The sequence below is a fragment of the Pimephales promelas genome, chromosome 7 (genome assembly GCF_988280905.1).
Source record: "Pimephales promelas chromosome 7, fPimPro1.hap1.1, whole genome shotgun sequence".
Taxonomy (NCBI): Eukaryota; Metazoa; Chordata; class Actinopteri; order Cypriniformes; family Leuciscidae; genus Pimephales; species Pimephales promelas.
In genome coordinates, this window is record NC_142775.1 from 29,433,517 (window position 1) to 29,652,818 (window position 219,302).

Consider the following 219,302-nt stretch of genomic DNA (forward strand, 5'->3'; position numbering starts at 1 on the left):
TTTTTGTTCCGTCCATGCCATCCTTGAATATATATATTTTTTAATGAGAGCCTATTCTATGACCCTCCGTAAAACTTTATAGAAAATAACGGTGACTGTTATACCACGCAATGAACGCGTTATTTCAACATTAATCACGCAACCAGCCATTAAGGGACATAGGGTCCTGAAGAGAGCTCAAGCATGGGCTGCTCTAAAATGTGTAATCAACATAGTCAGTAAAAACGAGAGCTATACGAATGGAAGGGGCGCAATCCAGTTAAACGCGGTAAACTGCACGTGTCTGCGAAGGAAAACTGTGAGCTCGATCTAATGACGGCACAACGTCTCTTCGCGCATGTCGATTACTGACCGAAATCAACGATTCACGATTAATCGTGACGGATTCGCTGCATCCAAAAAGGGGGAAAAGGAAGAGGGAATCGTTATACACCCCATGACAGAGCTAATGCCACTCGATTCATTTCGTCGTCGATGGTGTTACCAGAGAAATGCATAACCCGAGTCGTCTATGGGTGGCTATAGAACCATGAAGTTAGACGGGTAAAACCACGGGTTGCCATAAACGGACCGAAAACAATGATTGGACAAACAATTTTTGGTCCTGTGACTTCGACAGATCATGTAGCCTACGTTATTTTAGACCATTTCTATTGCTATCATCATGATGTGATGAGAAGAGAACTTGAAATGAACATGAAAATGCCTAACTTTAAGTTAGTCCAACATAAGAAATGACCACATTATTTTAAATTTTAATCGTGTTTAATAGACTTTAAATGGTGTAAACCGATGGGCCTAGAGTTTATTTACTTTCCCCTTAGGCCTACTTGCAAACTAACTTTTCCACAGTGCATTTTGTGACGGTATGTAGCCTATGCTTTTATTCGGGCAGCAGCTTCCTACAGAGGGTTCATGTACTCTCAACCGGAAGTGATTCATTCTCCGTCTCAGTGTTGTCGTTGCGTGGCCAATCAATGGCGGACGGAGCCTGTGCGTTTGTCTGGTAAACGTAGCATACGTTTTGCACAAAATACAGGCCTACTCGAATACAAATTAGGCAATCAAATATTTTTTTGTTGCTTTTTCGACCCAGCTCAGATCTGCGCCCGTCAGCATGGATGTGAATTTGACCATCTCTCTGATGCGGGGCCAAATGGGCGCTGTCATAGAGAAAGCCGTGAACGTCGCGGTGGAGACTGTGTTAGGAGAGATGATCCGGGTGGTCGGGCTCAAATTTGAGGAGATTAAACGGGAGATGACTGCTAAAGAGAAGGAGAATGAGAACATCCGGAGAATGTTGGAGACGTCCCGCTGTCAGATGAAAACAATGCGCAAGTACATTAGCGTCCTGGCTGCTAAAGACGCTAACCATAGACTGTATCAGGGAGATGGTGACATGGTGTTTTCCACAGGGATGCACTGCAGAAGAGTCCAGACGAGCACTGTGTCAGTGTGTACCAAAGCCCCAAACCCCTTTCCAAGACCGAGAGTCACTGAACCTGCCCCTGTAGCTGGTCCCTCATGGGTGAGACATCAGATGAACATGCCCAAAGAAACCTTAAGAAATGAGAATAACATTACTGATTTCCACATTGAAGAGATCCATGGATCATCAGTTAATAAAGGTATGCAACATCAGCTGATAAACATGTATTGGTGATGCAGTAACCTTTTCATATTCTCATCATGTATTAGTTAAAAATAACAAAGATGAGAGAGATGTTTTTTTTTTTATTTAATTACTTTGGTTTGAGGGAGTATTGTATTTTTTGCCGCTAAAATAAAACAGGCAATTTATCAAGAAATATTCCAGATGTTTTTTTTTTTTCTCTGAATGTTTTCTTGGCAATATCACTTTTAATTGGAACAGTTCCATGACATTTTTTTTTTTTCTGGAAACATTTCTAGCTAGGTATTAGAAATTCATTAGAATACATTTGTGATGTTTTGTTGAATTATTTTGTTTGTCTTGCGCTTTAAACATTCTATTATGTTTAAATAAATTACAGAAATGGGTGGGGTTGGTTGTCCAAATTTCAGGTGTCAATCCCTTATTTAGCAACTCTAGCTCTTTATTTCCATCCTGTTGGGTTACATCTTTTTCATTTTCTTGCCATTGTGTAAATACTAACCACAAATATCACCACAAAACAACAAACGTCCACATGAATATGCAAGAAAAGCACTAAGGGGTTGTTTACATGAAGGAAACACTTCTGTACACTACACTTTTATAGTAATACCTCCATAAAATATAAATACCCAAACATATTCCTTTTTAAGAAGTCACAGATCAAAAGGTTCTGCATAACAGGAATGAACAATACTATTCCATGATTTGTAATAGGTGGATACATGCAAAGGTACTTTGTTGAAAATTGATGGATTGCAGCCAGACACGCACTCAACACTAAATACACCACTACTCCACAATAAAGTATTATATATATATTAGATTAGTTCACTTTAAAAAAAAACTTTTGCTGATAATTTGCTCACCCCCGTCATCCAAGATGTCCATGTCTTTCTTTATTCAGTCGAAAAGAAATTAATTAAATCATTCAAAAACCTTAATTTCTTTTCGACTGAAGAAAGAAAGACGTGGACATCTTGTATGACATGGGGGTCAGTAAATTATCAGTTTAGGAATTTTGTAATATGCCAATTATTTCCAATCAGGCAGTGTGTATTATACTTTCCTAATGTTTTCTCTCAACTCAACAGAAAGTGACTTTTGTTGTTTCCATAGTTGGTAACTCAAGCCCTCACCTGGTGGACAGTCAGGGGCTTCTGTCAGAGACCAGTGATCCAATATGGGGTCAAACCCCTCTGGCCCCTGCAGAGACTGGGCACACAGACATGCCCGACAACAGCGTCCTCTCTGCACCCATGATGGCAGACCCAAGCATGACATCCCAGACCACAAGCACAAGTACAGTGACCTTTGGAGCACCATCGCTGAAGATCAAACAGGAGGAGGCAGAGGTTGAAATTGTCTGTGTGAAGGATGAACCTGCAGAGGCTGGCAACATGTCTAGGCTTGAATATTCCAACCCTGAACTGCAACATCAAGTGGGGGAACCAGAGCTTGGGCTCTCACTAGATCTACCTGCATCGTTTCAAGCTCTTCAGAGTCCAGGCACTTCAGCAGACCTTGCAATCCCAGCATTCAACATGGACCCAACCACCTGTAAGTATAAAATTTAAATTTTTTTTTACACCGGTTTATTTGGGGTATTATGAACATGTATTCTTTTCTCAGGCTTTTAAATCCCAGATATCACAAGTATGTCGCCAAGACATGTTTTTTAAGTATGGTTGACAAAAAATGATTGCTTAAAAGCTTAATTCCATTTTTAGGGCCCGAGCACTAACAGTGCGAGGACCCTATTGAAACTGTTAGGATTATTTTTTTTTTTTTTTATTTTTTTTTCTTTTTTTTTTTTTCTGCAAAGTAAGTGCCATTTTCGGGGCCGCAACATGCTCAAAAACTCACCAAATTTTGCACGCATGTCAGGACTGGTGAAAAATTTCGTATTTTGTGGGTTTCGCAGATGGGCGGGGCAAAATGGCACGCTAGCGCCACCTAGAAAATTGGAAAAAATTAGCCCCTCGTCCACGTTCAACCTACATGCACGAAATTTGGTGGGGACGTGTATCATATCAAGTCGCACAAAAAAGCCTCAAGAACCCATACCCTAAACTCGACAGGAGGTCCGCCATTTTGAATTTGGCGGCCATTTTTGGACGATTTACAGACTCCGTACTTTAACGAACTCCTCCTAGGGATTTAGTCGGATCAACTTCAAATTTCTGCTGTACCTTCTAAAGGCATTGACGATGTAAAGTTGTGCTATCTGCGCGTTTTCGTCGATGGGCGTGTCCGTGGCGTCGATGATTCGCCATGAAACAGGAAGTTGTAGTAACTTGCCTGTAAATGCCCAGATCTACACGAAATTTTACACATTTGACAAGAGTCCCGCCCTGAACAAATCTACATGCCGACATTCACCCACATTCATAGCGCCACCTAGTGGCAAGAGGAAGTGACATTTAACGAAGCAGCCCCCGTCGCATGTTTGACCGACATGTACGAAATTTCTGTGGTACATCTACCATGTCCAGACGCACAGAAAAGTCTCTTGGAGCGATGCCCTAAACTCAACAGGAAGTCAGCCATTTCTAATTTTACCGCCATTTTTGGATGATTTACTCATTATGTACTTTAACTAACTCCTCCTAGGGCTTTAGTCGGATCGCCTTCAAATTTCTGCTGTGCCTTCTAAAGGCATTGACGATGAAAAGTTGTGCTATCTGCGCGTTTTCGTCGACGGGCGTGTCCGTGGCGTCGATGATTCGCCATGAAACAGGAAGTTGTAGTAACTTGGCTGTAAATGCCCAGATCTGCACGAAATTTAACACATTTGACAAGAGTCCCGCCCTGATCAAATCTACATGCTGACATTCACCCACAGTCATAGCGCCACCTGCTGGCAACAGGAAGTGGCCTTTAACGAAGCAGCGTGGCAAATGCACAGCCGCACTGGCTGAGCTGCAGAAAATGAAACGCGGCCGCCTCAGACCCCGACGTGCTACAGGTGCGAGGGCCCGCCCATCGCTGCTTGCAGCTTTAATTATTTATAGTTTTTATTTTATATACTGGACAAGGGAATAATAATGAAAGTATGATGTTTTTATAAAGCTGATTTTTTATACAGCTTGTAATGAAATGAAAAAAAAAACAAAACAAGAAATTCCCTGACTTCCATGAAAGCAAGATTTTTGTGTGAAGGACTGGAAAATCTATAGGATGTGACATTTATGCGCACTCTCAAGATCCACTTTTCTGTTCAATGACACATGAAATGAATGCAAATACAACATTCAGGATCATGCTGAAAGAGCTATTGTATACCGTAATGTGAACTTGTCATTCAAAGAAAAGGGATTAAAGGGTTCAGTCAGCCAAAAATTAAAATTCTGTCAGTATTTTTTCACCCTCATGTTGTCCCAAACCACCCCATCACCGGGGGTGATGTTTTATCCTCTTTGTCGTCATAGTTCCCCACTTTGAAAAACAAGTCTTTGCTGAGCCTGGTGTCAATAAAAGCTTTTATTTGACTAACAAGGACGTTTTCAGTTCTAAAACTTACAGGATATTCTTATAATATGATGACCTAGATGTCAAAAGCTCAAGGAAAATTTGAGTTCTCAGTTCATCACCCCTTTAAATTACATCTATTCATTATATAAAGCGATCATGACTCTTTAGAGAACTTTAGTTAAACAGTTTGATACATATGGATTTCGTTTATGATCCATTTATGAACATTTTAAAGCGTCAGAGTTTTGGGTGAATAGTCTTTCAATGGAGGAACAGAAGTCAATCAGATTTCATTAAAAAGTATCTTCATTTGTATTCTGAAGATGAATTTGAGGCATTATGGGTTTGGAATGACATGCGTTTGAGTAAATGATGAAAGCCTTCTAAACTTGTTTTTTTCAAAATTCTTATTAAATTGCAAGAAATTTAAAGTTCTGATCTGTGGTCAGACTGATTTTACTGAAGTGAAAGTGCACCAAAAAACGATTATGAAAATGACAAAGTGCTTTATTTTACGTCAGTCAAGACAAAGCTTTTATAATTACGTAAAAACTAATATAACCATTTAGAATTAACCAATGAAACCAATACAATACAAAATCTCACTTACTTTTCATTAAAAGTAAACTCTATGACTTTGTGACTGTATGACAAATATCCTAAAACAACATCTAAGGGGAAATATTTCTGATAAATTATCTGATCCTGTGGTTAGAGGTATATTTTTGTTTTGACACTTGCTTTTGATTTTGTGGTCCAAACCTGTCGGCCACAGACCTCTTTTCACATTGTTTGACTCGGATGTTTACCTCCGTATCGTAGTAAGAAGACAATGCACTAACAATGGAAATCATGATTATCTTCACAAGTACCAATGGTTTATCACTGGTTTTACAATCAAAACTTACAAACACCTGCCTTGGATATGTTGTGAAAGAGATGCAAAGAGTGAAAGTTGCTTTTGCCAATTTCTACAGAAGAGCAGCAGTGAGAAATTCATGAGCTGTTCATAATCACAACTTTGGCTGTATTGCTTTAATACCAGTTGCAAACGTGTCCTGCAATCCACATGAACTGTACCTTACCTGTTGTTTAGTAGGTTAGCTCAATACTCAATACTCAGTTTTGCGGTCTGAGGACTTTGGTTTATGACAGTGACGCTGATGCTGTTATAAGCCATTTTTAGTCGTACACTAACTTCAACCCTGTAACGCAGAATTAAGGTTTGAAAATTACTTGAAATGGTCACAATATCAATATTAACAGTACTCACGAAAGGCTCATTGTACATATGATGAATTCATACATATCAAGTCATGCTGAGTTTAAAGAATCTATTCATTTGGAATATGGAGAAGCTGAGCAAGTCTTCATATTGAAATCCTTTTTTCAGACTCTGTAATGGCAAAAACAGCTGCTGAAAAACAGAGAGCATACAGGGCGAGAAGGGATGCTGATCCTGACCGCAGGGAAAGGTACCTCCGAACTGAGCGAGAGAGGTGGAGAAGAGATGTTGAGACAGGGAAAAAGAAGAAAATTGGTGACCTGTGTGAGAAGGCTCAGAGATGGAGGCGTAAGCAGTGGAGAGAAGCCAAAGAACGACAGAAGAGGAAACCATTTTTCAAAATAATTCCCTCCCCTCCAGTCAGCCCCGAACCTAGTCTGATGGTATTACTGCAACCCCGAAGAGGACCTCAGACAGACTGACAAGTCAGGGTCAGGACGTCCCATGTGCAACTCTTCATGGCCTTACCTAATCCAGCATAGCCTTAAAAGTGAGGTGATCATAAAAGCACTTGAGTCCATCAACATTGAGGCTCCATCGGGTGCTCATTCAGGCACCAAGTAAAATGACTTGTGACTAAGTCAATGAGCTGCACAATATTTCAGATGGAACTGGAAGAGAGATAGGAGAGAGACTGAGATTCTGGGTAATCCATTGTTTATGATGGATCTTCACCTCCACTGACTGAACCTTGTGACAGCTTGGGCCATGCTAAATGAATATGTTACTCTTTATATTACATTTGTTCTGCTTTGAGGTACTTTGTAATGAGTGGTCAAAATAAATGAATTCATGTACGATTGAATCGATTAATGTATATTTCATTAACAGAAGGCACTTCAACCCTGTTATCATTTTCAACTCTGTTGAATTGAATTCAGCCCATTGGATAATATTCTGCGTCATCTGAAGTAACCAGTAAATAGCATTACTGAATATCTTTAGAATACTCAATCATGTTTAAACTGTAACAGGAATATATTTAATGTTTTTTTTTTTCCAATGAATAACATTAGATAACTTGGTAATTTGGGCCTGAGGTTCTTCTTGAGACCAGCAATAATATTTTCATGCAATAATGAAGGTTGATTATTTCATGAAAATGGTATTTAAATGTTTTATTTAATGTTTTATTTGAAAAGGCCAGGTACACAGCGCATCCGTTTCTGAGAGTTTGTTTACTACCGTACTGTGACCTTGAAGTTACATCATTACATTTTTTTCATAGCACAGGCCAGATCATGGAATACTTTGCTCAAAAAAAAAAAAAAAATTAAAGGAGCTTTCTGTGAATGAGACTGATAATCATTTACTAATGCATGTTCATGTTAAAATTGTCAGAATTAAAAAAACAAAAAACAAATTCAAGCTGTTCATGTTTTAATACACATCGCAAGTCATTCAATGAAGGGGAATCACAAGAGAAATGCATCAACATGAACAGGTGAGTCTAACTGCTTTACTTGAACTTTAAAACTTTAAAAGGTCACCGTGTTTATCATATATTAAGACTTCTAATTACTGAACCAACATTCATGGTTTTAAGACCATTTGTTTTATTTCTGTACATTTAACATTTCAGAATAGTTTTTAAATTTATATCATTTCAAGGTATGTTAATATAGGTTTGGATAAGATGACTTACTTTAAAGGTAACAGGGCTGATGGTAACAGAGTTCAGCTAGACAAGAAAAGGTCATGACACAATATGCTTATTGAGAGAATTGAATGTAAAAACTCAATCATTTTCAATAGTCAGACCAGCGATTACTGTACAAAATGGTAACAGGGTTGAAAGAAGCATAAAAAGGAAACATGTCCTTGCCGAGTTTATGTTGCCATTTAGACCAAATCCTATAATCTATGACACAATTTAAATAAGAGTTAGGAGAGCGTTATGATGGCAACAGGGTTGAAATGTAACCTGAGGACTAACTTTTAACCTAAATCGACAAATATATTAAGAATAAAGGCTAGCTTTTACTTGTTTATATTTGTTTTAAATCTAATGTGTGTGTTTGCTAAGCAGAAGTTAAAAAGAAAGCTGGGGACCAACAGACAGACAAAGAAAATTCAAACTATTGTCTGTTCTCCGTTTACAAAAATGGCTGTAATTATGCATAGTGAAAGTATCCCTTGTTAAAGTCACTGTAGTTTTTGAAGAAGTTTGGGTCAGTTTTATTTTTTATTTGATTAAATTGTTTAATTTAAGCTGCTTTTCAACACAAATTTAACAACGGCCAAATCAATTTCTTTGTTTTTCTGTAATGGATTACTGTTAGACAATTCGAAGGTTTTCATGTTTGTAAATTTGTTTTACAGCCATGTCAGATGCGAGCCCGGAGAGTTTTGAAAATAATAAATGTACAGGTAAGTTTAATCCCTTCATTTACAATGTCGAGTCAAGCTCATACATTTATACAGGTTTACTGTTCAGTGTCAGTCCCAGCTAAATCACCTGTGGTTTTGCAGCTGAAGAGAGGGCTATTCTTGAGTGGCAGGGAGAAATGGACTGGAAAATCAACCACCTGACTGCTTTAGTTCAGTGTCTTGTTGGGAACCAGCACTTTGAACCCCAACTGCAGACGGAGGACGAAGATGAGGATTGTGTCTTGCCTCTGATGTCAATGGAGGATCTTGACCGGTTGGAGCAAACGCTTCTAGACAGAGGGAAAATGCAGAAATTGGTAAGATTCGTTGGAATTATCTAAATAAAGCAGTTTTTGGTGATTTTTTTAATTTACATGCTACATTCAATCTCTGCTTTAGTTGAACAGATTGTCTGTTAGTGGAGGTCAAACTATGAAAAAGACCGTGGGGAGAATTTGCAACAAGGTCTTTTCCTCAAACGTGGCCAAACAGCTCAACTGGTGCGGACGTGGAGACAAGCGAGGCTTGAGAAAAACAAATATTGGAGTACTGATAATAGGTATGACTACTCTATGATAACATGATCTGTTATCATAGTAACAGATCTCAGTCAATTCACATATGAATTAATTTTAATTTTACCATTTGCAATGAATTGCTCTATAATTTGTTCCACTTGTGCTGACTGAAATTTTACAATTGCATACATAAACACATTCAGACTTGTCTGTTCAGGTAAAGTCAAGTAATAAATGAACTTTGTTTCTTTGTAAACTAATAATTTTACATATTTAACATACAGCTGCAGCTATGAGGAACAGTGCCCTCCTGACTCCCACAGAAGCAGAGGCAGAGAAATGCATCAAAGACTACCTGCGTTTGGCCCCAGGAAGGACATCCTCCTAATCTATTGTAAAAATGTTGGTTTTGATTGATACATTGCTTGTACAAATAATTACTGTATTGCATACTGTTAAATAAATATTCTAATAACTACTTGATCTATTGTTCAGTAGTAGTAAATTAGGGTTATAAAAGTGTCCATTTTTTTAAATCAATATTTTGAAAACAGCAGGGCCCGTATTCATAAAGATACTAAGAATCCTCTCAGAAAACTCTTAATTTAGCTTAAAAATATTTTACGTAGGAGTCTTAGCTTAAGAGCGATTCAGGACCAATCTGAGAGCAACTCTGAAAAAGACAAAAACGTTCCAATTGGATTTTTCTTTTCATTTCTCATCAACATAACATTCTCAGAATCTCACATACAAATATGTCTTAGAAAAATTCTATAATAGTTTACTGATGCCTCTTGTTAAATTGTTTTCATACAATTTTGTTCTTGGCAGCAAAATGTCTTGCAGGTCAAGGGGGTTTAATTATTTTGATTGCAACTGTAAATGTCCTAATTGAACTTAAGGTCTAGTCCTGGCTGAATCTAAGCCTTGTCTAGGAAAACTGGGCTTGAGTTTAAACTTTTCCCATGGTGTGAAAATGGCAAATATTCCATATAATCTTTCAAGTAATATCATATATATATATTAAAAAAACTATGAAACTACGTCAGGTTATATTGTAAAACCAAATGCATTTTGAAAACGTAGATATCTTTGCTTTTGTGAATCTGAAACTTGCTTAGCAAACATTGATGATAAGATACTCGGTTACCAGTTATCAGGAAACTGACAGGATGTGATGTTGCAGTCAGCAGCCAAAACAGTGTTCAGGAGAGGAAAAAGCTGACGTGTAACATTAAAACCATTGCTTTCAATACTCGTGTCGGAGCTGCGTTTGCACGGAATCACAACAGATCTGGCGGTTCGTCAATTTCATGTGAATTGTGATTCATTTTGTGCCACCCCGTGACTCGGCACATGTGGCACTGTCTTAAAGTGAACACTGCCTGTTTAATAATGCGTTATAATAAGTTTCAGAGGGCTTCTGTGACATTTCACTGTGCATCTTTTAGGTTTGAGGGTGTTTGTGTATATTTTACTTTTTAGTTACTTGATCATAAAGTAGTTTTGAGATGGGCTTCAGTTGGCCCAAGTCAATATTGAGTACTTATGAGCGTAATTGTAAATTATATTAACATCATATAAAACAATAACATGCTGCTATTACTTGAAATAGTGGCTCAAAATTTGATGAGGTTTAAATATTTGTATAAATATTTAATCTCTCACCTCTCTGCCCATATTTAGATGATGACTCTCAGCTGTGTGTGGGAGGGGTCCAAAAGCAGGTGCGTCCGAGACGTAAGGACCTTAACCTGTATGAAGAGTACAAACGCAGCAGAACTCTGAGTCTAAGAGGCCGGAACACAAACCGAGGGATTGGTACAAACCGACGGCGTGAGCTGGAGCAGACTCTACCCCAGGCTCTGCTTGCAGACCTGGTAAGAGAAAGAAGAGAAAAGACTCGTCTTCGAGTGGCCCGCTGGCGTGCCAAACGCAAACTACAAGCCTGTTTGATGGCCTCCCAGGCTGCGCAGTTTAACGGCGTTCCAGTGCAGAGTTCACCTGCCCAGCGGGGCGGCCTGATCTCCTCCCGCAGGCGAGGCGGGGTGACTGCGCAGCGAGGTGGTTTTGGATTGAGAAGGGGACTGTCCGATGCTGGGACATATAACCTGCTGCTGCAGTTCGGGCCCAGTCCTACCCAATCAGCACCAGCACATGGCATCAATGAGGGTATGATGCCCTCAGCGCTATCACAGAACAGACCAACTTACCAATGATTCAGGGTTTACCTGCTGGCTGAAACTCACACTAAGTAATGGTGGAACTTGAGAAAAAGTTGTCAAATGGTTAATGAAGTTCCTAAAAAACTTGCAAACCGTTACCCCGTACTGATCTGAGCAAACAAACCTCAAAATAGTTCAACTTTTGGGTTTGCAAACTCAACCAACAATTCTACCTAATTCGATTACATTAAGCATATAACAACAGTGGCTGTAAAATAAAATATATTCTACAATAAAAAAAAAATTTACAGAGAGGAAAATAAGTATTTGAACACCCTGCTATTTCTCACAGTGGACATGCACCTACGATGACAATTTCAGACCCCTCCATGATTTCTAAGTGGGAGAACTTGCAAAATAGCAGGGTGTTCAAATACTTATTTTCCTCACTGTAAATGGGAAACGTACAAAACATATTGTCCTAGGATATTGTGATCATCAGTGAAGAAATTTCACCCTGCGCTCAATGTTAACATGAATGTCCTAGTTATGTTGCCCCATGTAGCTTGTTGAACTGTTTTTGACCATAGTGTTCAGGGTGTTTTTAAATAATAATTTGGTCCATTCGTTAAAATATGCCCATGTTCATCATTGTGGCCTAAATCATTCCAGCAAATGGCACCGTTGGCTAGAACTATCACAGTTGTTGATCAGATTGTTTTGTATGACAGTGTTTTCTAAACTAGCACACAGTGCAAATGTGCTGTACAAGCAGATTAGTGTGTTTGATTTTGAGCAGACTAACGTGGTTTAACAGACACTTGTGTAAAAAAAGTGATGAGTGCTGTTTATAGTGTCGGGAAACGAGTCTGTTTTGGTGGCTGATGTAATGGTATGTTTTGGTGTGAAAAGGTTTTACTGATAAAATGCTCACACATATAGTTATCTAGGTAATGGGGAAAACTGTAAACCAAGAGCTGGATCAGGTTTGGTATCGATTCATTTACAGCGCTCTTATTTTATTTATTTTTTTTTAACCACAGTGTCTTACTAAGAAATGTGCAATAAGGCATTGTGACAGTTGCTTCCATAATTCAGCAGCTCAGGACCAAAAGCCACAATACTACGTTAACATTTCACACTTATTATTGTCTTTGAATAAGAACTTTATAAAGGTTTGTTTTTTTTTATTAAAGATTACATTTAATTCATAGTATTCTGAGAAGTGACTTTAAAATTTAGTCAGCTGAGGGAAAACACACTGATATCAATATAAGGCAATACACAATGAGTTTCACAAAAACTAAGAAAATTTATTATAACCCTCACAACTTTACATAGACTCATTTGGGTTATTCTCGCTTGTTTTATGTAATTGTATTTACACAAATGAAAATTGAGTTATTACTGTCATTTTTAATGTCACTATATAATCATGTCTCAAGTTTTGAAGCTCTACAGTAGGATAGTTCAAACGTTTACACTAGGATGTGATTCAAGGTTAATAAACATGTTTTCTACAGGTTTCATGTGCTATGTTCAGTGTTACGCTGTTTAAAGATTATTAAGTGTTTAATGTTGTGTATGTTACAATTGTTGGTGCATAATTAAATAAAATATAAGATTTTAAAATAATATAAGATTGTTCCTAAAATCAACCAAGTCATGCTCCTGAGTAATCATCTACCAGCAGAGCAAATGTTTAAATGTGTGCTTCAAAGCAAATTACATTTGTGCTGCTCCATTGTGCCCAATGACTTTATATGGGTGTTTAATTACCCATTGACAATCTTACTACTGATCGCCCCTGGTAGGGTGTAGAAGATGAGAACCAGGAACAAAGTCACGATCAACAGCACCAGTCCAGCAATGATGTATTTCTTGTAGTTCCCCCAGATCAGGTGAAAGAAGCACTTGAAAGGATTCATAAACCAGGAGAAGGATGTGTCTGGGCGACTAGAGAAAAGAGAGATAATACAATAATTAACATATAATACACAGTGCATACAGTAGAACTACCCACACAACCCAAAAACAAATCATTTCATTTTTTTTATATTTGTATAATTATATTTTGTTCTTATTATATAGGCCTATATACTAACTGATTGGCAATCCTCTAATAATAATGGGAACGAAGTGATAGAGGCTAAGTTCACCCAAAAATGTAAATTTTAAAATTCGTGTTTGGAATGACATGAGGATGAGTAATTAATGCCATGATTTTAATTTTTGGGTTAATTGTCCCTGTATTAGTGTATTAGTCACATTACTTTGGTTTCTCTAGAGGCTCTGGCTCTTTGCGTGCACGCCCCACTGGATTTTTCTCTGCCTCTTCAGCTGTCACCAGGTGGAATTCCGCTTCTACCTTTCCCTATGGAAAGAAAACAGTGTAAATAATATCATAGTTTTACTAGGTCACATCATATTTGTGTAAATGCACAGTACAATATATCCTATTGTTTTGTACAGAACAAAATTCTTCTCATGTAATTGCATTAAAAATACATTAGTCAAAGTTTCGATTGTCCATATGCTTGCAAACATGGAGTAATTGAGGTTCAGATTAAGAATTTACTTCATATTTTTTTCACTGAAATAATTCAATTCACACACTGTGAGTTCGCCAGCTTTAATGAAGGGCCACCAGCCTTTGGAGCGTTTCTGCTGAAAGATAGAGATGTTCTCTGTGGTTACGGTCAGCATTTCCATCTTACAAGCTTTAGCTGATTTGGCTCCATGTGGAAACCCATGCAGGTCCAACTCCACTGAGCCTGAGAAAAACACAAATGTTTTTCGTCAAGTATAAACAGCAAATACGTTGAGCCAAGGTTTCTGCTATTGTAAGCTAGCAGGGCACTTCTAGGGAGGACGTGATGCAATGCATATAATAAGATGATAAGCGAGAGAGATTTCTTACCCAGGAAGTCATCAGAAGAAAGCCTCTCAAAGTCCCACACCTGCATAACAAGAACTGCAGGGATCTTCTGTTCAGTTTTGTCCAGAGAGTAGATGCTTTCTCGCTTTTGTACCACCACCACTTTCTCAGCTGGCAGGTAGTTAAAGGGGAACACAAAGCGCCAGTTGAAGTTGCCTTCTCCAGTCAGAGAGTTGTAATGGACATCAGTTTCCTGGCCGTCATCTTCAAGACCCTTTAACCACCTGAAGGAAAACAATTTGAGTCTTTTATGCTCACCATGGCTGCATTTATTTGATCAGAGATACAGTAAAAGTAATATTGTGAAATTTTATTACAATTTAAAATAGCTGTTTTCTATTTTTTTTTAATGTAATTTATTCCTGTGATGTGATTCTCTTCAGTGCCACATGATTCATAAATAATTCTAATATTTTGATTTGCTGTTTAAGAAAGATTTGTCATTATTATCTATATTGAAAACAGTTGTGATGTTTATTATGTGATGATATTTTACAGCAATTGTGATATTTTTAGCATTCTTTGGTGAATAGAAAGTTCAAAAGAACACCATTTAAATCTTTTGTAACATTGTAAATGTCTTCACTGACACTTTAGATCTATTTATTGAGTCACTGGAGAATAATTTCTTTCAAAAAAAAATCTGACTGACCCCAAACTCTTGCAGACGTTTTCAATATATAAAAAAACTAAACATTTTCCGTTGATTGTGATCTACTAATGTTACCCTTTGACGTAAATGTCACTTGACTGTTGTCCTGTTATGAAGTTGGTGTCCTCTAGTATTACATCTTCAGTGTTCCAGATAATGATTCTCAGTTCATACCTTTATAAAAAAAATTAAACAAATTATTGGATAAACCAGTACTAACTTTACTGCACAACCAAGGTACGATGGTTTTGTGGATCTTCAGCTTACCCTTTGGGTTTGCGAGGGGAAATGTCCACAGGAGGGCCAGGATGAGGCATATCCATTGGAAAAATGTCCACCCACATCTGTAGATGGCCCTGAGGAACATGCAAATGGACAATTATTATGTCACCTTATGCATTCTATAAAGTACATTAAGGTTACATAAACCTCTAACAAACACACATTACCTGGTCTATTCCTGGTTTGTCTTTAAGGTAGAGTGCACGAGTTTCAATATGCTCTGGGACAAGTTTACAGGCCCCACTGGTCATCTCAGACCACCTGTGTAGCACCTTTAGAGCCAAATGCTCATACGACTCCACCATCTGATCTGTGAAGCAGCAGCAAACCCATTGCTCCTTTGGTCATTAATCAACAATCAACATCATGACATTAACCAAACGAGTGACATACCTTCATCAGCAAATACCGTTTTCCCTGTGAAGACTTTGTTTCCTATGGTAATGTGTCCTGGAGAAAAGTGAGGGTTGTCCAGTCTGTTTTCTTTGCAAAGCTTAATCAACAGGTCTGTTGGCTTGATGCAGTCCCTCCATGCATTATAACCCTCACTAGATGACATGAGATCATCAATTGACACGCCAAGAGGGGGCATCAAACTAACTTGATGAGAAGAACTGGATGTTACAATACCAATACTCACATGGCATATTCGGAAGGCAGACCGCAGGTAGCTCGATGCCTGCTGTAAAAACGGTTCTCCAAATCGATCTGTGTTTCTCCAATCAAATCATCCCCACCGACAGTGTCATAGTCATAGATGAGAATAGTTAGCAGGGATTCCTTGGGGAAAGTGGCTTGAAATTCAAAGGATCTGGGCAGGAGAGGTAGATTGAGAGAGAATGAGCCTCAATGAAACAGGTGGTTGATACAATGAGAAATTCACTTTGAAATTTTGATTGTTCACCTTCCAAACACTGGGTTGAGCTGCTTTGGGATGTAATTGACTCTGTCTTTGATCTCAGTTTTCCCAAGTTTTAGCACTATATAAGGGTCTGCTTTGCCATCTGGATCCGCTGGGTGCAGGTTGAAGGCCTTAACATGCATAAAAGTGACAAGTGACTGTAATAATATCTGGTGGTCACTCCTGTTGAACACCTTTAAGACCAGCAAAGCTGCTCAGCAACATTTGCCGATGCTCATAAATCAAACACAAACCAACAGTTTGGGGTTGGTAAGATTTTTTAATGTTTTTGAAAGAACTCCTTTGTGCTTGCTAAGGCTGCATTTTTTTTATTAAAAATATAGTAAAAACATGTGAAATACTAATGCATTCCTTTGATGGTAAAGATGAATTTTCAGTAGTCAATACTGCAGTCTTTAATGTCACACGATCATTCAGAAAAATCTTCCTAACATGCTAATTTGCTGCTCAATAAGCATTTCTTCTTATCAATGTTGAAAACAAATGAATAGAAAGTTTATTTATTTGCAATAGAAATATGTTTTAACATTATAAATGTCTTTAAGTCACTTTTGTTCAATTTAATGCATCCTTCCAAAAAAAAAAATGAATTAAAAAAAAAGTTGTTCTGGTCAATTAACCAAACCAGTAACAGACCAGAAATAACCAAAATCGTCTGTGAACCAGTATGGAAAATTTTCCAGTGACACTAAATCCATTGAAATGCATGAACAAACAATGAGTAACGATTACCAAAAATCAACCAATGACTATGTCAGTTTGCATCAATATTCCTGTATTAAAAAAAATATGAAAAACACTTACTGCAACTATGTACACGCGGATCAAGACCTCTACTGCAGTGTTGGCAGGAATACCCTGGTTTATTTTAAACTGCCCAGAATCCAAATATCCATCCTCCTCCTCGTCATCCGTTTCTGGCAGTTTGCACAGACAGAACCTGCCCTGATGGCACAATCAATGATGGGAAATCTGTGTCCTGGGCCCGTATGTATAAAACCTCTAAAAAAGGCTCTTAGGAATAGTCTTAAGCTTTGACTTTAGTGTCAAAATTATCAGTAAAAAGTAGGACTTTTTCTTTTTTTATTCTAGAGTTAGTTCTAAAACTAACCTTTCCTGTAAGCAATATAAATCTGCTTTGAAACAATCTGTATTGAAAAAAAGGTGACTTGACTTGAAATAAATTTGTGAGATAAATACCTTCACAAGCTTAGTGTCTTGTTCTTCCTCATATTTAAATATATACAATTTTCCTCATAAATTGATGGTTCAAGCAAACATGTAGGGTCATTATTTATTTATTTATTTTTTAAACTCTGTACATCACTTTTGGCCACTACTGTATGTTTGGTGTGGTCAGTGTCACAATAGTGATATTTCAGACCCTGCTTACTGTTGAATGAGCTGAAGTCATTACCAGTGCACTGCTGCGCTTTTCTCAGTCGCCAAAAATGTAATTATTACTTTCATTTCATTGCCATAAATACTTCTTAAAAGTTAGTTACAAAAAGAATACCTTGATGATCAACTCCAATATATCATATTTTTGTTGAAAAGTGCATGGCCTCCTCCTCTCTGCTGCCACTTGTTACTCCTAACTAGGTTAGGATACCTCTCCAGCACCCAAATAATTTAGGAGCTGGGACCAATTCTTGACACTTAGGAACCTTTATGAACCACACTTAATCTTAAATGTAGGAGGAATATGAATAAAATTGTGTAATTCTAAGAATTGTGACAGACTTAAGACTAAAATTTTACTCTGAGTGGCTAGTTTATACATACAGGCCCTGGATCTTAAAAACCCTCCATGTATGTTATGTTGTATGCTCTACATGCAAAACCAGTTTACCTTGAACTTCCCGACAAATCTCTCATCAGCAGAGCCGTCCTCCTCATTGGCCTTTCCTCGATAGAGTTCAAAGGTTTTTACCCAGTCGTCAAAAGGCCCAAACTCCGCCTCCAGCTCTTTGTCATACACCTAGAGTGATTAAAAGGTGAGGCTGCATGTCTGTTTGATGAATACAAATGTAATGTATAGACAGTTTTACAGGGAAACAAATCGGTTACTTAACGTAACCTCGGTTCTCTCTCGATGATGGAACGAGTATTGCGTAAGCTAGCTTGCGCTACGGGAAAGATTAATCTTTTCTGAGAAGTTGAAGCCAAAAAAATCTCCTTTAATTTTGTATCCATTGTCAACGCAGTTTAACTGCAGCAGACCATGAGCGGGCTAGCTAGCAGCTCATTGGTTCGCTCGGGGAGAACTGCTACAGCCTATGAGGGAACTCGGTTGAAGTCGCGGCCGCCAAAACGGCGTTGCCCGAGTCTTTAAATAGTTTTAAAGGCAACTCGCGGCCGCCAAAACGGCGTTGCCCGAGTCTTTAAATAGTTTTAAAGGCAACTCGGGCAACGCCGTTTTGGCGGCCGCGAGTTCAACCGAGTTCCCTCATAGGCTGTAGCAGTTCTCCCCGAGCGAACCGAGTTTCCCGCTGTTTTCCGGTTTTCATTGACTGAAGGGCTCTTATGAGTGGGAAATATGAATGCACTTGTGATAAAAAAAAAGACCAGCAGAGCGGGCCGGAGATTATGTAGTACATAAGCATGTATAGACCATTTCAAAAGATGTAAACAACACTGGTCCAGAAACACTTACTGTTTCAGTTTGTAACTGTTTTCTTTATTTCACATGTAAAGAAAACATCTTAAAGATGTTTGTTTAACTTTTTGATTCAATTTTAAATGTTCTGTTGGTTGTATTTTATCCCAGCTTTTATGTAGTGTTAAAAAACTGAAACAGGAAGTGCTTCTGGACCAGTGTTGTTTACATCTTTTGAAATGGTCTATAGGGAAGAACAAAGCGGCAAGGCCGGTTTGTGTGTGTGTCTCTCCCAACAGTGCAGCTCAACCAGGAGAGCTGAAGTACTAGACTGCTAGTAGTTTAGCCTGCAGGGCGGGTACTTCCAGATTGTAAAATCAGACAAAGGTGGAGGGGGAAGCCCATCCCTCTGCAACATATATCATGAATGGAAATGCCGCTGGACGAGGCCATGCCTCTAGTGGAATGAGGCCTGATGCCCAAAGGGCACGGCAGGTTTTTAGACGCATGCGGTTGCAATAGCATCAACTATCCATCTGGACAGTGTCTGTTTCGAGGCGGCCAGACCCTTAGTGCGCCCAACAAAAGAAACGAAAAGCTGCTCAGAGCGTCTGAACGGGGCAGCGCGTGTAGTGTACAAACTCAAAAGCCCGAACCGGGCAGAAGAGATTGGCGTCACATTCGCTATCGGATGCGGGCAGAGCCGATAGGGAAATAACCTGAGCTCTGAACGGGGTACCAATCGCTTTGGGGACATAGCCATGTCTAGGTTTGAGAACGACTATTGAATCATTAGGTCCAAACTCAAGACGCAGCGCTAGCAGAGAGTGCGTGAAGGTCTCCCACACGTTTTTACTGATGATAGGGCAATCAGAAAGACGGTTTTGAGCGAGAGGTATTTTAGGTCTCTATTTTAGGTTTTTATTTATTGGCTCGTCTTTGCCCAGTGACTGACCTTGCCGGGTTCAACGAACGCCGCGGCAGCTGCTACGTAAACCTTGAGAGTGGATTGGGACCTGCCCTCTTTGAGAAAACGAGCAAAGACGAAACATCGCACAACCGTGGGTCCAAGTTTTTGTCGGTGCACCATTTAGAGGACACAGAGCATTTTTGACGCATAGAGCTTTCAAGTAGAAGCCGCTCTGGCGTGCGTGATCGTGTTTAACACTCCTTCTGGCAAAGCAACGGGTAATCGTTGATCACCCACGCGGATGGGGATGCCAGATCGTGCCGCGAGCTTGAGCGAGGAGATCTGCTCTGACTGGAATGGGCCACGGGGCTAGTCAGTGACAGCTGTGAGCTCCGGGAACCAAGTCTGACTCTCCCATCGCGGGGCTATGAGGAGCACCGAGTGGCATGTGTCCCTGATCCTCTGAATTACCTGTGGTAATAGTGAGACCGGAGGGAAAGCATAAAGCGGGCGGCTGGCACAGTCCTGGCGCACATGCGCGAGGAGGAGTTTCTTGACTGTTTAAGCATTTTGAACGGTCTCCTCATGAGCGCTTTGTTCAAAAATCTGAGATCGGTCTGCGGTCGCCGTCTTTTCTTGGGAACAAGAAAATAACGGCCGTAAAACCCCGACTCACTCATAGAAGGCGGAACTCTCTCTATAGCCCTTTTGTACAAAAGCTTTGCTATCTCTGAACAAAGCAGGCTGGCTGCTTCTGTATTCACAGTAGTTTCGAGCCGCGCACGGAAGCGTGGAGGGTGGCGACTGAACTGTAACAGATAGCCGAACTTTATTGTGTTTAACACCCACGGGGAGCTTCCTGGAATAGCTTCCCATGCTTTGAAGCGTAACGCTAGCGTGTGAATGACTATATCGCCCTTATTGCTGCACATAGCGGGCTGAACAGAGTGTGTGAGCGCGCTTAAAGTGTTTGTGGCAACGGGACTTGCACTCAGAGAGGAGTTTATGGGCCGTGTAACAGAGCGGACAGAGGGTGGAAGCGCACACGGGCTCGTGGACAATCGAGCGGGCTGTGTCCCCTTTATGGGAGTGGGCTCTGAGAGAGACACGGGACATGTGGTACTTTTGTGTATGGGTGAACACAGGATTGTGGGCACATTTTTCTACACAAGAAGCTTTTATGCAGAGGGGGGACGCGCGCATGGGCTCGTTGGCGCGCTTATGAACTCTAAAACTCGAGCGGGCTGTGTCCACTTTATGTGAGTGGGCTCTGACAGAGACACGGGGAGTGTGATGTGTGGTGCTTTTGTGAATGGGCGAACACTGGATTGTGGGCACATATTCTCCACAAAAGGCGTGTGTATACATACACATATGTGTGTGATGAGCGAGCGTGGTCGCAGGCACGGTGTTTGTGTGTAGGGGTGAAGAACACTGAACTGTGGGAACATACAGTATACTACACTTAGGCTATAGCGCGATTGGCGAAAGCCAGACGTTATGCACTTATGCCTGATTGCATTTTAGCCCGATAAAGGCTGCACTAGTGACGCAAGTGCGTATGAAAGTAGCGAAGACGGCCGGCTTCCTCGGACTCTGTCCACGCTCGCTAAAAGATTCCTTCCCGACGGCGACGCGGTATCACCTCGGAGCAGGTGCATAGAGCCTCGCTAGTGGTGGAAATTTTGATTCTTTTCAGAGACTCGTTCATTTTTAGTTCGTTCACCAAAATGATTCGTTCAGACTCGTTCACTGATTCGTTCAGTTTTTTTTTCCATATACATCAGCAGCAGGTGCGGCAAAATGTGTTAACAACGTATTTACTTGTTACAAAATAAAAACTGATTTGACTTTATTAAAAATTGTGCCCTAGGCTACTCATTAAATTGATAAAATAAGTCTAAATAAGCGATCAAAGTCTCAACACTCTTTTTATCTTTTAAATTACACTCTTTTCGGATGACCAAATCACAAGTGTTTTTTAATCTGTTTGCATACTAGGCAGGCTAGTTAACATTTTATTTGTTTGGTCATAACGAGTTAAACGAGGAGTTATTTTCTGTATGTAAGTTATGAATTGCGCGTTCACAGTACGGGTACCTGCGCTTTCCATTCACTTTCTGCTGATTGATGAACTAGATTGACAGAATGGCCGACCTGGTACACGAACTGGGTATAGCAACCAGTTCGTTCAATTCGTTCACGAACGGGAGATCTCTCTCTCGTTCAGACTCATTCAGCAGAGTAGATCCAACCAATTACAGGCGCCTTCTAAGCCCAAGCTGAAATGCTATTAGCTGACGTGAGTCACGTGACGCAAATGAGCTGGAATGACGTGACGCAAATAATCAATACTCTATTTTTTTTTTGTTTTATGTTTTACAGTTTTTAAACAAACAAAAGTGCATGACATGACATATATATTTATTTTTTAAAGTATAAAACCGTTGAAACATAAAACAACAATAATAAAAATAAATAATACAAAATGCACACAAAACAACACCAGTGCTAGTGGTGCCACTCATATTGAAGTTAGCAGATTACCTGATGTAGTTTGTAGATTTTAGTAAAAACGAAAATTTTAAGCTGTCTTTTATTAAATTAAACCATCAGCTTGCACTGTTAACTTCGTCGTCATTATTATCTTGACGTTCAAACAACTGGTTCTTTCATTCACGAACGAGATGTATGTAACAGTTCATTGGACACGTTCAAACTCAAAGCAACATAATAAAGGGCGTATTCGTTCACTAGATTCAACAAATCACATGCTCCGTCCCGTATCATACTCGAAGGCTATTGGCTCGAGGTTTAGTCACTCTTTGTCTTTGACAGATGAAACGGGCCACAGAGCTACACGGTTCATTGAGCTGCGCATGCGCGCAACAGCGGCGCGCAGTGGTAGAAGGGGGAATTTCAGTGAACGAGAAATATGAGTCAATGGATAACGAGAACGAGAATGATTCGTTCACCTAAAAGATTCGTTCAAAAAGAACGATTCGTTCACGAACGTAACATCACTAAGCCTCGCTGAAGTGATGTAAATCACAAATACACACCTGGAGACTCAGTTATTTATACACTCGAGCCACGCCCTTTTTGGCGGGCTTTGACACAATGAGAGTGTGACGGCTTCTCATTGGCCGCGAGTTCAGCCGAGTTCTCCCATAGGCTGTAGCAGTTCTCCCTGAGCGAACCAATGAGCTGCTAGCTAGCCCGCTCATTTACTGTCTATGCTCATGGTCTGCTGCACTTGAACTGCGTAGACAATGGAAACAAATTTGAAGGATAATTTTTGGCTTCAACTTCTTAGAAAAGAAAAATCTTTCCCGTAGCGTAAGTTAACTTAACGCAATACGACAGAACCTCTCGTAAGAGAACCAAACATTGTAATGACACATTTTACCTGTAACGTTGCAAGCCTGGGCTGTTCTATCACACTCTTGTAATTCACCTCCCTTTTCTTTTCCTTAAGACCTGATGCTAAACAAACCGTAGAAAATAACTTGTAAAGTGTCTTACACAACCAAAACAAACCAACCGACTGACAACTTCCCAATGTACCGTCAAAAACATAAAATATTGTTGTTTTTTTATATTCTAACCCTCACCAGGCACTACACATTTGATGTATTTATACACTGCAAAATTAGTAAGCTGTTATACACTACTGTTCAAACGTTTGGGCTCAGCAAGATTTTTTTTAAAAGAAGAGAAATTAATACTTTTATTCAGCAAGAAACCATTAAATTGATCAAAAGTGACAGTAAAGACATCTATAATGTTACAAAAAATATTTCTCAAATAAATGCTGTTCTTTTGAACTTTCTATTCATAAAAGAATCCTGAATTAAATGTATCATGGTTAAGCAGCATAACTGTTGTTAATATTCATAACAATACAAAATCGACATATTAGATTGATTTCTGAAGGATCATGTGACACTGAAGACAGGAGTAATAATGCTGAAAATTCAGCTTTGCCATCATAGGAATAAATTACATTTTTAAATATATGAAGAGAGAAAACTGTTATTTTAAATGATAATATTTCACAATGTTTACTGTATTGTTAACTTGTGAGCAGAACAGCCTTCTTTCCTATTTAAAAAATTAAAATAAAAAATAATTTGCAACGAACCGGGCCCAAACTTTTGAACGGTAGTGTCTATGCACAAAATCCCTAAAGAGAGGTGCAGATCTGGGCACAGTGAGATTGCAAAATGTCTCTTGTAAGCAGAATTAACTGAAGTTTTAAATGTGGAAAATTTAATTCCATTCACATTTTTATGCTAATGCACAATTTGCAATGGGAACAAAACACTCTGCAATCCTGTTGACCACAGAAGGGGAGGAGGGCTCCCAGTCATTCTTACCCAGATTGATCAATCCTTCGGAAATAATGTTCTCCAGAGGAATTACTGAAATACATCATAATGTGGCCATGTTTGACTGTCATGTAGACATATCATGCTCCAGCTTTAGACAAGACTGATTCTGGAATAAACTCAGATATCACTTACCATTTTCAAAGAGCAGTGGAAATGGATTGTTTTCTTTTTGCTTTGCCTATGAAAGAAGTTGCGGTACAAAACAACTAGTTAGCAAAAAACAAAAGCAAGACAAATAAAACCATCTGCTGCTTACAAACATGATTAGAAGCTTACCTGTTGGATCTTCTGCATAGATGCATAGTATTTTGACCACCAATCAATTACGTTATCAGCAGACTCATCAGCCGTGGTACGTTTCTTCCTTTTAGTAGACCTTCGTTTGCTCTTCTTCGACACCTGGCATTGACAAAGAGTTTTATAGAACATTAGTAGTGTGTGCATGTGCTTATAAGGTTCTACTTTCACTTACGTATTTTCAGAAATTAGGGGCATAGATTAAACTGGAGGGAAAAGCTGGACGTGTGTGATGCATATTTGACAAAATACACTCACCTACAGGATTATTAGGACACCATACTAATACTGTGTTTGACCCCGTTTCACCTTCAGAACTGCCTTAATTCTATGTGGCATTGATTCAACAAGGTGCTGAAAGCATTTTTTAGAAATGTTGGCCCATATTGTTAGGATAGCATCTTGCAGTTGATGGAGATTTGTGGGATGCACATCCGGGGCACGAAGCTCCCGTTCCACCACATCCCAAAGACGCTCTATTGGGTTGAGATCTGGTGACTGTGGGGGCCATTTTAGTACAATGAACTCATTGTCATGTTCAAGAACCCATTTTGAAATGATTCAAGCTTTGTGACATGGTGCATTATCCTACTGAAAGTAGCCATCAGAAGATGGGTACATGGTGGCCATAAAGGGATGGACATGGTCAGAAACAATGCTCAAGTAGGCCATGGCATTGAAACGATGCCCAATTGGCACTAAGGGGCCTAACGTGTGCCAAGAAAACATCCCCCACATCATTACACTACCACTACCAGCCTGCACAGTGATTTAACAAGACATGATGTTCTCATTCTGTTTACGCCAAATTATGACTGTACCATCTGAATGTCTCAACAGAAATCAAGACTCATTAGACCAGGCAACATTTTTCCAGTCTTCAACTGTCCAATTTTGGTGAGCTCTAGCAAATTGTAGCCTCTTTTTCCTATTTGTAGTGGAGATGAGTGGTACCCGGTGGGGTCTTCTGCTGTTGTAGCCCATCCGCCTCAAGGTTGTGCGTGTTGTGGCTTCACAAATGCTCTGCTGCATACCTCGGTTGTAACGAGTGGTTATTTCAGTCAAAGTTGTTCTTCTATCAGCTTGAGTCAGTCGGCCCATTCTCCTCTGACCTCTAGCATCAACAAGGCATTTTCGCCCACAGGACTGCCGCATACTGGATGTTTTTCCCTTTTCACACCATTCTTTGTAAACCCTAGAAATGGTTGTGCGTGAAAATCCCAGTAACTGAGCAGATTGTGAAATTCCCAGACCAGCCCGCCTGGTGCCAACAACCATGGCATGCTTAAGATTGCTTATATCACCTTTCTTTCCCCTTCTGACATTCAGTTTGGAGTTAAGGTTGTCTTGACCAGGACCACACCCCTAACTGCATTGAAGCAACTGCCATGTTGGTTGATTAGATTATTGCATTAATGAGAAATTGAACAGGTGTTCCTAAAAATCCTTTAGGTGTGTGTAGATGATAAACTCAACTTTTTGAGAGAACCTCAGAGATTTTAAATATTATCAAACTAAAAACAAACCTTCTTGTCCTCGAAGTCTGGCTCATTTTGGGGGGTAGGGGTGATTATCTGCTCATGCTCTATTTCTATGGCGATCTCAACATTTGGCGGTGGCACAACACTTTGCTGCAGAGACAGCTGAGCCACTACAGGTGAAAAAAAAAACATACTTTTAATTAGATTTAGGCAATCACTATTATTCATTTCTTAGATTCACTGAGATTCATTTTATCATCAAGGGGTTTAGGGATTTAATAAAACTACAGACAGATGTGTTTGAGCAGAGTTGGAACTAAATTCTCCAGGCTTGAACTAAAGCCTAATCCTGGGTTAATCTAATCCCTGTGTGTAAAACAGGCCTATATGTTATTGTGGGTTCTGAATCACAATATTTTCCCAAGACATTAAGCATTTGGTACTAGTTGCAGGCTATAGGTTAGACCGTGTTATATTTTTTTGTTCAATAAATTTGATGTTGAAAAAAAATCATGTAGAGTTGTGGTCTTTGTTTATTTTTCATTTATTAGGACTGTTATTGTGACTGTAACTGGGACGTGCGTTACCTGCTATATTTCTGGCCTCCTGTTGGGGCTGTTGGATTGGTAAAGGGATGTGTTTGAATAATGCCAAGTTGTTGATCACATGACTACCCACAAGTGTGCTCCGTCCAAAGGCCCTCCAGTCCACCACGGTGATGGTAAGAGGAGGGAGGAGGTGTTCATCTTCCGGAAGCTCCTACAGACAAACAACAGAGGCCAGAGACAGGCTGAGATCAGCAGAACATCAAGCGATGGATCACATGAGCAAAGCGATAAGGGATGACAGCATACGTGACAACATTAAACGCAGAACTTGTTGTTGTAGCAGTCGACTTACCACATCAAAGGCATCCACGAGTATTGAGAAGTTCGGGTTTTTCTTGTAACTCTGTATCACTGAGGAGTTGAGGCCTGCCCCGGCACACTTGATAAAAACTTGGGGTCGATCGACAGATAAGAGCTGAACTTTTTTCAGTTCTCTGAGGCCCCAGAACAAAACCTGCAGTGCACATACATAGAAACTCAACAACACTTGTATTCAAAGTACAAACAAAACACTTAATTGTGCACACTGAAAAAGCTACATTAATTTACTTGAAATGGTAGATCCATGTTACACTTGCGAAAATACACATTACAAATTAAAATTTCAAAAACAAGTGTGACACCCAAAAAAAGTGAGACCTGGTATATAGACAACAGGAATATTTCCAACTATTACCATGCAGTTTTGCCTATGGGTGAAAAAAAAAACAGTTCGGATGAGAGGCTTTTAAAAGGTGCCTATAAAGCTAAAACGAATTCACAACACTTTTGGGAAATGGTAGTTGAGTCGAGATATAGCGGTTAGACACCAGCAGAAAAAGCTCTGACTGAAAGGTTTCAGATGTAGAAGTCACACGTTGACGCATGAAAGATGTTTAGACTTATCCAGTGCAATGTACTGGTGGAGTTAAACCTGAGTTATTTAAATCTGTATGGTATTTTCCGTTACAGTTAAACTAAATAAATATATAAAATTAATAGTTTGTTAACCTTTGTGCGTGTTAACCTGTGTTAACCTTAATCCTTATGGACATTTTTGACCTTTTCAGTTTTTTTTACTTTGCCTGTGTTAATGCTAACCGCATAAAATTTGGCACAGGCGTGTATTTTTATTGGAATTGTATTATTTCACCACCATTTTCCTAAAAAAAAAAAAGTGCTTTTTTGCACTAGCTACACAAAATACTCACTCTCAGCACCTTTTGGACAAAAATGGCCCCATTGAAACCCATTAAAACCGCAATTTTTAATCCCAGGGCCATTTAATTATAAAATGATGCAATCTTTGTTAAAAGGTTTTAATTCTGTTGGCAAGGCTTCAAAATGATTTTTTTTTTTTTTTTTTTTTTTTTTACCAGGTGGTGCCATTTTTCCAGGTTTGGCCTATAAAACAAATATCATTTTATTCCCGTTTTCTGCTTCGTGAAATGATCCAATTGGATAAACTTTAGAGTTCAACTATAACTATAAAATAATTTTCAGAAACTTGTACCTATATAACTTTTTGGGGGATTTACTTATTAGTTTTTTTTTTTTTTTTTTTTTACTTCAGCAATAATCTGCCAAGGGTCTTTAAAATGATACCAAACTTAAGTCTCTGTGCTCCCAAGCTTCACATTTTTATGACAGTTTTTTTTTTTTTTGACAGACATTTTTGTCCTCTATGTGTAACTTTTTTTAATTGATGCACAAGGGTTAATGATTTTTAAGAATAACGATGGGCTTAGAATTTAAATGACAAACAACCACCAATCTCTCTAAAAAAAAACCAAAGCATTTACGATCAATGTATGGCTCCAAAAATACAAATCACACTATGAAAAGCAGTAATATGTTTCAAGTAACTAACTTCTATGAAATCTATGCATTTCTACTACGGTCAGCTAAACTTAAGAACAATGCAATGTGCTTTCATTAGAATGGTCATGAAGTGTTTTGCTTTTTTTTAACTTTACATCAAGTTATAGATTGTGCACCTCAATTCTGTACTTGCAGAGAACAGGCCGAATGTATGAAGGTACAGGGATAACCCCTCCGTCTGGCTCATCTAAATCAGGGAGAGTGTGTTCTCCTGACTCTGAGATCTACAGCATCATGGGTAAGACAAACAGCAGACACAAAAGTTTCAGCATTAGTTGAAAATACATAACTCATTATAAATATTAGTAGTAATAATAGTCCTAAATAACTGATTCAACCTGTAATCTGGAATTTAATCTGTAAATGCATATATCTGTCATGTGTTGCGGTTTTAAGACTGGACCTGAATGAGTTCAAAGGCTCCCAGTATGTCTCCTCCTGACAGGCCACCACAGAACAATGGACTGTACTGCAGCTGAGGAGGGACGTATCCCTCCTCGGCGAGTTTGACTACAGGAACAGCCACTGTCGACCCCAGGTACTCTATACCCTAGAAAGAAGAAACCATTGTGCCTCAGGTCACAGCATTTAAGAGATTGAGAAATAATGCTACATAACTAGCTGCATAAAAATCTTAATTCAAAGTACTATATTTGTGGTCCGTTTACTTAGGTGATTGTGCGTTCCTTACCACTGCATCATCATCATACACTTCAATCACAACTAGCGGTGGCTCCTGGACTATTTCGTGAAGACCTCCATACAAAGACACGTTATTTATCAGGATCAGCTGATTCCACGTCGGAGTCAATGTTTGCTTGATGATCTGAAAAATTGCAATTTAAACAAATATGAATAACTTTTTCAAATTATAAGGTTATTTGCATTGTGGCAGTTATTCGCAGTATTTGTAAAATAGGTGCTCTCACGTTTCTATACATTTTCAACAAAATAAATAATAATATATTTATATACATATATTTATACATATTTATACTTTTTGTGTATTGAAGTTTTTTTTTCTGTTTGCCTGTAAAGTGCTTTGAGAAAGCAACTTTTAAAGGCACTATATAAAATAAATGTATTATTATTATTAAAGAATCTCATGCTCATCAAGCCTTCATTTATTTGATCAAAATACAGAAAAAAAGGTAGTAATATTTCATAGAATTATAATAATATTTATTTAAAAAAAATGTTTTTCTATTTAAAAATACTTTAAAAAAAACAATGTGATCCTTAGGAAATAATTTTTTAATATGCTGATTTTTTCTATCTATATTACTATAGTGGTGCATCATTATAAATGTTGTGTCTGGAATGTCATCACATAAACTCATGCTTACACCAGTGCTTTGACTATTGGACAGAAAAGACACCCAAGCAAAGGGGTCTGAGAGGCCAGTGTTGTCTGCTGCGATGAGACCACGAGCCTGGTACATATGAGCCCTCATCTGGAACATATGCTTCTCTGTATACCAACAACAAACAGGGCCAAACAGCAAGACAACATGTCAATCAGTGTCTTACAGAGAAAAATAACTCTTTCTAGCAACATTAGAGTGCTGAGCAATCTTGCCTGTGTACAGTAAATGCTCAGGAGGATGGCCTGTACTCTCCTCAGATGAGATGCCTCCCAGCTCAAAGCCTGATGGGAGATTGTTCAACATGTGGGACGATTCTCTGCAAGTTCCCAGCCATAAGTACACATCAAGTTTAGCTTGGACGGTCCACCCCGGTCCACGCTTCCCTGGAGGCTAAACAACACATTTTTATGATGTAAAGAATGTTTCATTTTTAAAGTTAGAAGTTAAAGCCAGAGCTTTAATATCAGAGTATATCAGAGTTCAGACCTTGAGGAACAGGGTCTTAATCTTCCCACAGCTTCGACCTCTCTGATCTGGGCTTTCTGAGAAGAGCAGGTGACGAGCAGGGATTCTGGCATACGCCAGACGCTTGTTATTACTGACCAGACACACAAACACATCTGGTAAAGTGTGTTGAGGCTGAGACAGGCGTGAGATGAAGAGGAATATTAGTAATGATATAGACTTACATTAGGTAACACTTATTTTAAGGTGACGAAGTTATAGGTTTCTACATGTAATTATCCATAATTTACTGGTATTACTATAGTAAGTACAAGTAATTAAATTAAACCAAACCCTAACTGTAACTCTACAGTAAGTACATGAAGTTAATTAATATTACTCAGTTAATTATACTTTCTTAAGTACTATGTCACCTTAAAATTAAGTGTAACCTTAAATTATACATATGAGAATTGAATGACTTGTATATAACAATGAGAGTTCAATGATTTGTATATAACAAAGACAAAATAACAACCTCTTCCACCAGAAATCTCAGTTTCTTTTTAATTTTCTGGACTTCCAGCAGCATCTCTTTTACACTCAAAGATCTCCTCTTTGGCTCAAGCAGTCCTCCTGCTACTTCAGTCATACTCTCCTGAAGAGGAGAAAATAAAACCAAAGATTAGTCAAATATACATAAACTACCAGCCAAACATTTATATACACTTGACAGAATTTATGCTCTAATGATCTTAAAAATCTTTTTAATTTTAATCTACCTAAATGTTGGACTTGATTTTGTAGACAAATTTAAATTTCATTAACAAATACATTTCAATTCACATGTTTTTATTACATTTTGGTGTTGAAATAAATGAGTTATGAAGACTAAATAAGGACTAGATAGATTCAGATTATTTTATTTCATGCCATGTCAGCAGTCAGAGCTATTTTCATGGCAAAAAATTCATTTACAAAAATACAAACATCATATAAATACAACAAAAACAAAACAAATATAAACAAGAAGTCATATTATACAATACATTTTTTTTAAATTAACATATGATAAAAAATCCAGAACCTTTTCAGGCATAATCTCATTAAATATGTCCTTCAAAGAAGTAACTTCATAAAAGAGCCTTCTGCTAGCGTTAAGTCCAGGACAATAATACAAATGTTTGACAGATAAAGTAATTTTACAAAACATTCATAAAGTTGGGTGTTCACCTTTAAGCAAAAAAGCATGGGTCAAACTTGTATGACCCATACAGCATCTGGTGTAGACCACTTGATCAAATCTAGTTTTAAAATTGGTAGAAAGTCTGTTTGTTATTTCTGGATGAGTTTCATAGCCTACAACTTATTATTATTGCACATATTCTACTCTTCTTGCCACTTATATAAAATATAGCGGTTAATAATCGATGAAGGAATTTAGGACTAGATAGAGGAAAAGCACAATAATTCAAAGTCATAAAGAAATAATAAAAGACAGAGAGCGCTTCTGAAGTTTTTACAAACAGAGGTCTTTTAGAAACAGTTTATGAGAGCATGCATAAAAGACACCCACCAGCTCCTGTTTGCACAGGGTGAGCCTCTTTTTATCCAGTAAGGTCAAGTTGCTTCCCTTCACCTTCTTTTCAGCAAATGCAATAAACTCCCTGTAATAAACATACCATTACATCCAGCATAAACATAACTGGGATACAGTTGTGGAATTTTATTAATGAGCGCACATTAGGAAGGAAGAAACAAAGCATTTATGAAGGGATAGTTCACCCAAAAATTAATCTACTCAACCTAATGTTTTTCCAAACCTGAATGACCTTTTCTTCTCACACATACACAAAAAAAAGAATATATATATATATATATATATGTTTCCAACTGTTTTTGTCCATTCAATGAAAGTCAATGCGGTTTAATGTTGTTTTGGGCCCCATGACTTTCATTTACATTGTATGGATCAAATAAGAAAAGAATTGGACCACAGAATAAAAAGTTATAAAGGTTTGGAACAACTTGAGAGTGAGTAAATGATAATGGCAGAATTAGCATTTTTGGGTGAACTATCATTTTTATAAGTCTCACAAACAATATAGTTTGTCATCTTGTAAAAAACACTCTGTTGTACTATGATATTATTGTAACTTTCTGAACGCAGAACTTCCGAAATTGATACAACAGTGACACCTATTGGGTGTTGAGAAACTTGGCTAACCCAAACTGGAACACTTGATTTGGCCTATTTTAAGGGCACCTCAGGGGAAAATACTTATAATAATAGCCTACTAAATATAAACCCCTATAGTAATTGCAAAGAGTTCTGCTTTTGTTCAATCTTTAGACCTACCTGGCATCACTTCTAAATTCCCGAAGAACATGGTGCATGAGAGTCCACGCCTCCGGAGACAACATTTTATCCAATTCTGCCACCTTAGAGATTCCCTCCTCCTGACAAACATTAAAGGGATAGTTAACCCAAAAAACAAACAAACATGAATAACCTTTTAGTCATTGATAAGTCGTTCTAAACCCGTATTAGTTCATTTTTTTTCTGTTGAATATGAAAGAAGATATTTTGAAGAATGTTGGCAATCAAAATGTCAATTTTTCACTGAACTATCCCTTTAATTAAAAATAACCAACTACAAAATAAAAACAGGCAATGTAATAAGGGCTCACATACAAACATCAAGGCAATAGTGTCCAGCATGTTGGAATGATGGAGTCGGTAAGCTCGATCCTCCCAGCTGCTATAAACATACACACAGGGCTTTTGTGCTGTGATGGGCAAGTGCATGTAGTGCCTGCACAAAACAAGATTATGGGTCCAGTTTTGCTCATGAACAAAGTATTTCCCATTATTTAATGAAGGTATAAATTTGTTAGTGTTGTTTGATCTGAGCACCTCTGAATATCTCCGAAATGAGGTTTCTCTGGTGTTGTAGTGGATTTGCATGCCATTGTTGCTGTGGTGTCTAGAAGAGGAGTGGTAACTGACCCATCTTCAAGCCTTTTCTTTGAAGGATGAGGTGTAGCGCCGTCAATTAAGTTCCCAAAGTTACCTGAATAAACAAGTACACATTTAAAGGGGTCATATTATACCATCATATTGTTGTTAGTTCTTCAGGTGTTATGTAATAATGACATCTATCATGCATTCTTAAAATTGTAAATGTTTTGGTTGCACTTTATTTTACAATATGTGTACTTGCATGTACTTATCTTGGAAAACACTGGTAATTTAAGGTAACTACACAGGTTAAGGTTAGGTTTAAGCAGGGTTAGTACATACCCCCACTCCTAAAATCATATAACAATATCATAATTCTGACAATCTATTATTCAAATGTCAGTTAGTATGTTCAGTGTTGGGTGTAATGTATTACCAAGTAATTAATTGCTGTAATTTAATTACTTTTCCCTTGAAAATTAAAGTAAGGGATTACTAACTTTTCTGCAATTTATCGAGTTCCTTCTGTAATTGCATTAAATATTGTATAGGCTATTCTTTATAAAGCAGTTTATATATGTCTAATGTTAAAATGTGTTTTCATGTAACCTTCTCCCTTTAAAAAGTTTGGTCAGTTCAAGAATTTGTTTTTGCATTTTAATATACTTTTTTAAAATAATTAAAACAGTTTCATGTCTATCACTGTATTGTTCAAGTGGTCGAGGTGTGATTTAGAAAGTAATTAGTGATTAGCAATGTAATACTTTTTAGAGAGAGTAATTAGTACAGTAATATAATTTCACAGTTGATGTTGTAATTACTTGCTAGTAATTAATTAATTTTTTAAGAGTAACTTACCAAACACTGAGTACATTCGGGGTTTTTTTAAAGTAATTTATAAACAAGTACCCCACATATTGTGTGCAACTATGTTACGACATGACTTACAAATGACACTTAAGAAGGGATGTATCCAACAAGCTCAACTGTTTAACCCTGTTACCAAAGTTATTTAATGAAAAACCGAATGAACGAAAAAGATTCTGAATATTAAGCAAACTACCATGACCAGAAAAAAAATTAAACAGTTAAAGAGTTTCAGACCCTATTTTGAACCGATTTGTGGAAGGTGCCATTTATTTTGTTGAATGTAAAAATCCTGTTGTGTTTACCAATGGTGAACTCAAGGGCGATAGGTCTATCACCGATTCTTCTGTCAATCATGGAAGCCTCGAACACACAGCCAAACAGCAGGAAGGTTTCCATGTCTTCATCATTTATCTAAATGCAAGGTAAACAATGACTTGGGTAGCTTCAATACAATAGAAATGTATGTACAAAGGATGGAATAAAAAGGACAGATTAAAGAATGGAGTAAAAGGAGAGTGACCATTGTAAACACCTTCTGTATGGGCTCCACTGGCATCACCTCAGGTCCCATAGTTTTGGACTTCTCCTCATCACCTCCAGGTCCTGTCCCAGTTTTGGGATCTTTCGCCACTGCTTTCCCTCCCTTGGTATCTTTCAGACTGATCCTTGAAAGCATGGATTTAGATTCTGCACCTCCAGACAGGATCTCCACACCGAGTTCAATGTAAACCCTGCCTCTGTAGGACACCCCCTCTCCAACACCCTCGTTCAGCTCCTGGCTGTCGTCCACCAGCGTGGAATTACGAAGTGAGCCGTAAAGGTTGATCCATGCCGGTCCGAATGTGGGAAGGAAACCTTGAGAGCAATGAATGATGAAAGAATATCATTTGGGTTCATTTGATACCCATTTGATCCATCATTCAAGATATTTTGTATACTGTTTTTCTAATACAATAATATTCAGACATTTTTAAATATGACCAAGGTGTCCAAACATTTCAATTCAAAATCATTCAAAACTACTACTTTTTTAACAGTGTAATGAAATGGCGAACCATTGTCTCCATCATTGTCGTTTGAGATGGTGTGCAGATCGATGTAATGAGTCCCAATAGCCACATCGTTCATGCTTCCCTCATCCAGAACCCGGATTTTCAGTCTCTGACACAGTGGAGGAAACATCTCCTTAAACACCACTTGCTCGTTCCATACTGGTTCTGCTGTGCTCTTCTGAGTAGACGTCCGGCCCTTTCAATCATGAAAGAAATCATGAAAGAGTTTCAGAAAGATATTTTGGAAGTCACAGCTCTTGTTATAGACTTAATGCGCAGCAATCTTTATTGCATCTTTAATTAGCCGGTGAAGTGGATTTACTTATATTAGAGTTAACGAAAGTTGTCATGAGAATTGTAATGTTAGAAGCGGATGTCATAACAAATGTCAGAAGACCGGGAATATTTTAAAACGAGCAGTTCATTCATTAATCCATAATTTTACCTTCATGCAGTGGAAATATAAACTGGAAGACAGATGTTTTGACCTGCTCAAAATGAACTGTTGTTTGTATGGAAAGATTCAATATGAGGGTGATTCAAAAGATTCAATACAATAATTTTTGTTAGCTATTTAGATTGAATTTCAAAAATAATGAAATAAAGCTGAAATAAAACAAAAATCCTATTAATAATAATGACAAAAAAAAAAAAAATAACGAAAACAAATGAGAGTTAGAAATTTCATCTTGGCAAATAACTAAAATAAATATGTTTAAATTAAAGGACTAAAATTACAACAAAAAAGTACAAAATTAAGCTACATAGAAATTTTAAAAATGAATAAAACTAATAAACTAATAAAAATTACAATAACACATACAATTATAATTTTTTTTGGTGAACTACCCCTTTAAGTGTGTGTGTTTTGTAGTAAGCAATGGATTGTGAGCTTACAACTTGACCGAAGAATGACACCTCTACGTAAGGATCTATGAGGGCTGTCGTGTCTCCAACAAAGGCTTTGGTCACATTGGCCATAATACTGGAGTTTATTCTGGGAAGACCTTCAGCTCGGTACACTATCACGTAAAACCGAGCCCATGGCCGTTCAGGGCTTAAGCCTTCAGGAATCAAGAGGTGTCTGGGAGAGGACAAACGTTTTCAACATCATGAGATACATTCAACATCCAGTCTTTATTATGCCACCAAAAAAACTGAGATCTTACTTGTCTATCTGTTCTTCTGCATCACTGAACTTCTGGGAGGGTAGCGAAACATCTCCCTTTCCTGACACGCTGATATCACACTTCAAGTGCCCTTTCACCCCTCTGCGGATGTCAGCGGGGTCTGTGAGCGTGGCCCACTTATTGATGAACTGATGGCCTGGCACAGCAAGGGCAAGATTCATTGTTTTACAAAGCAGAATAAGAGACCAGATTCACAACATTTTTCACTATCTCTAGTTAAAGAAAAGGTGCGACAAACTGCAAACCAAGCATTTACCAGGTTGGGAGTAAACCGTGCCGACATCAATCTTGAACATTCCCACACAGTAGCTCTTCATGATCTTTGAGTGCATAACCTTTGGGAGAAGAACACACACATGTGAGCTCTGCCAGGTCGTGTCAAGAAATCATTTTGTTGACATTATGTACTTACTGATAGTTTGATGACTTTGTCAAAAAAGATGTCTTGATTGCAAAAGAAGTCAAACACAAAATACTGTTGGGCATGAGATGAACATAGTTGTTAAATTCTTGCCATTAATATTTTAGAAAGTGTCCAACAGTTGAAGACCGAATGTTCACCTCATTGTAAAAGGGAGCATTGGTTCCTTCTTTCACAGATGATTGCTTTTTCTCATCTCCAATTTCAATCACAACACTAGGATCTATATTATCCCCGATCAGCTGCCTAGCCTCTGTTATATTGATGGAGATCTTAGGAAGAACACAACAGATTTTTGCCAATCTTTCATTAAAGTAACAGTTTTAGCGTCTCAAAAACAAATCAAGTGAGATTGTGTTCAAATGGCAACTTTTACTTTTAAGTTATATTGAATTCTACCTGGAAATGTTGTGGTTTGCTTTCAGCTTCCAAGATCCTGACCACAGGTTTACACCTTTTAAGGACAAAAAAAAGTGAAATGATGAAGATGTGGTACAGAAACTACAAGAAAGAACACATTACGTTGAGGAAAACAAGAATTGCCTCTTAGTATTAGCATTCTGTCTGAAGGAAGCGTGTGTCGAGATGGACGCTTCAGGGAGTTCAGGCTGTGGTACGTCTATCACCTCTTGATCGCCAGGATTAGTTTCAGACTCTGCCTCTAAAATATAAAGATTAAACCAGCTCAGTTAGTATTGGTTTACAAGCATTTTAAACCTTCTGTAGCGCTCATGATCAGCTGTCATATGTCTGAATTAATGGATTTAAATTCTGTGTCAACAAAACCATGCAGTTAATCCTCACGAAATGTTCTACATCTTTACTCGTGGTACGTCGTGTTTGCTTTCATGGCCTTACCTAGAGCACTCTTGTTTGCAATCACAACACCCTTGTGTCCTTTCCTGTGTTTCTTCTTCCCTTTCATTGGAAACTTTCTGCTGCAAAAACACAAGAGAATATCAGATAATTGTTAAAAAAAGCATCTCAGTCTCCACACACTGTATATATCCCTTGACCATATTTTGCCTCTCTTTCACACATTTTCCTTCTAATAATGAGCCCAAGAAGTTAAGAATTGGGACTATAGAAAGGTTGGAAAGGTTTCAGTTGAAACTAGAACGTCACCATTGGGCCTACTTCTAAATTTTAAGTATTTTTTATGTTGTTTTGGATAGAAGCATTTTGCTGAATTATTAGACATCAAGGTTATTTTTCATATGCAGCAATATTACTGGTTTAACTGCTCTATCACTGTCAGATAGAATAAAATAGACAGAATAAAACCTCCACCGAAATGAGCTGAATAATGAAACTATTGTCTTCTGCTTTATATAGGCTAGTTTAGGGTCCAATTCTCACTATTAGCTAACTATTAACTCAAAACTCATAATTACTGCATACTTAGTAAGGTAGTTGTTAACTTTTGGTATTGGGTAGGATTAAAGGATGTAGAATATAGTCATCCAGAATAAGGCATTAATATGTGCTTTATAAGTATTAATAAACACCCAATATCCCAGTAATATCCATAATAACTAGTTAATAGTGAGAATTGGACCCTAAATTGTTACCCATTTCCCTCCACACTGTAAAAAAATACAAATCAAATCTTTTGTCAAATCAACTTAAATTATTTATGTGATTCAGATAACATAATATTTTGAGTATGATGATTAAATCAATCTCCTTCATTATATTAACTCAATTTTTCCATTTCAATTAACTAAAAATTAAGGCAGCCATGTTAATTCCTTTTTAAGTTAAACCAACAATATTTTTTTACAGTGCAAAACGAATTAATTTTGCAACATTGACACTAATATTTAACTAATCTGAATCAACACTGAACTGACTCACGCTAAAAACAGCACTATTATCTTCAGTAGAGCTGCATTATTCAAAGTTGTTGAACTTAACAGAATCATCACTGAAACAAATAACCAAATTAAAATGATTTTGCTGTACAGCTGATTTACAGCAGACTTTGGACTTGTCTCATATTTGATGAAGTTTACATTAATTCTATCACTTTCCTGTTTATTATTGTGAATCTGCTTTGAAAATTAAATTAGTATTATTGTGAACCAATAAACAAGTAAAACACCTTTTTGAAGAAAAGTGCTGCAGGAGAGCTTACCCATGAGGCGCAGCGCGGTCTCTGTCTCGGTCCATTCTTTCAGGAGGAATTCATTCATTCATTCATTCAAGGAAAAAATCCAGCTCAGAAACTGTGACTGTAACCCACTCCATCCAGCGAGACAGTGAGTGCATTTCCTCCTTCCCCCTCTGTTTGACTTTCTGTTGATGAACTATTGCATTACAAACAAGGGTGGAAGACTGTGGCATGTGTGTTTTTAGGAAACTCAATAGAGGCCATATACAGAATTTTAAATTTCATAATAAAATGATTGTCAAATACACCAAACACTTCGCAAATAAAGATATAAATGTTCTTTTGCAGTGTTTTACATTTTAACTCTATAGCATTAGAGCTAAAAATTGTGCACACAAACATTCTCCCTTATCAGAATGAAAATATCACTGAAGCCATAAAACAACATTTGGCACATAGCAGTCAAGCTTCTTTTGTACTTTGGTGGTGCCACTTTACAGTGAGCTTCTACACATCAGTTAATGCATATCATGAGCTAATGGAAATCAGACAAATTTAAAGCATTTATCAATCTTTAGTTAATGTTGAATATATTAACATAAAATTTGTGCATTGTTACTACTTGAAAAGGATAGTTCATCCAAAAATAAAGATTCTGTCATCATTTACTTTATAACCCTCGAGTTATTTGATATATATATATATATATATATATATATTAATCCATGTTTTCCATATGCATCTCTGTGTTCAACAGAAGAAAAACAAATTATACAGGTTTGGAACAACTTGGGGGTGAAAAAATTTAATCCTAATGTTATACATGTATAACCACAAGTTGTTACTGTCAGTTTCATGTTAAATATTTATTTAGTTTAATTTTGTTTGAACAGCATTCACTTACAGTGCCAATGTCTTAAGACATTAGTCATTGAAGTAGTTCAAATAATTCAAGTGATTAAAACTATTAGTAGCAATTAAGATATTTCATCACAAAAATGTTAGCTACATACTGAAATACATATAAGTGTTCATCCTGGTCTGAAACACAATTGATGCAAATAAGGTTGAAGTTCTAAACACTGTTTGCTGACAATGAAAAGCAGGATGTGAATGGATCCACCTCTGGTAAATATATGCACCAACAACTCAAACATTTGCCATCACAAGGTTGGATTATTTATTTTCTTATATCAAAATATTATGAAAATAAAATACAACAAATTTATTTCAAAAATATATAAATTATACAGATTATATTTATATATTATAAGCCTTTTGATGCAGTTCAGATTTGTAGTCTAAAGAATATAATTTTGTAATAGTTATATTCTGTAAGGCGGTTTTAATCATTTTGACTTGTTTCCATGCTGTAGAGCAGTGGTTTTCTAAAAGCGTGAAGCCTGAACTTGCCTAAATGTGCTCTTATTGATTAGTGGGTCAAACTTCATAGTAAGTGTCCTTAAGACACTTAAGATTTAAATTAATAATTTGATACAATGCCCTTATTGTGTACATGCATTTTATTCTGGTGCCCTTTCCCTTACACCTTAACCCACCCTTCCTAATCATACCACCAAAAACCTAACTTGTATCCCATCTTAATAGCTGCAAAATGTATAATATTATCACATTAAACTTGAATTATTATCACAAAAAATGTCTATATCCAAAAGGAGGAAAATATCATACTTTAGCTATCTTACTATATCTGGAATCATAGACTCAATGTAGTCAAAGCCATTTTGAGAAAATCTTTTACCAGGACAACTTTGCCTTTTTGACAAAATAATATCACAGTATAATCACTGCATTAAACATGCAATTATGAAATATAACACTGTAAATTCACAAATCCAAGAAAGTCTGCACGAACACCACAGTGAATTTTGGATTTAATGTGACTAAATGACATAATCTGTTTATATACAAAGTGAGGATCAGGGGTCAAGAAGTTTTATAACAAAAATGTTCTTTGTACCAGAAAATTGTCAATATTACATGGCATGCTTATTGTCTGTAGTTTTATCTGACATAGAACTAGCACAGTTCAGATGATTATGTGATTATAATTCTTTAATAAATTACACAAATATAAAAGTAAAATTAGACATGTTTAAAGTGAAACATCAAAACCCAAAGTGCTCGCAACATTAAAAATATTTACACTTTCTGTCTTCGAGCATTCATCTTCAAGGCTCATGGTTTTTTGTGACAAAATTCTGGAAAACAAAGTTATAAAGGAACAAGCATTATTGCAGTATTCTTCATTAACAAATGTGCCTACACTTAAAGTAACACATGATCTACGCTAATGTCCATGCATGTTTTGGTCACAGTAATAGGAAGATTATTTCCCTTTAAAATATTTGCAGGTTATATGAAATATATGTCAGTGAAAGAGCTAAATAGTCCATGCACTCCAGAGCAAACATTTAACATAACACAACAGATACACTATTAGAAAAAAAATGACACACAAGCAATCACTACAATACCCTTTGAAAAGGTACTACACAAATAAAGATTCTTTATAGGCCTCTATGGTTTCATAAATAAATTTCAATTGCACAAAAGTTTCTTTATAGTGGAAAAGTTTTCAGATGATTTAAAAATGTTCAATACACTACATTTTGGAGCACAGACTTCAGTCTCATTTTAAAGTAGACCCTTGGCAGATTGTTATTGAAGTGAAAAAATTTGATTGCAGTTGAAAATTATTTATCATTTTACTTTATATGAAACATTTTTTTGTATGTTGAACTCAAAAACTGCTAGAATATCAAAGCCATAAATCTAAACAAGTTGTGTTCCAAATTTGAGGTTTATTCAAATTACACGCTCAAAACAAATTACTCTCAAATACACACACACACAATTAATGAAGAGTATTTGCTTTATAAGCCAAATCTGAGAAAATGGTACCATCTAGTAAAAAAACAAAAACTAGTAAACATTTTCATTTTGAAGCCTTGCCAATAGAATGAAAGCCTATTAATAAAGACTGCATCATTTTTATAGTTAAATGACCCTGGGATTAAAAATGGCTGTTTCGAAGAGGGACATTTTTGTCCTTAGAGTAACTATTTTGTGTACCTGAATAGATTTGAGAAAGGAAATGAGGGTGAAACTATAAAATTCCAATAAAAATAACGTCCAAAATGTATGCAGTTGGCATTCACACAGGCAAAATTATATGCTTTGTCCTAACGGATGCACAAGGGTTAAAGACCAGTTGGACTGAAATACAAAAAATAGTTCTTGTATGACATCACTGAGAAAACCCCCTTTTGGGAACTAGAGTGTAATAAATATAAGGTACAAATGTGTACCATTAGACCCAGGGACAGATGTTAATCAGGGATAAAGAAAGAGAGCAAAAAGGGAAATAAAGACAGCCTGCCTACCAGGTAAGAGGGGATAGGAAGTGAGGATGATGGTGGAGAGGAAGCTCCCCACTGGTGTTAACAGAAAAGTGCTTCAACGCCTGCAGGAGTCAAAACCAGTGCCTGAAGCAAATCAGAGAGCGAGACGATTCCCTTCACCACATCCTCTGTGTCCACCAGCACTAGACGGTGAACCTGAAAGAGCATATGTACCTTAGTCAGTGTACAGTAGACACCAACACCATGTTTCTCTTGATGCGATTAAAAACAAGCCATCGTTTCTTGAATACTCTAGTATAGACCTTATGTAGCCCCGCCCCTTTCCAGCGCTGTGCTCATTGTGTTCTGTCTTCCGGTTTGTATTTTCACAGTTAAGATCTTACGGATTTAAGAATGAACCATTTGTTTAAAATCTTCCTAGCCAACTGACATTTTTTATAACATCTGCTTCAAACATTACATTTCTCATGATAACTTTGGTTAACTCTACAATAAATAACTGGATAACTCTTCAACAGCAATGCCATAGAAATATAGATTTACCGCAAAAACGGAAGTTCAAAGACAAAATTCTAAAGATGGCTGAGCTCAATGTCATGTAACATGGCAACTATTTGTTCTAATACCTCTGCCTCAGCAATGCGATCAATGATGGTTTCGAGGGTCTCGTGAGGGTAACACTTCAGCACCCCCTCAATGCAGCACCAGCGGCCCTGAATGGCTTCCTGCATAGTCATGTTTAGGTTGTTGTAGCTTTGCTGTGCAGCCAAATTCTGTTGAAGAATCAGGAAAACATGTACATGCTGATAAAACTGACAATACCAACTTAAAGCTTTGTTTAGTACATCTGAAAGCCATTTGCTGAAACATTCATTAAATAAGAGGTGTGGATGTGAGTCTACGTACAATGACATCAAATCTGGAGTAAAGAGCCACCACTTTCCCTAAAGAAAATGCAAAAATATCAGAAAAAGATAAATTAAATATACTTTTGGTTTGAAGAAAAACAAACAGCCTTACTCCGTACCTTGCTCGTTGATGACGGGCAGGGCTGAGACCCGTCGCTCTACAAATATTGATAAAGCGTCATAAACTGTTTCTGTCTCCCTGATAGTCGCGATGCTCTTGAATGTTCCGATTTCCACTTCCTCAATCCGCTTCTGTAGAAATCGTGGCTTGGGGATCATAGTGCCCTGAGATTCATAAAGCAAATATTCAACATTCAATACAGAATAAACATTATGAAAGATATTAAAAGCACCAGCACACTCTCATGGCATATTCATAATTATTTTTCGTTTTGGCGAACTGGTGGCTAATCTGTACGAATTGTTTCAGTCTCATTTGTACGTTTTTGTAAGATCTGCATTCGCCTCACTTAAAAAAAATACAGATAAAAATGCGCTACTTTTATCTCAAAATTCAAACTTTTCTTTATTACATTTGTGAATTTACATCTTTGAGACCTTTTTTCCTAGAATTGTGATATATAGTTTATAAACTAGCAATTGTGAGATATAAAGTCATAACTGCAGAAAAAACTCGCAATTGCAAAGAATATGGAATAATTGCAAGTTTTAGTTTATAACTCACATCTAGTAATTTCAAGTTAGAAAGGTAATTCTGAGGGAAAAAAGAGAACAATGCTGACTTTATAACTCTCAATTGCTAATTTATGCAAGATTTAAACTCAAATTTGCAATTGCAAGTTATAAAGTCAGAAATGCAGGATATAAGCACACAATTACAAAAGAATATAGTCAGAATTGAGTCTCTAGCAATACTGACTTATCGTTATCGCAATTCATATTTTTTTCTTGCAATTCTGACTTCTTTTTTTACAATTCTAACTTTTTTTCAAAAAATTGTAAGTTTATGTTATGGTAAGGATGGCGGATGAACCCAGAAGCAGACGGTGTGCAATCACAGATAGTTTATTGTAGACAAAAAGGAGAAAACAAAGCCCACGAGGGGGCAAAACAAGACTCTGACAAGGTGACTGACTAGACAAGGTACTGACAAAATTCTACTAAATAAACGACTGACACGAGCAATAGATAAACAGGACAAATACTCTTGACAGGTACTCACAAACTTGGCACGGATAACATATGGCAATGAACCGACACAGGACAGCAAACACAAGGGGATTAAATAGAGAACACTAATGACGAGGACAGGTGAGACTGACTAGACAATAATGATGAGACGAGGATAACAAGGGGGCGGAGTAGAGAAACGAGACAACAAACACATGGCCCAAACAGGCCATGCGCTTGCACACAAAACATGATTCTGTCATGATCCGGCCACACGACTAGAGAAAATTAAAGACAAGAAGGCAGAATCATGACAGTTTATATCTCACAATCCTGACTTTTTTCCCCTCAAAATTCTGACTTTTTTTACTCACAATTGCGATATCTCCCAGTTTTTATCTCGCAATTCTGAATTCTTTTCCTCAAATTGTGAGATATATATGCGCAATTGCGAGTTATAAAGTTAATTCGGAAATAGGAAAAAAGAAAACAATTCTGACTTTATAACATGCAAATTGCTAGTTTATACGAGATGTAAACTCGCAATTGTAAAAAAAAAAATGTCAGAATTGTGAGAAAAAAAGTTGCAATTACATTTTTTTACTCAGTGGTGGAAAAAATCTTGGTAACGCTTCCTTTTACAGTACAGTACTTACAGTGTACTTACCTAGAAAGTACTGGCTAATATAAGTTAAGTACATGGAACAGGGGTAGGTTTAGGGGTAGGTTCAGGGTAAATAGTATTTACATGGGTAACTGGACTGTAAAAGGAAGCGTTACCAAAATCTTCTTACTGATGGTTAGGTTTAGAGGTGGGGTTAGGGGTGGACCGGCAGTGGGGTAAGTTGGACTGTCACAGCCTTTTTTTAAATCAATCAAGCATTTTGTTAGTCAACGTGGATTTTTTAAACCTCAGTAAAAGGTGTTTTATTTATAAATGAGTGCACATTTAATGCAAAGTTATATAAAGAGAACAACATAAAAGCTCTTACAAAGATGTGTAAGAACTTGAGGATACGTTTATGGGTGAGTATGTGGAGGACGTTCCCTGATTCTGGATCTATGACGGGTAGCCGGTGAATCTTGTTCTTCAGTAAAGAATAAATGGCTTTGAAGAGGCTGGCAACAGAAAAAAACAACTCTCTGTGACCAGAAAGATTACAGAAAAGAAAAAAAAGCATGCAAAGTGCAGTAGAAGTCCTGGTTTACCTGGATTCAGGTGTGATGCTGATCAGGGTGTTGAGAGAATACTGTAGATAGATCTCTGGAAGAGGGCAAACATTAGTACTTGTAATTTAAAACATTACAATAATACATATACATATTTGTCCTTAAAACTATACACAATCACCTCTCCATGTTTCAATCTTGTGTTCCTCCAGCTCATAAATCTGAACCTAAAACAGAAAAAGAACATGATCTTATCTTTATCAATGTTGAAAAAAAAAAAAAGAGTTGTGCTGAGTTCATAAGATTCAAAACATTATATCTAATGTTTTATCATGCAATAATAGTTGAAATGTTTTGGATATATACATAGATATCATGAGGATAATTCAGTAACAATTTTCACAACTAGCAAGCTTTTAATACTGTTTATATGTCTATGTGGTGTTGTACATGTGCTTTAAGACAAACTGTGCAAATTCATAAGATAGTCTCAAAAACAAGGTTTTAAAATCGCTGGTGTTTCTAACATCACAAACTACCTTGTAACCAATCACGTCAATGTGTGATCGTCAATGAGTGGATCAATGAGCTGGTGTGGAGGCGGGGCCAATTAGCATATTCATAACCACGTATACTAAATGTAGAGTTACATTCAAACTAATTTAAGAGATTATTCAATAATACAATTATTGACTACAGGGGGGCTTTAAATTTGGAAAAAAAAGGTGTTAGATAGCGTCTTTGGTTACCAAGGGTGATTTGTAGTAACGATGGAGAATGTTGATAAAATCTGTAATGGTGAGCATCCCTGTAAAGAAAAAGCACAACATAAACAGGAGCACTCAGGTAGAAATTTAAATGTTAATTCACACAAGCCGCTTTGAAACTATGACCAGACAATACTGTACTTAAAGTTCTTGAACAAATTACAGCTTGAAATTAAAGTACCAAGAGGCTAACATTACCATAAACAAACCAACTCTCACTATGCACTGAAACTGGAATACGTTCCTGCACCAGAGTTTCTTTTCAGTAGGAGGATATGCTTTCTCATTAGCATGGCTATTATTACTCCCAGAGAAGGTTCAGGGGATTAGAGCTCTACCCTGCCATTTCCCACCAGACACCATCGCCCAGAAGCCACGCTAAACTTAGACGCTGGCACGGACGGAGAGAGGACGGGGTGCTGAGTATGATCAATCAAAGCTGTGTCAGCACACACATGTACAGTATGTATGATGAATCTTCACTCGAGAACTGCAATTTCAAAATGGCCAGGGTTTTTATTTTATGTTTTTTGAAAGTAGTCTCTTATGCCCACCAAGGTTGCGTTTATTTGATCAAAAATAAAAACTGTAAAATTAATAAATTAGTAAATCTTAATTTAATAGATTTCAAAGTGATATTTATTCTTGTGATAGCAAAGCTGAATTTTCTTCAACATTACTCTAGTCTTCAGTGTTACATGATCCTTCAGAAATCATTGCAATATGCTGATTTGCTGCTCGAGAAACATTTCTTATTATTATCAATGTTGAAAGCAGTTATGCTGCTTAATATTTTTATATTGAAATGTGATACATTTTTCCAAGATTCTCTGATGAACAGAAAGTTGAAAAGAAAAGCCTTTGTCTTCACGGTGCCTTTTGATAAATGATGATTGATTACTGCAGAGGAATTACTGAATGCAATCAAATATGTGTCATCTGAGGATCTGGTGAAGAAGCTGTCCGCTATCATAATATTGATTTTGAAGATATTGAAAATTATAGTTTTGACAATATGTTTGAGATATTATGAATAAGAGCCAGATGCTGACTGTACTGAGAAATGAGCACTGACGAGGACAGTGATGATGGTATAAAACATCTGCTAAGACTGAAGCCTCTCAAGCTCCAAAAGGTAACGAAATGTGCTTTATTTGATTTTTCTTTAATTGCTACAGTAATATCAGGAGAGTTTTATATTATCACATGAGTTTTATATTATTATGTTAGATATGAAATATGTAAAAATGATTGGAGAAACATTCATGCATTTAAGGGTTAATGCTGCGATTTAGTCAAAAGCAGCTGATCACCTGTAGAAGATGAATTGTGTTATTACTGTGAGCAACTATTGGGAAAACCAGTGCATTCCAGAAAATCCCTTAAGGTGCAGAAACTTCGTCGAATGTCATCCACAATCTACGCATTTTCTATTACATATATAAGATCCACAATCAAATGGAGGGTAGAGCTTGGACATAGCGGTTTAATGGGATTCCTGAGTGTTTTAGCATATGTGAAACATGGGTTAGGTTAGTATGTTGCAGTGACATTATAAGATTTCAGTAATCTGATGCAGGCTCACAGCTGACCACCCACACTTTGACAGGCTCAGCAGAACCCGAACGTTTGCTTACCTACGAAACACTGCAGCTTGTTGTCCCATAAAGGTGCCGCTCTGACCCCGTTTGCAACCATTGCAAAGAATGCTTTCTTCACCTGAACAAATTACTCGCATATTTCACTGTTTATGCTCTCTGAACATTTCAATATGAATCCATAATTTGAATGTAAATCAATCAAAAACACTGTAGTGAGGGATGTGAATTCAGCTCATAAGCACACCTGCAGTGTTGTGTCAAAGATGACCAGTTTGGAGCTTGTTGGAATGGCATCGTAGCAGCAGTGACTCATGAAGAACTTGGCGTACACGTCTGAGTCAGGGTATTGGAGAGGCTCTTTAGAGGGAGACAAAGAGAGAGACCCCTGCTGCAGGTCGGTCAGTCTGCAGATGTGACTGTCCTGATACACTCATATATCCATATTTCCAATTAATCGATTTAAAAAAACTAGCATACTTGTTTCATTTAGAAATCAATCAGATTTATCAAGGGATAAGATCTCCCCAGTAAGAATTTTGTCACTTTACAGAAGATTCATAGACCAACACTATTTGTGGAAAAATAAATGGGGGAGGAAAGTTGTTGGTTACACTTTATTTCGATAGTCACTTTAGACGTTCTACTAATTATAAGTAACTTTTCAACTACATATCAACTAACTCTCACTACAGTATTGGTATATTATAGTAGACTGTTAGGTTATGGTTAGGTGTTAGGCTTTGGGTTAGGAGAATAAGTTTACTTGTAGTCGCCAAGTTACTTATAGTCAGTTGAATGTCTGTTGGGGGACCAACAAAATAAAGTGTTAGCAGATATTAAGCAGACAGTCTATTAATACTCAACAGTTAGTTGACATGTAGTTGAAAAGTTACTTATAGTTAGAAGAATGTCTAAAGTGGACTATTGAAATAGTGTTTTTTGGTTAAAAATAGCATAAACATAAGACAGCTAGGGGAGACTTTTACTTCACATTTGTGACCAAAGGTAGCTATACTGAGGCTTTGTAGATTTGTGGTAGCAGTGATGGACACTAGGGGCGTTCACGACATGTCGGAAATACCGTTATTACGAGATTTCGACTTGTAAAAACGTTATAGAACTTTCAGGGAGCTATGACTTGTGCCGTCTGATCGCTGCAGATTCATATTGGCATTGATAGTGTTGCCAGAGAAAGGCATAATTCCAAACCCAAGGATGTGAACAACTCAGAGTACAATTTCATGTTTTCATCTCATAATTACAACATGGTGTGAAAGCAGCACCTTCTCAAATTTCTGTGGTTCTAAGAATAAGCTGAAATCATCATTTGGGGACACTAAAATAACTACTATTTTTGCGCTCACTTTTGCTTCAAAAGCAAAACACATAATCCGCATTATTGTTTGTATGACTTTCCAAAAGACAAAAAAATACATTGAGAGATTAATAATCACACTGAAAAAAAAAGCCATTTTTGCAAAGTGTCTGGATTTAGTCTTAAACCCCTTGAAGGGGACAAGTTGACTTCTTGCTCAAACCTTTTTGGCTTACCATGACTGGAAAAAAATAATAAATCACCATTGGTGACTTAGACCAGCTAAGAAATGGGTGTACAGAAGATACTGATAGATACCTGTCTTCTTCATGGTAAGCCCCTCATCCTCCACAAAGGGGAACTAAAACATAGAAGATATTGACTTTTACTACAAGGAAATATGCTCAAAAAAGCAAAGAGGACATAGGACACCTTATGTAACCAACTATTAAATCAAAAATATCAAAAGAAAATGTCAGCAGCAATAATGTTACTGATCTGCGGCCTTGTGCCTACAGCCAAATCCCAGCCATAACGGATTGTGACTGTTATTGCTTAACCGCAGCAAATCCTGCCACAGAACCCACAGAGGAAGGTCTATTATCTCAACAGTATGACTAGAAAGATAAACCAGTTTGCATATAACATTTTCACATGACAGGGCTCCAGACTGTGACAAAATATGAGTGTGCGAAAGAGAACTCGTGTGTCTGTGCCAGCATGCAAATACTAAGTTCTCTTTCAAGTCTTGCAATTGAATGGACAAATTCACACAAAAAAACATGTCAACATAGTCCGTCTTGATTCGTATCCTAGGAGACATAGTCTGTTGTGCATTAAGTGAACTTATATGGTCAAGAAAGACACTCACAGTATCATGTAGGCCTTCTGAATCAGCTCTGAATTGACTAGCTTTTGTAACTTTATTAACCTTTAATTCATATAGTCAAATAATATGCAATGTTATTTTACATTTGATTATTTTATTCAATTTCTGTACCTGAAAACTAATGTTAGACCTCCTCTTTTATTTTATTAGTATCTTTGCTCTATTGTATTTATTTGTGCTTTTATTGAATTTTATTTTTTTACAAGTGCATACCAAATCACACCGAAACCGTGAACAATAAAACCGTGATACAAACTGAACCGTGAGCCGTATTTGAAACGTTGCAGCCGTAGGATAGTGTCACAGTCGGAAGATGATTCAGAGTGAGAGGTATTTGTGGCGAAAAAGGCCAAACCCACCATTTTTGTGAAGAAAAAAAAAATGGTTAAGGTAGTGTAAGGAGACAAATTCCATGACCTGCGAATGTTGCAGTCGCTACGCCATAGCTCTGGGGAACACGAAGCTTGGCGACAGTGCAGGCACTTCAAGGTTTAAACACAATACGCTAGTTAAACACAATCTTAGCCTCAAGCATAGAGTATGCGGTGACATGTTAATAAATCAATGCCCCAAAAATTTTCAGTTGGGGGCTACTGTGCTCCTAGTGAATAAAGATAGTCTGGAGCCCTGTATAATGTTATATTTCTGACAAATAATTAAACACTAACCAATACTCATGCCACAAAGTCTAATGTTAACTCTAGTTGCCTTGCAATCCCTTTTTATCTTTCTTTCAGGAAAAGCAAATGTAGTTAATTATTATGAGAAATAATGATGTTTTCATGCTACATATTTCTACCTCACACTTGAACTTGAGGCCTTGTCTCCATGCACTGTTCAGATCTCCAAAAATAACCTCAAACATAAACACAATGTGCAAAGCAACCAGAAAGACTAGTTATGCACATGTTATCTGTTGAATCCAGTCATTTTGAAATGTCAACACTGAAACAAGCCTGGAGGGGGGTCAGTTTGTTGACTGAATTTGTTAAACTTCAGCAAACATAAAGATAAATGTTGATATGATCATTTTTTCAAGTTTAAACTGTCACAACAGTTCCTGGAATAAGATTCACCTCATCAGAAACGTTGCTCTCTGGGTCTTACCTCAGTCAGGGGGTCCATGTTCCGGGGTCCCACTGTGAGGCAAACGTTTTCAGTGCTTGAGCTAGCCTGACATGAGCATACTTCAGCTGTACTCCCGTCCCTGAGTGCAGAACACAATCTAAATCAGGAGAGAAAGCCGGCCCAGGCACGCAGAGGGCTGAACGTGAGACGGGGGAGGAGAATCACAGTTGTTGCGACTGTGAGTGGCTGTGTATCCACAACACCCCTGCATTAAACCTGGTCCTGGACAGCATAAGCAGGACCTCAGTCAAAACAAGATGACTTAACCTTACCCATTACAAAATGTCAAGGGAATTTAAGACATTTGTGACTTGCTAATTTATTAATGCATGTTTAATGATAGATCAAACAGCTGAAAAGCATACGGTTGACATTAAGGACCACTGTTACAATGATCACAGTATGTGCCTTTGGACATTGTGTTCATTTTGCTCTCTGAGATTAGGCCACCATTTGTGTTTTATTGGCATTAACAAATGGTGTTAATTACTGCTAAGGCTACTTCAACACACTTCATGCTGCTGGCTCAAGGATTTTTCTTCTTGGTGTGAGGATCAAGGAATTGATCATTCACTGTAATGCGCTGGAAGTAAAGAGTCTCTTCTAACAACTATTAGAAGACAACAAAGTGACTCCTACCTTAAAAGTGCGTGTTGCCACCGCATCTGCTCATCATGCTCCAGTTGATGGTCCTTCATTGGGATCTCATGACCTTGTTAGTAGTTTTCCAACAAGGCATTTAAAGGCAGTTTGTTTTATGCCTTTTTCTGTGTGGGACTGCTCGTACTTATTTCTTTGTGCACCACCATTTGAACCAGTGGGTGTCGTGGGGACAGTTATTCCTCATAACTGTGTTGGTATGAGTCATCCATTAACGCTTAGCACCGACTTTGGCGGTCAGGAGGAATGAAAACAGATGCTAGTTACGCATGTAGTGTAACTGTGGTTCTGTGAATTTTTGATGACCGGCAGAGTTCTTTGTGATTCGGAATGCGCGAAAAAGCTTTCAGTGGCTTGGTGCCTGTGCATTATATCCCTACGACTCCTTTTCATAACCTATCTGGCTGGTGCTGCGATAATACACTGGTGCACCACCTCTGGCAGTCATCTGGAATTTACAGAATTACAGTTACATACGTAACTAGCATTGTGTTTATCTTTACAAAAGGTGATTGTAGTTTTGCATGATTGGCACTCCTCAAACTAAAAGCGCAAACACATTTAAAACACCATATCATTTTCAGTTATAGTAATGTGATTATGATTATAGTAGTATTAGGTTTATTCTTGTATGTACTAGGGCTGTAACTTTCGTGACAAAAATCGTTTCCATTTACAATTGTGTTGGTTGGTCCGATCGAACGTAAAGTGACAGCCCTAATATGTACAGAAAAAAAAAAATGTAAGTTTTGTTTGAGTGACATTACTACTTTAAACTACTATATATAATAATGCAATGGGGGAAAAATTGTAGTCCTGATAATAAAATAATATTATTGTTTAATAATTAATAATAATTTATCAAATCGTGGCATGAGTGTATTGTTGCATACATTACCCCTTCAGATCAGCCAAGTTATTGTTGCATAAAACAGTTGTGATATGCTCAAAATAAGTGTGATCCACAGATCGCTCTGAATATTTCAACACTTTTGAGGACCTAAGAAAAATGGCTACGAAAGAATTAAACAATCATATTTCAAATAGCAATTTTAATTTAAAAACCCTAACCTGAGCATGTTGTTTCCCTTCTGCCAGGCATACAAATTTAATTAGAAGACATGACAGCAATTTTTTTAATTTTGACAATAGTATATCTTTCCAAACATCATCTTTCATCCCACACATTTCAAATCTGCCCAAGAGATGCTTTTACTATAAATAGAACCTTTGATGTAAACAAATCCAAATTATTTATAGGCCCATTTAGAAATGCAATTAAACCCCAAAACAAAAGAACTCTTTTTCCCCGCCACCCACATGCACTGCATATACACACACCTGCATGTGTGTTCCAGCATCAAAATACTGCTTTGAACACATACAGTTGGCCAGTTATTTTATTTAGTCTGCTTTCCAATCTTCTCCAAATGCAGAACTGCACAACTCTAAGGGCTCTACTAGGAGCTTTAGGTGAGATGTTAAGTATACACACAGTTTTGAAGGTCTGAAGTTCCAGGGTTGTGGGGGTCAAGCTTAAAAGTCATTGTGAGAAGGCAAGCTGTCACTGACCAGGCTGGAGCTGGAGGTGGGACTGGGACTCAGGCTAACAGTACTCAGTAAACTCATGTCTGGAAGACTCATGGTGACTGACTGAACTTCCCGATCAGACAAGTCCTCGTCTTCAGCATCAGATCTCTGACTGACCATCACACTGAGAAACAGAGAGAGCGACATTACATAAGAATGGTAATGAGAAAAAGTTGTCAGTGAGGGATGATTGAAATAATGTACTGTACATACCTAGATCTTGACAGCTGAGGTCTATGTCCATGATACGACTTGGAAGACCACTATGAATACAAGCACATACATAATGAAAATATAGTTAACTCAATTTATTGATTTTATTATCTTCAACAGAGTTCACACAAGCAATGAACAATGAATTTCCACTACCTTAATAATAGTTTTAGGTAAACAGGATAATAAAAAAAAAAAAACATAAAAAAAAAAGATTTCTGGGAATGATTTCCATTTGTATGTCAGGTACCAATCTACTGTATAGGAATACGTCACATTACAGGACTGCATGGTTTTTAAAGCACTAGTGGTGCACAATATACCGATATAATATACATTTTTTACACATTGGTATCGTTCCAAAAGGGCCAATGTGAATAGGCCGAGAATCATTCCTGTATATTTGACGTGCGTGTAGATGTGAGAGTGGGGGCGGGGATGTGTGTTTTTGCAAGAGCACATAGGCCTACATTATGAGTACAATTCCTGTCAGTATAAATATCAAGCGCAAGAAGACTGGAACTTGCGCGCTGTTTTCTGTCAGCCTTAAGCCCAATTTATACTTCTGTATCAAATTCACGGCGTAGCTAAGTCGTAGGCGGTGTGTAGCGTGCGTACCCTGGCGTGCACCTCTCCAAAAATGTAACAATGCGTCAATTCAACGCGTACCGCAAGTGCTGTGATTGGTCTGCTAGAACCACTCCCTCGGGTTTCACATGCACCTTCTGCATGTGTAATTGCGCGTCAACACAGACTAAGACGCAGAAGTATAAATGAAAACCAAAGTGTCCTAAACTACCTGGATAATCACGTGTGCAGTGGTCCATTAATCACACGTCCGATTTGCGAACTAATGACTCCTTTGAATTGTTAAAAAACAACAACTGTGGTGCGGCTGCACTCTCATCAGTACTTACGTGATGAACAGAATCTGCCAGGTTCCCCAGGTGCACCCTCTTCTCACACAAATCCCTCAGTAAATTGATCGCTAAATGAAGTATGGAAAGAGTCAAAATGGACAGTGACACAAACTGAGTCTAGATGTATATATCAAAACACGGTGCAATGCAGACACACCTTTGCTCCTGCTGAGCCAGTATTTCTGTTCCCATTGGTTGAGGAGGATGTTGAGGTAGCGTGGTTGCTCAAAGAAGCGGAGGTACCGGGAGGAAGCATGCGAGGGAAAAACCCGCTCAAAATCTCCTTTACGAGTCAACTCATCCTCACTCTCTGCCAGCACACGCACATCACCAGGAGTCAGCACATCAAGGATTGTGGCACAGAATTCCTACACAGACATAAACACATTTCATTCAAATGTGTGAGGAACTGAGGTAATGCAGTCATTAGTATTAACAGTAACTTCCAGCTTGGGTTGAATGTCCAGTGCTTTCCGTGTAGATTAAGTGACCATCAGTGATAAATATATGATAAAGACAGGACGTGTTTGAGTACCTGGTCTCCAAAGCGCTGGCTCAGATAAAAAGCTCTCTTTACTTTCTCATCAGTCGAAATGTCTGATCGCCATCTCTCTCGCACCCCTCCACATAAACTGAACAATGTAGAGTAAAACAATAAGAGACAAAAATAAATAATTTTTACAAAATAACAAAATTAAATGAATAATATGCACTTTCACTACCATTCAAAAGTTAGGGGTCTGCAAGACTTTTCAAATGCAAACAAAAAAATCTCATACACACCAAGGCTGCATTCATTGGATAAACATTACAGAAAAAAAAAAACAGTTATATTGTGAAATATATTATACAATTTCAAATAACTGTTTGCTAGTTAAATACATTTTAAAATGTGATTTATTCCTGTGATGCAAAGCTGAATTTTCAGCATTATTACTCGTCTTCAGTGTCACAGTGATCCTTCAGAAATCATTCTAATATGCTGCTTTGCTGCTCCAGAAACATTTTCTTCTTATTATTAGTTGAAAACGGTTGTTTTACTTTGATGAATAAAAAGATTAAACAAACAGCATTTATTTGAAGTAGAAATATTTTGTAACATAATAAATAATCATTTTTGATTTATTTAACACTTCCTTACTGACAAATGGTACAAAGTAGTCATGAAGTAAAATTAAAATGAAACTTAGACCCCACACTTTTGAGTGGTAATGTATAAAAATACCAATTAATATACCGCAATACAAATAAATATACAAATTGTGAAAATGTAAAACCAGAACTGACCTGCTGGTGGAGCTGCTGGCACTGGAACTGGAAGGCTCATTGTCTTCTCCCAATGGCAAGACAAAGCCAGCAAGGTTCAGCAGGTCCCGTATCATCTGACCCTTGATGCTGACGTCCAGCGGTGTGTTCGAATGCAGACTACAGAAAGGAGTGGAAACATTATGGTAACAACATTTAATACAGATGGCAGGATTCTGTGGAACAACAGAACATATTGGAAAATTTCTAATTATGAAACTAAATTGAAATATTTTAATGGGAAAATCCTCTGGTTCAGTGCATTTATGAGGCCAAATCCTAATCTTACAGGAACTGATAAAGTTGTGATTAACTATAAGCAGTACCAGTGACACTTCTTGAAATATAAACTCTAAGTTTATTTATTACGGTCCTTAAGTTACCCTTCTTTGTGTGCCAAATAAACACCAATTAACACACACTCTGATTATTCCAAAAAATAATATACCCAAGTAATATAACTTCGCTCCTTACATCAGAGTAACTTATGATTAGTAACTTAAAAGTAAAGTTGCAACTAAAACGTAAAGTTGCCTGACAACTGTAAATTCTGAACAGCTTCAGTTCAGCTAGGATTTCCAGTATGATGTACCTGGGTGAGATGTTCACCTCCAGCACCCATGGCTTCAGATTCTCATCCAACATGATGTCAAAGCCAAACAGCTCATGACAGCTATAGGCAGAACGTACATGCATCTTCACCAGTGAGTTCACATAGGGGTCAGACCTGCCATGGGAAGAGAGAAAATAATACACTTAAACATAGTGTGGACATATACAAGGGTGGTCTGCAATTACAGAACTAGACAAGAAATGCAGGACACTTACGCAATGATGGTTTTGATGACCATATCTTTGATCTTCTCCCAGATGAGAGTGGTGTTGATACCCTGGCAGCCCAAGTATTGCCACAGTGCCTTCAAAGCCCTGTATTAAATAAAACCTCAATCATTAGACTGAGTCCAGCTTTAATATTTGACTTATACTGATTATCATGAGGCCATGAGCTGGCTGCTGATTAATTCATAAACCACCTTACAATTGCAGGGCAGACTCCCCCTGAATACCTGTCTATTCTTTATTCTTACCATTTATGGCCTTGACAGGCCTTGTCATCGCTGTTACTCTGATACTCAGAGTTCTTCTTATTTACACTGTAGTTTGTAAGGTGCATAAACTTGTTGTTGAGGGTCTTCATAGAAGGAGAGTATCTGTGTTGAATAAAATTCAGAAAACATCAGTTTAAATGAGCAAACTTACCACATTTGCACATTTTTAAAAGCTTTGTTGATTGACATACTCACTTGCAACTTGCAAAACGTACTAGTCCATCGTTAAAGATGTAAACACGGAGTGGGTCGTAAGAAGTCACATACACGTAGATGCGTAGATCAAACTTATTCCCACTGATGAGGTAGGGCTTGTGAAGATACCTGCATAAAATACAGACATTGTTAAAAAAAAAAACCCCGAAACCTCCCTCAACGTGGAATCATATATGTTCCAAGGTTGTCCAACTAACTTCTGCACGAGGAGCGGTCGCTTGCGTGGCATTTGGCTCCACTTGTGAATGACCTGAATGCCAATTCCACGTGCAGATGCAGGCTAAATGTGAGAAATGACAGCATGTCAATGACAAGAATCTCAGAGAGTAATTTCACAACAACTGTGGTAATGTAATGGTACCGGTTTGACAATCCATTTCTGCTTGCTGCATCCATCCTCCCAGGCCTTCCTCAGTAGCTTGATATCCTGTGGGAGAATGAAGGAGCGTGGGAAGAAGCCAAACTCTCTTTTGCCAAAGCGTGCCTGCATCTTGGACAGGTTCCTCCAAAGTCGGTCCTTCCGGCCGATCTGAAAGGAGCCTGGAAAGTGGTTCAGCTGCCAAACAGAAATGCATACTTGTTAACACTGAACTGACAGGAAGTATTATCCAATTATGAAAGGTATCAAAATAATACCAGCAACTTAACAGATAATAATTTCCAGGTCATTAAATATGAGAAACAACCTTGATGGATTTCTATTAGACAATGGTAATATACACATGATAATTTTACCTTCTGAAACTCTCTAATAGCCTTGAACCCTGGTGACTTCATATGGTGACCCCAGCAGCCCAGCCAATCATGACTCTCTGGAATTAAGAGCAGCACATGACATAACAGACCGCAGACTATATGCTGGAATACATAACTTTTGCAGTCTGGACGAGTAAACACTAGTTGCTGAAAATCAGAGCCAGCCTGCAGATTTTCAGCAGTCAAGAGTTGGCGGATTTCAAAGAAAAATGCACACCGTATGATGGGCACAGACTATAAATCCATCCAGTCAGAGGATGTTAATCATGTTTGACATTTAGTGATTTCAGAACACATTGATTTAATTGCTCATACATGACCCTGCATTTCTTCTCTTCTCTATGTTGCTTTATAATCTAGTTGTCAAATAAACATGGCATTGTATATTAGAATGGATGAAATTGGTATTTTGGCCAAAATAGAAAAAATATGCTGCAGTGACGCTGCACTCAATATTCCTCTCTATGCACATGCTCAGTTGCTCACTGCCTATGCGAACGCGCTCATGTACCGCTCATGCTCATCGGAAAAGCAAGTTCCGCTCAAATAATGCGACAAGAAATTTCTATGTAGTAGCATACTTGTTAAGATAAAAGTTTCTCCTAATTACATAAATGTAAACGTAATTTCCTAGTAACGAGGTGCATGTTTATGAGTTTGTTGTGTTTGGAAGAACTTGAAAGTCTGATAGTGTGTGATCCGGAGTCATTAAGTGCATGATGCCCAGTTTTTCTGTATGAGGCCTAGCATTTTAAAATCTGTTATATATTACGTATATAAAAAATCGTGTCATGTATTCCAGCCTTAATGCAAGCAGAAAACTACTCGGCAAACAGTTTTCATTTTAAACATTGCTAAAAACAACATAGCAAAACAGAAGCGATTGACTCACTCTTGGTAGCTTTGAAGTGCGATCTGGAGATGGTGTTTTTCACCACATTGGGAGTGACTGTAGTTATCTTCCATTTGAGTAGCTTCCTCTGTTCATCAGGCAACAGCTCCACTGTAAATTGTGGAGAAAACGTTAAAACACAGTTTTTAAATCACAAAAGCTGTTTTTTAAAAGAGAAAAATGTGTATTTAAAAATCTGTAATTATACTGCCAAATATGTGTCTGACAAAGGTAATAACGAACCCTAGTGTCATTTATATGAAAGATACTTAAAGGGATAGTTCACCCAAAAGGATAATTAGCCCCTGATTTACTCACCCTGAAGCCATTCTATTATTTCTTCCATCCTATTTAAAAACTCACTAAGAGAGTAAAGAAAAGTTATGTGAAATGAAAAGAATGTGTGGAATGAAAATAAAATGTAAATGTAAAGACAAGCAATGTTAACTGAAAAGAAATTATGCAAATAAGCCTTTAAATAAATGCTCTTCATATATAGGCTACCCTCATATAATATGTGTGTGTGTGTGTCTTAAAATGTAAGGGATAATGTAGCTTGGTTGGGGTGGTGGGACTGCTCGCGGTGGGCGCCAGAAAATTTCCCTTATTTTCAAATCCAAAACTTGACAGGTATGCTCCGGAGGTTAATTAAGTCCTTAAGTGGAACGATGAATTTGTGTAAGAAAAACCTCCATATTCGAAACTTTATCGACTAAAACAACAAGCTTCCAGCAGATGGTCGTAAAAAACAATTTACGCCAAAAGAGTAACACTTGAACTTGACACACAGCGTAATGACGATTGCGGTTGCCCAGTCCTGTTTGTTTGAACTGCGAGAGCCGTCATAGCTTACACTGCTCCAACATCGTCAAGTGTTACTCTTTTTATGTCAAATACACCTAGGATGACTTCAGGGTGAGTAAATCATGGGCTAATTTAAATTTTTGGGTGAACTGTCCCTTTAAAGTCAGAGCTTGTTGTGTGTGCCAACCTCTTTCATTGGCAGTACTGAAGTACAGTGTGGGGGACATATGAGGGAAGAGACTGGAAACAAGTGCGGGTCTCTCCACCAGATCCCCCTCCACATCAGGACTAATAGGCTCCTCCACACTAAAAAAACAAAAACAAAACACATATGTATATATAGATTAGCAAGCCGACAACAGAATCTACACACTCAGAATGTATTCAGAACCCCTACTTAGAAAATCTACACATTCCCTGACACATAATTTAATAAACATTTTGGCTCATTTGAAGATGCTTTCATCTGGCAATAATAGTATAATACCCTCAGCTCCGTTGACTAGGGGGAAACAATTCACACAAAAAAACAGCAACTCTGACTGACATACCCATTTTGTGTTCATATTACAATTGCGACAAGAATCACAAACCAGTTTTGAAATCTTGGACCAAAATATGTATACAAAGAATCTTGTACTATATGCTTTAAGGACCTGCCAACAGCCAGCTTCCTCGTATACAAATAAACCACTTCAGATAGAGACTCCAATAAAAAATGATATTTAGCAAATGATTTAAATAGAACACCCAGACAAACATACAATATACTAAGTCAACTTAATAAATCAGTGGAAAACGGATATTGAAAGCAACATAACTCACGTGACAGTCATGTAGAACCGCTGAGGTTGATTCAAAATGGCCTTAAACTCAACATGGGCATTTACTTTGAGTGGGAAAAGCAAAACCAGAAAAACACCTACTACAAACAAACTCATCAGCTGGACGTCACTTCATGACAATGGCTCCACGGGCATGACACAATTCACTAGAGACTCATTTTCCTGTTATAGAGGGATAGTTCTACTCCTATCATAAGAACAATTGTGGGACCTTTCTACAGGCCTCTGGGTTTAAAGCTTTTCTCTGACATTAGAACAAACAAACAAAAAAAATAAATTGTAAGGTCCTCCTCTGTGTGTTGGTCATCACCATGGTGATGTCAAGTGACTAGAAGAGAAACATGTAAAGTCATAAGAAAAAGTATATAAGAGATGTAATCTAGCTTACATAGTCAGCCTTACTTTGCATTCAAAATCTCTGTAAAAAGTAAGCCTTTGGCAGATCACCAGCAACAAGCACAAAGCCAGGATTAGCTACCAGAAAGAGATCTTTGAATCAGCAAAAAGATAAAAAGGGGTATTTACAAAATACTGTAGCTGAAGTAAAATTCGGATGAAAAAACTGTGGACCTCAGTGTGCCCAAAACAGGGAATATTTTGTGGAAAATGTATCACTTATCTATGCGTTTTGTGGCAAAATTCAGCAGCTTGGATTTTATATAGACTATCATGTTGAAAGCGTCTTTATTCATGATAAATGAATATGCATGACAGTCTTAATCATAAATAATAATCTACCAGAGTTTGTGATTAAAACCTTGCTTAATTATTACCATTTAGAGGCCTGACTTCACTTTACAGGTGGTGAATTTGCACCACAGTTTCTAGAGAGTTAAGAAACATGATGTATGCGATTCATCCTTATACGCTGAATGTTTTAAAAATAAAAGCATAATTACTTGGACGAGGCTGCCATGGACGTTGTTGAGGAGACATCACAATCATCTGAGGAGCAAAAAGTAACATTGTTTTTTATGAAAACAGTCAGATAATGACAAAATATAACATCATTCAAAAACATGCTGAGGTTAAATCCACAGAAAGAAGCAGTTCTGTAACCATCATCACTGAAGTCATTCTCCAGCTGATCTGGAAGCTCCTCCTCATCAACATCTACCAGCATTGCATGTCTGAAAAGTGAATTACAATACAGAAAAAAAAAAAAAAAACCTGATCATTAACATGTGACTTATATGAGGTGCTCCTTTAAGTAAGGTCCAAAATGCAAACGATTTGTTCATTCAAGTTTCAATGATTCAGTCAAACCAATTTATTGATCTACCATCCAAAAGTTTGGGGTCAGTAAGATCTTTTTTTAAAGAAATGAATACTTTTATTTAGCAAGGATGAATTAAATTGACCAAAAGTGACAGAAAGACATTTATAGGGTTACAAAAGTTTTATTTTGTTCTTCTGAACTTTCTATTCTTTAAAGAATCCTGAAAAAGTGTATGGTTTCCACAACAATATTAAGCAACACAACTGGTTTTCACAAAATCTAAATAATGATAAAATGTTTCTTGAGCAGCAAATCAGCATATTAGAATGATTTCTGAAGGATCATGTAACTATGAAGACAAGAGTTATTATGCTGAAAATTCCCACCACAGGAATAAATTACATTTTAAAATATTTTTGAAACAAAACCTTTACCAAAACACTTTAGTATTTTTCCACAATATCCCTGTTTTAACTGTATTTTTTTTATCAAATAATGCAGCCTTGGTGCTCAGAAGAGACTTTTTCATGAACAATAAAAAAAAATCTGACCCCAACATTTTTAATAGTACTGTCTAATTAATATAAATATATATATATTTTTAAAAATCAAGTAAAAGCAAACACCTCTGCATCTCTGGATTTTCTTCCTCCTCTCCATCAAGTGTCAAGGGGCTTGTGTCCATCTGAGAGGCCAGACAACTTTTCTCTTTTGTGAGATGAATGGCAGATATCTGGTTTGTGACGGTGTAAACAGATGGCGAATGAGGAGAGGCCATATTATGGGCAGTCACCTCTGGAATGGCACAATCACCTCCATGCATCTTACCATCACAAAGAACAGCAGAGGGGCACTTTTCATCCATGGTTTCCATGAGTGCAAAACAAGACTCTTTATCTTCATTAATAAGGCAGACGGGCACAGAACTATCTGTCAGATGTTTTATGTTGCTCAGAATGTTGAGTGTCCTGTGTTTTGGATGTACATTGAGTTTTTGAACAGTGGTGAACTCTGCCTCAGAGCTGATTTTTGTCACTCTCTGAGAAGCTTCACTGGCACCATGTTCTACGCAGCAATCCAGCTCGTTTGCTCTAGTGTCTTCCACTATGATCTTCTCAAAATGCCTCAAATCCTTGGCCACCTTGCTGTGGTTCAAAAGCACATCCCTGCATGCGTCTTTCAAAGGCACGCTCGGTTGGGGAGGCTTTATTGCATCTGCTTTGAGGCCTCGTGAATATGTCCCATTGCAGCAGGTTATGATATTGGCAGGACTGTGGAGGTCATTGGTCTCTTGTTTGGAGTAAGAGGGCATTTTGGCATTTGGCGGCCGCATAACTCCATTGCTGTTATCCCTGAGCTTGTTGCTCGTCCAAGGCAAAGACTGATTGGTAGGCATGATCTTTTCAATTACAAACCTTTGAGAAGAAGACTTGGGTGGGGAGGGACAGGGAGGACAAACAGACAGCTGAGGTGAAAAGGCCCTTTTACCCAACAGCCCTGACTTGAACCTAAATGATTCAAGGTTCCAGTGGGGTTGACTGTGGCTATGGCATGCAGCAGGAGTAGTGTTGATATGCGGCAAGCTCTTCGATCTAACACCGCGTGTCCTTAAACCATTACTAGCACCATTCAAAGAACTAACGCTTGTGCTCTGAACGCGGCTGACTCTTATGGTAGGCACGTGTGGATAGGCACGTTGTGTGGGGATCCCTGAGACACAGTAGGGCTGATCATACAGCACTCTCACATTCGGCTGAGGCAGCGAATCACCCGCACCGCCCTGAAACCTCTTTCTTTCAGCGTTGAAGGAGCCTCGTGCATTGGGTGAATGGACTACAGCGGACTTGGCTTGGACAACGAGGGCAGGCCGTGATGCCCCATTCCTTGTGTCTTCAGCTCCACTGGAGGCCATTAGTTGCCATCGCACACCCCCCTGGCATGGGTTCAGGCATACACATAAGTGAAGAAGCGAAGGGTAGAGGGGCTACAACCATAAAACAGAGAGAAATGACACCAGTTAATGATAAAATGCTCAATGTGGAGCTTTAAAACCCTTTTTTTGCCTTTCAGCAGGACCAAAACCACCATAGACATTTTTTTATAATCAGATATGACCACATTGTCCCCCTCAATATTTGATATTCTTGATGATGCTCTTATGTACCGTTTTATTTGGTGTTAGGATATTTAGGCTGGTCTACCTCAGCAGTCTAATGTCAAAATGATTAAGAAGGCCTACTAAATCAAAGGCGGCAGGGCCTCACTGTTCACAGAAGACAAATATGAAACACAGACAATGTTAAACAACCAAAAATAACATCCAGTGATGCAAACTACTCAACTTTTTGTCAAATTTCAGTTTTAGAAATATAGTTCATTTATGAGATTAATGAGCCGTTTTTTCCGCATAGGCATAATTAAGATATATATATATATATATATATATATGTGTGTATATATATGTGTGTATATATATGTGTGTGTGTGTGTGTGCAAATATTTCAAATGACAATAAATTTCAGATCTTTTATGACTTTTGCAAAAAATTCCAAATGAATTGTAACATGAAAAGGAATAGACATACTTTAATTTTTAGTGGCCATATAGAAAATCCTGAAATGGAGAACCTACAAATATCCAGGAATTCAACATTTCCAGACCTAGAAAACTCCGGTTCTGGATTTGCTCTACTGTAAAAAATGTAATAGCATATGATGTTTTTTTGTGTAGGGTAAAACATGCTTGCAGGCCAGTGTGTTATCACTCTCTGCATTTAGGTTTGACTTTTTATATAGATAATCATTCAAAAGGTTGTTATCTAACATGCAGATGTCAGTCTGGCTAGAAATCATTGTGAAACTATAATAAGAGACAAGGCTTTAACCACCATGTCTTAAACAGTGGGGTAGTTATGGTATGGAAGAAACGTAATAATTCAAGGATTTAAAGTAATAAAGAAAAAAATGGATTTATAAATTACGCATGTACAGTCCATATAAATTACCAAAGTACCATACCATGTTTTAGAACATGTACATTTGCATACTCGGTTTAGTCTGATAATGAATTATAAGGGAACTTGGGATGATGGGCACCTATGAAGCCCAAAATGCTGCTAAAGTTATAACGTTAGGCAGGGCACAATATTTTGAGACATCCACAGTCCACACAGTGTTAGAAAGCTTGATATTATCACACTTAGTGTGAATCCTATGAGACTCTGCTTAGACCAACACCTCCCCTCGCTTCAAACATTACAACCAGCTTGTTATAATGAATAATCAATAATATTTCGGGCTTTCAGCGTGGTCTTAGTAGCTAAGTTACTCTAAGTCTAACATACATGAACTGTGCTGCACTGGTGTTGTGAACTGAGTCCAAGCAGACATACGGCCTGTGTCATCAAATCCTAGTTACTGCCAAACTAGAAAGCGATTTTAGGCATCATAGCCGTAATAACTGATGCCTACCGTTACATAGAGAGCTAGATTTTCGGACACAGCCAAAGCGGAGGTAACGTTAACGGTTAGCCTGTTAGCTCAGCACACAACAGTCGCCCCACACTGGGCTAACAATACTTTCTCGTGACATACATCACCAGCGTCCTCGTGCACGGGACGAACCGGTTTTGACGAACCACAAACGTTTAGGCAAGACACAGACTATGTCTATTTCAGTAAGTGATAAAAGGCGTCTTACCGGCTCGGGCTGACAGGGTAATTTATAGTTTCGCCTCAGAGTCTCCCGCGCGCTCGAGAAGCTCGCCTGCCGCCTCGTGCTGTTTCCCTCCTCGTGGTGCCTACACTGCTGCCTGTCTGTCTGACAGCCACCCACACACACACAATCTCATATACGTGCAGGCTGTAATTCAAATTCAAAATGCAATTCAAATATAACATTAAATGTAAATATAAATATCACATTAAACAATGTAAGGTAACGAAAATCGGAAATGTTGTCTTGGCAACTAACTGAAATCACAACTTTAGTGGGGCTACGAAAATTATTACTAAAACGTAAATTATATGAAAGTTTTATACTGTAGAAATATTGTGTGTGTGGGGGGGGGGGGGTTAAAAAGAACATAAAAAGTATGCAAAAAATAAATTGAAAAATATAAAAATGAATAATATATAATTGTAGCCTATATAAATACTATGTAAATAATCCTTAAATAACACTGGTCTGAACCATAATTTACACCTCTAGTCAAAGATGAGTTAAATAACTTAAAGCCCAACCATAATGTATAGCCTGTATCGCCTACTCACTAAGTGTGATGATAATCTGCATAACGCATAAACTGATAGATAGATAGATAGATAGATAGATAGATAGATAGATAGATAGATAGATAGATAGATAGATAGATAGATAGATAGATAGATAGATAGATAGATACAAATAAATTTAATTTAAATACAGATAGATAGAACAATTTTACCCCAGATATGAAAAAAAGCTCCGATGGAAGTTTTCTGTTGTAAAGCCTGAGTGTGACTAAACTCATTCAATATCCTTTCCAGTTATTGAAAACTCTTTTACAGAATGAAGTAACCCAGTATCACCATCTCACATGCACTTAAAATTAAATATGCATAGTGACAAACAACCTGCAATTCAAACTCTCAGCAGGTCACCATGATGTTGCACACACACACACACACACACACACACACACACACACACACACACACACACACACACACACACACACACACACACACACACACACACACACACACACACACACACACACACACACACACACACACACATTGAACAAAGCAAACATAGTTGCTATAGCTATAGAACACACATTCTGTTAAATATACCCTGGTGGCTATAGATTAAGTTCTGCAATGTGGGCCTACCTTTCAAGCTGAACCAAAGATAAGCTTGTACCCTTTCAGCAACCCTCATGAAATCACAATGCTGTGCTATCATGTCAGATTCTTAGGTGAGAGAGAGCTTGATCAGATCTTTTCTTCAGTGAGCCTGAGCCCTAGACTGACATGACATGACACTGGATAGGGTTACATTACCATGGAAAGAGTCAAGACAATTCACACCTAGGCCATCTCCATGAAGTACAGTACTCAGGGGGAACATATCTAAGAATATAAAGGAATGCCTGGATTATTAATTTAGGTTGTGTTCTGTTGTGTAAGTGTATACTTAAAAGGGTCATGAACTGAGAAATAACATTTTCCTTGAGCCTTTGACATGTAAAGGTCATTGTGGTAAAATAATAGGCTACTAGATTAATCAATTACGGTTTAATGTGCAGGAGACCCGAGAAAATACTTACTGGTCAGAAAAGTTTTTTTTTTTTTGGTCAACTTGTAGTGAAGTTGACTGTGTGGACTGTGGAGGCGCACTAATACAAAATAAATGAGAAAACAGCGCTACTCTCTGGTCAAATGTAGTAGGTATGTGGTTTCTTTCTATCTCCCTCTTTTTATTCAAATTTTCATTATTTGCTAAATTAGGCTATATCACCTTCATCTATTAGGCTAGTCAGCTACTATCACAATTAAATTCATAAAAAACTCTAACAGCCAATAAATAGGCTACGTCAACAAAGGACAATACTTTTTTAAACAGCAGTAGCTATAATATCATGGGGGGGGGGGGGGGGGGAAGCATTTTGTCCCTCTCTCCCCTTATGCGGCAACACTGTTACCATCATACACCCCCCGAGTAGCGTACCTTCAAGTGTCCCCTAAAAAAAGTTGTCTTATTGTCATCATCTTTTTTAGCACGTTTTTTTAACTACTTTATATTGGGCTATATAGACATTTAAATAATTTGTAACTGATAGCCTATAACTGAAAAGTGGATATTTTTGAAATTGCTAAATTTAATATAAAACTATCTTGCGATATCAAATTAACTTAAACGTGTATGATGTTTAAAATGTCTTATTGTTCTTGATAACGGGAATTAGGCTACCTGACAGTCATCTCCATCCTCCCTCTCTCTCTCTCTTTCTCTCCCTCTCTCTCCCTCCCTCCCTCCTCCGTTTAACAGCATGTCAGAGCCTGTGGGATGGAGTTCCAGCACATTACTTTCCATCTGGATGCTGCTCTGAGCACCTTTAATGAAGACAGCTGCATCTCTCCAAACTTCACAAGACTCCAGAGTGTCCAACAAACACCTCCAAAGCTCTTTTAAAAGTAACTTTGCCTAAAACACACAAACGAGGACATCGAGATAGATCTTTACACAGCCAAAGCATGAAGCTCCAGTGCATTCCTCTTCTTATCTGCGCTTTACTCATTGGCGAGTGCTGCGGGTCTCGTCTGGACCGCTGGGTCAGAACTGGGCTTCAGTACCTGAAGCTCAACCTGTGCCGGAGGGTCTCCTTACCGGAGAGCGAATGCAAGAAGGTGTCCCACCTGCACCTGAGCGGGGTGGTCGTGTACGTGTCCGAGTCCGGCTCGGGGAAAGTGCTCGCGATACTGCCGGATTCCTACTCGAGCGGTGCGCTGCAGTCCAAGCACAGCGGGTTCTCGGCGGACGCGAGCGCGGATGATGTGAGCAGGACGAATGAAGAGTTGTACCCAGGCGCGAGCGCGCATGACGCCGTGCTGCTTCTGGACCCCAGTCCCGGAGAGAGTTTTGGACACCCGGTCGTTCTGTTCTATGTGGACTTCAACATAACCAAGAAGAAATGTGCTCATATGGACGGTATTTATCTGGGTGAGTGAACCGAATATGATCTGTCAAACCTGTGATTTAAAATGATAAGTGCAGACAATTTGCTTTAGTGAATGAATTTACAAAAATGACCATATGGCCAGTTTTGCTTTATAGTTCTGAACTCAATAAATAAACAATAGGCTAGGCTATTTATTCCCTATTTTCCCATGAGCAACTCTCAGCCCAATGAAAGAAGATTCAAAACAGTAGCCTAAGACCCAAATTGTTTTGACTCTATATTGTCAGCGAAAAATATCATCGAGGAATAAATGCGTAGTTATTTTAAGTTTATTTTAGTTTAAACGTAACAATACTTTGAAATCGAATTTAACAATTGAAGAAATGTGAATGGCCATCAATGTGACCACTATGCTCACTCGATGATTTATGAGACCCAATACATTCATTATACCAAATATGTTTTTACTGTACTCTGATACAGATGGTATCATATTTTAAAGGGAATCTGGTCATGTGACTTTTTCCACCAGCCATGTACAAACATGTCAACAATATAGACCCTCCAAACCGAAAGTAGCCTATGTTTTATGTTACCAGTATGATTTAATGTGTTTGAGAGTTCCAAAAGATTATTTCTGTTTTAGTGCACATTAGCTTCAATCAGGACACCTTACTAATTATAATGACATTATATATCATTATAATCAATTATGCATATAATAATGTGTACAGCAGCTAAAATGGCACAAAACAATTAATGATAAGTAGCATAAATTACTCTGTAACAAACTATACTTATTTACATTTTATCCATTGAAATGAAACTCTTAAAGGATGGGCACTAAGGAACAGGAAATCCTGCAGAAGTGAACAACAGTAAAGCATCACAGAACGGTGCAAACACGCAAGGGTCTAGATCAGACTGTAAGTTGGGTAAAAGTCTTCCTCAGTGATTTCAATAGTGAATTATAAAAAGCCAGTTTAGATGTTTTTGCAACACTTCAGGGCATAAACAAAGGTGACATGAAGCTGTGTGAATTAATCAGAGGTCTGCACGAGGATCCGCTCTTATAGGAAGTCGGGCCAAGGACCCCCTGCAGGGAAAGTGGAGGGCAGACGCACGACTGAGCCGAGAGTCATGCATTCACAATAAGAGCGGTCAATAATTTATTCCTGACTGAGAGTTCAGTTCTTAACACTGGGTTCAGAGCCCAGCTGTGCCCCCCGGTTCACTATAGTGAGGGGCACAAGTCAACCCATCGCTAAACTTGAACATTTGTGCCATCACTGCTGAAAGAGGCAAGAAAAGTTGTTGTGATAAAAGCTTAGTCTAACACATCTGGTTTTTTATGCTCTTAAATAAAGGTTATTTATGGACATGGCTTAATGAAGAACATTTAACATCCATTAAACCATTAAATCCATTACATTTCCATTACACTAAAAGGTTCTTTATAGTGGGAAAAGGTTCTTTAAATTAATCAAATTTTCTTAATTTCTTAATTTTAGGGGGAAAAAAAGGCTATTTTAAGAACTGCTCACTGAAAGGTCATTTAATTTCAATATGAAACACAGGAATCAAGAGATATCCATTTCCAATACCCTGGCTTAGATGTCTTCATCTGGTGAATGTTTGAAGGTAACACAGATGTGTCCCTCACTGGCTATGATATCCCATAATCCTCTGTGTTTGGTTAAAAAAGTGCAAATCAATTTTGAAAAAAGTACATTTATTTACAAATGATATTTTCCATCAAATTATCATTCCTCCTAGCCTACTGTACAAAAATTTGGGCTCTTTAAGATTTTTAAATGTTTTAGAAAAGTCTGCTTAATCTAAAATACAGCAAAACAGTATTGTTGTAAACATGATCCTTCAGAAATCATTCTAACATTGATTTGGTGCTCAAGACACATTTCTTATTACTATCAATGTTGAAAACAGTTGTGCCGCTTAACTTTTTTCTGGAACGTCTCCGATGAATCTGCCTTAAGCTTTGGACACAGACATGGCAATTATGTAAATATATTTAAATAAACTCTCATTTAAAGACAATTCATGAAAACTAAGCACACATGTTGTCCTCAAGCCTTCCTCAAATGAAATAGTTTCGAGAAATATATTTGGTAAGCTCAGGAAGGGATATAATGAGCGGACACATAGAAATGATAAACAAAAAATGCTCTGATCTCAAGGCTTGTGTGACTCAGTTCAAGTCTGGAATCGTTTTCAAGTCTCGCTGTGTCCAAGCTTGACCATCTCATCTGAAGATGTGGTGATAATCAGAGACTGGAATGAAAAGCTTGGTTTAGCTCTGGCCACATTTAAAATCATCCTAAGTCTCTCTGTGTTTTTGTAATGGGCCTCCGGATGAAACTGACCACAGAGAGAGACTCATTAGAGCTACTGATGCTCTCTTACCCCACATTCCCAAATCACTGGCCTGCCAAGGAAACCTTTCATTATGAGAGGCAATTTTAGTTGTTAAGTGAAATGGATTTATAATGGCTTGTGATTACACCTCCAGCACCGCTGTCTAATTCAGGCTTCCTCAGCGTGAAACTGATCAAAAATTGCTTGGCGTCAATAGCCAAAGTGCGGCATGTGTTTGGAGATAGTTTGGAGTTATGGCAGATTACTGAAGGAATGCAAGCTGCTCTGCCCAGACTGATGCTATGCCTGTTTAAAAGTCATTATTACTGCTTTTCTGAAAGGACAGTTTCTCTTTGTCACTTTCTCAGGGTAGAAATTAGCATTGCAGGCAGCTCTTTCTTATTAAAGCCAGGTGGACGATCACATGGCAGCGGCGGAGCAATAAACCCTGGACAAATGAAGCTGAATATTCCCATTTATCCAGGTCATGGGGTTTTCACACAAACATCACGCAAATATTGACACCAGCATGTTCTTGAATGATCACCAGGCAATAAAACGGAAACTCGTTATAAGGGATTGTTGCTTGGATAAATGTTTCAACATGCAACTATCCAACTTTTTTTTTTTTTTTTAATTTAGATGCTACGGACCCCCAAATATGATCACCCTTGTGTGAGGGACCCCCGAACTAAAATTTAAAAGGCATATGTCTTTTATAAATCACCCAATTTATACACTAAAAATCAATATTACAAATCTAAAATAATTTTTTTAATCGATTTTAGTCTTATTTATTTTTGACTTTTTTTAATAGTATTTCTCTAGGCTTTTCCACGGACATCCCTTGCGGCCCCTGGGGGTCTCCGGAGCTTAGGTTGAAAACCCCAGCTGATTGTATTTGTATATTAAGTTTTTTATATATATATATTTATATATACACAGGGGAGGAATGCTTGACGATGGCTGTGAAAACACGCTGCCAGAACCAGCTGAAGCGGAGGAGGAGTCGTAGCGATCGCATGGCGAGCCGAGCCAGGGCCCGCAGGAGCACAGTGGCCAGACTCAGCCGTGTGGAGCACAGCAGCGGACTCTGTGAGATTCACTTTCTCCCTCTGGTTGTGGGAGTGAAAGACAGCAACCGAACACAACGCCTGCGCTGTGTAGGTGAGTCAGCATTGCAAATTGTGAAGTTGAACAGGTTTAATTATCTCTGGAAGATCAATGACAGACTCTAAGTTGGAGCAAGGATTTGGAATAGGGTTAATTACTTTGTAATTATTCATAATTTACTGTTATTACTTTAGTAAATGCATGTAACCACGTCACCTTAAAATAAAGTGTTGCCAAAAATATTTGTTGTTTTTGTCACAAAGACAAGTGTGATTTCCTAGCACCTATTTAGAAATGCATGGTAATTTTAATACCATGCTTATTTGGGATTTGTTTGGGATTTGAAACAGTGTCATCAAAATGATTGAACCTAAGTTGTACCACTCGACCACAACTTTTCTCTATGAGAAATGCCCAGAATGGGTTGTTCAGCAGTCAGTGTGCGCGCGCGTGAGAGAAGCGCTCTTCCATCTTCTCATTCCTCAGTAGTGTCATTGAAAGCACCCAATTTATTTTCACTGACTGCGAGATAGGCCAATTTTAATTTTTGATTCAAAAAATGTTCTGCTATAAAGTTTATATTATATTTAAAGCTATATTCTATTTAAAATGTAGGCTATTTTTTACATAATTACGTTTTGCTAATTGGTGGTCACCTGGTGGTCATTTCGCGAACGACTTTGAAATACGGCTGGTTTATTTTTGCTGTGGCGGTAAGTGGCATTCTGGTTGTCCACCTACTGTAAGAAACTATTTGTAGGTGTTCAAGTTTTTGTTTAATAATTCCCATTTATAATCCCAATTATTAGCCCTTAATAACTGATCATTGTTAATATCTTAAGGCAAAAATAATCAGAAAATAAATGACAGTTTATAGCACAGTTGAATAACTTTCTAATGGCCAGCTGAATTAAATATATGCTCATTAATAAGGCATTTGCAAAACAACTCGCTCTATTGTGGTTTTGTCTATTGATTGCTCAAATTAAACTGCTTCATTTTGATTTTGATAGTGACTCAAAATTCCCAATTGCACATTCCTATAGAAATAACTCAATTTCAACCGCAAAAAAATTGCTGAATGGTAAATGTGGCCACAGTCATATTAACCATGTCATTATTGAGTTTGAAAATGACAAAAATGAAGTTACCATGAAATTCTTCTCTCCTACTTTTTCGATCCTGCTCACTTGAAACCTAAAGCTAAGTGATGTGGTTGTTGCTGTAGATCACCCAGACTTTGCCAGATGCCCACAGCCTTTGCCACTGACCAGCCCCAGCGTGCCCATCTCCAGCTGCGAGCTCAATAAAAACACCCGACGGTGCCATCAGCAACGCCTGGCCACACACCTGTCCTGCCGCCTCTACCAGACCTGTGATCACGCGGTTCTCTTGTCAGGTACAAAAACACAGACTCAAAGAACTCGTTTGTATGATCTGACCCTAGATCCGCTTATTGATGTTTGAAATGCTGGATGGATGAATACTTGGACTTATCAGCTGTCTCAGGAATGCAGCTGTTTTTACGTGACCTTTGACCCGTGCACGTGCAGGTGGCTGGCAGGAGCAGATAACATACCAGCGGCATGCGCAGAACCTGCAGCTCTTCTACCAGATGCTGAGGAACAACGGCTTCCATAAGGACCACATAAAGACGTTCTTTGCTGGGAACGGACAGGTAGCAGGTCAGAGAACATTTCAAGACATTTCAGTTTTTATTGAGGTATGCTTTACATTCAGGTCCAGTGAATGCCTTTATTTCCACAGCTAAAGAGACAGAGGGGATGTATCCAGCCACAGAGAAAGAGGTGATCAGGAATCACATTTCCTACATCTGCCGAAAGCAGCACTGCGTGGATTCCCTGGTTTTGTACTTGAACAGTCCCACACGCAATGACGGCACCATGATGCTTTGGGACCGCAATAACAACGGCATTGTGAGTGTGTGCGTCCAATCAGACATCCCGATGGTCATGTACTGTAATATAACTAGTACTGCATCGGGACTGGATACACTTAAGTTAATGTTCAAACTTCTAGTGTCACAAAAAAACATGAACAATCACTACAGATCACAACAATCAGCCCAATCTTTACAGTGGCCTCGGTTCCCAAAGTATTTTTCTCTTTCATTTTGTCAAAGATTTACATTTTTATTAGGGCTGGGCAATGATTAATGACGATTAATCGCATCCAAAATAAAAGTTTGTGTTTTCATAATATATGTGAGTGTAGTGTGTATAATTATTTTGTATATACGTAATATAAAATAATATAAATAAAAAAATATTTTATATAAAAATTATAAAATAATATAAAATTATTTTGTATATTCATAATACATTTTTCTTAAATATATACCTTCACACACATGCATGTATACATTTAAGAAAAATGTATTATTAATATATAAAATATTAATAGTCATATTTAGTATAGGAGTATAGGAGTATTTCTTAAATATATACATGCATGTGTGTGTGTATTTATATATACAAAATAATTATACACACTACACATGCATGTATTATATAAACACAAACTTTTATTTTGGATACGATTAATTGTGATTAATTGTTGCCCAGCCCTATTTTTTATTAGAAATAACAGAAATAACAGATTGTCACTGGATCTCGGACATCACAGTATGTCTGTTTTTAATGGTCTATTCGTTATCGTTACCATAATTATTATTTGTTAAACATTTCTAATGGAGGAGATTTCTATTTTATTTCTATTTGTTTTGATCATATATATATATATATATATATATATATATATATATATATATATATATTTAACTTTCAGAACCTCACCGTTTAGCTCTAAAATGAATTAAACCCTGTTGAAAAAATAAAATAAAATTCTTAGCTCAGTGGATTTCTTGCAACAGGATCGTATTTTCACCTTCAGGCCTACTATGTTATTCTGAAGGTACTGAGGTCGATTTGTTTTAAATGTGGGGTTCCTGGATGCACAGAGAGGACAGATGAATAAGAAGAGTTTAGGAATCTCTTATCTTCCCGTAAATTAATCCAACGTGTTTCCCCAAGCCCACCACTTCAATGTGCCCACTAACCAAAGTATTACGCTATGGAAGAAGACTTCTGGTTTAGTCTCATCCGTTCATTTGGTTTCATTTCTCGGAAAGGATGAATATCTAGACACTCTGCACTTTGGAGGTTCTTATGTTACCAGTATTTTTAGTGCTGCTAATGAGAACGCCACCTGTGCAGCAAACATCCAAGAAGGGGATGCTTTATCAAACCTTATTCCCTTAATGCACATGACATCCCAGAGCAGACTCCTCACTTAACAAGAAAGATGAGAGAGATTAGATCGAGTTTCATAGAGAAATATGGCACAATCTTAAATCCCCAATCTTATTACTAAACACAGACAGGTCCTTTTATCAAGTCACAATAGATCAGCCATCCACTCCATGCCCCTTTCTTAATACAATCATTCCAGAAACTGTGCGCACATTTAATTATATTGCTTTTTTAAAGTACTCTCATCTTGCTTCACCAAAATCCCACAATCCTTTGCAAAAAGGTGGTCAGTAATCCCGGCCATATGTTTAGAGTAGGGCAAACAGAAGGGAGCAGACTGCGCAGTAAAGCCCACCCTTCCATGACAAAAGGGACAGACTCTCCAGGGACAAAGGCAACAACCTGATCCCCAGACAGGGATGTAGTGACAAAGGGGGGCTTGAGAGACAAGGACCACACAGGATCAGGGCCACCAGACGCTCGGCTTCCCACAGGAAAGCTGCTCATTTCTTCTTAAAGTAGAAAGAGTTTGACAAACTGTTCATTTCAACAACTGCCACAAGCATGAATGTGAGGACAAATGGATGTCAGCTTGAAGTTCCTTACAGTCATTTTAGTGATAAAACTGAAAAACTAATTAAGAGAAAACTAAAAGATATGGGGGAAAATATAAAATTGATGTTATGTTATTCTCTCATAATTGATTTTTTTTTTATAATCTTAAGAACAGCCCTTACCCATTATAAAATCAATGTAATGTATAGACTTTAATGGATTGCTGCTTTAATAAATTGCATTATGAGGGAAACTTAAAGGGCAACTCCACCCATTTGCATTAAGCTTTCCATTGTTAGAAACCCAGTCATACTATTGAATGGTCGTCCAACACTTTCACATTTTCCCCTGAGACGAGAGAAATCTGCTATTTACCCTTTTCACTTCCTCCTACAATGACGCAAAAATCGTCATTTTACGTCATTGTAGGAGGAAGTGTAAGAGAAGGGGATTTCGGGAAAAACTACAAACACAAGATCTCACCCTTTCAAACATAGGGGGTTGGACCTAATGCGCTAACAGACCTATCACAGATCAGTGCCAGTGCGTTTGATTTCAACGCAGAAATGTTTTGAAAATATAGACGAAGCTACTGAATACGTAGACGGATGCATTATGGAGGATTGGGATTACACATCTTTTTTGGAAGAGGAATCCTGTGGAAAAAGCTGAGTTGTAGCTTTAGGTGTTACCATCCTCTTTTTCCCGGATATGTCCGGCCATCGATGTCCGGGATTCAGCTTTTGCTTTCTGCAGTCGCCATGCATTGTTTACATGCAAGTTAGCTTTTGTTTTAATCTAACTGAATTCATTCTGATTGCTGAATCTGAATGTAGTGTTTACATGAACGCTAAACAAGTGATCTGTTGATGTGGGTTTTAACATTGCTAAGAAAATTCCCGCTCCTCCGTGAGAGATACAAGACCAGTAACTTACGTGTCAGTTGCCGCTCATCGGTAATCACGCCACCGGCCTCGCGTCGTTCTCCACACAGCTCTCACTCGTCCCCGCTCGCCACAGTAAACATGACTCGCGTTGTTCTCCAGTCCACACGGCCCTCACTCGTCCTGCTCGCCACAGTAAACATGACTCGCGTCGTTCTCCAGTCCACACAGCTCTCACTCGTCCCCGCTCGCCACAGTAAACATGACTCGCGTTGTTCTCCAGTCCACACAGCTTTCACTCGTCCCCGCTCGCCAGAGTAAACATGACTCACGTCGTTCTCCACACAGCTCTCACTCGTCCCGCTCACCACAGTAAACATGGTGAATGACGACTGTACAACACAAAAGCCGAATCCCGGACATTTTGGGCAATCTCGAAACGCATTTTCAGGCAGACGCATCACGGAGACTCACTAGCCTAGACTTGTTGTTTACCTACTGTGTGTTTACCGGTAGGCGTGGCCTCCTAGGGCAGCGAAGCAAGGGCATTCTGGGAGTTGTTGTCTTTCATCCACATTAGCCAAAAATACATTTTCTGTCTTTTCTCAGTCTAGAAAGCTCTAAATTCAAAAATAATTCTACATTTCTTCTACATAAATTATTACCCATTTTAAATACACATTCATCTTTCCAGAGGTGGAATTACCCTTTAATAAAACATAATGTATGACAGGAAAGCTCTATATGATGCTTTTTTTTTTCTCCAGGCAGATCTGAAGGAGCGTTACTCCGTGGGGGAACTGTTGGCAGATCTAGCCGGTTGCAAGGCCAGCCGGGTGCTGCTCTTTGTGGAGCAGAGCTACAGTGGGGCCCTCAGCAAGAGACTGATGGGATCTCTCAAACACGTCAATGTCGTGCTGCTCAACGGGCTGCCCTGGGTGCAAACAGCTGAGTTCTGGTCCTCTCTGCACCCATCTGACTGCCTCATAGACCACCTCAGTAAGGTGAGACTTTAGAAGCCTATACACAGCCATATAGCTTATGAATCTGGGCTGTAGATTTAAACTTTTTTTAATCTACAAAAAAGGTATTCACCTTATTTTTAAATGTAAAAGCAGGTGTGACCATTTGTAAATAGTCACACCTCGTATGAATCATCCGCATCCAGTAATTTTAGCTGTGCAAAAACAGTCCGTTATGCTTCTTGATGTAGTATTTATTAATAATTGTAGTTTTACAATTTACTGCACTGTTAATGAAAGGGAAAACATCAAACAATGGACATATCTATGTTTATTAACTGAATATAAAGATTAATATTAAATGAAAGGTTCACTGTTGAATTAACATTAACTGATAATCGAACTCCAAAATGACAAAGTACAGTAGTTCTACGTTCATGATGACCTACATCCTACAACTCATGTACTTTATTCTGCTAATGGAGCTTTTCCACTGCATGGTACGGTACGGTTCGGTACGGCATGCTTTGGCGCTTTTCCACTGCATGGTACGGTACAGTTCGGTTTGGTACGGCACGCTTTGGCGCTCTTCCACTGCATGGTACGGTACGGCTCGGCTCGGTACGGCTCACTTGTGGCGCTTTTCCACTGCATGGTACGGTACGGTACGGTTTGCTTTATATGGTACCTGGTCTGTTGAGGTTCCAAGCGTAGTACCGTACCGGTACTAAATGTGACGTGAAACACTGCAGATCATTGATTGGTCAGACAGAATCGTCAGTACCAGCGTCATTGTATTTGCGACCAATAGAAATCGACACGAGAAACCAAACACGCTAGATTTTAATAGCCAGTAACAGCCACCGCTGTTATTGATCAGTCTATAATTCCACCCACTTTAAAGCGGTACTAACTGCAGTGGAAAAGCAACCGCGCTAAAGTGAACCGAGCCGTGCCGTGACGAGCCGAGTCGTACCACGCAGTGGAAAAGCGAAGCGAGCCAAACCGTGCCCCGCCGAGCCAGACCGTACTGAGCCGTACCGAGCGTTGATGTGTTATTCTTGTAATCAATGCAAATTTTAGATTTTGGTTCGTATTTCTGTCTGTTTTCCACACAAAGCTATTTTATGACTTGAAAGGGCTGGAGACTTTAAATTGGTTCTCTCTTCACTTAATCCATCACTAGAGTTCTGTGACGTCCCAACTGCGTGATGCTGCTCTGGGTCTGGTGAACGTGACTCTGGCCGGTGCTCCATGTAACTCCACCCCACCCCTCACCGAGGCAGAGATGAGGAAGGAGTACATGGGCTGCCAGAACCTGCCTACAGCTCTGTGGTACCAAAAACGGCCCAAGACTGACAACAGCAACTGACCACTTCTCTACTTCACAACTCTACTCTGTTTCCAATACATAATTCGGACACTCCAGTGGAGTACTTCCATGGAAAACCAGCACCAACGAGTAGTCCTAGAAGTATGATTTTGTGTAATGTACAAACTTCAAATCCATGACCAGCTCTTTCCTCTCACAAACACACACACACAAGATCTACCTGTGTTTTGGCACTTAATTCACCTCAAAGATGCACATAAACCCTGACAAGCTGTTGAGGAACGGAGACTGCATAATGTGTGCTTAAGAAGAGACGGTAATGCAGGACTGAGAGAGAGAACGCGTCTGACATGTCCTCACTGTGAACCTCAGTTCCGCTGCTTGTCGCTCCCGTAGAAGGCGTCCCGTGGGGAGCGTCCCCTGCGAACTTCTCCTCTTTCCGCCTGCCGCGGGGGTTCAGCGCAGGGGCATCCGGGCTCCTTTACCAGAGTGCTCTTCTGTGGGTCATCGCACAGGGCGCGCCTGGAACTGAACAATGGTGACAAGGCCACTCTGAAACACACCTCGCACTCACTTGAACATTTCAGGACAAATCTCCTTGTCAATTAGGGACAGGGCGGTCCAGCATGATTTAGTAATGAGAAATGTTCCCTCACCACGTCTGGACCCTAGCAGACACTGGGCTCTGCAAGCATGTACTTAAGTCAGACCTCTTATTCCACGCTGAACTAACCACTCTGTCCACAGTATTACCTTATCACCGCAAACATTTAAACGCCAACCAATGATAATGTTGACAAGTGACGAGAAGGTATTTCAGGCTCCACGCCAGCTCCTGTGGGAATTCATACACATTCTTTAGAAATTACATACAGTAGGACGACATTTTTTTTCCGCAGTCTCCGCATCTTCTCTCTTCTGAACATACACTAACATTCAAAAGTTTGGGGTCGGTAAGATTTTTTAAAAAGGCTCTAATGCTCAACAAGGCTGCATTTATTTGATCAAATATACAGTAAAAGTGGTTAAATTGTAAAATATATTACTATTTAAAAACAAATCTCTTAATTTATTTTTATTTAATATACTGATTTGGTGCTCAAGAAACATTATTGAGAACAGTTTAAATAGAATAGCATTCATTTGAAGTCACATCATAAATGCCTCTCTAATTTTTGATCAATATAAGTATCCTTACTGAATAAAATTAGTACTTCGTACTATCCCCAAACTTTTCAATCGGCTTCCACATGGGCTCCACTTCCTTCTTGATTTCCCCATTATATATTGAGGTGAGCGGGTCAAAGCTCCATCAAACCTCAGTGTAGTCAATCATTAACTCTTCGTCTAAGCCTAAATCATTACAGATAAATATCTGTTTTTGTATAGTTCAGAAATGTGTTATCCTGTAAATATATCTGTCATCTTCTACTTAATGAATGAATTGTAATGTCAATTGTCTTAAAGGAATATACATGTACTTTGTGTTAAACTGTAGCTGGATTGAAAAGATGTAAATACTCTAAATAAATTAACTTTTGTACATAGTCAGGGTTGTATTTATTTACAAACGTTTGTTTTAAAATGAAGTACTTGACCAACTTGTGCACAATCCACATAAATAAAAAATAAAAAACATTGCAAAATTCTGCTAATGTTTTCATGAAATGCAGCAGCCAGAATGATTAGAGGGTATCTTCAGGCTACAGAGTCAGACTATTCTTTGATTTCCTGAATATTTCCATGGTTCATGTTAGTCACTTAAATATCTTTCACCTTTAAAAAAGCAATTTAAAAAAAAAGTTCAAAAATACAAAAAAAACAAAACTTTTCCAAATAATATAGAAAGACACCAAAACGAAAAGTTTACTGTATGTCAAACATACCCAAAAAATGATTATTCTGTCATAATTTACTCACCATCAAACTGTTCCAAACCTTTATGAGTTTTTTGATCTGTTAAATACAAAATATGATCTTTTGAAGAATATGGCTAACCAGACAGTTGACTCTAGCCATTGCCTTCCATAGTATTTTTTCCTACTAAAGATTTCAATGGCTACCACGTCAACTGTATGATCGCCACATTTCTTCAAAATATGAAAGAAAGAAACTCATAAACGTTTGGAACAACTTGAGAGTGAATAAATTATGACAGAATTTTCATTTTTGGGTGAACTATCCCTTTATGTTCAGTATGTCATTATATTGAAATACTGGTTTAATGTACAGTAGATGAGTATATTCCATAAAAAACTGAATATATATATATATATATATATATATATATATAAAATAAATCTAAAACTATAAATGTTAACAACAGAGATATGATTGTTGCTTTATCAAGTGTAAAGAGGAGTATGTTGTTTATTTGGTTTGGTGAAGCATTAACACTTTGGTGAAAGTTTTTGACCCTGAGTTGAGATACTTCCATTCAAGTCTACTGTGACGAATAAGAGTGTAAACACAGGAAGTGATATAAAAACACAATGTAACAGAAATGTCTGAATAGTCACCACATGACAGTATTTTTATACTACTGCTGTTTCATAAACATTAAAGGGATACTACACCAAAAAAAATAAAAAAATAAAAAAAAATAAAGTCTATTATCATTTACATCTACGACTTTCTTCTGTGGGAAATAAAAGGAAATACTTTGAGAAATTTCTTTTTTTCTCTCCATATAAGGACCAAACGGTCTGGTTACCATCATTCTTCAAAATATTGTCTTCATTTTCCACAGATGAAAAAAAAAGTCATAGAGATTGGAATGACATGTAAATGAAGGGTGAGTAAATGATGACATACATTTATTTTTGGGTGAACAATCCCTTTAACATATCTAGAGGTACTCGATGATTGGCTGATCTTTAAGCAGACCTATGTAATTGCTCCCTGAGAAACACTCTTCGTAGTTCATTACTTCTGTGCAGTCTGGTGCCCCTCTGTCTGAGATGAAGTTTAGAGCTCACTGGGCTCTTTTACCATTTTTCCTGATTGATTTCACCCATCATCATTCATCATCGCTGCTCCATCAGCTTCAGTCGCTCTGCTATGGCTCCTGCGGTTGTTCGTCTGTGGAGACCTCTGACTCTGGGGTTTGCTGCTGTTTTAACCACATTGCAGCGTACAGTCCCCCCATGGCCAGCAGCTCCTCATGCCTACAGACAGAGAGCAGTCAGAGACATTAGCAGAAAGACCACAAGAGGAATTGCAACATTAAATATGGTGGCTGTAGAGTCCAAAACGAACTGCACCGACAGACGTCGACCAGCGGCAACAGACATTTCATTGGGTTTTGCTGGATCACTTTGTCTGTTGTTGATGTTTGCCAATTTAACACGTAGGATCTGCATTTGTCAGGTCGTGGAATGTCTCAAAAGAGACGTACTGTAATCTGGTGATGGTCTGTGCTGATCAGTGTTATTCAGTAGAATGTCAATTGGTCCTCCACCTTGAAAGCTACACCTTCCAGTTTTTATAAAAAAGGGAGTTAAACTGCCAACAGTTTTTGATATTTCTGACATTGCCAATTAAAATAGGAGATTTGCTTGACTGTAAACTAGACAGAAAACCGCAGCCTAGGGCATTGTAAAGATGGCTGCCAAAGTGGACTGGCTCGTCTTAAAAGGACTTTAGAGCAGTTTAACTTCACAGGGGGCCGGGGAAGCCAAATGAAAGCTTTCCTCTGGCTCCAGAAATCACTTCAGGGCAAGGAAACTCTCAGGACCATCTCCATTCTCTTTTCTTTTCTTTTCTTTGATTGCTAAAACAGAGAGTCAGGAGGGTCGGTCTAGGGTCAAGTTTGTTGAGGCATCAATTACTTGGAAGTATGACATCAAAAGTGAAGCAAACACAATATGGGGCACTGAACTCTGGGAATTAGAATGTGGAATATGTTCTCATCATAATGGAAAGTCACACCAGAAGCTTTAAACAGATACCAGGAAGCATTCTGTAATAGCCGCAAAAGCAGATTATTCCCTGTATAAATTAGTAACATGGCCAATTCTTATTCTCCAGGATCCCCACACCTTTTCCCCCCCAATATATTGCACTTTAAAACATAACATATAATATAATATATATATATATATATATATATATATATATATAATAAATGTCTGAATATTTCTTTTCTGAGTATACTGTAACTAGAATTAGTGATTAAAAAAAATGTACATGAATTTTCCAGAACTGAAAAAAAAAAAAAAATATCCCTCTAAAAATTCCGACACTTCCAGCTTTTCAATGACCATGTGAACCTAACATCCACCATCCTTGTCAAACCTTTTCCCAGAGATTTCCCAGACCACAGACGTCTCTTTTCAGGAAGCAGCCTGTTAAGGGGCAGCACAAGGTGTATCTATTAATTCTTCTATTCTAAAAGCATTAACCCTTCACCTCCCTGAATGGACATTCCCACCTCGCTCCGTCCCTGTGAACGTGGGTATTCCGATACGCTGTTCCTGTGGGTTAAAAGCCTGCGTGGGTCATGTTTACATCGCAGTGTCAGTCAGGGATGAATGTTCGAGGTGTGGAGTTACATCCCTGACGGCTGTGTGTGTCTTGAGGCCGGTCTGTTGGCTGTAGCTCATATATCAAAGGGCAGAAGTGAAGGACAGTGAGCACAGGGTTAACATCGGGGCTGAACGGCCAGGATGAATGGAGAAGTCCATTAGTGGGATGCTCTGTGTGTGTGTCAGGTTTAAAGGAAGAACTCTCTATGTGTGCGTGTAGCACCTGAGGGCCTGCAGCGAGACAGGACACAGCGATCGGGCAGGGCGTGGACCGCTCGGACACTGAGAGACTATATCCTGTCTCTGGGAAGATGAGGATACACTCAGACGGCCCTCAGGTTAAGACTACAGATTGACTGATAACAAGAACAGAGCCTCTGGGACACACTCACAAACAGATCTTAAGTTTCCCAAGGATGAAGAAGACCCTGTCTGTCCCAACACGTCTTCTATGGTTCACTCTCCACCGAACCAAAGGAATTTTACTCAATCAGGACAGAGAGGGTGTCACATTTCCTCTTTTATACCGCCCGGGATCTGGCCGTTCCTAGGCCAAGCAGGGTGTGTCTTTTGAATCTTTACAGTAGGTTTGTCTGTAAGGAGGACAAAAGCTCACACACACACTCTACTGACCTTCCTCGTTCTGCTATCCGCCCATCTTGAAGGACGAGGATCTGATCAGAGCTGATGATGGTGGATAACCTGAAAATAAAAAAAATAATGCACATGACCAAATTATAGGTAAAATCTAATTAAATTTAACATACACTTGAAAGTTTTACTGGACATCTTACAATTACAGGGCACAAGACTTCCTGAACATGATTAACAATAGGATATACTAAAGTTCAAACACTGCTTTAAAGTGACGTTTAGGGCACTGAGCTTAAGCATTAATCAGACAGGAGATAGTTTTGCATCATTGAATGTGAATTTCCTGTTAAGTGCATATGTTTTCAAGTGCCCGAGACTGTAATCGTGGGTATTGGGACAGGCCCACTGGTAAGCAAGCTTTGCTTTGTTTATTCCTTGTATAGCTGCAGTTCTTCCATTACTCCTTTTGAATTTACTTTTTTTTTTTTTTTTACTGCCACCTGCTGGTATGGAGAGTATGCCTAACATGCTGGCTCAGAACGTGTACTAGTTGACCACTGACTAAAGTCTTGGTGGTGTGTTCAAGTGCAACTTTTGGGCCTACAGGGGTTGGAAAATGAAACTGAAACACCTGGTTTTACAACACAATCATTTGTTAGTATGGTGAGGGCCTCATTTTGCATCCAAATACAGCACCAACTCATCTTGGGAATGACAGATAGAAGTCCTTCACAGTGACCAAAGGGATTATGAGCCATTCCTCTTCCAGAGCAGTGTCCAGGTCACTATATGATGCTGGTGGACTCGCTCCTCCAAAACACCTCAATAATATTTAGATCTGGTGACTGTGCATGTTCAACATCACTTTCATCTTCATCAAACCCTTCTGTCACAAGTCTTGCTGTGACACAACACAAGTGTGTTGGTGCATGATCATGCTGATACACGGTTTGAGCATCAGGTGCTCATGATCCTCCAGAAGGGTTTGGTAGTCCTCGGCAGTGTCGTGTCCATCAAATACAATCAGGATTGTCATGATATTGGAGCTCAAACCATCACTGATCCACCCGTGCTTCACTCTGAAGATTGGCCGCCAGGCATATAGATGTGAAACCTCCAACATTGGCCAGTGTTCCAGTTTCATTGTCCAACCCCTGTAGATGCAGATGACTGCTAGATTTTGATATTGATTTGGTGGAAGTGCCTATCCATTTTTTTAGAACAAATGGACAGTCCCACCTTAAACTCACATCATTGGAAGAGTCAGTGTTGCTGCTGTGTCAATCTGGTCAGAATGCTCAAAGAAAACAATGCTTTGATAGTGCCACAGAGCCACAATGTTTACAATCTAAAAATAGCTAGTGGTTGCCAGCATATAAAGTTAGAATGGAATATGTAAACATTGAAAGTACTTTAGTAAGACTGGAAGAAGTAACATCAAAAACATTAGACTTCAATTTAAAGGGCACAGAAAGGAAACAGATCACTTACTCTGCCATTAAAGCCTGTTTTCATTTCTGCATTAAATTCAAACCTTAAATCTTGTTCGCATCCTGTTCAGAAATCAGAGCGATTCATCCGCCGTTGTACTGTAAACGGACTGCCTAATTTAAAGCAGCGGCAGCGTCTTTAAGCACTAGATCCCCCTTAATCTAATCCACACACACACACGGCTTCTTTAATTCACACCCGAAACCTTCTGCAGGTCACCCTCTCAGCTGCCCTTCATCTTCAAACAAAGGAGCGGAGACTTCTTTATTGATAGCTAACCCCAGAACCACCACCCCAAAACAGATCAAAGTGACACCACTGTCTCAGAGGCTGGGCGGGATCAAAGCTTGCAGACTCTGATCCTGATGTGTTTACAATTTTCTAAAGAGTAGAGCAATGAAAGACAGAGGGAAAAACATTAGAGAGAAGGAAACAGAGGCGCCGGATGGTCAGAGACACTTTCCGAAAGTGACGTCAGGAGTACGAGAGTGGTGGAATTTTTCGCAGAAAGACAAGAAAAAAAAGGTGACCAGCAGAGAGGAAGAGAGAGCGAGCGAGGTGGTTGAATCAATGTCAAACGTATTCGCTCTTCTCATGAAACACCTGTACAAAATAATTCCACACTAATAACTATCAGGCACACATGTTTTCTGTTGAGGACATAGCAGACACTATCATCATGTGGACTAGCGGTGAAACAATTCTTGGAAAAAATAGTTTGGGACATATTTGTACTGTGGTGCACTTCCTGACTAACAATGCCTCTTAAAAAAAGGGATAAATGTTTTAAATATAGATAAATTGCAAGGTGTCCAATTTTAGTTTGAGTAATTAGCACTAAATCATTGTAGAATTCGAGGGGAGGAGAAGAAACTACAGGTGGACATACAATTGCATGAATTAGACAAACAAAAATGCAAATACAAATGAGAGTATCCGCATGCATTGACAAAGATTGCATGCACAAAATATGACAGCTTCAGCACTCTCAAATATGACAACTTAAATTAACAATACATGTATATTTCTATAAATACATGTGGATGCAATACATACGTACGTGTATATTAAATGAACACATGCTAATTTATAATACATTAGGTCAGTAGGATTTTTTTGAAAGAAGTCTAGTATGCTCAAGGCTGCCTCTATTTGATCAAAGTAAAAATACAGTAGAAAGAGTAATATTTGTGTGAAACAATATTCAAAATGGAAAACGGTTATTTTCAATTGCAATATTTTAAAATGTTATTTATTCCTGTGATGGCAAAACTCATTACTGCAGTCTTTAGTGCCACATGATCCTTCAAAAAGAATTCTAATCTGCTGCTGCTGAAGAAATCTTTTTATTCTATTATTTTCAATGTTGAAATCATTTTTCTTTGTAAAATGATACATGTCTTTGCTGTCACTTGATCAATTTAATGTGTCCTTGCTAAATCATTTTGAAATCTTACTGACCCCAACCGCTTAAACCGGATTGTATTTGAAGACGTAGATTAAGTCATAACTCTTCGATATCCATTAACATAAATGCATTGCAGAACATTCCAAATAAACACATTTTGTCAAGTGAATTGAACTCCCTAACATCCATCTTGATGGATGACTGCACTAAATACAAGTGTAAAGAGATTTTGTGGTCAGATCACTGAAACCATATCCGAAGGTGGTCATAAAATCACATCTGTAGTGCAAACACTAATTGACAGGGACAGAACGCCTGCTCACCTGTCAACCATTTACTGCTCTGAACAGATGTTTTAAATGTTGCCGGCTATGTGCGGCTTTAAATGACAACCAGCTGAGTGAAAAATTGGGTAAGCGCAAATATTTTGCATTGACAAGACTTCTTCAGTATGTCTAAATTCAACATGCAGTCACACTGATGTACAGCACAGATGCTGAAGTTTATCTAATATTTTTCAATTAGGCTGTGCTTTCATTTCATTAAAAAAAATACTTTGCACACAAAAAAATGCACAAAATATTTTGAGTTTCAAAGTCATGGGAAAAAAACTGAGAATTGCTGTAGAGTAACCGTACTGTTAAATGTTTCATAAAATCAAGGGTGGAAATTTTAATATACCCTCTCTTTAAAGCTTTCAGATATTAAAAACACATTTAAATGGAACCACACCACAAACACAAAGGTGTGAACTATGAGCTCAGCTTGTATGTCATGAACAGCTTTATCTACGGTGGCCGAGAAAGCTCAACGCGCTGCAACTGAAGAAAACTTAAAAGATAGAGAACAACAACATGAAGGAAAGATATTTATATTTCATCAGTTACACTGTACAAATTGTTTCATGTTATTTTACATTTTCATAAAGAAAGGTTTCATAAGAAATGGTAATGTACGGTCCAAGTTTTAAAGTTGAGACACACAGATATACATGCATATTATAAAATCTTTTTTGTAAAGTGAAAAAAAAATTCTAATATTTGCAACCGTTATGTTAACAGCATTATATTTCTGTCGTAATAACAGCTCTTCGATGGACACCATGCAGCGTTGTCATGGGATGGGACCATCCCAGGACGGTGAAAATAATGAGGAAATATCGTTTTCTTTCGTTGCTCCTAGAGCACAGTAGAGCCCTGCTTACTCCAAAGTCCCAATTTAAGGGCTCTGCCGTCTGCCATTCGAAAGGAGTAGGACATAGGGATGTTTACGAGCAATAAGCACGTCCCAGCCAGGTTCGTCACTTATTTGGTTCCCCTGGAAACATTCCCGCTGTGGTCTGTGTTATTTGTAAGCATATTTCTGTATTTGGTTGTGTTGTGAACTTTTGCAGCGCGCTTCTGTATTTGGAGCACATGTGTTGTGAAACTGATGATGTTTTTGTTTTGTTTTGTTTTGTTTTTTTTCCTATTTGCACACGTTTTTTCCATTTTTTTTTCTATTTGCATGTGTTTGCTTCAGTTGCAGCGTGTTGAGCTCTCACGGCCACCGTATTTATCTCATTTGGGAGACAGCTGCTTGCCATTGTTTGGATTTTCCTTCATACACCTTTCATTTCTTTAAGCTAGGGTGTTATTCTGAAGACACTGGGTTTAAGGACAAATAGATCAATTTAATTAATGCTAGAGATATGGCCCAGATGGCCCAACAAAAGCTTTTATCAATACATGATGTTATCTGAGGGATAAAGCTTTGAATATAGAGCAGTAGACAATATATTTCAGGGCCTGGACATTTCATCAGGACAGATAAGGTCACATTAGTGAAATGTCAGTGTAATTTCACAGAAAAAAAATCCATTGTCACATATAGTGATGTAACAAAACAATTTGAAACCTTCTGTTGGTCAACATGTCCGTGTGACCATCTTGAACCTTTTGCAAAACTTTTTCGCCCTTATGCAAATTCCTGATCACATGGATACTTATTGTAAAAATTCACTGAACAGTAAATGTGACAGCACCTTATGTCTTATTTCTGATAGAAACATGACCTCCATCAGTAGCACTGAGGGTAAAGATGAACAAAAAACTTTAAAGCAAACCAAAGATAAACCATTAAAATAAACTATAACGCTAACTATATGTTAGCATCCACATCAGCGAACGATATACATTTTTTACTGTCGCACAGCAGTTTTGTTGTCTGCTACTTAATTTAAATGCTTGAGCTGTTAAAGCAGGATGGATTCTGATTGGCTGTCAATGTTTTCGCTCTTCAACAGGAAAAAAAAAATCGTTCTAAAACGTGATTTGAATTCTGTAGTTTCTGTGCTGCTTTTGTTATAGTTGTGGTGTGGACTCTGCCATCCTTTTATATTTAGAATGATTTTTAGAACTATATATTTTTAATTATCATTATAGTTATCATCCATGGTGTGAACAGACCTTAACTAACCAAAACGAACAAAGTAACTAACTAGAAGTCCCCCCTGTGGTATTTTACACCTTTATTTGTAAAAATTCTCCAATACTGACCATTAGATTGAGTTGCATTAACAAGAATAAGACTTACCTGTGTGCCACGACGAGAGTGGTGTGGTTGGCACACACCTTAGCAAGAGAAGCCTGAATGTTACGCTCCGTTTGACTGTCTAAAGCAGATGTGGCCTGAAAGTAAAACATGTGAAGCAGGATTAAGTACATACCCATATCATAAATTGTCAACCTTCAAGACAGCTTTTACTCACTTCATCAAGCAAAATGATGCGAGGGGATTTCAGGATTGTGCGAGCGATGGCCACTCTCTGTTTCTCTCCACCACTCAACTTCAGACCCCTTTCACCCACTTCAGTAGCATATCCTAACAATAATAACCAAAGGAATGTTTAGAGAAAAATTAACATTTTGTAATCATTTACACACCGTACACTACCGTTCAAATGTTTGGGTCAGAAAGATGAATAAAAATTCAGCAAAGGATGGATAAAATTGATTAAAAGTGACAGTAAAGACAGTAAAATGATAACAACAAGCAATGTTTCTTGAGCAGTAAATCAAACATTTGAATGGAAGTGTATGCATTCCAAGGATGTACCTATGCTTTGGCTGCATTATAAAACTTGAGCAATTTCCAATGTAATGTTGCTATTCTCTGAACAGACAAAATAAATGACTAAATCTAGCTATAAAAATTTAACAGTCCTCTACCGTCTGGAAGGGATAATATCTTATGGTGGATATCAGCAGCCACTGCAGCCTCTTCCACTTCCTGGTCACTTGCAGAGATGCGTCCGTAGCGAATGTTCTCACGGATGTTGTCATTGAAAAGGACGGTGTCCTGAGGAACTACACCAATGTAGGATCGGAGGGAGTTCTGTCTCACCTGCATGTATGAAGATGAACATGCCAAGAAAGGTATGTCACTCAAATAAAGTACTTGTTAATCAACTAGAAATTCTATGTTGGCGTACAGTATATGCAAACGATTGAGGCATTTTGTTTAGACATTTGCACGTAGTTTTAGTTTTTATCTTCATACAAAGACTATCTAGCTTTACGCAGCCCTACATTATAACAACAGGTGAATCGTGGATAGGTGGGGCTCGAACTTTAAAGTATTTCACCACCTGAGGGTTTGGAGGTCTCCACTGCCTTTGAAAGTTAAGGAGCCAGGTGCTGATGGGCTATGAAGGGGTCCCAAGCTCTGAAGATCTGAAACCCCAATTATAAAGCAGGGTGACAATCTTCACATGCTGCCTGTTATTGGGAGGGGTGCGGCGATAGACCCCTGCCGAGATCCAAAGCCTGGCAAACTCTGTGAGGCAGTGCCAGCTGACATCAAGGGTTTCGAACAGAATAAAGAGGAGCAGAGACAAGACAAAGTAGGTCTGGAATGGGCACAAATTTTAAGGAAGCGCTAAGCTGACCCCCTTTCAGCAATATATCGAGAGTCCCGCTGCCGAGACGGTCCACGTCGTTTCCATGTTTCAGCTTGAAGTAAAATATGTCTTGGCAGTGGCACAAAACAAGCCACTGTTTGACAGAATGTTGACATTTTATATTTTATAAAACTATAATTTGCAAAATTGATTTAAATGTAAGAAGCAACACAAAGCTACATAATGATCTTCCTCCAGTATGGTTCTCGAACTTTTCACCACTTCATTAAGGGTGTGTTTACCATTGGTCCTGGTCCGCTTAGCGTTCTTATAGGAATTTTTAAATTCCCGAACCCAAAGGCATTATGATATTTTCACAACCTGATTGGTCGCATTTTATTAAGTATATTTTCTGACGGAACTTACCGAACATCCAAAACAATGCTGTGTACCGGGCTAAATGCACTCGTTGTATGTGCATATAATGGCGTTTTGGCCAGCTGAAAACTCGTGAAAAGGAGTCAAAACAGCAGCAGGAATCCCTCCGTCACACACACAAATGAAGATCTGCTGCAAGGAGATGCGGTTTGGATGCCTGTACCAAACTGTGATGGGCAACATTGTAAATATGATGAGAAAAAACGGGTATGCTTGAGCATTCTGTCCTTTTTAGGGTCACATTTTGTGACATCATGTCCGGTTTTTGGCTAATTTACATGTCTTTGGTCCGTGTTGCGATCATTCGAACCGCACTAGAGATCGTTTTTCAGTGAACCGTCCGAGACTCATCTTTTCAGTGGAATCAGTCCGCTTGTTTGGTTCAGGGTTCAGATGGCAGGGTTCACACTTAATTCAGTTCACACTGAAATGAATTGCACTAACATAATCTCATCAGGGTTTGTTTTAATCAAATCAAACATGCCAATTGTGAACACACCATAAATCAGATCATCCAAATAATGTGTCATATTTTGATTATTACCAATTTGTATTAAATCCTTTAATTCTTAAATCTCAGTCCAGAAATTTAGTCTCAGTCCACTTTTAAAGCTTGAGTCGAGGGCAAAAACACAACTACATTGTGACTGTTCTCATCATACCTATCCACATTTTGCAATGCAAAAGAATGAATTCTGGTTATATATTAAACCAGGGATGTTCAATATAAGTTTCCAAAGGTCTAGTCTATGTATTTTCTATCCCAGCGGAGGCCCGGACAGACATCTTTTGCAACAGTAGTTAGCTATAAAATTCCATGTGGACAGCAGCAGTTCTTTGAAAAAGAAAAATCCAGAATGTTTAAAATAGTCATCCAGGATGAGGATATTGGTGCCAAAGCATTGGGGTGTCTGAGATATTAGTGTCTGCCTAGAAATTGGGGCTTTGAAGCCATAACTATTAGAGGAAATGTCAAGGCATCTTATCTGAAGAATAAACTGAAATGTGCAGACATTAAGTCTCTACAAATCAATATTAAATTAAGGGAGATTATCCATACAGATTAGATCTTGTGGCAATGAGGTCATAGCACAGGTATCACCAACCCAATGATTGTCTCAGATTGATGGTTATGAACTTGTGATAACATCTAATATGTTATCTGTGTCCTAATGTCCCACAAGAGAATTGGCTGTTGTACAGCAATTAACTAAAGCTAATGTCTGAACTTTGGTGCATACAATTGAAACCAAAGATGTTTAAGATGATTTTTAAATTATTTGACAAATGTACAGTGATTCAAACACCATAAAGTGAATGCTTACAAGCGGAGTGAGAGTTCGGACTTTAAGACAACAAGCAATTAAGTCTGAAAAATGACCACCCAATAGTCAAATATTCACCCTAAACTAAGGCAATTTTTGTAAGACCCAAATGTTCTGATAGATAAGTAGTTAATCAGCCTATGTATGGCTTTTTTATAGTCTACATTTGTGTCCGCATATTAAGCTGGGATAGGAAAATAATTTAACATTTTAAAATGACACACTTCAGCTTCCGATTTAGTCTATGCAGCTTCGAGAAGCTTTCAGGTTTTTTTTTTTTCCTTTTGAACTCAGAACTCAGAAAAACTGACCCAACAAACATCAAAAAATGTACTAACAGAATCAAACTAACTGCTGTAAGAAAAACTGACCGTAATCTTACCCACAACAAGGGAAACTCAAAATTATTCTTAGATCACATTAAAGAAAATCCCCCGTTCTCCAAGCGCTGACAATAATAGAGCGAGTGAGTGGGAGAAGAGCGTGTGGTGCTCTGGCTGTTCAGTCGACCATTAATCCATGTGGCGAGTGGAACCAGCCTCAATGTTTTCACTTCAAACGCCTGACGAATTAGATCCCCCTTTGAAGTTTGCTTTTTTGTTTTTTCTTTTGTTTATTTTTCGCCTGTTTTTTAGTGTGCTTAATTCACCATCTTTCCATTCCTTCTTCCCATTCATTTGGCTCTTAAAAAAAGTCAATGTCCTTAATTTATGAACTAATTAACATCAGACTGGGCCGGGTGAGAGAGGGCTTACTGCAGCCATGTGAAACACAAATGGCTTCCCAGGTCTTTATGGGAGTGTAGCATCTGTCCCCTCACAATACAACTTTTATCCTAAGAGACGGCACTTTCGCTCTGGTTTCCGGTCCTATTTGCAACAGTATTCTCAGTATTCATTTTCAGAAAAAAAGTGAAAGAAGTCAGCACATTTATGCCTTTGAAGTTTTAAAAAAAAGTCTTAGAAGAAGAAACAAATTAGAAAAGATTGGCACAATTATACATTTCAATATTTTGGAAATACTGCACTTTTAGTGAAAACCCATTCTCTCAAGCATGATTAAGATATTTACTTTCATCATGCCATTTAGATATCGACTGTATTTGAGTATCTTTTCCGCCATTTGAAATGGATTCAGGTTAAAATCAGGTTGTCATCAGTGAGGAACACTGGACTCTCACTTCAGACAGACTCTAGTATACACAAAAGTCAATTGGTTCTACCACTAGCCCGAGTCAACTAGTCACAGATCACATACTATATATTTAGTTGCACTTGTTCTATATGCTGAAAGGAGATGAGGTGTGCTGGTATATTTGAGTGTTTGGAGTGTAAATGTCACGGGCCAGGGGTTGCAGGGCCCTCCATCACACCACCCTTAATGAATACCACTCTGGGGAGCTACACCAAAGGGACAACACAAGGCAGGACAACAAGGTAAAAAGAACAGATTTTGCTTAATTAAATGTAAATGACTCTAAAACACTCCCAAATAGACACAAGACTCTTCAGGACAACGGTGGTGGAGCAGAGTACGCAGAGCTTCAAGTGGGGAGGCCCTCAGAAATACGAGTAACTCAGTGTCCCCGTCCTCCAGGACAGTGGTGATGGAGCAGGGTGCTGTACTCTTCGAATAGGAATGTTCAAGACATCAAGGTAAGTAACTAAATTTCTCTGTCTCCAGAACAGTGACGATGAAATGACGAACAGTGTCTCCCAAGTAGGAAGGCTCAGAGCTAGGTAAATTACCCAGATCCTCTGGGACAGCAATGGGAGGACAGAATGCAGCGGGCTTTTCTCCGTTCCCCAGGACAACATCAATGATGAGTCAGAATGCAGTGGGCTTCGGACAAGAAACACTCAGAATAGCAGATACCTGGACTTTCTCTGTTCCCCACAACAGCAATGAGTGGAATCCTCGCTCACCAGCCTCAATGACATACACAAAGGATCACATCGGCGGGTAATCTTTCTAGTTCATCCTTGTCCACACTGTGGCATAAAAGCTCCAATATATTTGGAATTACTTACAAGAAGTGAAAATAGAGTGAACCTGGAGTACTTTGCACTCCCAATATAGCATGTAAGCAAGCCAGAACTGTTGAAAACTGCTCAGACACCCTGAAGCTAAGTAAATGCTGCCCAGAGTAAGACTTCTGTTCTGTAGCATTTATGACAAAGAAAGCATCAATGGCAAAATGCACAGGGCACACTCTTCTCTAGTTGCCCACCATGCTAAAGCTGCACAGTGTATCATTTATATAAGATAAATAATATTTTTTATATGTCGACTAGTAAAAATTAGTATTCATGCAGGCCCTAATACACCAGGACCTGCATTTCAAGTCACTAAACTGTACTAATTCTTAAATAGCACATTGTTTAGATGTTGCCTTATATATTCAAGTTGTGCAAAATAAGAAAAATGAGGCACATATTACCGTTAACAATTGAATTATCGCCCTCATATGACTAATGTGCATGTCAAAATCAGTTACAGTGCACCATTTTTTTATGCCATGATGAACTTAAATGTTTATATACGTTGTTTATAATAGTTTGACTACTTAATGGCCACTCAGTGTAGCCAGAAACATAAACAATTTTCTAGTTTATTTGTGACACTAAGTCAACTGGTTTTGCGTTTCACATGGCACAGCACGTCTAGACCCTCAGACGGGGAAAACAAGCCATATCAGAGGCTCAAAGATGAGAGAAACCCAAGCAAAACTGTGATATGCAAAACATAAAACATACTACAATTGAATCCACTTGGTGAGAAGCAGATACAAGTATTGTTCTGCATATCCAACCAGATGTGCGCACAAATCAGGGCTGCAACCGTTTACTTGAAAGGCACAAAAAAAGGAAAAAAAGGCTGGGAGGGAACTACCCATGTGCTCCTAACCTGGACCAAATGTACGCAAAACATCTTGTTTACACGAACCTCCACATGCTGCTCTGTTTAACACTTCACAGGATTGTTATAGACTCCAGTCTCTTCTCCTCTGCAATCCACTAAGTCAGCCGTAACATCAATGAAGCACAGTGCCTCAGAAATACAGAGGTTCAGCGGGGGCAAGGGGTCGTTCTCTTTCAGTCTCCTTTCCATTTTCTGTTTCATCCTACAGTTAAATGTTATTACCGTATGTTACGTGCAAAGACAACGCCACAGACAGAAAAATTAATCAAAAGACAGACTGCTGAAACTGGAAAATGTCTCTGGTGACCACTTGCCCTCTGTAATCACTGTAACAGAATCAATAACCTCCTTTTATGAAGTGTTTCATATAGTGAAGTACGACAGAAGCACAGCTGGATCCCAGCATGAAGGGTCATCAATTTTTACTGCGCCAGTAAACATCGATGAATGGTTTTCTATCAATAAGGCTGCATTCTAGTACTCTAAACATGTTAGAAAACTGTTTTTGCTAATTCAACTTTTACACTTTAAAATGTATAAATAATACATCTGAGGAATATATGTTTACAATGATGTACACTCACATGACATGAATAAAAGTAGTTTTATTCTAAATAGAGGGATGCTCCAACATGGGAGACGCTATGTTGAAATCACCAGTCGTGATATTCAATTGACAGTAACTACTACAACTAACTAATGACAATAATATATTCACTTAATAAAGCACAAACCATATACTTAAAGTATAGTTTAGCAAAACATGCATACCTGGTGAAGTAATAATGCAAACCACAACGATGCAGCGCCTATACCACAAATCGAGAAGCAGCCAGAACCAAACCAGCATGAACCAAACCAAAACAATACATTTCAATTGAACCCAAGAATATCCATAATATGAATGTATCTGTATAAGATGGAAAGGACAAATGAAATGACTAAAAAGATAGATAGCCATTAGAAAACATACTTCATGTATAAAGGCCAGAAGTGTCAACAAAAGTTTTCTGAGAGGAACAAGTGCCAGTGAAAAGCAAACAAAAATTCAAAATCTAATGAGTGAACTGGAAAGTGGACAGGGAATTATTGGTGAAAGAGATATATATATACAAAAGATATATCCCCTGCCCTGAGGATGGTTTTGTGACCGAAAGCTTGGCTATTCAATTTGCTGAAAGGATTCAAGTGTGCGAACAGTTTATTTATTTTTTGAGTTGTCGAGTTGTGTCTGTCTGGCACCTTGTTTACCGTGAGTGCGGTGAAACTCCTTCAAATACAAAAGATATATATCAAAATACAAACTAACACTGTGGAGACTGGTATGAATGGTTCTAATCCTAAAGGTTTATTTTATGTACTTTATTATTCAAAAGGTTGGGGTGGTAAGTACGAGCAGTGCAGTCTGTCAGGTGCATGACGCATGAGTGTGTGCGTCGTGCGAGCGCAGCAGAACATGTGGCCCCTCAGTCAGTGTGGTGTCTGTGTTTCTCTGCTCTCATCGCTTACAATCAATGAGATCAATGAGCCCCAGTGGACGCCCATGACTCCACCCTCCCTAATACACACTGGCAAACAACTTACATTTCCTACCATCAAAAGCCACTTCTAATTCATTTGAAAAGAAACAGTTACGACCCTCAAAGTTACGACCCTAATTCGAAAAAGCTCCACATTTTAACAAAGCTTTCATGTTAGTCGTTAATAGCGCACTCCAAATTTTTCCGTTCCCCCTGCCTTATGCCGAGCACGTTATTTGTTCTCTAAATCGCCGTTTGTTTGTTTTACGAGTCAGGAAACTCAGAGAGGAGGAATGCACTTGTGCATTTATATCAATGACAACATTCATAAAGCAACACTCATTCAGCTGTGAAGTAGATGAGGAATAGCTATGATGTTTCTGAGTCATATTTTCCCCTCGTCATCTGACAAGATGAATTCGCGTCTCACATGCAGCTTTCACACACACGAGGGAGTCAATGCTGCATGGAGAAGAAGGTGGAATCAGTGACAAACACCAGGATGAAAACAGCCTTAAGGAATTCACTCCATCAAAGGCCTTGGTATTCAAATGTCGATCTATTATTTCCACCTGAGAAAATGAGCATGAAAAATGACCAACAGATGGTTCTTGCTAAGAGAGCAAAACTTCTAAAGTCTGTATCCTGTGACTGATTTGTAGAATATGACAAGATTTGTTGCACAACTGTTTGGTCATGATGACTACTATTTTTAACTTCTAAAGTTACAGGGAATCTATGAAATACTACCTGATATAAAACGCATAACTTTAAGAGTTTCTCCTCCATTTTAAAGAGGACAAGTCTAATTAACCAATTTGTAACTTTTTGTCCTGCTCCTGTCCACAAACGCCTGTAGTCTATGTGGATAGTATCCCACATGGAAAGAAACTATATGAGGATATATGCGCATATATGAAACCTATATGCAGTTTATATGCACATATATGCTGCATATATACAGCATATATGCACATATATGATAATATATATGCTGCATATGTGTGTATATATGACACATATAGGCAATTTTAGGTGCATATATGCACATATATGATAAGATATATGCTGCATATGTGTGTATATATGACACATATAGGCAATTTTAGGTGCATATATGTGCATATACAGGCCATATCTCCTGCATTGCTTCTTTATATCCACACATAAGTGCTATATACAAGAGTATCCTATACTGTAGCTCATGGCAGGATCTGGTCATTTGTAGCTCATCCACTCCAAACAATGCTGGGTTGTTTGAACCCAAATTTGGGTGAAATATGGACAAACCCAAATGTTTGGTTAAAAATGTAATTTCAAATTTTAACCCAAATTCAACTTTCACTTTCACTTTTTCAACTGTACATTTTTTTAATTGCATTTTTAACCCAACATTTGGGTTTGTCCATGTTTGACCCAAAGCATTTTTAGAGTGTATGTATATGTCACTATATTGCTCAAATAAATAAATAAATATTTATATACATATCAGAATGACTTAGTGGAAAAGAAGGAAATGTATAACAAAAGGGTTTGTTGTTTTTTCATTTTACCAAAAAGCCCTTTTTCCAATTTCAAGTCACTTTCCCATACACATCCACACATTCACCGATACATCCACCAAATGCAATGCAAATTGCAATGTTTTCTGTATTGTCTGAATGCAGTTTTTTTTCTGGCTGAAAGGTCATTACAGTCAAAATGTAGCAAAAAAAAAAAAAAAAAAAAAAGTGAATAGAACGTACATTCAAATAAACATCATCATCCCACCATCTATCTGAGCAATTCACAGTGGTTAATAAATTCGAATGCTGCTGCACTGCCGATTGGCCGCTACAGCGCCCCGTAGTTGATGACGTCACCCGCCTAACGCTTGACGTTATCCGTATCCGATGAGATGAAGTCAAGTTTCGCGCCGGAAGATAACGGCTGGGAGTAAAAATTGTGATTTCAGCATTGGAGATCCTCTAAGTCCTACTTATCACCAATCGTAAGTATTCCTAATTTTATATTTATTTGCAGGGTGGAAATTGCGGTGGCAGAGAAGTAAACTTAGCATTTATTTTTTGCCAAACACACCTGTTTCAGCCCATACACTTCCTATGTTGTTAGCTGGTGAGGTAACGTAACGTTACTGTGGGTGCTAAAATAACTTAGCCGTTGATAAGATTCAATTTAGAACTAGATTAAAAAGTTCGTCGAGACAAACTTTAAGTTGGCTTGTGAAAGTTTGGAACAGAAAGTTTGAAGAAGTTTAAAGTAGTTTGAAGAAGTTTAAATTAGTCTAAAGTTTAAATTAAGTTTAACTTAGATAGATAGATAGATAGATAGATAGATAGATAGATAGATAGATAGATAGATAGATAGATAGATAGATAGATAGATAGATATATAGATAGATAGATAGATAGATAGAGTTAGAAAGAGACAGATAGAGTTAGAGAGATAGATAGATAGATAGATAGATAGAGTTAGAGAGATAGATAGTTAGATAGATAGATTTAGAAAGAGACAGAGAGTTAGATAGATAGATAGATAGATAGATAGATAGATAGATAGATAGATAGATAGATAGATAGATAGATAGATAGATAGATAGATAGAGTTAGAAAGAGACAGATAGAGTTAGAGAGATAGATAGATAGATAGATAGATAGATAGATAGATAGATAGAGTTAGAGAGATAGATAGTTAGATAGATAGAGTTAGAAAGAGACAGAGAGTTAGAGAGATAGATAGATAGATAGATAGATAGATGCTAGGGTATTCTGGGTGGTTGCTATGGTGTTGCTAGGTGGTTGTTAGGGTGTTCTTGGCGGTTGCTAGGGTGTTGCTACGGTGTTCTGGGTGGTTGCTATGGTGTTGCTAGGCGGTTGCTAGGGTGTTCTGGGAGGTTGCTATGGTGTTGCTAGGCGGTTACTAGGGTGTTCTGGGTGGTTGCTATGGTGTTGTTAGGCAGTTGCTAGGGTGTTCTTGGTGGTTGCTAGGGTGTTGCTAGGCAGTTGCTAAGGTGTTCTGGATGGTTGCTATGGTGTTGCTAGGTGGTTGCTAGGGTATTCTGGGTGGTTGCTATGGTGTTCCTAGGCGGTTGCTAGGGTGTTCTGGGTGGTTGCTATGGTGTTGCTAGGCGGTTGCTAGGGTGTTCTGGGTGGTTGCTAGGGTGTTGTTAGGCAGTTGCTAGGGTGTTCTTGGTGGTTGCTAGGGTGTTGCTAGGCAGTTGCTAAGGTGTTCTTGGTGGTTGCTAGGGTGTTGCTAGGTGGTTGTTAGGGTGTTCTGGGTGGTTGCTATGGTGTTGCTAGGCAGTTGCTAGGGTGTTCTGGGAGGTTGCTATGGTGTTGCTAGGCGGTTGCTAGGGTGTCCTGGGTGGTTGCTATGGTATTGCTACTTGGTTGGTAGTGTTCACATATGGTTACTATAAAGTATCCATATTAGCATTTAGCTATTCACAGCTAGCATGTTTAGCATATTGAAAGTCCTGTGTGCTAGCATGAGTCAAAAGACCCAAACCCCATCGCGATACAATGTTCTGATGCTGAGATATAGCTGTTAAAAAATGGTTGCTAGGGTCCTCTCTTTGGTTGCTAGGAATTGACTTGACAGCTGCCAATCATGAAACTCCAAAGGCTGCTTGTCAGTATGAATGATTTAAACCAACCCCCATCTCTATACATTGTTCTGATGCAGAGATATAAATCTTGCTTAATGGTTGCTAGGGTACTCTGTTTAGTTGCTAGGGAGTGGCTTGGCAGCTGCCAGCGATGAATCTCCAAAGGCTGCTTGTCACTATAAATCAACTCTCATGACTCTGTGACATTCAGAATGGAAGATATCCCTCTTTAAAATTTGGTTGCTAAGGTGCTCGTTAATTGTTGCTAGGGCGTGGCCAGAAATTGTTGAGGTGATTCATGGTTGGCACTTTGCTACCCGGAGTCAAAAGAGACCACCCACATATTTCTATGACACTTCTTTCTGGAGATATCCCTTCAATCTCTTTCAATGGAAGTCTATGGGACTTGTTGCTAAGGTGCTCTAAATGGTTGCTAGGGCGTGGCTTGATAGCTTCACAATGATCCTGAGAGACTGATTGGTCGTGTGAGTAAAATGAGTCCGCCCCCTTGTCTCTACGAGACTGTGATCCAGAGCTATGTTCAATATAAAACCCTAATGCAATGTGTAGGGTCCTACACCATAGTAAGTCAATGGGGCAATTTTGGGCAGCTCCTGCCCCCCAGGGGTGCAACTATTCCCCCACTGTGAGGTATTTTCTTACAGAGCCTGTCAGCCTCTTCAAATGTGGTACATTACAAGTTTCTGAGAAATCATCGCTATTTAGTATGGCACGAGGCCTACGGTTGCTAGGGTGCTGTAACTGGTTGCTATGGTGTGAATTTAGAGTTTATGAGTTTAGAGTTTATAAGTTTAATTGAGTAAGTGTCCAGAGTTTATTCATTTATGAGTTTAATAGTTTTATGAGAGTTTATAAGAGTATGAGTTTATGAATTGAGAGTTTATGAGTTTAGAGTTTATAAGATTAAATGAGTCTTAGAGAGTTTAAGTTTAGAGTTTATTAATTTATTTTGAGTTTAAGAGTTTAAGATTAGATAGATAAGTGTCATAGATAGATGAGTTCATTAGTTTGAATGAGTTTCAATGGCTCATATAGTGTATAGAATGGCAGTTTGATTGAGTCTGGGGCTTCAAGGTATTTAGATTTGAAATTTTGACAGTTGGGCAGTTTGAATTTCTCAATGGGAGTCAATGGGAGTTTTTTCCGACTTTGATCGTCATTTTTAGGAGAACCGTAAGTCCGATCAGTTAGAAAAGATATAGCACACTAAGTCAGAACAGTTTGAGTGTCCGTGCCGAGTTTGGAGTATGTGGAGTTAAAGCTCTAGGAGGAGATAGAGTCAGAAAATTTTCCGCTCAGAAAAAGAATAATAACTAGATTAAAAAGTTCGTCGAGACAAACTTTAAGTTGGCTTGTGAAAGTTTGGAACAGAAAGTTTGAAGAAGTTTAAAGTAGTTTGAAGTTTAAATTAGTCTAAAGTTTAAATTAAGTTTAACTTAGTTTAAAGATAGATAGATAGATAGATAGATAGATAGATAGATAGATAGATAGATAGATAGATAGATAGATAGATAGATACATAGATACATAGATACATAGATACATAGATAGAGATAGAGTTAGATAGATAGATAGATAGATAGATAGATAGATAGATAGATAGATAGATAGATAGATAGAGTTACTATTGTGGTTGCTATGGTGTTGCTAGGCAGTTGCTAGGGTGTTCTTGGTGGTTGCTAGGGTGTTGCTAGGCGGTTGCTAGGGTGTTCTGGGTGGTTGCTATGGTGTTGCTAGGCAGTTGCTAGGGTATTCTGGGTGGTTGCTATGGTGTTGCTACGTGGTTGCTAGGTGGTTGCTAGGGTGTTCTGGGTGGTTGCTATGGTGTTGCTAGGCGGTTGCTAGGGTGTTCTGGGTGGTTGCTATGGTGTTGTTAGACAGTTGCTAGGGTGTTCTTGGTGGTTGCTAGGGTGTTGCTAGGCAGTTGCTAAGGTGTTCTTGGTGGTTGCTAAGGTGTTGCTAGGCAGTTGCTAGGGTGTTCTGGATGGTTGCTATGGTGTTGCTAGGCGGTTGCTAGGGTATTCTGGGTGGTTGCTATGGTGTTGCTAGGCGGTTGCTAGGGTGTTCTGGGTGGTTGCTATGGTGTTGCTAGGCAGTTGCTAGGGTATTCTGGGTGGTTGCTATGGTGTTGCTAGGTAGTTGCTAGGGTGTTCTGGGTGGTTGCTATGGTGTTGCTAGTTGGTTGGTAGTGTTTACATATGGTTACTATAAAGCATCCATATTAGCATTTAGCTATTCACAGCTAGCATGTTTAGCATATTGAAAGTCATGTGTGCTAGCATGAGTCAAAAGACCCAACCCCCATCGCGATACAATGTTCTGATGCTGAGATATAGCTGTTAAAATATGGTTGCTAGGGTACTGTGTTTGGTTGCTAGGGATTGGCTTGACAGCTGCCAATCATGAAACTCCAAAGGCTGCTTGTCAGTATGAATGATTTAAACCAACCCCCCTCTCTTTACAATGTTCTGATGCAGATATCTAAATCTTGCTTAATGGTTGCTAGGGTACTCTGTTTAGTTGCTAGGGAGTGGCTTGGTAGCTGCCAGTGATAAATCTCCAAAAGCTGCTTGTCACTATGAATGATATGAATCAACTCTCATGACTCTGTGACATTCAGAATGGAAGATATCCCTCTTTAAAATTTTGTTGCTAAGGTGCTCGTTAATGGTTGCTAGGGCGTGGCCTGAAATTGTTGAGGTGATCCATGGTTGGCTCTTTGCTACCCAGAGTCAAACGAGACCACCCTCATGTTTCTATGACACTTGTATCCGGAGATATCCCTTTGATCTCTTTCTGTGCAAGTCTATGGAATATGTTGCTAAGGTGCTTTAAATAGTTGCTAGGGCGTGGCTTGATAGCTTCACAATGATCCTGAGAGACTGATTGGTCGTCTGAGTAAAATGAGCCCGCCCCCTTGTCTCTATGACACTGTGATCCAGAGCTATGTTCAATATAAAACCCTAATGCAATGTGTAGGATGGCCCATTTCATGTAAGTCTATGGGGCAATTTTGGGCCGCTCCTGCCCCCCAGGGGTGCAACTATTCCCCTACTGTGAGGTATTTTCTTACAGAGCCTGTCAGCCTCTTCAAATGTGGTACATTACAAGTTTCTAAGAAATCAGCAATATTTAGTATTGCACGAGGCCTGCGGCCTCGTGCCTATGGCCTACGGTTGCTAGGGTGCTGTAACTGGTTGCTATGGTGTGAATTTAGAGTTAATGAGTTTAGAGTTTATAAGTTTAATTGAGTAAGTGTCCAGAGTTGATTCATTTATGAGTTTAATAGTTTTATGAGAGTTTATAAGAGTATGAGTTTATGAATTGAGAGTTTATGAGTTTAGAGTTTATAAGATTAAATGAGTCTAAGAGAGTTTAAGTTTAGAGTTTATTAATTTATTGTGAGTTTAAGAGTTTAAGATTAGATAGATAAGTGTCATAGATAGATGAGTTCATTAGTTTGAATGAGTTTCAATGGCTCATATAGTGTATAGAATGACAGTTTGATTGAGTCTGGGGCTTCAAGGTATTTAGATTTGAATTTTTGACAGTTGGGCAGTTTGAATTTCTCAATGGGAGTCAATGGGAGTTTTTTCCGACTTTGATCGTCATTTTTAGGAGAACCGTAAGTCCGATCAGTTAGAAAAGATATAGCACACTAAGTCAGAACAGTTTGAGTGTCCGTGCCGAGTTTGGAGTATGTGGAGTTAAAACTCTAGGAGGAGATAGAGTCAGAAAATTTTCCGCTCAGAAAAAGAATAATAATAATAAGTTTAAATAGCATTTCAGTAAGTTGGCTTTCCCAAGCCAACTTAATAATAATAACTAGAATGTACATTTCCAGAGGAAAATGTGAAGTGGTGCTTGCAGTGGCAAAACTCACCACCCGGTTGCTAGGGTGTTCTGGGTGGTTGCTAGGGTGTTTCTAGGTGGTTGCTATGGTGTTTTGGGTGGTTGCTAGGGTGTTGCTAGGTGGTTGCTAGGGTGTTCTGAGTGGTTGCTAGGGTGTTGCTAGGTGGTTGCTAGGGTGTTCTGGGTGGTTGCTATGGTGTTGTTAGGCGGTTGCTAGGGTATTTTGGGTGGTTGCTAGGGTGTTGCTAGGGTGTTCTGGGTGGTTGCTAGGGTGTTCTGTGTGGTTGCTAGGAGGTTGCTAGGGTGTTGCTAGGCGGTTGCTAGGATGTTCTGGTATAGGTGGTTGGTAGTTGTCACAGATGGTTACTATGAAGTTTGTAGCAATTTCTTGGCATGATTTAGCACTTAGCTAATCAATATTAGCATGTAGCTATTCACTGCTAGCATGTGTAGCATGCAGCAAGTCATGTATGCTAGCACGAGTAAAAAGAGCCAGCCCCCATCTCTATACGATGTTTTGATGCAGAGATGTAGGTCTTACAAAATGGTTGCTAGGGTACTCTGTTTGGTTGCTAGGGAGTGGCTTGGCAGCTGCCAATCATGAAGCTCAAAAGTCAATGTGAATGTATAAACCAACCCCCATCTCTATACGATGTTTTGATGCAGAGATGTAGGTCTTACAAAATGGTTGCTAGGGTACTGTTTTTGGTTGCTAGGGAGTGGCTTGGCAGCTGCCAATCATGAAACTCCAAAGGCTGCTTGTCAGTATGAATGATATAAACCAACCCCCATCTCTATACGATGTTCTGATGTAGAGATGTAGTTCTTGTAAAATGGTTGCTAGGGTACTCTGTTTGGTTGCTAGGGAGTGGCTTGGCAGCTGCCAATCATGAATCTCCAAAGGCTGCTTGTCAGTTTGATTGATATAATACAACTACCATGCCTCTGTGACATTCAGAATGGAAGATATCCCTCTTTGAAATTTGGTTGCTAAGGTCCTCGATAATGGTTGCTAGGGCGTGGCCAGTAAGTGTTGAGGTGATTCAGGATTGGCTGTTTGCTGGCCCAAATCAAACGAGCCCACCCTTATGTTTCTATGACACTTCTATCCTGAGATATCCCTTTGATCTTTTTTAATGGAAGTCTATAGGAGTTGTTGCTAAGGTGTGCTAAATGGTTGCTAGGGCGTGGCTTAATAGCTTCACAATGATCTTGAGAGACTGATTGGTCGTCTGAGTAAAATGAGCCCGCCCCCTTGTCTCTATGACACTGTGATCCAGAGCTATGTTCAATACAAAATCCCTATGCAATTTACCATAGTAGGAAAAACACATGCATTTGATGGGACGTCCTTCACCATAGTAAGTCAATGGGGAAAACTTTGGGCAGCTCCTGCCCCCCAGGGGTGCAACTTTTACCCCATTGTGAGGTATGTTCTTAAAGAGCCTGCCAGCCTCTTCAAATGTGGCAAATCACACATTTGTCCGAAATCCTCGTTCGGAGCTACGAGTCGTCAAAGTTTGTCTCAATGTTAAGTCTATGGGATTTTTTGGAAATTTGTTCGCCCCTGGGGCGAACACCGTACCCCTGATCTCTTATAAAATTCATATGACACTTCTCCTCAATAGGCCGCACGATTTGATGCCTCATTCATGGGTCTGTGACAAAAACTGTGGACGTAGGAGTGCTCCAAACTTTTTCCTGGAATAGTAAAATGCTATACTAGAAAATTTCAATGGGAAAAATATTTGGGGAGCTCCTGCCCCCAAGGGGTGCAACTTTTACCCCATTGTGAGGTATTTTCTTACAGAGCCTGTCACCCTCTTCAAATGTGGTAAATTACACATTTCTGCGAAATTCTCGCTCAGAGCTATGAGTCGCCAAAATTTGTCGTAATGTTAAGTCTATGGGATTTTTTGGGCCGTTTTTCGCCCCTGGGGCGACCATCGTACCCCTGATCGCTTAGAAAAGTCATAGCACACCATTCCCGAACAGGCCGCACGTTTTGACAACTCATTCATGGGTCTGTGACAAAAACTGCGGGAGGAGTAGCGTGCCGAAAAAGTGTCCGGAAGAAGAATAAGAATAACTAGAATGTACATTTCCAGAGGAAAATGTGAAGTGGTGCTTGCAGTGGCAAAAAGCTCGCTCGGTTGCTAGAGTGTGGCACATTTTTTCATACGAGACACCAAACACGTCTGTACGATGTTTTTGTGATGATAAATTGTTTGTTCAGCTGAGAAATGGCTTATTCATGAGTTCAGGTGGTTACTAGGGTACTCTATATGGTTGCTATGGTGTGATTATACAGTGTATGAGATTATATTTAAACACTAGTTGACAGTCTAAGTCAAAAAAGGCAAAATTGATGTTTCTTCTATTTTCTGAAGCTGAGAAATGACTTGAATATGTTGATTTATGGTTGCTAGGCTGCCCTAAGTGGTTGCTAGGGCGTAAATATGAAGTTATTATGTCTCTACTTGTTGGCTGCATGATAGGCCGAGTGAAATGAGCCCAACCCCATGTCTCTATGACCTTCTGTTCAAAAGATATGATCTCACCAATTTTGTGCCAATGTTAAGTCAATGGGACTTTTTCTGTCCGATTTATGGCCCGCCAGACGAACATCGTACAACCGATTGCTTAGAAAAGTCATAGCACACCTCTCCTTAACGAGCTGGTCGATTTGACACCTCATTCATGTGTCTGTGACAAAAAATGCGGAAGGAGTAGCGTGCCAAAGTTTTGTCTTGGAGAATAGTATTCACAACACTAGAATGTACATTTCCAGAGGAAAATGTGAAGTGGTGCTTGCAGTGGCAAAAAGCTCGCTCGGTTGCTAGGGTGTTATGGGTGGTTGCTAGGGTGTTCTGGGTGGTTGCTAGGGTGTTGCTAGGTGGTTGCTAGGGTGTTCTGTGTGGTTGCTAGGGTGTTGCTAGGCGGTTGCTAGGGTGTTCTGGGTGGTTGCTATGGTGTTGCTAGGTGGTTGCTAGGGTGTTCTGAGTGGTTGCTAGGGTGTTGCTAGGTGGTTGCTAAGGTGTTCTAGGTGGTTGCTAGGGTGTTATAGATGGTTGCCAGGGTGTTGCTAGGTGGTTGCTAGGGTGTTCTGGGTGGTTGCTAGGGTGTTGCTATGTGGTTGCTAGGGTGTTCTATATGGTTGCCAGGGTGTTGCTAGGCGGTTGCTAGGGTGTTCTGGGTGGTTGCTAGGGTGTTATAGATGGTTGCTAGGGTATTGGTAGGTGGTTGCTAGGGTGTTCTGGGTGGTTGCTAGGGTGTTGCTAGGTGTTCTGGTTGGTTGCTAGGGTGTTGCTAGGCGAATGCTAGGGTGTTCTGTGTGGTTGCTAGGGTGTTGCTAGGTGGTTGCTAGGGTATTCTTGGTGGTTGCTAGGTGGTTGCTATGGTATTTTGGGTGGTTGCTATGGTGTTACTAGGTGGTTGGTAGTGTTCACATATGGTTACTATAGAGTTTTTATAAAATTCATGGCATGATTTAGCACTTAGCTAATCAATATTAGCATGTAGCTATTCACTGCTAGCATGTGTAGCATGAAGCAAGTCATGTTTGCTAGCATGAGTAAAAAGAGCCAACCCCCATCTCTATACGATGTTTTGATGCAGAGATGTAGGTCTTACAAAATGGTTGCTAGGGTACTCTGTTTGGTTGCTAGGGAGTGGCTTGGCAGCTGCCAATCATGAAGCTCCAAAGTCAATGTGAATGTATAAACCAACCCCCATCTCTATACAATGTTTTGATGCAGAGATAACGTCTTGCAAAATGGTTGCTAGGGTACTCTGTTTGGTTGCTAGGGAGTGGCTTGGTAGCTGCCAATCATGAAACTCCAAAGGCTGCTTGTCAGTATGAATGATATAAACCAACTCCCATGCCTCTATGACATTCAGAATGGAAGATATCCCTCTTTGGATTTTGGTTGCTAAGGTGCTCGATAATGGTTGCTAGGGCGTGGCCAGTAAGTGTTGAGGTGATTCAGGATTGGCTGTTTGCTGGCCCAAGTCAAACGAGCCCACCCTCATGTTTCTATGACACTTCTATCCGGAGATATCCCTTTGATCTCTTTCAATGGAAGTCTATGGTACTTGTTGCTAAGGAGCTCTATATGGTTGCTAGGGCGTGGCTTAATAGCTTCACAATGATCCTGAGAGACTGATTGGTCATCTGAGTAAAATGAGCCCGCCCCCTTGTCTCTATGACACTGTGATCCAGAGCTATGTTCAATAAAAAATCCCTATGCAATTTACCATAGTAGGAAAAACACATGCATTTGATGGGACGTCCTTCACCATAGTAAGTCAATGGGGAAAAGTTTGGGCAGCTCCTGCCCCCCAGGGGTGCAACTTTTACCCCATTGTGAGGTATATTCTTAAAGAGCCTGCCAGCCTCTTCAAATGTGGCAAATCACACGTTTTTCCGAAATCGTTGTTCGGAGCTATGAGTCGTCAAAGTTTGTCGCAATGTTAAGTCAATGGGATTTTTTTGAAATTTGTTCGCCCCTGGGGCGAACACCGTACCCCCGATCTCTGATAAAAGTGATATGACACTTCTCCTCAATAGGCCGCACGATTTGATGCCTCATTCATGGGTCTGTGACAAAAACTGTGGACGGAGGAGTCCGCCAAACTTTTTCCTGGAATAGTAAAATACTATACTAGAAAATTTCAACGGGAAAAATTTTTGGGGAGCTCCTGCCCCCCAGGGGTGCAACTTTTACCCCATTGTATGGTATTTTCTTACAGAGCCTGTCAGCCTCTTCAAATGTGGTAAATTGCAAGTTTCTGCGAAATCCTCGCTCAGAGCTATGACTCGTCAAATTTTTTCGCCATGTTAAGTCTATGGGATTTTTTTTTTGGGCTGTTTTTCGCCCCTGGGGCGACCATCGTACCCCCGATCGCTTAGAAAAGTCATAGCACACCTCTCCTTAATGAGCTGGTCGATTTGACACCTCACCCATGGGTCTGTGACAAAATCTGCGGGAGGAGTAGCGAACCAAAAAACGGCGGAACAATAAGAATAAGAATAAGAATAAGAATAATAAATAACATTGGGGTCAATGGGGAAAATTTGGGCAGCTCCTGCCCCCCAGGGGTGCAACTTTTACCCCATTGTATGGTATTTTCTTACAGAGCCTGTCAGCCTCTTCAAATGTGGTAAATCGCAGGCTTCTGTGAAATCCTCGCTCGGAGCTATGATTCGTCAAAGTTTGTCGCAATGTTAAGTCTATGGGATTTTTGGGAAATTTGTTCGCCCTTCGGGCGAACATCGTACCCCCGATCGCTTAGAAAAGTCATAGCACACCATTCCCGAATATTCCGCACGTTTTGAGACCTCATTCATGGGTGTGTGACAAAAACTGCGGGAGGAGTAGCGTGCCAAACTTTTGGGCCGACTCAAAAAACACAATAGTAATAGTGTTGCCTTGCTTTCAGCAAGCACCACTAACTAGAATGTACATTTCCAGAGGAAAATGTGAAGTGGTGCTTGCAGTGGCAAAACTCACCACCCGGTTGCTAGGGTGTTCTGGGTGGTTGCTAGGGTGGTTGCTAGGTGGTTGCTAGGGTGTTGCTAGGTGGTTGCTAGGGTGTTCTGTGTGGTTGCTAGGGTGTTGCTAGGTGGTTGCTAGGGTGTTCTGTGTGGTTGCTATGGTGTTGCTAGGCGGTTGCTAGGGTGTTCTGAGTGGTTGCTAGGGTGTTGCTAGGTGGTTGCTAGGGTGTTCTGGGTGGTTGCTAGGGTGTTATGGGTGGTTGCTATGGTGTTGTTAGGCAGTTGCTAGGGTATTCTGGGTGGTTGCTAGGGTGTTCTTGGTGGTTGCTAGGGTGTTCTGGGTGGTTGCTATGGTGTTGTAAGGCGGTTGTTAGGGTGTTCTGGGTGGTTGCTAGGGTGTCCCGGGTTGTTGCTAGGGTGTTGCTAGGTGGTTGCTAGGATGTTCTAGGTGGTTGCTAGGGTGTTGCTAGGCGGTTGCTAGGGTGTTCTGGGTGGTTTCTAGGGTGTTGCTAGGTGTTGCTAAGGTGTTGCTAGGTGGTTGCTAGGGTGTTGCTAAGGTGTTCTGGATGGTTGCTAGGCGGTTGCTAGGGTGTTGCTAGGCGGTTGCTAGGGTGTTCTGGGTGGTTGCTATGGTGTTGCTAGGTGGTTGCTAGGGTGTTCTGGGTGGTTGCTATGGTGTTACTAGGTGGTTGGTATTGTTCACATATGGTTACTATAGAGTTTTTATAATGTTCATGGCATGATTTAGCACTTAGCTAATCAATATTAGCATGTAGCTATTCACAGCTAGCATGTTTAACATTTTGAAAGTTCTATGTGCTAGCATGAGTCAAAAGACCCAACCCCCATCGCGATACAATGTTCTGATGCTGAGATATAGCTGTTACAAAATGGTTGCTAGGGTACTCTGTTTGGTTGCTAGGGAGTGGCTTGGCAGCTGCCAATCATGAAGCTCCAAAGTCAATGTGAATGGATAAACCTACCCCCATCTCTATACGATGTTTTGATGCAGAGATATAGGTCTTGCAAAACGGTTGCTAGGGTACTCTGTTTGGTTGCTAGGGAGTGGCTTGGCAGCTTCCAATCATGAAGCTCCAAAGTCAATGTGAATGTATAAACCAACCCCCATCTCTATACGATGTTCTGATGCAGAGATGTAGGCCTTGCAAAATGGTTGCTAGGGTACTCTATTTGGTTGCTAGGGAGTGGCTTGGTAGCTGTCAATCATGAAACTCCAAAGGCTGCTTGTCAGTATGAATGATATAAACCAACTCCCATGCCTCTATGACATTCAGAATGGAAGATATGCCACTTTGGATTTTGGTTGCTAAGGTGCTCGATAATGGTTGCTAGAGCATGGCCAGAAATTGTTGAGGTGTTTCATGATTGGCTGTTTGCTGGCCCAAGTCAAATGAGCCCACCCTCATGTTTCTATGACACTTCTATCCTGAGATATCCCTTTGATCTCTTTTAATGGAAGTCTATGGGAGTTGTTGCTAAGGTGCTCTAAATGGTTGCTAGGGCGTGGCTTAATAGATTCACAATGATGCTGAGAGACTGATTGGTCGTCTGAGTAAAATGAGCCCGCCCCCTTGTCTCTATGACACTATGATCCAGAGCTATGTTCAATACAAAATCCCTATGCAATTTACCATAGTAGGAAAAACACTAAAAGTCTATGGGACTTTTTTACCCAATGATTTGCCCCTGGGGCGAACACTGTACCCCCGATCGCTACGAAAAGTCACAGCACACCTCTCCTCAATAATCCGCAAAATTTGACGCCTCAATCAGGGGTCTGTGATGTCGGCGTGTATTTTTTAACAGATGATTACTATTTAGTCTCTAAAATTATTTTTCATAGAGTTTTTATAGAGTTATTTAGTATGGCACGAGGCCTGCGGCCTCGTGCCTATCGCCCACGGTTGCTAGGGTGCTGTAACCGGTTGCTATGGTGTGGCTATGAAGATTTTAGGCCATTACTTACTGGATGCTTGATAAATTAAATCCTCCTAGGGAGAGAGAGACGTCTGCCCTACAGCAGGGCTGTCAGGCCCTTTTGTGTCTGTGAGAAAGTGACAGTTGGGATTTGAATTTTTGAAAATTTTCAATGTAAGTCAATGGGCCTTTTTTTGGCCGCTTTTTCGTTCGCTGCGCGAACATCGTACATCCGATCTCTTAGAAAAGTCATAGCACACCTCTCCTAAACGAGCCGGTCGATTTGACACCACTCTCATGGGTCTGTGACAAAAGCTGCGGGAGGAGTAGCGCGCCGAAGAAGTGTCCGGAATAATAAGAATAATAAGTATGCAGGATAACAATAGTGTTGCTTTGCAAGCACCACTAACTAGAATGTACATTTCCAGAGGAAAATGTGAAGTGGTGCTTGCAGTGGCAAAAAGCTCGCTCGGTTGCTAGAGTGTGGTACATGATTGCATACGAGCCAACAACCATGTCTGTACGATATTCAGGTGCTGAGATATGGCTTATTCATGTGTTTGTATGGTTACTAGGGTACCCTATATGGTTGCTATGGTGTGATTATACAGTTTATGAGATAATATTTAAAGACTAGTTGACAGTCTAAGTCAAAAAAGTCAAAATCCATGTTTCTCCTATTTTGTGGAGCTGAGATATGTCTTATTCATGTCTTTAGGTGGTTACTAGGGTACTCTATATGGTTGCTATGGTTTGCTTATACAGTGGATGAGATAATATTTAAAGACTAGTTGACAGTCTAAGTCAAAAAAAGTCAAAATCCATGTTTCTTCTTTTTTCTGTAGCTGAGATATGGCCTTGAATATGTTGTTTTACGGTTGCTAGGCTGCCCTAAGTGGTTGCTAGGTCGTGAATATGAAGTTATTATGTCACTACTTGTTGGCTGCACGATAGGCCGAGTCAAAAGAGCCCAACCCCAAGTCTCTATGACCTACTGGTCAAAAGATATGATCTCACAAATTTTGTGCCAATGTTAAATCTATGGGACGTTTTTACCCAATGATTTGCCCCTGGGGCCAACACAGTACCCCCGATCGCTACGAAAAGTCACAGCACACCTCTCCTCAATAATCCGCAAAATTTGACGCCTCAATCAGGGGTCTGTGATGTCGGCGTGTATTTTTTAACAGATGATTACTATTTAGTCTCTAAAATGATTTTTAATAGAGTTTTTATAGAGTTATTTAGTATGGCACGAGGCCTGCGGCCTCGTGCCTATCGCCCACGGTTGCTAGGGTGCTGTAACTGGTTGCTATGGTGTGACCATGAAGATTTTAGGCCATTATTTATTGGTTGCCTGATAAAATAAATCCTCCTAGGAAGAGAGAGACGTCTGCCTGACAGCAGGGCTGTCAGGCCCTTTTGTGTCTGTGAGAAAGTGACAGTTGGGATTTGAATTTTTGAAAATCCCCCAATGTTTAGTCAAAATCGCTGATACTTGGCCTCGAACAAACCTCCCTAGAGACAAAACTATAGGTTGTATCAGCGAAATGACCTGACCGTTAGCGAGACAAGGCCTTTGTGATCGCTGTGATGTATTTTTTGTGTGGATAGAGTTGAAAAAAGGGACCACTTTGGCAAGTTAAAAAACTGGTCCGTAATGCTCTGATTACTAAAGTTTGACCTGAATTTATAATTGCTGCCAATGGAGGATAGTCTGTCACTCCTGTCGTTTGGAAGGACACAGAGAAAAAACTATAAGTCCGAGGGATTTACTAAACACACGAGAGGAACCACAACAAAAATACCTACGTTTTAAGTATATTTTCATGGCCAAAGAGTGAAGATTGTGGCCAGGCCAGCGATTTAAAAATTATTTTTTAGCATTAGTTTTCAAGCTGGCTCACTCTAGCTTATGACATCACGTGCTCTAGCTCTGAACAGTCTCTCTCATTCACTCCCATTATAATTTCAGAAACGGCTTGAAAAACATCATGAGACTAAAGTAGAGATTGTGAAAAAAGTATAATAGATATCAAAAAGTTGAATACAACTTTAATAGCTTACAAATTTCTCAACATTTTAAAGTTTTAATGGCTGAAATAGCTGTCAAAATAGGGCTGTCAGGCCCCTTTTTGTGTCTGTGAGAAAGTGACAGTTGGGATTAGAATTTTTGAAAATTCCCCATAGGAAATGACTTGGGACAATTTTGGCCGCTTTTTCGTCCGCTGTGCGAACATCGTACACCCGATCTCTTAGAAAAGTCATAGCACACCATTCCCGAACAAGCCGCACGTTTTGACACCTCTCTTATGGGTCTGTGACAAAAGCTGCGGGAGGAGTAGCGCGCCGAAATTTGTACGGAATAAGAAGAAGAAGAAGTAGAGGAAAAATAATAATAAGTATGCAGGATAACAATAGTGTTGCTTTGCAAGCACCACTAACTAGAATGTACATTTCCAGAGGAAAATGTGAAGTGGTGCTTGCAGTGGCAAAACTCACCACCCGGTTGCTAGGATGTTCTAGGTGGTTGCTAGGGTGTTGCTAGGCGGTTGCTAGGGTGTTCTGGGTGGTTTCTAGGGTGTTGCTAGGTGTTGCTAAGGTGTTGCTAGGTGGTTGCTAGGGTGTTGCTAAGGTGTTCTGGATGGTTGCTAGGCGGTTGCTAGGGTGTTGCTAGGCGGTTGCTAGGGTGTTCTGGGTGGTTGCTATGGTGTTGCTAGGTGGTTGCTAGGGTGTTCTGGGTGGTTGCTATGGTGTTACTAGGTGGTTGGTATTGTTCACATATGGTTACTATAGAGTTTTTATAATGTTCATGGCATGATTTAGCACTTAGCTAATCAATATTAGCATGTAGCTATTCACAGCTAGCATGTTTAACATTTTGAAAGTTCTATGTGCTAGCATGAGTCAAAAGACCCAACCCCCATCGCGATACAATGTTCTGATGCTGAGATATAGCTGTTACAAAATGGTTGCTAGGGTACTCTGTTTGGTTGCTAGGGAGTGGCTTGGCAGCTGCCAATCATGAAGCTCCAAAGTCAATGTGAATGGATAAACCTACCCCCATCTCTATACGATGTTTTGATGCAGAGATATAGGTCTTGCAAAACGGTTGCTAGGGTACTCTGTTTGGTTGCTAGGGAGTGGCTTGGCAGCTTCCAATCATGAAGCTCCAAAGTCAATGTGAATGTATAAACCAACCCCCATCTCTATACGATGTTCTGATGCAGAGATGTAGGCCTTGCAAAATGGTTGCTAGGGTACTCTATTTGGTTGCTAGGGAGTGGCTTGGTAGCTGTCAATCATGAAACTCCAAAGGCTGCTTGTCAGTATGAATGATATAAACCAACTCCCATGCCTCTATGACATTCAGAATGGAAGATATGCCACTTTGGATTTTGGTTGCTAAGGTGCTCGATAATGGTTGCTAGAGCATGGCCAGAAATTGTTGAGGTGTTTCATGATTGGCTGTTTGCTGGCCCAAGTCAAATGAGCCCACCCTCATGTTTCTATGACACTTCTATCCTGAGATATCCCTTTGATCTCTTTTAATGGAAGTCTATGGGAGTTGTTGCTAAGGTGCTCTAAATGGTTGCTAGGGCGTGGCTTAATAGATTCACAATGATGCTGAGAGACTGATTGGTCGTCTGAGTAAAATGAGCCCGCCCCCTTGTCTCTATGACACTATGATCCAGAGCTATGTTCAATACAAAATCCCTATGCAATTTACCATAGTAGGAAAAACACTAAAAGTCTATGGGACTTTTTTACCCAATGATTTGCCCCTGGGGCGAACACTGTACCCCCGATCGCTACGAAAAGTCACAGCACACCTCTCCTCAATAATCCGCAAAATTTGACGCCTCAATCAGGGGTCTGTGATGTCGGCGTGTATTTTTTAACAGATGATTACTATTTAGTCTCTAAAATTATTTTTCATAGAGTTTTTATAGAGTTATTTAGTATGGCACGAGGCCTGCGGCCTCGTGCCTATCGCCCACGGTTGCTAGGGTGCTGTAACCGGTTGCTATGGTGTGGCTATGAAGATTTTAGGCCATTACTTACTGGATGCTTGATAAATTAAATCCTCCTAGGGAGAGAGAGACGTCTGCCCTACAGCAGGGCTGTCAGGCCCTTTTGTGTCTGTGAGAAAGTGACAGTTGGGATTTGAATTTTTGAAAATTTTCAATGTAAGTCAATGGGCCTTTTTTTGGCCGCTTTTTCGTTCGCTGCGCGAACATCGTACATCCGATCTCTTAGAAAAGTCATAGCACACCTCTCCTAAACGAGCCGGTCGATTTGACACCACTCTCATGGGTCTGTGACAAAAGCTGCGGGAGGAGTAGCGCGCCGAAGTTTTGTCCGGAAGAAAAATAAGAAAAATAAGTATGGAGGATAACAATAGTGTTGCTTTGCAAGCACCACTAATAAGTATGCAGGATAACAATAGTGTTGCTTTGCAAGCACCACTAATAAATAACATGGGGGTCTATGGGGGAATATTTGGGCAGCTCCTGCCCCCCAGGGGTGCAACTTTTACCCCATTGTGAGGTATGTTCTTACAGAGCCTGTCAGCCTCTTCAAATGTGGTAAATCGCAGGCTTCTGTGAAATCCTCGCTCGGAGCTATGAGTCGTCAAAGTTTGTCGCAATGTTAAGTCTATGGGATTTTTGGGAAATTTGTTCGCCCTTCGGGCGAACATCGTACCCCCGATCGCTTAGAAAAGTCATAGCACACCATTCCCGAATATTCCGCACGTTTTGAGACCTCATTCATGGGTGTGTGACAAAAACTGCGGGAGGAGTAGCGTGCCAAACTTTTGGGCCGGCTCAAAAAACACAATAGTAATAGTGTTGCCTTGCTTTCAGCAAGCACCACTAATAAATAACATGGGGGTCTATGGGGGAATATTTGGGCAGCTCCTGCCCCCCAGGGGTGCAACTTTTACCCCATTGTGAGGTATGTTCTTACAGAGCCTGTCAGCCTCTTCAAATGTGGTAAATCGCAGGCTTCTGTGAAATCCTCGCTCGGAGCTATGAGTCGTCAAAGTTTGTCGCAATGTTAAGTCTATGGGATTTTTGGGAAATTTGTTCGCCCTTCGGGCGAACATCGTACCCCCGATCGCTTAGAAAAGTCATAGCACACCATTCCCGAATATTCCGCACGTTTTGAGACCTCATTCATGGGTGTGTGACAAAAACTGCGGGAGGAGTAGCGTGCCAAACTTTTGGGCCGGCTCAAAAAACACAATAGTAATAGTGTTGCCTTGCTTTCAGCAAGCACCACTAACTAGAATGTACATTTCCAGAGGAAAATGTGAAGTGGTGCTTGCAGTGGCAAAACTCACCACCCGGTTGCTAGGGTGTTCTGGGTGGTTGCTAGTTGGTTGTCAGGGTATTCTGGGTGGTTGCTATGCAGTTGCTAGGGTATTATGGGTGGTTGCCAATGTGTTCTGGGTAGTTGCTAAGGTGTTGCTAGGTGGTTGCTAGGGTGTTCTGGGTGGTTGCTAGGGTGTTGCTAGGTTGTTACTAGGCGGTTGTTAGGGTGTTCTGGATGGTTGCTAGGTGGTTGCTAGGGTGTTTCTAAGGTGTTCTGGAAGGTTGCTAGGCAGTTGCTAGGGTGTTGCTCGGTGGTAGCTAAGGTGTTGCTAGGTGGTTGCTAGGGTGTTGCTAGGCGGTTGCTAGGGTGTTCTGGGTGGTTGATAGGGTGTTGCTAGGTGGTTGCTAGGGTGTTGCTAAGGTGTTCTGGATGGTTGCTAGGCGGTTGCTAGGGTGTTGCTCGGTGGTTGCTATGGTGTTGCTAGGTGGTTGCTAGGGTGTTCTGGGTGGTTGCTAAGGTGTTGCTAGGTGGTTGCTATGGTGTTTGGGGTGGTTGCTAGGGTGTTGCTAGGTGGTTGCTAGGGTGTTGCTAAGGTGTTTTGGATAGTTTCTAGGTGGTTGCTAGGGTGTTGCTATGCGGTTGCTAGGGTGTTCTGGGTGGTTGCTATGGTGTTGTTAGGTTGTTGCTAGGGTATTCTGGGTAGTTGCTATGGTATTACTAGGTGGTTGGTAGTGTTCACATATGGTTATTATAGAGTTTTTATATTGTTCATGGCATGATTTAGCACTTAGCTAATCAATATTAGCATGTAGCTATTCACAGCTAGCATGTTTAGCATTTTGAAAGTTCTATGTGCTAGCATGAGTCAAAAGACCGAACCCCCATCGTGATACAATGTTCTGATGCTGAGATATAGCTGTTACAAAATGGTTGCTAGGGTACTCTGTTTGGTTGCTAGGGAGTGGCTTGGCAGCTTCCAATCATGAAGCTCCAAAGTCAATGTGAATGTATAAACCAACCCCCATCTCTATACGATGTTCTGATAAAGAGATGTAGGCCTTGCAAAATGGTTGCTAGGGTACTCTTTTTGGTTGCTAGGGAGTGGCTTGGCAGCTGCCAATCATGAATCTCCAAAGGCTGCTTGTCAGTATAATTGATATAATACAACTCCCAAGCCTGTATGACATTCAGAATGGAAGATATCCCTTTTTAAAATTTGGTTGCTAAGGTGCTCGATAATGGTTGCTAGGGTGTGGCCAGAAATTGTTGAGGTGATTCATGATTGGCTGTTTGCTACCCCGAGTCAAACGAGACCACCCTTGTGTTTCTATGACACTTCTATCCGGAGATATCCCTTTGATCTCTTTCAATGGAAGTCTATGGGAGTTGTTGCTAAGGTGCTCTATATGGTTGCTAGGGCGTGGCTTGATAGCTTCACAATGATCCTGAGAGACTGATTGGTCGTCTGAGTAAAATGAGCCCGCCCCCTTGTCTCTATGACACTATGATCCAGAGCTATGTTCAATACAAAATCCCTATGCAATTTACCATAGTAGGAAAAACACATGCATTTGATGGGACATCCTTCACCATAGTAAGTCAATGGGGAAAATTTTGGGTAGCTCCTGCCCCCCAGGGGTGCAACTTTTACCCCATTGTGAGGTATGTTCTTACAGAGGTTGCCAGCCTCTTCAAATGTGGCAAATCACACATTTTTTCGAAATCGTTGTTCGGAGCTATGAGTCGTCAAAGTTTGTCTCAATGTTAAGTCTATGGGATTTTTTGGAAATTTGTTCGCCCCTGGGTCGAACACCGTACCCCCGATCTCTGATAAAAGTGATAGGACACTTCTCTTCAATAGGCCGCACGATTTGATGCCTCATTCATGGGTCTGTGACAAAAACTGTGGACGTAGGAGTGCGCCAAACTTTTTCCTGGAATAGTATAATGCTATACTAGAAATTTTAAATAACATTGGGGTCAATGGGGGAAAATTTGGGCAGCTCCTGCCCCCCAGGGGTGCAACTTTTACCCCATTGTGAGGTATGTTCTTACAGAGCCTGTCAGCCTCTTCAAATGTGGTAAATCACAGGCTTCTGTGAAATCCTCGCTCGGAGCTATGAGTCGTCAAAGTTTGTCGCAATGTTAAGTCTATGGGATTTTTGGGAAATTTGTTCGCCCTTCGGGCGAACATCGTACCCCCGATCGCTTAGAAAAGTCATAGCACACCATTGCCGAATATTCCGCACGTTTTGAGACCTCATTCATGGGTGTGTGACAAAAACTGCGGGAGGAGTAGCGTGCCAAACTTTTGGGCCGACTCAAAAAACACAATAGTAATAGTGTTGCCTTGCTTTCAGCAAGCACCACTAACTAGAATGTACATTTCCAGAGGAAAATGTGAAGTGGTGCTTGCAGTGGCAAAACCCACCACCCGGTTGCCAGGGTGTGTTACAGAATTGCATACGAGCCAACAATCATGTGTGTACGATGTTCTAGGGCTGAGATATGGCTTATTCGTGTGTTTGTGTGGTTACTAGGGTACCCTACATGGTTGCTATGGTGTGATTATACAGTTTATAAGATGATATTTAAAGACTAGTTGACAGTCTGAGTCAAAAAAAGGCAAAATCTATGTTTCTTCTATTTTCTGGAGCTGAGATATGTCTTGTATATGTTGTTTTATGGTTGCTAGGCTGCCCTAAGTGGTTGCTAGGGCATGAATAGGAAGTTATTATGTCACTAATTGTTAGCTGCATGATAGGCCGAGTCAAAAAAGCCCAACCCCAAGTTTCTACGACCTTCTGGTCAAAAGATATGATCTCACAAATTTGGTGCCAATGTTAAGTCTATGGGACTTTTTTCGGCCGATTTATCGCCCGCCAGACGAACATCGTACAACCGATCACTTAGAAAAGTCATAGCACACCTCTCCTAAATGAGCCGGTCGATTTGACACCTCATTCATGGGTCTACGACAAAAAATACGGGAGGAGTAGCGTGCCAAAATTTTGTCTTGGAGAATAGTATTCACAACACTAGAATGTACATTTCCAGAGGAAAATGTGAAGTGGTGCTTGCAGTGGCAAAAAGCTCGCTCGGTTGCTAGAGTGTGGCACATTTTTGCATACGAGACACCAAACACGTCTGTACGATGTTTTTGTGATGATACATGGTTTATTCAGCTGAGACATGTCTTATTCATGTGTTTGTAGGGTTACTGGGGTACCCTATATGGTTGCTATGGTGTGATTATACAGTTTATGAGTTAATATTTAAAGACTAGTTGACAGTCTGAGTCAAAAAAAGGCAAAATCCATGTTTCTTCTATTTTCTGGAGCTGAGATATGGCTTGTATATGTTGTTTTATGGTTGCTAGGCTGCCCTAAGTGGTTGCTAGGGCGTGAATATTAAGTTACTATGTCACTACTTGTTGGCTGTATGATAGGCCGAGTCAAATGAGCCCAACCCCAAGTCTCTATGACCTTCTATTCAAAAGATATGATCTCACAAATTTGGTTCCAATGTTAAGTCTATGGGAGATTTTTCGGCCGATTTATCGCCCGCTAGACAAGCATCGTACGCCCGATCTCTTAGAAAAGTCATAGCACACCTCTCCTTAACGAGCTGGTCGATTTGACACCTCATTCATGTGTCTGTGACAAAAAATGCGGGAGGAGTAGCGTGCCAAAGTTTTGTCTTGGAGAATAGTATTCACAACACTAGAATGTACATTTCCAGAGGAAAATGTGAAGTGGTGCTTGCAGTGGCAAAAAGCTCGCTCGGTTGCTAGAGTGTGGCACATTTTTGCATACGAGACACCAAACACGTCTGTACGATGTTTTTGTGATGATAAATGGTTTATTCAGCTGAGACATGTCTTATTCATGTGTTTGTAGGGTTACTGGGGTACCCTATATGGTTGCTATGGTGTGATTATACAGTTTATGAGTTAATATTTAAAGACTAGCTGACAGTCTGAGTCAAAAAAAGGAAAAATCCATGTTTCTTCTATTTTCTGGAGCTGAGATATGGCTTGTATATGTTGTTTTATGGTTGCTAGGCTGCCCTAAGTGGTTGCTAGGGAATGAATATTAAGTTACTATGTCACCTCTTGTTGGCTGTATGATAGGCCGAGTCAAATGAGCCCAACCCCAAGTCTCTATGACCTTCTATTCAAAAGATATGATCTCACAAATTTGGTGCCAATGTTAAGTCTATGGGAGATTTTTCGGCCGATTTATCGCCCGCTAGACAAGCATCGTACACCCGATCTCTTAGAAAAGTCATAGCACACCTCTCCTTAACGAGCTGGTCGATTTGACACCTCATTCATGTGTCTGTGACAAAAAATGCGGGAGGAGTAGCGTGCCAAAGTTTTGTCTTGGAGAATAGTATTCACAACACTAGAATGTACATTTCCAGAGGAAAATGTGAAGTGGTGCTTGCAGTGGCAAAAAGCTCGCTCGGTTGCTAGAGTGTGGTACAGAATTGCATATGAGGCAACAACCATGTCTGTACGATGTTCTGGTGCTGAGATGTGGCTTATTCATGTGTTTGTAGGGTTACTAGGGTACCCTATATGGTTGCTATGGTGTGATTATACAGTTTATGAGTTAATATTTAAAGACTAGTTGACAGTCTGAGTCAAAAAAAGGCAAAATCCATGTTTCTTCTATTTTCTGGAGCTGAGATATGGCTTGAATATGTTGTTTTATGGTTGCTAGGCTGACCTAAGTGGTTGCTAGGGCGTGAATATGAAGTTACTCTGTCACTACTTGTTGGCTGCATGATAGGCCGAGTCAAATGAGCCCAACCCCAAGTCTCTATGACCTTCTGGTCAAAAGATATGATCTCACAAATTTGGTGCCAATGTTAAGTCTATGGGACTTTTTTCGGCCGATTTATCGCCCGCCAGACGAACATCGTACAACCGATCGCTTAGAAAAGTCATAGCACACCTCTCCTCAATGACCGGGTCGATTTGACACCACATTCATGGATCTACGACAATAAATGCGGAAGGAGTAGCGTGCCAAAGTTTTGTCTTGGAGAATAGTATTCACAACACTAGAATGTACATTTCCAGAGGAAAATGTGAAGTGGTGCTTGCAGTGGCAAAAAGCTCGCTTGGTTGCTAGAGTGTGGTACAGAATTGCATATGAGACACCAAACACGTCTGTACGATGTTTTTGTGATGATAAATTGTTTATTCAGCTGAGAAATGGCTTATTCATGTGTTCAGGTGGTTACTAGGGTACTCTATATGGTTGCTATGGTGTGATTATACAGTGTATGAGATTATATTTAAACACTAGTTGACAGTCTAAATCAAAAAAAGGCAAAATCCATGTTTCTTCTATTTTCTGAAGCTGAGAAATGACTTGAATATGTTGATTTATGGTTGCTAGGCTGCCCTAAGTGGTTGCTAGGGCGTAAATATGAAGTTATTATGTCTCTACTTGTTGGCTGCATGATAGGCCGAGTAAAAAGAGCCCAACCCCAAGTCTCTATGACCTTCTGTTCAAAAGACATGTTCTCACCAATTTTGTGCCAATGTTAAGTCTATGGGACTTTTTCTGTCCGATTTATCGCCCGCCAGACAAACATCGTACAACTGATCGCTTAGAAAAGTCATAGCACACCTCTCCTCAATGACCGGGTCGATTTGACACCACATTCATGGATCTACGACAATAAATGCGGGAGGAGTAGCGTGCCAAAGTTTTGTCTTGGAGAATAGTATTCACAACACTAGAATGTACATTTCCAGAGGAAAATGTGAAGTGGTGCTTGCAGTGGCAAAAAGCTCGCTTGGTTGCTAGAGTGTGGCACATTTTTGCATACGAGACACCAAACACGTCTGTACGATGTTTTTGTGATGATAAATGGCTTATTCAGCGGAGAAATGGCTTATTCATGTGTTCAGGTGGTTACTAGGGTACTCTATATGGTTGCTATGGTGTGATTATACAGTGTATGAGATTATATTTAAACACTAGTTGACAGAAGGCAAACCCCCATCTCTATACGATGTTTTGTTGCAGAGATGTAGGTCTTACAAAATGGTTGCTAGGGTACTCTGTTTGGTTGCTAGGGAGTGGCTTGGCAGCTGCCAATCATGAAGCTCCAAAGTCAATGTGAATGTATGAACCAACCCCCATCTCTATACGATGTTTTGATGCAGAGATAAAGTCTTGCAAAATGGTTGCTAGGGTACTCTGTTTGGTTGCTAGGGAGTGGCTTGGTAGCTGCCAATCATGAAACTCCAAAGGCTGCTTGTCAGTATGAATGATATAAACCAACTCCCATGCCTCTATGACATTCAGAATGGAAGATATCCCTCTTTGGATTTTGGTTGCTAAGGTGCTCTACAATGGTTGCTAGGGCATGGCCAGAAATTGTTGAGGTGATTCATGATTGGCTGTTTGCTGGCCCAAGTCAAACGAGCCCACCCTCATGTTTCTATGACACTTATATCCTGAGATATCCCTTTGATCTCTTTTAATGGAAGTCTATGGGAGTTGTTGCTAAGGTGCTCTAAATGGTTGCTAGGGCGTGGCTTAATAGCTTCACAATGATGCTGAGAGACTGATTGGTCGTCTGAGTAAAATGAGCCCGCCCCCTTGTCTCTATGACACTGTGATCCAGAGCTATGTTCAATACAAAATCCCTATGCAAATTACCATAGTAGGAAAAACACTAAAAGTCTATGGGACTTTTTTACCCAATGATTTGCCCCTGGGGCGAACACCGTACCCCCGATCGCTACGAAAAGTCACAGCACACCTCTCCTCAATAATCCGCAAAATTTGACGCCTCAATCAGGGGTCTGTGATGTCGGCGTGTATTTTTTAACAGATGATTACTATTTAGTCTCAAAAATTAGTTTTTATAGAGTTTTTATAGAGTTATTTAGTATGGCACGAGGCCTGCGGCCTCGTGCCTATCGCCCACGGTTGCTAGGGTGCTGTAACTGGTTGCTATGGTGTGACCATGAAGATTTTAGGCCATTATTTATTGGTTGCCTGATAAAATAAATCCTCCTAGGGAGAGAGAGACGTCTGCCCTACAGCAGGGCTGTCAGGCCCTTTTGTGTCTGTGAGAAAGTGACAGTTGGGATTTGAATTTTTGAAAATCCCCCAATGTTTAGTCAAAATCGCTGATACTTGGCCTCGAACAAACCTCCCTAGAGACAAAACTATAGGTTGTATCAGCGAAATGACCTGACCGTGAGCGAGACAAGGCCTTTGTGAACGCTGTGATGTATTTTTTGTGTGGATAGAGTTGAAAAAAGGGACCACTTTGGCAAGTTAAAAAACTGGTCCGTAATGCTCTGATTACTAAAGTTTGACCTGAATTTATAATTGCTGCCAATGGAGGATAGTCTGTCACTCCTGTCGTTTGGAAGGACACAGAGAAAAAACTATAAGTCCGAGGGATTTACTAAACACACGAGAGGAACCACAACAAAAATACCTACGTTTTAAGTATATTTTCATGGCCAAAGAGTGAAGATTGTGGCCAGGCCAGCGATTTAAAAATTATTTTTTAGCATTAGTTTTCAAGCTGGCTCACTCTAGCTTATGACATCACGTGCTCTAGCTCTGAACAGTCTCTCTCATTCACTCCCATTATAATTTCAGAAACGGCTTGAAAAACATCATGAGACTAAAGTAGAGATTGTGAAAAAAGTATAATAGATATCAAAAAGTTGAATACAACTTTAATAGCTGACAAATTTCTCAACATTTTAAAGTTTTAATGGCTGAAATAGCTGTCAAAATAGGGCTGTCAGGCCCCTTTTTGTGTCTGTGAGAAAGTGACAGTTGGGATTAGAATTTTTGAAAATTCCCCATAGGAAATGACTTGGGACATTTTTGGCCGCTTTTTCGTCCGCTGTGCGAACATCGTACACCCGATCTCTTAGAAAAGTCATAGCACACCATTCCCGAACAAGCCGCACGTTTTGACACCTCTCTTATGGGTCTGTGACAAAAGCTGCGGGAGGAGTAGCGCGCCGAAATTTGTACGGAATAAGAAGAAGAAGTAGCGGAATAATAATAAGTATGCAGGATAACAATAGTGTTGCTTTGCAAGCACCACTAACTAGAATGTACATTTCCAGAGGAAAATGTGAAGTGGTGCTTGCAGTGGCAAAAAGCTCGCTCGGTTGCTAGAGTGTGGTACATGATTGCATACGAGCCAACAACCATGTCTGTACGATATTCAGGTGCTGAGATATGGCTTATTCATGTGTTTGTATGGTTACTAGGGTACCCTATATGGTTGCTATGGTGTGATTATACAGTTTATGAGATAATATTTAAAGACTAGTTGACAGTCTAAGTCAAAAAAGTCAAAATCCATGTTTCTCCTATTTTGTGGAGCTGAGATATGTCTTATTCATGTCTTTAGGTGGTTACTAGGGTACTCTATATGGTTGCTATGGTTTGCTTATACAGTGGATGAGATAATATTTAAAGACTAGTTGACAGTCTAAGTCAAAAAAAGTCAAAATCCATGTTTCTTCTTTTTTCTGTAGCTGAGATATGGCCTTGAATATGTTGTTTTACGGTTGCTAGGCTGCCCTAAGTGGTTGCTAGGTCGTGAATATGAAGTTATTATGTCACTACTTGTTGGCTGCACGATAGGCCGAGTCAAAAGAGCCCAACCCCAAGTCTCTATGACCTACTGGTCAAAAGATATGATCTCACAAATTTTGTGCCAATGTTAAATCTATGGGACGTTTTTACCCAATGATTTGCCCCTGGGGCCAACACCGTACCCCCGATCGCTACGAAAAGTCACAGCACACCTCTCCTCAATAATCCGCAAAATTTGACGCCTCAATCAGGGGTCTGTGATGTCGGCGTGTATTTTTTAACAGATGATTACTATTTAGTCTCTAAAATGATTTTTAATAGAGTTTTTATAGAGTTATTTAGTATGGCACGAGGCCTGCGGCCTCGTGCCTATCGCCCACGGTTGCTAGGGTGCTGTAACTGGTTGCTATGGTGTGACCATGAAGATTTTAGGCCATTATTTATTGGTTGCCTGATAAAATAAATCCTCCTAGGAAGAGAGAGACGTCTGCCTGACAGCAGGGCTGTCAGGCCCTTTTGTGTCTGTGAGAAAGTGACAGTTGGGATTTGAATTTTTGAAAATCCCCCAATGTTTAGTCAAAATCGCTGATACTTGGCCTCGAACAAACCTCCCTAGAGACAAAACTATAGGTTGTATCAGCGAAATGACCTGACCGTTAGCGAGACAAGGCCTTTGTGATCTCTGTGATGTATTTTTTGTGTGGATAGAGTTGAAAAAAGGGACCACTTTGGCAAGTTAAAAAACTGGTCCGTAATGCTCTGATTACTAAAGTTTGACCTGAATTTATAATTGCTGCCAATGGAGGATAGTCTGTCACTCCTGTCGTTTGGAAGGACACAGAGAAAAAACTATAAGTCCGAGGGATTTACTAAACACACGAGAGGAACCACAACAAAAATACCTACGTTTTAAGTATATTTTCATGGCCAAAGAGTGAAGATTGTGGCCAGGCCAGCGATTTAAAAATTATTTTTTAGCATTAGTTTTCAAGCTGGCTCACTCTAGCTTATGACATCACGTGCTCTAGCTCTGAACAGTCTCTCTCATTCACTCCCATTATAATTTCAGAAACGGCTTGAAAAACATCATGAGACTAAAGTAGAGATTGTGAAAAAAGTATAATAGATATCAAAAAGTTGAATACAACTTTAATAGCTTACAAATTTCTCAACATTTTAAAGTTTTAATGGCTGAAATAGCTGTCAAAATAGGGCTGTCAGGCCCCTTTTTGTGTCTGTGAGAAAGTGACAGTTGGGATTAGAATTTTTGAAAATTCCCCATAGGAAATGACTTGGGACAATTTTGGCCGCTTTTTCGTCCGCTGTGCGAACATCGTACACCCGATCTCTTAGAAAAGTCATAGCACACCATTCCCGAACAAGCCGCACGTTTTGACACCTCTCTTATGGGTCTGTGACAAAAGCTGCGGGAGGAGTAGCGCGCCGAAATTTGTACGGAATAAGAAGAAGAAGAAGTAGAGGAAAAATAATAATAAGTATGCAGGATAACAATAGTGTTGCTTTGCAAGCACCACTAACTAGAATGTACATTTCCAGAGGAAAATGTGAAGTGGTGCTTGCAGTGGCAAAAAGCTCGATCGGTTGCTAGAGTGTGGCACATGATTGCATACAAGACACCAAACACGTCTGTACAATGTTTTTGTGATGAGATATGGCTTATTCAGCTGAGATATGGCTCATTCATGTGTTCAGGTGGTTACTAGGGTACTCTATATGGTTGCTATGGTTTGCTTATACAGTGGATGAGATTATATTTAAAGACTAGTTGACAGTCTGAGTCAAAAAGTCAAAATCCATGTTTCTTCTATTTTGTAGAGCTGAGATATGGCTTATTCATGTCTTCAGGTGGTTACTAGGGTACTCTATATGGTTTCTATGGTGTGATTATACAGTGTATGTGATGATATTTAAAGACTAGTTGACAGTCTAAGTCAAAAAAGTCAAACTCCATGTTTCTTCTATTTTCTGTAGCTGAGATATGGCTTGAATATGTTGTTTTACGGTTACTAGGCTGCCCTAAGTGGTTGCTAGGGCGAGAATATGAAGTTATTATGTCACTACTTGTTGGCTGCATGATAGGCCGAGTCAAAAGAGCCCAACCCCAAGTCTCTATGACCTACTGGTCAAAAGATATGATCTCACAAATTTTGTGCCAATGTTAAGTCTATGGGACTTTTTTACCCAATGATTTGCCCCTGGGGTGAACACCGTACCCCCGATCGCTACGAAAAGTCACAGCACACCTCTCCTCAATAAACCGCACAATTTGACGCCTCAATCAGGGGTCTGTGATGTTGGCGTGTATTTTTTAACAGATGATTACTATTTAGTCTCTAAAATGAGTTTTTATAGAGTTTTTATAGTTATTTAGTATGGCACGAGGCCTGCGGCCTCGTGCCTATTGCCCACGGTTGCTAGGGTGCTGTAACCGGTTGCTATGGTGTGGCTATGAAGATTTTAGGCCATTATTTACTGGATGCTTGATAAATTAAATCCTCCTAGGGAGAGAGAGATGTCTGCCTGACAGCAGGGCTGTCAGGCCCTTTTGTGTCAGTGAGAAAGTGACAGTTGGGATTTGAATTTTTGAAAATTTTTCAATGGAAGTCAATGGGACTTTTTTGGCCGCTTTTTGGTCCGCTGTGCGAACATCGTACACCCGATCTCTTAGAAAAGTCATAGCACACCTCTCCTAAACAAGCCGGTCGATTTGACACCACTCTCATGGGTCTGTGACAAAAGCTGCGGGAGGAGTAGCGCGCCGAAGTTTTGTCCGGAAGAAAAATAAGAAAAATAAGTATGGAGGATAACAATAGTGTTGCTTTGCAAGCACCACTAATAAGTATGCAGGATAACAATAGTGTTGCTTTGCAAGCACCACTAATAAATAACATGGGGGTCTATGGGGGAATATTTGGGCAGCTCCTGCCCCCCAGGGGTGCAACTTTTACCCCATTGTGAGGTATGTTCTTACAGAGCCTGTCAGCCTCTTCAAATGTGGTAAATCGCAGGCTTCTGTGAAATCCTCGCTCGGAGCTATGAGTCGTCAAAGTTTGTCGCAATGTTAAGTCTATGGGATTTTTGGGAAATTTGTTCGCCCTTCGGGCGAACATCGTACCCCCGATCGCTTAGAAAAGTCATAGCACACCATTCCCGAATATTCCGCACGTTTTGAGACCTCATTCATGGGTGTGTGACAAAAACTGCGGGAGGAGTAGCGTGCCAAACTTTTGGGCCGGCTCAAAAAACACAATAGTAATAGTGTTGCCTTGCTTTCAGCAAGCACCACTAATAAATAACATGGGGGTCTATGGGGGAATATTTGGGCAGCTCCTGCCCCCCAGGGGTGCAACTTTTACCCCATTGTGAGGTATGTTCTTACAGAGCCTGTCAGCCTCTTCAAATGTGGTAAATCGCAGGCTTCTGTGAAATCCTCGCTCGGAGCTATGAGTCGTCAAAGTTTGTCGCAATGTTAAGTCTATGGGATTTTTGGGAAATTTGTTCGCCCTTCGGGCGAACATCGTACCCCCGATCGCTTAGAAAAGTCATAGCACACCATTCCCGAATATTCCGCACGTTTTGAGACCTCATTCATGGGTGTGTGACAAAAACTGCGGGAGGAGTAGCGTGCCAAACTTTTGGGCCGGCTCAAAAAACACAATAGTAATAGTGTTGCCTTGCTTTCAGCAAGCACCACTAACTAGAATGTACATTTCCAGAGGAAAATGTGAAGTGGTGCTTGCAGTGGCAAAACTCACCACCCGGTTGCTAGGGTGTTCTGGGTGGTTGCTAGTTGGTTGTCAGGGTATTCTGGGTGGTTGCTATGCAGTTGCTAGGGTATTATGGGTGGTTGCCAATGTGTTCTGGGTAGTTGCTAAGGTGTTGCTAGGTGGTTGCTAGGGTGTTCTGGGTGGTTGCTAGGGTGTTGCTAGGTTGTTACTAGGCGGTTGTTAGGGTGTTCTGGATGGTTGCTAGGTGGTTGCTAGGGTGTTTCTAAGGTGTTCTGGAAGGTTGCTAGGCAGTTGCTAGGGTGTTGCTCGGTGGTAGCTAAGGTGTTGCTAGGTGGTTGCTAGGGTGTTGCTAGGCGGTTGCTAGGGTGTTCTGGGTGGTTGATAGGGTGTTGCTAGGTGGTTGCTAGGGTGTTGCTAAGGTGTTCTGGATGGTTGCTAGGCGGTTGCTAGGGTGTTGCTCGGTGGTTGCTATGGTGTTGCTAGGTGGTTGCTAGGGTGTTCTGGGTGGTTGCTAAGGTGTTGCTAGGTGGTTGCTATGGTGTTTGGGGTGGTTGCTAGGGTGTTGCTAGGTGGTTGCTAGGGTGTTGCTAAGGTGTTTTGGATAGTTTCTAGGTGGTTGCTAGGGTGTTGCTATGCGGTTGCTAGGGTGTTCTGGGTGGTTGCTATGGTGTTGTTAGGTTGTTGCTAGGGTATTCTGGGTAGTTGCTATGGTATTACTAGGTGGTTGGTAGTGTTCACATATGGTTATTATAGAGTTTTTATATTGTTCATGGCATGATTTAGCACTTAGCTAATCAATATTAGCATGTAGCTATTCACAGCTAGCATGTTTAGCATTTTGAAAGTTCTATGTGCTAGCATGAGTCAAAAGACCGAACCCCCATCGTGATACAATGTTCTGATGCTGAGATATAGCTGTTACAAAATGGTTGCTAGGGTACTCTGTTTGGTTGCTAGGGAGTGGCTTGGCAGCTTCCAATCATGAAGCTCCAAAGTCAATGTGAATGTATAAACCAACCCCCATCTCTATACGATGTTCTGATAAAGAGATGTAGGCCTTGCAAAATGGTTGCTAGGGTACTCTTTTTGGTTGCTAGGGAGTGGCTTGGCAGCTGCCAATCATGAATCTCCAAAGGCTGCTTGTCAGTATAATTGATATAATACAACTCCCAAGCCTGTATGACATTCAGAATGGAAGATATCCCTTTTTAAAATTTGGTTGCTAAGGTGCTCGATAATGGTTGCTAGGGTGTGGCCAGAAATTGTTGAGGTGATTCATGATTGGCTGTTTGCTACCCCGAGTCAAACGAGACCACCCTTGTGTTTCTATGACACTTCTATCCGGAGATATCCCTTTGATCTCTTTCAATGGAAGTCTATGGGAGTTGTTGCTAAGGTGCTCTATATGGTTGCTAGGGCGTGGCTTGATAGCTTCACAATGATCCTGAGAGACTGATTGGTCGTCTGAGTAAAATGAGCCCGCCCCCTTGTCTCTATGACACTATGATCCAGAGCTATGTTCAATACAAAATCCCTATGCAATTTACCATAGTAGGAAAAACACATGCATTTGATGGGACATCCTTCACCATAGTAAGTCAATGGGGAAAATTTTGGGTAGCTCCTGCCCCCCAGGGGTGCAACTTTTACCCCATTGTGAGGTATGTTCTTACAGAGGTTGCCAGCCTCTTCAAATGTGGCAAATCACACATTTTTTCGAAATCGTTGTTCGGAGCTATGAGTCGTCAAAGTTTGTCTCAATGTTAAGTCTATGGGATTTTTTGGAAATTTGTTCGCCCCTGGGTCGAACACCGTACCCCCGATCTCTGATAAAAGTGATAGGACACTTCTCTTCAATAGGCCGCACGATTTGATGCCTCATTCATGGGTCTGTGACAAAAACTGTGGACGTAGGAGTGCGCCAAACTTTTTCCTGGAATAGTATAATGCTATACTAGAAATTTTAAATAACATTGGGGTCAATGGGGGAAAATTTGGGCAGCTCCTGCCCCCCAGGGGTGCAACTTTTACCCCATTGTGAGGTATGTTCTTACAGAGCCTGTCAGCCTCTTCAAATGTGGTAAATCACAGGCTTCTGTGAAATCCTCGCTCGGAGCTATGAGTCGTCAAAGTTTGTCGCAATGTTAAGTCTATGGGATTTTTGGGAAATTTGTTCGCCCTTCGGGCGAACATCGTACCCCCGATCGCTTAGAAAAGTCATAGCACACCATTGCCGAATATTCCGCACGTTTTGAGACCTCATTCATGGGTGTGTGACAAAAACTGCGGGAGGAGTAGCGTGCCAAACTTTTGGGCCGACTCAAAAAACACAATAGTAATAGTGTTGCCTTGCTTTCAGCAAGCACCACTAACTAGAATGTACATTTCCAGAGGAAAATGTGAAGTGGTGCTTGCAGTGGCAAAACCCACCACCCGGTTGCCAGGGTGTGTTACAGAATTGCATACGAGCCAACAATCATGTGTGTACGATGTTCTAGGGCTGAGATATGGCTTATTCGTGTGTTTGTGTGGTTACTAGGGTACCCTACATGGTTGCTATGGTGTGATTATACAGTTTATAAGATGATATTTAAAGACTAGTTGACAGTCTGAGTCAAAAAAAGGCAAAATCTATGTTTCTTCTATTTTCTGGAGCTGAGATATGTCTTGTATATGTTGTTTTATGGTTGCTAGGCTGCCCTAAGTGGTTGCTAGGGCATGAATAGGAAGTTATTATGTCACTAATTGTTAGCTGCATGATAGGCCGAGTCAAAAAAGCCCAACCCCAAGTTTCTACGACCTTCTGGTCAAAAGATATGATCTCACAAATTTGGTGCCAATGTTAAGTCTATGGGACTTTTTTCGGCCGATTTATCGCCCGCCAGACGAACATCGTACAACCGATCACTTAGAAAAGTCATAGCACACCTCTCCTAAATGAGCCGGTCGATTTGACACCTCATTCATGGGTCTACGACAAAAAATACGGGAGGAGTAGCGTGCCAAAATTTTGTCTTGGAGAATAGTATTCACAACACTAGAATGTACATTTCCAGAGGAAAATGTGAAGTGGTGCTTGCAGTGGCAAAAAGCTCGCTCGGTTGCTAGAGTGTGGCACATTTTTGCATACGAGACACCAAACACGTCTGTACGATGTTTTTGTGATGATAAATTGTTTATTCAGCGGAGAAATGGCTTATTCATGTGTTCAGGTGGTTACTAGGGTACTCTATATGGTTGCTATGGTGTGATTATACAGTGTATGAGATTATATTTAAACACTAGTTGACAGTCTAAATCAAAAAAAGGCAAAATCCATGTTTCTTCTATTTTCTGAAGCTGAGAAATGACTTGAATATGTTGATTTATGGTTGCTAGGCTGCCCTAAGTGGTTGCTAGGGCGTAAATATGAAGTTATTATGTCTCTACTTGTTGGCTGCATGATAGGCCGAGTGAAAAGAGCCCAACCCCAAGTCTCTATGACCTTCTGGTCAAAAGATATGATCTCACAAATTTGGTGCCAATGTTAAGTCTATGGGACTTTTTTCGGCCGATTTATCGCCCGCCAGACGAACATCGTACAACCGATCGCTTAGAAAAGTCATAGCACACCTCTCCTCAATGACCGGGTCGATTTGACACCACATTCATGGATCTACGACAATAAATGCGGGAGGAGTAGCGTGCCAAAGTTTTGTCTTGGAGAATAGTATTCACAACACTAGAATGTACATTTCCAGAGGAAAATGTGAAGTGGTGCTTGCAGTGGCAAAAAGCTCGCTCGGTTGCTATGGTGTTATGGGTGGTTGCTAGGGTGTTCTGGGTGGTTGCTAGGGTGTTGCTAGGTGGTTGCTAGGGTGTTCTGTGTGGTTGCTAGGGTGTTGCTAGGCGGTTGCTAGGGTGTTCTGGGTGGTTGCTATGGTGTTGCTAGGTGGTTGCTAGGGTGTTCTGAGTGGTTGCTAGGGTGTTGCTAGGTGGTTGCTAAGGTGTTTTAGGTGGTTGCTAGGGTGTTATAGATGGTTTCCAGGGTGTTGCTAGGTGGTTGCTAGGGTGTTCTGGGTGGTTGCTAGGGTGTTGCTATGTGGTTGCTAGGGTGTTCTGTATGGTTGCCAGGGTGTTGCTAGGCGGTTGCTAGGGTGTTCTGGGTGGTTGCTAGGGTGTTATAGATGGTTTGCTAGGGTATTGGTAGGTGGTTGCTAGGGTGTTCTGGGTGGTTGCTAGGGTGTTGCTAGGTGTTCTGGTTGGTTGCTAGGGTGTTGCTAGGCGGTTGCTAGGGTGTTCTGTGTGGTTGCTAGGGTGTTGCTAGGTGGTTGCTAGGGTATTCTTGGTGGTTGCTAGGGTGTTGCTAGGTGGTTGCTATGGTATTCTGGGTGGTTGCTATGGTGTTACTAGGTGGTTGGTAGTGTTCACATATGGTTACTATAGAGTTTTTATAACATTCATGGCATGATTTAGCACTTAGCTAATCAATATTAGCATGTAGCTATTCTCTGCTAGCATGTGTAGCATGTAGCAAGTCATGTTTGCTAGCATGAGAAAAAAGAGCCAACTCCCATCTCTATACGATGTCTTGATGCAGAGATGTAGGTCTTACAAAATGGTTGCTAGGGTACTCTGTTTGGTTGCTAGGGACTGGCTTGGCAGCTGCCAATCATGAAGCTCCAAAGTCAATGTGAATGTATAAACCAACCCCCATCTCTATACGATGTTTTGATGCAGAGATATAGGTCGTGCAAAATGGTTGCTAGGGTACTCTGTTTGGTTGCTAAGGAGTGGCTTGGCAGCTGCCAATCATGAAACTCCACAGGCTGCTTGTCAGTATGAATGATATAAACCAACTCCCATACCTCTATGACATTCAGAATGGAAGATATCCCTCTTTGGATTTTGGTTGCTAAGGTGCTCTACAATGGTTGCTAGGGCGTTGCCAGTAAGTGTTGAGGTGATTCAGGATTGGCTGTTTGCTGGCCCAAGTCAAACGAGCCCACCCTCATGTTTCTATGACACTTATATCCTGAGATATCCCTTTGATCTTTTTTAATGGAAGTCTATGGGAGTTGTTGCTAAGGTGCTCTAAATGGTTGCTAGGGCGTGGCTTAATAGCTTCACAATGATCCTGAGAGACTGATTGGTCGTCTGAGTAAAATGAGCCCGCCCCCTTCTCTCTATGACACTGTGATCCAGAGCTATGTTCAATACAAAATCCCTATGCAATTTACCATAGTAGGAAAAACACATGCATTTGATGGGACGTCCTTCACCATAGTAAGTCAATGGGGAAAAGTTTGGGCAGGTCCTGCCCCCCAGGGGTGCAACTTTTACCCCATTGTGAGGTATATTCTTACAGAGCCTGCCAGCCTCTTCAAATGTGGCAAATCACACGTTTTTCCGAAATCGTTGTTCGGAGCTATGAGTCGTCAAAGTTTGTCTCAATGTTAAGTCTATGGGATTTTTTGGAAATTTGTTCGCCCCTGGGGCGAACACCGTACCCCCGATCTCTGATAAAAGTGATAGGACGCTTCTCCTCAATAGGCCGCACGATTTGATGCCTCATTCATGGGTCTGTGACAAAAACTGTGGACGTAGGAGTGCTCCAAACTTTTTCCTGGAATAGTAAAATGCTATACTAGAAAATTTTCAATGGGAATTTTGGCAAAATTTTGGGCAGCTCCTGCCCCCCAGGGGTGCAACTTTTACCCCATTGTGAGGTATTTTCTTAAAGAGCCTGTCAGCCTCTTCAAATGTGGTAAATTGCAAGTTTCTGCGAAATCCGATCTCAGAGCTATGACTCGTCAAATTTTTTCGCCATGTTAAGTCTATGGGATTTTTTTTGGCCGTTTTTCGCCCCTGGGGCGAACATCGTACCCCCGATCGCTTAGAAAAGTCATAGCACACCTCTCCTAAATAAGCCGGTCGATTTGACACCTCACCCATGGGTCTGTGACAAAATCTGCGGGAGGAGTAGCGAACCAAAAAGTGGCCAGAATAATAAGAAGAAGAAGAATAATAAATAACATGGGGGTCAATGGGGGAATATTTGGGCAGCTCCTGCCCCCCAGGGGTGCAACTTTTACCCCATTGTGAGGTATGTTCTTACAGAGCCTGTCAGCCTCTTCAAATGTGGTAAATCTCAGGCTTCTGTGAAATTCTTGCTCGGAGCTATGAGTCGTCAAAGTTTGTCGCAATGTTAAGTCTATGGGATTTTTGGGAAATTTGTTCGCCCTTCGGGCGAACATCGTACCCCCGATCGCTTAGAAAAGTCATAGCACACCATTCCCGAATATTCCGCACGTTTTGAGACCTCATTCATGGGTGTGTGACAAAAACTGCGGGAGGAGTAGCGCGTCAAACTTTTGGGCCGGCTCAAAAAACACAATAGTAATAGTGTTGCCTTGCTTTCAGCAAGCACCACTAACTAGAATGTACATTTCCAGAGGAAAATGTGAAGTGGTGCTTGCAGTGGCAAAAAGCTCGCTCGGTTGCTAGAGTGTGGCACATTTTTGCATACGAGACACCAAACACGTCTGTACGATGTTTTTGTGATGATACATGGTTTATTCAGCTGAGACATGTCTTATTCATGTGTTTGTAGGGTTACTGGGGTACCCTATATGGTTGCTATGGTGTGATTATACAGTTTATGAGTTAATATTTAAAGACTAGTTGACAGTCTGAGTCAAAAAAAGGCAAAATCCATGTTTCTTCTATTTTCTGGAGCTGAGATATGGCTTGTATATGTTGTTTTATGGTTGCTAGGCTGCCCTAAGTGGTTGCTAGGGCGTGAATATTAAGTTACTATGTCACTACTTGTTGGCTGTATGATAGGCCGAGTCAAATGAGCCCAACCCCAAGTCTCTATGACCTTCTATTCAAAAGATATGATCTCACAAATTTGGTTCCAATGTTAAGTCTATGGGAGATTTTTCGGCCGATTTATCGCCCGCTAGACAAGCATCGTACGCCCGATCTCTTAGAAAAGTCATAGCACACCTCTCCTTAACGAGCTGGTCGATTTGACACCTCATTCATGTGTCTGTGACAAAAAATGCGGGAGGAGTAGCGTGCCAAAGTTTTGTCTTGGAGAATAGTATTCACAACACTAGAATGTACATTTCCAGAGGAAAATGTGAAGTGGTGCTTGCAGTGGCAAAAAGCTCGCTCGGTTGCTAGAGTGTGGCACATTTTTGCATACGAGACACCAAACACGTCTGTACGATGTTTTTGTGATGATAAATGGTTTATTCAGCTGAGACATGTCTTATTCATGTGTTTGTAGGGTTACTGGGGTACCCTATATGGTTGCTATGGTGTGATTATACAGTTTATGAGTTAATATTTAAAGACTAGCTGACAGTCTGAGTCAAAAAAAGGAAAAATCCATGTTTCTTCTATTTTCTGGAGCTGAGATATGGCTTGTATATGTTGTTTTATGGTTGCTAGGCTGCCCTAAGTGGTTGCTAGGGAATGAATATTAAGTTACTATGTCACCTCTTGTTGGCTGTATGATAGGCCGAGTCAAATGAGCCCAACCCCAAGTCTCTATGACCTTCTATTCAAAAGATATGATCTCACAAATTTGGTGCCAATGTTAAGTCTATGGGAGATTTTTCGGCCGATTTATCGCCCGCTAGACAAGCATCGTACACCCGATCTCTTAGAAAAGTCATAGCACACCTCTCCTTAACGAGCTGGTCGATTTGACACCTCATTCATGTGTCTGTGACAAAAAATGCGGGAGGAGTAGCGTGCCAAAGTTTTGTCTTGGAGAATAGTATTCACAACACTAGAATGTACATTTCCAGAGGAAAATGTGAAGTGGTGCTTGCAGTGGCAAAAAGCTCGCTCGGTTGCTAGAGTGTGGCACATTTTTGCATACGAGACACCAAACACGTCTGTACGATGTTTTTGTGATGATACATGGTTTATTCAGCTGAGACATGTCTTATTCATGTGTTTGTAGGGTTACTGGGGTACCCTATATGGTTGCTATGGTGTGATTATACAGTTTATGAGTTAATATTTAAAGACTAGTTGACAGTCTGAGTCAAAAAAAGGCAAAATCCATGTTTCTTCTATTTTCTGGAGCTGAGATATGGCTTGTATATGTTGTTTTATGGTTGCTAGGCTGCCCTAAGTGGTTGCTAGGGCGTGAATATTAAGTTACTATGTCACTACTTGTTGGCTGTATGATAGGCCGAGTCAAATGAGCCCAACCCCAAGTCTCTATGACCTTCTATTCAAAAGATATGATCTCACAAATTTGGTTCCAATGTTAAGTCTATGGGAGATTTTTCGGCCGATTTATCGCCCGCTAGACAAGCATCGTACGCCCGATCTCTTAGAAAAGTCATAGCACACCTCTCCTTAACGAGCTGGTCGATTTGACACCTCATTCATGTGTCTGTGACAAAAAATGCGGGAGGAGTAGCGTGCCAAAGTTTTGTCTTGGAGAATAGTATTCACAACACTAGAATGTACATTTCCAGAGGAAAATGTGAAGTGGTGCTTGCAGTGGCAAAAAGCTCGCTCGGTTGCTAGAGTGTGGCACATTTTTGCATACGAGACACCAAACACGTCTGTACGATGTTTTTGTGATGATACATGGTTTATTCAGCTGAGACATGTCTTATTCATGTGTTTGTAGGGTTACTGGGGTACCCTATATGGTTGCTATGGTGTGATTATACAGTTTATGAGTTAATATTTAAAGACTAGTTGACAGTCTGAGTCAAAAAAAGGCAAAATCCATGTTTCTTCTATTTTCTGGAGCTGAGATATGGCTTGTATATGTTGTTTTATGGTTGCTAGGCTGCCCTAAGTGGTTGCTAGGGCGTGAATATTAAGTTACTATGTCACTACTTGTTGGCTGTATGATAGGCCGAGTCAAATGAGCCCAACCCCAAGTCTCTATGACCTTCTATTCAAAAGATATGATCTCACAAATTTGGTTCCAATGTTAAGTCTATGGGAGATTTTTCGGCCGATTTATCGCCCGCTAGACAAGCATCGTACGCCCGATCTCTTAGAAAAGTCATAGCACACCTCTCCTTAACGAGCTGGTCGATTTGACACCTCATTCATGTGTCTGTGACAAAAAATGCGGGAGGAGTAGCGTGCCAAAGTTTTGTCTTGGAGAATAGTATTCACAACACTAGAATGTACATTTCCAGAGGAAAATGTGAAGTGGTGCTTGCAGTGGCAAAAAGCTCGCTCGGTTGCTAGAGTGTGGCACATTTTTGCATACGAGACACCAAACACGTCTGTACGATGTTTTTGTGATGATAAATGGTTTATTCAGCTGAGACATGTCTTATTCATGTGTTTGTAGGGTTACTGGGGTACCCTATATGGTTGCTATGGTGTGATTATACAGTTTATGAGTTAATATTTAAAGACTAGCTGACAGTCTGAGTCAAAAAAAGGAAAAATCCATGTTTCTTCTATTTTCTGGAGCTGAGATATGGCTTGTATATGTTGTTTTATGGTTGCTAGGCTGCCCTAAGTGGTTGCTAGGGAATGAATATTAAGTTACTATGTCACCTCTTGTTGGCTGTATGATAGGCCGAGTCAAATGAGCCCAACCCCAAGTCTCTATGACCTTCTATTCAAAAGATATGATCTCACAAATTTGGTGCCAATGTTAAGTCTATGGGAGATTTTTCGGCCGATTTATCGCCCGCTAGACAAGCATCGTACACCCGATCTCTTAGAAAAGTCATAGCACACCTCTCCTTAACGAGCTGGTCGATTTGACACCTCATTCATGTGTCTGTGACAAAAAATGCGGGAGGAGTAGCGTGCCAAAGTTTTGTCTTGGAGAATAGTATTCACAACACTAGAATGTACATTTCCAGAGGAAAATGTGAAGTGGTGCTTGCAGTGGCAAAAAGCTCGCTCGGTTGCTAGAGTGTGGCACATTTTTGCATACGAGACACCAAACACGTCTGTACGATGTTTTTGTGATGATACATGGTTTATTCAGCTGAGACATGTCTTATTCATGTGTTTGTAGGGTTACTGGGGTACCCTATATGGTTGCTATGGTGTGATTATACAGTTTATGAGTTAATATTTAAAGACTAGTTGACAGTCTGAGTCAAAAAAAGGCAAAATCCATGTTTCTTCTATTTTCTGGAGCTGAGATATGGCTTGTATATGTTGTTTTATGGTTGCTAGGCTGCCCTAAGTGGTTGCTAGGGCGTGAATATTAAGTTACTATGTCACTACTTGTTGGCTGTATGATAGGCCGAGTCAAATGAGCCCAACCCCAAGTCTCTATGACCTTCTATTCAAAAGATATGATCTCACAAATTTGGTTCCAATGTTAAGTCTATGGGAGATTTTTCGGCCGATTTATCGCCCGCTAGACAAGCATCGTACGCCCGATCTCTTAGAAAAGTCATAGCACACCTCTCCTTAACGAGCTGGTCGATTTGACACCTCATTCATGTGTCTGTGACAAAAAATGCGGGAGGAGTAGCGTGCCAAAGTTTTGTCTTGGAGAATAGTATTCACAACACTAGAATGTACATTTCCAGAGGAAAATGTGAAGTGGTGCTTGCAGTGGCAAAAAGCTCGCTCGGTTGCTAGAGTGTGGCACATTTTTGCATACGAGACACCAAACACGTCTGTACGATGTTTTTGTGATGATAAATGGTTTATTCAGCTGAGACATGTCTTATTCATGTGTTTGTAGGGTTACTGGGGTACCCTATATGGTTGCTATGGTGTGATTATACAGTTTATGAGTTAATATTTAAAGACTAGCTGACAGTCTGAGTCAAAAAAAGGAAAAATCCATGTTTCTTCTATTTTCTGGAGCTGAGATATGGCTTGTATATGTTGTTTTATGGTTGCTAGGCTGCCCTAAGTGGTTGCTAGGGAATGAATATTAAGTTACTATGTCACCTCTTGTTGGCTGTATGATAGGCCGAGTCAAATGAGCCCAACCCCAAGTCTCTATGACCTTCTATTCAAAAGATATGATCTCACAAATTTGGTGCCAATGTTAAGTCTATGGGAGATTTTTCGGCCGATTTATCGCCCGCTAGACAAGCATCGTACACCCGATCTCTTAGAAAAGTCATAGCACACCTCTCCTTAACGAGCTGGTCGATTTGACACCTCATTCATGTGTCTGTGACAAAAAATGCGGGAGGAGTAGCGTGCCAAAGTTTTGTCTTGGAGAATAGTATTCACAACACTAGAATGTACATTTCCAGAGGAAAATGTGAAGTGGTGCTTGCAGTGGCAAAAAGCTCGCTCGGTTGCTAGAGTGTGGTACAGAATTGCATATGAGGCAACAACCATGTCTGTACGATGTTCTGGTGCTGAGATGTGGCTTATTCATGTGTTTGTAGGGTTACTAGGGTACCCTATATGGTTGCTATGGTGTGATTATACAGTTTATGAGTTAATATTTAAAGACTAGTTGACAGTCTGAGTCAAAAAAAGGCAAAATCCATGTTTCTTCTATTTTCTGGAGCTGAGATATGGCTTGAATATGTTGTTTTATGGTTGCTAGGCTGACCTAAGTGGTTGCTAGGGCGTGAATATGAAGTTACTCTGTCACTACTTGTTGGCTGCATGATAGGCCGAGTCAAATGAGCCCAACCCCAAGTCTCTATGACCTTCTGGTCAAAAGATATGATCTCACAAATTTGGTGCCAATGTTAAGTCTATGGGACTTTTTTCGGCCGATTTATCGCCCGCCAGACGAACATCGTACAACCGATCGCTTAGAAAAGTCATAGCACACCTCTCCTCAATGACCGGGTCGATTTGACACCACATTCATGGATCTACGACAATAAATGCGGAAGGAGTAGCGTGCCAAAGTTTTGTCTTGGAGAATAGTATTCACAACACTAGAATGTACATTTCCAGAGGAAAATGTGAAGTGGTGCTTGCAGTGGCAAAAAGCTCGCTCGGTTGCTAGAGTGTGGTACATGATTGCATACGAGCCAACAACCATGTCTGTACGATATTCAGGTGCTGAGATATGGCTTATTCATGTGTTTGTATGGTTACTAGGGTACCCTATATGGTTGCTATGGTGTGATTATACAGTTTATGAGATAATATTTAAAGACTAGTTGACAGTCTAAGTCAAAAAAGTCAAAATCCATGTTTCTCCTATTTTGTGGAGCTGAGATATGTCTTATTCATGTCTTTAGGTGGTTACTAGGGTACTCTATATGGTTGCTATGGTTTGCTTATACAGTGGATGAGATAATATTTAAAGACTAGTTGACAGTCTAAGTCAAAAAAAGTCAAAATCCATGTTTCTTCTTTTTTCTGTAGCTGAGATATGGCCTTGAATATGTTGTTTTACGGTTGCTAGGCTGCCCTAAGTGGTTGCTAGGTCGTGAATATGAAGTTATTATGTCACTACTTGTTGGCTGCACGATAGGCCGAGTCAAAAGAGCCCAACCCCAAGTCTCTATGACCTACTGGTCAAAAGATATGATCTCACAAATTTTGTGCCAATGTTAAATCTATGGGACGTTTTTACCCAATGATTTGCCCCTGGGGCCAACACCGTACCCCCGATCGCTACGAAAAGTCACAGCACACCTCTCCTCAATAATCCGCAAAATTTGACGCCTCAATCAGGGGTCTGTGATGTCGGCGTGTATTTTTTAACAGATGATTACTATTTAGTCTCTAAAATGATTTTTAATAGAGTTTTTATAGAGTTATTTAGTATGGCACGAGGCCTGCGGCCTCGTGCCTATCGCCCACGGTTGCTAGGGTGCTGTAACTGGTTGCTATGGTGTGACCATGAAGATTTTAGGCCATTATTTATTGGTTGCCTGATAAAATAAATCCTCCTAGGAAGAGAGAGACGTCTGCCTGACAGCAGGGCTGTCAGGCCCTTTTGTGTCTGTGAGAAAGTGACAGTTGGGATTTGAATTTTTGAAAATCCCCCAATGTTTAGTCAAAATCGCTGATACTTGGCCTCGAACAAACCTCCCTAGAGACAAAACTATAGGTTGTATCAGCGAAATGACCTGACCGTTAGCGAGACAAGGCCTTTGTGATCTCTGTGATGTATTTTTTGTGTGGATAGAGTTGAAAAAAGGGACCACTTTGGCAAGTTAAAAAACTGGTCCGTAATGCTCTGATTACTAAAGTTTGACCTGAATTTATAATTGCTGCCAATGGAGGATAGTCTGTCACTCCTGTCGTTTGGAAGGACACAGAGAAAAAACTATAAGTCCGAGGGATTTACTAAACACACGAGAGGAACCACAACAAAAATACCTACGTTTTAAGTATATTTTCATGGCCAAAGAGTGAAGATTGTGGCCAGGCCAGCGATTTAAAAATTATTTTTTAGCATTAGTTTTCAAGCTGGCTCACTCTAGCTTATGACATCACGTGCTCTAGCTCTGAACAGTCTCTCTCATTCACTCCCATTATAATTTCAGAAACGGCTTGAAAAACATCATGAGACTAAAGTAGAGATTGTGAAAAAAGTATAATAGATATCAAAAAGTTGAATACAACTTTAATAGCTTACAAATTTCTCAACATTTTAAAGTTTTAATGGCTGAAATAGCTGTCAAAATAGGGCTGTCAGGCCCCTTTTTGTGTCTGTGAGAAAGTGACAGTTGGGATTAGAATTTTTGAAAATTCCCCATAGGAAATGACTTGGGACAATTTTGGCCGCTTTTTCGTCCGCTGTGCGAACATCGTACACCCGATCTCTTAGAAAAGTCATAGCACACCATTCCCGAACAAGCCGCACGTTTTGACACCTCTCTTATGGGTCTGTGACAAAAGCTGCGGGAGGAGTAGCGCGCCGAAATTTGTACGGAATAAGAAGAAGAAGAAGTAGAGGAAAAATAATAATAAGTATGCAGGATAACAATAGTGTTGCTTTGCAAGCACCACTAACTAGAATGTACATTTCCAGAGGAAAATGTGAAGTGGTGCTTGCAGTGGCAAAAAGCTCGATCGGTTGCTAGAGTGTGGCACATGATTGCATACAAGACACCAAACACGTCTGTACAATGTTTTTGTGATGAGATATGGCTTATTCAGCTGAGATATGGCTCATTCATGTGTTCAGGTGGTTACTAGGGTACTCTATATGGTTGCTATGGTTTGCTTATACAGTGGATGAGATTATATTTAAAGACTAGTTGACAGTCTGAGTCAAAAAGTCAAAATCCATGTTTCTTCTATTTTGTAGAGCTGAGATATGGCTTATTCATGTCTTCAGGTGGTTACTAGGGTACTCTATATGGTTTCTATGGTGTGATTATACAGTGTATGTGATGATATTTAAAGACTAGTTGACAGTCTAAGTCAAAAAAGTCAAACTCCATGTTTCTTCTATTTTCTGTAGCTGAGATATGGCTTGAATATGTTGTTTTACGGTTACTAGGCTGCCCTAAGTGGTTGCTAGGGCGAGAATATGAAGTTATTATGTCACTACTTGTTGGCTGCATGATAGGCCGAGTCAAAAGAGCCCAACCCCAAGTCTCTATGACCTACTGGTCAAAAGATATGATCTCACAAATTTTGTGCCAATGTTAAGTCTATGGGACTTTTTTACCCAATGATTTGCCCCTGGGGTGAACACCGTACCCCCGATCGCTACGAAAAGTCACAGCACACCTCTCCTCAATAAACCGCACAATTTGACGCCTCAATCAGGGGTCTGTGATGTTGGCGTGTATTTTTTAACAGATGATTACTATTTAGTCTCTAAAATGAGTTTTTATAGAGTTTTTATAGTTATTTAGTATGGCACGAGGCCTGCGGCCTCGTGCCTATTGCCCACGGTTGCTAGGGTGCTGTAACCGGTTGCTATGGTGTGGCTATGAAGATTTTAGGCCATTATTTACTGGATGCTTGATAAATTAAATCCTCCTAGGGAGAGAGAGATGTCTGCCTGACAGCAGGGCTGTCAGGCCCTTTTGTGTCAGTGAGAAAGTGACAGTTGGGATTTGAATTTTTGAAAATTTTTCAATGGAAGTCAATGGGACTTTTTTGGCCGCTTTTTGGTCCGCTGTGCGAACATCGTACACCCGATCTCTTAGAAAAGTCATAGCACACCTCTCCTAAACAAGCCGGTCGATTTGACACCACTCTCATGGGTCTGTGACAAAAGCTGCGGGAGGAGTAGCGCGCCGAAGTTTTGTCCGGAAGAAAAATAAGAAAAATAAGTATGGAGGATAACAATAGTGTTGCTTTGCAAGCACCACTAATAAGTATGCAGGATAACAATAGTGTTGCTTTGCAAGCACCACTAATAAATAACATGGGGGTCTATGGGGGAATATTTGGGCAGCTCCTGCCCCCCAGGGGTGCAACTTTTACCCCATTGTGAGGTATGTTCTTACAGAGCCTGTCAGCCTCTTCAAATGTGGTAAATCGCAGGCTTCTGTGAAATCCTCGCTCGGAGCTATGAGTCGTCAAAGTTTGTCGCAATGTTAAGTCTATGGGATTTTTGGGAAATTTGTTCGCCCTTCGGGCGAACATCGTACCCCCGATCGCTTAGAAAAGTCATAGCACACCATTCCCGAATATTCCGCACGTTTTGAGACCTCATTCATGGGTGTGTGACAAAAACTGCGGGAGGAGTAGCGTGCCAAACTTTTGGGCCGGCTCAAAAAACACAATAGTAATAGTGTTGCCTTGCTTTCAGCAAGCACCACTAATAAATAACATGGGGGTCTATGGGGGAATATTTGGGCAGCTCCTGCCCCCCAGGGGTGCAACTTTTACCCCATTGTGAGGTATGTTCTTACAGAGCCTGTCAGCCTCTTCAAATGTGGTAAATCGCAGGCTTCTGTGAAATCCTCGCTCGGAGCTATGAGTCGTCAAAGTTTGTCGCAATGTTAAGTCTATGGGATTTTTGGGAAATTTGTTCGCCCTTCGGGCGAACATCGTACCCCCGATCGCTTAGAAAAGTCATAGCACACCATTCCCGAATATTCCGCACGTTTTGAGACCTCATTCATGGGTGTGTGACAAAAACTGCGGGAGGAGTAGCGTGCCAAACTTTTGGGCCGGCTCAAAAAACACAATAGTAATAGTGTTGCCTTGCTTTCAGCAAGCACCACTAACTAGAATGTACATTTCCAGAGGAAAATGTGAAGTGGTGCTTGCAGTGGCAAAACTCACCACCCGGTTGCTAGGGTGTTCTGGGTGGTTGCTAGTTGGTTGTCAGGGTATTCTGGGTGGTTGCTATGCAGTTGCTAGGGTATTATGGGTGGTTGCCAATGTGTTCTGGGTAGTTGCTAAGGTGTTGCTAGGTGGTTGCTAGGGTGTTCTGGGTGGTTGCTAGGGTGTTGCTAGGTTGTTACTAGGCGGTTGTTAGGGTGTTCTGGATGGTTGCTAGGTGGTTGCTAGGGTGTTTCTAAGGTGTTCTGGAAGGTTGCTAGGCAGTTGCTAGGGTGTTGCTCGGTGGTAGCTAAGGTGTTGCTAGGTGGTTGCTAGGGTGTTGCTAGGCGGTTGCTAGGGTGTTCTGGGTGGTTGATAGGGTGTTGCTAGGTGGTTGCTAGGGTGTTGCTAAGGTGTTCTGGATGGTTGCTAGGCGGTTGCTAGGGTGTTGCTCGGTGGTTGCTATGGTGTTGCTAGGTGGTTGCTAGGGTGTTCTGGGTGGTTGCTAAGGTGTTGCTAGGTGGTTGCTATGGTGTTTGGGGTGGTTGCTAGGGTGTTGCTAGGTGGTTGCTAGGGTGTTGCTAAGGTGTTTTGGATAGTTTCTAGGTGGTTGCTAGGGTGTTGCTATGCGGTTGCTAGGGTGTTCTGGGTGGTTGCTATGGTGTTGTTAGGTTGTTGCTAGGGTATTCTGGGTAGTTGCTATGGTATTACTAGGTGGTTGGTAGTGTTCACATATGGTTATTATAGAGTTTTTATATTGTTCATGGCATGATTTAGCACTTAGCTAATCAATATTAGCATGTAGCTATTCACAGCTAGCATGTTTAGCATTTTGAAAGTTCTATGTGCTAGCATGAGTCAAAAGACCGAACCCCCATCGTGATACAATGTTCTGATGCTGAGATATAGCTGTTACAAAATGGTTGCTAGGGTACTCTGTTTGGTTGCTAGGGAGTGGCTTGGCAGCTTCCAATCATGAAGCTCCAAAGTCAATGTGAATGTATAAACCAACCCCCATCTCTATACGATGTTCTGATAAAGAGATGTAGGCCTTGCAAAATGGTTGCTAGGGTACTCTTTTTGGTTGCTAGGGAGTGGCTTGGCAGCTGCCAATCATGAATCTCCAAAGGCTGCTTGTCAGTATAATTGATATAATACAACTCCCAAGCCTGTATGACATTCAGAATGGAAGATATCCCTTTTTAAAATTTGGTTGCTAAGGTGCTCGATAATGGTTGCTAGGGTGTGGCCAGAAATTGTTGAGGTGATTCATGATTGGCTGTTTGCTACCCCGAGTCAAACGAGACCACCCTTGTGTTTCTATGACACTTCTATCCGGAGATATCCCTTTGATCTCTTTCAATGGAAGTCTATGGGAGTTGTTGCTAAGGTGCTCTATATGGTTGCTAGGGCGTGGCTTGATAGCTTCACAATGATCCTGAGAGACTGATTGGTCGTCTGAGTAAAATGAGCCCGCCCCCTTGTCTCTATGACACTATGATCCAGAGCTATGTTCAATACAAAATCCCTATGCAATTTACCATAGTAGGAAAAACACATGCATTTGATGGGACATCCTTCACCATAGTAAGTCAATGGGGAAAATTTTGGGTAGCTCCTGCCCCCCAGGGGTGCAACTTTTACCCCATTGTGAGGTATGTTCTTACAGAGGTTGCCAGCCTCTTCAAATGTGGCAAATCACACATTTTTTCGAAATCGTTGTTCGGAGCTATGAGTCGTCAAAGTTTGTCTCAATGTTAAGTCTATGGGATTTTTTGGAAATTTGTTCGCCCCTGGGTCGAACACCGTACCCCCGATCTCTGATAAAAGTGATAGGACACTTCTCTTCAATAGGCCGCACGATTTGATGCCTCATTCATGGGTCTGTGACAAAAACTGTGGACGTAGGAGTGCGCCAAACTTTTTCCTGGAATAGTATAATGCTATACTAGAAATTTTAAATAACATTGGGGTCAATGGGGGAAAATTTGGGCAGCTCCTGCCCCCCAGGGGTGCAACTTTTACCCCATTGTGAGGTATGTTCTTACAGAGCCTGTCAGCCTCTTCAAATGTGGTAAATCACAGGCTTCTGTGAAATCCTCGCTCGGAGCTATGAGTCGTCAAAGTTTGTCGCAATGTTAAGTCTATGGGATTTTTGGGAAATTTGTTCGCCCTTCGGGCGAACATCGTACCCCCGATCGCTTAGAAAAGTCATAGCACACCATTGCCGAATATTCCGCACGTTTTGAGACCTCATTCATGGGTGTGTGACAAAAACTGCGGGAGGAGTAGCGTGCCAAACTTTTGGGCCGACTCAAAAAACACAATAGTAATAGTGTTGCCTTGCTTTCAGCAAGCACCACTAACTAGAATGTACATTTCCAGAGGAAAATGTGAAGTGGTGCTTGCAGTGGCAAAACCCACCACCCGGTTGCCAGGGTGTGTTACAGAATTGCATACGAGCCAACAATCATGTGTGTACGATGTTCTAGGGCTGAGATATGGCTTATTCGTGTGTTTGTGTGGTTACTAGGGTACCCTACATGGTTGCTATGGTGTGATTATACAGTTTATAAGATGATATTTAAAGACTAGTTGACAGTCTGAGTCAAAAAAAGGCAAAATCTATGTTTCTTCTATTTTCTGGAGCTGAGATATGTCTTGTATATGTTGTTTTATGGTTGCTAGGCTGCCCTAAGTGGTTGCTAGGGCATGAATAGGAAGTTATTATGTCACTAATTGTTAGCTGCATGATAGGCCGAGTCAAAAAAGCCCAACCCCAAGTTTCTACGACCTTCTGGTCAAAAGATATGATCTCACAAATTTGGTGCCAATGTTAAGTCTATGGGACTTTTTTCGGCCGATTTATCGCCCGCCAGACGAACATCGTACAACCGATCACTTAGAAAAGTCATAGCACACCTCTCCTAAATGAGCCGGTCGATTTGACACCTCATTCATGGGTCTACGACAAAAAATACGGGAGGAGTAGCGTGCCAAAATTTTGTCTTGGAGAATAGTATTCACAACACTAGAATGTACATTTCCAGAGGAAAATGTGAAGTGGTGCTTGCAGTGGCAAAAAGCTCGCTCGGTTGCTAGAGTGTGGCACATTTTTGCATACGAGACACCAAACACGTCTGTACGATGTTTTTGTGATGATAAATTGTTTATTCAGCGGAGAAATGGCTTATTCATGTGTTCAGGTGGTTACTAGGGTACTCTATATGGTTGCTATGGTGTGATTATACAGTGTATGAGATTATATTTAAACACTAGTTGACAGTCTAAATCAAAAAAAGGCAAAATCCATGTTTCTTCTATTTTCTGAAGCTGAGAAATGACTTGAATATGTTGATTTATGGTTGCTAGGCTGCCCTAAGTGGTTGCTAGGGCGTAAATATGAAGTTATTATGTCTCTACTTGTTGGCTGCATGATAGGCCGAGTGAAAAGAGCCCAACCCCAAGTCTCTATGACCTTCTGGTCAAAAGATATGATCTCACAAATTTGGTGCCAATGTTAAGTCTATGGGACTTTTTTCGGCCGATTTATCGCCCGCCAGACGAACATCGTACAACCGATCGCTTAGAAAAGTCATAGCACACCTCTCCTCAATGACCGGGTCGATTTGACACCACATTCATGGATCTACGACAATAAATGCGGGAGGAGTAGCGTGCCAAAGTTTTGTCTTGGAGAATAGTATTCACAACACTAGAATGTACATTTCCAGAGGAAAATGTGAAGTGGTGCTTGCAGTGGCAAAAAGCTCGCTCGGTTGCTATGGTGTTATGGGTGGTTGCTAGGGTGTTCTGGGTGGTTGCTAGGGTGTTGCTAGGTGGTTGCTAGGGTGTTCTGTGTGGTTGCTAGGGTGTTGCTAGGCGGTTGCTAGGGTGTTCTGGGTGGTTGCTATGGTGTTGCTAGGTGGTTGCTAGGGTGTTCTGAGTGGTTGCTAGGGTGTTGCTAGGTGGTTGCTAAGGTGTTTTAGGTGGTTGCTAGGGTGTTATAGATGGTTTCCAGGGTGTTGCTAGGTGGTTGCTAGGGTGTTCTGGGTGGTTGCTAGGGTGTTGCTATGTGGTTGCTAGGGTGTTCTGTATGGTTGCCAGGGTGTTGCTAGGCGGTTGCTAGGGTGTTCTGGGTGGTTGCTAGGGTGTTATAGATGGTTTGCTAGGGTATTGGTAGGTGGTTGCTAGGGTGTTCTGGGTGGTTGCTAGGGTGTTGCTAGGTGTTCTGGTTGGTTGCTAGGGTGTTGCTAGGCGGTTGCTAGGGTGTTCTGTGTGGTTGCTAGGGTGTTGCTAGGTGGTTGCTAGGGTATTCTTGGTGGTTGCTAGGGTGTTGCTAGGTGGTTGCTATGGTATTCTGGGTGGTTGCTATGGTGTTACTAGGTGGTTGGTAGTGTTCACATATGGTTACTATAGAGTTTTTATAACATTCATGGCATGATTTAGCACTTAGCTAATCAATATTAGCATGTAGCTATTCTCTGCTAGCATGTGTAGCATGTAGCAAGTCATGTTTGCTAGCATGAGAAAAAAGAGCCAACTCCCATCTCTATACGATGTCTTGATGCAGAGATGTAGGTCTTACAAAATGGTTGCTAGGGTACTCTGTTTGGTTGCTAGGGACTGGCTTGGCAGCTGCCAATCATGAAGCTCCAAAGTCAATGTGAATGTATAAACCAACCCCCATCTCTATACGATGTTTTGATGCAGAGATATAGGTCGTGCAAAATGGTTGCTAGGGTACTCTGTTTGGTTGCTAAGGAGTGGCTTGGCAGCTGCCAATCATGAAACTCCACAGGCTGCTTGTCAGTATGAATGATATAAACCAACTCCCATACCTCTATGACATTCAGAATGGAAGATATCCCTCTTTGGATTTTGGTTGCTAAGGTGCTCTACAATGGTTGCTAGGGCGTTGCCAGTAAGTGTTGAGGTGATTCAGGATTGGCTGTTTGCTGGCCCAAGTCAAACGAGCCCACCCTCATGTTTCTATGACACTTATATCCTGAGATATCCCTTTGATCTTTTTTAATGGAAGTCTATGGGAGTTGTTGCTAAGGTGCTCTAAATGGTTGCTAGGGCGTGGCTTAATAGCTTCACAATGATCCTGAGAGACTGATTGGTCGTCTGAGTAAAATGAGCCCGCCCCCTTCTCTCTATGACACTGTGATCCAGAGCTATGTTCAATACAAAATCCCTATGCAATTTACCATAGTAGGAAAAACACATGCATTTGATGGGACGTCCTTCACCATAGTAAGTCAATGGGGAAAAGTTTGGGCAGGTCCTGCCCCCCAGGGGTGCAACTTTTACCCCATTGTGAGGTATATTCTTACAGAGCCTGCCAGCCTCTTCAAATGTGGCAAATCACACGTTTTTCCGAAATCGTTGTTCGGAGCTATGAGTCGTCAAAGTTTGTCTCAATGTTAAGTCTATGGGATTTTTTGGAAATTTGTTCGCCCCTGGGGCGAACACCGTACCCCCGATCTCTGATAAAAGTGATAGGACGCTTCTCCTCAATAGGCCGCACGATTTGATGCCTCATTCATGGGTCTGTGACAAAAACTGTGGACGTAGGAGTGCTCCAAACTTTTTCCTGGAATAGTAAAATGCTATACTAGAAAATTTTCAATGGGAATTTTGGCAAAATTTTGGGCAGCTCCTGCCCCCCAGGGGTGCAACTTTTACCCCATTGTGAGGTATTTTCTTAAAGAGCCTGTCAGCCTCTTCAAATGTGGTAAATTGCAAGTTTCTGCGAAATCCGATCTCAGAGCTATGACTCGTCAAATTTTTTCGCCATGTTAAGTCTATGGGATTTTTTTTGGCCGTTTTTCGCCCCTGGGGCGAACATCGTACCCCCGATCGCTTAGAAAAGTCATAGCACACCTCTCCTAAATAAGCCGGTCGATTTGACACCTCACCCATGGGTCTGTGACAAAATCTGCGGGAGGAGTAGCGAACCAAAAAGTGGCCAGAATAATAAGAAGAAGAAGAATAATAAATAACATGGGGGTCAATGGGGGAATATTTGGGCAGCTCCTGCCCCCCAGGGGTGCAACTTTTACCCCATTGTGAGGTATGTTCTTACAGAGCCTGTCAGCCTCTTCAAATGTGGTAAATCTCAGGCTTCTGTGAAATTCTTGCTCGGAGCTATGAGTCGTCAAAGTTTGTCGCAATGTTAAGTCTATGGGATTTTTGGGAAATTTGTTCGCCCTTCGGGCGAACATCGTACCCCCGATCGCTTAGAAAAGTCATAGCACACCATTCCCGAATATTCCGCACGTTTTGAGACCTCATTCATGGGTGTGTGACAAAAACTGCGGGAGGAGTAGCGCGTCAAACTTTTGGGCCGGCTCAAAAAACACAATAGTAATAGTGTTGCCTTGCTTTCAGCAAGCACCACTAACTAGAATGTACATTTCCAGAGGAAAATGTGAAGTGGTGCTTGCAGTGGCAAAAAGCTCGCTTGGTTGCTAGAGTGTGGTACAGAATTGCATATGAGACACCAAACACGTCTGTACGATGTTTTTGTGATGATAAATTGTTTATTCAGCTGAGAAATGGCTTATTCATGTGTTCAGGTGGTTACTAGGGTACTCTATATGGTTGCTATGGTGTGATTATACAGTGTATGAGATTATATTTAAACACTAGTTGACAGTCTAAATCAAAAAAAGGCAAAATCCATGTTTCTTCTATTTTCTGAAGCTGAGAAATGACTTGAATATGTTGATTTATGGTTGCTAGGCTGCCCTAAGTGGTTGCTAGGGCGTAAATATGAAGTTATTATGTCTCTACTTGTTGGCTGCATGATAGGCCGAGTAAAAAGAGCCCAACCCCAAGTCTCTATGACCTTCTGTTCAAAAGACATGTTCTCACCAATTTTGTGCCAATGTTAAGTCTATGGGACTTTTTCTGTCCGATTTATCGCCCGCCAGACAAACATCGTACAACTGATCGCTTAGAAAAGTCATAGCACACCTCTCCTCAATGACCGGGTCGATTTGACACCACATTCATGGATCTACAACAATAAATGCGGGAGGAGTAGCGTGCCAAAGTTTTGTCTTGGAGAATAGTATTCACAACACTAGAATGTACATTTCCAGAGGAAAATGTGAAGTGGTGCTTGCAGTGGCAAAAAGCTCGCTTGGTTGCTAGAGTGTGGCACATTTTTGCATACGAGACACCAAACACGTCTGTACGATGTTTTTGTGATGATAAATGGCTTATTCAGCGGAGAAATGGCTTATTCATGTGTTCAGGTGGTTACTAGGGTACTCTATATGGTTGCTATGGTGTGATTATACAGTGTATGAGATTATATTTAAACACTAGTTGACAGAAGGCAAACCCCCATCTCTATACGATGTTTTGTTGCAGAGATGTAGGTCTTACAAAATGGTTGCTAGGGTACTCTGTTTGGTTGCTAGGGAGTGGCTTGGCAGCTGCCAATCATGAAGCTCCAAAGTCAATGTGAATGTATGAACCAACCCCCATCTCTATACGATGTTTTGATGCAGAGATAAAGTCTTGCAAAATGGTTGCTAGGGTACTCTGTTTGGTTGCTAGGGAGTGGCTTGGTAGCTGCCAATCATGAAACTCCAAAGGCTGCTTGTCAGTATGAATGATATAAACCAACTCCCATGCCTCTATGACATTCAGAATGGAAGATATCCCTCTTTGGATTTTGGTTGCTAAGGTGCTCTACAATGGTTGCTAGGGCATGGCCAGAAATTGTTGAGGTGATTCATGATTGGCTGTTTGCTGGCCCAAGTCAAACGAGCCCACCCTCATGTTTCTATGACACTTATATCCTGAGATATCCCTTTGATCTCTTTTAATGGAAGTCTATGGGAGTTGTTGCTAAGGTGCTCTAAATGGTTGCTAGGGCGTGGCTTAATAGCTTCACAATGATGCTGAGAGACTGATTGGTCGTCTGAGTAAAATGAGCCCGCCCCCTTGTCTCTATGACACTGTGATCCAGAGCTATGTTCAATACAAAATCCCTATGCAAATTACCATAGTAGGAAAAACACTAAAAGTCTATGGGACTTTTTTACCCAATGATTTGCCCCTGGGGCGAACACCGTACCCCCGATCGCTACGAAAAGTCACAGCACACCTCTCCTCAATAATCCGCAAAATTTGACGCCTCAATCAGGGGTCTGTGATGTCGGCGTGTATTTTTTAACAGATGATTACTATTTAGTCTCAAAAATTAGTTTTTATAGAGTTTTTATAGAGTTATTTAGTATGGCACGAGGCCTGCGGCCTCGTGCCTATCGCCCACGGTTGCTAGGGTGCTGTAACTGGTTGCTATGGTGTGACCATGAAGATTTTAGGCCATTATTTATTGGTTGCCTGATAAAATAAATCCTCCTAGGGAGAGAGAGACGTCTGCCCTACAGCAGGGCTGTCAGGCCCTTTTGTGTCTGTGAGAAAGTGACAGTTGGGATTTGAATTTTTGAAAATCCCCCAATGTTTAGTCAAAATCGCTGATACTTGGCCTCGAACAAACCTCCCTAGAGACAAAACTATAGGTTGTATCAGCGAAATGACCTGACCGTGAGCGAGACAAGGCCTTTGTGAACGCTGTGATGTATTTTTTGTGTGGATAGAGTTGAAAAAAGGGACCACTTTGGCAAGTTAAAAAACTGGTCCGTAATGCTCTGATTACTAAAGTTTGACCTGAATTTATAATTGCTGCCAATGGAGGATAGTCTGTCACTCCTGTCGTTTGGAAGGACACAGAGAAAAAACTATAAGTCCGAGGGATTTACTAAACACACGAGAGGAACCACAACAAAAATACCTACGTTTTAAGTATATTTTCATGGCCAAAGAGTGAAGATTGTGGCCAGGCCAGCGATTTAAAAATTATTTTTTAGCATTAGTTTTCAAGCTGGCTCACTCTAGCTTATGACATCACGTGCTCTAGCTCTGAACAGTCTCTCTCATTCACTCCCATTATAATTTCAGAAACGGCTTGAAAAACATCATGAGACTAAAGTAGAGATTGTGAAAAAAGTATAATAGATATCAAAAAGTTGAATACAACTTTAATAGCTGACAAATTTCTCAACATTTTAAAGTTTTAATGGCTGAAATAGCTGTCAAAATAGGGCTGTCAGGCCCCTTTTTGTGTCTGTGAGAAAGTGACAGTTGGGATTAGAATTTTTGAAAATTCCCCATAGGAAATGACTTGGGACATTTTTGGCCGCTTTTTCGTCCGCTGTGCGAACATCGTACACCCGATCTCTTAGAAAAGTCATAGCACACCATTCCCGAACAAGCCGCACGTTTTGACACCTCTCTTATGGGTCTGTGACAAAAGCTGCGGGAGGAGTAGCGCGCCGAAATTTGTACGGAATAAGAAGAAGAAGTAGCGGAATAATAATAAGTATGCAGGATAACAATAGTGTTGCTTTGCAAGCACCACTAACTAGAATGTACATTTCCAGAGGAAAATGTGAAGTGGTGCTTGCAGTGGCAAAAAGCTCGCTCGGTTGCTAGAGTGTGGTACATGATTGCATACGAGCCAACAACCATGTCTGTACGATATTCAGGTGCTGAGATATGGCTTATTCATGTGTTTGTATGGTTACTAGGGTACCCTATATGGTTGCTATGGTGTGATTATACAGTTTATGAGATAATATTTAAAGACTAGTTGACAGTCTAAGTCAAAAAAGTCAAAATCCATGTTTCTCCTATTTTGTGGAGCTGAGATATGTCTTATTCATGTCTTTAGGTGGTTACTAGGGTACTCTATATGGTTGCTATGGTTTGCTTATACAGTGGATGAGATAATATTTAAAGACTAGTTGACAGTCTAAGTCAAAAAAAGTCAAAATCCATGTTTCTTCTTTTTTCTGTAGCTGAGATATGGCCTTGAATATGTTGTTTTACGGTTGCTAGGCTGCCCTAAGTGGTTGCTAGGTCGTGAATATGAAGTTATTATGTCACTACTTGTTGGCTGCACGATAGGCCGAGTCAAAAGAGCCCAACCCCAAGTCTCTATGACCTACTGGTCAAAAGATATGATCTCACAAATTTTGTGCCAATGTTAAATCTATGGGACGTTTTTACCCAATGATTTGCCCCTGGGGCCAACACCGTACCCCCGATCGCTACGAAAAGTCACAGCACACCTCTCCTCAATAATCCGCAAAATTTGACGCCTCAATCAGGGGTCTGTGATGTCGGCGTGTATTTTTTAACAGATGATTACTATTTAGTCTCTAAAATGATTTTTAATAGAGTTTTTATAGAGTTATTTAGTATGGCACGAGGCCTGCGGCCTCGTGCCTATCGCCCACGGTTGCTAGGGTGCTGTAACTGGTTGCTATGGTGTGACCATGAAGATTTTAGGCCATTATTTATTGGTTGCCTGATAAAATAAATCCTCCTAGGAAGAGAGAGACGTCTGCCTGACAGCAGGGCTGTCAGGCCCTTTTGTGTCTGTGAGAAAGTGACAGTTGGGATTTGAATTTTTGAAAATCCCCCAATGTTTAGTCAAAATCGCTGATACTTGGCCTCGAACAAACCTCCCTAGAGACAAAACTATAGGTTGTATCAGCGAAATGACCTGACCGTTAGCGAGACAAGGCCTTTGTGATCTCTGTGATGTATTTTTTGTGTGGATAGAGTTGAAAAAAGGGACCACTTTGGCAAGTTAAAAAACTGGTCCGTAATGCTCTGATTACTAAAGTTTGACCTGAATTTATAATTGCTGCCAATGGAGGATAGTCTGTCACTCCTGTCGTTTGGAAGGACACAGAGAAAAAACTATAAGTCCGAGGGATTTACTAAACACACGAGAGGAACCACAACAAAAATACCTACGTTTTAAGTATATTTTCATGGCCAAAGAGTGAAGATTGTGGCCAGGCCAGCGATTTAAAAATTATTTTTTAGCATTAGTTTTCAAGCTGGCTCACTCTAGCTTATGACATCACGTGCTCTAGCTCTGAACAGTCTCTCTCATTCACTCCCATTATAATTTCAGAAACGGCTTGAAAAACATCATGAGACTAAAGTAGAGATTGTGAAAAAAGTATAATAGATATCAAAAAGTTGAATACAACTTTAATAGCTTACAAATTTCTCAACATTTTAAAGTTTTAATGGCTGAAATAGCTGTCAAAATAGGGCTGTCAGGCCCCTTTTTGTGTCTGTGAGAAAGTGACAGTTGGGATTAGAATTTTTGAAAATTCCCCATAGGAAATGACTTGGGACAATTTTGGCCGCTTTTTCGTCCGCTGTGCGAACATCGTACACCCGATCTCTTAGAAAAGTCATAGCACACCATTCCCGAACAAGCCGCACGTTTTGACACCTCTCTTATGGGTCTGTGACAAAAGCTGCGGGAGGAGTAGCGCGCCGAAATTTGTACGGAATAAGAAGAAGAAGAAGTAGAGGAAAAATAATAATAAGTATGCAGGATAACAATAGTGTTGCTTTGCAAGCACCACTAACTAGAATGTACATTTCCAGAGGAAAATGTGAAGTGGTGCTTGCAGTGGCAAAAAGCTCGATCGGTTGCTAGAGTGTGGCACATGATTGCATACAAGACACCAAACACGTCTGTACAATGTTTTTGTGATGAGATATGGCTTATTCAGCTGAGATATGGCTCATTCATGTGTTCAGGTGGTTACTAGGGTACTCTATATGGTTGCTATGGTTTGCTTATACAGTGGATGAGATTATATTTAAAGACTAGTTGACAGTCTGAGTCAAAAAGTCAAAATCCATGTTTCTTCTATTTTGTAGAGCTGAGATATGGCTTATTCATGTCTTCAGGTGGTTACTAGGGTACTCTATATGGTTTCTATGGTGTGATTATACAGTGTATGTGATGATATTTAAAGACTAGTTGACAGTCTAAGTCAAAAAAGTCAAACTCCATGTTTCTTCTATTTTCTGTAGCTGAGATATGGCTTGAATATGTTGTTTTACGGTTACTAGGCTGCCCTAAGTGGTTGCTAGGGCGAGAATATGAAGTTATTATGTCACTACTTGTTGGCTGCATGATAGGCCGAGTCAAAAGAGCCCAACCCCAAGTCTCTATGACCTACTGGTCAAAAGATATGATCTCACAAATTTTGTGCCAATGTTAAGTCTATGGGACTTTTTTACCCAATGATTTGCCCCTGGGGTGAACACCGTACCCCCGATCGCTACGAAAAGTCACAGCACACCTCTCCTCAATAAACCGCACAATTTGACGCCTCAATCAGGGGTCTGTGATGTTGGCGTGTATTTTTTAACAGATGATTACTATTTAGTCTCTAAAATGAGTTTTTATAGAGTTTTTATAGTTATTTAGTATGGCACGAGGCCTGCGGCCTCGTGCCTATTGCCCACGGTTGCTAGGGTGCTGTAACCGGTTGCTATGGTGTGGCTATGAAGATTTTAGGCCATTATTTACTGGATGCTTGATAAATTAAATCCTCCTAGGGAGAGAGAGATGTCTGCCTGACAGCAGGGCTGTCAGGCCCTTTTGTGTCAGTGAGAAAGTGACAGTTGGGATTTGAATTTTTGAAAATTTTTCAATGGAAGTCAATGGGACTTTTTTGGCCGCTTTTTGGTCCGCTGTGCGAACATCGTACACCCGATCTCTTAGAAAAGTCATAGCACACCTCTCCTAAACAAGCCGGTCGATTTGACACCACTCTCATGGGTCTGTGACAAAAGCTGCGGGAGGAGTAGCGCGCCGAAGTTTTGTCCGGAAGAAAAATAAGAAAAATAAGTATGGAGGATAACAATAGTGTTGCTTTGCAAGCACCACTAATAAGTATGCAGGATAACAATAGTGTTGCTTTGCAAGCACCACTAATAAATAACATGGGGGTCTATGGGGGAATATTTGGGCAGCTCCTGCCCCCCAGGGGTGCAACTTTTACCCCATTGTGAGGTATGTTCTTACAGAGCCTGTCAGCCTCTTCAAATGTGGTAAATCGCAGGCTTCTGTGAAATCCTCGCTCGGAGCTATGAGTCGTCAAAGTTTGTCGCAATGTTAAGTCTATGGGATTTTTGGGAAATTTGTTCGCCCTTCGGGCGAACATCGTACCCCCGATCGCTTAGAAAAGTCATAGCACACCATTCCCGAATATTCCGCACGTTTTGAGACCTCATTCATGGGTGTGTGACAAAAACTGCGGGAGGAGTAGCGTGCCAAACTTTTGGGCCGGCTCAAAAAACACAATAGTAATAGTGTTGCCTTGCTTTCAGCAAGCACCACTAATAAATAACATGGGGGTCTATGGGGGAATATTTGGGCAGCTCCTGCCCCCCAGGGGTGCAACTTTTACCCCATTGTGAGGTATGTTCTTACAGAGCCTGTCAGCCTCTTCAAATGTGGTAAATCGCAGGCTTCTGTGAAATCCTCGCTCGGAGCTATGAGTCGTCAAAGTTTGTCGCAATGTTAAGTCTATGGGATTTTTGGGAAATTTGTTCGCCCTTCGGGCGAACATCGTACCCCCGATCGCTTAGAAAAGTCATAGCACACCATTCCCGAATATTCCGCACGTTTTGAGACCTCATTCATGGGTGTGTGACAAAAACTGCGGGAGGAGTAGCGTGCCAAACTTTTGGGCCGGCTCAAAAAACACAATAGTAATAGTGTTGCCTTGCTTTCAGCAAGCACCACTAACTAGAATGTACATTTCCAGAGGAAAATGTGAAGTGGTGCTTGCAGTGGCAAAACTCACCACCCGGTTGCTAGGGTGTTCTGGGTGGTTGCTAGTTGGTTGTCAGGGTATTCTGGGTGGTTGCTATGCAGTTGCTAGGGTATTATGGGTGGTTGCCAATGTGTTCTGGGTAGTTGCTAAGGTGTTGCTAGGTGGTTGCTAGGGTGTTCTGGGTGGTTGCTAGGGTGTTGCTAGGTTGTTACTAGGCGGTTGTTAGGGTGTTCTGGATGGTTGCTAGGTGGTTGCTAGGGTGTTTCTAAGGTGTTCTGGAAGGTTGCTAGGCAGTTGCTAGGGTGTTGCTCGGTGGTAGCTAAGGTGTTGCTAGGTGGTTGCTAGGGTGTTGCTAGGCGGTTGCTAGGGTGTTCTGGGTGGTTGATAGGGTGTTGCTAGGTGGTTGCTAGGGTGTTGCTAAGGTGTTCTGGATGGTTGCTAGGCGGTTGCTAGGGTGTTGCTCGGTGGTTGCTATGGTGTTGCTAGGTGGTTGCTAGGGTGTTCTGGGTGGTTGCTAAGGTGTTGCTAGGTGGTTGCTATGGTGTTTGGGGTGGTTGCTAGGGTGTTGCTAGGTGGTTGCTAGGGTGTTGCTAAGGTGTTTTGGATAGTTTCTAGGTGGTTGCTAGGGTGTTGCTATGCGGTTGCTAGGGTGTTCTGGGTGGTTGCTATGGTGTTGTTAGGTTGTTGCTAGGGTATTCTGGGTAGTTGCTATGGTATTACTAGGTGGTTGGTAGTGTTCACATATGGTTATTATAGAGTTTTTATATTGTTCATGGCATGATTTAGCACTTAGCTAATCAATATTAGCATGTAGCTATTCACAGCTAGCATGTTTAGCATTTTGAAAGTTCTATGTGCTAGCATGAGTCAAAAGACCGAACCCCCATCGTGATACAATGTTCTGATGCTGAGATATAGCTGTTACAAAATGGTTGCTAGGGTACTCTGTTTGGTTGCTAGGGAGTGGCTTGGCAGCTTCCAATCATGAAGCTCCAAAGTCAATGTGAATGTATAAACCAACCCCCATCTCTATACGATGTTCTGATAAAGAGATGTAGGCCTTGCAAAATGGTTGCTAGGGTACTCTTTTTGGTTGCTAGGGAGTGGCTTGGCAGCTGCCAATCATGAATCTCCAAAGGCTGCTTGTCAGTATAATTGATATAATACAACTCCCAAGCCTGTATGACATTCAGAATGGAAGATATCCCTTTTTAAAATTTGGTTGCTAAGGTGCTCGATAATGGTTGCTAGGGTGTGGCCAGAAATTGTTGAGGTGATTCATGATTGGCTGTTTGCTACCCCGAGTCAAACGAGACCACCCTTGTGTTTCTATGACACTTCTATCCGGAGATATCCCTTTGATCTCTTTCAATGGAAGTCTATGGGAGTTGTTGCTAAGGTGCTCTATATGGTTGCTAGGGCGTGGCTTGATAGCTTCACAATGATCCTGAGAGACTGATTGGTCGTCTGAGTAAAATGAGCCCGCCCCCTTGTCTCTATGACACTATGATCCAGAGCTATGTTCAATACAAAATCCCTATGCAATTTACCATAGTAGGAAAAACACATGCATTTGATGGGACATCCTTCACCATAGTAAGTCAATGGGGAAAATTTTGGGTAGCTCCTGCCCCCCAGGGGTGCAACTTTTACCCCATTGTGAGGTATGTTCTTACAGAGGTTGCCAGCCTCTTCAAATGTGGCAAATCACACATTTTTTCGAAATCGTTGTTCGGAGCTATGAGTCGTCAAAGTTTGTCTCAATGTTAAGTCTATGGGATTTTTTGGAAATTTGTTCGCCCCTGGGTCGAACACCGTACCCCCGATCTCTGATAAAAGTGATAGGACACTTCTCTTCAATAGGCCGCACGATTTGATGCCTCATTCATGGGTCTGTGACAAAAACTGTGGACGTAGGAGTGCGCCAAACTTTTTCCTGGAATAGTATAATGCTATACTAGAAATTTTAAATAACATTGGGGTCAATGGGGGAAAATTTGGGCAGCTCCTGCCCCCCAGGGGTGCAACTTTTACCCCATTGTGAGGTATGTTCTTACAGAGCCTGTCAGCCTCTTCAAATGTGGTAAATCACAGGCTTCTGTGAAATCCTCGCTCGGAGCTATGAGTCGTCAAAGTTTGTCGCAATGTTAAGTCTATGGGATTTTTGGGAAATTTGTTCGCCCTTCGGGCGAACATCGTACCCCCGATCGCTTAGAAAAGTCATAGCACACCATTGCCGAATATTCCGCACGTTTTGAGACCTCATTCATGGGTGTGTGACAAAAACTGCGGGAGGAGTAGCGTGCCAAACTTTTGGGCCGACTCAAAAAACACAATAGTAATAGTGTTGCCTTGCTTTCAGCAAGCACCACTAACTAGAATGTACATTTCCAGAGGAAAATGTGAAGTGGTGCTTGCAGTGGCAAAACCCACCACCCGGTTGCCAGGGTGTGTTACAGAATTGCATACGAGCCAACAATCATGTGTGTACGATGTTCTAGGGCTGAGATATGGCTTATTCGTGTGTTTGTGTGGTTACTAGGGTACCCTACATGGTTGCTATGGTGTGATTATACAGTTTATAAGATGATATTTAAAGACTAGTTGACAGTCTGAGTCAAAAAAAGGCAAAATCTATGTTTCTTCTATTTTCTGGAGCTGAGATATGTCTTGTATATGTTGTTTTATGGTTGCTAGGCTGCCCTAAGTGGTTGCTAGGGCATGAATAGGAAGTTATTATGTCACTAATTGTTAGCTGCATGATAGGCCGAGTCAAAAAAGCCCAACCCCAAGTTTCTACGACCTTCTGGTCAAAAGATATGATCTCACAAATTTGGTGCCAATGTTAAGTCTATGGGACTTTTTTCGGCCGATTTATCGCCCGCCAGACGAACATCGTACAACCGATCACTTAGAAAAGTCATAGCACACCTCTCCTAAATGAGCCGGTCGATTTGACACCTCATTCATGGGTCTACGACAAAAAATACGGGAGGAGTAGCGTGCCAAAATTTTGTCTTGGAGAATAGTATTCACAACACTAGAATGTACATTTCCAGAGGAAAATGTGAAGTGGTGCTTGCAGTGGCAAAAAGCTCGCTCGGTTGCTAGAGTGTGGCACATTTTTGCATACGAGACACCAAACACGTCTGTACGATGTTTTTGTGATGATAAATTGTTTATTCAGCGGAGAAATGGCTTATTCATGTGTTCAGGTGGTTACTAGGGTACTCTATATGGTTGCTATGGTGTGATTATACAGTGTATGAGATTATATTTAAACACTAGTTGACAGTCTAAATCAAAAAAAGGCAAAATCCATGTTTCTTCTATTTTCTGAAGCTGAGAAATGACTTGAATATGTTGATTTATGGTTGCTAGGCTGCCCTAAGTGGTTGCTAGGGCGTAAATATGAAGTTATTATGTCTCTACTTGTTGGCTGCATGATAGGCCGAGTGAAAAGAGCCCAACCCCAAGTCTCTATGACCTTCTGGTCAAAAGATATGATCTCACAAATTTGGTGCCAATGTTAAGTCTATGGGACTTTTTTCGGCCGATTTATCGCCCGCCAGACGAACATCGTACAACCGATCGCTTAGAAAAGTCATAGCACACCTCTCCTCAATGACCGGGTCGATTTGACACCACATTCATGGATCTACGACAATAAATGCGGGAGGAGTAGCGTGCCAAAGTTTTGTCTTGGAGAATAGTATTCACAACACTAGAATGTACATTTCCAGAGGAAAATGTGAAGTGGTGCTTGCAGTGGCAAAAAGCTCGCTCGGTTGCTATGGTGTTATGGGTGGTTGCTAGGGTGTTCTGGGTGGTTGCTAGGGTGTTGCTAGGTGGTTGCTAGGGTGTTCTGTGTGGTTGCTAGGGTGTTGCTAGGCGGTTGCTAGGGTGTTCTGGGTGGTTGCTATGGTGTTGCTAGGTGGTTGCTAGGGTGTTCTGAGTGGTTGCTAGGGTGTTGCTAGGTGGTTGCTAAGGTGTTTTAGGTGGTTGCTAGGGTGTTATAGATGGTTTCCAGGGTGTTGCTAGGTGGTTGCTAGGGTGTTCTGGGTGGTTGCTAGGGTGTTGCTATGTGGTTGCTAGGGTGTTCTGTATGGTTGCCAGGGTGTTGCTAGGCGGTTGCTAGGGTGTTCTGGGTGGTTGCTAGGGTGTTATAGATGGTTTGCTAGGGTATTGGTAGGTGGTTGCTAGGGTGTTCTGGGTGGTTGCTAGGGTGTTGCTAGGTGTTCTGGTTGGTTGCTAGGGTGTTGCTAGGCGGTTGCTAGGGTGTTCTGTGTGGTTGCTAGGGTGTTGCTAGGTGGTTGCTAGGGTATTCTTGGTGGTTGCTAGGGTGTTGCTAGGTGGTTGCTATGGTATTCTGGGTGGTTGCTATGGTGTTACTAGGTGGTTGGTAGTGTTCACATATGGTTACTATAGAGTTTTTATAACATTCATGGCATGATTTAGCACTTAGCTAATCAATATTAGCATGTAGCTATTCTCTGCTAGCATGTGTAGCATGTAGCAAGTCATGTTTGCTAGCATGAGAAAAAAGAGCCAACTCCCATCTCTATACGATGTCTTGATGCAGAGATGTAGGTCTTACAAAATGGTTGCTAGGGTACTCTGTTTGGTTGCTAGGGACTGGCTTGGCAGCTGCCAATCATGAAGCTCCAAAGTCAATGTGAATGTATAAACCAACCCCCATCTCTATACGATGTTTTGATGCAGAGATATAGGTCGTGCAAAATGGTTGCTAGGGTACTCTGTTTGGTTGCTAAGGAGTGGCTTGGCAGCTGCCAATCATGAAACTCCACAGGCTGCTTGTCAGTATGAATGATATAAACCAACTCCCATACCTCTATGACATTCAGAATGGAAGATATCCCTCTTTGGATTTTGGTTGCTAAGGTGCTCTACAATGGTTGCTAGGGCGTTGCCAGTAAGTGTTGAGGTGATTCAGGATTGGCTGTTTGCTGGCCCAAGTCAAACGAGCCCACCCTCATGTTTCTATGACACTTATATCCTGAGATATCCCTTTGATCTTTTTTAATGGAAGTCTATGGGAGTTGTTGCTAAGGTGCTCTAAATGGTTGCTAGGGCGTGGCTTAATAGCTTCACAATGATCCTGAGAGACTGATTGGTCGTCTGAGTAAAATGAGCCCGCCCCCTTCTCTCTATGACACTGTGATCCAGAGCTATGTTCAATACAAAATCCCTATGCAATTTACCATAGTAGGAAAAACACATGCATTTGATGGGACGTCCTTCACCATAGTAAGTCAATGGGGAAAAGTTTGGGCAGGTCCTGCCCCCCAGGGGTGCAACTTTTACCCCATTGTGAGGTATATTCTTACAGAGCCTGCCAGCCTCTTCAAATGTGGCAAATCACACGTTTTTCCGAAATCGTTGTTCGGAGCTATGAGTCGTCAAAGTTTGTCTCAATGTTAAGTCTATGGGATTTTTTGGAAATTTGTTCGCCCCTGGGGCGAACACCGTACCCCCGATCTCTGATAAAAGTGATAGGACGCTTCTCCTCAATAGGCCGCACGATTTGATGCCTCATTCATGGGTCTGTGACAAAAACTGTGGACGTAGGAGTGCTCCAAACTTTTTCCTGGAATAGTAAAATGCTATACTAGAAAATTTTCAATGGGAATTTTGGCAAAATTTTGGGCAGCTCCTGCCCCCCAGGGGTGCAACTTTTACCCCATTGTGAGGTATTTTCTTAAAGAGCCTGTCAGCCTCTTCAAATGTGGTAAATTGCAAGTTTCTGCGAAATCCGATCTCAGAGCTATGACTCGTCAAATTTTTTCGCCATGTTAAGTCTATGGGATTTTTTTTGGCCGTTTTTCGCCCCTGGGGCGAACATCGTACCCCCGATCGCTTAGAAAAGTCATAGCACACCTCTCCTAAATAAGCCGGTCGATTTGACACCTCACCCATGGGTCTGTGACAAAATCTGCGGGAGGAGTAGCGAACCAAAAAGTGGCCAGAATAATAAGAAGAAGAAGAATAATAAATAACATGGGGGTCAATGGGGGAATATTTGGGCAGCTCCTGCCCCCCAGGGGTGCAACTTTTACCCCATTGTGAGGTATGTTCTTACAGAGCCTGTCAGCCTCTTCAAATGTGGTAAATCTCAGGCTTCTGTGAAATTCTTGCTCGGAGCTATGAGTCGTCAAAGTTTGTCGCAATGTTAAGTCTATGGGATTTTTGGGAAATTTGTTCGCCCTTCGGGCGAACATCGTACCCCCGATCGCTTAGAAAAGTCATAGCACACCATTCCCGAATATTCCGCACGTTTTGAGACCTCATTCATGGGTGTGTGACAAAAACTGCGGGAGGAGTAGCGCGTCAAACTTTTGGGCCGGCTCAAAAAACACAATAGTAATAGTGTTGCCTTGCTTTCAGCAAGCACCACTAACTAGAATGTACATTTCCAGAGGAAAATGTGAAGTGGTGCTTGCAGTGGCAAAAAGCTCGCTCGGTTGCTAGAGTGTGGCACATTTTTGCATACGAGACACCAAACACGTCTGTACGATGTTTTTGTGATGATACATGGTTTATTCAGCTGAGACATGTCTTATTCATGTGTTTGTAGGGTTACTGGGGTACCCTATATGGTTGCTATGGTGTGATTATACAGTTTATGAGTTAATATTTAAAGACTAGTTGACAGTCTGAGTCAAAAAAAGGCAAAATCCATGTTTCTTCTATTTTCTGGAGCTGAGATATGGCTTGTATATGTTGTTTTATGGTTGCTAGGCTGCCCTAAGTGGTTGCTAGGGCGTGAATATTAAGTTACTATGTCACTACTTGTTGGCTGTATGATAGGCCGAGTCAAATGAGCCCAACCCCAAGTCTCTATGACCTTCTATTCAAAAGATATGATCTCACAAATTTGGTTCCAATGTTAAGTCTATGGGAGATTTTTCGGCCGATTTATCGCCCGCTAGACAAGCATCGTACGCCCGATCTCTTAGAAAAGTCATAGCACACCTCTCCTTAACGAGCTGGTCGATTTGACACCTCATTCATGTGTCTGTGACAAAAAATGCGGGAGGAGTAGCGTGCCAAAGTTTTGTCTTGGAGAATAGTATTCACAACACTAGAATGTACATTTCCAGAGGAAAATGTGAAGTGGTGCTTGCAGTGGCAAAAAGCTCGCTCGGTTGCTAGAGTGTGGCACATTTTTGCATACGAGACACCAAACACGTCTGTACGATGTTTTTGTGATGATAAATGGTTTATTCAGCTGAGACATGTCTTATTCATGTGTTTGTAGGGTTACTGGGGTACCCTATATGGTTGCTATGGTGTGATTATACAGTTTATGAGTTAATATTTAAAGACTAGCTGACAGTCTGAGTCAAAAAAAGGAAAAATCCATGTTTCTTCTATTTTCTGGAGCTGAGATATGGCTTGTATATGTTGTTTTATGGTTGCTAGGCTGCCCTAAGTGGTTGCTAGGGAATGAATATTAAGTTACTATGTCACCTCTTGTTGGCTGTATGATAGGCCGAGTCAAATGAGCCCAACCCCAAGTCTCTATGACCTTCTATTCAAAAGATATGATCTCACAAATTTGGTGCCAATGTTAAGTCTATGGGAGATTTTTCGGCCGATTTATCGCCCGCTAGACAAGCATCGTACACCCGATCTCTTAGAAAAGTCATAGCACACCTCTCCTTAACGAGCTGGTCGATTTGACACCTCATTCATGTGTCTGTGACAAAAAATGCGGGAGGAGTAGCGTGCCAAAGTTTTGTCTTGGAGAATAGTATTCACAACACTAGAATGTACATTTCCAGAGGAAAATGTGAAGTGGTGCTTGCAGTGGCAAAAAGCTCGCTCGGTTGCTAGAGTGTGGCACATTTTTGCATACGAGACACCAAACACGTCTGTACGATGTTTTTGTGATGATACATGGTTTATTCAGCTGAGACATGTCTTATTCATGTGTTTGTAGGGTTACTGGGGTACCCTATATGGTTGCTATGGTGTGATTATACAGTTTATGAGTTAATATTTAAAGACTAGTTGACAGTCTGAGTCAAAAAAAGGCAAAATCCATGTTTCTTCTATTTTCTGGAGCTGAGATATGGCTTGTATATGTTGTTTTATGGTTGCTAGGCTGCCCTAAGTGGTTGCTAGGGCGTGAATATTAAGTTACTATGTCACTACTTGTTGGCTGTATGATAGGCCGAGTCAAATGAGCCCAACCCCAAGTCTCTATGACCTTCTATTCAAAAGATATGATCTCACAAATTTGGTTCCAATGTTAAGTCTATGGGAGATTTTTCGGCCGATTTATCGCCCGCTAGACAAGCATCGTACGCCCGATCTCTTAGAAAAGTCATAGCACACCTCTCCTTAACGAGCTGGTCGATTTGACACCTCATTCATGTGTCTGTGACAAAAAATGCGGGAGGAGTAGCGTGCCAAAGTTTTGTCTTGGAGAATAGTATTCACAACACTAGAATGTACATTTCCAGAGGAAAATGTGAAGTGGTGCTTGCAGTGGCAAAAAGCTCGCTCGGTTGCTAGAGTGTGGCACATTTTTGCATACGAGACACCAAACACGTCTGTACGATGTTTTTGTGATGATACATGGTTTATTCAGCTGAGACATGTCTTATTCATGTGTTTGTAGGGTTACTGGGGTACCCTATATGGTTGCTATGGTGTGATTATACAGTTTATGAGTTAATATTTAAAGACTAGTTGACAGTCTGAGTCAAAAAAAGGCAAAATCCATGTTTCTTCTATTTTCTGGAGCTGAGATATGGCTTGTATATGTTGTTTTATGGTTGCTAGGCTGCCCTAAGTGGTTGCTAGGGCGTGAATATTAAGTTACTATGTCACTACTTGTTGGCTGTATGATAGGCCGAGTCAAATGAGCCCAACCCCAAGTCTCTATGACCTTCTATTCAAAAGATATGATCTCACAAATTTGGTTCCAATGTTAAGTCTATGGGAGATTTTTCGGCCGATTTATCGCCCGCTAGACAAGCATCGTACGCCCGATCTCTTAGAAAAGTCATAGCACACCTCTCCTTAACGAGCTGGTCGATTTGACACCTCATTCATGTGTCTGTGACAAAAAATGCGGGAGGAGTAGCGTGCCAAAGTTTTGTCTTGGAGAATAGTATTCACAACACTAGAATGTACATTTCCAGAGGAAAATGTGAAGTGGTGCTTGCAGTGGCAAAAAGCTCGCTCGGTTGCTAGAGTGTGGCACATTTTTGCATACGAGACACCAAACACGTCTGTACGATGTTTTTGTGATGATACATGGTTTATTCAGCTGAGACATGTCTTATTCATGTGTTTGTAGGGTTACTGGGGTACCCTATATGGTTGCTATGGTGTGATTATACAGTTTATGAGTTAATATTTAAAGACTAGTTGACAGTCTGAGTCAAAAAAAGGCAAAATCCATGTTTCTTCTATTTTCTGGAGCTGAGATATGGCTTGTATATGTTGTTTTATGGTTGCTAGGCTGCCCTAAGTGGTTGCTAGGGCGTGAATATTAAGTTACTATGTCACTACTTGTTGGCTGTATGATAGGCCGAGTCAAATGAGCCCAACCCCAAGTCTCTATGACCTTCTATTCAAAAGATATGATCTCACAAATTTGGTTCCAATGTTAAGTCTATGGGAGATTTTTCGGCCGATTTATCGCCCGCTAGACAAGCATCGTACGCCCGATCTCTTAGAAAAGTCATAGCACACCTCTCCTTAACGAGCTGGTCGATTTGACACCTCATTCATGTGTCTGTGACAAAAAATGCGGGAGGAGTAGCGTGCCAAAGTTTTGTCTTGGAGAATAGTATTCACAACACTAGAATGTACATTTCCAGAGGAAAATGTGAAGTGGTGCTTGCAGTGGCAAAAAGCTCGCTCGGTTGCTAGAGTGTGGCACATTTTTGCATACGAGACACCAAACACGTCTGTACGATGTTTTTGTGATGATACATGGTTTATTCAGCTGAGACATGTCTTATTCATGTGTTTGTAGGGTTACTGGGGTACCCTATATGGTTGCTATGGTGTGATTATACAGTTTATGAGTTAATATTTAAAGACTAGTTGACAGTCTGAGTCAAAAAAAGGCAAAATCCATGTTTCTTCTATTTTCTGGAGCTGAGATATGGCTTGTATATGTTGTTTTATGGTTGCTAGGCTGCCCTAAGTGGTTGCTAGGGCGTGAATATTAAGTTACTATGTCACTACTTGTTGGCTGTATGATAGGCCGAGTCAAATGAGCCCAACCCCAAGTCTCTATGACCTTCTATTCAAAAGATATGATCTCACAAATTTGGTTCCAATGTTAAGTCTATGGGAGATTTTTCGGCCGATTTATCGCCCGCTAGACAAGCATCGTACGCCCGATCTCTTAGAAAAGTCATAGCACACCTCTCCTTAACGAGCTGGTCGATTTGACACCTCATTCATGTGTCTGTGACAAAAAATGCGGGAGGAGTAGCGTGCCAAAGTTTTGTCTTGGAGAATAGTATTCACAACACTAGAATGTACATTTCCAGAGGAAAATGTGAAGTGGTGCTTGCAGTGGCAAAAAGCTCGCTCGGTTGCTAGAGTGTGGCACATTTTTGCATACGAGACACCAAACACGTCTGTACGATGTTTTTGTGATGATACATGGTTTATTCAGCTGAGACATGTCTTATTCATGTGTTTGTAGGGTTACTGGGGTACCCTATATGGTTGCTATGGTGTGATTATACAGTTTATGAGTTAATATTTAAAGACTAGTTGACAGTCTGAGTCAAAAAAAGGCAAAATCCATGTTTCTTCTATTTTCTGGAGCTGAGATATGGCTTGTATATGTTGTTTTATGGTTGCTAGGCTGCCCTAAGTGGTTGCTAGGGCGTGAATATTAAGTTACTATGTCACTACTTGTTGGCTGTATGATAGGCCGAGTCAAATGAGCCCAACCCCAAGTCTCTATGACCTTCTATTCAAAAGATATGATCTCACAAATTTGGTTCCAATGTTAAGTCTATGGGAGATTTTTCGGCCGATTTATCGCCCGCTAGACAAGCATCGTACGCCCGATCTCTTAGAAAAGTCATAGCACACCTCTCCTTAACGAGCTGGTCGATTTGACACCTCATTCATGTGTCTGTGACAAAAAATGCGGGAGGAGTAGCGTGCCAAAGTTTTGTCTTGGAGAATAGTATTCACAACACTAGAATGTACATTTCCAGAGGAAAATGTGAAGTGGTGCTTGCAGTGGCAAAAAGCTCGCTCGGTTGCTAGAGTGTGGCACATTTTTGCATACGAGACACCAAACACGTCTGTACGATGTTTTTGTGATGATAAATGGTTTATTCAGCTGAGACATGTCTTATTCATGTGTTTGTAGGGTTACTGGGGTACCCTATATGGTTGCTATGGTGTGATTATACAGTTTATGAGTTAATATTTAAAGACTAGCTGACAGTCTGAGTCAAAAAAAGGAAAAATCCATGTTTCTTCTATTTTCTGGAGCTGAGATATGGCTTGTATATGTTGTTTTATGGTTGCTAGGCTGCCCTAAGTGGTTGCTAGGGAATGAATATTAAGTTACTATGTCACCTCTTGTTGGCTGTATGATAGGCCGAGTCAAATGAGCCCAACCCCAAGTCTCTATGACCTTCTATTCAAAAGATATGATCTCACAAATTTGGTGCCAATGTTAAGTCTATGGGAGATTTTTCGGCCGATTTATCGCCCGCTAGACAAGCATCGTACACCCGATCTCTTAGAAAAGTCATAGCACACCTCTCCTTAACGAGCTGGTCGATTTGACACCTCATTCATGTGTCTGTGACAAAAAATGCGGGAGGAGTAGCGTGCCAAAGTTTTGTCTTGGAGAATAGTATTCACAACACTAGAATGTACATTTCCAGAGGAAAATGTGAAGTGGTGCTTGCAGTGGCAAAAAGCTCGCTCGGTTGCTAGAGTGTGGCACATTTTTGCATACGAGACACCAAACACGTCTGTACGATGTTTTTGTGATGATACATGGTTTATTCAGCTGAGACATGTCTTATTCATGTGTTTGTAGGGTTACTGGGGTACCCTATATGGTTGCTATGGTGTGATTATACAGTTTATGAGTTAATATTTAAAGACTAGTTGACAGTCTGAGTCAAAAAAAGGCAAAATCCATGTTTCTTCTATTTTCTGGAGCTGAGATATGGCTTGTATATGTTGTTTTATGGTTGCTAGGCTGCCCTAAGTGGTTGCTAGGGCGTGAATATTAAGTTACTATGTCACTACTTGTTGGCTGTATGATAGGCCGAGTCAAATGAGCCCAACCCCAAGTCTCTATGACCTTCTATTCAAAAGATATGATCTCACAAATTTGGTTCCAATGTTAAGTCTATGGGAGATTTTTCGGCCGATTTATCGCCCGCTAGACAAGCATCGTACGCCCGATCTCTTAGAAAAGTCATAGCACACCTCTCCTTAACGAGCTGGTCGATTTGACACCTCATTCATGTGTCTGTGACAAAAAATGCGGGAGGAGTAGCGTGCCAAAGTTTTGTCTTGGAGAATAGTATTCACAACACTAGAATGTACATTTCCAGAGGAAAATGTGAAGTGGTGCTTGCAGTGGCAAAAAGCTCGCTCGGTTGCTAGAGTGTGGCACATTTTTGCATACGAGACACCAAACACGTCTGTACGATGTTTTTGTGATGATAAATGGTTTATTCAGCTGAGACATGTCTTATTCATGTGTTTGTAGGGTTACTGGGGTACCCTATATGGTTGCTATGGTGTGATTATACAGTTTATGAGTTAATATTTAAAGACTAGCTGACAGTCTGAGTCAAAAAAAGGAAAAATCCATGTTTCTTCTATTTTCTGGAGCTGAGATATGGCTTGTATATGTTGTTTTATGGTTGCTAGGCTGCCCTAAGTGGTTGCTAGGGAATGAATATTAAGTTACTATGTCACCTCTTGTTGGCTGTATGATAGGCCGAGTCAAATGAGCCCAACCCCAAGTCTCTATGACCTTCTATTCAAAAGATATGATCTCACAAATTTGGTGCCAATGTTAAGTCTATGGGAGATTTTTCGGCCGATTTATCGCCCGCTAGACAAGCATCGTACACCCGATCTCTTAGAAAAGTCATAGCACACCTCTCCTTAACGAGCTGGTCGATTTGACACCTCATTCATGTGTCTGTGACAAAAAATGCGGGAGGAGTAGCGTGCCAAAGTTTTGTCTTGGAGAATAGTATTCACAACACTAGAATGTACATTTCCAGAGGAAAATGTGAAGTGGTGCTTGCAGTGGCAAAAAGCTCGCTCGGTTGCTAGAGTGTGGTACAGAATTGCATATGAGGCAACAACCATGTCTGTACGATGTTCTGGTGCTGAGATGTGGCTTATTCATGTGTTTGTAGGGTTACTAGGGTACCCTATATGGTTGCTATGGTGTGATTATACAGTTTATGAGTTAATATTTAAAGACTAGTTGACAGTCTGAGTCAAAAAAAGGCAAAATCCATGTTTCTTCTATTTTCTGGAGCTGAGATATGGCTTGAATATGTTGTTTTATGGTTGCTAGGCTGACCTAAGTGGTTGCTAGGGCGTGAATATGAAGTTACTCTGTCACTACTTGTTGGCTGCATGATAGGCCGAGTCAAATGAGCCCAACCCCAAGTCTCTATGACCTTCTGGTCAAAAGATATGATCTCACAAATTTGGTGCCAATGTTAAGTCTATGGGACTTTTTTCGGCCGATTTATCGCCCGCCAGACGAACATCGTACAACCGATCGCTTAGAAAAGTCATAGCACACCTCTCCTCAATGACCGGGTCGATTTGACACCACATTCATGGATCTACGACAATAAATGCGGAAGGAGTAGCGTGCCAAAGTTTTGTCTTGGAGAATAGTATTCACAACACTAGAATGTACATTTCCAGAGGAAAATGTGAAGTGGTGCTTGCAGTGGCAAAAAGCTCGCTCGGTTGCTAGAGTGTGGTACATGATTGCATACGAGCCAACAACCATGTCTGTACGATATTCAGGTGCTGAGATATGGCTTATTCATGTGTTTGTATGGTTACTAGGGTACCCTATATGGTTGCTATGGTGTGATTATACAGTTTATGAGATAATATTTAAAGACTAGTTGACAGTCTAAGTCAAAAAAGTCAAAATCCATGTTTCTCCTATTTTGTGGAGCTGAGATATGTCTTATTCATGTCTTTAGGTGGTTACTAGGGTACTCTATATGGTTGCTATGGTTTGCTTATACAGTGGATGAGATAATATTTAAAGACTAGTTGACAGTCTAAGTCAAAAAAAGTCAAAATCCATGTTTCTTCTTTTTTCTGTAGCTGAGATATGGCCTTGAATATGTTGTTTTACGGTTGCTAGGCTGCCCTAAGTGGTTGCTAGGTCGTGAATATGAAGTTATTATGTCACTACTTGTTGGCTGCACGATAGGCCGAGTCAAAAGAGCCCAACCCCAAGTCTCTATGACCTACTGGTCAAAAGATATGATCTCACAAATTTTGTGCCAATGTTAAATCTATGGGACGTTTTTACCCAATGATTTGCCCCTGGGGCCAACACCGTACCCCCGATCGCTACGAAAAGTCACAGCACACCTCTCCTCAATAATCCGCAAAATTTGACGCCTCAATCAGGGGTCTGTGATGTCGGCGTGTATTTTTTAACAGATGATTACTATTTAGTCTCTAAAATGATTTTTAATAGAGTTTTTATAGAGTTATTTAGTATGGCACGAGGCCTGCGGCCTCGTGCCTATCGCCCACGGTTGCTAGGGTGCTGTAACTGGTTGCTATGGTGTGACCATGAAGATTTTAGGCCATTATTTATTGGTTGCCTGATAAAATAAATCCTCCTAGGAAGAGAGAGACGTCTGCCTGACAGCAGGGCTGTCAGGCCCTTTTGTGTCTGTGAGAAAGTGACAGTTGGGATTTGAATTTTTGAAAATCCCCCAATGTTTAGTCAAAATCGCTGATACTTGGCCTCGAACAAACCTCCCTAGAGACAAAACTATAGGTTGTATCAGCGAAATGACCTGACCGTTAGCGAGACAAGGCCTTTGTGATCTCTGTGATGTATTTTTTGTGTGGATAGAGTTGAAAAAAGGGACCACTTTGGCAAGTTAAAAAACTGGTCCGTAATGCTCTGATTACTAAAGTTTGACCTGAATTTATAATTGCTGCCAATGGAGGATAGTCTGTCACTCCTGTCGTTTGGAAGGACACAGAGAAAAAACTATAAGTCCGAGGGATTTACTAAACACACGAGAGGAACCACAACAAAAATACCTACGTTTTAAGTATATTTTCATGGCCAAAGAGTGAAGATTGTGGCCAGGCCAGCGATTTAAAAATTATTTTTTAGCATTAGTTTTCAAGCTGGCTCACTCTAGCTTATGACATCACGTGCTCTAGCTCTGAACAGTCTCTCTCATTCACTCCCATTATAATTTCAGAAACGGCTTGAAAAACATCATGAGACTAAAGTAGAGATTGTGAAAAAAGTATAATAGATATCAAAAAGTTGAATACAACTTTAATAGCTTACAAATTTCTCAACATTTTAAAGTTTTAATGGCTGAAATAGCTGTCAAAATAGGGCTGTCAGGCCCCTTTTTGTGTCTGTGAGAAAGTGACAGTTGGGATTAGAATTTTTGAAAATTCCCCATAGGAAATGACTTGGGACAATTTTGGCCGCTTTTTCGTCCGCTGTGCGAACATCGTACACCCGATCTCTTAGAAAAGTCATAGCACACCATTCCCGAACAAGCCGCACGTTTTGACACCTCTCTTATGGGTCTGTGACAAAAGCTGCGGGAGGAGTAGCGCGCCGAAATTTGTACGGAATAAGAAGAAGAAGAAGTAGAGGAAAAATAATAATAAGTATGCAGGATAACAATAGTGTTGCTTTGCAAGCACCACTAACTAGAATGTACATTTCCAGAGGAAAATGTGAAGTGGTGCTTGCAGTGGCAAAAAGCTCGATCGGTTGCTAGAGTGTGGCACATGATTGCATACAAGACACCAAACACGTCTGTACAATGTTTTTGTGATGAGATATGGCTTATTCAGCTGAGATATGGCTCATTCATGTGTTCAGGTGGTTACTAGGGTACTCTATATGGTTGCTATGGTTTGCTTATACAGTGGATGAGATTATATTTAAAGACTAGTTGACAGTCTGAGTCAAAAAGTCAAAATCCATGTTTCTTCTATTTTGTAGAGCTGAGATATGGCTTATTCATGTCTTCAGGTGGTTACTAGGGTACTCTATATGGTTTCTATGGTGTGATTATACAGTGTATGTGATGATATTTAAAGACTAGTTGACAGTCTAAGTCAAAAAAGTCAAACTCCATGTTTCTTCTATTTTCTGTAGCTGAGATATGGCTTGAATATGTTGTTTTACGGTTACTAGGCTGCCCTAAGTGGTTGCTAGGGCGAGAATATGAAGTTATTATGTCACTACTTGTTGGCTGCATGATAGGCCGAGTCAAAAGAGCCCAACCCCAAGTCTCTATGACCTACTGGTCAAAAGATATGATCTCACAAATTTTGTGCCAATGTTAAGTCTATGGGACTTTTTTACCCAATGATTTGCCCCTGGGGTGAACACCGTACCCCCGATCGCTACGAAAAGTCACAGCACACCTCTCCTCAATAAACCGCACAATTTGACGCCTCAATCAGGGGTCTGTGATGTTGGCGTGTATTTTTTAACAGATGATTACTATTTAGTCTCTAAAATGAGTTTTTATAGAGTTTTTATAGTTATTTAGTATGGCACGAGGCCTGCGGCCTCGTGCCTATTGCCCACGGTTGCTAGGGTGCTGTAACCGGTTGCTATGGTGTGGCTATGAAGATTTTAGGCCATTATTTACTGGATGCTTGATAAATTAAATCCTCCTAGGGAGAGAGAGATGTCTGCCTGACAGCAGGGCTGTCAGGCCCTTTTGTGTCAGTGAGAAAGTGACAGTTGGGATTTGAATTTTTGAAAATTTTTCAATGGAAGTCAATGGGACTTTTTTGGCCGCTTTTTGGTCCGCTGTGCGAACATCGTACACCCGATCTCTTAGAAAAGTCATAGCACACCTCTCCTAAACAAGCCGGTCGATTTGACACCACTCTCATGGGTCTGTGACAAAAGCTGCGGGAGGAGTAGCGCGCCGAAGTTTTGTCCGGAAGAAAAATAAGAAAAATAAGTATGGAGGATAACAATAGTGTTGCTTTGCAAGCACCACTAATAAGTATGCAGGATAACAATAGTGTTGCTTTGCAAGCACCACTAATAAATAACATGGGGGTCTATGGGGGAATATTTGGGCAGCTCCTGCCCCCCAGGGGTGCAACTTTTACCCCATTGTGAGGTATGTTCTTACAGAGCCTGTCAGCCTCTTCAAATGTGGTAAATCGCAGGCTTCTGTGAAATCCTCGCTCGGAGCTATGAGTCGTCAAAGTTTGTCGCAATGTTAAGTCTATGGGATTTTTGGGAAATTTGTTCGCCCTTCGGGCGAACATCGTACCCCCGATCGCTTAGAAAAGTCATAGCACACCATTCCCGAATATTCCGCACGTTTTGAGACCTCATTCATGGGTGTGTGACAAAAACTGCGGGAGGAGTAGCGTGCCAAACTTTTGGGCCGGCTCAAAAAACACAATAGTAATAGTGTTGCCTTGCTTTCAGCAAGCACCACTAATAAATAACATGGGGGTCTATGGGGGAATATTTGGGCAGCTCCTGCCCCCCAGGGGTGCAACTTTTACCCCATTGTGAGGTATGTTCTTACAGAGCCTGTCAGCCTCTTCAAATGTGGTAAATCGCAGGCTTCTGTGAAATCCTCGCTCGGAGCTATGAGTCGTCAAAGTTTGTCGCAATGTTAAGTCTATGGGATTTTTGGGAAATTTGTTCGCCCTTCGGGCGAACATCGTACCCCCGATCGCTTAGAAAAGTCATAGCACACCATTCCCGAATATTCCGCACGTTTTGAGACCTCATTCATGGGTGTGTGACAAAAACTGCGGGAGGAGTAGCGTGCCAAACTTTTGGGCCGGCTCAAAAAACACAATAGTAATAGTGTTGCCTTGCTTTCAGCAAGCACCACTAACTAGAATGTACATTTCCAGAGGAAAATGTGAAGTGGTGCTTGCAGTGGCAAAACTCACCACCCGGTTGCTAGGGTGTTCTGGGTGGTTGCTAGTTGGTTGTCAGGGTATTCTGGGTGGTTGCTATGCAGTTGCTAGGGTATTATGGGTGGTTGCCAATGTGTTCTGGGTAGTTGCTAAGGTGTTGCTAGGTGGTTGCTAGGGTGTTCTGGGTGGTTGCTAGGGTGTTGCTAGGTTGTTACTAGGCGGTTGTTAGGGTGTTCTGGATGGTTGCTAGGTGGTTGCTAGGGTGTTTCTAAGGTGTTCTGGAAGGTTGCTAGGCAGTTGCTAGGGTGTTGCTCGGTGGTAGCTAAGGTGTTGCTAGGTGGTTGCTAGGGTGTTGCTAGGCGGTTGCTAGGGTGTTCTGGGTGGTTGATAGGGTGTTGCTAGGTGGTTGCTAGGGTGTTGCTAAGGTGTTCTGGATGGTTGCTAGGCGGTTGCTAGGGTGTTGCTCGGTGGTTGCTATGGTGTTGCTAGGTGGTTGCTAGGGTGTTCTGGGTGGTTGCTAAGGTGTTGCTAGGTGGTTGCTATGGTGTTTGGGGTGGTTGCTAGGGTGTTGCTAGGTGGTTGCTAGGGTGTTGCTAAGGTGTTTTGGATAGTTTCTAGGTGGTTGCTAGGGTGTTGCTATGCGGTTGCTAGGGTGTTCTGGGTGGTTGCTATGGTGTTGTTAGGTTGTTGCTAGGGTATTCTGGGTAGTTGCTATGGTATTACTAGGTGGTTGGTAGTGTTCACATATGGTTATTATAGAGTTTTTATATTGTTCATGGCATGATTTAGCACTTAGCTAATCAATATTAGCATGTAGCTATTCACAGCTAGCATGTTTAGCATTTTGAAAGTTCTATGTGCTAGCATGAGTCAAAAGACCGAACCCCCATCGTGATACAATGTTCTGATGCTGAGATATAGCTGTTACAAAATGGTTGCTAGGGTACTCTGTTTGGTTGCTAGGGAGTGGCTTGGCAGCTTCCAATCATGAAGCTCCAAAGTCAATGTGAATGTATAAACCAACCCCCATCTCTATACGATGTTCTGATAAAGAGATGTAGGCCTTGCAAAATGGTTGCTAGGGTACTCTTTTTGGTTGCTAGGGAGTGGCTTGGCAGCTGCCAATCATGAATCTCCAAAGGCTGCTTGTCAGTATAATTGATATAATACAACTCCCAAGCCTGTATGACATTCAGAATGGAAGATATCCCTTTTTAAAATTTGGTTGCTAAGGTGCTCGATAATGGTTGCTAGGGTGTGGCCAGAAATTGTTGAGGTGATTCATGATTGGCTGTTTGCTACCCCGAGTCAAACGAGACCACCCTTGTGTTTCTATGACACTTCTATCCGGAGATATCCCTTTGATCTCTTTCAATGGAAGTCTATGGGAGTTGTTGCTAAGGTGCTCTATATGGTTGCTAGGGCGTGGCTTGATAGCTTCACAATGATCCTGAGAGACTGATTGGTCGTCTGAGTAAAATGAGCCCGCCCCCTTGTCTCTATGACACTATGATCCAGAGCTATGTTCAATACAAAATCCCTATGCAATTTACCATAGTAGGAAAAACACATGCATTTGATGGGACATCCTTCACCATAGTAAGTCAATGGGGAAAATTTTGGGTAGCTCCTGCCCCCCAGGGGTGCAACTTTTACCCCATTGTGAGGTATGTTCTTACAGAGGTTGCCAGCCTCTTCAAATGTGGCAAATCACACATTTTTTCGAAATCGTTGTTCGGAGCTATGAGTCGTCAAAGTTTGTCTCAATGTTAAGTCTATGGGATTTTTTGGAAATTTGTTCGCCCCTGGGTCGAACACCGTACCCCCGATCTCTGATAAAAGTGATAGGACACTTCTCTTCAATAGGCCGCACGATTTGATGCCTCATTCATGGGTCTGTGACAAAAACTGTGGACGTAGGAGTGCGCCAAACTTTTTCCTGGAATAGTATAATGCTATACTAGAAATTTTAAATAACATTGGGGTCAATGGGGGAAAATTTGGGCAGCTCCTGCCCCCCAGGGGTGCAACTTTTACCCCATTGTGAGGTATGTTCTTACAGAGCCTGTCAGCCTCTTCAAATGTGGTAAATCACAGGCTTCTGTGAAATCCTCGCTCGGAGCTATGAGTCGTCAAAGTTTGTCGCAATGTTAAGTCTATGGGATTTTTGGGAAATTTGTTCGCCCTTCGGGCGAACATCGTACCCCCGATCGCTTAGAAAAGTCATAGCACACCATTGCCGAATATTCCGCACGTTTTGAGACCTCATTCATGGGTGTGTGACAAAAACTGCGGGAGGAGTAGCGTGCCAAACTTTTGGGCCGACTCAAAAAACACAATAGTAATAGTGTTGCCTTGCTTTCAGCAAGCACCACTAACTAGAATGTACATTTCCAGAGGAAAATGTGAAGTGGTGCTTGCAGTGGCAAAACCCACCACCCGGTTGCCAGGGTGTGTTACAGAATTGCATACGAGCCAACAATCATGTGTGTACGATGTTCTAGGGCTGAGATATGGCTTATTCGTGTGTTTGTGTGGTTACTAGGGTACCCTACATGGTTGCTATGGTGTGATTATACAGTTTATAAGATGATATTTAAAGACTAGTTGACAGTCTGAGTCAAAAAAAGGCAAAATCTATGTTTCTTCTATTTTCTGGAGCTGAGATATGTCTTGTATATGTTGTTTTATGGTTGCTAGGCTGCCCTAAGTGGTTGCTAGGGCATGAATAGGAAGTTATTATGTCACTAATTGTTAGCTGCATGATAGGCCGAGTCAAAAAAGCCCAACCCCAAGTTTCTACGACCTTCTGGTCAAAAGATATGATCTCACAAATTTGGTGCCAATGTTAAGTCTATGGGACTTTTTTCGGCCGATTTATCGCCCGCCAGACGAACATCGTACAACCGATCACTTAGAAAAGTCATAGCACACCTCTCCTAAATGAGCCGGTCGATTTGACACCTCATTCATGGGTCTACGACAAAAAATACGGGAGGAGTAGCGTGCCAAAATTTTGTCTTGGAGAATAGTATTCACAACACTAGAATGTACATTTCCAGAGGAAAATGTGAAGTGGTGCTTGCAGTGGCAAAAAGCTCGCTCGGTTGCTAGAGTGTGGCACATTTTTGCATACGAGACACCAAACACGTCTGTACGATGTTTTTGTGATGATAAATTGTTTATTCAGCGGAGAAATGGCTTATTCATGTGTTCAGGTGGTTACTAGGGTACTCTATATGGTTGCTATGGTGTGATTATACAGTGTATGAGATTATATTTAAACACTAGTTGACAGTCTAAATCAAAAAAAGGCAAAATCCATGTTTCTTCTATTTTCTGAAGCTGAGAAATGACTTGAATATGTTGATTTATGGTTGCTAGGCTGCCCTAAGTGGTTGCTAGGGCGTAAATATGAAGTTATTATGTCTCTACTTGTTGGCTGCATGATAGGCCGAGTGAAAAGAGCCCAACCCCAAGTCTCTATGACCTTCTGGTCAAAAGATATGATCTCACAAATTTGGTGCCAATGTTAAGTCTATGGGACTTTTTTCGGCCGATTTATCGCCCGCCAGACGAACATCGTACAACCGATCGCTTAGAAAAGTCATAGCACACCTCTCCTCAATGACCGGGTCGATTTGACACCACATTCATGGATCTACGACAATAAATGCGGGAGGAGTAGCGTGCCAAAGTTTTGTCTTGGAGAATAGTATTCACAACACTAGAATGTACATTTCCAGAGGAAAATGTGAAGTGGTGCTTGCAGTGGCAAAAAGCTCGCTCGGTTGCTATGGTGTTATGGGTGGTTGCTAGGGTGTTCTGGGTGGTTGCTAGGGTGTTGCTAGGTGGTTGCTAGGGTGTTCTGTGTGGTTGCTAGGGTGTTGCTAGGCGGTTGCTAGGGTGTTCTGGGTGGTTGCTATGGTGTTGCTAGGTGGTTGCTAGGGTGTTCTGAGTGGTTGCTAGGGTGTTGCTAGGTGGTTGCTAAGGTGTTTTAGGTGGTTGCTAGGGTGTTATAGATGGTTTCCAGGGTGTTGCTAGGTGGTTGCTAGGGTGTTCTGGGTGGTTGCTAGGGTGTTGCTATGTGGTTGCTAGGGTGTTCTGTATGGTTGCCAGGGTGTTGCTAGGCGGTTGCTAGGGTGTTCTGGGTGGTTGCTAGGGTGTTATAGATGGTTTGCTAGGGTATTGGTAGGTGGTTGCTAGGGTGTTCTGGGTGGTTGCTAGGGTGTTGCTAGGTGTTCTGGTTGGTTGCTAGGGTGTTGCTAGGCGGTTGCTAGGGTGTTCTGTGTGGTTGCTAGGGTGTTGCTAGGTGGTTGCTAGGGTATTCTTGGTGGTTGCTAGGGTGTTGCTAGGTGGTTGCTATGGTATTCTGGGTGGTTGCTATGGTGTTACTAGGTGGTTGGTAGTGTTCACATATGGTTACTATAGAGTTTTTATAACATTCATGGCATGATTTAGCACTTAGCTAATCAATATTAGCATGTAGCTATTCTCTGCTAGCATGTGTAGCATGTAGCAAGTCATGTTTGCTAGCATGAGAAAAAAGAGCCAACTCCCATCTCTATACGATGTCTTGATGCAGAGATGTAGGTCTTACAAAATGGTTGCTAGGGTACTCTGTTTGGTTGCTAGGGACTGGCTTGGCAGCTGCCAATCATGAAGCTCCAAAGTCAATGTGAATGTATAAACCAACCCCCATCTCTATACGATGTTTTGATGCAGAGATATAGGTCGTGCAAAATGGTTGCTAGGGTACTCTGTTTGGTTGCTAAGGAGTGGCTTGGCAGCTGCCAATCATGAAACTCCACAGGCTGCTTGTCAGTATGAATGATATAAACCAACTCCCATACCTCTATGACATTCAGAATGGAAGATATCCCTCTTTGGATTTTGGTTGCTAAGGTGCTCTACAATGGTTGCTAGGGCGTTGCCAGTAAGTGTTGAGGTGATTCAGGATTGGCTGTTTGCTGGCCCAAGTCAAACGAGCCCACCCTCATGTTTCTATGACACTTATATCCTGAGATATCCCTTTGATCTTTTTTAATGGAAGTCTATGGGAGTTGTTGCTAAGGTGCTCTAAATGGTTGCTAGGGCGTGGCTTAATAGCTTCACAATGATCCTGAGAGACTGATTGGTCGTCTGAGTAAAATGAGCCCGCCCCCTTCTCTCTATGACACTGTGATCCAGAGCTATGTTCAATACAAAATCCCTATGCAATTTACCATAGTAGGAAAAACACATGCATTTGATGGGACGTCCTTCACCATAGTAAGTCAATGGGGAAAAGTTTGGGCAGGTCCTGCCCCCCAGGGGTGCAACTTTTACCCCATTGTGAGGTATATTCTTACAGAGCCTGCCAGCCTCTTCAAATGTGGCAAATCACACGTTTTTCCGAAATCGTTGTTCGGAGCTATGAGTCGTCAAAGTTTGTCTCAATGTTAAGTCTATGGGATTTTTTGGAAATTTGTTCGCCCCTGGGGCGAACACCGTACCCCCGATCTCTGATAAAAGTGATAGGACGCTTCTCCTCAATAGGCCGCACGATTTGATGCCTCATTCATGGGTCTGTGACAAAAACTGTGGACGTAGGAGTGCTCCAAACTTTTTCCTGGAATAGTAAAATGCTATACTAGAAAATTTTCAATGGGAATTTTGGCAAAATTTTGGGCAGCTCCTGCCCCCCAGGGGTGCAACTTTTACCCCATTGTGAGGTATTTTCTTAAAGAGCCTGTCAGCCTCTTCAAATGTGGTAAATTGCAAGTTTCTGCGAAATCCGATCTCAGAGCTATGACTCGTCAAATTTTTTCGCCATGTTAAGTCTATGGGATTTTTTTTGGCCGTTTTTCGCCCCTGGGGCGAACATCGTACCCCCGATCGCTTAGAAAAGTCATAGCACACCTCTCCTAAATAAGCCGGTCGATTTGACACCTCACCCATGGGTCTGTGACAAAATCTGCGGGAGGAGTAGCGAACCAAAAAGTGGCCAGAATAATAAGAAGAAGAAGAATAATAAATAACATGGGGGTCAATGGGGGAATATTTGGGCAGCTCCTGCCCCCCAGGGGTGCAACTTTTACCCCATTGTGAGGTATGTTCTTACAGAGCCTGTCAGCCTCTTCAAATGTGGTAAATCTCAGGCTTCTGTGAAATTCTTGCTCGGAGCTATGAGTCGTCAAAGTTTGTCGCAATGTTAAGTCTATGGGATTTTTGGGAAATTTGTTCGCCCTTCGGGCGAACATCGTACCCCCGATCGCTTAGAAAAGTCATAGCACACCATTCCCGAATATTCCGCACGTTTTGAGACCTCATTCATGGGTGTGTGACAAAAACTGCGGGAGGAGTAGCGCGTCAAACTTTTGGGCCGGCTCAAAAAACACAATAGTAATAGTGTTGCCTTGCTTTCAGCAAGCACCACTAACTAGAATGTACATTTCCAGAGGAAAATGTGAAGTGGTGCTTGCAGTGGCAAAAAGCTCGCTTGGTTGCTAGAGTGTGGTACAGAATTGCATATGAGACACCAAACACGTCTGTACGATGTTTTTGTGATGATAAATTGTTTATTCAGCTGAGAAATGGCTTATTCATGTGTTCAGGTGGTTACTAGGGTACTCTATATGGTTGCTATGGTGTGATTATACAGTGTATGAGATTATATTTAAACACTAGTTGACAGTCTAAATCAAAAAAAGGCAAAATCCATGTTTCTTCTATTTTCTGAAGCTGAGAAATGACTTGAATATGTTGATTTATGGTTGCTAGGCTGCCCTAAGTGGTTGCTAGGGCGTAAATATGAAGTTATTATGTCTCTACTTGTTGGCTGCATGATAGGCCGAGTAAAAAGAGCCCAACCCCAAGTCTCTATGACCTTCTGTTCAAAAGACATGTTCTCACCAATTTTGTGCCAATGTTAAGTCTATGGGACTTTTTCTGTCCGATTTATCGCCCGCCAGACAAACATCGTACAACTGATCGCTTAGAAAAGTCATAGCACACCTCTCCTCAATGACCGGGTCGATTTGACACCACATTCATGGATCTACAACAATAAATGCGGGAGGAGTAGCGTGCCAAAGTTTTGTCTTGGAGAATAGTATTCACAACACTAGAATGTACATTTCCAGAGGAAAATGTGAAGTGGTGCTTGCAGTGGCAAAAAGCTCGCTTGGTTGCTAGAGTGTGGCACATTTTTGCATACGAGACACCAAACACGTCTGTACGATGTTTTTGTGATGATAAATGGCTTATTCAGCGGAGAAATGGCTTATTCATGTGTTCAGGTGGTTACTAGGGTACTCTATATGGTTGCTATGGTGTGATTATACAGTGTATGAGATTATATTTAAACACTAGTTGACAGAAGGCAAACCCCCATCTCTATACGATGTTTTGTTGCAGAGATGTAGGTCTTACAAAATGGTTGCTAGGGTACTCTGTTTGGTTGCTAGGGAGTGGCTTGGCAGCTGCCAATCATGAAGCTCCAAAGTCAATGTGAATGTATGAACCAACCCCCATCTCTATACGATGTTTTGATGCAGAGATAAAGTCTTGCAAAATGGTTGCTAGGGTACTCTGTTTGGTTGCTAGGGAGTGGCTTGGTAGCTGCCAATCATGAAACTCCAAAGGCTGCTTGTCAGTATGAATGATATAAACCAACTCCCATGCCTCTATGACATTCAGAATGGAAGATATCCCTCTTTGGATTTTGGTTGCTAAGGTGCTCTACAATGGTTGCTAGGGCATGGCCAGAAATTGTTGAGGTGATTCATGATTGGCTGTTTGCTGGCCCAAGTCAAACGAGCCCACCCTCATGTTTCTATGACACTTATATCCTGAGATATCCCTTTGATCTCTTTTAATGGAAGTCTATGGGAGTTGTTGCTAAGGTGCTCTAAATGGTTGCTAGGGCGTGGCTTAATAGCTTCACAATGATGCTGAGAGACTGATTGGTCGTCTGAGTAAAATGAGCCCGCCCCCTTGTCTCTATGACACTGTGATCCAGAGCTATGTTCAATACAAAATCCCTATGCAAATTACCATAGTAGGAAAAACACTAAAAGTCTATGGGACTTTTTTACCCAATGATTTGCCCCTGGGGCGAACACCGTACCCCCGATCGCTACGAAAAGTCACAGCACACCTCTCCTCAATAATCCGCAAAATTTGACGCCTCAATCAGGGGTCTGTGATGTCGGCGTGTATTTTTTAACAGATGATTACTATTTAGTCTCAAAAATTAGTTTTTATAGAGTTTTTATAGAGTTATTTAGTATGGCACGAGGCCTGCGGCCTCGTGCCTATCGCCCACGGTTGCTAGGGTGCTGTAACTGGTTGCTATGGTGTGACCATGAAGATTTTAGGCCATTATTTATTGGTTGCCTGATAAAATAAATCCTCCTAGGGAGAGAGAGACGTCTGCCCTACAGCAGGGCTGTCAGGCCCTTTTGTGTCTGTGAGAAAGTGACAGTTGGGATTTGAATTTTTGAAAATCCCCCAATGTTTAGTCAAAATCGCTGATACTTGGCCTCGAACAAACCTCCCTAGAGACAAAACTATAGGTTGTATCAGCGAAATGACCTGACCGTGAGCGAGACAAGGCCTTTGTGAACGCTGTGATGTATTTTTTGTGTGGATAGAGTTGAAAAAAGGGACCACTTTGGCAAGTTAAAAAACTGGTCCGTAATGCTCTGATTACTAAAGTTTGACCTGAATTTATAATTGCTGCCAATGGAGGATAGTCTGTCACTCCTGTCGTTTGGAAGGACACAGAGAAAAAACTATAAGTCCGAGGGATTTACTAAACACACGAGAGGAACCACAACAAAAATACCTACGTTTTAAGTATATTTTCATGGCCAAAGAGTGAAGATTGTGGCCAGGCCAGCGATTTAAAAATTATTTTTTAGCATTAGTTTTCAAGCTGGCTCACTCTAGCTTATGACATCACGTGCTCTAGCTCTGAACAGTCTCTCTCATTCACTCCCATTATAATTTCAGAAACGGCTTGAAAAACATCATGAGACTAAAGTAGAGATTGTGAAAAAAGTATAATAGATATCAAAAAGTTGAATACAACTTTAATAGCTGACAAATTTCTCAACATTTTAAAGTTTTAATGGCTGAAATAGCTGTCAAAATAGGGCTGTCAGGCCCCTTTTTGTGTCTGTGAGAAAGTGACAGTTGGGATTAGAATTTTTGAAAATTCCCCATAGGAAATGACTTGGGACATTTTTGGCCGCTTTTTCGTCCGCTGTGCGAACATCGTACACCCGATCTCTTAGAAAAGTCATAGCACACCATTCCCGAACAAGCCGCACGTTTTGACACCTCTCTTATGGGTCTGTGACAAAAGCTGCGGGAGGAGTAGCGCGCCGAAATTTGTACGGAATAAGAAGAAGAAGTAGCGGAATAATAATAAGTATGCAGGATAACAATAGTGTTGCTTTGCAAGCACCACTAACTAGAATGTACATTTCCAGAGGAAAATGTGAAGTGGTGCTTGCAGTGGCAAAAAGCTCGCTCGGTTGCTAGAGTGTGGTACATGATTGCATACGAGCCAACAACCATGTCTGTACGATATTCAGGTGCTGAGATATGGCTTATTCATGTGTTTGTATGGTTACTAGGGTACCCTATATGGTTGCTATGGTGTGATTATACAGTTTATGAGATAATATTTAAAGACTAGTTGACAGTCTAAGTCAAAAAAGTCAAAATCCATGTTTCTCCTATTTTGTGGAGCTGAGATATGTCTTATTCATGTCTTTAGGTGGTTACTAGGGTACTCTATATGGTTGCTATGGTTTGCTTATACAGTGGATGAGATAATATTTAAAGACTAGTTGACAGTCTAAGTCAAAAAAAGTCAAAATCCATGTTTCTTCTTTTTTCTGTAGCTGAGATATGGCCTTGAATATGTTGTTTTACGGTTGCTAGGCTGCCCTAAGTGGTTGCTAGGTCGTGAATATGAAGTTATTATGTCACTACTTGTTGGCTGCACGATAGGCCGAGTCAAAAGAGCCCAACCCCAAGTCTCTATGACCTACTGGTCAAAAGATATGATCTCACAAATTTTGTGCCAATGTTAAATCTATGGGACGTTTTTACCCAATGATTTGCCCCTGGGGCCAACACCGTACCCCCGATCGCTACGAAAAGTCACAGCACACCTCTCCTCAATAATCCGCAAAATTTGACGCCTCAATCAGGGGTCTGTGATGTCGGCGTGTATTTTTTAACAGATGATTACTATTTAGTCTCTAAAATGATTTTTAATAGAGTTTTTATAGAGTTATTTAGTATGGCACGAGGCCTGCGGCCTCGTGCCTATCGCCCACGGTTGCTAGGGTGCTGTAACTGGTTGCTATGGTGTGACCATGAAGATTTTAGGCCATTATTTATTGGTTGCCTGATAAAATAAATCCTCCTAGGAAGAGAGAGACGTCTGCCTGACAGCAGGGCTGTCAGGCCCTTTTGTGTCTGTGAGAAAGTGACAGTTGGGATTTGAATTTTTGAAAATCCCCCAATGTTTAGTCAAAATCGCTGATACTTGGCCTCGAACAAACCTCCCTAGAGACAAAACTATAGGTTGTATCAGCGAAATGACCTGACCGTTAGCGAGACAAGGCCTTTGTGATCTCTGTGATGTATTTTTTGTGTGGATAGAGTTGAAAAAAGGGACCACTTTGGCAAGTTAAAAAACTGGTCCGTAATGCTCTGATTACTAAAGTTTGACCTGAATTTATAATTGCTGCCAATGGAGGATAGTCTGTCACTCCTGTCGTTTGGAAGGACACAGAGAAAAAACTATAAGTCCGAGGGATTTACTAAACACACGAGAGGAACCACAACAAAAATACCTACGTTTTAAGTATATTTTCATGGCCAAAGAGTGAAGATTGTGGCCAGGCCAGCGATTTAAAAATTATTTTTTAGCATTAGTTTTCAAGCTGGCTCACTCTAGCTTATGACATCACGTGCTCTAGCTCTGAACAGTCTCTCTCATTCACTCCCATTATAATTTCAGAAACGGCTTGAAAAACATCATGAGACTAAAGTAGAGATTGTGAAAAAAGTATAATAGATATCAAAAAGTTGAATACAACTTTAATAGCTTACAAATTTCTCAACATTTTAAAGTTTTAATGGCTGAAATAGCTGTCAAAATAGGGCTGTCAGGCCCCTTTTTGTGTCTGTGAGAAAGTGACAGTTGGGATTAGAATTTTTGAAAATTCCCCATAGGAAATGACTTGGGACAATTTTGGCCGCTTTTTCGTCCGCTGTGCGAACATCGTACACCCGATCTCTTAGAAAAGTCATAGCACACCATTCCCGAACAAGCCGCACGTTTTGACACCTCTCTTATGGGTCTGTGACAAAAGCTGCGGGAGGAGTAGCGCGCCGAAATTTGTACGGAATAAGAAGAAGAAGAAGTAGAGGAAAAATAATAATAAGTATGCAGGATAACAATAGTGTTGCTTTGCAAGCACCACTAACTAGAATGTACATTTCCAGAGGAAAATGTGAAGTGGTGCTTGCAGTGGCAAAAAGCTCGATCGGTTGCTAGAGTGTGGCACATGATTGCATACAAGACACCAAACACGTCTGTACAATGTTTTTGTGATGAGATATGGCTTATTCAGCTGAGATATGGCTCATTCATGTGTTCAGGTGGTTACTAGGGTACTCTATATGGTTGCTATGGTTTGCTTATACAGTGGATGAGATTATATTTAAAGACTAGTTGACAGTCTGAGTCAAAAAGTCAAAATCCATGTTTCTTCTATTTTGTAGAGCTGAGATATGGCTTATTCATGTCTTCAGGTGGTTACTAGGGTACTCTATATGGTTTCTATGGTGTGATTATACAGTGTATGTGATGATATTTAAAGACTAGTTGACAGTCTAAGTCAAAAAAGTCAAACTCCATGTTTCTTCTATTTTCTGTAGCTGAGATATGGCTTGAATATGTTGTTTTACGGTTACTAGGCTGCCCTAAGTGGTTGCTAGGGCGAGAATATGAAGTTATTATGTCACTACTTGTTGGCTGCATGATAGGCCGAGTCAAAAGAGCCCAACCCCAAGTCTCTATGACCTACTGGTCAAAAGATATGATCTCACAAATTTTGTGCCAATGTTAAGTCTATGGGACTTTTTTACCCAATGATTTGCCCCTGGGGTGAACACCGTACCCCCGATCGCTACGAAAAGTCACAGCACACCTCTCCTCAATAAACCGCACAATTTGACGCCTCAATCAGGGGTCTGTGATGTTGGCGTGTATTTTTTAACAGATGATTACTATTTAGTCTCTAAAATGAGTTTTTATAGAGTTTTTATAGTTATTTAGTATGGCACGAGGCCTGCGGCCTCGTGCCTATTGCCCACGGTTGCTAGGGTGCTGTAACCGGTTGCTATGGTGTGGCTATGAAGATTTTAGGCCATTATTTACTGGATGCTTGATAAATTAAATCCTCCTAGGGAGAGAGAGATGTCTGCCTGACAGCAGGGCTGTCAGGCCCTTTTGTGTCAGTGAGAAAGTGACAGTTGGGATTTGAATTTTTGAAAATTTTTCAATGGAAGTCAATGGGACTTTTTTGGCCGCTTTTTGGTCCGCTGTGCGAACATCGTACACCCGATCTCTTAGAAAAGTCATAGCACACCTCTCCTAAACAAGCCGGTCGATTTGACACCACTCTCATGGGTCTGTGACAAAAGCTGCGGGAGGAGTAGCGCGCCGAAGTTTTGTCCGGAAGAAAAATAAGAAAAATAAGTATGGAGGATAACAATAGTGTTGCTTTGCAAGCACCACTAATAAGTATGCAGGATAACAATAGTGTTGCTTTGCAAGCACCACTAATAAATAACATGGGGGTCTATGGGGGAATATTTGGGCAGCTCCTGCCCCCCAGGGGTGCAACTTTTACCCCATTGTGAGGTATGTTCTTACAGAGCCTGTCAGCCTCTTCAAATGTGGTAAATCGCAGGCTTCTGTGAAATCCTCGCTCGGAGCTATGAGTCGTCAAAGTTTGTCGCAATGTTAAGTCTATGGGATTTTTGGGAAATTTGTTCGCCCTTCGGGCGAACATCGTACCCCCGATCGCTTAGAAAAGTCATAGCACACCATTCCCGAATATTCCGCACGTTTTGAGACCTCATTCATGGGTGTGTGACAAAAACTGCGGGAGGAGTAGCGTGCCAAACTTTTGGGCCGGCTCAAAAAACACAATAGTAATAGTGTTGCCTTGCTTTCAGCAAGCACCACTAATAAATAACATGGGGGTCTATGGGGGAATATTTGGGCAGCTCCTGCCCCCCAGGGGTGCAACTTTTACCCCATTGTGAGGTATGTTCTTACAGAGCCTGTCAGCCTCTTCAAATGTGGTAAATCGCAGGCTTCTGTGAAATCCTCGCTCGGAGCTATGAGTCGTCAAAGTTTGTCGCAATGTTAAGTCTATGGGATTTTTGGGAAATTTGTTCGCCCTTCGGGCGAACATCGTACCCCCGATCGCTTAGAAAAGTCATAGCACACCATTCCCGAATATTCCGCACGTTTTGAGACCTCATTCATGGGTGTGTGACAAAAACTGCGGGAGGAGTAGCGTGCCAAACTTTTGGGCCGGCTCAAAAAACACAATAGTAATAGTGTTGCCTTGCTTTCAGCAAGCACCACTAACTAGAATGTACATTTCCAGAGGAAAATGTGAAGTGGTGCTTGCAGTGGCAAAACTCACCACCCGGTTGCTAGGGTGTTCTGGGTGGTTGCTAGTTGGTTGTCAGGGTATTCTGGGTGGTTGCTATGCAGTTGCTAGGGTATTATGGGTGGTTGCCAATGTGTTCTGGGTAGTTGCTAAGGTGTTGCTAGGTGGTTGCTAGGGTGTTCTGGGTGGTTGCTAGGGTGTTGCTAGGTTGTTACTAGGCGGTTGTTAGGGTGTTCTGGATGGTTGCTAGGTGGTTGCTAGGGTGTTTCTAAGGTGTTCTGGAAGGTTGCTAGGCAGTTGCTAGGGTGTTGCTCGGTGGTAGCTAAGGTGTTGCTAGGTGGTTGCTAGGGTGTTGCTAGGCGGTTGCTAGGGTGTTCTGGGTGGTTGATAGGGTGTTGCTAGGTGGTTGCTAGGGTGTTGCTAAGGTGTTCTGGATGGTTGCTAGGCGGTTGCTAGGGTGTTGCTCGGTGGTTGCTATGGTGTTGCTAGGTGGTTGCTAGGGTGTTCTGGGTGGTTGCTAAGGTGTTGCTAGGTGGTTGCTATGGTGTTTGGGGTGGTTGCTAGGGTGTTGCTAGGTGGTTGCTAGGGTGTTGCTAAGGTGTTTTGGATAGTTTCTAGGTGGTTGCTAGGGTGTTGCTATGCGGTTGCTAGGGTGTTCTGGGTGGTTGCTATGGTGTTGTTAGGTTGTTGCTAGGGTATTCTGGGTAGTTGCTATGGTATTACTAGGTGGTTGGTAGTGTTCACATATGGTTATTATAGAGTTTTTATATTGTTCATGGCATGATTTAGCACTTAGCTAATCAATATTAGCATGTAGCTATTCACAGCTAGCATGTTTAGCATTTTGAAAGTTCTATGTGCTAGCATGAGTCAAAAGACCGAACCCCCATCGTGATACAATGTTCTGATGCTGAGATATAGCTGTTACAAAATGGTTGCTAGGGTACTCTGTTTGGTTGCTAGGGAGTGGCTTGGCAGCTTCCAATCATGAAGCTCCAAAGTCAATGTGAATGTATAAACCAACCCCCATCTCTATACGATGTTCTGATAAAGAGATGTAGGCCTTGCAAAATGGTTGCTAGGGTACTCTTTTTGGTTGCTAGGGAGTGGCTTGGCAGCTGCCAATCATGAATCTCCAAAGGCTGCTTGTCAGTATAATTGATATAATACAACTCCCAAGCCTGTATGACATTCAGAATGGAAGATATCCCTTTTTAAAATTTGGTTGCTAAGGTGCTCGATAATGGTTGCTAGGGTGTGGCCAGAAATTGTTGAGGTGATTCATGATTGGCTGTTTGCTACCCCGAGTCAAACGAGACCACCCTTGTGTTTCTATGACACTTCTATCCGGAGATATCCCTTTGATCTCTTTCAATGGAAGTCTATGGGAGTTGTTGCTAAGGTGCTCTATATGGTTGCTAGGGCGTGGCTTGATAGCTTCACAATGATCCTGAGAGACTGATTGGTCGTCTGAGTAAAATGAGCCCGCCCCCTTGTCTCTATGACACTATGATCCAGAGCTATGTTCAATACAAAATCCCTATGCAATTTACCATAGTAGGAAAAACACATGCATTTGATGGGACATCCTTCACCATAGTAAGTCAATGGGGAAAATTTTGGGTAGCTCCTGCCCCCCAGGGGTGCAACTTTTACCCCATTGTGAGGTATGTTCTTACAGAGGTTGCCAGCCTCTTCAAATGTGGCAAATCACACATTTTTTCGAAATCGTTGTTCGGAGCTATGAGTCGTCAAAGTTTGTCTCAATGTTAAGTCTATGGGATTTTTTGGAAATTTGTTCGCCCCTGGGTCGAACACCGTACCCCCGATCTCTGATAAAAGTGATAGGACACTTCTCTTCAATAGGCCGCACGATTTGATGCCTCATTCATGGGTCTGTGACAAAAACTGTGGACGTAGGAGTGCGCCAAACTTTTTCCTGGAATAGTATAATGCTATACTAGAAATTTTAAATAACATTGGGGTCAATGGGGGAAAATTTGGGCAGCTCCTGCCCCCCAGGGGTGCAACTTTTACCCCATTGTGAGGTATGTTCTTACAGAGCCTGTCAGCCTCTTCAAATGTGGTAAATCACAGGCTTCTGTGAAATCCTCGCTCGGAGCTATGAGTCGTCAAAGTTTGTCGCAATGTTAAGTCTATGGGATTTTTGGGAAATTTGTTCGCCCTTCGGGCGAACATCGTACCCCCGATCGCTTAGAAAAGTCATAGCACACCATTGCCGAATATTCCGCACGTTTTGAGACCTCATTCATGGGTGTGTGACAAAAACTGCGGGAGGAGTAGCGTGCCAAACTTTTGGGCCGACTCAAAAAACACAATAGTAATAGTGTTGCCTTGCTTTCAGCAAGCACCACTAATAAGAATAAGAACTAGAATGTACATTTCCAGAGGAAAATGTGAAGTGGTGCTTGCAGTGGCAAAAAGCTCGCTCGGTTGCTAGAGTGTGGTACATGATTGCATACGAGCCAACAACCATGTCTGTACGATATTCAGGTGCTGAGATATGGCTTATTCATGTGTTTGTATGGTTACTAGGGTACCCTATATGGTTGCTATGGTGTGATTATACAGTTTATGAGATAATATTTAAAGACTAGTTGACAGTCTAAGTCAAAAAAGTCAAAATCCATGTTTCTCCTATTTTGTGGAGCTGAGATATGTCTTATTCATGTCTTTAGGTGGTTACTAGGGTACTCTATATGGTTGCTATGGTTTGCTTATACAGTGGATGAGATAATATTTAAAGACTAGTTGACAGTCTAAGTCAAAAAAAGTCAAAATCCATGTTTCTTCTTTTTTCTGTAGCTGAGATATGGCCTTGAATATGTTGTTTTACGGTTGCTAGGCTGCCCTAAGTGGTTGCTAGGTCGTGAATATGAAGTTATTATGTCACTACTTGTTGGCTGCACGATAGGCCGAGTCAAAAGAGCCCAACCCCAAGTCTCTATGACCTACTGGTCAAAAGATATGATCTCACAAATTTTGTGCCAATGTTAAATCTATGGGACGTTTTTACCCAATGATTTGCCCCTGGGGCCAACACAGTACCCCCGATCGCTACGAAAAGTCACAGCACACCTCTCCTCAATAATCCGCAAAATTTGACGCCTCAATCAGGGGTCTGTGATGTCGGCGTGTATTTTTTAACAGATGATTACTATTTAGTCTCTAAAATGATTTTTAATAGAGTTTTTATAGAGTTATTTAGTATGGCACGAGGCCTGCGGCCTCGTGCCTATCGCCCACGGTTGCTAGGGTGCTGTAACTGGTTGCTATGGTGTGACCATGAAGATTTTAGGCCATTATTTATTGGTTGCCTGATAAAATAAATCCTCCTAGGAAGAGAGAGACGTCTGCCTGACAGCAGGGCTGTCAGGCCCTTTTGTGTCTGTGAGAAAGTGACAGTTGGGATTTGAATTTTTGAAAATCCCCCAATGTTTAGTCAAAATCGCTGATACTTGGCCTCGAACAAACCTCCCTAGAGACAAAACTATAGGTTGTATCAGCGAAATGACCTGACCGTTAGCGAGACAAGGCCTTTGTGATCGCTGTGATGTATTTTTTGTGTGGATAGAGTTGAAAAAAGGGACCACTTTGGCAAGTTAAAAAACTGGTCCGTAATGCTCTGATTACTAAAGTTTGACCTGAATTTATAATTGCTGCCAATGGAGGATAGTCTGTCACTCCTGTCGTTTGGAAGGACACAGAGAAAAAACTATAAGTCCGAGGGATTTACTAAACACACGAGAGGAACCACAACAAAAATACCTACGTTTTAAGTATATTTTCATGGCCAAAGAGTGAAGATTGTGGCCAGGCCAGCGATTTAAAAATTATTTTTTAGCATTAGTTTTCAAGCTGGCTCACTCTAGCTTATGACATCACGTGCTCTAGCTCTGAACAGTCTCTCTCATTCACTCCCATTATAATTTCAGAAACGGCTTGAAAAACATCATGAGACTAAAGTAGAGATTGTGAAAAAAGTATAATAGATATCAAAAAGTTGAATACAACTTTAATAGCTTACAAATTTCTCAACATTTTAAAGTTTTAATGGCTGAAATAGCTGTCAAAATAGGGCTGTCAGGCCCCTTTTTGTGTCTGTGAGAAAGTGACAGTTGGGATTAGAATTTTTGAAAATTCCCCATAGGAAATGACTTGGGACAATTTTGGCCGCTTTTTCGTCCGCTGTGCGAACATCGTACACCCGATCTCTTAGAAAAGTCATAGCACACCATTCCCGAACAAGCCGCACGTTTTGACACCTCTCTTATGGGTCTGTGACAAAAGCTGCGGGAGGAGTAGCGCGCCGAAATTTGTACGGAATAAGAAGAAGAAGAAGTAGAGGAAAAATAATAATAAGTATGCAGGATAACAATAGTGTTGCTTTGCAAGCACCACTAATAACTAGAATGTACATTTCCAGAGGAAAATGTGAAGTGGTGCTTGCAGTGGCAAAACTCACCACCCGGTTGCTAGGGTGTTATGGCTGGTTGCTATGGTGTTCTGGGTGGTTGCTAGGCGGTTGCTAGGGTATTATTGTTGGTTGCTAAGTTGTTCTGGGTGTTGCTAGGTGGTTGCTATGTGGTTGCTAGGGTATTCTGGGTGGTTGCTAGGGTGTTGCTAGGTGGTTGCTAGGGTGTTCTGGGTGGTTGCTAGGGTGTTGCTAGGTGGTTGCTAGGGTGTTTTGGGTGGTTGCTAGGGTGTTGCTAGGCGGTTGTTAGGGTGTTCTGGGTGGTTGCTAGGGTGTTGCTAGGCAGTTGCTAGGGTGTTCTGAGTGGTTGCTAGGGTGTTGCTAGGTGGTTGCTAGGGTGTTATGGGTGGTTGCTAGGGTGTTATGGGTGGTTGCTATGGTGTTGATGGGCGGTTGCTAGGGTATTCTGGGTGGTTGCTAGGGTGTTCTTGGTGGTTGCTAGGGTGTTCTGGGTGGTTGCTATGGTGTTGTTAGGCGGTTGCTAGGGTATTCTGGGTGGTTGCTAGGGTGTTGCTAGCGTGTTCTGGGTGGTTGCTAGGTTGTTGCTAGGAGGTTGGTAGTTGTCACAGATGGTTACTATGAAGTTTGTAGCATTTTCTTGGCATGATTTAGCACTTAGCTAATCAATATTAGCATGTAGCTATTCTCTGCTAGCATGTGTAGCATGTAGCAAGTCATGTTTGCTAGCATGAGTAAAAAGAGCCAACCAGCATCTCTATACGATGTTTTGATGCAGAGATATAGGTCTGACAAAATGGTTGCTAGGGTACTCTGTTTGGTTGCTAGGGAGTGGCTTGGCAGCTGCCAATCATGAATCTCCAAAGGCTGCTTGTCAGTATGAATGATATAATACAACTCCCATGCCTCTATGACATTCAGAATGGAAGATATCCCTCTTTGGATTTTGGTTGCTAAGGTGCTCTACAATGGTTGCTAGGGCGTTGCCAGTAAGTGTTGAGGTGATTCATGATTGGCTGTTTGCTGGCCCAAGTCAAACGAGCCCACCCTCATGTTTCTATGACACTTCTATCCGGAGATATCCCTTTGATCTCTTTCAATAGAAGTCTATGGGAGTTGTTGCTAAGGTGCTCTATATGGTTGCTAGGGCGTGGCTTAATAGCTTCACAATGATCCTGAGAGACTGATTGGTCATCTGAGTAAAATGAGCCCGCCCCCTTGTCTCTATGACACTATGATCCAGAGCTATGTTCAATACAAAATCCCTATGCAATTTACCATAGTAGGAAAAACACATGCATTTGATGGGACGTCCTTCACCATAGTAAGTCAATGGGGAAACTTTGGGCAGCTCCTGCCCCCCAGGGGTGCAACTTTTACCCCATTGTGTGGTATGTTCTTAAAGAGCCTGCCAGCCTCTTTAAATGTGGCAAATCTCACATTTGTCCGAAATCCTTGTTTGGAGCTACGAGTCGTCAAAGTTTGTCTCAATGTTAAGTCTATGGGATTTTTTGGAAATTTGTTCGCCCCTGGGTCGAACACCGTACCCCCGATCTCTGATAAAAGTGATAGGACACTTCTCCTCAATAGGCCGCACGATTTGATGCCTCATTCATGGGTCTGTGACAAAAACTGTGGTCGTAGGAGTGCTCCAAACTTTTTCCTGGAATAGTAAAATGCTATACTAGAAAATTTTCAATGGGAAAAATTTGGGGAGCTCCTGCCCCCAAGGGGTGCAACTTTTACCCCATTGTGAGGTATTTTCTTACAGAGCCTGTCACCCTCTTCAAATGTGGTAAATCACAGGTTTCTGCGAAATCCGATCTCAGAGCTATGACTCGTCAAAGTTTGTCGTAATGTTAAGTCTATGGGATTTTTTTTGGCCGTTTTTCGCCCCTGGGGCGACCATCGTACCCCCGATCGCTTAGAAAAGTCATAGCACACCTCTCCTAAATAAGCCGGTCGATTTAACGCCTCACCCATGGGTCTGTGACAAAAGCTGCGGGAGGAGTAGCGTGCCAAAAAACGCACGGAAGTTGAAAAAAAAAAAAATAAATAATAAATAACATTGGGGTCAATGGGGGAAAGTTTGGGCAGCTCCTGCCCCCCAGGGGTGCAACTTTTACCCCATTGTGAGGTATGTTCTTACAGAGCCTGTCAGCCTCTTCAAATGTGGTAAATCGCAGGCTTCTGTGAAATCCTCGCTCGGAGCTATGAGTCGTCAAAGTTTGTCGCAATGTTAAGTCTATGGGATTTTTGGGAAATTTGTTCGCCCTTCGGGCGAACATCGTACCCCCGATCGCTTAGAAAAGTCATAGCACACCATTCCCGAATATTCTGCACGTTTTGAGACCTCATTCATGGGTGTGTGACAAAAACTGCGGGAGGAGTAGCGCGTCAAACTTTTGGGCCGACTCAAAAAACACAATAGTAATAGTGTTGCCTTGCTTTCAGCAAGCACCACTAATAAATAACATTGGGGTCAATGGGGAATATTTGGGCAGCTCCTGCCCCCCAGGGGTGCAACTTTTACCCCATTGTGAGGTATGTTCTTACAGAGCCTGTCAGCCTCTTCAAATGTGGTAAATCGCAGGCTTCTGTGAAATCCTCGCTCGGAGCTATGATTCGTCAAAGTTTGTCGCAATGTTAAGTCTATGGGATTTTTGGGAAATTTGTTCGCCCTTCGGGCGAACATCGTACCCCCGATCGCTTAGAAAAGTCATAGCACACCATTCCCGAATATTCCGCACGTTTTGAGACCTCATTCATGGGTGTGTGACAAAAACTGCGGGAGGAGTAGCGTGCCAAACTTTTGGGCCGACTCAAAAAACACAATAGTAATAGTGTTGCCTTGCTTTCAGCAAGCACCACTAATAATAAGTTTAAATAGAATTTCAGTAAGTTGGCTCTCACAAGCCAACTTAATTAACGTGTATTTATTTGTTTCTTTCTGGAGGAATTCGTAGAGGGTTAACAAAAGTCATGGCCTTGAGAACATAACGTCATGAGAATAAATTATACTTCTCTGCCAACGGCTCAAGAAGGCAATCGGCTCCAGAAAAAAAAAAAAATACCTGTGGAGTTTGAATTTGGTCGAAATTGGTGAAAGAAAGAGCCGTATCAATGGGCTTGCCTTTACAGTTGCAGGAAATGTCTTTCAAATAGTAAACATTAACGTTAGGGCATTACTATTTTGATTAAGTGATTGTAATTGTTTTTTTTTTTCTTTATATAACCTCTTTCTAGAATTACCTCAAATGAAAAGTTACCTCGCCATTATTGCATAAAAAGGTAAGTTCCTCTGATTTTGCTTTTTAAAATTGTTTCTCTAGCAGAGCTGTAGAGACTTGTGATGTTGGGCTGATTGATAGTGTTAATTATTTGATTTAAGTTATTTGCACTTTAATTTATTGAAGAGAATAACTTTTATTTTTCTTCTATGAACAAGACTGGAAGGAGTCCTGTTGAGGATTTAGATTCCTCCTCTTTTGAAAAGTGCAACCGGTGAGTAACCCCCTTGAATTTTTATTTATTTATTAATAAATATCCCCATCCCCACCCCGACACCCTATCCTCCTCTTCCTCTCCTTTAAGAACATTTAGGGCAATTATTAATTTGTTTCATATTATTATTTTGTTTCATATTATTATTTTGTTTCTTTATCATTAATCTGCATTCATACATAAAAACATATAAACTATTGGGAAGCTAAGCATAAGAATCAATATGAAACAATGCCAATAAATGAATAAATTATTTTTCAGATTGAAGTTATAAAGGGCTCTGGGGTGTTTTGCCAGGCAGAAGTGTGAAAAGCAGCCCTCCTTGCCACCTCTGCTACTGCCATGGTGTGGAATCTGCTGCTGGGCACATTTGATCTGGAGACTTTGCTGAAAAACAACCTGAATGGTACAAAACATTCTCCTAATCTCTTCTGTCCGTAAAAAACAATTAATATTCTGTGGAATAAATTATGTTTGTGTGCGGGCATACCATCGCTTTTTTACTTGCCATTTTTGTATTTCCTTGCACCTCAAGAAAATGTGATGTGTATATAAAAAAAGTATTGCTTTCACAAGCTTCATTTTAACCCCCTTTTATAATAATTTTGAAATTTTACTTTAAGGTGGGAAGCCAACCAGAGGGGATGGGGAGCAGCTGGTCGCCCTTGACCAAATTAAAAAGGCATCATTATTGGTGAGTAAATGTATAAAAGTTTTGTTTTCCCTTCTCAACGCATTAGGATTTTATAAGTTCACCACTTTAACCATAGCCTACTTGTATCAATGTTTATTAGGCATCAATTGAGACTGTATAAGGGATTATTGTTACTATATCTACTTGGAACCTATAATACTAATTCATCGCTTGCTCAGTTCTTGATCCTAACTTTCCTTTTCTTAAGCCACGTTTCAGATTTTTCAGAATCTTCAGAATCTTCCAATTGACATGTTTACATGACGCATTTTTTAAAATGATCAACCTTTTATCAAAAAATATGTGTCCGATCACATCTGTACTGTAAGCACTTTGGGTTCCTGATGAAGTACTATATTCTTCTTCTTCTTATTATTATTATTATTATTATTTTTGTCTTCTCTAGATGCTACATTGAAGAAGTGGCCGTCAGCCAGCCGAGGGGAGATGGGCACGTCTATCAATTCAAAGCTCATGGAGCTGAGAAGATCAAAAAGATTTTTTTTTTTATCCAGTTTTTTTGTCTTATTTTTGTTTTTGTACTATTTGATCTTAAGTAAATAAATAATCTAAATGCATACATTTTGGACTATTATTTATGTTGCCTAGTAGCTATGGATTTTAATAATTATTCTAATATAGGTAAACATGTTGGTGCATGTATAAATGCACCTATATGTGCACATATATGCGTACATACATGTACATATATAGGTACATGTATGCATGTATATATGCACCTATATGTGTACATATATGCATGCATACATGTACATATATAGGTTCATATATGCACAAATATATGCACCTATATGTGTACATATATGCGTGCATACATGTTCATATATGCACCTATATGTGTACATATATGTGTGCATACATGTACCTATATAGGTGCGTATATATGTGTACATATATGCATGTATATATGTACATATATGTGCATATATGTACATATAATATAGGAAAACGGCCAATTTTATATATGTCACATATATTAAAAACATATATCAAAACCTATATTAAAACATATATGTCTATATAGGTTTTTTCCATGTGGGATGAGCCAAGTCCTGTTAAATTTTTCTCGTTCCTAAGGCTATATTCAATTCTCACACAAGCAATGCTTCAGATTTTGTATGTTAGTGCCTTGTTTCATTTCCATTTGATGCAGAAGGCTCAAGGAATGCTTTTTTTTAGTCACTGTCGCAAACAGCAAAATCATTTGGATGTTGGATGTACAAATGTATATTTTGCTGGAGTCCCACAAGTCATTTCTTTCTCCCAAAGAACTGTCTGATTGATCTAACCTTAAATTAGTGACATTTTGTTTTTATTTACCAATGTCTTTCGCTGATGTCCACAACCCTGTTAAAAGCCATTTTTTTAGGTATTTTCATCAAACCTTGTCTTTTCGGACTGCAGTTGCCTTTGGCTGGTTCACTACTTACAACTTATGTAGGTTCACTATGCGTGAGACTTCATCAATAAATCTTTTTTCCCACTCTTTTATCAAGCGTTCTTCTTGTTTCGATACCTGACCTAACAACCGCACATAAAAAAAATAAAATAAAAAAAAAACTAAACACACATCAAATATGATATAATCGTTCAGACTGAGACGAATTAAGAACATTTTCAAAGATTTTTTATGCCTGTCTGAACAAGTCCCATGAGCCAAAGAGTGCATTTCCATCAATATATATATATAATAGTTAGTTTCACGCAACATACTTCATATAATACAGTACTTGGCGAAAGATCTATTCATTTTCCAGCTCCAAATGCTAATGTTCCAGTGAGTTTAATGAGTTGGATCTGGCCAGTAGTGAGAGGGATGAGATGCTGAACCGATGACAGCTGCTCTATAAAAGTAAATCTCCCCTCATGCCTGTACTGTGAGAAAGTGCTCACTCCCTATGAGAGTACTGGCACGCTGACCTCCCTCACGCTTCCTGCTGCGCTCCAAACACATTAACGCAGCAGGAATGTTTGGCCATCGTGTTCAAGTGTGAAGGCGGTTGTTTGAATGCTGGGTTGTGGTTCATGGATTTGATATGATACTGGAGAGGCTGTGAATGCGTGTGTAGGAGAGGACGATAGAGATGGGACAATTTACTTGTCAACAGTACTTCCTCTATGTAAATGCCAAACCACAGCTTCCATCTCCAAACAGTCTCAGCCAATCGATTATTTCAGCTATCTCAAGAGCAGAAGCACACAGGAAGTTGCATAAACCATGTTTCCTGCACTACTATTCAAGTACTGTGTTCGCTATTAAAGCACCTCGACAAGGCAAATAAAAAAAAATATTCAAAAGTTTGGGGTCAGTATGATTTTTAAAAGAAATGCCCTTTATTTTAAGCTCTATTCATCAAAGAATCCTGAAAAAAATGTGTCAGTTTCTACAAAAATACTGAGCAGCATTAATGGTTTTGAACATTGATAATAATAAATGTGTCTTAAGCAACAAATCAGCAAATTAGAATGATTTCTGAAGACTGGAGTAATCGCCGCTGAAAATTCAGCTTTGCCTTTACCGGAATAAATTACATGTTAAAAATAGACATTTCAATGGAAGTGTTCATACAAGTACATTAAATAAATAAATAGATTGTTATAGAAAATGGTCATGTAATGGCCAGTTACTAAAACATTTCTGACATTAAAATTCTATTCTATAAATTTTAAATAAAGGGCCAAAATCTACTTTTTTAAATGCTAAAACTGAATTTTGGCCCATGAAAACTGAAATTAATTTTCAGATTTGCAAAAAATTACATTTAAAGGGATAGTTCTCTTTGAAATTAATTTTTTGATATGTTTTAGCTTACCTCAAGGGCATCCAAGATGTAGGTGTCTCTGTTTCCACAGCATTTTCAATTTTGATTTTTTTTGGTCAAACCATTGTTGTCTGTCAGTCATACACTGGAGGTGAAGGGGGTCCTCAATCGGTTCACCTCAAAGAGCATGCACAGAGAAGTCAAAATGAAACATGATTTAATGACTAAGTACAAATTGATGGCCTAAGACACGAAACGAGTGGTTTGTGTGAGAAAACGAACAGTATTTATATCGTTTTACCTCTTGTAATCATAGCCATGACAAAATTATCTGACGGCACGGGCGCTTCGGTCTGTGCATGCGCTGGAATTGATTGCTTGCACGCCTACGTCACTCTTTGTTTATACAGAGATTTCGAAACTTTTACCTTTCACTAAACATATTTAGATATAGGGGAAACCGCAATGGAAGACGATTTCGGTATATCTAAATATGTTTAGTAAAAGTTAAAACTTCCAAAATCTCCGTGTAAATATTGAGTGACGTCACACACATGCGATCACTTCCGGCGTAACATTGAACTGATTCAGTTCGGTTCAGTTGGACATTGCACAACTGATTCAGATCACTTGGATTACACGAGGTAAAAACGATATAAATGCTGTTCGTTTTCTCACAAAAAACGCTCGTTTCGTGCCTTAGGCCATCAATGTGTACTTACATATTCGAGTCATTAAATCATGTTTAATTTTACCTTCTCTGTGCATGCTTTTTGGTGGACCCACTTAGCCTCCAGTGTATGACTGATAGACAACAACGGTTTGACTGAAAAATGTCAAAATTGAAAATACTGTGGAAACAAAGACACCTACATCTTGGATGCCCTTGAGGTAAGCTAAAACATATCAAAAATTAATTTCAAAGTGAACTATCCCTTTAACAGTGTTATTAAACGACCAGTAAAGATTGATTATATGTGAGTGTTAGGTAAATGTTAACAACCTAAATATAAATGAAAAGAACCCTCTAATATTTGATGATCCGATTGGATTACCAGGTTGCATGTAAACAGTTTATAATGAATGCATCTCATTACAAACAACTACCCGTTCCCCCTCATACCCGTTAGAAGGAGGGTCCTTATATATGATAAATATTTGCTAAATACATCACGTCATGCTGCATATTCCTGTGAGTAAAAGTAACACAACCTTTTGTCCAGGATCAGACCAGCAGTCCAGAAGTGAATCTAGCAGTTGAGAGCAGAGATCGGCTCTGTGCAAGAGGCCACCGTCTCTCTCAGGACACTGGAGTAAAAGCAGCTTAAAGCTCCATATTCATTATTTACGTCTCTCTCACTATGATTAATTCACAGGGGGCAGGTTTACTTGGAAATAAGAGGGAACCGTAAATCATATTCCCAGAACATTGTCATGTGTAGTGGAGGTTATATGATCTATGGTTGCATCTTACATCACTGGTGTCATTGCATTGTAGTTAACAGTGAGACAGCTTGTACGGTCTGGTATAACATCACCTCAATCAGGCTCCTATTACACACTGTTCTGTGTTGTACAATCACTAAGAATTTGTTTTCCCGCGGCTATTCCGATAGGGGAAACTGAATAGTCCGGCATGTGTAAGCAATGGAAATGTTCAGGAGTAGAGCACCAAAAGTCTCACTTATATCAAAGATAAAAGTCTCACTCTGTACTTGAAAAGACCTCACAGTTTATGTGTGAGACACTAGTAACAACATTATCATTGCTAGCACTGCACTACGAAGGACACTTTGACATTGAATTGTGACTAGGATAACTTACGAACAATGTCTTCTCAAGCAGACAGTCTGAAGAAAGCTTAGTGGGAAATGAATTTTTCACATTTTAATGCAAGTTCTTTGTCCTCTTCAGTCAGTAAGACATTCTTCTGTTCTAACACCAGCCCTGTCACTATTCAAACCTTACATTAGAGGTCAGCAGAGATTCAGGCGGGGTCGAAAAAGATTTCTGGTATAATTTTAAAACGTTTTTTTATATCCTACAGTCTAGACCTTTATATAAACTGTGCGGCATCACATGTGCATGAAATATGAAGAGAAATGTAGGCGACCATGTGAGCTGGACGCACAGGTGAACCTAAATTTACACCAGTCTGGTTTTCTATAAAGATGAATGGATACCTAGAAGGGTAGATTCATATTGATTACTTTTAAGATGTTTTTATTATCCTTTTAAAGCTTGAAAATGTTGATTACATAGACTTTCAATCAATGGATGGAAAAAAAATATGAGATTATTAATAATTTCTCCTTTTAGGTTTCTAAGATAAGTCTTATGGGTTTGGAATGACATGTGGTAAATGTAAAAGTTGACATTTTTATTTTTGGATATAGTAACCCTTTATTCTTAACCTTTAACCTGGTTAGTTCACCCAAAAATTAAAATTATGTCATTAATGACTCACTCTCATGTCGTTCCAAGCCCGTAAGACCTCCGTTCATCTTCGTAACACAGTTTAAGATATTTTAGATTTAGTCTGAGAGCTTTCTGTCCCTCCATTCAAAATGTATACATGCTATACTGTCCTTGTTCAGAAAGGAAATAAAGACATCTAAGTAGTCCATGTGACATCAATGGGTTATTTAGATTTTTTTGAAGCATTGAAAATACATTTTGGTCCAAAAATAACAAAAACTACGACTTTATTCAGCATTTCATTGTCTACCGGTTCTTTTGTCAATCTGTGTTCACGAGTCCGCAGTGACGCTGATGACTTAAGACACTGTTGTCGTGTTATCTGGTGTGTACGGCCGCACCCGCTCTTATGTGAAAATAAGGTGGATAGAAGCTTTTCACCCAACCATAACAATGTGTGTTGTCCTGTTTCCTGACCTTTGAGATGTCCTGACCATCGATGAGGATGCAGCCTCCTTGAACGTCATAAAAACGGAAAAGCAGGCGGATGACAGTGCTCTTTCCTGATCCGGAAGGACCAACCTGTTAAATAAGATATTAGCAGAGGTGAACATCTTGCACCTTTACACACTTTCTTATTCAATAAAAGTGTTGGTGCACTATATTCACAAATGTAGAATTCTGATAACATTTTACCAGAGCAACTGTCTGACCGGGCATCACTGTGAATGAGACTTCACTGAGAATCTCTTTTCTGTCAGGAAATAAAACAATTCAGATGTAAAAACTAAAAAAAAAAAAAAAAGCTCAACCTAAACATCTGCCTTTATTGAAATAAGCATGACTCACCCAGTAGTGTAACTAAAACACACGTTCTGGAAATCAACCCTTCCTTCTGTGAACGACAGGTCTCCTGCATTCACATCATCCTCTACCTACAGCAGAGAGGAATCTGGAAGTTAGAAAAAGCAATCTGGGCTTGTAGCACAGGAGACAAGGAGGAAACTGGGTTGGCGGTGAATTAAGCAAACCTGAAGAATGCATTAAAACTGATTTATTGGTAAAAAAGTTGAGGCCTCTTTCTGGTCAAGTTCAAGAATCAGTTTGCAAATTCGCTGCGGCAGCTTTTGGGAATAAATAAAAAGAAATGTGAAGATCAAATAAGGGTTTTAGTCCGATTATTTGCATATGAATGGAATCTAAACACTCTGGGAGTGTCAAGGAACGGTTGGCTGTTGGTTGCATGACTTTGGGGAAAGGGTTCCCAAAGGATGGGGGTAACTTGAGTCAGTGCAGGAGGTCATGACAATAAATCAACACTTACTGGTCCACAATACCAACGCTGGCACGTACAGAGGGGTGCAATGCAGCTTTTAGGAATCAATTAGATGGTATTTGTGCTTTACTAACTACAGTAGTCAACATTTGAAGTGGATCAAAACCTTTCATCAGCTATACATGAATTTTGAACAAAACCCGTTCTTGTCTTAGGACAACTTTGATGAACTTTTTTGATCCAATACAAATGTTGACTACTGTAGTTGACTAGTAAAAGTACTATTCGGAAGTGATTTACCTATGACTTGACTAAAAATGACTCAAAACGTCCATCTTTAGTGACTACTCACCTCTTTTTCCTCTTTTAGTAGATCAAACATGCTCTCCATGTCAACAAATGCACTTTGGATCATTCTGTGCAAACACAACAGCGCAATGAAATAAGTCAAGGAACTGAAAAGTTTGGCAACTGCCTGAATTACAAATAATATATATGCAAGAAAATAAATACATTAAATCTAAGGATGTGTTCACTTGTAGTGCTGTACTCTTGGTCCAGAAAGTGAAACATTTAGTCCTGGTTACGTTTTGGAATGCATGTGCTACATATGATAGTATTTTACTAGCTGAGAACCTCACAAAGAGCTTATAAAATGTGTAAAGGAGTCAGACGTTAGGAATTCCTCCGTTACACACAAACAACGATTTCCTGCAAGGAAACTGTATTTCCAACACCTGTACTGAACTGTAATGGGGAACATTACCGAGACCAGCACTCTGGGTTCGCTTGTTTGATGCACACCAGGGTTTTGAATGGCAGCTTTCACTTAAAATGAACTGCACCAGTGCATTTTAATCAAACCAAACCTGCCAACAGTAAACACATCCTAAGATTCAAAGGGACAGATTCACAAAACTTTCATAAGGAAAAAAAAATAATAATTTATATTTTCTTTATCTTATAATAAAGTTAAGAATATTTTACATTGCCAAAAAAATTCTTAAAATTGTTGGTTTAAAGACAAAACTTAAAAAGAATTTGAATTCCTGAAATCAATGTTCTTAAAAATCATCGTAATAATTTCTTAAAGTTATTATAACCTCCAACTTATGTAAAATCCCCAAAGATAATGTTTAATAAATTTGTTGTGTTGTTTCAAATATTAAGCGCTACAACATAACACTATCTACATACAGTAAAATATAACTAGGGAGCAATCTGAAGTGACTAATGACTAATAACAATGATTGATCATGAGTATGTGGGGCGTAACTTTTTGCTAAATTCAAAATTCAATGACAAATCTACATAAATGACTCAAATCGTTTATTTAATTTTATAATTATAAAATCTGTTGGCAGCATTCAGCAGACATGTTCTCACACACTAGATTCTTTGGCAAGAACTGCCATACAATCAAACATCACAAATGCCTGTCATTTAAGTTCCCATGTGGTGAAAAACAAGTTTTTAATTTTGTTTATATGTCTATGTAGTGTTTATAATATGCTTTGAGACTTGTGCAAATTCATAAGTCAATACCATTACAGAGTATTTTCTCCTTAAAAATTCAGTGAAACCTTGTAACCAATCACATTAAAATGCAGGCAGGCTTTAGCATTTAATTACTATGCCATGAAGCAAGGGAGTCTCAAGAAAAGCCAGGATATGTACATTTAGCATTTAGTGTCCCAGTTCCTCTTTTTCTAATCTTACCTATAATATGTACCAAACCAGTTGAGAGGAGTGTAAAGCTGGATAATATATGTTCCAAAGAGAACATAGTCACCAACCTATGACAGCAACAACAGCGCATGAACAACAAACGTTATGCTCAAGATCAATAAGAACTAGATTTCTACATTTTATGAGTAGTGATTACTGTACTTGAAACTTGTCCACTGTAACATAGTATGCGCAAAGCAGCGATCCGGCCAACAGCCCCAATCCAATTATCAGGTTCTGGGTTTGGTTCAGGAGGGCCAGGGAAGCATTGGTCGTCCATTCACATGCCTGAGCAGAACGAGAATCCATCTCAGTGTCTCGCCGGTAACTGCTTATAAAGTTTAAGTGATCGTATTACCTGATATTTCAGGATAGCATCCTCAAAGCGCCTCACTTCAAAACCTTCTGAATTATAGTACTTCACCTAAATGGTATGACACATTTTGTAAAATTTGCAAGCTTAACACTTAAAACTCCATGTCCAACCTAGGGAAACATTGTTATGGCATTTGGTCACTTACAGTTTCAAAGTTGAGAAGTGAGTCCACTGCTTTTGACTTGGCATTGTTGTCCTGAGTGTTCATTTCTCGTCTGTACTTGGTTCTCCATTCAGTTATGATGATGGTGAGAGCTGAAAACAAATGTCAAATTGAACTAGACATCAAAATATGCCAGTTGAATGTCAGCTCTTATAATATGAAGTGTGGTGCTGATAGCACAAATAAAAGTACTGCACTTACTGAGGTAGAAGAACATGCAAATGAAGACAATGAGGCCGAACCAGGCACTGAAGTACGTCACGAAATAGATGATGGCAATGACGATGTCAGCAATAGTGGGTACAATGCTAAACACAATATAGCTGTAACACAAGAGAAAAAAAGAGTTGAGCATTAGCATGTCTAACTAGCCAAGTTCTTTAAAAGAGCAATAGGGAGAAAATCAAAAGGCAATCATCAGACCTTAACAAGTTGTTGACAGAGGAGGTCCCACGGTCAATGCTGCGCAGAACATCTCCGGTGCGGCGGCCCAGGTGCCAGCGCAGAGAGAGGTCATGCAGGTGACCGAAAAGACGGACCTGCACCACACGGCTGGTGTACTGCTGGACACGTGTCCATAGGAAGCTGCGCAAGTTACTGACAAACCCTGACGTTCCTGAGCGGAAAGAGACAGTTAATGGTTTGTACAGAGTTTTATTGTTTAAAACCACTGTATATACATATACATATACATATACATCTTCCTTACAATATCAATATGAATATCGACCCTCACCTACCCCTCCGCCCTGCAAGAACTTAAGGAGGACGTAAACACAGACCGTTGTGGCCAGGGGTTTCCAGCTCTCCAGTGCTGACAGCTGGTTCACTGGAATATTAAAAATGCAAAAACACAGAGGAGATGTGAGTGCATTAACACTTGTGCTGGCTCAACTGGTAAATGTTCTTGTTTTAAGTCAGGATTAGCTTTAAAAAAAAAAAAAAAAACTTTCCATACACTGCCATTCAAAAATTTGGGGTCTTTAAGATTTCATATAGGCTATATATGAAATTGTTTATGCTCACCAAAGCTGCATTTATTTTATCATAAAACTAGTAATATTGTGAAATATCAAACCTTCTAAAAATATGTGTTTCCTGTTTACACTTCTGGGCTTCGGGGTCTATACGACCCCAACAATTGATTGAGTAATTGTACAAAAAATATACATTTTTAATCATACAAATAATATATCATTTTTTTGTTTACTTCTCATCTATTCAGTGATGATTTTGTGTTTTTGGAAATATAAAGTACTTTTGTATCCATATACCACACAATTCTTCAACTACACCATTAGCTTGCATATGAAATATAATTTTTTTTTATGATACATTGCATTATTGCTCTAGTACTAGGTCTTCATTTCTGTGTAAAAAATTTCAGATTTATGCCGGATTATTTATTTTTTTATTTTTTTGACACACAAAGAAAATATATTTAGCTTTTTTTTTTTTTTTACATTTCCCATTCATTTCAATGTGGGGTCATTGACCCGAAGGCCAGCCCAGAAGTGTAAATATTTTTTTTTTTTACATGCCTTCAGAACAACCGAATCAAGCCCAGTTTTTGTGTGTGTATAGATAGATAGATAGATAGATAGATAGATAGATAGATAGATAGATAGATAGATAGATAGATAGATAGATAGATAGATAGATAGATAGATAGATAGATAGATAGATAGATAGATAGATAGGAGTATGACAAGTCACAAAAACTTATTCCACTGAGATAAACCTTTTTTTTATTAAGTAAAAGTCGATTGGGGTCGTACAGACCCCATGAGCCGATTGAGAACCAAGTAGTTTTCTACTTTAATGTTTTAAAATGTAATTTATTACTGATTCATAGCTGAATTTTAGCATTATTACTCGTCTTCAGTGTCACATGATCATTCAAAAATCATTCATGAAACCTTGATACGTTTTTCTTTTCAGGAATCTTTGATGAATAGAAACTGCATTTGAAAAAGGAATACATACAAATGTTATTAATGTCTCCACTGTCACTTTTGATCCATTTAATGCATCCTTGCAAACTTTTGAACAGTAATATTTTTGCTGAACTTTCCCTTTAACTGCATGAATATCCCTAAGGCTCTCTATAGGAAGCACATACTGAGAACACATTTCACTGCTGTTTTCTTATTAATAATGAGCGTGTGAAGAACATCTACCCTTTAATCACACACAGACAATAAAACTTTAACATCCTGAGTCATGCATAACATGACTTCAGTTCAACACACCAAAATTGAACAACTGCCCAAAAACGCTAACTCACTGACTTTTACGTGAATCCACAACAAAACATCCAAAAGGATGCCGTCTGAGCCAGGAGCCACAGCATCTAGATGCATCTAGAAAGCGAACACATTGGTCTGTCCTGGGAGCTGAGAAAGATCCTCAATGCGATTCATTTACATTCATGGACGTTTTGATCGTGCGCTTGAAACCAAATGAGGAAAGGAAAAAAAAAATCAAAACAATACAAGAAAATGCCCAGGGCACAAGCAAAAAGTCTCTTCCTCTCTCTTGAGCTGGGGGAGTAGTAGAACTGGATGGTGAGAGAGCTGATTTTTATCCTTGGCATCGGGGCAGAAAGAGCTGCGGACAAAAAGGCCCTTGTACCAGCGTGTTAACTCGGCTAAAAGCCCCTAATGCCCCCTAATCGTGACTGGCAGGGTTGGTGACCTCCCCTATTACCCCTCTCAATCTCTCTCTGCCACACAAAAGCTCACTTTTCTCCCAGCGTGGCTTTCATGTGCCTCCAAATGCAAAGCTGTTACTCGTCTCTGATAATGAAGCACATACACACACCACCGACTTCAGGAAGAGATCAAATGAACAGCGTACACTTAAAGAGCGAGGATGATAAGAGAGAATGAATAAATGAATCAAGACGGGGAATTTCAAAAATGGGGGCGAAAGAATGAAAAAAAGGAACAGAATGAAGGGTGGAAACAAAGTTTCTTGAGCCACAGAAGAGTTTAGCATAGTTGGGTTTTGTCCCACGTTTCTTTTGTGGAAGTTCGATACTTCTTGGCTTATGTGAACCAAAGGCTTTGACTTCTCTGGGAGGTTTTAGGGGCTGCTCACCCATCCAGCTGGCCCACAAAAAGGGGCTGAGAAAACTGGCAAAGTAGGGGTAACCTGACTTCACAAGCATGCTCCCGCATATACATTTTTGACTGTTTCAAAGCTGCCTTTACATATATTTCTTCATCAACAGATATCTCTGTTTTTAGCCATTTTAAATATGTAGCATTTGAATTACGCATCAGTTATAGCCTTTTTTAAACCTAAAATGCCATTGACACAGTTGCATGCCTTTCCAATTATTTCTGCAAACAAATTAAATCATTTATTCACTAATGCTGTGGTGGCGGGGGTGTTGGGGGGGTGGACGCCCCATGTTGAGCACCACAGGGCAAATGTTAAAATATGCTGTCCTCTACTGGTCACATATGGTAATGCAACAAAAAGTGAAAGGGTCTTTAGCATTACAGTTTTTTTCCATAATCTCTAGGATAGATTTCTAGATTTCAGTTGTTGTTTTGTTTACATTTGCTAGGATGCATTTCTCAATACTTGGGTCAATTTTCAAAACTCTTCACACAGTGAGCACAACATGAGTCTACTGAAATATATTCAGAATCTTCAAAAAAAAAAAAACATTGAAAACTAGTAAAACAATTAGATATAGCTAAACACCTATACGTTTTAGTCTTTAATTTCATTTGGTGAAAACTTGTCTTGGAAAAAAAAAGTGAAAAAATTAAAAAAAATGTTGTACTTGAAATGTAAACATTGACCATGTGACATTCTGCAGTGAGTTATAAACAGCAGAGAGATGTAATTCTTCTTTTGTAAAAAAAAAAAGTTTTGCAAAAGAAAACCCTGTGTAAAGCTTTACAAAAGTTCTACACTACTACCTGGTAGTGTTTTTAGGTTGACAAAATAAAAACAAAACAAAAACAGTGTTTGAGTGACAAAGTGCATTTGCAGGGTGACAACCTTTGAGTGTTATGGAAGAATGGCTTGATTTCAGACATGAATAAAGTGTTTTTGCAGTTTTTACATTTGCATTTTGGATGTGAAATGAACTTGGGGACTGTTCTCAAAATATGAATATGTTCCCATATACATTAGTTTCAAGAGTATTTGTTCTTTCTTTATGTGGACTTTTTTTTTCCAAGTATATAGTATTTCATCCATTTATGTCAATTAAACCAACTGGCTTTTTGTTAAAATAATATACAAAATGCAAATACAACAGTAGCTGTAAATAACGAGACAGAACAACATTTTCACTTTTTCAATAATTAGCCAGAAAGTGATGTTCTTTTGAACTTTCTATTCATTAAAGAACACAATTGTATCATGGTTTCCGACACTAAATTGTCACTGTGTGACACTAAAGACTGGAGTAATGATGCTGAAAAATAAGCTTTATTTTAAATTGCAATATCATTTTACAGTTTTATTGTTTTTACTGTATTTTAAACCCTTATCTATTATAGAAAAAGAAGAGACAGAAACAGAAAAAAAATAATGACATTTGATTAATGATTAATTGACTGATCTCACCGATATTCCTGCTGTAAATGGGTACGAACACATTGATGACACGCTCGAGACCAAGCAGCCCAACACACAGAATCACAAGAGCCTGCAGACACACACTTCCTCTGGGCCACATGAATGGCACCAGCAGACACACTTTCCTCCTGAAGTCCAGCCATGCTGAGCTAGGGATCACTTCCACAGGGCCTTGTCTTTGAGGCTTCTGTTGACGAGTAAAAGAATTTAAAACAAAATAATACAATTAAATTAAATTAACTCGTGGGTATCCTTTTGGACATTTTTGTCTTTTTGATAATTTTGCCTGTGTTAATGTCAACTGCATACATTTCGGCAAAAGTCTGTATTTTTATTGGAATTTTACCATTTCACCCCCATCTATTTTACACTAGGTACACAGAATAATTGCACAAACTGAATTTTTTTTAATCCCAGTGCCATTTAACTATAAAATTTTACAGTTTTCTTTGTTAATAGGCTTTCATTCTGTTCAAAAAGTTATAATTGTGTTGGTACGAGTTGGTACCATTTTCTCTGGTTTTGTGTAAAGCAAGTAGCCTACTTGCTTTTTCTTGTTTTCTGCATCTGTGTATATTAATATAGCCAATTAGATTAAATATACATGTGTGTGGGTGTGTAGGTATGGATGTCAGAATGTGGTTTGTATGCGTGTAATAAAAAAAAAAATGTGTGTGTGATAGTGATGGCCGGTTCGTGAACGAATCGTTCTTTTGAACCGGTTCTTTTTAGTGAACCGGTCGAACCAGTACACTAAATCGGACTGAATCGTTCGAAACAGTTCGCGTCTTGCGTCAGCGCTAAACCACAAGTTACTAAAGTTACTCACTTTCAGACATGCCTGACAGTCCCTCCGAATCGAAATAAACCAATATCCATTAGTACATTTTATTCAGTAACTCAAAAACTTCACTGAACGGAGACATGTTGGTGCTGAGAGAAGTGACGAGCACGAGCAGCTGATACTGCGCATGCGTGTACTACCGAACATACAGGTACAGCGGTCGGATAACCAGCACAGAACCGAGAACTGTTTCTTTCGGACACGTTCGACATACTGAGAACTGATGAGTTAATGAGCTGAGCATGCGTGTATTTTTTTCTGAGGGACGAAATGTACGTTTCCATGTCTTTAGTTGAACATCAGTAAGTGTAACAAAATAAAACATTTTGGAAACATATTTATCACATTACTGTAGGCTATCACTGTATTATTTTAACGATTGGAAATAATGATTGGATTCTAAAACTGTCAAACTACTAAACATTTATTATTAAATAATATTTTCAGGAACAGCTAGCTCATTTAATTTCTAAGTAACCATAAATCATTGATGTAAACTCTTGCCAAGGTTTGGTGCACTGCTTAGTAAATGTTTATAATGTGTTAACATAACGAATTAATTCGTTATGTTTAACACATTATAAACATGATATATATACACTGTATAGGCTACAGAAGGTTATTGGAGACAGACATGCATCGATTTTTTAGTTTTGTCGACTGTTCAGGTTTCAGCTCAGCACACAGCTATGCTATGGTTCTCGAGTCGAGAACTGGTTGTTGCAGTTCTTGAATCACTAGTACAGAACCAAGAACTGTTTCTTTCGGACACGTTCGATACGGAGAACCGATGAGCTGGAGATACTGCGCATGCGTGATAGCACCGTCTCTGAACAGAACTTTCTTTCGGCTGATCCTGTGCTGATATACGAGCACGCAGTAGTACGGGTGAACCCAGGACTTAAATGAGAGGGCGAATCGGCGAAATGTAAGTTTATTTAATAACAAATAAAATGATGAAGACCATTTATGCATTTTATATATTTAAAACATGTAAAACATCCGCGTTAGCACATCGCTATGCTGCAGCAGGGTTCGTTTTCAAAATGTAAATGTAAGAAACTTATCCAAGATGATTATGACAATGCATACTATTATTTAACTGAAGTTGTGATTAAAAATGCCCTTTATTTTTAAGTATTTTTATCCGCCGGGATGATAGAATTGACGTCATTACGTGATGACGTAAAAGAACTGGTGAACCGGTTTTTTGAACCGGTTCATTAAAACGAACTGTCCGAAAGAACCGGTTCGCGGAAAAGAACCGGACTTCCCATCACTAGTGTGTGAGAGTGTAATATTTAGGAGAAAAAAACTACTGTAGCCTACTGCAACTCCCAACTGTCAGTACCAGTGGAACTTTGCTGACATCCGATGGGGAAAATTGGAACTGCACACAAACAATATCTTACTCAAATCACATTTTTTCGAGATATAACCTCAAATTTGGAACAAAACTTGTTTGATTTATGGTTCGGATTTTTCTAGCAGTTTTTTGAGTTCAGAATATTTTATTAAAGATATATTTTACATACAAAAGTTCATAAATCATTTTCATAAACAAAACCTCTACAACCTTTTATATTTTAGGCTACTTAAAGAAAACGAAACCAAGGGGTCTTTAAAATTAGACCAATCTGTGCTCCAAAATATTATAACTGTTTTTTGACCTGGACATTTTTGTCCTCGCGAAGAGTAACATTTTTAAATTGATGTAGGCTACAAGGTCTTAAAAAAGTGGCACACGAATCACGATGAAATGTTATTCTTACCTCTACAGTCAGGGCAAATGATGCTTCTTGCTCCGTTTCATTTCCCAGTGCATTTCGTTTCGTTCGTCGTTTAGACTTGTTTGCCATTGTTTGACTTCCTATAAACAATCAAGCTCTTACAAATACAGTCTGGATGCATTATTCCATCGAGTGTATTCAGTCTACAGATTTGCGCTGACATTAGGATTTAAAGTGCATGTGCGCGCGTGTACTGTTTTCTAGGTACTGGCCGTCAGTATTCAGCTGAAAAGGAAACGCTCTGCGTATCATATGGGCAACTTTCACATGACCGGTAGACTTGTGATCATGTGGCTCGTGTGTTAAATGAAAACGCTGACGCTTTTAACCACTAAAACGACTGTTTTCCTCTTGTGTTGTAAGTTTTCGTTTCGAACAGCAAATGTTGCTTGCGATTTCTAAAATAATGTCCCTGTAGAGGGCGCTATGCGGCTCAGAAGGCAGATTCTCAATCAAATAGCACGGCTTTTTTGGTTTTAATAAAGTTCTGTGTAATCTACAATGTATACTATTTTAAATTAATTGTAAATTGATATGCAACACAGCAATTACAATAACATTTTATGCAAAAATGAGACATAGACCGCCTGTCGTTCTTGGAAAATATGTGTGTCAGATGGGCTTTTTATTCTCTGTATAGAGTCTTTTTGGAATACTCAATTCAGTATGAAAATGACACTGTTGGTATGTTTCAATGTTAGTGTGACAGTGAATGAGCACAAACGAGAATGAAACATGAAAAAATGTGGAAAGGTGGGAGATGCTGAGCAATTCTTCAATCATACCGTAATCTAAACGAATGAACAGACAAACTCTCGGCTTTGTCTCTTTTTACAAAAGCAATTTAAGGCCCATTTCTGTTGTGTGCTATTTCAATTCTCGCTCTTTCTTTTCCCACATGGGACGAAAGGAAAAAAGACAAGCAGCTGCCTTTCCCAAGCCACACAAAAGAGGGGTGAAAAACAGAGAGGAAAAAGAAAAACTGTGGGTGTTGAGGGTGATGGTGAGTGGAGAGTAGCGGGAGAAGAAATCTTATCATTTCCAGCACACAATGGGCTGGTTTCTATGACAGGACAGTTACAGATCTGTTTTATCTTATTGTGGCTTTGTGTGTGTGGTAATGGCCGTCTGCCTGTCAACTGGTCATTATGAAGCCTTTTGTCCCATTGAGCGAACATGTGCTGTCCATCACGCAGCTCATTTCACTTCACTCTTTGTTGTGCGCTCCAGTTCTTATTGCGGTGCCTAGTGGGAAAGCGTGGATCCTGTCTCTCTCCAGTGGTGATTTTCCTCTTTGTAATCCATCTGAACCAGCAAATTGCAATTTTAGGAGAAGGGAGGAAGAAAAAAAAGGAGGTAAAAATCAATTTAATCCAAGGGAGTCCGGTGGGGAGAATGACTTGTGCCACCCAGAGAAATGATTGGTATTTTCGATTCTGTGCAAAACACAAAAGGGGACCAGGTTTATTTGATCTCAATCAGTCCATCTATTCCAAAATCATTTTTTTTTCTTTCTTTCCTTCACATCTGTACTGTATATATTATCTCAAATTCTTACCTCATCCACAGTCATTGGTACAACAGAGACTTTCAAGGACATTATTCTGAGAACATGTTCAGCTAACAGCCACCTGTTGGCCTGCACCCAACCACGGCACATACAGGTGTGCACAGAGAAGAGAAGCCATTGACTTAATATATGGTCATATTATTAATGTGTTAACACAGTGATTTTCAATATCAAAATTCTGATACTGATCAGCAAATTTTTTTTTTCACATTATGGCTACTAATTGATAAATGGCCACCTCCACGTCTGCTGTTTCTACGCTAAGTCTTCTGTGACTCCAGAGCATCCACCGAGACTTCCTCTTCCGCCTCTTCCTAAATCATCCAGTTCCTCTGCCCCGTATCCGCTTTTTCCCTTCATGTCCTCGGCTGCTCCTTGGACACCACTCCATTGTGTGGATTTGCATCGTCCTTACGACTTCAAAGGGCTCCCTTGTCCCTCCGGCTCACTCTGTTTGCGCCACGGACTTCCGAGATGTCCTCCATCTCTCCACCCCTTCAACACCTCGGTCCTCAGTCTCACCGGCTCCGCCTCCATCCTCTGGCACCAGCTCCGACGCTCGTCACTACGGCATCCGTCTTGGCCTTGGGGTCCAACAACTCTCCATCCATCACCCCCCTGGTTTCATCAGACAAGCCTCTACCATGGTTCATCCCTTCCTCGACTCCACCATGGACCATCGTTCTGGCTGCACTCTGGATCCCCACCTGGATACTCCTGCTCCTAGCTCCTCCCACAGTCATCACCAACCTGGTTTCTCCCGCTACCATCTCCTCTTATTTCCTGCCATTCGTCTTCATCTCGTCCTCCTCCAGAGCCCCCTCCCTCCTTAGTTGGACTGTTACGATGCAAGGCTTCTGGCCTTCCCAGAGGAGGGCGTACTGTCACGTGTACTGTATGTTCCATTTTCCCTGTTCCCACTTGCCTGTGTTCCCAACATGTACACATTGATCTAGTTTCCTCATCTGTGACAGTAAATAAGTTCACCTGTTGTATATTTAGCTTCCTCGTTCACCTCTGTGTAGTCCTCAGTTTCCTTTGTTCAGTTGTTGCCTGCTGCCATTAGGTCCTCTTTATTTTGCAACCGAAACGTGAACCATACAGATAAACGTACATGTTAGAATTATCATAATTACTAGATGAAAATCAAACGATTTACTCAAAGCCGTTCACATCCTCAGATTCAGAATTTTGTTTTTCTATGGCAACACAAATAGTGCAACAAAAAATCAGTGTAATTAAGTGATCAATAGACATAACCAAAACAAAATAAGTCATGCAAATGCCTTATTTATAAACAAATTATAATACATTTTATTATAATAAATAAAATTTACTTCAACTTAGAACGCATCTTAATTAGTCTGATGCAAGTAATTTTACTCTGTGCTATACATTACAAGACATTGTATGTCTTTATTTTCAGATTAATCTCACAATATTAACAATAGTCAATTAGGAAATATTAAGCAGAAATATTACGAGATAACTACTTACAATTTTAAACCACAACAATTTTGAGTGTTTACGCATGTCGTTGCAGCAGTCAGGTGGTACAAGACGTCTGAAAATATTTAGTGTTTACAAGTTTTTATGACTTCTACAAGGACGAGAACATAATTATGGTAATTCCAACATGGTGTGAACGCACATGGTCGTTTGAGATGATGGACATCTAATAGAAAGGTTTGTGGTCTTATAACAGCAGGATTGAAGAAGGCTGTGCGTACAGCCTTGATTCAGACAGAGCTTGGCATTGGAGAGTCCAGCAGGAGCATTTGTGGTTTGTCGAAGCAAAAAGCCTGACTTTGCACCCTCTCAGAAAGGCCGCTCTCTAAACAGCCTAAGATGTTGAGCTCTGCATGATGTCCAATGATCAATAAACCCAGCCAGAAAAAGTGAAAGCATCCCTGTCTGCCCTGGATCCGTATTTGATCTGCCTC

General features: G+C 40.4%; 6 protein-coding genes and 1 long non-coding RNA gene across 13 annotated transcripts; 3 read left to right on the top strand and 4 right to left on the bottom strand.

The window, feature by feature from the left end:
- Window positions 1-867: 867 nt before the first annotated feature.
- On the top strand, window positions 868-12,640 carry LOC120487085 (uncharacterized). Of its 5 annotated transcripts, none has more exons than XM_039683274.2 (7): window positions 933-1,628; window positions 2,753-3,193; window positions 8,715-8,762; window positions 8,865-9,079; window positions 9,162-9,321; window positions 9,565-9,682; window positions 10,967-11,097. In XM_039683274.2, exons 1-6 carry the CDS (start codon window positions 1,118-1,120, stop codon window positions 9,666-9,668), a joined length of 1,479 nt encoding a protein of 492 aa, XP_039539208.2. In that variant the 5' UTR covers window positions 933-1,117; the 3' UTR covers window positions 9,669-9,682; window positions 10,967-11,097. The 5 variants fall into 5 exon arrangements, with proteins under 5 accessions (XP_039539210.2, XP_039539208.2, XP_039539209.2 ...); XM_039683275.2 differs by having other exon boundaries at window positions 9,565-9,674; window positions 10,967-11,096; XM_039683276.2 differs by lacking the exons at window positions 8,715-8,762; window positions 8,865-9,079; window positions 9,162-9,321; window positions 9,565-9,682 and having other exon boundaries at window positions 868-1,006; window positions 1,097-1,628; window positions 10,967-12,640.
- On the bottom strand, window positions 12,464-38,944 carry fer1l6 (fer-1 like family member 6). 2 transcript variants are annotated; one of them, XM_039683271.2, is made up of 42 exons: window positions 38,832-38,944; window positions 37,553-37,632; window positions 37,238-37,355; window positions 37,094-37,148; window positions 36,835-36,966; window positions 36,686-36,748; window positions 36,530-36,608; window positions 36,253-36,409; window positions 35,981-36,167; window positions 35,087-35,279; window positions 34,564-34,886; window positions 34,334-34,442; window positions 33,117-33,273; window positions 32,895-33,015; window positions 32,559-32,659; window positions 31,776-31,866; window positions 30,738-30,857; window positions 30,242-30,394; window positions 29,968-30,145; window positions 29,735-29,859; window positions 29,080-29,214; window positions 28,792-28,938; window positions 28,505-28,612; window positions 26,821-26,982; window positions 26,508-26,679; window positions 25,966-26,090; window positions 24,419-24,541; window positions 24,275-24,320; window positions 24,128-24,172; window positions 23,158-23,234; window positions 18,092-18,220; window positions 17,044-17,184; window positions 16,222-16,349; window positions 15,958-16,128; window positions 15,711-15,865; window positions 15,485-15,627; window positions 15,303-15,391; window positions 15,111-15,209; window positions 14,366-14,607; window positions 14,062-14,219; window positions 13,719-13,819; window positions 12,464-13,401 (listed from the first exon to the last, which is right to left on the bottom strand). In XM_039683271.2, exons 1-42 carry the CDS (start codon window positions 38,864-38,866, stop codon window positions 13,221-13,223), a joined length of 5,454 nt encoding a protein of 1,817 aa, XP_039539205.2. In that variant the 5' UTR covers window positions 38,867-38,944; the 3' UTR covers window positions 12,464-13,220. The 2 variants fall into 2 exon arrangements, with proteins under 2 accessions (XP_039539205.2, XP_039539206.2); XM_039683272.2 differs by lacking the exon at window positions 24,128-24,172.
- A 1,740-nt stretch (window positions 38,945-40,684) lies between these two features.
- On the bottom strand, window positions 40,685-52,664 carry prkag3b (protein kinase, AMP-activated, gamma 3b non-catalytic subunit). Its single transcript, XM_039683107.2, has 14 exons — window positions 51,742-52,664; window positions 51,082-51,181; window positions 49,404-49,446; window positions 48,015-48,127; window positions 47,807-47,888; window positions 46,152-46,210; window positions 45,584-45,629; window positions 45,442-45,496; window positions 45,225-45,351; window positions 43,221-43,386; window positions 43,100-43,137; window positions 42,820-42,966; window positions 42,215-42,388; window positions 40,685-41,029 (listed from the first exon to the last, which is right to left on the bottom strand). The coding sequence occupies exons 1-13, from the start codon at window positions 51,798-51,800 to the stop codon at window positions 42,272-42,274; spliced, it is 1,152 nt and encodes a 383-aa protein (XP_039539041.2). The 5' UTR covers window positions 51,801-52,664; the 3' UTR covers window positions 40,685-41,029; window positions 42,215-42,271.
- A 133-nt stretch (window positions 52,665-52,797) lies between these two features.
- Window positions 52,798-65,490, bottom strand: ttll4 (tubulin tyrosine ligase-like family, member 4). Its single transcript, XM_039683105.2, has 19 exons — window positions 65,331-65,490; window positions 62,258-63,615; window positions 61,472-61,542; window positions 61,312-61,357; window positions 59,755-59,873; window positions 58,764-58,874; window positions 57,851-57,927; window positions 57,477-57,671; window positions 57,313-57,395; window positions 57,095-57,223; window positions 56,879-57,001; window positions 56,619-56,717; window positions 56,383-56,517; window positions 55,773-55,910; window positions 55,021-55,117; window positions 54,643-54,853; window positions 54,483-54,553; window positions 53,566-53,615; window positions 52,798-53,476 (listed from the first exon to the last, which is right to left on the bottom strand). Exons 2-19 carry the CDS (start codon window positions 63,541-63,543, stop codon window positions 53,299-53,301), a joined length of 3,219 nt encoding a protein of 1,072 aa, XP_039539039.2. The 5' UTR covers window positions 63,544-63,615; window positions 65,331-65,490; the 3' UTR covers window positions 52,798-53,298.
- Window positions 65,491-67,682: 2,192 nt separating this feature from the next.
- Window positions 67,683-80,001, top strand: LOC120486950 (uncharacterized). The gene is made up of 7 exons (XM_039683104.2): window positions 67,683-68,336; window positions 71,617-71,838; window positions 73,013-73,183; window positions 73,338-73,469; window positions 73,552-73,721; window positions 77,263-77,499; window positions 78,644-80,001. Exons 1-7 carry the CDS (start codon window positions 67,871-67,873, stop codon window positions 78,827-78,829), a joined length of 1,584 nt encoding a protein of 527 aa, XP_039539038.2. The 5' UTR covers window positions 67,683-67,870; the 3' UTR covers window positions 78,830-80,001.
- A 325-nt stretch (window positions 80,002-80,326) lies between these two features.
- abcb6b (ATP binding cassette subfamily B member 6 (LAN blood group) b) lies at window positions 80,327-216,176 on the bottom strand. The gene is given in 19 exon segments (XM_089133313.1): window positions 80,327-81,851; window positions 81,854-81,957; window positions 83,950-84,018; window positions 89,384-89,478; window positions 89,559-89,671; window positions 90,019-90,193; window positions 205,485-205,589; window positions 205,704-205,761; window positions 205,857-205,938; window positions 206,632-206,699; window positions 208,003-208,079; window positions 208,174-208,299; window positions 208,370-208,435; window positions 208,533-208,642; window positions 208,752-208,873; window positions 208,974-209,166; window positions 209,287-209,379; window positions 213,144-213,342; window positions 215,772-216,176. Coding segments are annotated over 19 exon segments (1,977 nt in total). The 5' UTR covers window positions 215,859-216,176; the 3' UTR covers window positions 80,327-81,816.
- LOC120487050 (uncharacterized) lies at window positions 198,622-200,585 on the top strand. 2 transcript variants are annotated; one of them, XR_016169313.1, is made up of 5 exons: window positions 198,622-198,899; window positions 199,057-199,112; window positions 199,374-199,518; window positions 199,736-199,806; window positions 200,213-200,585. It is a non-coding gene; the product is annotated as an uncharacterized LOC120487050 (long non-coding RNA). The 2 variants fall into 2 exon arrangements; XR_016169312.1 differs by lacking the exon at window positions 198,622-198,899 and having other exon boundaries at window positions 198,906-199,112; window positions 200,213-200,582.
- Window positions 216,177-219,302: the final 3,126 nt, after the last annotated feature.

Excerpts from the sequence above, each read along its gene's own strand:
- LOC120487085 (XM_039683276.2), top strand. The coding sequence starts at position 1,118 with ATGGATGTGAATTTGACCATCTCTCTGATGCGGGGCCAAATGGGCGCT. Across the intron at positions 1,629-2,752 it reads TGGATCATCAGTTAATAAAG|TTGGTAACTCAAGCCCTCAC; the intron begins GTATGCAACATC and ends TTGTTTCCATAG. Across the intron at positions 3,194-10,966 it reads CAACATGGACCCAACCACCT|ATGATGACTCTCAGCTGTGT; the intron begins GTAAGTATAAAA and ends GCCCATATTTAG.
- fer1l6 (XM_039683271.2), bottom strand. The coding sequence starts at position 38,866 with ATGGACCGAGACAGAGACCGCGCTGCGCCTCATGG. Across the intron at positions 24,173-24,274 it reads TCCACTGCTCTTTGAAAATG|TAATTCCTCTGGAGAACATT; the intron begins GTAAGTGATATC and ends GATGTATTTCAG. Across the intron at positions 14,608-15,110 it reads AGTGACATTTACGTCAAAGG|GTGGTTAAAGGGTCTTGAAG; the intron begins GTAACATTAGTA and ends GTTTTCCTTCAG.
- prkag3b (XM_039683107.2), bottom strand. The coding sequence starts at position 51,800 with ATGAAGGACCATCAACTGGAGCATGATGAGCAGATGCGGTGGCAACAC. Across the intron at positions 47,889-48,014 it reads TCTTTGACACAACACTGCAG|GTGAAGAAAGCATTCTTTGC; the intron begins GTGTGCTTATGA and ends TAATTTGTTCAG. Across the intron at positions 43,387-45,224 it reads TCAAGTTCTTACACATCTTT|GGCACTATGATCCCCAAGCC; the intron begins GTAAGAGCTTTT and ends TATGAATCTCAG.
- ttll4 (XM_039683105.2), bottom strand. The coding sequence starts at position 63,543 with ATGGCCTCCAGTGGAGCTGAAGACACAAGGAATGGGGCATCACGGCCT. Across the intron at positions 54,854-55,020 it reads GCCAGCGCTTTGGAGACCAG|GAATTCTGTGCCACAATCCT; the intron begins GTACTCAAACAC and ends ATGTCTGTGTAG. Across the intron at positions 54,554-54,642 it reads CTGGCTCAGCAGGAGCAAAG|CGATCAATTTACTGAGGGAT; the intron begins GTGTGTCTGCAT and ends TACTTCATTTAG.
- LOC120486950 (XM_039683104.2), top strand. The coding sequence starts at position 67,871 with ATGAAGCTCCAGTGCATTCCTCTTCTTATCTGCGCTTTACTCATTGGC. Across the intron at positions 73,470-73,551 it reads TGGGAACGGACAGGTAGCAG|CTAAAGAGACAGAGGGGATG; the intron begins GTCAGAGAACAT and ends TTATTTCCACAG. Across the intron at positions 77,500-78,643 it reads TCATAGACCACCTCAGTAAG|AGTTCTGTGACGTCCCAACT; the intron begins GTGAGACTTTAG and ends ATCCATCACTAG.